The sequence below is a fragment of the Arvicanthis niloticus genome, chromosome 4 (genome assembly GCF_011762505.2).
Source record: "Arvicanthis niloticus isolate mArvNil1 chromosome 4, mArvNil1.pat.X, whole genome shotgun sequence".
Lineage (NCBI taxonomy): Eukaryota > Metazoa > Chordata > Mammalia > Rodentia > Muridae > Arvicanthis > Arvicanthis niloticus.
In genome coordinates, this window is record NC_047661.1 from 44,711,788 (window position 1) to 45,000,145 (window position 288,358).

The 288,358-nt window shown below is 39.1% G+C and overlaps 3 protein-coding genes across 4 annotated transcripts; 1 reads left to right on the forward strand and 2 right to left on the reverse strand.

Annotated features, from left to right (window-relative positions):
- Positions 1-34,145: 34,145 nt before the first annotated feature.
- On the forward strand, positions 34,146-139,648 carry Arhgef26 (Rho guanine nucleotide exchange factor 26). The gene is made up of 15 exons (XM_076932468.1): positions 34,146-34,285; positions 34,398-35,523; positions 36,326-36,365; positions 40,298-40,443; positions 59,595-59,651; positions 61,684-61,844; positions 97,268-97,420; positions 100,820-100,949; positions 103,441-103,515; positions 105,786-105,875; positions 107,677-107,831; positions 125,879-126,088; positions 135,763-135,830; positions 136,996-137,100; positions 137,763-139,648. Exons 2-15 carry the CDS (start codon positions 34,447-34,449, stop codon positions 137,903-137,905), a joined length of 2,610 nt encoding a protein of 869 aa, XP_076788583.1. The 5' UTR covers positions 34,146-34,285; positions 34,398-34,446; the 3' UTR covers positions 137,906-139,648.
- Positions 139,649-141,540: 1,892 nt separating this feature from the next.
- Dhx36 (DEAH-box helicase 36) lies at positions 141,541-183,914 on the reverse strand. The gene is made up of 25 exons (XM_034500097.2): positions 183,615-183,914; positions 179,648-179,772; positions 178,479-178,713; positions 177,059-177,097; positions 175,675-175,845; positions 174,155-174,234; positions 173,139-173,213; positions 172,531-172,697; positions 171,189-171,270; positions 162,973-163,113; positions 162,637-162,739; positions 162,214-162,301; positions 161,119-161,174; positions 159,153-159,217; positions 158,280-158,423; positions 155,214-155,331; positions 154,263-154,361; positions 152,652-152,825; positions 152,427-152,513; positions 150,608-150,691; positions 148,296-148,395; positions 148,113-148,203; positions 145,553-145,673; positions 144,875-145,027; positions 141,541-144,430 (listed from the first exon to the last, which is right to left on the reverse strand). The coding sequence occupies exons 1-25, from the start codon at positions 183,831-183,833 to the stop codon at positions 144,245-144,247; spliced, it is 3,003 nt and encodes a 1,000-aa protein (XP_034355988.1). The 5' UTR covers positions 183,834-183,914; the 3' UTR covers positions 141,541-144,244.
- A 6,939-nt stretch (positions 183,915-190,853) lies between these two features.
- Gpr149 (G protein-coupled receptor 149) lies at positions 190,854-250,309 on the reverse strand. Of its 2 annotated transcripts, none has more exons than XM_034501258.2 (4): positions 248,697-250,309; positions 247,604-247,796; positions 241,108-241,559; positions 190,854-192,583 (listed from the first exon to the last, which is right to left on the reverse strand). In XM_034501258.2, exons 1-4 carry the CDS (start codon positions 249,660-249,662, stop codon positions 192,011-192,013), a joined length of 2,184 nt encoding a protein of 727 aa, XP_034357149.1. In that variant the 5' UTR covers positions 249,663-250,309; the 3' UTR covers positions 190,854-192,010. The 2 variants fall into 2 exon arrangements, with proteins under 2 accessions (XP_034357149.1, XP_034357150.1); XM_034501259.2 differs by lacking the exon at positions 190,854-192,583 and adding an exon at positions 205,027-205,164.
- Between the last annotated feature and the right edge of the window lie 38,049 nt (positions 250,310-288,358).

A 288,358-nucleotide genomic window follows, 5' to 3' on the forward strand; every position in this document is an offset into this window, starting at 1 on the left:
ATGGTGGCCAAGGCTGTCTTATGCCTAAGACTCATAAAAATCAAGTCAAATAAAATCCAGGAGAAAGACAGACAGACCTGCAGACCACCATGTTGTGGGGAAGAAATCTCGCTGGCAGGGGGAAGAGGGAGTCCGATGGCCGGGTCCCACTTTGGTCTGGCATCAGGGTCCCGGGCGGGCTTCCCACGCAGCCAGCGGAGGGTCCCACATTGGTATAGCCGCAGAGGGCTGGCGGTGGGCGGCTCAAGTTTCCAAAGGCTGGGAACCTGGCAGATCAGGCGACATGTGGAGTCCGATTTTCGAAAGCTTTTATTGTTCATGGCATGGTAAATGGATGTAGGTGATATACGCTTCCCCGTCAAAGGCCAGGGGAGCTTAATTTTATAGGGAGGAGAAAAGGGGGAGGGAATAACTTAATTAGCTATGCCCCTGGCCTTTAGATAACTCATTAATATTTAAATCTCTGGAGGTGGAGACCTCTACCTGTGCTGTGATTGAAGGTTGCAGGTTAAATGGAGTTACCTCGTCCAAGGCCCAACACCATGTCACCCACAGACCTGCCCTCCTGTGCACAGCACAGGTGGGCCATAGACACCTGGTTGCTGCCACACCAAACAGTGCAGCACAGATGGAGGATGTCACCCAGGGGCCTGCCAGGTGCAGAGCCAGCCTGCAGCAGGAGCCACCACAATGTGCTAGTATGTGGTGGACAGATGGGAGAGAAAATGGAGTGAAGCAGCTTGGGCATTATGAAGAGAGATGGAACTGGAGACTGAAGGATGGAGAGGAATAGCCTATCTTGAGTGGTCACCTCTGCCACCCGGGTCCATGGTGAAGTTCCAACCCAAGCTGCCACTGAGGGTCATGTGTGAGTCCATAGTTATGCAGCAGTAGAGGTTGATGTCAGTGTCCATGACCCATATTACCACTAGAGAACACGGGAATGTCCTTGGTCAGGACAGCCACCGAGGACCATGTGGATGTCCAGGGGCTGTGCAGAACTTGCTCTTTCCCTCACTGGAAGTGGTGCTCTGGAGAGCTAGACATATCACTCACCCATATCAGCACTTGGAAGAACTGGCCCTGCACCATACCCAGGCAGCATCATGGAGCTGGCCTTGGATGCAGGGTCTGGATGAGCTAGACCTAGGACAGAGCAAGAGAAAGCTGGCTGTACCACACATCTGCTGTGAGGTGGTGTGGGCTCAAGAGTGAAGCCATTCTTCTTGCCCCTCACCACCTGTGGCAGTAAGGAGAGCTGTCTCTGGGGTCACGAGTGGGAGAGCTGGCCCTTCATCTCATTTGGACAGCACAGTAGGGCTGGACCTGGTGGAGGGGGTGCAGGTGAGCTGGTTTAGAGGGTGAGAGCATGGGAGAACCAGCTTTGTCATTCTTCTGCCATGACTTGCCCTGAGCAAGGGGAAGATGCTTTCTGCTCTGCCCTCTTGCCCCATACTGTGGGAAGCGGCTCCGCTCTCACCATTACAAGGTGGCACTTGGCGTAGGCATTGCTTGAGAGAAAAGACAACTCCATATATGGAGTTGTATGCGCTGAATGGTGTGGTTACCTGATCACCCCACCTCGCATCATTAAGAATGGCCAATCTCCAGTGACTTTGTGGCAGTTGCTAATAGGATTAAGGCAATGCTCATAAGGGACTGCAGGAGCTGGTGAGGGAAGAGAAGAGAGAGAAGAAGCTCGCTATACAGGGATAGTTGAATAAACCACTTGAAGAAGAACATGGTTGCTGTTGCCTTATTCCGCTGGTCAGATGTGGGTAGCGACACCATACCACCTGAGGTGAAGCAAGCAAGAGGGTAAGCTGTCCCTGCCCCTCACCTGCTGCAGCACTCAGGAGAATGCAGCCTGCACCTCATCTAGGCAGCACAGTAGAGCTAGCCCTGGTGGTGAAAGTGCCACTAGTCTGGCATGAAGTGATTGATATGGGTGCAGGGGTGATGTTCTCCTCATTCCCATCCCCTCTGAGAGCTGGCCCTGGAAGCATAAGAACAAACATAAAGAGAGATTTGTTTTATACCTACTTGTAAAGTAACATTTATTTTCTACAGCGGTATTCATCCCACTGAAGACAGATTCTGAGATTGATATGGTATTCTGATAAAGCACCAGGGTCAAATAAGCCCTAGAGCTGGGTCACCCTCAGATGATTAATAGAGTCACACTCAGATGCAGCAATAGAGTCACCCTCAGATGTATCAATAAAATCACTCTCAGATGATCAATAAAGTCACCCTCAGATCCATCACCCTCAGATGTATCAATAGAGTCACCCTCAGATGACCAATAGAGTCACCCTCAGATGTATCAATAGAGCCACCCTCAGATGATCAATAAAGTCACTCTCAGATCCACCAATAGAGTAACCATCAGATGTATCAATAGAGTCACCCTCAGATGTATCAATAGAGCTACCCTCAGATGATCAATAGAGTCACTCTCAGATGCATCAATAGAGTCACCCTCAGATGATCAATAGAGTCACCCTCAGATGATCAATAGAGTCACCCTCAGATGTATCAATAGAAGGAAGCTCATCCAATTTTCTGTCTAAAAGGAATTTATACCTTCATTTCACTTTGAAAGCACACAGATAAATGCATTGATTTTTAAAAACATAAAATACCCTGCCCTGTATCTTGATCAAACAATTTATCAGTGGGAGGAAAAAAAAATACATCAGCAAATTAGGGCATTGTTTCATGTCCAGATTCCAATGAAGAAGAAAACCAGTTCCCTCAAGTTTTCTTTTGACTTCCACATGTGTGCTGTAGCACAAGCATATACATGCACACTAAATAAATAAGTAAATAAGCAAATAAATAAATAAATTCTAAAGCTTTAGAATTAGCTCAGGGAAAAAAAAAAAAAAAACAAGGAAAGTATTACTAATGAAAGATCATGCACATAGCACTTGGAAGGTAGAGGCAGGCGGATTTCTGAGTTCAAGGCCTGCCTCTGCTTCGAAAGTGCTGGGATGAAAGGCGTGCACCACCACTGCCCGACTTCCCCAACAATTACTCTAAGCACAGCAACTATTAAAAACCACTTGCTATTTATCAGCCTTTTCATAGTAAGTTAAATTTTCACTTATAGGACAAGTTACTGCTGTGACAGTAAGACCAATATATCACAGGAAAAGCTTTGTATAAAATGTTTCAAAACGTTCCTGTATGGTTCCCAACTCTCCCCTTTCCCTCTCATTTCTGATCTTGACCCAGTTTTATGTATGTCTTTGGGGCACTGCCAATTTCCTCCTGTAAAAACCAGTCTCTGCCAACACCAAAATCACTCACTATGGAGTTTTTGTCTTGAAGGAACAGACAGGAAGCAGGATATTATTCTATTTTCCAATAATAATAATAATAATAATACTCTTTGCTTAAATGCAATAGATGAATAGACCCAGAGATATCTGTAAATGACACAGCACTGGAATGATAGGTGTGTGTGACCATGATCAGCTTTCTATAGGTGCAGGGGACTTGAACTCATATCTTCATGGTTGCAGAACAAACGAGTTAACACTTAGCCATCTTCTAGCCTTTCATTCTCCGTTTAATAGTGTCTTCTCCTTTCTTGTCTGACAGGAAATGCCTCCGCAGATCCATGTGTCCCAAATAAGGCCTCACCATTTTAGAAACTTCCTCTACTCCCTTTGAGCAGAAACAATATCTAGTCTTGATTTATAATACTATCAACTTTCAGAAACAGAAATTGGTCCAAGGAGCAGATATAGGACAAAAGATGGGTCAGGGCTTCCTGTAAGACCAGGATACCAATTTTGGAGATTGCACCTTACTTCTTGTGGTGACTAAATTGTGATTATGAAACCTGACGCTGCTGGCAACCATCTGCAGTGTGACACAGAAAGCTGCTCAATCTAGAAAAGACATAGGTAGAGCACAGAAACAAAGCTGAGCAAATTGATGAGCCAGTGGCATCATTAGCCTCATACCTAGCAGGACTTCTAAGCCACAAATGGACCTCTGGGGAAAAGTTTTTTTTTTTTTTTCACTAAGGATAGTTTTGTGGGTTCTCTGACTCTACTAATGAAGATTCTTTACCTATGCGGTTACAAAATCAGCAGTATTATCAGGAGAGGATGAGTTTTGTCAAGGGAGATGTACAGTAATAAAATATATAGCAATAGGATTTTTGATTCAGTTTGTTTTGGCTTTTTTTTTGGGGGGGGGGTCACTTTGTAGACCAGGCTGGCCTCAAAGTCAGAGAGATCCACCTGCCTTTCCTTAGAAAGTTCTAGGATTAAAGATATGTACCACCCGGTTTGTTTTTAAACACACATGTCCTAGTTATGTTGAGCTGTCAACATGACGCAGCTTACAATCATCTCAGAAGAAAATCTTCATTGAGAAATTGCCCAGATGAGTTTGGCTTTGTGGGCATGTCTCTGGGGCCTATATTGATTGTTAACTGAAGCAGTAGGACACAATCGACTATGGGTGACACTTCCTTGGACAGATTCCAGGATGTCTATCAAAACATGATCAATCTTCCCCATGAGCAGCTTTTCTTGGCATCTCCAACATCTTGGGGTCTCCAAGGCAATCCAGGTTTCACCTCTACAGTTTAATGTAATAGCCTTTTTAGGCCTCCATACAGGGACACTTCTGCCTGACACATGCTTAGCTGGCCTCAGCAGCTTTCCTTAGTCACAGAGAGAGACCCCTTTCTTCTTCTATCCTTGACTCTAAAGCCAGAACCATGTGGCTGAATCTACCAAGTTCTGCTGCTGCTGGGGCTAGAACATGGCTTCCTCTTTTAGTTACATCTTCATCAACTCTGTTGCCAGTGGTCTCCTTCACTACCTCAGCTTGACTGTCCTGAAACTTGCTCTGAACACCAGGCTGCAAACTCAGAGATCCACCTGCCTCTGCCTCCTGAGTTCTGGGATTAAGACCTGACCCATTACACTCAGCCTGAAGCTTTTCTTTAATTCCTTCTCACAAACTCCAAGCACTGCTGGGAGGACTCTTGCCCTGAGGTCACTGCTTTCTTTATTCTATTTAACCTCAGGTTTTTCTCTAATCTGTTTATCTTCTTGAACAAAGAATTAGCTCCATTTCACTTCCTGGTGCACTTTTTCTCCACAGATTGTACTTTCTTTCTCTCTCTCTTTCTTTCTTTCTTCCTTCCTTTCTTTCTTTTTATTTTTTGCTTGCCTAGTTTACTCCTTTTCATTACAGATCTGCATAAGAATGAACACTAACAACCAAGCAACACAGTCAAGACTAGGCTGTCTGGAAATTTCCTCTGCCAAAGCTGAACCATAATTCTCCAATTTTGCCTCAAGCAGACTTTGGGAGACCAGTAGAAAGCAGCTATATTCTTCAACAAAATATCTCAAGAACAGTCTCCAGTCCACATATTAATATTCTCCTCCTGTCTGGGCCAGAGCACTGAGCAAATCTTGGGTGGCAGCTCTGTCCCCAACCTCCAAGAACCCAGAGGAAGCAGGGATCCCAGGCGCTCTAACTTGGACAGTGTCTTAGAAACTAGTTCTCAGATCTGAGGCCTAGATCAGACCTCTGCCAGGTCTGCTGTTGTGTGGACCCCGGATTCCACCTGAGACATACTGGAAGGTCCACTCAATCCAGATCCACAGAGGAACAAATGAACTCAGAGCTTCAGACAACATATCCTGAGATATTCTAGAGGAGACACTGCACCCAGAACAGCAGACACCTAGCTGGACTACTACCTTGGAGGCACCATATCCTGAGGCATCCTAGAGGTACCACTGTAATCAGTGCAGCTGGAAAGGCAGGCTTCAGTCAAAGACAGCAAGTACAGGCAGCACTAGAGTTAACCAGATGGCAAAAGGCAAGAGCAAGAACTTGAGCAACAGAAACCAAAGTTACATGGCATCATCAGAACCCAGCTCCCCCATCAGAGCAAGCCCTGAACACCCCATCACACCAGAAAAGCAGGAATCAGAATTAAAATCACTTCTCATGATGATGATAGAGGGCTTTAAAAAAGACATAAATAACACTCTCAAAGAACGTAAGGAGAGCACTGGTAGACAGATAGAAACCCTTAAAGAGGAAACACAAAAATCCCTTAAGGAATTTCAAGAAAATGCAACCAAACGGGAAAAGGAATTAAACAGAACCATGCAGGATCTAAAAATGGAAGTAGAAACAATAAAGAAATCACAAAGGGACAATACCCTGGAGATAGAAAACCTAAAAAAAAGATCAGGAGTCATAGACACAAGTATCACCAACAGAATACAAGAGATGGAAGAGAGAATCTCATGTGCAGAAGATACCATGGAAAACATTGACACAACTGTCAAAGAAAATGCAAAATACAAAAAGCTACTAACCCAAAATATACAAGAAATCCAAGACACAATGAGAAGGCCAAACCTAAGGATAATAGGTATAGATGAGGGGGAAGACTCCCAACTAAAAGGACCAGTAAATATCCTCAACAAAATTATAGAGGAAAACTTCCCTAACCTAAAGAAAGAGATGTCCATAAATATACAAGAAGCTTACAGAACTCCAAATAGTTCAGACCAGAAAAGAAATACTTCCCGCCATATAATAGTCAAAACATCAAATGTACAAAACAAAGAAAAAATACTAAAAGCAGTAAGGGAAAAAGGCAAAGTAACATATAAAGGCAGACCTATAAGAATTACACCAGACTTCTCACCAGAGACCATAAAAGCCAGAAGATCCTGGACCGATATCATACAGACCCTAAGAGAACACAAATGCCAGCCCAGACTACTATACCCAGCAAAACTGTCAATCATTATTGATGGAGAAACCAAAATATTCCATGACAAATCCAAATTTACACAGTATCTCAACACAAATCCAGCACTTCAAAGAATAATTGGTGGAAAACTCCAACACAAGGAGGGAAACTACAACCTAGAAAAAGCAAGAAAGTAATCTTCCAAAAACCCCAAAAGAAGATAGTTACACAAACATATCTCCACGGATGTTAGCCCAAAAGCTTGGATTAGCGAAGACTCAACCCACAGACCACGTGAAGCTCATGAAGAAGGAAGACCAAGAGGGGATGCCTCAGTTCTACTTAGAACGAGAAATAAAAATGCTCAAGGGAGCAAATAGGGAAACAAAACATGGAACAGAAACTGAAGGAGGGGCCATCAAGAGACCTTTCCACCTGGGTATTCACCCCATGTACAGCCACCTAATCTAAACACTGTTGTGGATGGCTGGAAGTGCATAATGTGAGGAACATAAAATAGCTGTCTGTTTAGAGGTCAGCCAAAGACTAAAACACTCAGAGGACAATGTTCACAATTAACCACTGATATGATCAGGGGTTTCCCAATGGAGAACTTAGTGAGAGGACTGAAGGAGCAGAAAGGGTTATTGACCCCCAGGTGGAAAGCAACAATACCAAACAACCAGAGCCCCCCAGGGTCTAAACCACCAGCCTGGGAACACATAGGGAGGGACCCAAGACTCCAGAGGTATATGTAGGGGAGGATGGCCCTGTCAGACATAGGTGGGAGAGGAGTTTCTTGGTCCCATAAAAAAAATGAATGAAAAATGAATGAATGAACACACAGTGGTGGGGGGGATGTGAGGGGGGTAGGTGTGGTCACTGCCTCATAGAAGCATGAGGAGGGGGATGGGATAGGTTTCTAGGTGGTGGGAGGAAGTAGGCTAAGGGGATAAAATCTGAAACGTAAATACTACAACCAATTTTAAGAAGTGGGGAAAAAAAAAGTCTTCAGAACCAACATCTTTAAAAAAAAATGTCAGCCCCCGGGGGTGGGAATTTTTTTTTTTTCTTGATACTAAAACTTGTTCTGAGAATTGTATATTGCAGAATACACAGCCTTGGTGTATCTACTCATCAAGCATACTGAGCAGACCTGCCCAAACCTCTGATGTCCTGGAATTCCATCTGGATTCAGTGAAGACAAAGCATCAGAGGCTTATCAACTTACTCTCCCCCCACCCCTCTTCTAAAATCTTAACGCCCTTAATCAGCTTGAAGAAGTTAAAGAAGAGTCAGCGCCCCTATTCCCTGAGCTTGGGGACTAATGTGGTTAATAATGGTCTGTCTTTCTAGGGACAAGTAGTGGTTTTGTTGGAACAGGGGGGATTAGCTAGGACTTACTGCATAGCCATAACCTACTGGTAGAAATCTGTATAATTATTATCAACATGAAGTTATAAATTCTTAAATGGTACAAAATTTACTTTGATCTCAAATTTAAGGTTTTCATTGGTACGAGCCTCTTATTAATATAAAAATGAGATGAATATTGATACACTCATGGGCATTGTGCCTGTATAACACATTTAGGAATACAATGCCTAGACCCAGCCCTTTTTTAACTTTTTTAACTGATTTGGGACGCTTAACCTATGAGTTAAGGGACTATAGCAAATTCATATTTTTGAGTTTATTGTTAGGGTGCTTTCCATATTTTACTTAGAAATAGCTGAGAGGAGTTAACAGAAAACAGTCCAGGTTACCTTACATGGATAGTTGGTTTTCAAAACATCAGAAGTCCATAGAACTGATGCTACAAATATTTATATATTAATGTTCATATTGATTAGAGACCTGTCTGCTCCTGACAGCTTCCTGTCGTGGATTCTAAGAAGAAATTGAGCATCCTTGGAGTTACTCCAGTTGTATGGTAACAGCCACTAGGCAAGAATTGCCTCTCTCCATCTACAGACAAATTACTGTCCAGAAAAGGACACACATGCAGAATAGTCGACTGATTATATCTGCCTAGACAGAGTAATCAGTCCTTAATAATCCTGCATCACCAAGGTCTGTCAGATGATTCTGGGCCAGAAGGCTGAAGATTTGATGCTCCAACGTTCGGTAGTATAGGGGCTTTTCAGGTGTTCAGAGGTCTCTATAAATTGGCTAAGTTTTAGAAGCTATGCTTTGTGCTTCCCACAATTATAGTTAACTCAGTCATTCTGGATTTCTGACGGGGTTGAAAACTTATAGCTATTTACCGTAAGAGAAAAGATTTGAGTGGATGGTCATCAGCTGACATTCATCCTAAAGCCAGGTTCAGAACTAAATGTTTTAGTTAGGATAGATGACAGAGGTGCTGGTTAGTCAACAAAATGATGGACTGGGTATTAGGACTATCTTGTACCTCACTGGTACAAATTGGCATAATTATGCTCTAATTGTATTTTGAGAGAAAAGTTTCATTTTAACAGGAAGGGTGATGTGTAGGAGGAGCTAAGGTAGGAGGAGTACTTAGAGGAAGAAAAGGAGTAAGAAGAGGAGGAGAAGAAGGATAGGAGAAGCTAGGTGATGAAAGAGAGAAAGAGGGGGGAGACAGGGAGGCAGATATTCATGTATCTCCACCAGTCAAAGATAGTTGTTATATCTAGGTCGGTCAGTGGGTTACACCTTTGATTGAACAATTCCAAACTTATAACGCTTATGATTAACATTATTAAAAAAAATGTATAAATGCAAAAAGGAAAAGGGGGCATGGGATAGGGGTTTTCTAAGCGGGGGGGGGGGAATGGGGAAAGGGGATGGCATCTGAAGTGTAAATAAAATATCTAATAAAAAAAGAAAAAGAAAAAAATAAATAAATAAATAAAATATTTACTATGAAATATTTTCCTCTGAAACTTCTAGAGCCAGGCCCCCACAGTTCAAATCACACTCAGCATCACTGTCTTCCATGTTCCTACTATTATCGCCATTAAATTTTACTTAAAGCGGTCAGCTGCTTTTCTAACTCAAAGTCCCAAAGTCTACATTCCTCCAAATAAAACATGGTCAGACTTGTCACAGCAATAACCTAGTTTCTGGTAACAATTTCTGCCATATTTGGGTTTCTATTACTGAGATGAGACACCATGACCATGACAACTCTTATAAAGAAAGGCATTTAACTGGGACTGGCTTACAGTTCAGAGGTTAGTTCATTGTCACCATGGTGGGAAGCATGGTGGGAGGCAGGCAGACATGATGCTGGAAAAGGAGCTGGATGTTCTCCACTCAAAGGCGGCAGAAAGAGTTCCTACCCTGAATTCTCTCAATAACAGACAATAACTGGTACACTGAAATAAATACTTCCTTCCCTTAAGTTGCTTGGTCAGAATGTTTTATCACAGCAGCAGAAAAGTAGCTAGAATACAACTGGGCTGAAATAAAAGGTACAAAATAACAGATCTGCTTCTTGTCTGGATTATGCTATTCATCTGATCACAGGAAAGCACTACTTAAATTTAATTTTCTCATTTGAAAATTAGTACTGCAGGTGGCTTAATTATATTCTCTCTTATAATCTGAAAAGCCAGCCCAGTAAAGTCATGCAAATTGTCTGTTCAACACTGTTGATGATTGTGCTATCCCTGAGTTAATGTGTGTTAAAATGAGTAAGGAAGAGACACTGGAAGAGGGAGTGGAAATAGTCTCCCCACACACAAACTACATGGCTAAGACACATCTGAGGAAGAAAAGAAAAAAATATAAAAGGCAGATTACAACATGAATTTAGAAAGTGTCTCTGATAGTCTCAAAAATTAGCCACTTTGGCGATGAAGCTGCTCAGCACTTCATAACATCAATTCTAGTGATAAATAAATACACTTTAGCCTCCCAATACGTCATCTGAATATCCAGACCACTCTGCACCAATTCTCAGTAAAAAGATGAGACTGGTAGGAAAAATGTAGGTGATTTTGTTAGAACCACGCACTGTTGATCCATAAAATATTAAAAATTTTTGAATTATGCACAAATCTTTGTAAATTGTGAATTTTTTTTCATTAAAATTCAGGTTTCCAGATTCTCTTAAAGCCAGAATCTCCCTTTGATCATGCTAAGCACACATTTCTCCACAGTAGCAATAGACACGCTAAATGGCATCTGTTGCATTTTCCAAGCTTCTGCAGATCTACTGAAGCACTTTTCACAGGCCCAATGTACTCCTCGTGAGTATGCACCATTATCCTAGACAATGTCCTGGTTTTGCATCTGCCTACCCACTGGGCTCACATTCTCAAGGTGTCAACAACTGAGATTTCTTAAAGTGATCATCCACTTCACATGTCAGCAAGTTGTGAATTCTGGGTAGGACATAAGCATATTAAAGTTCAGCCTCCCAGACTTATCTGCACTGCCAGCTGAATTTCTTCATAAAGCAACAAAAAAAATGGAAAATTCATTTTTCTTTTTATTAAAGATTACATAGTTTAATGTAATTTTCGAGTGGCAAATTCTAATCCTGAATGCACAAAATTAAAATAAAACTTCAATAGTCAAACAAAAGAAGAAAAGTCTAAAAGAAAAAGGTTATTCTGGAGAATCACAACTAATTTTCCAGGAAGAAAATTTACTCCAAGAAACAAGCAATTCTTGTTCATGGTCTCAATGAGAGTGAAAAGGGCATTGTTTCAATAAAAGAAATATATATTCCTGAGTTAGAAAAAAAGATTAAACACTGGAATAATAACTATCAAATTATTTTTATCTTGACTTTAAGTAAAGTTTGAGTTTTAACTCAGAGTATCAATCATGCTTTCTATGAGTTTTGGAGAAATGCAGTTATATAAGCACCACAATGAACAAGAACATCTCCATCACCCCACACTTTCCCTGCCATCTCTTCTGTAGTCTGTCCTGCTCCACCTCCAGGCCCCTGGAAACCACCATCTTTTTCTATCACTATAGATTTATTTTTATCGTAGATAAATATTTACAGATTACTTGTTTTTTTTTAATATAATGGCTTGAGTTTTTTTCCATATTTTTTATCATTAAGTATCTTGTTCTGTTTCATGGTACAAAAGCACTGTAACTTATTTATCAACCCACCTACTAAACTGAATGGTATTTTTGAGTTTTTGAGTCTCTGTCTCTCACTGTCTGTCTGTCTGTCTGTCTGTCTGTCTCTCTCTCTCTCTCTCTCTCTCTCTCTCTCTCTCAAGTTCAACACTTCTATGAATAAAGCTTTTGTGAACTTTCATTCATAGGTCTTTTTAGTAATGTATTTTTTTGTCTCTTTTGATTAAGTTCTCAGATGTCATTGCGTCATAGGGCTTTTGTTGACCGCCAAACATCATCAAAAAGTTACTGTAGTTTTGGTCACCTATAACCTTGTCAGCACTTGATATTATCAGGTTCTAAAAATTTTTAAATGCCAGTTGATATGTATTAGTTTTAATTAGATTTTATTTATAAGTTTTATTTATTTTATTTAGACAGTTTTAATTAGTTTTAATTAATATTTCTATATAAAATAATGGTGCATATCAATTTGTCTCAGCTGATTTTCCGTCCCTATATCTTTTTTGACAAAAGTGTTCAAGTTATATATCCATTCAAAAAATGTCTTTACATCTGATATGATTTGTATTCTCTAAATACAGCCTTTTTAGCACTTGTGAGTTTTTAAAAAACGTGTGAGAACATCAGATGATAGAAAGAGTTTTGTTCATATTTAAAAGCAAATAACAAATATCAAAACAAAGCAGAAATAAGTAAGGCTCCATTTGCTGTGAAAGAAAATAAAGGAGATGACTCACAGGTTGTTCAAGAAGTCTCCAGACCTCAGAAGACAAGAAGCTTGTATTTATAATTGAATATCCCTGAACTCGGAAAATATGCCAGATATAGAGAGATACACAGAGTCATGAATTAAATTAATTGTTTTTAAAAATTGAAAAGCTGTTGCAAAGATGGAGATAGTCAGGTCTTTGGGTCTTCCTGCCCAGCCAGTCTACACAAATTATCAAGCTCCAGGTTCAGTGAGAGATCTTGTCACAAAACAAAGGTGGAGAATAATTGAATAAATCACCCTAAGAACTCCACATGCACATACATAGAAATGTAACCTTCCAGACACATCTGTATACATTTGTACAATGTATATGTACACACACACACACACATAGACATACAAAAGTTATCTGTAATAATAGATTGTGTTTGAAACAAATATGATTGACTATCACAAAAAAAAAAATCTATCAGCCAGGTACTACTTCTGAAAACATCTCACACAAATATTTTAATTGGTTCTAATTCTTTAAAGTATGGAATGGAAATATCACTAAGCAAAATGTAGCAAACATTCATGTCAGTCAAGGTTCTAGTATATTTGACGTGAATGCATGTGTGCACACACACACCCTTAAACAATTTTTTTTACTATAGGAATAATAACTATTAGGGGCCTGCAGGGAATCTCAGTAGGTAAGAAGCTTGCTGTTCAAGCACAGAACTTAAGGTCAGTTTTCAGCAAAAAATGAAGTTGATTTAACTCAAGTGGGTTAAGTAGGAAATGTTGGATGCACCATGTGTGTTACACTAGACATCTACTGCTGTGTAACAAGTCACTCATGTACCTGATGACTTGAAATAGTATTTGTTGTAAGATCACAAGGTCACAAGAAAGAAGTTGGCAGCTCTCACCATCTCTTGGAGCTGACATCAAGGCACTCTTTGAGAGAGCAGACATCTTAAGGTTTGATTCATTGGGTATGGATCACTCGCAAGCTCCCTCTGACAGTAACTGGCAGGATCTGGTGTTGGCCAGTGCAACAGCTATTTGCCCAGTGGTCTTCCAGGGCAGGAACTATTGCAGCAGTAACTGAGCATCCGCATCCTCCATGGTATCATTGGGACTAATTTCTAAATAACTGATATGAGTTACTAGAAAGGAACATATGTAAAACAATGGCTTTTTACCACCCGGGGCTTGTCATTCCCTGGCTACTTGATTCCCACAAATAACAACTCTGAGACTAATTATTTATTAATAAATGCTTAGACCATAAGCTTTGGCTTGTTCTCTGACTGCCTCTTAATTTATTATCTCTTTCATTCTAACTTGAGTTTGACTATGTGGCTGGTCTCCTCTCCTTGTCTTCTCCTCAGTGTTCCAGGCTCCTCACCCCACCCCACCCCACCCCTGCCTTACTATTTCTCAGAATCTTCTTTCTCCCTGCTGGATGTTCTACCCCCTATTTCCTGCCTCAGCTCACAAGCCATAGGCTTTTTAATTGACAGGCCTCATTTTATAGGCTTTTTTTTTTTTTCTTTCTACGAACATATCAAATCAAAATAATTTTATTATAATTACTAACGATAATAACAACACAAATCTTTTACCCTGCATGAGGAGAACTAATACATGGTCACATATATCATTAATTAATTTTTTACCATAGAAAATGTCAAGCATAAACAAACAGAAAATGAGAATAAGGTTATTAATGGTAATTTATCACCACACAAACAGGGTAATTATCAACAGTTTGCCAACCTTGTTGGCACTAAAGCACTATCATCAGAGAATTCTAGAGAATTTGCAATCTGAGAAGAGCTCTGCTTCCTAGTTAAGTGTGCTTTAGTGAGAATAGGATCTGTAGATCCCTGAGGGCTCAGCTTCTGGAGCACACCAAAGACAGCAACACTCCGGGGACAGCAGCTATCTCTTGCAGTGCTTGTATCTTTTTCAATGCCAGGTCTCTGCATGGTACTATAGACAGCAGAACCTAACAGGAAAATTGTACCCTGGGACCCTTGGTTTTGTAACAGGTTGAGATACGGTCTTGTGAATGTCTTTCCCTGACACACCAGACAGCATATTTCTAGCAAGTTGCATGGGTGTTACAGTACAAGAATTTTATCATCCAGTGAGACACTGGACACTCTCAGCAGAGTCTGCATCTCAGCTTCCAAGGTAGACCAGGGCAGGGAAGAGCTTCTTGCTTTATCACTCTATCTTAACCTAGAAGCTAGTTCATATATTTTCTATTATCTTCCTTACTACTTTGTCTTCCTTATATGTAATGAGCCAATTTCTAATTAGGTTAAGACATTGTTGTGGATGTGATTTTTTTTTTTTTAATTCTAAACCTTCTCAGTCCAAATTATTATGTGGATTATTCTTGATGAATCAAGACTTGCATGAACTAGTCACCAAAGGAATTCCCAAAACAACATAGGCTATCCCAGTTGGTCTTTGTTGTTGTTTGGTTTTTGTTGTTGTTTTTTGTTTGTTTGTTTTGTTTTTCAAGACAGGGTTTCTCTGTATAGCCCAGGCTGTCCTGGAACTCACTCTGTAGACCAAGCTGGCCTGGAATTCAGAAATTCACCTGCCTCTGCCTCCCAAGTGCTGGGATTAAAGTTATGTGTCACCACTGCCCACTAGTTTACTTTCTAAAGCTCAAAGGTAAGACCCTATAGCTGCAGACACTCCACATTTTGAATACAGAATTTGGTAGAATTTAGTTGGAACTGAAATGGAAATCTCCTCCCTGAGAACTAGCTCTAATCCCATCTGAAAGTGTTATGTAAATTCCCAAGGGAGAAAAGTACACAATAGCTGTAAAGCCTAGAAGCCACAGCTGACCAACATGGCAAGAGTGGTACTTACATTTTGTAGGTAACTAATGACCATCTGATTAGACTCAGGACCCACTCAATAGGTGAACTGTAAGTGTTGGACCATGGAAGGGTATCCTGGTTCTTGGGTTGTGGGTTCGGCCATGCACCCAGAACCCAGGCTTCTGTCAGGAGGTCTAATCTCCATTCAACCTGGGCCCTTCAGTCATGTACACAGGTGGAGGGTGTGATGAACAGGCCCCAGGCCCTAGAGAGATTTACATACTAATTAGGTACCTGAAGGCCAGAGGGTGGAGCCAATTAAGCATTCTTCCCCAGCCCCTCCCCCCTCTTCCCCTCCCTATTTAACTCAGGTACCCCCTGGGTTTTAGGGGGCACATCCAGATCCATCCACCACCTGCCATGCCAATAAACCAGTTTTGGAAAACCCAAGGACTTCCTCATGTGTTGGGGGCCGAGCCGTGAGGAGCCGTGGAGAGACCTTTAGTTAGTGAGCAGCAGGACCTAACTTCCAGCTGGAGGAACCCAGAGCATTCCTAGCCAACTACACACAGCATGGCCTGAGGAACCCTGGGTTCCAAAGCTGTTTTTTTACCTACATGTAAACCTAGTCAACTACCCATGGCTGATGAGGTAATGGACTTAGAGGGAAAACCTACTAATGACATTTTCCTAAACCAGCACATTTTTTTGTCTGCATTTTAAAACCTAACTATCTTGTACGCACAGATAAGTGTAGTTCTCACTCCCCATCAAAGAAGCATCTTTCTGCAGCAGATGAAAATAATTACAAAAATTCACAACTAATCACAATGCAGACAAGAACTGACTCCTGGGTACTCAACTCCAAGTGATATATCTACAACACAACTTCTGTACCTAAAGTTCAAGGAACACTGGAGAAGAATGAGTTGAAAGGCTATGAGAGCAAGAGGTCTATGATGTCTGATGCAAAGCAGCATCTTCTAAATTCAACAAAGAAGCTGCAGCCATGAAATCTCAACAACGGGGTTACCTAAAGACCTATATAGCCACACCATCAGTTGACAGGCCAATGTGGCCCCCGGAGAGATCTTACAAGACCCTATTCCCAGATGAAGAGCTACAGATAATATCTGCTGAGAAGTGGAAAGTCAGTCTTTTCCAGGAATGAGCATCCTGATAGATTGTCTAATCCTAAGTGGTCAACCCTAAAAACATAAATATGAGAAATGAACTTAGCAGGTTGTATTTATATGTGTGTATGCATATATGTAAATAATGTGTGTATGAATGATGTATGTATGTATGTATGCAACAATGATAATTAAAGAAAAGGAGGTCTGAAGAGATGCTCATTGCTTAAAAGCATTTCCTGCTCTTGCAGAGGATCAGGGTTCATTCTCAGCACACAATGAGTGACTAAGCTTTGTCCTTAACTCCAGCTCCAGAAGATCTGATGCAATCTTATAACCTCCATGGGCATTGCACACAAGGAGCACCTTTGCTTATATGCAGGCAAAACCCTCATATACATTAAAAATAAATAAATAAATATTTGATAATTAATTAATTTACTTTACTTCCCAAACACAGTTTTTCCTCCTCCCCTCCTACTAGTCTTTGCATCCCATGCTTCCCTCCCCCTGCCCTTCTCTTCAGAAAAGGTGAGGCCTCCCATGGATATCAATTAGCTCTAGCATATCAAATTGCAGTAAAGCTTGGCTTTTCTTCTCCCATTGAAGCCAGATTAGGTAGTCCAGTAGGAGAAAAGGGTCCCAAAGGCAGGCAACAGTTAAAGACAGCCCATGATCTGACTGTTTGGAGTCTCACAAGAAGGCCAAGCAATACAATTGTAACATACATGCCTAGGCCAATCCCACACATGCTCTGTGGTTGGCAGTTCAGATCCTGTGGGCCCCTATAGGGCCAGGTTAATTGATTCTGTGGCATTTCTATGCTGTCCTTGACCCTTCTGACTCATACAGTCCTTCTTCCACTCTTCCACAGGATTCCTCAAGCTCCACCTGATGTTTGGCTGTGGGTACCTGCATCTGTTTTTATCAGTTTCTGGGCAAAGTCTCTCTGATGACTAAGTTATGCTGGGCTTCTGTCTGTAAGTATTTTTTTTTGTTTGTTTGTTTTTTGAGACAGGGTTTCTCTGTGTAGCTCTGGCTGTCCTGGAATTCACTCTGTAGACCAGGCTGGCCTCGAACTCAGAAATCCGCCTGCCTCTGCCTCCCAAGTGCTGGGATTAAAGGCGTGCGCCACCACCGCCCGGCCTGTAAGTATATCTTAAATATATCTTTAACACTTTCAGGGTTGGGGTCCCTCCATTGGCACAGGTCTCAACCTGGACCAATCATTGCTTGGCCATTCCTTCAATTTTTGCTCCATCTTTACCCCTGTACATCTTGTAGGCAGGAAAACTTATAGGTTGAAGGTTTTGTGGATAAATTGTTGTCCCAGTTTCTCCACTGAAAGTCTTGCTTGATTACAGGAGATGGCCAGTTCAGCTCCATATCCCCATTGCTAGGATTCTTATCTAGGGTTATCCTGGCAGTTCCCATTTCCCTAGGGTTCTAACTCACCTAAAGATGATCACTGACTAAGAGCATCTCTGGCTCTAGCAGAGGATCAGGGTTCAGTTACCACTACACACTGGATGATTAAGCTTTGTCCTTAACTCTAGTTCCAGACCTCCCTCTTCCAGTTGTCTCTCCAAGTACTCTCTCCCTCAGTCCACACCTGACCCTTCCTGTTCCCATCACTACCCTCCCCTCCCCTCATCCATCCACAGTGTTTATTCTATTTTCCCTTCTCAGTGAGATTCATGCATTCTTTGGGGGGGGGGGGGGTCACGATTAATTAATTAATTAATTTTTAAATCAATATCTCTCTCTCTCTCTCTCTCTCTCTCTCTCTCTATCTCTCTCTCTCTCTCTCCAGAAAAAAAGATCATGAGTTTGAGAGTTCAAGGTAACGTATGTCAATCACTTTTCCTGCTGCTATGATAAAGTACCCTGGCAAAGGCAGCTTAAGGAAGGAAGAATCTATTTTGGCTCAGACTTCTAGAGTACAGTCCATCATAGCGGTAAAGTCATGGCATCCTGAGCCTGAGGAACCTGATAATATTGCATCCACAGTGAGACAAACAGAGCGAGATTAGAGGAGGGAGAAGGAGGAGTGAAAATGATCTAAATACAGAACCCTAATATGAAATTCTCAAGCAAAAAAATAGTTTATTCACGCAGTGCTCTCCAATCATGCCTGGTCACCACATTTTTACTGTGAGGTTTCCCAGCTTAGAAAAACATAGAATATTAAGCTACTAAAACAACCTCAGAGCATAAGGAATATTTCAAGGCTTTCCTATGTCTCCTGGTACAATTCAGTCACCAATGCCCAAGGAGGTGGCAACTATGGCAGTGATTTGTGCACTGACTATGACAAGAAAGGATGAGAATGAACATCTGTTGAGGGCTTTTATGACAGCAGTCATGTAGGAAACAAGCCACCAGACACTGTAATGATTGGTTATATTAGGCTAGTCTCTAGGCATGTCTAGGAGGCATTACTATTTTATTAGGCTCACTGGGGTAGGAAGACATACTCTCAAATATATGGCTTCATTCTGTGGACTTAGATCCTGTATGGAATAAAAGAGGAGGCTGCTAGTCAAATACAAGCCTCTGTTTGTCACAGTATGGATGCAATATAATTAGTTCCCTCAAGCTCAGGATGCCATGGTTTCACCCATGATGGACTGTACTCTGGAACTCTGAGCCAAAATAGATCCTTCCTTCCCCAGGATGCTTTTGTCAGGGTATTTTATCATAGCAACAGGAAAAGTGATTGACACAGGTCCCTCCTATAACAGCCATAATATGAATGATAAAATAGTTTCTCTAACCATATGTATCTGAGAAAATACTCTGGGTAGTTTGCCCCCAATAATTAGAATATAATAGGCCTTTCAGAACATGGCATTAAAAATACCAAGTTTAATGTATGTGTTGGGTAACAATGAATACATAATTATAGTCAAGATAACTGGAAATATCTTCAAAAATATATGGTGAGCAAAGATTTCTAAACACCCGGGTAATCACTGAGTTTTAAAAAACACACAAAGGATATGAACAGTTAATGCATGAAATGTATGTGAAAAATATACCCCCCAAACACTCATCAGAGCTTTGGACAGAAACTTATTCTAAGAATGTGAGGCTTTCCAATCTTTCTCTTACAACTCCTTTGACATCCCTAACTAGTTAATATCAATCTCTTTATTCACATGAAAACACTAAAAGGGTTCTTTGATGGAGTATCATGTGCCTATGAAATGGTTCACATTATTATTTCCTCAAGATTATGGCTAAGATCAAGTGCCTGAAAGTTAGCTGGATGCCCTGACCTGCAGTTTTATGGGTCCTGGCCCTCAATTTGTAAAGGACTAAGACATTCCAGTTGGAAACAGGTATGGGTGCCTCAAAAATGCTTTGCACCCATCTGTGTGTTCACTTGACTTTGAGATCTCTGCCCTTGTGAACCAAGAAACATCTGGAGTCCCTGTAAAGTATCTTCACTTTACTTCTCCAATTCTGTGCTCACATCCAATCTGGTCATCAACTCTATTTTAAAGAACAGGAACCAAATTTCAGGGAGATCAGTAACATTTAACATTGTGTGACTATGATATCTTTGGCAGCCATTGGCACATGTGGTTTTAATTTTTGTTTCTCTCATGACTAATGAGATTGAACATTACATACATGCTTTAGAGCCTTCAGGATTTACTTCCATATGTATACGTTCCATTGTCTTCCTAAGAGCTCCTTCATGATTGGACTGTGTTCTTTATGTGTCTATATTCTAGTCCTTTACCATTTATATTTATACAAAACATTCTTCCCATTCTGTTGCATGCTTGCTTATTCTTTTTGGTGTCTGTGTTTTAGAAAGTGTATCTATGATGAAAATTTTATTCTGCAGTTGATGCATGACTCTTATATTAAGAGGCAGAGAAATTGATTTATTTCTATGAGAGGAATGCACTATTATGCATTATTATATAGTATACATTTACATAATGCTTGAAGTTGTTTCATAATGATGATATGAGCTGAGACTCACTCTAATGCCTAGAAATCCTCAGTTAATAAAGAGACAGTGAAAGTTTCTTACTGCTATTCCCAAGGGAATGCTTAATAAGTCCTTTTATTTTACATATATTTTTAAAATTACATACATATGTATACATACATATATACATACATACATGTGACTCTTATTTTAAATTTTAAATGTCTGGATAAATAAAACAACAATAGCAACCTGGCACAAAAATCAGAGGAAACACCTAGAAGACACACAGAAAGATTTTATGAATGCTGTTCTTGATTTGTCACTGATTAACACATTTTCCAGAAAGCTTTTTAAATGTCAGATACAGGCCTACTGTAAAATTTATTATCACAATTATTTGTTTAAGAATAAAGGTATACGTATATTAAATTTGAGTCAGATTTCTGGGCTGTATTTGTCTATGCATAGTTATTACATTTAGATTTTCTTTAAATATATGTCACTAACATACACACATAGTAAAATAACTAAGGACAATTACACAGAATATTGTGCCACAAATATGCTCACTCTTCTTCTCACTTACCCCTTTAATCCACCTCTCCCAGCTAGCTACATCCTTCAGAGATTATGTATATATTCAGTGCTTTAAGTATTTTGCATTGCGGGATTAGGTTAGCCAACAATGGCTGCCGACCATGAGGAGAATGGCAAACTGAGAATAAAATGATAGACTTTCTCCAGTTCAGAGCTGGACCGGGGCAGCTGGAAGAGACAGACCTTGACTAAGCCTCTCTGATCCAAAGAGGACACCCATGCAAGCAGGCTGAGGATTGGTGAGACGCTTATGTGGCAAGGCAATGCTCTCCAGCCGATCACAGGCGTCACCTCTCCCACCTCAGCAGAAGTCTCAGAGTGAACATTTTTGCAGAGATCTCAACCTCTCAACCTCCTCCTCCCTCTTCAAAAGTAAAGTAACTACCGATTTCCTGTGACTTCTGAGCAAATCCCTCTTGCCTTATTACAAACCATTTTACCTTGGAGGACACCACAGCCCTTGTGTGCTCAACACATCTCTTTTCCTGTCCTGGCCTCAGTTTGACTTTCCTGAGTACCAGTCCTGGAGTGACTTCTTATCCTCAGCTGTACCTATATTCATGGCTTTGTGTTTTAGGTTCCTTCACAGGCCCAGTGGCCAGCGTTCTGAGATAGGTGTCCTAAGCCCAGGGCCCTAGCAGAATTGAATCAATATATGTGATACAGGTTTTAACAAATGTCCCTATACACTTGACTACAAAAGTCTCTCTGAAATAGGATTGCCAGCTTTAATGAATGGGAATACAGTATCCCCAGTTAAATTTGAATTTCACATTAACAGTGAGAGTAATTTTTAGTGCAGTTCACCTGATACAACCTTTCATCTGTATTTTATCTGCCAACATTACTACAAAAAAAAATCAGCTGTGCAATTAAATTAAACAATCTCCCCAATCTGCATGTCTTTCTTCTAAAAACAAAGTTCCATTCCTTTAATGGCTTTGGTCCCTACAACAGCCCATCAGTTTCAAAACTGGGCATTTTGAGTCCTCTTGAGCATTTCAAAGTGGTTGCTAGGTGGCAGGTCTCTACTTGGGAAAGCATTTTTTCAAACTTGATTGCCACTGCTGGACAAGAGTAGCTTAGTAGTGAGCCTGGCTGTGTATAGCACAGAATGCCTTACTCTGATACGAAGCACTCTTTTCCTTCAGTAAAAAAATCAATGGCAAAATAGAGTTTGAAAAGTATGTCTAAAAAAGCTTTTGTTTTGTATCAAATACCCAAAATACCTAGGTAAACAAAGAACTAAATAATCATGGGGTTCAGTTTATTTCAGCGATTTTTTCCCCCTGCTGGATTTTTAAGATAGGTAACACTGGATTTCTTCCAAACAATTCTGGGCAGGAGAAAACTTGAAAATACCGACCAGTCTTAAGTATCCCCACCTGACTCTTGATATTTTTTTACTTGGAAAATGGAATGCTCGCACAGAATTTGGTTTATCTCGAGTTCTTTTGCAAACAGAAGTCTTCACACAAAGGAACAGTGTGGCCTATTCAGATGCACCTTTGTTCAAATTACTTATCAAAGTTCATGAAACAAGAGTTGTGACTCTACACACTGTTTCATTAATCCAGAGAAAATTTAGAATACAACAAAGCTCAGAAAATGAAGTGAATAGACAGTGGTAAATAATCAGCAGAAGAAAAATGACATTGATGCTAGCATCCATAAGGAAATACCCAAGGAAAGGACCAGGCCTACTTAGAGGAAAATATTTGTGTGTGATTTCATGTTGTTATGACTCTATGTTAAAAATATCCCCATTACACCAAATCCAGTTTGTGTTCAAAAAAGATGTTCAGGTTTTGACATTTTATTTCTTATTTTTAATATACTTATTTTATTACTTTGCCTACCCCAATATCGTGAACATAGAAAGAATAAAGTGGTGAATTATAGGAAAGATGAACCCTCAAGGAATTTCCCATTTTTCCTTTATGTACCATATTATTGTGACTGCTGAGATATCCAGACTCATGGACTAAGTAACTAGTGGATTTTCAGCCTTTCTGCCATGAGACAGCCATTGCTGAGCTACCTGGACACAGCCTACCAACCAGTCTAATAATAATAATAATAATAATAATAATAATAATAATAATAATAATATATAATTTGTATATATATAAATTATACATAATATGTGTATATATAAATGGAATTTAATTCTATGTATATGTATTTCTATGTATATGTGTATATATGAATAAGTACATGTATGTGTATATGTATGTATATGTAGATGTATTATTCTATTAGTTCTGTTCCTTTAGAGAACTCTGACTAATGCAGAGGGTCATGGTTTGTGCAGGTCTATGTGCTTGTTGCATCTGCCATAATGTGTTTATTGCATCTAGAGCATATTGCTCATAGTAGATGCCCCTAAACGACCATGGAAGAAACTATAGGAAATGAGGACTGTTTTATTGTTGTTTTTGTTCTGCTTTTGTATAATCCCAGTTTTTTACTCCATCTGTGTCTTACCACCATAGTTAAAGACAACATTGACTTTGACTGGAGTGGAGTTTTTCCTTTTTTCTTTTTTCGTTTTTTTAGTTGCTACAGAGACACACAACTGGTCCAAATGATGAAAATAAGTGATTGATGAAAACTGAGCCCTAAGTGGAACATCTATATCATGCCCTGTGATGCTCAGGGAACAAGGCAGAAGAAGGGGTAGAAGGAATACACGAGCTGGAAGAAGTGGGTGAAGCATTGTTTAACCATTTTCTTTATGGCATATTTGGCCATGGCTTCAAAACAGCTATAGTTACCTTTACAAGACCTGTAGGGACTGGGTTCCTCAGCATTCTTTCTTGAAGGGTAGAGAAGCTCACTGTAGAAGGGTAGAGAAGACGAGGCTGTGCCACTTTGTGAGAATTTATATACAACTAACCATGGCTGGGGGAGGCAAGGCATTTTCTCCCATGGTATAACCACTGGTAAGTTGCCCATACTTCTGTAAATAGCCCTTCACCCTGGTTCCTGTAAGCAACCTTAATTAAACCCATTTTGAGTCACCCCTATAGAAGACATGACAGTAGGGGGGAACTGGGTAGGAAGAGGTAGGGTACCAGTGGAAATGGGAGGCAACAAGAGAATAAGGAGAAATTGACAAGATTTAAATACATTAAATACATGTGTATGTATGAAAATCCCATAATCAAACCCTTTAAGTATAATTAATAACTGCTGGTAAAGTGTTTAATAAAACAAAGCCCCAGGCAAGTAATTATTAAAAGAGATGAAGGTCCTGTTCTTCTATACTGTGTACTAAGACTGGAACCCAGTGAAGAGAGAAGCCTTTAAAATGCTTATCCATCCTTGAAATTCAAGAACACACAAACCTGACTGGGGCTGCTAGTCCCGTGAACTTAGAGGGTTCTCTGAGCACTTGCTCTGAATACATGAAGATCTTCTCCTCAAAATACAAAGGTACTGGAGATCTTTCGTGTCAAGTGTCAATCATCTCCATGATGGTTGTGGACTATCCAAGTGGATGCTGCATCTTTCAGATACTGGGAACAAAGGAGAAACCCAGCCCTGCTGATCAAATCTGCCTGCAAGTTTTCCTAGGTGTAGCCACTGAAGACCTGCAGCTCAGTCTCCATCTGGGTCCTCCAACAACTGGAGTTGGGGCTGTCCCTAAAGCTGGTGCCTGTCTGTGGATTCTGTTTTCCAACAGGGCTGCCTTGTTTGGCCTCAGTGGGAAATGATGCCCAGAGACTTGATGGGGATGGGGTTAGGGTGGGGGGAAGGGATTTTGTTACAGGAGTACCAGGAGGTGGGCAGCATTTGGGATAGAAAGAAAGAAGAAGAAGAAAAAGAAAGAAAGAGAGAAAAAGAATCCTCTGAGACTACTTCCATGAATTCTAGCCTATTCTATTCCTGATTTAACCCTTCCCCCTTTCTTGGAGTTAAAAATAACAGATTTTATTACAATGATTTGCTGTTCAAAACACAGGAGAAAGTTATTTCTATTTAAAGCTGGAGAGATACAGTTTATTTTTATGGGTTGCCTTGAGGGACAAAGGGACCTGAAAGGGTCAATCAGTTTTCTATGTAGGATGGATTGTTTATGTCAACAATGAAAATGATGATGATGATGGTGATGATGATGATCAAAACCTTTCAAACTAAAAACAGTGGTGACTTTCATACCAACCCTGTCCTATTCCTCAAGGATATCAGCATGCAGTGGTGCTTCGAGGTAGCTCCTGGCCAGGGAATGGTGAAAAAGCATGGGGAAAAAAAAGTCCTCAAACTACTGGAAGGTGAGAGAATCCTTTCTTCATATACTCACTCAGCAGTTAATAGGATTACAGGCTGATTGGCTTAGTGAATTTAAAAGGGAAGGAAGGATAGGGATTCTGTTGTTACAGGGATGGAAGGTAAGTGATCCAGCTCCTTCCTGTTTCCTCCTCCTCCTCCCCGATTTGTTGTTTTGTTTTCATTTGTTTGTTTTTCCACACATTTTCCCTGTTTGTAGCCCTGCCTGTTCTGGTTCTCACTCTGTAGACCAGGATGGACTTGATCTGACTGCCTCTGCCTCCCAGGTGCTGAGATAAAGGTCCATGCCACCACCACCTGGATCCTTTCTGTGGTGATAAAAACATCACCACAAAAAGCAGTTTGGGAGATGAAAGTTGGTTTTGATTACATTTCCAGGTCACAGCCCATCACTGGAGAAAAATCAGGGCTGGAGCTTGAAGCACAAATCATGAGGGAATGTTGCTTGCTGGCTCCAGCTTATTTGTCCCTAGTTCTTCAATATGGCTGAAGACCATACCCCAGGGAATAGTATTGCTCACAATGGACTAGGCCTTTTGATATCAATTAACAATCAAGACAATCTCTCTCAGTTATACCCATGCTCCAACCCAATAAAAGCAACCATTCTACTGAGATTCCTTCTATTTATTTATTGTACCCCAGGAGATTCTAAACTGTGTAGGTAATTAATACTAAGTAGGATAGTAGGGCAAAAAGGAGAGTGTCTAACCATTGTCAACTATAGTGAGGGCCATTATCTCCTTAAAAGGTAGTTTGCCCCTCTGGCACCTGCTAGACTGAGTCCACCTTATATCTATACAGATTAGAGGCTATCGCCTTATTGGTGGTGGTAGGACAAAAAACCAGAACCAAATCCTAAACCAAAATAGACAAAAGAAGGAAATAACAGGAACTATTACCCCAAAATCCTCTCACCTTTCCTCCTGTGACAGAAAAGAAAACAAAACCACAACAAAACAAACAAAATAACCACCCCAAAACAGAAGCCATTCTCAGTTCCATCTTTGAAGGAGACTGAATGAACCATGGACCATTGCATTTCTTCCTTACTTTCATTCCATTTCTAAAATACTGCTAGGGAATAGGCCAGGCTCCCAGTTAGAACCTCCTTTCCATGACACTATTTATTTATTTATTTATTTATTTAGGCTTTTCGAGACAGGGTTTCTCTGTATAGCCTTGGCTGTGGAACTCACTCGGTAGACCAGGCTGACCTCGAACTCAGAAATCCGCCTGCCTCTGCCTCCCAAGTGCTGGGATTAAAGGCGTGCGCCACCACCGCCCGGCTTCCATGACACTCTCTTAGAAGAATATGGTTACCAAAAAATCCAAGGCAAAGAAAGATAAGTTTAAATTACTTTAGTTTCTACTAAACTTTACTTTTCAAAACTGTTTTCAAAATTCTTAGATTGAAAAGCAACCTGTAAACAGGACGTAAGTCTGTGGAGGAAAATTCTGAAAAGGCAGCAATACTGCTAAGGCCAAAGCTCCATGGGTTCCTTATCTCTGTGGTTTCTGTAACCCAAATCAGTCCACAGAGTCCAAATAATCCTTGTGGAACAAGAAAGAGACTTGCTGAAGGGCGTGCGGAAAATAAATTAGGACCAACCCCATCCCTGCTGCAGTCTTTGTGGTTCTGCTTAGGACCTAAGACGCGGGCAGAAAGTTGTAACTGATGTAGGCAAAGAGATCTATTAGCAACCCGGTCAAAGTAGGAAAAATGCTTAGGCACGATACCACCTCATCAATAAAAACAAAAACAAAAACAAAAACAAAACAAAAAAACAGTTGTTTTCTCATTCCAATCGAAATATAAGAAGGAGTGGTAATTTTTCTAGAGTCTTCTAGAGTGGAAACAGGCAAAGTGGTACAGTTGGCAAGAGCATGATGCCATGCCAGATAGATGGGCCTACCCTTTCCCGAGGCACAGAAAGAGGTAAGAAAAGCATTTTAAACCAAACAGTGCCATTTTGCTAAACTCAGCAACCCCACCTTCCTTCCCTTCATAAACCCTTACTCAGGGAGTATGCCAGAGGGCAGAAGTTAGACATGGCTGTTGCTTCCCATTCCCATACAATAATTTCTGTGGGCAGATTTTCTCCAACATCTGGGGAAGCGCTTGTTGTCAAATAAATAATAAATAAATAAATAAATAAATAAAAATTTTAAAAAAGGTCCAAAGAGGCCTACATGAAGATTTACATGAAGGTCCCTTAGCAAGGGTGTGATGAGACTTTTCACAGTAGCTGAGTTCTGACCACTCAGCTAAAGGATTCTGCAAACATCGAATGAGCAGTGACCTAAGCAATGACCCCTGCCTCCTAGCAGTAATTCCCTCACAATACTGAAGACAGCAAGAAGAGCTCCTCTTCTGGTTCAACTTTCACACAGCCTTGTCCTCAATCATGCTGCTCTTTCCAGTTTGGTTGTGTCCCTCCCTGGAGGCAGACAGTGACCTGTCATGTCACATTGACTAGATCAGGCCCATGGATCAAGAGAAGGAAGGGACTATCCTACTAAACTCATGTCTACAGAATAATATAACCAGTGTGGATCAGAGAGAGAGAAAGAGATAGAGAGAGAGAGATAGAGAGAGAGAGAGAGAGAGAGAGAGAGAGATAGAGAGAGAGACAGAGAGAGACAGAGAGAGACAGAGACAGAGACAGACAGAGACAGAGACACAGAAAAGGGGGGAGATGAGAAGGAGAATAAATAAATATTGCAGAGGTTTCTACTACCTTCCCAAGGATCATAACTGAATTCTAAGAATCTCTGAACAGTCAGTCAAGTTGTCCTTTGCCGAGCCCATGTCACTGAGTAGAAGGCTTGGTCTCCTCCCCACAAGCACTGAAATCAGTAAACTGCTGGATCCTTGGGAAACAGTTCTGCACTTTCCTTCCCCTGATAGGCCATGCTGTAGAGCCTCCTCACCAGTTGTGATTGTAAATTCTTTATCTTGGTTAACCTAAATTGATATTATTACCATCCAGATATCATGTCTGATTTTTATTTGTATCAGAAAAGTCCAAATCAGAGACTTAGAAATCAGAAGGGCAAGCTTGCCCTCTCCTTGTGACTGTATCCAAACTGCAGGAAGCCCTTGACAGTGAGTGGACAGAAAGCCTAAGGAACACAGGGTTTTATATACTGGGCAAACAAATGCTTACTTATGCACAGAGGGAGGATAGCACAAGAATATTGTATATATTCAGGTGTACCTAGAAATCAACACACATTAATCAAATCAAAATGCCCAGGCTATGCAATTTCCTACTGCTATGCCCAGTGTTCCTGAGATAGTCCACTTCAAAAAGAACTAGTGAAAGGGTTAAGAATTTTCAAAATCAGCCGGGTGGTGGTGGCGCACGTCTTTAATCCCAGCAATTGGGTGGCCGAGGCAGGTGGATTTCTGAGTTCGAGGCCAGCCTGGTCTCCAGAGTGAGTTCCAGGACAGCCAGGGCTACACAGAGAAACCCTGACTCAAAAAAACCAAAAAAAAAAAAAAAAAAAAAAAAAAAGAATTTTCAAAATCTCCTAACAGGCTGGGCAGAACCAAGAATGCAGGTCAGCTCTGTGTTTCAGGGACTTGCCTGACCACAAGATAGATGGTTGATTATAAATAGGCTCTTAGAAAATAGCCTATACAAAATGTTCCCCATGACTCTTCCTTGTACCCTGTCACAAACTAAATAATGGGCTGGGACTTTCCACGGGTGCTCTCCAATAGCCCTCCTTCACTCCCCCCTGGGTTGTGGTTTCCCCTTGAGTTGTGAGTTTTGACTTTAAATTCTCTCTGTCTCCAAAGCTCCAGGGTCAGACCCCACTGCCCCTTCGTGGGTCATGGGTCTTGACCTCAGTATACCGATTAAAATATACTTCTTGCTGATTACATCAAGTTTGGTGTCTTGTGAGTTAATTAATGGGTGGCTGCGTATTCCAGAGACTTGGGTGAGGTTCTCCCTTCCTGGGGGCCTTACACTAGAATCTCTGAATTCTGAATTCTGAATTCCTTTTTTTTTTTTTTTTTTACAGTTTTTTAAGACAGGGTTTCTCTGTGTAGCCCTGGCTGTCCTGGAACTCACTCTGTAGACCAGGCTGGCCTTGAACTCAGAAATCTGCCTGCCTCTGCCTCGCAAGTGCTGGGATTAAAGGTGTGCACCACCACTGCCCGGCTCCTAAATTCTTAAACTGGAATTTTTAATCCTAAAATTGTCAATGGAACTGAAAAGTTAGTCTATCCCCCCACCCCCCAACACACACTTAGCTTACTCTTCAATCCACAGCACCTGAATCCACAGTATTGTTCACTAGGACAGACTGGCAGACTCTCATTTGGCTGCTTCTGCAATTCTGTAGGTGTGTGCTGCAACTATCTAGGGGCCATCCTTAGGCTCTCCAGTAAAGGACCAAAGAGGGACAGTGTGCTGCTTTATCTTCCCTGAGCCACATGCCCAAATCTTTCCCTTCCAGTCCCTGTGAAGTAGCCACATTTGGCTGCCCTATACATCTTCCAAGATGAATTCTAAGCAGCATCTACCAGATCTGCACACTAGATTAATATAGTCGGCACTTGAAATGTGGGTAGTCTAGTCCTTGTCCCACAACGTATTCACATTGGAACATCCTTTTCAAAAGCCCATTAATTCTTTTCTACCTTGAAATATTTTGCCCCTGTTATGCCCCTTTAACAGAGGTTTCCATAGACCAGAGAACATCTCAGATCTTACTCAATTTGAGCATCTTCTGCTGTCATTTTAATCTTCTTTTTTTTTTTTTTTTTTTTGGCTACTTGAGACAAATTGTAGTCTTCAAGTAGGTCTGGCCCATTGCTTCACTATTAACTGCATTAAATAAGTATTTGTGGAAGGAATATCTAAATTAATAAAAGGTACATGGACATAGTAGCAAAGGCAATAAGTCCAATCAACACACTCCCTTTAAATTAGCTGAATTATTGTGCCAAACACAATCAAAGTAAATACAGAAATATATCCTACAGTAGTATATCACTGACTATTCCAGTAATTCAATATGGCTTTTGAATATACCAGTGAACTACATTGCTCAAAGTACCATTTCATTCCAGGTTTAAAAAGTACTTAGTCCTGCTTTTCAACTTCTCCGAAGCTGGAATGTTTTTTGACACTAACCAAGCAGCAATTGGACAAGTTATTGTGATAACAATGCACACACACACACACACACACACACACACACACAGAGAGAGAGAGAGAGAGAGAGAGAGAGAGAGAGAGAGAGAGAGAGAGAGATATTCATGTAATTGAATAAAAAACTGCAATATGGTTATTAGTAGCTAGAAGGGAAATTCTGGACATAAACTGCATGATCTTTGGCTTCGTGTTTCTTTTGCAGACAGGGTTTCTTGGTGTAGCTTTTGTTGTCCTTGACCTAGCTCTGTGCTCCAGGCTGACCTTGAACTCAGAGAGATCCACATACCTCTACCTCCCCATTGCTGGGATTAAAGGTGTGTGCCACCACACCCATACCAGGCACTCGCCAAGACCTGACCCTATTACTGATGCTCTGATATGCTTACAGATGGGAGCCTGGATAGATGACCTCTGAGAAGACCTGCCAACAGCTGACTGAGACAGACACAGATACACTCAAGCATCAGACTGCAGTTGGGGACCCCTATGGTTGAATTGGGGAAGGAATTGGAGAAGATGAAGGGAAGGGAAACCCATAGGAAGACAAGCTGTCTCAACTAACCTGGACTCTAGGAAGCTCCCAGAGACTGAGCCACCAACCAAGAGCATACGTGGGCTGGGCTAGTCTGAGGTGCCTGGCACATATATAGCATAGGTCTGCCTGGTCTGGCCTCAGTGGGAGAAAATGGGCTTAATCCTCCAGAGACTTGCCCCAGGGAAGTAGGAGGCCTGGTGGCTGGGGCTTACCATCTTGGAGGCAAGGGGGAAGAGGAATGGAATGAGGAATGGGAGGAAAGCCTGGGGGGGGGGGCAATGACTGGAATGTAAATAAACAAGATAAAATTAAAAGAAATCAAAGAGTTCGATATATTTTACAAAACAGAATCAAATGAGCTATTCTGTAGAGCCAAAATATAGTAAAATTCTAGATTTGTGATAAATAAATGAACTAGAAAATGTGAAAAAAAAAAAAGAGAGAAATGTTGTACTATTGGTGCTCTTTTGTAGGGGAAAAGCCACACATATTAATAGCTGTGTGAAAACAAAAGTGTTCTAAAACGATAGTATAAAACCTCAGCCGACTCACACTTTGTATACGTGCACAATCGAAAAAATTTTGCATAAGCTAACCTAAAGAATAGCTTTTCAGTAAATATGAAGAATTCCAAATGATGCTGCAACTCATATATCCTAGTTAGGGTTTCTATTACTGTGACAAAATACTATGCCAAAAAAGCTAGTTGGGGAGAAAAAGGTTTATGTGGCTTATACTTCCATATCACTGTTCATCATCATGGGAAGCCAGGACAGAAACTCAAACAGGGCAGGATCCTGGTGTCAGGAGCTCATGCAGAGACTGTGGAGGGGTGCGGCTTCCCAAGGACTCCTCTGTCTTCTTTCTTATAGAACCTAGGGCCACCAGTTCAAGAATGGCATTGCCCACAATGGGCTGGGCCTTCAATCACTAAGAAAATGCCTCTCTGCTGGACCTTACAGAGGCATTTTCTCAATTAAGGTTCTCTCCATTCAGATAACTCTAGATTGTATTATCAAGGTGACATAAAGACTAGCCAGCACAGAAAACGACTGACTATGCCTTAGATTTAAAAATATATAATAAATTAAGTGGAGGCTAAAATACACAGTCTGTTTGCAAACTTTCCTCAGTGAAAGAACCGAGTTTTCTGTTTTGCTGTTGTTTTGGGAGTAGGCTGTTTCTCAGGAAGGAGGTGAACAGACTGTGACTTCTTCACCCCAAGTCACAACTCAAGAACCAAAATGACCTACAGGGACACTAACTTCTCACGCCATTACTCGACATCTTTTAACTTTGATCACAGATTGTATTCTGACCCACATTAAACCTGCCATTTATCAACCTCCACACTTTCTGAAGTTAAATTTATTATATAAGACTAATTTTATCGATACAAAAAATTCCCTATACTAAGGTTCCATCGATGAACATAGAACCTGCTTCATTCCATATGAAATTGTTGGTAAATTTTCTTTAAAATTATTTTGGTAAACATTTTGATTCCATTTCCTCAAATTCAGAAGAGTTTCTCAGGTCAAAGATCTTCAGTGTGCAGCTTTGGTAAGTATAGAAAAGCATACAGAAGCACCATAGATACCACTTCCTTTCGCCACCCAACGCAGAAAGAAGCACTGCTTAAACTCTGGGTGCTCACATGAACGTTGAAAGCTTGGAGACTCCCATGTGTCTTGCTTGCTAACAGCACCAATTCTACAGAGCTAATCAACTAAAATCACGTCTTCGCAGGTTGGTTCACTATTCTTACATACCTGGAATTTCACCAAGACATAGCCAACTTGGCAACCAACATCTAAAATCACTGGCCCAGGTTCAGTTCTCTTACTCAGCTACTTGCTCCACTGATATTTATCATTTGCTGTGTGCGTGAAGTCACACACATTGTCCCTGCCCTCTTCATGACTACAATGCAAAGGCAGAATGGATTGAGCATTAATACATAGACATATAAGCAAGCATACCGATGTACAAATTTCAATTAGTGTAAAAAAAAAAAGAGAGATCAGGTGGTTGGGGAAATAACCAACGAGAAGTATTCCAACTTCCACCCCAACGGAGCTACAAGTCAGAAGGCCAAGAAATAAACGTGAAGGCTCTAAGGCTGTGGACTTGGCTTGGCTGAATAAGGCTAGTGAGAAAAGACTAGGCTGTAGGGGTAGGCCCACTTCTATCCAGTCTCTTAATTGCTAACAAGGATTTGGAATTTACTACTTGTACAATATTTGATTCTACACACGAAATTTCAGTTTATATTATACACAACTTCACACTAATAAGTAATTTGTATTTTGTTTACTTTTACTGTGTGACTTTGAAACATACAAGGCCCAAAGATTAGGAAATGCAGAGTCACGTTCCACCTGGCCTCTCAGCCAGTTCTCCCTGAGTGCATTCAAGCAAATCTATCTATAGTTTATACATTTTTGCAAGTAGATGAGTGAGACCCCGGAGTGAGGCTTAGTCTGAAGCCCACAAGTGGCCCAGTGAAGTGGTGCAGCAGCACCGCCCTTCCAATCTCCTCCTCCAGTGATCCGGGATCATTAAATACCCCTTTCTCTGCTCTCTTGATCATTCCCAAACTGTGTTCGGATCTGCGACAGCACCTTCCAGCTGGCCCCTAGGGCAATTGTCCGGGCTCCTGCATTCTGGTAGTCCGGTCTGGACACCTAGCTCAGGTGTGCGCGTTCAGTTTGCAAACATTTTGAGCGCACTCCGGGCAGGCGGGGGCGGGAACTCCAGGGCGCCTCCCTGTGAGCTTCCCGGGCGTGCTGGTGCGGGGCCAAGAGGGGCGGGGCGTAGCGCGGGGGGCGGGGCCGGCGCCTCGGGCCTCTGCTACCCTGGGCAGAGCGGTTGTCTCCGCGCTTTGGTGAAGACCCAGGCCACCCACGGGGACAGGGAGCACTCCTTGGTCTGTGTTCTGGACTCCCCGAAGAGTGAGCGCACTGGAGAACGCAAACCGGGGGCCGCGTGGACTGGCTCGGGGCGGGCGGCTAGATGAAGACACGGGGGAGCGTCCCGGCGCGAGCTGTCCCAGCCAGCTGAACTCTTTCCAAGGGTCCTGCGGTGGCGGCGAGCTCTCTAGGTGCCGGCGGGCTTGGAGCGCGGGAAGGACACAGAGGAGACCGGGTTCATCTGATCGGCTGCGGCTCTGATCTCAGCCTTCGGTCTCTCAGCGTGGCGGGCGGCGCTGTGCCCGAGAAAGGGCGGGTAAGTGCGGCGCTGCCGAGTCCCGCGCGACACCCGTGTGAACGCCGGGCTGGAACCCGGCTAGGTTCCCAGACAAGGCTAGTTGTCCGGAGGTAAAGTTCCTTTCTCTTAGGTAACCTGAGCAGCTTTCCTCCTCTCGGGGCCGGCCCAAAGGCCCCGCTATGGACGGCGAAAGCGAGGTGGAGTTTTCCAGCAACGGCGTCACCCCTTTGTGGCGGAGACGGTCCACCCCTCCGCTCCAGTTGCTCGGCCGGAGCAAGCCGCGGCCACAGTCGTACCAGAGCCCCAGCGGGCTGCTGATCACTGACTTCCCGGTGGAGGAGCTGGCTGCTCTGCCCACGTCGCAGACTTCGGTTCGCGTACCCGCCGGCCCGGACGGCAGGACGGTTTCCAGGAGCCCCCAGCTTCTGTGCGCGCATCAGAGACCAGTGACCAATGGTCGCACGGTGTCCCCAGACTACAGAGCTGCTTCTCCTCGACTCCGACGGCCCAAGTCACCCCTGGTTTCTTACAAGGCGTCGGGCGGCTCCCCGAAGTCCGTTGCTAATGGCACGGTGGCCTCACCCTCGGCGCTGTTGTCGCGCGCCTCCCGGACTCCGGACATCCCGACCTCTTGCGCCCCTGATGAGGACCGCACCGGAGTGACTGCCAGTAAGGTATCTTCGCCCACTGCCAATGGCTTTACCCCTAAAACCGACTCATCTGGCCCAGTATCACAAACTGGTCAGTCAGCTGGGGACTTAGAGCCGGTCCCCTCAAGACTCTCTCCTGCTCCTCAGCACAGGTCTTCAGAACAAAAACTGCCGCTCCAAAGGCTTCCCTCCCAAGGAAATGAGCTCCCGAACCCTTCCGTGGTTTTGAGTACCAACAGCCCCGCGGCCCTCAAGATGGGAAAGCAGCAGATTATCCCCAAAAGTCTTGCCTCCGAAATTAAACTGAGTAAATCCAATAGTCAGAACGTGGAGCCCCATAGGAGGCTTCTCAAGGTGCGCAGCATGGTGGAGGGACTGGGAGCACCCCTGGGCCAAGAAGGGGAGGAAAGCGAAGTCGACAACGAAATGGACAGCCCGGGCTCCCTTCGGAGAGGCTTGCGGTCCACGTCTTACCGAAGGGCAGTGGTCAGCGGCTTTGATTTTGACAGTCCCACCAGCTCAAAGAAGAAGAACAGAATGTCCCAGCCTGTCCTCAAGGCGGTAATGGAAGACAAGGAGAAGTTCTCTAGCCTGGGAAGGATAAAGGTAGGACTGGGCAGGCTCACATGCCATTCATTAAATCCAATGTGAAGGTGTTGGGGAAGAATTAAACGCTCGTGGCACATGAATTTAATTGAGCTACCCAAATCGTGGAACAGTGCATTGCCTTCTGTTTATTTTAGTCACCTTGCCCCCATGTTTGTGTTTTATTATTATTAATCAGTGAATGTTTTTGACAAACTAATAGCTTAGAACTTTCATGAGAGTTTGAGGTACTGTGCCCTGATACAGGCCTAGCAGTTGCCCTTACTAATTTTTACCCCACCGTGACCTAGAAGAAAAGGGACAACCAGAGAGGGATGTTTTGGAGTATGTGCCACCTTCTAAGAAACAAGAGAGATCTAAGCAATAGGGCAGTCACTTTTTTTTTTTTCTTGATTAGTCAGACAACTGGAACCAGTCTATAGAAATGTCACACATGCAATATACAAGCAAGCCTGTTTTATTTTAGACATACAGTCTTAAAGTAAAGACATTACATAACATTTTATGTGCCCCTCCCCCCCCCCAGCTGTCAGGGATGGCAAAGTTCAGTCTAACAGTGAGAGTGAATGAGCAGGACTGCCGGTCATTTAAGGATTCTTTCTCTAGTTTAACGGGATGTGGGGACGCTCCACACTTTATTTTATTGTTGCGGTTAATTGCCATGGGGATTCTCTGTCATGTGCTTTTGGAAATCTGAGGGAAATAACAGAAAGGGCCTTTTAACTTAAAATAGCTGTACTTGGCTTATTCATACACAGTTTGCTTTTCTCTCTCTCTCTTTTTTTTTTTTTTTGACTCTCAGAAAAAAATGCTGAAAGGACAAGGAACATTTGATGGGGAAGGTAAGCATTTAATTTTCCAGACTTTTATTGCAGCGTCAATATGGTACATCAATTATAAGTTGAAACCTAACTGAAGTAACTTGGGATGAAAAAAAAAAAAAAAAGAAAAAACCAAGAATGGCCAACTTTGTCTTGGATTATCCAGCACAAAGCTGTGTTCACTGAGCTAACCTTGTTTATCCATAGGGGGCATGTTTATGTTTATAAGCTGGTAACTTTTTCAGTTTACATCTAGAGAGGTTTTTTTTTTTTTTTTTTTTTTTTTTTTTTTTTTTAGCTTGGCTCCATCCCCACCTGCCTCACAAACGCAGGGGTGAAGCAAGCTCTAGCTTCTCAGGCCCTTTGAGACTGACACTTGGATCCTCTGTGGTATTTCTTTAGCCCCCCCCACTCTTTTTTTCTTACTATAACTTTCTCAGTATTTCCACGTTTGAGTTTCATTTCTGACTTCCTGTTTTCCTACTAAGCTTCACCTTTGGGAAAATGCAGGTTTTCTGGAGGGGGAAAAAAAAACACCCTATGATCTTAGGAATTTTTATCCTGTGTATTATTTGTTGTTGAGAATTTCAAAAACAAAAGCAGCTTCAGCCAGGTGTTCACATGCTAATCAGATTAGTGGACTCTGTAAATAGATGGGTCAAGGGGCCAACTGGGGGGAGCACAGGGAACAGTCCCAGCTGCAGCCCGGAAGCTCCTGGGGACTGTGAGTAGACTTACTTTTTCATAGCTTTGAAATGCTGAGAGTTTCCATTCTTTAATGAATAATGAAGGTAAGTATGCCTTTCCGTCAGAAAAGCTTAATAGAAAGTCATGCAGATGTAAAATACACAGTTGGGATGACTGCATAACAACAAATGAGTAATTTATCAAGACATTGTACACATTGTAGAAAGTGATTGTTATTTGGAGAAGAAACATGGTACTTTGACCAGTTCGGACAAATTCATCTCCTTGATTCTACAACTGTGGAAATCAAAAGCCCTGAGAGTTTTAGTAACACATCCCCCCTGGATACCTGTGTCAATACAAGCTTAGGGACATAGAACTGCTGCTTTTTGTCCTTTGCTGTTTCCTGAACTATTGTATGAATGTGAAGTCAACCACCTTCAGACTTACCTTTCCTTCAGAGTAGTGGTTTCAACCTGTGTAAGGCTGCGATGTTACGATTACCCCCAACCATCAAATTATTCCATTGCTACTATGTAACTGTGATTTTGCTACTGCTATGAATCATAATGCAAATATCTGATATACAGGATATCTGATATGCAACCCCTGTGAAATGTCCTTCACTCAAAAAGGGGATGTGACCCACTGCTTGAGAACCATTGTTTCAGAAGATGTTTTTGTTTGGTTGGTTTTTGGTTTGTTTTCTTAGAATTTCAGCTTGATTTTGTATATGCCTTAAAGGCTTGAACATTTTGAGTGTTTTAAAGTCAGTACAGTTGTGTGTTATCTCTTTGTATCAAGAGCTGTTTCTGAGTATCTTGTCTATCTTTATACTCGATGGTGGAGACATCCATTTTTCCATTTATGTAAGTGAAGAATGCAGAATCCTTTACTGTTGATGTCTTACAGGAGTGCACCTTTAAAAGCAATGTTGTCTAGTTGTGAGAACTTGTGCAAGGTTCTGGGTGTTCCTAATCATCAGTTGAGTGACAAGGATGCAAGACCTGTGCATCCTTAAGCCCTGTTCCATGTGCCAAATGAGAGCTCATTCTTTGTGGGAGTGACTGGAAAATAGTGTCAATGATGTTTTACATATGCCGTGTGCTTCCCTCAGAAAATACTTTAAAATTTCCCGGAAACTGAGTTTGACTTACTTACTTTCTTGTGTAATCACAGAATAGTAAAATCTTGCATATATTCTAATGCTACCGTGGACACAGTACACACAGAGCTATGTGTGGTTGCCAAGAGAAAAAGCTGAGGCAGGAAAGAATTTTTAACAAGCCAAGTCCTACACCAAAGTCAGCATCTTCCTCATCTCTGCCAGAATCGCTCCTGATGTTCTTATCTTTAGCTTTAGCTTTTTTTTATCTTATCTTTAGCTTTCTGTCTGTACAATTGGAGCGTTTTGAAAGCTTACCCTACTTTTCTCCACTCCCACATCCAGTCTGTCCACAGTCCATGCTAAGTGGGGAAGCTCAGGTCTCTCTAACCTTACACTGACGACTCCTTTGGCATCCTAATTACTCCCCTGGGTAGTTAGTGTTTGACTAGCCCATTGAAGTAACTCTGTTTGTATTGAAGATGGAATACAATTACTAAAGTGTAAAAGAAACCGAATTCTTTTGAACTCAGGATAAAATCCAATTGTTTAACATGGGTTATTTGGATTTGGACTGTGTGGCTCGTTTCTGTAAGCATTTTTTTGCATTGTTTGACCACTGCACACACCTGCCATACAACCACCAAGGCTTTCACTAGTGCTTCCAAGGTTTATATTTCCTCTTGCTTTGGTGTTTGTCCATCTGCCTTTTCCTTGAGTTCTGCTGCTTCTCTACATTCAGAGCTTGGGTTTTCCTCATTGGTGTCTCTCCTTCCTCTAGGTTGTATCATACTCTGGCAGTTCTGTCAGAGCTCTATACACACACGACTTCTCTTATGTCAGCATGTATTTATGTAAGATCTTGTGCCTTCAGCTCTTCAATAACTCGTAATTCCACTTGGAGTAAAAATCATGGTCCCTTCAGTGATCAAACATGATCTGCTGTGTACTCACTCTCCTGCCTCATCTTCTATGAGTTCAGCCCTGGCCTGGTCCTCCTATTACACTGGCTTTCCTGCTCCTTGTCCATACACACGTGGAAGACTCCTGCCCCAAGGCATTTGGACTTCAGGTTCCCTCTCATGAAATATTCTTTCCTGGTCTGGGGAGATGGCTCAGCAGATAAAGTGCTTGGAACAAGCATGGGGTTCTGAGTTTGTATTACCTAATAAAGCCAGATGGGATAGAGCCCGTGTGTAAGCCAAGTGTTCCTATAGTGAGCTGGTGTATGCAGCTCTGAACAAGTCTCAAAGAGGAAAACAAAGACCGACACCAGAAATTGTCTTCTCAAACATTCTGTTACATACTGGTATAACACACACACACACACACACACACACACACACACACACACACACACAGAGAGACACACACACACAGAGAGAGACACACACACCCCTTTCCCTAGTTGTACAGATGGCTTGCCTTCTTACCTCTTACGTCTTGCCTTAAATGTCACTTCTGTGAAGGCTTTGTAGACCACCCTACTTAAAATGAATTTACTTTCTTCCCAGAATTCCCTACCCCTTCCTGTCATTTGTTTTTCTCCATGACAACATAGCCACATTTGCAACAGTATGAAAGTTCGTTGTTTATTTCAGTTCTCTTTGATTTTATGTCCGCTTCATGAACACTGAGATTTCTCATCTTTTTTGTCCATTGTATTCCCAGTTGCTTGGCAGTTGCTGGCGTCTACTAGACATTTCCTAAATGCCAGTTGGATGAATAAATGCATGAGTATGAAGTTCATTTTCTTACTGACTTACTGGTTCACGAGGGGATATAAAGTATCTTTTCCCTTTTCGTGTTAGAAAATAAGACATTATGATGTACAGTAAATGTTTGCTAAATAGGTAGGTGAATGAACACTGATTGCCTGAAGAAAACCTAACACATGGATTTACTATAGCCGACATTACAATGGGTTGAGACTGACCGTCTTTCATGAGTAGTAGTCAGAGACATTGAAACTTTGCTTTAGTTGGAATGTCATAAATTCTCTGGTGACAAGATATATTTGTCTCTTCATTTCAGGTATTAATTAAGCCAGCACTAAACATTGTATAAACATAGAGGCTGTTTTTAGAGCAAGCAAATAGCTATTGGGAGCAATTAGTGACTTATCTGACTTGCTTTTTTTTTTTTTTTTTTTTTTTTGAAGAAAATGCAGTTCTATATCAAAACTACAAAGAAAAGGCTCTTGAGATCGACTCCGACGAAGAACCAGAGCCCAAGGAACAGAAGCCAGAGGAGAGAATTGTGATTCACCATAAGCCACTGCGATCCACATGGAGCCAGCTCTCTGCGGTGAGTGTTTGCATTCTTCTTTTCTATCTGTGGGAGGAAAAGGCCAATTTGTGGAAACCATGCATGAATGTGGACTTTAGTTTTTTTATACCAATGATCCTATAATTCTAAAAATAAAAAGGCTCTTCGGATTGTAAGATGTTTCTGGAAACTCTGCAAACACTAGTAAGAACACAGAGCTTGACAGCTCTGATCAGGAAAAGCAGGTTTGATAAAGTGACGTGGCATGCGTTGATATTGGTGTACTCTGGACTCAGTAAATTCTCAGTATCTTCCTTTTTATTTTTTATATGGTGTGAGTGTAGTGGTAATACATCTCAAATTCTTTCATAATTGGCTATATATACGTATATATGGATGTATATATGCATGTAAATGTGTTGCATGGGTATATATATATTTGTGTGTTTATGTAAATGGGGGAGTCGATTGCAATTATTTCTTATACATTTTATTTCATCTAGCCATATTGATATTTCCAGGAAGTTAGTTAATGAATATCCCTTCACTGTGTATCTCCTGTATATGTGGTTCTAATGCTTTTGTAATAATGTATAATTTCATCTTTCCGGATCAAACATATTTGGTTTTTAGCTGTAGTCAGTTTTCTTCCAGGCTTACAGTATGCCACATGTCGCTTTGATGTCTAGATAGACTTTAGGCATCGCATGTCTGACTTCCTGATATGTTAGCAAGTTGAAAGGAGTTCTGGTGGCTAGGCATGGGTTGGGAAAAAAAAAGAAAAAAATATCAAAATAAGTTAGTGCAGCTCTGAGAGTCTCGGGTACTACTGGTTCAGAGACAGCTCCCTCCTAAGCCATGCTGAGTGTTGTTCAGTCATGATTCTCATGGGCTTTGGAAAGCCACCAGCATAGGAAACAGTTGCGTATGTTGGTGCTAAGTACCCAAAATCTTGGAAATGCTATGCTAAAGACAGGGGGAGAACTTCTGGTTCTGACTCTATGTCTACTTCTCTAACCTATAAGTAATTTCAAAGTCTAGAATCAAGTCCCTTCTTTCCATCTTCCTCCCATCTCCTAATATATATTTATATGTAATATATATATTTTGAAACATAGTCTGTGTAACTCTGGCTGACCAGGAATTTGCTATGTAAACCAGGCTATCCTCCATCCACCTGCCTCTGCCTCTTCAGTGCTGGGAATAAAGGTGTGTGCCTGCCACCACACACCTTTGTGCTGTATCTCCCAATCTTGTTTTGTAACAAATCTCTTCCTTTTTGGTATTTCCAAGCTGTGATGCCTATGAAATTATACCCCACATTACAATGCTAATAACAACAGGGCAGTCAATGTCAATCAGTGATACTGATGGGTGTGGGTGACAGGAAGAAGTGTGGGCTCTGATCAGCTCCTTGTTGCCAGGTCCTTCAATACAGAAATCCAGACTTTGATGAGTATTTTCTGAATTGAAGTTTTAGGGAAATGTTATGTGAAGCCACCAAAATATCTGTATGTTGTCAGTCTTGGCCTCTCCACTAAGAGTATGCAGCTTCTATGATAGTCTTAGGATTCTTTCCTTCCTTCCTTCCTTCCTTCCTTCCTTCCTTCCTTCCTTCCTTCCTTCTTTCTTTTCGTTTCGTTTCTTTTCTTTTCTTTTCTTTTCTTTTCTTTTCTTTTCTTTGTCTTTTTTTTGAATGGGGCTAGATTCTAAAATGTCTCCAGAAAGTCGCTGTATTAGTAGTTTTATATTCTAATATAACAGTCTGATGAAATGTATGTATCAAAACAGATGTAGAAGCAAATTCAATTCCTTTCATAGAGGACCTGGGAGAAAAGACCTGTTTTTGTTTTTTTTGTTTTTGTTTTTTTTTATTATTTTATTTTCCCTCGGTGACATAAGCTATACTTATTATAAGCCTACACCCTGTGGTTAGTTTTGAACTCTAAGCAAAAATATGAACTTCTGTGTCGCTTACAATTTGATCCAGCTTTACTTCATGAGGCTGCCCCTGCTCTCCTGCATTCTCTTCTGGCCTCCCCACAGAATCACTATTTGGAAGGTCTTTGCATTTTCCATATGGTCTTCCTTTTTCTAAAATACTTGTTAAAATTTAGTCTCACTGTTCAGCTCAGGCTGTCCTTGGTTTATCTGGTCTTAGTCTTTGGAGTGCTGTGATTACAAGTGCCAACATCATGCTTATCCAAGATGGGAATTCTATGTAGAACAAAGATGAAGCTGGCTCTAGAGCTTAGCAGAGGTGATACTTTAATACAAAAAGGCAGCTACTAGAAGCTATCTGTTTATAAATGCACAGATCTCAGTCAGTACCGTAAGTAGAGGAGGCTTCATGAAGAAGTAGCACTATCAGGTTAAGTGGTCCTGGTCACTCCTTTCTGTCTGCTCTCACGTCCTGATGCTTTCTTAGAGAACAGAAGCAGCATTGAAGGTAGTTCTCTGAAGACTTCTGTTATTGAAACTGGTTTTGGTATCATCTTGCCGTGCTTAACTTTTGATGGGTTAAATTAGTGGAGTAACCCTCACCTAGCAACCATGCATGGGTCACGTTTATGCAACATCTTCCTCGTGTGTGGCTTTGATCCCCATAAGAGTAAGACAAGCAGTTTTCTAGCAGTCATTAGGTCTCAGTTTGTCATACGTTTAACTTTTCACTTAAATGGGCTCTGTGTGAGTGCACATGCGCCTTGGCCACGTTTATTTTCTAAAAATCTCTTATGTCTGTTGCAAACACCTGCCTGCCTTCTCATATGATGCAATGTTCTTATCTGTTGACCTGTAAGAAGCACACAGTATGCCAAAGTCTCTTTTGATGTGCAGCAATTTGCAGTAATTTATGGCTGTTATATAAGCTCTTTAAGCCTTCATTCTGTAGTGTAATTTATCTGGGTGTTCTTATTCATATGACTGATGCCGTTGATTTCATTGGCTAATGCCAGGTAGGAAAGTACTCAGCTGGACAGGTGGCAGGCGGTCCTGAGTTACAGGCATGGAACAGATTTAACTGTAGCCTTAAAATTATTAAGGGACAAAAGAGAGGCAGATCTACCTCTGTAAGAGAAGTGTTAGTTGGTTCCTCAGTGGAGTGAGCATTTAGATTGCACAGACTTCAGATGAACTGGTGGTATATGCATTTATCAGTGATGTCTCAGCCCACAAGTTCTCCCTGGAGAAGTGGGATGTTCTGTTGTAGTCCAGAAAGCAGCTACATCCTTTCATCTCCGAGGATGGGACAGGCTCCATCCTTGTTCACTTGACTGTTGTGACGTCCATTCGTCCCTTCAGGGATTTTTGTGCCCTGGGTTTAGTTGCTTGAATGTGGAGGGGACTTTAAGTTTTGAGCTTGTGAAGTTGTTTTAACCTCAGGAGATGATTATCTGGAGTGGTGCCCAGAATCAGGGAACCTGCTGCACACAGGTGAATGGCTCAGTGAGTCACCAAAATCGGCAGTGTGAACCCGAGCCAGCAGTTCTTGGGTCTCTGGGAAAAGCTGTGGGTTTAAAGGAAAATATTGATTGTGTTAGTCAGGGATGGAACACTGGGTACTTGTTACACTCAGTGCCAGGTGCACTGCCGGTGGAGCCCTGGCTGGAAGGTGAGCTTGCTTTCCTCCAAAGTTCTGTCATTACTAAGATCACAGGAGTATCCTGCTCTTCTGCAAGGACTTTGCTTTTCAGCATTAGCCCTCTCCCCGGGCACATGCTAGGGACGCTTAAAAAGTGACTGGGAAACCAGTGTTTATTCAGTTACATTCAGTGACAGCACTAACGGAACATTTGCCAGCCGCACCCTGACCGCATGGCAGAGAGGGGTGTTTGTATAATTTTTGTTACCTTGAATGCCTAGTAGCTTTGAGAAGGGTATGCAGGCTCCAGAGGCAGGAGCTAGATAATGCTGGCATCCTTTCTACACCTAATACAGCCATCCTCTTGTGGACTCTCCTGCTCTTGCTAGCGAGTGGCTCTGTCAGGCATCAGACATTAGTTCAGATGTTTCCTCTGTGTGCTTACGGAGTCCAAACTCCCCAGCCAGGAATTGGTTTTTATATTTTCATCAAAGTGCTCAGACTGTGTTTTTAGTGGCTAACAGTGTGATGTAGGACCTCATACTCTCTGTTTCTGGGCATGTGCAGTCACCTTTGGGAGACTTTTTGGAAATTGTAGAAATGAGAAAGGGAAACCAAGATGTTCATGAGAATAATTCTGTTGGCTTAAAGATAAGATATATCTTTTGAGTTTTAGCAGTATAATCTGATGGGACTTATGCTTTTGGGATTTAGACTGTATATATTTCAGAAGATACTGTTTTTGTTTAAAACCAGAGAACAATAAATGTAAAAATAACCGTGAATATTATTCCTTTTTGCAGAAATGCTTAATACACTTAAAAGCCAAAGAAAACTTCCATTTTTATTTTTAAATTTATTACTTGCCCACACTTGTTGCTTAAAATAGTAACATCTGAAGTCCAATAACTTTTTATTAATAGTTTTGTAAGACAACAATCTGATAAAGTTATTTTTTCTACCTTAGATGGTAACTAATCTGTCTGTTGTATCTTTTGAACTTAACTACCACCACCACCACCACCTCCTCCTCCTCTTCTTCCTCCTCTCCCTCCTCTTCTTCCTCCTCCTCCTCCTCCTTCTCCTTCTCTTCTTCCTTCTCCTCCTTCTCTTCTTCCTCCTCCTCCTCCTCCTCTTCCTTCAAGTCAGGGTTTCTCTGTGTAGTTTTGGCTGTCCTGCAACTTACTCTAGACCAGGCTGGCCTTGAACACACAAAGAGTTGCCTGCCTCTGCCTCTCAAGTGCTGGGATTAAATGTGTGCACTACCACTGCCCAGCTTTGAGCTTTTTTCCATTACACTCATTTGTCTAGTGCCCAAACTCATGGCCCCATACCCATGCATACTATGGTGCACATTGGGGTTCAGAGTACAACTTTTGGGAGTTGGTACTCTCAGGTCCCAGGGATCAAACTTATGTCAACAAGACCCGTAACCTCCTGAATTCTTGCCTGTCCGCTTTTATGTTTAAAATATAGTCATCCTTCAGTTTTGGCATATTTTCCCCCTTGTAATTATATAGTCATCTTGAGTGCCAGGGCATGTGTTCATGTTGGACAATAGGGCTTGTAGGTATAGTCTTAGCATTTCACTGTGATTGTATTAAAGTATTCTCTTAGCATTTTGGAACATTAACTTTAACTTACATAAATAATTTGTAACATGGTCCCCATGCTGAAAAAATCCAAATGTTCAAATAAAACTAAAGCCTTTTTCAATCTTATTTAACCCCAGTTGTTTTCCTTTGCCACAGATATGTTTTTTAAGTTTAATAGCACTTTTAAAATATCTACATACATGCTTAAAAATAGGTGATATATATATATAATATATATATGTATATATATTATATATACACACACACACACACACACACATATATATATATATATATATATATATATATATACTCATATAAATAATTAGTGTATAATCTAACATTTGCCCTTTCTAAGTTATGTTTTTCGAAACGTTTGAGATCTATACATGATTGGCAGTGTTGTAATTGTTACAATATTCTGTAAGATTTATATAAATTATTTTGATCTATTCTTTTTACTGGCATGGACTCATTGTACGTAGAGCTGGATTTCATACAGATGTTTTCTTTGCAGTATTTCATGTACTTGGCTTTATTTCCCCCATAACTTACCTTTTATCTTGCTTATACTACTTTCTTCCTTCTCCCAGCTTTTCTTCTATTATATCATATATGTATATATTATGATATATAAATGGTTTTATGTGTCTGTATGAAATCTAGGATTCAGAAATGAGTAAACACAATATCTGTCTTTCTGAGTCTAACTTACTTTACTTGATACAATAATCTCAAGCTGCATCTGTTTTCTAGTAAATTATATAATTTCATTAGTGTTTATGGCTGAATAAAACTCTGTTGTATATATTGTATATGTGTAACCTTTTTACATTTATATGTGTGTACATTGCTTTTATCCATCTATCTGTTGATGAACACATAGGCTGATTTTATTACTTATCTATTGTGAATAGTACAACAGTAAACGTAAATGTGATGGTTTCTCTGGTTTATTGACTCACGGTTTAGCTGGGTCATATTTTCAAGTTTTTATGGGGCTCCATACTTGTTTCCATAGCAGTGGTCTAATTGACATTCCTCTTAACTGTGCCACCTTTCCTCTGAACTCTGACCAGCAGTTGTCTCCTTGTAATTTTAGTTTTGTAGGTTTTGGTGGGTAAGGGTGTAGAATGTGCTTTTCTATCTATGTTTATTCACCTTTTGCTCTGCATCTTTCGAGAACTGTCTGGTCATTGCATTAGCTCATTTGTTGATTAGTTTGCTAGATTTTATTTTGATAATTAGTTTTTTAAATTCTTTATACTCTCTAGGTAGTAGTCTATTAGATATATGCTGACAGAGATCTTCTCTCATTTTATAATCTGTCATTAATTCAGCTGTTTCTTTTGATGTATAGAAGCTTTTTGATTTTATGGAATTATATCTGTCAATTTTTAACATTATTTTGAAGTTACTGGAGTTCTTTTCAGAAAGTCTGTGCCAATGCCTGTTCTCTGAAGTGTTTTCCTCTAACAATATTTAGGCCTTAGATTAATGTCTTTGATCCATTTTGAGTTGATCCATTTGAGCTGTGCAGGATAAGAGACCGAGGTTCATTCTGCTGCATGTTTCTCCACCATCATGTGCTCAGAATCTTTATCAGAAATCAGGTGTTTGTAGTTATACCGGTTAATTTTCTGGGTCCTCTCATTCTGCCATATTGCACCACATCTCACTGCACTACAATGCACTGCACCGTTCGCTGCTCCTTTTGTCTTTGTATGTCAATGCCATACTGTTTTGTTACTATAGCTTTGTAATAAAACTTGAAATCAGCTCTTGTGGTATTGCCAGCATTATTCTTTTTACTCAAGATTGCTTGCCTATTGGGATCTTTTGTGTGTCCAAGTGAATTTTAGGAAAGTTTTTTTCTATTTTTGTTAAGAATGCCCTTGGAATTTTGATGAGAAGTGCATTGACTCTGTATATTGCTTCTGGTAGTATGGCCATTTTCTTTACATTTACCATATATATTTACTTAGGTTTTGCTTTTTGTTTTTATCCAGTTTCAGTTTTTGTTGGTGTTGTTGCTGTTTTTTAGTAGTCACCAAATTTGAGCACTATTTTACTGTACCTCTTTATATATTGTGTACCATTTGAATGTTGTCCACAATCACCTTTAAAGTGTTTTCTTGTGCCAAAGAGATGGCTCAGTGGGTAAACACACTTGCCTGGCAACATGAATTTGATCCCTGGCACCTAAATACTGAGAGGAGAAAATTGATCTCAATGTGTGCGCCATTATACAACACCATGAGCACTCACACACACATACCAACACACACACATGCATGCATGCATACATAAGTGTAATACACATTTACAGTTTACTTTGGGTCAGGAGATGGTAGTTCCTGGTGGAATACTTGATAAACATGAATGAGGCTCTGGGTTCAATGTCTATGACCAAGAAAAATGTTTTTTTTGTTTGTTTGTCTAGATTGTGGTCACATTGAACTTTATAGTCCATTGTGTGAACAAATGCAAAGAAACAGAGAACTAAATTATTCTGTTTAGAGTGGATTTGTCATGGTCTGAGTGGTAGATATGACAATATTCACATTAGGACTCTTCTGAAGGAAACGTAAGGTATGGAAAGGTAGGGTGGTGAGTGTGTGTACATGTGGGTGTCTCTTCAGGAAGTAGGAACTAGGCCACAGTCGGGTGTTCCGAGAAAGTGGGGAGAGGTGAGCATAGGTTATTTAATTTAGATAGTGTGAGTGCAAAAGGAGATGCCTCTGTCTAAATCCAGTTCCTGGAATCCTGAGAAAGAGGATATTATTTCACTGAGTTAAAAAAACAGTGCAAGACACTGATAGAAGACAGCTTTGCATTTCAGATCTGTATCATGGTCTGCTCTTCAGGTCCTTATGCTGAGCAGTGAGAGAGAGCAAGAGTACCTTGCTTTTATGTCTTTGCCAATACCATAGAGCAGACATCAGATGCCAAGCGTTCTCATAAAGTACTATGAAATTTCCACTCTGGTCAAGCTATGAGGGAGATGTTATCGTGCTAGTAGACCCTATGTATTGTCTGAGAAATGTGCTCAGTGGAGAGGCGGTGTCCTGTCCACAGAAGAGATCCAGAGAGCATGTGGATTGGCTGGGAAAAGTTGACAAGGCAGGATGGAAAATGGAGGTATGTGAGGTGGACAAAATACATGATGCATGAGTGTTTGAGGGGACCTGGGTAAGCTGGGTAGAGGTATGGCTAGCACAGTTGGGCTTCAGGATCTGTTAGTCCCTCCCACTCTTTGATCTAGTAGAGGACTTAACTAAACTTTTATGACTTTGAGTATTTACTAGTTGCTGGTGAGGCCTTACTATGAAATCAAATTAAAGTGTACCAGGTGCTGCTTTCAGGGAGGTGGATGGGACATATGAGAGAGCAATAGCATCGTCTTTGGAAAATGTAGTCTTAAGTACAAAACAAGCCTGATTTCCTTTGAGGAGTTCTGAAACCCAGCAAACAAACAGTGGTACAGTGCAGAGATCCTGCCATGTGAATTTTGTTTATGAAAATGTTTTATTTGCCCTCCGGACCTTAAAGTGTCCTCTGTATCTTCTCTTGCACTCAAGTGATGCACTGTTTCTTAGACCAGATGAAGCTGATAGTTGGTCTCCACGATGTTTGCAAGGTACCATGGGTCACCAGAATTGACTGTTAATCTTTGCATGGGGAGGTAGTCCTCAAAATTGTGTTACTCAGAGTTTTCTGGATTTATCCAGAATATTTAAGTCTGATGATTTCCAAATGATCAGTCTGCACTCTGCCTTCCAATTATTAGGGCATTCATTATCTGCATGCCTATTAGTTGAGAAGATACTGGAGGGAGTACAGAGTCGCAAACAGCTGCAGGAGAGAGTTGCCAGTGAAAGAGAAATGTAGATTGATTCTCCCTTTGAAATGAGAAGTGAATTCTGCCACCTGGTGCAGTGACTTCAAAGTAGAGCAGTTTCTACTCTAGAGGGCGAGAGATCCTACTTTTGGAACTACTGTTCTAAGGAGTATGGTTGTCTTCTCACAGAGCTATAGGGAGGACTGGAGAGACAGAGACACATGCATCCCAGCTCAGCATAAGCAACAATTCAATAGCCGACTGTCACGAGAGCTTAGGACCCCTCCATGGATCATCAAAATCATGATTAATTTACATGGAGTTGAACTACTGACCAGAGCACTGATGTGCCAGGAAGTGTACTTGGTTATTTCACAGTGTATGTAGCCCTTGGGAGAATATCATAAAAATTGAGGCAGCTTCGACTCTGTTAAATATGTGCTTTAGACTCTTGAGATGGCCTGGAACTCAGCCTCTGATAATGGGCGCATGTGCCCAGTCGCTGGAAAAGAGGTCCAGCATTTTCCGCTAGTACTCTGCCAATGAAATGACTGAGGGTCTGTCTGCTTCCATTCTCATAACTTGGCTCCTTTCCCATTTTCAGTATGCCTTTCTTCCCTGCAGAACTCCTACAGACTCAGAGTTTTTGTGGCCCTATAACTTTGACTTGGGGCTGCCTAACATGGCCAACTCTCGTGTTCCTTCCAGTTTCCAGATGTAACTTACCAGGTTGGTTTCTTGAGGAAGAGGGTTATGTAGGCTACGTTACTTTCTCCTACTTCAAGGGCAATTAAACATGGTGTCCTTGCCAGGTGCCTGACTAGCTCAGTTCCAGCCAGCTTCAGCTTCCACTGTGATGTGCTATGATACAGATAGAGTGTGAGCACTGACCTTTTTAGATAGTGCTTTTCTCTTTCTCTCTCTCTTCCTCTCTCCTTATGCTGGATTGCTTTATGCCAGCTCGACAAGGGGTAGAGTTATCTGAAAGGAGGGAACCTGAACTGAGAAAAATGCCTCCATAAGATCCAGCCATAAGACATTTTTTAAATTAGTGATTCATGCTGATAGGGTCCTGCTTACTGAGGGTGGTGCCATCTCCGGGGTTGGTGGTCCTGGGTTTTATAGGAAAACAGGCTGAGCAAGCCATGGGAACAAGCCAGTAAGCAGCACCTCTCCATGGACTCTGCATCAGCTCCTGCCTCCAGGATCCTGCCTTTTTAAAAGTCCCTGCCCTTTTTTAGTTCTTGACCTTACTTTCTTCAATAATGAGCTACAATGTGGAAAACATTTTCCTCCCAGAGTTGCTTTGGTCATGGTATTTCATCGCAGCCACAGAAATTGTAACTAAGACACTCCCCACTCTATTCTCTCCCACCTCTATCCTCCCCAGACACTCCCTCCTTTTTCTTTCCAGAAGCTGTGTCTGTAGACTAACGTTTCTTATAGAGTTCCATAGGAGTATCATTGCAGTGATGGTCTCTATCAGTGTAGTATAATAGCATAATAAAAATTTCATTTTGTGTTTCCCTGTCTCTCTGTCTGTCTGTCTGTCTGTCTGTCTGTCTTTCTCTGTGTGTGTGTGTGTGAGTGTGTGTGTGTTTGTGTGTGTAGGTTTAACTAATAAAATCACTACATTCACTACAAAGTTGTAATGTCTGGGAACAAGGTACATTTGTTTGCTACTGCAGTGTATTACATGGAACAGAGAAAACAATCCTGAAACCAGCTTATACTCTAGGGATTTGGAGAATGGTTTAGAATATGAAAGACCGAAGCGATGTTTTCAGAAGAACAGACAAAAACAAAACAAACAAACAAACAAAAATCAAAAACACACCTGACCTTGACTGACACAGAAATCATACACAGAGGGAAATATTAGAGTTCTGTTCATAAGAGGTCAACAGATCAAACAGGACTGAAGTTTCGATTAAGTCAATATGTGTATAAAGTATGTCAGTACAGTGATCCGCTTTGTTCCTGAGGCCACCACTGTATGCTTAGTGCACGCCTGACAGACAGCATCAGCTTCTGTCACCCATTCTTTTCTGATAGACGTTTTGCTCAAGTTAAATTTATTGCAGACCCAAGAAAGGAGCCTCAGTGCCAGCGTTCTGAATAACTCATTGTTTTGCATTCTGCCATCCGATCCACCTGCTACTTTACAAGAAGAATAAACACAAATGAAGAGCAGCTAAGAGGCTGCCACCACCTTTACACGCAGGTGTCCTTTCTTCTCTAGGAGAGGCATCTCACGCCACCTCCCTCATTCCTTCCTGACTCAGGCCTCTGCTATGTGTCAGGGCATCATTGCCAGGTATGCGGAATCCAGCCTAATCATCCTCCTCCTTATCTCTGGTCCTCGCAGCCCTGTCTGTCACCACTCTTTCTCAACACAGCCTCATAAGCCTTGCTCGGCTTGGACCTAACTCAAGTCTCTCTTGCTGCCTTTTGTCTTACTGCCTTCATTTCTTCTAGTTTCGAATAGCCACTTCTTCCCCTGGCTCCCCTTTTACAAGGCAATACTGTTACTATTGGCATCATTAAACATTTCTATTTGGATGCATTGCTTGTTTTATTTCTCTTCTTGGAATGAAGATACTAACACATTTTGGGTCTTGTTATTGAAAGTAGTCCTTTCGTTTAAATGCTAAGGTGTATTTATTATAGGAAAGTCAAGAATTACTAGTAGACCAAAAAAAGCAAATTAGAATGAATTCAAATCTCTCTTCATCCAATCACTGTTGACAATTTGGTTCATAAGTTCTCTGGTCTTTAAAAAATGGTGTGTATAGTGGGGTTGGAGAGATTGCTCAGTGGTTAGAGCACATACTGCCCTTGTAGAGGACTGATGCTCTCTTCTAGTGTCCACACTGAGGGCCACAACAACTACCTGTGTTCTAGCTCCCGGAGATCTGGAACCCGTTTCTGTCCTCCAGGAGTGCCTGTGCTCACACACATACACACGCCCTTACAAATACACACACCTAAACGCTGAAGAAATCATTAGAAGACTCTTTTAAATATGTATATAGATAATCTCTTTTAAGCATAAATTCAATGTTGTAGAAGTAGCTTTGTCCTTTATCATTTTTCCTTTAACAATGTCTGTGTCCGTGAACTTGAAGTTGTCTAATCTGTGTGTGTGGATTTTTTTTTTTTTTAATCTAAAGCTATCTCAAATGACTTTGGCTATTACCGTACTTTCTTCTTATGGGTTCATAAACTATTTCATTAAGTAAGTGGAAATTTAGTTCTTTAACTAATTTTCCATTATTTGTCCTTAGCTTCTAATTATTCATTTAAAAATTTGATATTAATTTTTAAAAAATAATTTACAAATATTTATTTAAAAAATTTTATGTGTATGAGTCTTTTACCTACATGTACGCATGAGTACCATGTACATGCCTGGTGCCTGTGGAGTCAGAAGAGAACTATGGGTGTCCCAGAACTGGAGTTTCAGAAGGTTCTGAACTACTGTATGGGTGCGGGTAACTGAATTCTGTAAAAGCAGTACTTGCTTCTAATGGTTGAGCTCTCTCTTCGACCCCTAAGATAGTTTTATTGCAGAAGGAATACAAATTATTTATTGCAGAAGCAATACAAATACATTTTCTATTCAGCAAATTTGACATACAGTTTAGACTGGCAGCTGCTGTGTCTTCATTTCCAGTCCCAACTATTCAACTGCTAGTTCCTGTTCTGGTCCTCATTATTTTATTAAATAATCTATTTTTCGAAACTACTCATTTTTGTTAAATATCATTATAGAATTTCCCTTTTATAATGTTACATCCTTTCTAGCTTCCAGGTGTTAGTAAGCCTCATATTCTGTTTTAATTGCTGGTGTATACACAAGAGACACATCTTACATTTATTTGGGGGAGGAAAATGAATAAATTTGGGCTCACACTCAGACACACACAGGCAGTTGTAGGTGAGAGACAACAATAAATAAGGGGAAGGATTTGTTTAGTGGGAGAAATGTTGGGACTAATAAGTAGTTCAGACAGGAGGCAGTGCTGACAGCTTAGCTCCTAATGCAGCTGACTCTGGGAATCCAATGACTTGTGGTTTCTGGGGAACTGAGGGGGAGGATCTGGGCAGGAGTAGCTGCCAATCATGACTCCAACCTCAATAAAGACATTTGAGGGGCCCAGGAAACAAGTCAGTTGGTAAGAAACATGAGGACCTGGGATGGTAGCATGTACTTTAATCCCAACACTGAGATGGGGTCTCTGCATCTTGGTGGCTAGTGAGCCTAGGCTAACCCATAAGCTTCAAGCCATGTGAGTCTTTGTCTCAAAAACAAGGTGGTTACCTCCAGAGAAACAATTGCCCTCTGGCCTCTACACATACTCTCATAAACATGCACCCACGAATAACACACACACACACACACACACACACACACACACACACAGAGAGAGAGAGGGGGGGGCAGACACAGAGACACACAGAGAGAGAGAGAGAGAGAGAGACAGAGAGAGACATGAAGTTTCAGAGGTCAGTGTCCTGCAGTGGCTGTGAGGTCAGCGTGTGGGATGGGCAGGCAGGGAAGCTTAGATCTGAAAGGTAAGCTTTTCTATGTCTTGCTTTTAACTTGTAAACTAGGGATAATAATATTTACCTTGAAGGGTTGTAGGTTTAAGATGCATAAATAGAACTGTGCCTGGTGTATAATAAACATTTGACATATTGGTAATGACTATACCTGCCTGCTTGACAATGCATGCTTGCTACTGAGGGCCAAGAACTTTGGGGAGAGTGACGGAATTGAGTTAACAACAGAAGATCAGAGAGGGGATGAGTCTTTTAAACAAAGGAATCAGGAGGTCACTGGCACATTAGTTAATATATTTTAAACTACAAATATGTAAGGTCCGTGCCTTACTTGCTCTCTCTCTCCCTTCTTTCCTCCATGTTTTTCTTGCTTCTTTCCTTCCTTCCAAATAGCATCTTCTCCATTTATTCACTGTTCACCACAACAGTGGTCCTGCCGCCATCTTGACCTTACGGTCTGCTCTTAAGTATGCAGGTCTCTGATAATTTGAAAGAGAGACGTCCCCTGTGTCTTGTAGCTTGTCTAATTGGATGTCTCAGTCGATGAAGTGGAACTGGAGAGAACCCCTGGAGTATCTAAATTGAAGGCACTATTTCTGGGCCCAATCAGCTGTGTCACTGTCACAGATTGCTGCTGATGCCATGTTCTCTTTGCATGGAAAGAGCTCTGGCTCATTTATACTTGAGGGGTGACGCTGGTAATGGAAGACTGGGAGGATTCAGGAATGACTGTGTCCTGTAGTATAATTTGTGCTTCGCAGCCCCGTTTCACTTAGACTTTTGGAAAGGAAACTTGAGAGTGGAGAATGGCTACTGGAGATGAGTAACCAGCTTATTTTCTACAGCTGAGTAGACTCTGGCAAGTTTAATGGGCTTAGCTCGAACAGGTATCTAGTATAAAGTGCTTTGTGAAATGACAGGGATTTTAGATTATAAATATGTAGTGTGGTTTTTAACTGACTACAGTTTTGAGTCTTCCTGATCAGTCATTTTTCATGGGTCTCCCTATTCTGTTTTCTCTGAGTATCAAAGAAATAGAAGGAGCACAGACACCCATCTTATCCAGAATGAGCAGAGGAGCAAGAACATGGCTTTGTTTGCACCGCAGAAAAAGTTGTTCTCAGGAGCCAAGTACTGATGCTCTTGATCTTGGATCTGCATAGAGAGGGTCACCAACCAGTTCAGTGTTAAGGGGCTTTCTTAGAGAAGTTGGCTGATAATCATGTCATGGGGCACAAAATACTGAATAAGGTCTCTGGATTGCCCGTCAGCTCTCTGTAATGTGAAGATGCTTGGTGTGATTGTACTGACTGCAGAAGTGAAATCAACTCTGAAGCTTGTCTGTTCTTTCCCATGACTTTTGTCTTCAAAGCTTAGACTTTGCATTGTGCCAATGTCCAGGTTGCTATTAGAAAATACCACAAACTAGGTGGATTGTAAAAGCAGAATTTTGTTCCTTAGAGTTCCAAAGGCTGAGAGGTTCTGTTCAAGGCAGAGCTGGTATTCTGTGAATGACTGCTTTCTGACTCAAGAGTTCTTTCTTGCTGCATATGTACATGGTGCTAGGGGAACGGGGTCTCCCTTTGGCTTGTTTTTAAAGACACTAATCTAAGTCCTGAGAGCCCCACCTATATGACCTTATCCTTGCCTAGGAGACTTCGTGAGCTGATACCAGCAGTTTGGAGGATAGGGTTTCAGTATATGAACTTGAGAGAGAGACCCCAGCATTCAGATATCAAGAAGGAAATTGGCACGAATTAACATCTGAATTCTTGCTTTGACTTATTTACCCTTTTAGAGATTTGGTAAACCCTGTTCTCCAAGCATAGTACCAGCAATAACGCTGATAAAGTGGGTACTGTGATTTTCATGCTAAAAATAAGATTAAAAAAATAGAAATAAAAAGAAAATTGAACAGTTTTAGTTTCTTTGATTGCAGATGGAAAATTTGAACTCATATGTGTCAGTAGCTAGTATGTTATTTTTCTTTTCCATACATGGAAACAAGGGATGTGCTTAAAGACGTGGAATAAACATGATTTTTCTTTAGATTCTCTTAGCAAAATCTTGCAAACTTTAGAAAGCATGTAACATTTAAATCTGTGTAGGAGAATTATGGCTAAAAATTAAAAAAAAAAAAAAAACCAAAGCCTTGAATCGTCTCATCATTTCAGCTTAAGTATACTGACAAGATTACTGTTTTGAATTTTTAGTATCTATTTGAAACGAACTTTCTCAAAGCATTTTATATACATTCTTCTTTCTCTCCCCCTCACCCCGTTTACACTCTTCCTCCCTTTCTTCTGTCCTTCTTCATGATGCTCCTGTACTCTTCTCCTTTGGCTCTCTCTGGCTTCCACCACTCAGTCGGAGTGGCATTGTGGGTCACTCTGACCTTGTTCACCTCCCCACACCCCTCACAAGCCATCTGATCCGCTCAGGACCTTGTGTCTCCAGACAGCTGCCCTGCATCCTGGGAGCTGCTTAATGTGGAAGGGCCCTCGGGTAGACAAAATGATTCCTCTGGCATCCTGTCCATGGTGTTAGTGGCCGATACAGAAGGACGGGCAGAGGGAGGACAGGCCCTGTGACCTTGGCTACCAGCCACAAGGGACTGCTTGGTCATAATTCACTAGAGTGAACTTTCAGCTTCCCTGAATCTGTTCCAATTCAGTTTCCCTAATCATAATTCAAGAGCACTTCCTGGAGTGTTTTTTTTCCCCACTACATTTGTCTGGGGACACCACTGGCTTTTATACATTGCATTAACATTACAAAAAAGTGATACTTCTTTGTATTATAAGTTCAATTTCTTCAAAATATTTCCTCTCCCCGCTCCCTAGGGTGACTGTTTTAGCAGTTCTTTGCTCTCCTTGATTGGATGAAGAACTCATCCACCCTCAGAAATACCAGCTGTCATCTCTGTGGGTCTCTGAGCAGAGTATTTAATTTTCCTCCACCGAAAAATTTCAGATGTAAACTCCAGTTGGATAAAGAAGCCAGCAGTGTGGCAAGGCCTGCTGGTGACCTCACCTGCAGGGATTGTGGCGCCGTGCCTGCCTGCACATCCATCCACCAGGGCTTTGTCAGGCAGGAAATCCTGTCAAGTTCCTGCCCAGGCTTACCAAATGGAGCTCTGAAGGGTTTCATTCTCAGACCAGTCTCTCTCCTTATTAAAACATGTATGGAAGCCTTTTTTACCCATGAGTTCTTGATGACAGCTTGACCTCAGGTCAGGATGGTGGCTAAAGATAAGAACGTTCCAGGATAGGCGTCCAAAAAACACATGGAAACTTTGGTACAGATCTGGCATGAGAAGGAGTCTTAGTGATGATAGCCTAGCCCTAGAAACGGGGTGCCTGTTATAGAGAGCAGGGGTCACTATAAATCATTAAAAGCGATGCTTTGCTGTTGGGCAGGCATAGACTGGATCCTGGCCTTGGTCCTTGTAGCTATGTTCTTTTGGATCCCAGGCCTCGGTTGATACCATCTGTGAACACTATTAAGTTTCCAGAATTTTTATGAGAATCCAATGGGAAAATATATGAAATGCTAAACACAGTTCCTAGCATGAAATAAGTGATAAATGATTATTGATTTTACTATTGATTTGGGACTCACTCTGCTCTAATGCTTTCTAAATCATTATGAAAGCAAATGAAAGACAATGGTGTGATTGCAGTTTCTACAACAGTACTATGGAGAGAGAATTACGTTCCACTTGCCTTCACGATAGGTTATGTGTCACTTTCTAGGACCTGGTGAAGATCTTGCAGTGATGGCCAGGGATACTTTTAAGGTTTTATTTTCTAGACCCCCAACTTCTATTCTTCTAAAAGTAGACAGGGCTTCTTTCCCATATGCTCCTTCACATTTGCTTTCTTGCCCGTTTGATACATAAAGAGATTTCTCTTACCCATCTCAAATCTTTCCATGGCATCTTGTCCTGTGTTGAAAATCTAAGACCCCAAGAGGACCCATTGACAAAATGACAAGAGTAACCTTGAAATATTGGTTTCAGTGGCATCTTCTTGGTTAAAGGCATCATGAATCTGACTCTTAGTGGGAGCTGTCTTCATAAAAAGTTACTTTTTATCTTAATGGATTGAATTAGTAATTGTCAGGCATAGTGGCCCATGCCTTTAATCCCAGCACTTGGGAGGCAGAGGCAGGTGGATCACTGTGAGTTTGTGGCTTCCATAGTAAGTTCCAGAACCATCAGAGCTACATAGTGAGAGCCTATCTTGAAAAACAAAACAAAACAAAACAAAACAAAACAAAACAAAACAAAACAAAACAAAACCCCAACCAACCAACCATACAACCTCATAATATGTTAGTAATTGTGCTACCTTAATCTTAGGTTGCCAATGGTATCTGTGGTGATTATCTGTTTCAGGAGGATTTCTTTATACTTGGAGCTCAGTGATTATAGGGGATGTTAGAAAAGTAAGCTTGAAAAAATATCTCTGGTTTCAAAGTACTCCAATGGTGGTTGATAGGAGACCTGAATGCAAATTTTTATATTATATTATGAAATTTTAGTGGGAAATTGTCAAAAGTATGATTTTAAAAAGAGAAGAAAACAACATGAACTGTCCATCTACTAAAGAAATTGGTTTGCTTTTCATGGATGATAGTGGATATCAAATAATTATAATTTTATGTTACCTTGGATGAATTTTAAAAATTTGAAGTTGTAATAGTTATCACACATGTTCTTTTAGGTTTTTAAGCTTACGATGGAAAAGGTTAGGTATCAGTTTAATAAAGAGGCTCGAGAAACAGTTCTTAATGATTTGGGAAAGGAAGACAGCAAAGGGTTTAAAGACGGTCCTGTTTCATTGCTGTAGATTTGTCACTTAAGAGGAGCAGCTCTGTCGTGTTCAGGGTGTGACTGCCTCCATGACAACCTTCTGCTAAGTGAACCTTTGGCTGAAAATCAAGGAAGTGTTAGGTGTGCCAGGAGAAAAGCAGGCCCCTGCTTCTTGGAGTTCATGGGCCACCTTCATTCTTGGGTTTAGAGACTGAATATTGATGGGAGCTTCAGCACTCAGATAGGTGTGTTGTTGACGTGAGCATGTCAGCCTTTCAACGATGACACCTCAGCTTTATATCAAGTACATGGCTGGTGCTTTCCTGTCCCGGAGACACTGCTGCTTCAAAGCACAGGGAGATTGATGTCCTTGCTTGTCAGTTAAATCTGCTGAGACCACAGTTGCTTGGAAGGTGGTAGGAAGAGCTCTCTGAGGAACCCTGACAGCCCTGTGGTTAAGTGATAAAATGACTTATTTGTGTAAACTTGGACAGTTAGCTCCAAGAACCGTCTGTCATGTCTATCATTTTCTGTGATTTCTGATTTTGTCTTTATGAATTGGGTGTAGTAATTTGATATTCTGAAAATAGAACTAAAGACTAAAATAAAATTTTAAACTGATGCCACTATGTTGGGGTTTTTTGTTTGTTTGTTTGTTTGTTTGCATTGAACTATGCTAATTCTACATCTTGCATGGTTTCTTTTAATTCATTTTTAAAGAGCATGCTTTATATAGTAAGCAAGCAATTAAATTCAGTGAGATAAACTCTGCTTTGCCTTTTCTTCTAGGTGAAAAGAAATGGGCTTTCTCAGACAGTGAGCCAGGAGGAAAGAAAGAGACAGGAGGTATGGTCATCGACTTAGGACTACATGCACTTTTTTTTTTTTTTTTTTTTTTTTTTTTTGGTCTTCACCTACTATGTGTGCTTGTTCAATGTTTGGAAAGATACTGTTCTTTTTTTTATGAACATAGCAAGTTTTATCTTTGAATAAAGCTTCACATGTCTTAGCCCCCAGAACAGAAAAAAATTATAAATGTTTTTTTCAGCATTACTTTGAAACAATAAAGGGCATTGAAGAAATATGTTGAAATGCAGGCGTTAGATCCTGGGGCTGAAAAAGCCCAAATCAGAAATCCAGTACTTGTATTAGTCCCTACTCAACACACCCTGATCATGCCGTGCACAATGTTTGGGGAATAAATGATACTTCTCTTTTCTTATTATATATTCAAGAATTTCTCCAAAGTTTGAAGTCTGATGAAAAAAAATTCCACTTCCATATCTTATGCATTTGAACCTTGAGTGTCTGTTTCTATTGAATTCTAAGTGTTGATGGGCTGCTTCAGTCTCCCATTCCTGTCTCTTCCTCAGGCTTACCCCTGCTTGCTCTGCAGTAGTCAGTGCCTCCTTGGTTACACAGTTAACCTGTATCACCATAAACTCTTCCACAGAAGAGCTAGCACTTGCCTTTGTGTGTGATCTCTGCTGTGGAGTTCAATACATCTTTTGTCTGTCTTTGTATTTTGAGTGCAAGTGCTGAAAGTATTTGAAGTCATTCCAAGGCCCAAAATACATCAAGCATCTATTACTATAATTTTTGTTTAGGAATGGAAATTTTTCTTTACTTTTTTCTTATTTATTTATTTATTTTTTTATTTATTTTTATTTCTTAGGGACAGTTTTGTTGACTGTATAGACTTAAACAAGGTACAGGCTAACTCTTAGTGTTCTTACTCTTTAAAATGAAATTTTTAAATAGTTTTTTTAAAAAACAACTTTCTAAAATGTAAAAAAATAAAAATAAAAATAATTAAAAAATAAAAGTTTTAAAAGTAGTTACGTCAGTTATTTTCTTAACTGAGGCTAGACCAGCATTTTAAGGTCAAGCCCTCAAATCTTACAGATACTAAAAAGGGACAGTGAATGCTCTGCTAATTTGATGTAGGAGATATATTCCGGCCTCCAGCAGCTGGGAATCCACCTGCCTGTGTCTGTCCTTCTCCCACCCAGCTGCTTTCCTCTGTGTTCTTGGGACAGGGGCTTGAAGGAAACAAGACCTAGAGGTCAAGGTATCCAGGCTTGTAAGAATGTTTACACATACACTCCACCCCACACACAGAGAAATTCCTCAAGCATTCCCGTTAGTAGAGAGTCTAAGTCTGACTTTGTTGAAGAGGTAGATGAATTCTTTACACAGGGCGTTGGTTGGTGTGTCTGTAGATGTGGCCTGACATTTCATCATCCCTAGTTATCAGAAAACCGTGTCTATCACCAAGGGTCTCTGCCAAGGGTGCCTTGTTCCTCCTCAAGACACTGATGAGTGTAGAGGGAGTGGCTTGTTGAACAGATGGAATTACTTTCAAATGAATGAGTTATATAAAAGAATTCCTGTGGCTGCTAAGAACCTTCTCAGGGTAGGTGCGGGCATGCCACGCAATATTTGACTGCAAATTTGTCACACACAGAGAGAGGACAAGCAGGAGAAGGGAGTGAGGGGACAGTTGCAAGAAGATGATCGTAAATTCTCATGCTCCCTGAAGCAGTGCGCTTTGAAAGCAGGGCTGGAGGAGATGACCCCAAAGGTTAATTAGTGTTGCAGTGAGATTTTATGACATGCTCCATTTCCTTCCATAGATTGTACCCTGTGGCAAAGGCATGACCTCAGGTCCTGGTGGAAAGTCATCCTGGCTCTTTCACTTTTCCCGATGAGCAGGCAGTTACAGTCCTCAGTTTAGGTACACATGCCTTCTCTGAGGATGGTAGTTTGGTGATGCAATTCCTGCGCTGTTCCTATAGACAACAATGGAACCTAGGTTTAATTCTTCTGTTGAAACGATTACCAACATACTTTTTTTTTTTTTTTTTTGCTTTCCCAGGCAATCTTTGAAGTCATATCGTCAGAACATTCCTACTTACTCAGCTTGGAGATCTTGATACGGATGTTTAAAGACTCGAAGGAACTGACTGAAACAATGACCAAGACAGAGAGGCATCATCTTTTCTCCAACATTACTGATGTCTGGGAGGCGAGCAAAAAGTAAGTGCTCCGCCGTGTCCCTGTGGTCAGTCTGTGTCAGCACTTACCAGGCCACACCTGTGTCCTCTGTCAGTGAGTTAGGGAGTCTCTGGACCACCCAACTGGCTGGTGTTAATATACCATGAAGTCAGTTTTAAGATGTGTTTTGAGTGGCCCATTTAGATGTTTAGCATCTGTGCTTGCTTGCTACTTGTCTCAGCAGGGAGCTACCTCAGGTCTGTTTCTCTGCACCTGCTTCTCCATTCTCTTCTTGTTTACAGGAGCAGGCAGGAGCCTGTTCTGGGCTAGGCTGTGATAATTGAATATTTTAGTAAAAATAGACAGAGACAGAGAGAGAGAGAAGGAGAGAGAGAGAGAGAGAGAGAGAGAGAGAGAGAGAGAGAGAGAGAGAGAGAGAAGCTTGATCTATGGATGCAATATTTGGGTAGACTCTAGCAGTGTTTTTAATTGTTTTTAATTGCTTTGCTCTTAAGTCTTCTCACAAGAAGTTAATACCTTTTGTAATACATTTGCATACATTCAAAACTTAACATTTCCCCTCCCCCCAGATTTGCTTTTATTCACTTAAATATTTTCAGGTTTACACAAATGAAATTATACTGATAATTTCCTCACTGTTTAATAAGGAAAAACAGTTCCTTATATAACTACATTTTTCCTTATAATTTTATTCTATTTGATTTTTTTATGTGTGTATAGGTGTGTATGTAATAGGTTCATTTGTTTGAAAATGAAGATGTCACACCTATATGGTAAACCTATATGGTAAGGATTCCCTGTATGTACTGTTTGCTGGCCACCTGAAAAGCATGTAGAGCAAACATTCCTTCCTCCTTATGTATGTATCCTACAAAATAGATTATGATTTAATAAGAAAATAAACTTTTTCTCGTTTTTGATTTAAATGGTAACATTCTGTGGAAAACGATTCTCTCCCATCCCTCTTCACCTAAGTGTTATAAGACATTACATGTCTATACTTAAAAGGCTCTCCCTTTAAAAAAAAAAATACCGTTTTGTTGCAAAATATTTATCAAAGTCACCAGATCATGAGTTCTCCAGCAGTTCTCCGGGTGCAGAACATGGCGGCGCTGATCCCTCTCAGATTTGTCAGTTCAGTAAGGAGTGCAGAATGCTGTCTTTCTAATCCAGTGCGCTTTGTTCATGTAAGGAACTGCTCATGTGTCTGTTAGTGTACACAGTGATGACTCCGCTCTGTTGTTGAAGCCCAAGTTTTTCTGGTTTTAGTCTTAGTAATCTCCGGTCTTCTTGCTATGTAGTATTTCAAGATAGCAGTTTTATAATTCTTGCTCTAGATCTGGAGTCAGCTGCTTTTCTGAAGAACTTTAGTATCATTTGATATTTTGAAAGAATCTAGGAGGTGCTCATTGCTGGGTGTTTTTTGACCTTCAGTAGATAACGAAAAAACCAAAAAGTCCAAATTCACACCTATAGAACAAGATAGACTCCAAAAAAAAAAAAAAAGAAGTCTATAGGTATTCTAAACTTGGCAAAATGCATGCACTAATTATGCAACTTCTATACGTTAATTCAAGCTCTGTAAAGCTTACACAGTTTTACAAAACCAAGAAGCCCACCTTCTATCTCTGTCCCAACTACCCTGTATTGTATTCTTAGATTTTTAAAAATTATTGGGTTTTATTTCATTTATTTTGGGGGTAGGGGTGCGGTGTGGGTCAGAGGATAGTGTACAGGAGTAAGTTTTCTTTCACCATGTGAGTTCTGGGAATCGAACCCACGTTGACAAGGTTGGTGGCAAGTGCCCTTAGCTGTTGAGGCATCTGATTTCCCTCCTCTCAAAAGTTACTGTTCATCTTTGTCTTTAATATTAGTGTGTGTATACATATGTATACACATATATATTGTATTGCTTCTACTACAAACATATTCCTTACACTTTTCTCAACCTTTCTTTTTTTATATAATGACATGATTTAGAGATTGTGCCGTAGTCACTTATAAAGGCAGTCATTCTTCTTTCCGGCTGTTTGGCTGTCCATTGAAAGGCTGAGTCCCAGCTCTTTGATGCAGCTCTCTACTTACAGACACAGACTTTTGTTCACCCTCTCTGTTGTAGAGCTGTGCTTCCTGCATGGGACTTGTGTCTTAGTTATTTTATCTTTGGAAAATATTTGTAGAGGAATTGCAGTATCAAAGGATAAACATTTATGCACTTTTGTAACGTACTGCCAAATTCTTCAGAAAAATATTTGAAGCACCTTGTATTATCATTAAGAATAGACAAGCCCTGGCATCTCTACAGCTTTTCCAGAGGTCTGTCTAATAAGCAAGATGTCTTATCTCAATATAGTTTCAGCATTTCTTTCGAAATTAGTTTTTATTATTTTAATTAAAGCATTCTAGAGCATACTATAGTTCAACTGATACTATGGTGGTTTATTTAGTGTAGTAAATAGACTATTCTCAATAATGAACATAGAACATTGGAGCCTTAGGGTACTAACCACGGCATTATCGTGTACTTTTTTGTGTTGCTTAACAGCCAGGATAAGATCTCAGAATCCATCTCTGGGAAGGGATTTTGTTATTGTGAAAACATCTAAGACTGGGCGCACTTGCACAAACCTAGACAGTTAGCTAGCATGCTACGCACCTAAGTGTTATGTACATGTAGACGACTCTGGCTGTTTCTCTTAGAGCCATAATGAACAAAACGGAATCAAAGAAGCATAAGAGAAAATAAGACATAGGAAATGTGTGAAACAACAAGCTCCTGCCAGGGTAACAAGGAATAAATATGGCTGCATAAACTTTTCTGTTTTTAAGTGAATGGAGTATTAGTTAAGGATAAAAGGATAGCAAGGAAAGTCATGAGCCACTGCCATCGTGTTACCACTGTCAAAGGTTTGTACTATTCTGCCCTTGTACAGTTGGCAGCCCCGAAGGCTTGTTTACACCAGCGTCACCACAAACTTGAGCACAACATTGTTCTATGACCACATGGCCACTATGAAGCTATTAAAGCACTAGAAAGTTTTTAGTGGTCCACTGCAGACCAACAGGTCACATAGTGCTTAACAATGCAGTCTTGTGGGTAACTTGGAACAGGCAACATGTCAACCAATCAAAAAAAAAAAAAAAAAAAAATCCGGGAGTCAAAGTTTCTTGAAAGATTTCTAAATTCAGTAGTGTGGGTTTAATTGAGTTATAGCTCTATATCAGGAATAATTATGCAACCAATTAAAAACCTTAGAAGAATGTTTTAAAATATTAAAATTTTCATAAGATATTCTGAATGAATATAAAGTAGATCCAAAGAGGAGGATTTTAGATTGTATTAGAATTTAATTGTTTGAAAGGTATACTTTTTTTTCAAATATAAAGGACAGGGTATGGTTTTAGCTCAGTTGGTAGGGTGCTGTCCAGCATGCATGAGAGCTTGCGTCCATCCTCAGTAACTCATAAACTGGGTATGGTGACTCTTACCCTGAATCCTCAGCTCCTATGAGGCAGAAACAAGATTTTAAGTTTATTATTGATTACCTGTTGAATTGGAGGCTACCTTGATCTACAAGAGACTTGTCTCAACAAAACAAAACAAAACAAAAAACAACAACAACAAACCCATAAAGAGAACTACCTTTGATAGAATTATTGTTTCAACTTTTGTAGTTTACCTTGTACAGTTTGTCCCACGTTTACCTTAGTCAGACAAAGAAGCACATAAAAGGAGAAACAAGACATGTGACATAAAATGTATACCAAAAATACAATAGAGATACTGAGCAAGTTAATGGCAGGATTGAGTTAATCCTGAAATACGTCAGCTTGTGAAATTCTATTTTAATTTTTACCATTTACATAGTTTAAATAGTTCATGAATTTATTAAAAGGTTTTCCTTTCTGTAATAGCATATAGTAAATAGCTATTCTGAACATTAATATCTGAATTTTATTTAAAAAAAACAAAGCTCTGGCGTCTGCAGAGATGGCTCAACAGGTAAGAACACTTGTTGTTCTTGCAGAGGATCAAGATTCAATTCCCAGCATCCCCCATGGTGGTTTATAACCACCCATCAAGTCAGTTCGTGAAGATCCAGCACCCTCTACTGACTTCTGTGTACACACCCAGGAAAAACACTCATATGCACAAAATAAATAGTTCTAAAACAAAACATAAACAGACAACAAAGAAAGAAAAAACCCCTAACTCTGGAATTTTTAGCTTTCCTTAAAGAAATAAAAGCAGAAGGACCCTATTGTTTACATTTCTACCTTGTTTCCATACAGCACAGTGCTCCGATTTGGATAGCTGCTCCCATTGTGCAATCGGTATTTTAACAGAGCCCCTCCTGTCTGATAACTCCGTGTTATTATTACACTAACTCCAACTACAGACATTTATGTCACGAAACTGAAGTGTCATTTCATAGGTAGCCTTTTAAAAAACTGAAAGTTCTTAGGAGACTTGCAGAGCTTTTGCGATGTAGCCTCTGCTTCATGGACTCTAGGAGTGGCTCCTGAGTGAAGACGTTAATCATGGCGCCCATGCAAGAGTCTCAGTGTAAGAATTTGTAAAACCTCGGTGAATGTGCACTGCTGTGCTGACGAGGCTGAGCTCTGCGGATGCAGCAAAGCCATGCCTGTCTCCAGGATTGTTCTTTGATGTAATAAATCGATAGCTGCAGGTGATAGCATGGTTAGTGTAGCTGGAGGTCAGAACACAGCTGACATTCAGATCGAGAGAGTGGCATCTGGTGCCCTTTGCGGCACCTCAGGCTCCTCTGATTTCTAATTAAACGCCAGGAGGCCCTTCCATGTGAGATAGCATTTGCACGCAGGCAGCAAGGACAATGACCATTCTGATTTTGAGTGTAAACATAGGCTGCTGTCAGTGTCCCTTCTAGACTCTCTTCTAGGTGACAAAGAACTCATTTCAGTTACCCTTACAGAGCTCTGGGTTATACTCTATTTTCCCTGGTGTCTGCCTTGTGGATGCTGGTATTATGAGGGTGGTGGTGGCTGGTAGAACCCAGGATAGAACCCAGGCATCCCAAAGCATAACACATCTCTGGAAATAGGAAATAAGGGTCGTGGGCTGGTGGGCCTTGGGGAGTTAGAAGGAAAGGAAGAGAGTAGGTGTCTGGCAAAGAAAGGTTCATGAGGCTCTACTGTTTGCTGAGGAATTTCACACTTAGCATTTTCATAGGGGGCTAAGTGTTGGTATTGCAGACAGTAGGATAGAATCTGTGGAGAGAGAAAAGAACAGTGGTGAGGGAGGGTGGGGAGAGATTTGTGGCAGTTCCCATCGCAAAATCAACCATGATGGGAACATGATAAAACAGACAAAGAGAAAGTACTCAAAAGAATGTTTGGAATATAGATTCCTGAGGATTTGGTGGAAAAAAGGAAATTTTCACTTGCTTCCCAGGTTTCTGCCTAGCTAACTATGGATGAGTCTCTATAATGTAATTTAGTGAAGAACATAGACTTCAGTATGGATGGGACTCAAATATGGAACATGACAAGAAGTGTCTAATTGAAAGGAGGAAACAGACCAGGAGTGGTAGCCCATACCTTAATCCCAACACTCAGTAGGCAGAGGCAGCAAAATCTTTGTGTGTTCCAGCATGGTCTATATAGTGAATGAATTCTGAGACGCTAAGCTACATAGTGAGACCCTGTCCCAGAGAAACAAAATAAATCAAAACAAACAAAAGCAAAAAGAAAGAAAAAATGAAAAGAAAGAAAGGAAGGGAGGAAGGAAGGAAGGAAGGAAGGAAGGAAGGAAGGAAGGAAGGAAGGAAGGAAGAAAGAAGCCAGAACTCTGAAGGATCTTGAAAACTGGTATAGAATTGAGTTACAGAGGTACTTCCTGTCACTATGGGTTTAAATAACATGTCTGCCTTATAGCAGTGGTTTTTAAAAGGCAATGATGAAACTACTTACCCCCAAGACTAATAGGAAATGTATTTTTGGGTAATCTTGTGACTTGGCGTTGTTAGCAGATGAGGTCTGAGTAAAACTATACACATGTGTGTGCCTGCCTTGAAGCACATACACGGATAAACATCAGCATTTTAACCCAGAAACATCTGAGGAGCCTGTGTTCATAACAAGTGAACAAGGTATAAGAACTCCGCGGTGGGTACCGACCTTCAATCCTTTGGTTCCAGAGAATTGGCATCTAGATAGCGTCTCTCTGAGTACTTCGGGCCTGGCAACTGTCAGTTCTCTAACCTTTTGTGAAAAGACTATATGGAGGGAAAACTAGTCTCCTGCTGACTCTGTACACGTTCCCTCCTAGAAAGCAGTGCTACTTTCCTGTTTATATAAGCAAATAGAGAAAAGTCTGTGGTGTTAAGTGGTGCCAAGGTGGCTCTGAGCCAGACTGTGGACAGTCTCTGACTCCCAACCCCGGGCCTCCTTACTTGAACCTTAACTGAGTGAAATCATGCCTCTGTCTTCAATTTGTGAACAACATGATTCATGGTCTTTCTCTTTTTATAAGGCCCGAAAGCCTAATCATAAACAGTGAAAATAGTATTTGCTGTATTCTTCCATTTTAAAGCAAATACCTTTGTTTCATAAATAGATAACACACATGATATGTGCTTTGTCAGTTTATGTAGTTTGTGTGTCCATTTAGAATAATGTGTATGTAGTTAGTGCTGGGTTAATAGGAAGAGATCTGGCCTTAGAGCAATTTCCAGTAGAATATATCCAATTCTAATTATTTATGAATTTAAAATACTTCCCTGTCAAAGGGTGGTACTGTCAGCAAGGAAAATCCACTCATCTGCTCTTATGTAGCAGCCACCCTGTGTGGTCAGAAGCTATAGGTATGGTCTAAACAAGGGCTGGCTGTGTTAGAAAGTTTTCTGCCATATAGAAATTAGATGATTCTTTGATGTTTTATATGCAATGTATTTTTACCTCCAGTTTTGTGCTTTTATCTCAGTATTATATCGTGCTAGCAATATTGTTGCTATTATTCGCACCCAATGAAATAGCTAGTAGGAGAGCTTAGCAAAGTGCTTCAGATTTCTCTGAAAAGCCACATGAAGTAAAACTATGCCTGTCTCCTGCAGAGTACAGTCAGAGTGGCCTTCAGTGTCCTTTTGTATCCTGAGGAGGTGAGTTTGTTCCTGGCATGTGATGAGCAGCTAATCCAAACTCTTCCAGTTCCTGCTTCATTTAGGGAGTAAACTATGATAATAGCGAATAATACTCACCTCACTTGAGTGTTCATTTTAATCAGGTCATATTAAAATTGAGATATCAAGGGACATTAAATACTGTTGTAAGTAATATGCTTTATGAAATTGCTTAATAGTCCCAAAATGGCATTTTTTTTTTTTCAAATACTGGCAAAGCCTATGTGCAGTGTGAAATATGTTTTCTATTTGATTTTAAAATTCTAAACTTTAGTGCATTAACCAAATAACAGTGAACCTCCTGAAGTCTTTAATGGCATTAATATTAACATTTTACCCTTTTAACTGATTCAGTTAACAGCTAACTTCGAAAAGAAAAGCATATTAAATGTAACTAGGCCAGAGAATACAGAACTCTTTAGGTCCAGAGACCTGTTTAGTTTTTGCCCTGAAGTAATGGCTCTTCTGGTGTTTCTTGTTAGCAAATGTTCTTTCTTTACTCGACATGTAATATAATTTACCCCAGACTCTTTGGAAGTAAACCCACTGCCTTACTTGCCTTTATTAAGCAGAGAAACTGTTTTTTTTTTTTTCCCTTTTCCTATTTCTTTTTTCTAAAATAAGTTGTCTTTTTCAGTTGACACTTCTCAGACAGAAATATAGAAGCCACTCCTTGTGACATTTATTGGCTTTTTCTCCACCTGGAGATAGATGTCCAATGAGTTTATCTCAAAGTCTCTGCAAGTCTCTTATACAAATGTGTGCGAGTGACAACAGAAGAAATAAGCAGTAATCTCCAGCAGAAAAATAAGGGCTACTGATGTCTGCACAGATGCAGTTCTCTTAGTTAATGAAGAAGCACAGTGGATGAGCGGGAGATGCTGCCTGTTAGATATGGGTAACTGGAAACTCATACTCCCTCTGAAATCCTGGGGAAGGTGATGTGGGCCATCAGATTGAAAACTCGTGAGGATGGGCACCAGCAGTAGTATTTTGAAACCTAGAAAACCCAAGCTGGATGCTCAGTAACTATTTTAGGCAACTCAAAACTATAAATTGAAATTGGCAGTAAAGGAAGCCAAGAACTAGCCAGACCTAAAGCCAGAATCGTATTCAGAGGCCCATTTAATAGGCTTTTCTCTGAAAAGGACAGCAGTTGGTGAAATTGAGGTGAAGGTATGAGTTACTTGTGAGGACTTCATGAAAGACCAAAAAGTACTCAGACTCTGGACCCTATCTTCGATTCTACATGTCTGGATGATGCCCCTCTAGACTCCAAAACGAGGGACAAAACAGGTGCACACTGGGATGGGTGATACAGGCCCAGGTGCAGACCTAGAATCTGTGACACTGGATACTTGGAACATTTTACTCTTGCTCTTTTTCTAGGGCACTTCAAGCCAGATACCTGTACCCTTTACGCCCCCTCCCCCTTCTTTTTTTTTGTCAAATAACTATTATCATAGCATAAGTTTGATAGCATTTTACACACTGCATCGGTGGTATTTGTCTTCAAAAACACTGTTGCTATTGCTATTGTCAGCATGTGCAGGAAGTAACACATTGAAAAATTATAGTTCCTTCATGTATCCCTCAAACTTCAAAGATGCATTCATCTAAGGAACATGTTAGGCAAGAACTTATTGATTCTAAATCTTAGGGTTTATTTTTTTTCTCTCTTATGAGAAAAACTCTATCCTGTAGATTGTTTTGATAATTTAAGAAGTGCATGCACAGTCTTTAGCACAACATGATGTAAACAATCATGTAAGAATTTTCCTTCAAGTATTTAGAAATACTTTAAAATGTCTATTTGGAAGGGTGGGAGGGACGTGTATGTATGTGTGGAGCCATGCATGCCGCAGCCAGTGCATGGAGGTCAGAGGACAACTCGTGGGAGTCTGTTCTATCCTTCCACTACGTGGGTTCAAGGGATGGAACTCAGGTCTTCAGTCTTGGACACAAGCATCTTTCTTCATGGAGGTATCTGAAATATGTCTGGATTTTCTGTTCCTAACTTTTGTTTTTAATATTCTAATTGCCTCTGCCAGCATTGGTTTAGAAAAATGCTTAAGAGCAGCCTTAACCTAGGGTCCTCTGAACGAGAGAACCTCAGCTGAGGAGCTGCCTCCATGTCTGTGGGATATTTTCTTGATTAATAACTGGTATGAGAGGGCCGGGCCTGCTGTGGTCCCAGGGCAGGGTTGTGTCAGAACAGACTGAGCAAGCTAAGAAGCAGTGTTCCTCCATGGCCTCTGCTTCAGCTCCTGTCCTCAGATTCCTGCCCTGACTGCCTTCAGTGTTGGCCTGTGATATGGATGCATAAGCCAAAGAACCCTTTCTTCCCCTAAATTGGCTTGGCCAGTGTTTTATCACAGCGACGGTGATGTGAACTAGAAGATTAGGTGGGCCACAGCATATTCTACCATTTTAGCAATCCTCTTTCTTTTGACATTGAATGAAGTCAAAGTCAAGGCACACGAAGGCTACTGTACTCACAGGGAATATATTAGTCAGGACTCAGTAACTGAAACCTGAGTGATTTATTCTCCTTCAGGCTGATATTTCCCATGTAAATGGTAAGGTCTTCACATCAGTGTCTGGCAAAGGCCCTAGGATGCTACAACTGCAGGCCTTTGGGACCACAACAATCCCCCCTGCTGCAACTTTATGCATTACCTGCACAAGCTCCAAGAGCCAGTGAGTTCTGAGTTGTCGCATAGAGGTTTAAGTTTCGACACAGATCCCAGTTGGAGCCCACTACACTGTGGTCACTGTGATCAACTTTAAACTAGAGTAGAAATCTATGGAAAGAGAAACAATGGCTGGGGCTTGGTTGCAGTATTTCATCTGCCTTGCATTTGCAGCTGTGGATTTTAAACCATTTCATGGATTTTTTTTTTTTTTTTTTTTTTTTTTTTTTTTTTTTGACTCTGCCAGTGTGAGTAAAACAAGCAAGACCACCCAGTTTACTCTTGGCAGTGGAAAAGATCTTAATGTAAACTTGACAATCTAGCCAAGTTAAATCTAGCCCTTGGTTTAAGTGCAAGAAGGGGTGGTTGATAAATGAGGTTACAGAGGCAAGCTGTTGTGAGTGTTCTGTTTGCTGCCAACTGTTGTGCATTCATTTTTAGCACCTAAACACGAGTCTCCCGTATTTCCAATACTTGTCATTTCACCTGACTTGATCTTTTTCAGATTCCGTAAAGTACCATCATTTTACATTTCTAAGTAGACATATTAAGCCAAAGTAATTAGGTGAATCTACTTAAAACTCACTGTTGAAACGAGATTAAAATAAATGAGGTTTTTGATTTTTCAGATGTATTTACCTTGGACAGCCTATCAAAGATATTCGTGTAATGCACGCAGGAAGAATTTAGGCTAAACAAGTAAATTTCAACTTGGGGTTCTAGCAAGCACACATACACATACGCACACACAGCGTACATATGCACACATATGCATACACAGTGTACACACACATACGCACACACAGTGTATACACACATGTATACACATATATGCACACACAGTATGTACACATACACATGCATGAAAAATTACTATGATTTATTGTTTTTGGTGTGCATTCTCTAGTAGAGTCAAAATTGTAAATGCTTTCCTTATATCTGAATAGCTGTGGCCTCCTCAAGCATGGGGGCCTTACAAACCAAGGCATCTCATGCTCCGAGATACACTGTTCTCATGTCCATGTTATGTCCTTGTTGCCAATGTAACCAAGGAAGATGGTCTGGTGTCTTTACTGTAAGATGCCTCTGAATATACCCTGCATGTACCCCACCCCTGCCCCCTTGTTGCATTGCCACCGCAATAGATCATGCGTGTGGCTGACGGTTCATAATTCGTTGTGTTAAAAAGTGAGTTGAGAATGAAAGGGAACATGTACATTTGGAAAGTGGGGACATTTTTCAGATTTATAATTTTCTGATACTCAGTATAAGAAATATTATTTCCAAAATAAACTTATTTTTGAAATAAAATGGAATGCCTCTCAAGATTTAAATGAAAGAATTCTTTAACTCTTAAGTGGTAATGTAAATATCGAGCAGCCTGTCGTCAAATTTTATTTCAGTTTTTTTTTCAAGACCTCAACTTTGTGCAAAAAGCTCTGAAAAATACATTTTCCCTTAAAAATTTAAGAATTCATTTTCTGTATTCTAAAAAGAGGGATGAATAATAGCTTAAATGTCAACTCAGTATATTTTTACCATTCTGTACAATTTTTTCAGACTACGGATTAAATCATTGTATGTCTAGAATATTCTGAGGAGCTCATATGCTTAGTGAATAGTGTTAGGTATAGTTCTTAACAGAGACTTTATCTACACAGTGTTTTCTTTGGATTTCAAAAAGGTTTCGGGAAATGACTTGAGCTTTGAAAAAAATATTGTGGAAAAGTTCCATGGAAATGTCAAGATTGGCTCAGATTGACCCTGTCACTTGTGGGGGATTCAGACAAAGGTCTCCTTGTGACTAGCAAACTGCCTTTGTATTGGGAGCTCATTGGAATGTCTTTTCTGCAGAGGAGATCCATCTGGAGAAGCAGAGCAGGGCACAATAGCAGGGTTTGTGCTCGCCTGCAGCCTGCAGAAGGGTCCCGCTTCTCCTCTGCATCGCGTGTGCACTCGGGAGCTTTTACTCATGCAAATACAAGTCTGCACTTGTGTATGTGGAGCCCTTGAACAGCGTGCTGGAAGTCGCCTTCCAGGTTGTGTTCAGTTACCCGTCTCACAAGCTGAAAGTCTGACTCCATTTTATTAAGAAAAAGCCAAAAAAAAAAAAAAAAAAAAAAAAAAAAAAACCCAAAAACAAAAAAACTAAAACACCAAAACCCAACAACACATGCACGCACGCACGCACGCACACCCAAAATCAACCAAACAACCAAACATACCTCCCCACGCCCAGCCCAACTTATTAAGTCAGTGAATTACTTTCTTAGATTTTTCTGACAGTCAGGTCTTTGAGGAGGAATCATTTTTAGCCTCCTGGTCACAGGTTAGCAGTCGTCTTTAGACTCTGGAGCAGGTGATACTTTGGGTCAGGTTTTAAGAAGTACTCATTCAGAGGAAGGGTTGGTTTGCCTCCCTTGTGCTCACACCACCCCTGGGTTTGGACCTTTGTTTACCCCTCTACCCTTTTCCACGTTCCTGGCCAACGTGTGGTTTCCGGGTATACCACTATGTGTATGATGAACATGGAGCTAGCTTGTTGCCCCTAGCCTCCTTGCTACTTTATTCATAGAGTCACAGTTGGAGAGCTATCTTAGTCCTATTTCTGGACCACATGACTTCTATTCTTGAAAAATATTATTATTTTGATTTAAAACTCTCTCTCCCCTTACAAGCTGCTGATCAAAACATATGAAAGAAAGTCACATTTTTTTTCCTTCTGTATTCTTTAGGGATTTTCAGTAGAGAAACACTTGTCTTTGCCTGTTTTATTTCTGCTTTCTAAGCTTGAACTAATTTACAGCTTTGAAGACTGGCTTTTGTTGATCATAGTTCTTTCCCTGATAACGGAGAGGGGAATCTCAGTCTCATCCTTGGGCTGGTCACTTCCGCCCCTCTTTATCAGCTGCTTAGTGAGTTTCTCCTCTGTGAAGGGCTGATGCTTATCAGAATAACCCCAGGATCCTAAGCAGTGGCTTTCCGTCTTTACAGAAGCAACCTTATCACCAGTTCCAACCGGAGAATTTCGTATTACTGTCTGAGCCTTTCTCAGTTGTAAATTTTTCTGGTGGTATGTGGGTCAGAACAGTGAGCCTCACAGAAGATGGGGTTGGCAAACTTTACCCAAGGCTCAGCTGTGTGTCTTCTATTAGGCTCTGAAAGTGGTGAAAGCCTTGCGGATGTCTTGAAAAATAGAGCTCTACGTGTCACAGTAATACTTTTAAAATTTGGGATTAGTTTGAGAAAGTAAATGATCAAAAGCAGTGGTTGTCAACCTTTCTAATGCTGTGACTCTTTTTACAGTTCCTCTTGCTGTGGTGACCCCCAGCCATAAAATTATCTCATCCCTACTTCCTAACTGTAATTTTGCTACTGCTATACATCATAATATAACTATCTAATAGGAGACCAAGGGGTCATAACCCACAGGTTGAGAACCAATGTTCTAATAGGAGGTGAGTCTAAAATTATTTTTTGAGAGTAAACATTAAAGCTATAAAAGAAACAGGTGGAAAGAGGGCTTGTGTAAGCAAATCTGAGGGCTTTTTCAAGGAAAATATAGCATAATATTTTGATAATTTTACTTAATGGGTTTGTTTTAAAGGGCCTGATGTGTAGGCAAAGTCTAAATTCATGAAAGTATGCACCATCCAGAGTTGCTTGTGACCCAGTTCTGGTGTCTGCATTTCTCTTGGTAGCTGTGTGCCCCTCCTTGGGGGCTGGCTCAGCATTTCCGCATCTGGAGGAAGTTACTCTTGATTTACAACTCCAGGAAATGGTGGTTTGGAGGGTCTGCCTTCCACCTCTCAAAATAATAATTTTATACATGAAAAATTCAAATGCTATTGAGGACTATGCTGTGCAAATAAGTCCCCCATAATATAGCATTCAGAGGAACACAGACAGAGTTTAAGTACAGATGCTGGTGACTTTTCTTTTAGTCTGTCAAATAGCCAGACTTTTCAAAGAAAAATAACACTCTTGTATTCTTTCCTCCCTTCCCTGGCTCTCCAAATATGCTGGCACTTTCTTTATTTTCTTCTCCTAGGAACTGTGTGTGTGTGTGTGTGTGTGTGTGTGTGTGTGTGTGTGTGTGTGTGAGAGAGAGAGAGAGAGAGAGAGAGAGAGAGAGAGAGAGAGAGAGAGAGAGAGGGAGGCGGGGGAAGAGGGAGGGGGCAAGGGCGAGGGAGAGAGACAGAGACACAGACAGAGAGACAGACAGAGAGAGACACAGAGAGAGATAGAGACAGAGAAAGTGAGACAGAGAGAAAGGGGAAGGGAGAGAAAACCTAAGATGGTGCATATATGAATGTCAAAGAACGGGCAACTTTGTGAAGTCAGTTCTCCTTCCAGCTTTACATGGGGTCAGAGGGATTGAACTGAGATCATCAGAACTGCAGTTAGTGGCAAGTGCCTTTACTTATTGAACTATCTTATTGGCCCCATTGTAGGAACTTGTAATGACTATACATCGATAATAGTCATTTTTGTGACTATAGGACTCTTTTAAACAACATATATTTTTCTTTGCAAACCTATTTAGGTTATGAAGGTATTTGTTTGTTTGTTTGTTTTGATTTGCTATTAGAATACCTTTGAGCTCAGGCCCTCAAAATATAATAGTAAATATAATAGACCAAAATGCCCACTCTGTCACTTGGTAAGATAAACATTCATAGAAGAGATGCCGGAGAGATAGGAGCTTCTCACAGTGAGTGCTTCACCTGGTGCAGAGAACCAGGAGGTGGCCTTCCTTATCTTATAGTTACTGTTTCTGCGGTTGTTACTCAGGAGATTGACCTCGTGAGGTAATGGCCTTCACCTATCTAGAAGTACTGTAGTCATTAGAAGTTGTTGTTTATATTTAAAAATAACTTCATGAAAATCAGACAATGAACATGTGGAACAGAGTGTACTTAATAAAACAACAGTTTTATGCTGCAAATAAATCATTTAGCAGCAGTATGAAGATATATTATTCAAAGAAATCCCAAACCTGAGTCATGCATGCTTCAGTTCAAAATATACAACCTATATCTAGTTTGAATGCATAGTTTTTCAAGTATTTCCCTGTCTCTGGAGGGTGTATACACTTTGAGGGTTTGGTAATGGGCAGTGGATACAACTTGAGGAAAAGCCGTCTGGCTCATGCAAGCTCACTAAAATATTCCTTTACATCATGTCCACAGGGAATGCTTAGTTTTGTTAAAATTTCTGTAAGTCTAGATTTCACCTTATTTTTAAACTACTCAGTTAACTTATTTGAAACTGGAAATGTAAATAGTGAGCCAGCTGTATGTGCAGCAGATCCCCAGCCTCACAAAAGCAGCGTTGTTAGTTTCGTTCACAGAAGAAACCACCTGGCACACCCGAGTTCCTTTGGTTCTTACTGTATTTTGTGATTAACCTTTCTCATACACATGTTTCTGGTTGTTTGAAGTTGAACAAGACAGCACTCTGCCCATAGTAACAATTTCTCATTGTTGTGGCAAAGGGCAACTTATAAAGACAGGTTTATTGTGGCTGGTCTGAGGGTACAGTCCACCATGGCCGGAAAGGCATGGTAACATCCATGGCTACAGGATTAAGTGGCTGAGACTCCTCACTTCTGGGTGGACCAGGGAGCAGAGAGAGATGAATGCTGGCCCTTGGCCCTTGGTTGGCTTTCTCCATTTTTTTTTTTTTTTTTTTTTTTTTTTTTAAGTTCAGTAGAAGACCCAGCTCATGGAGTAGTGCTGTCCATTCAAGCTGGATCTTCTCTCCTAGTTCATTCTCTCTAAAAACACTTGCACTTAGGGTGCTCCTTACAAAGGAGCTTTGATGCTTACAGTCAAAACCAACATCTGCTGTCCTGTCCTTAACTAGGGTCCTTCCTGTGAGTTGGTTACATTTTTTTTTTTTTGCATCATTATGTTTCAGTTGTGATTTCTGCTACTTAAAATAGTCTCAGAGCAGCAGGCTGGGGTGCTGTCAAGTGTGTAGTTTTCCATAGCATCAAGACTGTGGTACACTTTTGGGAGAAAATGTGTGAGTTAGTTAAATTTACTTGTTGTAAGTTGCAGTTTTAATGATTTTGGCATGAGTTGAATGCCAGAAAATCAGCATATTAATATAATTATAACAGAAGTTACAGTTGTATTAGTGTAAGCTTGTATTAAAAGAATCAGATATAAATTATAAATATATAAATTATTTGATGAAAGTATTGTGACTATAGGCTTCTAGAAGCTTAACCCAGGATTTTACTAGCAGCTTGTTTGGTCAGCATTCACTCACCCAGTGTTTGTAGCAACTTTGCAGAACATAAATACTGGATATTGAGAACCTTCAACAGCTGCAAAACCAGAAGTGTCCCACTGCTTGCTGGTACTACGTGGCTTTATTTCTTTTGATTTTTTTCATTATATCTTAGGGCAAAATAACGTAGTTTAGATGCAATGAAAAGGGAAACAAAACCCTAGTGGTGAAGTAACTCTCGGACTATTAAGAACTCTAATTACTTTTTAGTTGCTTGTTTTAAACATTCTATAGGCTGACAATTAGAATGTTGCCCATGGTGTCTTAACAGCTTAGCGTGGTGGCTAAACACACTCTGGGGCTGCCCAGTTCCAGTCTCTGTTGTACCTCCTGTCCTGTGTGGCTAGCTGTGGACAAGCTGCCAGGCATCCTTGGCATTCATGTATGTTAACTAAGGAGGATGAAAGCAGAACTCAGTTTTTCAGGTTTTGTAATAATTCCTTAGTCACATGGGAAGCAGTCAGCGAAACAAGGCCTTTGTTCATACCAGTTTTCACATAGATTCTGAAGCCAAAACTAACAATTGAGAAATTGCTATTATAGCGTAGCTTATGTATCAGAATATAGTGTGTTCTGCCAGGTGCTATTGATGTCTTTTCATATTTGAAGAAAATGTATCAACAAGGTTTCTGTGGACTCTTTGCCATAGTCCCTTGAAGACTGATTATGTTTCTACCTTGGAGTTTTGCCAGAATGATATAAATAATTGGACTTAGCTTCTAATATAGTTTATTCTGGCTCAGATTATGAATATAGATCGACAAGATTTTTCTGCTGATAACAGTTCATCGAGACCAAATTAAGATTTTGAAGAAGTGGCCAGGCACACTTTCTCTACATTTAACTTGCATTTCTAATTGAACTGTAAATGTCCCCCAATTATTCAGATGACATACAGTGCAATCAATTACTGAAAATTACAAACTTCAAAGCCTTTCTAATGAAAGACAAATAACTTACACATACACATCTGTCAAAATGTGATGGTAATTGCAGTAATTAATTCTTGCTCACAATAAAAAAACACTTCAGATATTAGTGAAGGATTTTCTCTCATTTATGTTAATTCGAGAAGCCCTTAAGGTGTGGGACAGACTGATTGACATATATGGGACTCTTTTCGATAAACAAGGTGTTGTTTTTCTTCATAACTAAGTAGAAAGCAGAAGTTGCGAATAAGCATCTGCTTTTTGCCCCACACAGAATTGCCACTTACAGGTGGCTGCCAGGCAGGAGTAAAAGCCTAATGAGGTTCTAATAGCTAAACTTGCTTCTAAATTGGAGGATTGAGATAGATTTCCATAATTGTTTTGGCTTCAATGGAAGTTCCTCACTAGTATGTCTTATATGCCTAGTCATTTGATGATAATGTTAACCGCCATTTATGTAGGTCAGTGTGGGGCATACTGGGCTAAGTTCTTGTGTTTTTAAGTTTCCAAACCTCATCATCACCCGCAGATGAAGTGATATCTTTTTTTAGCAGACTTTAGAAGCAGAGATTAAATTAGTAGTACCTAAGTATTAAGACCAGAATTCAGACCCGTGTCTGAAGCAAGCTCACCTTCTACAGGCAGACAGAGAGGCGGCCAGCTAGGCCTGTGGCTGAGGAAGGTCATGACGGGTGTCAGATGATGCTGAGTGGTAAGGGATCACCGTAGCCTGACTTGTGAGAGCCTTCACCATCTTTCCATGGTGACCTCAATATTGGCAAGTACACTTCAGAGAAATTGGGAAATCTGGGTGTCTAGGTATATTCTTCATTTTTAATGTTGGGAGATGAACAAGGAACACGTCTCTGCCTACAACTTGAGTCCTGCCAGGGGTTACTAGCCTTGTTGAATGTTATGTTGGTTTCAGTTACTCTGATAAATGGGTAGAACCCGTGCCTGTGTTCAGTCACACTCTGAAAGGTCTTTAGAGAGCCTCAGTGCAACCTCAGCTAGAGGTGGAAGGAAAAAAGGAAAACAGTTTAAAGGAGTAGGGTGAATGCTGCTATTGGGATTTAGAGAAATTAAGCACAAACACTTTCAAGCACACTTACCTTTAATATTATATAATTTGAGACACAAGCAAAATATAGCTGTGTGATTTTCAATGATAAAACATTTTTATCTTCCTTTATTTCCTCTCTTGGATCGTGTAGGATAGACAACTTTGAGGCCTCCTTCTCAGGCAAATTTTATTTATGTATACGGTAGAGCAGCTAACATATCAGGTATACATATATGTATCTCTTTGTCTGTGTGTATTTGTGTATGTATGTATACCCATACTCTTTTTTTTCTGATTAAAATGAGTTGGCCTATTAAGAACATAAAATAATTATGTTCTCCTCCTGAAAATTAATGAATTGGAAAACACAGAGAAAGCACTGGATATAGAGGAGTGTGGGTGTAGTCTCAGCACTCAAGAGGCTGAAGCAGCAGGAGCTTTAATTCCAGGTTGAAGAATAAAGCAAAAAAAAGCTTTGTTTATACACACAAACAAGTAGAGAAATAAATAAAGCCTCGCGGAAACACTGAAAAGAAGGTGATAGCAGAGATGCCATTTTCAGATTGAATCCAAGGTCCTAAATGCAGCGAGGCGGTGTCAGCCTGCGTGCTATATTTTATCAGTGGGCACATCTTTCCTATAATGCTTTTATCCTCTGTTCCCTTAGAGCACCAGTCTGTGCCGTAGAGTAGAAGTCAAGTCTGGGTTTTGAAAGTCTAAGGCAAAGTGACACAGGCAGGCATCCCCTTCTTGTTTTTTGTTTGTTTGTTTGTTTGTTTGTCTTCCCCAAGACAGGGTTTCTCTGTATAGCCCTGGCTGTCCTGAAACTCACTGTGTAGACCAGACTGGCCTCGTGTCTCTGCCTCCCAAGTGTTGGGATTAAAGGCATGCGCCACCACTGCCTGGTCCTTCTTGTTTTAAGGCTTCTGGAGACCCTAGTGGCTTCAGGGTAGATCTCTGCCCCTGCGCTTGCAGCTACGCTTAATCAGTGCTGGGAGGTAGCTCTACAATCAGACTGACCATCTGGACAATGCATAGGAAGATGCGTAGGGTGATGTGTAGAACATGCAGCAGGTGCTGCTAAAAAGAAGCAGGCATTCTGCTCTCCTTTTACCTAAGGCATGATTGTTTATGGGCCGGATTGATGGCTCCATGTTTAGAAGCACTTGACTGGAGTTTGATTCCCAGTACCGTACTGTGGTACTGTGACTGACAACCCTCTGTTGTTCCAGTTCCCACAATAACCTGATGCCTCTTCTGGCCTCTATGGGCACTGCAAATACACGGCACACACACGGCACACATGCATGCAGGCAAAACACCCACACACATAAAATAAGAGCAAATAATTTAAAACCTTAATAGTTTCATTGATTTTCTACAGAAATTAAATCTTCGTCTTTTAATTTTTCTCACATAAATCTTTAAGTTCGCTTAAAAAAAATAGTTCTCCAAGGAATTAATTTACAGAAACCTGGAGAATCGTAAAAGAAAACAACTTTTATGAAATTATGTTTTTCAAAATCTGAAATCCTTAAAATTCTTTTTCATGGCTGGTGCTTAGCCTCGATGAGGAGACTGTGCTCTGTAATTGAACAAGACTTTAATCTTCTACCTCTAGCACCTGAGAAAAATATTCACAATCTACATTTTGCTTTGTGTTCTCTTATTCTGTTTAGTTTGAGAAAGAAAAAAAAAAAAAACAGTGAATGTTTCTTTTTTTGGTTCTAATGGATTCTAAGGAAATCATTTTGAAATGATACTGTTTAATAGCAGGAGATGCAAAAATCCACATGGAAAATAAAACACTGTACAAGATATAGTTTATCAGGTATAATAGTTTTAGTTAAAGTTCATGCTGGCTTTGTTAGCACAGGCTCCAAGATATGTTCAGAATCTTACGCTTGAGAGATGGAAGAGCTGCCTGCACCTGCAGCCTTTACACATGCTACCAGGAACTGAATGTTCCTGTTCCTTCCCTCACCCAGGTATACCTACCTCTATCCCTCTTGAAAGGCTTCAGGACAGCCCTCCTAAGTAAATGCCCGTAGGTAGTTTCTTTGATCTTTCTCCAGTTCTTACTAAAAGCTAAGACCAGCTCTTCAGAGAGTGGAACACTGGGAGTTTTTTGTAGAAAAGGGAACAAATGCAAAATGTGTGTGTTTGCTGTGGGGAGGGGTCGACACCCAGATAAGTTATTTACTTATTTATTTATTTATTTATTTATTTATTTATTTATTTATTTTCATTGATTCATTCATTCGTCTTTTCAGTTTTTGGAGATAAGGTTTTTCTGTATATCAGCCCTGGCTGTCCTGGACTTGCTTTGTAGACCAGGCCAGCCTTGAACTCGTAGAGATACTCCTGCCTCTGCCTCCCATGTTCTGGGATTAAAAGCTTCTACCACCATGCCTGGCCAGACAAGCTTCTTGTTTATTAACATTAAATGTGAGTTGTAGAAACATCAGTGAAATTGGAGAATGTGCTATGAATGATCACCTCACAGTGGACTAAGTATTTTGTGGCTTTGTAAATACATAGCCATGGTGATCTAGTATGGCCCTCCTTAGCATCCTTATGAAGATAAGATTCCATGATGATTTAGGTAGGTCCAGGCATTTAGACTGGCCTCAATAAAGTAGCTGAGAGGACTGAATAGGAAGAAAGCTGGGCAGGGTTTGTATGCACAGGGCTCACTGGGTAGTTTGTGGTTAGAAACTGCTAGTTAAGAATTTGATTTGGAAACCCAGGTTATTCAGAGGGAGAAAGGGATGACAACAGAGATTTGAGGAAACACAGTTTAGTGGGATTTGGAAAATGGGTCAGAGCAGGAGAGGGAGGACAGGCATAGTGCAAAAGCCCATTAGAGAATCTGAGTGCTTTGGGATCAAGGTTTAAGGAGAAAAATAAAGGAAGAAAAAGGATTATATAAGAACATTATTGATGGTGGCTGGGGAGATGACTCAGTGGTTAAGAGGACTGATTGCTCTTCCAGAGGTCCTGAGTTCAATTCCCAGCAACCATATCGTGGCTCACAACCATCTATAATGGGATCCAGTACCCTCTTCTGGTGTATCTCAAGACAGCTACAATGTACTCATATAAAATAAATAAATAAATAAATAAATAAATAAATAAATAGATATATAGATCTTTAAAAAGTCATTATTCAAACAAAGGTGACATGTTTTTATGGCTTATAAAATAAAGCAGAAAATATATATTTAAGAATATACATACTATAGACATATCTCTAATGGAGGAGATAACCTATTTTGCAATTCAGAAACTAACCATAGTTGAAGAAGTTCAAGGTTGCCAGGGCCTTAGTTATGGTCAAATACTAGACAAGCCTTTGGGATAGGAAAGAGAATTCCTGAGCCTTTTAATCTTTCTGACAGTATATTGCAACCATTGAAGCTCTCAGAAAGCCTGGGAGAAGGCATAGAAACAAATTCTTCCTACCTCTTCCTATAAATGAAGCTCGTTCTTCTGACACTGGTGTCCAATGAGGTGGCTGAGCTGAAGGTTGACTGATGGCTGCCTCTGAGGTTGGAGGGCCGTGCCCCATGGAATGAGGTTCGCTTCTGTAAGGACATACAGTCTCCAGTTCTCGGGTGTGACAGGGATTTTGGCTGACTTCCCTAGAAACATGCTTGACATTCCCACATATCTCAGCATTGTGGATGTGTGGAATGGCTTCAAATTGCATCCCATGAGCCTGAAGGCACTTTCACGTCAGCTAGTTTGGGTGTCAGGAGACAAACAACTGGGCTTGGGCCTTCTGACCCTGCCTCAAACAGAACAGCTCTCCACTATTGCTTGTTGTGGGACTTCCCAGGCATCAGTTACAAGGAGATGAAACACACTACGCATGCCACTGGGGCAGCAGAAAAGAACAGAAAGGAACAGAGTAGGAACAGGCGTAGCTGATTTCAGGTCTTTCTCTGTCTGCATTTTCTGGCCCCTTTTACTAAAGCTCTCACTCTATTGAGGGGGTAATTGATGTAATATACAAATGTCCCATTTCATTTATATAACCCTCTAGTTTTCTGTTGTATTCACAGATTATGCAACCATCACAATCACCTTTATCTTTTTCATTGCTCAGACAGAAATGCTGTGCTCACTACCATGTGTCCTCCACTTGCCCCAAACTTCCCCAGCTCTAGGCAGCTTCGGGCTTCTTTTCTATTTGTTTGTCCCTTTTGGGTATTTCATGTTAGTGAAGTCACACAATTGTGATGCTCTGTGTTTTGCTTCGTCTACTAACAGAATCACTTCAAAGTCAGCCATGATGCAGGTGGACCAGAACGTCATTTCTACTGCTGATGAACATGCCGTATTTTATGATTCTGTTTACAAGTACCTGGATGTTGGGCTGTTTCTCTTTCTGCTACTGTAAATTTGTTGCTGTGGATACTTGTGTGTGAATTTATGTATTTCAGGTTTTCATGTCTCTTGGGTCCATTCCTCAGGTGGAATTCCTTGGGTACATTCAAAGTAGCTTCCTCTTTTCAGTTTGTACCATATGGATGCTGGTAACTGGTCTCCTTGACTTCTCCTTTGCACCTCGGTTCAGCCTAGCCCAGCCTAGCATCCTGCACTGCACCTTACTGATAGTAGGATTACCATAGTAAAACATCAGAAATTGTGGTGGTTCTGTTACTTAAGAAAGCAGCTCAACTTGTTAAATGCTACACTTGAGTACAGTCTAGGCCTGGGTGGCATTTGTGGTTTCTCCTCTAGTTATTTACCAGGTTTGCATATCCTTCTATATGAGATGCTTCATTATTCAAGCCAGAGGTCCATCCATTTCTCTGTGCTACAAACTTTTAAAAATGTTTTCAAATCTAAAAGCATACATTTAATGTCTCCTACAAAAATTGTATATTTGTGCTGATGCAACAAATGTGTCATGCAAGGACAAAAGTTTATAATCATGCTGGAGACCACAAGCAAACCTTGGCATTCACTATTGCACTCCTGGGCACAACGTGTGTGGCCTGCTCTTTGCTCATACCACTCCCTCACCTCTCCCATCTCCTTCTGCCTGCATCCCTTTAGTGTCTGTCATAGAACATGGAAGAGAGTGTTTGGCTCCCACACTGTATTGGTACCTGTATAGTAGGGCTCTGAGGAAGCACAAGAGAAAGGACTCACCTCTCACAGAGGCAGGGAATATTTTGGAATTTTCCCAGACTGTGTATTTTGAGTATGTAGAATGGAGCCTAATGCAAAATAGCCCCTGATGAGTATAGAAGGGCATCAGTCCGACTTTCTTTGTTCTGATAAGATGCCCAACACAGATACCTTCAGGGAAGAAGGTTTCTTTTGGCTCAGAGTTTGGGAAGCTTTGGTCCATAGCCCTTGGCTCTATTGATACAGTGGTAAGGCCGAGTCATGTGGGTGCAGGAGAACAGGATACACAGTCATGGTGAAAAGAAGAAAGGAAGGAAGGAAGAAAGGAAGGAAGGAAGGAAGGAAGGAAGGAAGGAAGGAAGGAAGGAAGGAAGAAACCCATGACCTGGATAATCTTTAAAGCTGCAACCCAAGCGACTTAATTCCTCTAACTGCCCTACCTCCTAAATTCCGTGCAAACAGTGCCATTAGCAGTGGACTAAGTGCGCATCACAGAAGCTTGTGGGAGCATTTCCTGTCCTACCACCTCAGGGATAGAGCTGGAACCTCTACTTTTTTTGTGATCAATGAAGTTATGGCAGGGCGTTAGTAACAAAGCCCATGGTAATGGAGGGGCCCAGGAACAAAGCCCAAGGTAATGGAGGGGTCCAGTAGCCAAGCCCATGGCAATCAAGGGGCCCAGTAGTCAAGCCTAGGGCAATCAATGAGCCCAGTAACCAAGCCCATGGAAGTCAAAGGGCACAGTAACTAAGCCTATGCCAATCAAGGCCAGTAACCAAGTCCATAGTAACCAAGAGGTACAATAACCAAGCCCCTCATGGCCAAACGACACTAATGTAGGCACTAGATATTTGGCAGTAGTGAAAGAATAGGGTGGCTGTAAAAAATAAAAGACTATCAATGGATTAAATGGATGTGTTAATCTGCTGTTGCTGCTGTAACAAGTTACCACAAGTTTAGTGATCTAAAGATCACATGGATTTGTTATTTATCCTCTCATAGTTCGGAAGGTTAGATGTGTAAAAAATCAGTTTCACGGTGCTTAAAACCATAGGGCCATAGGGTAGCTTCTTTAGAGGCTCTGGAGAGAACATGTGTCCTTTTATTTTCCATCTTTTAGGGGTCTTCCCTGGCTTATGACTGTTTTTCCTTAGACCCAGCTATGTAGCATCTTCTCTCCTCTATCTCCCTCAGCCCTTCTTCCTTTTGCTGATCTTCCTGCCTGGCTTTTTGAAAGGCTTTTGTGATCCCGTGGAACCAACTGGGCTACCAATGATAATGTTTTTCATCTCAATATTCAAAACTATTGCTGCAGAGCTACTTTCACTTGTGAGAATAACACACTCCACAGATACAGACATTGTGTCAGGGGCCATTATATACCCATCCATTAAAAAAAAAAAAAAAAAAAAAAGAGGTAAGAATGTGTAACATTTTGTCCTTGCCAAGCATTCCTGTACCATGACTCAACTCTTTGAGACACTTCCTATTATAACTCATTCCTCTCAATGGTGTGGGGGTCCAAGCTCAGGAACCATAGCCATTTATATGAAGTGTTTCCTGCTTCTCAATCTGGAGGACAGTTGCGTTTCCATGTCCCTCGTTTCCCCATCTGGTTTTGGAGCCTATAGAACAGGATCTGAAAGTTTGTGCTAGGTCCTACTCTATTTTTACTGTTGAATTTTAATGTAGATACCTGTTACGTCATTTTTTTTTAAAGTTCCTGAAAACATGTGATGCTATGATTAAACGCAGACCTAGTACATGGCAGGATTCTATCACCTCTTTCTGCACCAACTTAATTTCTAGAAATAGAGAAACTAGACTTGGTGTCCTTGACCTGAGTGGGGTAGGAAGGGAAGAGAGCTGGCAGGCATCATCTGTGAGGCATGGGGGTTCCTCTCAGGTAATTTATTATACTTACCTGAGAATCTTTAACCCTCAGAACCACATGAGGTTATACCATGATCGTTCCATTTTACAAAGAAAGAAATAGGGACATTAAGACCTTGAATAAGTTCTTAGGGTTTCCTGGGTAGGAAAAAAAGGAACTGGGATTTAAGCCATGTGGTTTGGTTTTAGGGCCTACACTCACAACTGGGTAATTAGCCTTGCAGTGCTGTAAAACAGCAGGTGAACTGTGGAACTGTGGCACAGCCTTTACTTACAGGCCCCCTGTCATCTCCCACAATAAGAGGTTCTGGGCATCAGCACCCAAGGGGGAAAGGAGAGCATGAAGGCTGACAAGAGAGACCAGAATGCCCAATCTGGGCTTTAAGCTGCTGGCTTGTATGCTCTGTAGCCATTGCTTCTTCCCACTCCTTTCAAGTAGGTTCTGCTGGGCTACTGGGTCTGTTCTTCCTGATTTGTGTCTTCCTTCTCTCGACTGCCAGATCACTTCTTCACCTCTGTGAGCTGATGACGGTGACAGGCCTAAAGATGGCTCAATCCATTTTCTACACTTGGTTGCTTGTCTTGCTTCAATAAGAAATGGAGATTTGTTGTTTTTTTTTTTTTTTTTTTTTTTTTTTTTTTTTTTCTCCTAAATTAGAGCAAGAACTTGCTCTTAACCACAAATTCATTTTTTTTCCTGGTGGTTTGCTAGCCCACCATAGGAGGCAACTAAAAAGAAGAATTTTTAAAGTCCCCGATGAAAGTCAAGGGAGAGAGAGTTGGCTTTGTGAAATGGACAAATAGGAGCTGACTGCCCCATAGACTGGAATAGGTCTGAAATGCAGGGAAGACTGGAAATTCTGTTTCCCTTTTGCAGACAGCATATTATTTTATCTTTGGGTTTATCGCCTAGGTGTCTGAGCACCAGTGTTTAAAGTCTTGGCTCTTTAAGAAGGTAGGTTTGGGGTGTAAAGCATGAAAACTTAAGTGAGCAAAGACTTGGAGCTGGTTTTACATGTTATTCTTTTACCCATTGTCTAAATTACTGTTTAAAACACCGGCTACTCACCCTGCAAAGAATCTGAATGTAATGCTCGAGGAAAGTGTGTTCTTTGCTATGCTATCATCCCGGAATGACCGACCCACAATAGCAGTGAGGCCGTTGGTATGAGGAGCCCTTTTTGTTTTATTTAACTTTGTTCCAGTCTGTTAGCAGTGTTTCCAGGCAGCAAACAAGAATCCTCATTTGTCTAGTTTGCTTTTAACTTATACCCCAATTGTACTCGTGAAAAGCTTCAGGCAACTTAAGAGTCTGTGACATGTATACAATACGCCTGTTAAAGTGGGGAATGGAGAACACAGCAGGGACGTAGACAGCCAACATGCCAAGCCATCTCTGCCCGGGGAGTTGCCAGGAGTGAGGATTAAACACAACGATGTCCTTCTAGGGGGCCAAAGCAAAAAGGGCACAGAACCCTTTATGAAACCATCACCCGCTAAGAGGAAACAGCCCTTCTGAAGTCATAAAGCTTTTCTAGGTTTGGGGTTCTTGAGGAATTTCGCTAGGCAAGGTGTTAGAACTCTTTGGGAAGAGCCTCACCCTTCCTGGCAGATGCTGTGTTGGGAGATAACCATGAGGATTTGGAGGCTGGCCTGGCCACAGACAGAGCCTTTCAGCACCAGCTTGCTCCTCATACCCCAGCCTCAGGACCAGCACATTTTACTGTAGCACTTCTGCTGTACCTGAAGGGTGGTTGCTTTGTCTTGTTGGTAGTTGCTCTTCTTGGAAAGTGGTGGTGGGACAAAGAGGAATAAAATGCCCACTCTAAGTCACATAGCATGTTCTCTGGCCATGTGTTCTTCTTAGGTCCTAGACCTTGCCTGAGCCAGGCATGTTGGTGTAAGTCTTCATTTCGTATACATCTGTAGGGAGCAAGGCTTTCCATTAGATGGATAGGAATGAGCCAAAGCAGAAACTGAGAACTTCCCTAACAACCCAGGGCCACCCAGGCTTTCTCCTCTACTAAGGACATTTTCATAAGGGTGTTTCCATGTACTTTGTGTCCTTCTCACAGTTTATCCTGGCTTCCAGAAGAAATGATAATATGAATGCATGGACCAAGTAGCACAGAACACTAGGTGCAAGTATGTACAAAAGTTACCATGGAAACCAGCCTTTTTGTGTGCATTTTCTCATGAAGAGGTTTCTGATGATATAAGTACTTTGAATTCTTACTTTAAGTAAAACTTAATGCCATTAAGTGTCAAGGACTTTTAAAATATCATTATATAGGTATGGTCCTGGGTATATTCCTTCTGAAAGATAAGTCATGCCTGAGCATATGGACTAAGTAGGTATAAGCTTTAACTTCTGTGAGTTCCCTGGGACACCTGGGTCTTAGAGTCTTTCTTCATCCTTCCTTTCCCAACTGTGAGTCACACCCTTCTGTGGGATTTGCAGGGGGTATTTCAAACTGAGTTGAGACTGAATTTAAACCTAAGCTTTGAGATGTGCAGTATAACGGGTAAGAAGCCCCTTCTTTGATCTGCATTTTTTGGGAAATGCTCTTGCTGTACCTCCTTTGGCTCGTTTTCCTGCTACAGTGGAACATTATACAGATACCTAATATAGATCCCTGTGGTGTATTCATATACGTTCAGGAACATGCTAAAGGTTTTACCAAAATTATAAGAACTTCTAGGAAGCCAGACAGATGGTGTGGTAGTTAAAATCACTTGCCGTTTTTTTCATTGGACCCTAGCTAGATTCCCAGTACCCACATCAGGTATCTCACAGCTACTGTGGCTCCAGTTCTAGGGAACCCGACACATTCTTTTTCCCTCCACAGGCACCTGCCTGCATACACATAAATAAAAATAACCTTCAAAAAGAATTTCTAGCAAAAAAAAAAGTCACACTGGAGATTTTAAAGAGGCAAGCAGTAGCTATTAAAGTGGGAAAGCTGAGCTGGAAATGACACTGCCCTTAAACATGATGACCTGAGTTGAAATGTCCTGCACTTATGTAAAAAGTTGGGAATGGAAGTGTGCACTTGTAATCTCAGAGCTGAGAAGTGGAGACTGAAGGTCCTTAGAACTTTCTGGCTAGCCAGTCTACCCAGTGAGTGAGCTCCAGATTCAACGAGAGATGCTGTCTCAAAAATACAGTGGAGAGTGATAAAGATGCCCAGTGTAGACCTCCTTGGGTGCATTCACACACACACACCGTATACATACAACACATGCCTGTCTGTACGCACAAAATAAGTGAAATGAACGGAATGCAAGCTAGTGGAACAGGAACGTTGTTTCAGGACTATTTCTTGTTCTAAAGCACTTTATGTTTTACTTTATTGTTTTCTTATTAGTCCAGATTCAAAATAAAAAAGCAGAAATAGAATGCAAGAAGATAGAAACACACACACACACACACACACACACACACACACACACCCCACACAAGCATAGGGCATGGGAAGAGGGAGCGTGTGTATATGTGAGAGTGCATGCATGCACATGTGTTTGCCTGTCTGTCTGTCTGTCTAGTGAGGGAAAAGGTCTTTGTACCTTTTTCACATCAGAATGTAAGATCTGGTTGAGGTGTGGCAGTCTTGTGTTTCTGTAGAACCAGCTCATATTTTCTCAGCTGATGTCTGGTGATGGATAGGATGAGCTTCATCTTGTCTCAGATTTGGGTTGACTGACAATGGCTGTCTAAAGTACAGCCTGGAGAAATGGGTTCTCCAGTTCTCCAGACCCAGAGAGAGTGCCTCAGTTCCTTAATGATGAGTGTTGTGGGTTGGTGTTGGTAGTTCTTGGCAGGTGTTTGCTGTCCTCGGTGTGTTAAATCACATTGATACTTATCATTAGAACCAAAATGTTTACACAGACACACACACACACACACACACACACACACACACACACACCCCACACACACATCACGTATCTACAGCAGAATATAAATGCATTTTGATGGAGTACAGAGTGTTTTGGAGGTGCTGTTAGAGTACCGAGCAGCACATAGGTATTGAAATATTTCTATTTAGAGAAGACATTTTATTATATAACAGCATCTTGGATATATGGAATCTGTTTCTTCCGTGTTTCCAGCCTGACTGCCTGTGATCCTGTTTGGTGAGGCATTGTGTCCAGATGAAAGGGACAGGCGGCTTGGACTGACAGCTCAGTGCTGTGAAGAAGTCCAGGAGTGGCCTGGGTTTGCTTTAGGCAGATGGATGTTAATGAAGGAAAAGTCCTTTAAAGGATGCCATTCCAAGGACACAAGACAGCGCTGATGATTGCCAGAGCTCCAAGTGCTGTTCTTCCATGGCTGGAGTGCCGAATGCTGGGCTGGTCCGCCTTGCTGGCACCCTTCCTAGACTGGGTGAGGAGGGCTGGTCGGGCAGGTTTTTCAGAAAGTACAGCTGTCACTGAAGAAACTCAGGCTGCCCTGGGTTTCACCGTGTCTTTGACAGGACCACAGCAGCTTGTGCTGGGACTCTGTGTCTTCAAGAATGGAGAGACAGACCTACATCTAGTTTGCATCTGTAGTTGTGGCCAAAACTACATCTGCCCACAGCCAATAAATCTGTGGCAACTTCATCTACTAGTGAGAAAAACAAGAAAGACAACTTTCTATTTTTGCTTAGCACATTCTTGGTAAAAAGAAAATTTCAACTTTATAAAAATGTTCAATTTGAAGCAATAAATTATATTTATCCTCTATTTACTTATCAAATATTGAGTGCATCTAAAATTCAAGTGCCTATAGGCAGGTCCTGTGTATACAACAGTGAACGAAGCAGAACAGCATCTCCTCCCTGACTTAAGTAATACAGAAGCAAACACAAATTATAAGATATTTAGTTGTGGTTACAGTAGGAGGAGTGAAGAATAGTGAAGACTGTCTAGTAAAATCATAAAGCAAGGAGCTTATTAACCCAACCCAGTGGAGTTGGGGAAGGCTTCCTGTAGCATATAGAATGTAATCTGAGCCATGGGTTGACTGGGCAAGGAGGAGGACTTCAGGGGACAAAGTGGGGGAGGGGCAGGGATGGTCTGTAGGTAATTCTTCCTGACACTGTGGGTCAGTGCTCCTGCTTTCTAGTCCAGGACTAGTTGCCATTGTTGGCTGCACTCCTCTCATGACCTTTCTGGAGGCTGAGCCTAGAATGGTGCTATCTTCACATATGACTATACCATGGCTTAGGTCTCCCGGAAAGGCCTTTGTAGTTTTTGATTGCATAACACTTGTAGTCAACAGCTGTCCTTGGACACTAACAATTTTTTTTAGGCCCAGCTGTTGTTGCTTCCTGGATGTGTGTGCTGAGGGCTGGCTAGGACTGTCAGGTAGACAAGATGAGCTTTTACAGGAGGGCAGAGGCAGCAGATTTACTGGTTTGACCAGACTCTGTGGATGCAGAAGTCCTTTTTTATTTTCTCTGGGTTCAAACTAAAGTTTGGGTGCTTAGACTTTTTTTACTTGCACTCTACAGTCTTGGTTTTCTTATTTCTAAAATGGGTGTAGTAACTGTCTCAGGAAACAAACATGATGACTGAATGAGACTAGACTGCTTGGGAGGCATGAAACACTGGTCTTGCTCAGGACTCACAATGGGTTTGTTCCGTGATACCCACCAAAGCCTTGCTGCCCTGTGCTAGACACTAGAGGATATTCTGAAAAACAAGCCTTAGGTCTGTATTATTTTAATCTTTGTAAATGACTGACCTTATGGTAGTCTTTCCAAGGGCTATCATCTGCTGTGTCAGCTTGATTATCAGATTTCTTTTCTTTTTTAGACCTTTGTATATGAGCACTGTGTCTATACCACTCTCCAACCCCTGCTCCCCACCCCAAACTCCTCATGTTGCCCCTGCTCTGCACCACTTATGGTCTATTTTTTAATTATGCATATTTGCATAAGTATACACATCTATATTTAGAATTGCTCACAACTACATGTGTCCAGGATTGACCATTTGGGATTGGGCATTATCCAATGTGGATGTATATCTCTGGAGGAAACTCAGCAGCCATTGGCCATCTTTAGCTCATATAGGGATGGGACCATGGGCTTTTCCTGTTAACACTGGTGTGCTATCTGGTGTTATTAGGATTCTGGTCTTGTTCAGGAAGCCACATTGTTGACATTTTATGGGTGAATTTTTCCTGTCGTACATAGGGGATACTTCTTAACAGCAGGCACCCTGGGCCTTAGATCTTATGGTCTTTCTGGCTCCTCTTCCTCAATTGTCCCTGAGCCTTGGGTGTAGTAGTTGCATTGTTGGATGTATTAGCTGGGCTTAGGTGTGCAAAGATTATCACTTACTCTCTACATTTTGACCAGTTCTAGGTTTCTGTAATAGTCTCTATCTATAGTAAAAAGAAGCTTCTTTGATGAAGGGTGAAAGCTACACTAGTCTGTCTGTAGGTATAATAAGTACTTAGAATACAAAGTAAGAAATAATTTTGGATTAGGAAACTGGTAGTTAGGTTTTCCTCTCAGCAATGTGACCTCTCCAGCCACAGGTAGCTGCCTAGATTTACACTAGCAGGCATGAATTACCTCCTATTGAACAAGCCTGAAGTCCAAAATATAAGTGCCACTGTTATTACACCATGGGGGCCTACCCACTGCTCCTTCCCTTGGCAGCTTGCAGAGGACTTTCAACTAGCTAGTCCCTATTAATGTCAGTTCTATTCTACTTATTCTACATGGGCAAAGGGAGCTAACTTAAGTGCAGGCATCCAGGAAACAAATATTTTACCCTTGAATTTGTATATGCCTCAGAAATAAAGTTCAACATCTAAGATTGCAGCCATTTTTAGATTCTTGAAGTTCATTCCCAGACTGAAGAAGATGGAGCCCCCTCTGCTTCTGGGAAATATCGAAGGATGGTTTATGCATCACGAGGATACTCTGCATCAGCCTGTCTCAAACAACTGCTTCAGTTGAGTTCTTTGGAACTCCTACCCACTGAAAGGCTGAGCTTGGGTCTCTGATGATCTGACTGGCTAAGGAGCTCCCCTGAAAAGGCAGCAGTCTTGGGAAGCACTGGAGGAATCTGGTAGAATGGGGTGCTCTGGTGATAGTGTGCTAACAGCCACATGGCGAGTGAGCAAGGGTTTCTGTTTAGGGAGGTGTTCAAAAGAGACCTATCTGGCACTTGGATCCCTTTCATACTGTACACAGTCAGAGCAGTCAGTGATGAGGGTGGGGGTGGCAGTCGTACACCTTGGTTGTTGTGACCAGTCTGGCTGTTGATGCTTGTACAGAGGGAAGAACTCTGTATTGTTAGAAAGGAAAGAGACTTCACAGGGCCCAAGTCCAAATTTCCATTTCAGTGTTATCTGCGAGATTGCTTCTTAAACTTGGTCCAGTTTCGTTCAGAACCTCAGAGCTTCCCTTTGGCTGCACATTTGATATGAATCACCAGCCTTCTTGACTGCCGAGATGTCACCTTCTTCAGAAAAATATTGCTCTTCTTGCAGCTCAGCTTGGTTAGCAAAGTACACAAATTTTCCAAATAACCAACAGATTCTTTTACTGTTGAAAGCATTAAATTACACCCTTTTTATGCCAATGCCAGAATAAAGGGTCTACAGCTCAGTTTATGTTGTATTAAAGTAAGTTTCATGGACAGATATCTCACTAGTACCTTGTTTTCCATCCTGTATTTTGGCAAACTTTCTGATGTAACAAATGAAAATTTCCTTTTCATTAAGAAAACGAAAGTTGTTGTTTCACTTATGTAATCGCATTATTTCGGCTGTTAACAGTTGCTAAAGGCAAGAAGCTATAAAGGATAGTAGCCCACTAGATATTTATATTTTGGATTTACGTGTTGATTACTTATAGTAGCTACTCTTAATTGGCTTTCTTTGAATATTTTATTAAAACTGCCACCAAAACAGTTGGATTCAAATCAGTTATAAGTACTTGAAATTATGTGAAAACCAGCTGAAAATGAACGAGTCCTAACCCTGCTGTGCCTAGCATTCCAGGGCCTCTGAATTCTCACAGATGTGTGTTTTCAGCTGTCCATTGGACATCACCCAGGCTGAGTGGATGGCTTCCACACTGCTCCTCCTAAAGCCCCTGTCTCCAGTCAGGGCTCAATGACCCACCTGCTCCGCATGTGGAACTCATTCCCTAGCGTCTTCCTTGAGTTTCTCAAATGCTATTCATTTTACCTCCGAATTGTTGCCCAATCTGTGTTCCCTCTTTTCGTGGTCTCGCATCCACATTCCTGCCTGCTGGCCATCTGTCTTGTCACTTCTCTCTGTCCCACTTCCCTCCATGGTCGATGACTTACTGGCTTCCATCGTGTAGTAATTCTCGAGGTCACACAGCCAAGCCTTTGCGGTCTAGCGCTCATCTGCTCTGCAGGCTTCTATCTGCCTGCTTATTCTGTGGTTCACATTTCAGCCTCATAAACTCCCCATTTCCTGAACGAGAGACTGCAGCGCATGGCTCTCTCTCCTCTCCTCCCATTGTACCATCTTATAGTGATGGACGACTGACCCAGCTCAGAGCCTCCTCACCCATACATACTGTTGAGTTAGTCACCTCACCTGTGGAGTTTTTACTGGATCTCCAGTTATCATCACCTCTGTCCTACTACAGAGTTGGGCTTCCTTCAAACCTACTCCCTTTCTTGTTGGCTGGTTTGCTAAAGCAGCCCACAGAGAGCAGGAAGACATTTTTAGTATTATCACTAGCTCATTAAGAAGGAAGACATTTCAGGGAGAGCCAAGTGAAGAGCTACTTAGTACAGGGATGGGGTGGGTGACACAGAGCCTCCATGCCCTCTCCAGGCTTGCCACCCAGCACAGCATTTCAGCCTGTCCAACCCTTTCTGAAGCTCATTGTTTAAGGGTCTTTATAAAGGTGTCATTGTATAGACACACTAGACGATAGGCCTTTGCTAAATCGACTTGAAACCTGCTGTCATTTCTCCTTGAAGGTGAGGAGAGAGGCTGAAAATTCCAGCTTTGTATAAAGGTGGCTTGGCTTTTTCAGCTATCAGCCTGCGTCCTGCACCTACTTAGGCTTCCCCAGCCTCCAAGTGCCTACTCATCATAGGAGAGACAGTGTTGGTATGGAGATCCTAAGGATTTAAAAATCTATGTTCTAAAAAACCTGGGAACGAAAACCAAGACTGTATTAATATTATTATTATTTATTCTGCCTCATATCTGCTTTATTTTAATTTTCCCATGATCCCCATTGGTCACTACCAGAGGGGAAGGATCTTTTTTTTTTTTTTTAACTCAGCTTTCCTTTATGTTCCCTGGCATGTAACTCAGAATCTTTTGTACTGGTTCCTGGTAGTACATGATCATGTCTTCGTAGACACACTCTTATTGAATCACAGTTTCCCCGTTCATACTCACAAGAATTAAACATAGAGATTCAAACACATAGTTAGTTATATGGGAGGATTCAGTCACGGTAGCTGAAAGAGCCATAAAAATGATTGTATAACCAATGGTTGTGCTTGTGTGTAAAGTGTGTGAAATAACTAAATCAGGCAATGTTAAATTACTGCTCATCTGTCTCATTAACAAGGTCTGGTTACTCTGAATTGCAGCCTAGTGAAACTGTGAGCATACTAAATACTGAGCATATTTAAATACGTTTGGAGGAATCATTTTATTTTGGAAGGGCATGTGAGATTGAGTTGCTTTCAGACTCCCTTTGTCAGCCGTCACGTGGGTGCTTTGCATGCTTACATTTCCTCCTCTGTCTGTTGTGGAGACAGGGCCTCACTATGTTTCAGAGGCTGGCCTAGAACCTGCTGTGCAGCCCAGGTTACATGCACACTCTTGATTTTCCTGCCTCTACCTGCCCTGTCCTGGGATTACAAACATGCATGGTCTGATCTCTCCTGTACATAGCCAGATAGTCTGTAAGCATGACCTTCCCTCCTCTATCAGGGAGAGTTCTTAAGAAATAGAAAAATCTGTTTTTTTTTTTTTTTTTTTTTTTTTAAGTTCCCAGGCAGAGAAACATCTAGGGTTATCAATGGTTTAAGATCAACACTTTAAGCAGTAATGGTATAATACATTTAAATTTGGACAACATTTTCAATGTTTTTTTCTTTGTGGGGGATTGTTTTGTATTTGTTTCTTTTTAAATCTCTTTAATTTTTTTACACACCGTGTAGTGTTATTTTTAAACCTTACACAGGGATAGTTGTTGTCTATTAAAATTTATAGCAGAGATAGAAATGCTTTTCCTTTTTTTTTTTTTCCTAGATTCTTCACAGAGTTGGAAGCAAGACATCAGAATAACATCTTCATAGAGGATATCAGTGACATTGTAGAAAAGCACACGGCATCCACGTTTGACCCCTATGTGAAATACTGCACCAATGAAGTCTACCAACAGCGAACACTGCAAAAGTTGCTGTAAGCAGTGTTGAATGCTCCAGTTTCAATCTTCTAACTTCTTTTGATTAGAGCTTATTGATAAAGATCAATCAATCATAGACATGTCTCTTAGTTGACGGCTTCCTCCTTGGCAGATGTGTAAAACAGTCACTTTTGGAGTGAGGGTGTTGAGGCTGGAGAGTTTTCCCTCTAAAGCATTTAGAAAATTAAAGTTGAAGTTGTTGTCCTCACCCCACCCCCAACACACCTTTCTTAATTGTCTTGAGACTTGACTTATCATCACTCAACCTCCCAACCCCTCACTTTTCTAATCAAGTAACTGGCCATGAAATGGTTTGCCAGAGGCAAAAGGGGGTTCTTAAGTGGAGCTAGACAGTCGGATCCAGGGTGTCCCTTAGTATTCTAATGTTTGTAAGCTGTTTACAGGGACTGCAGGGTCCCCCTCCCCCTCCCTGGGTAGGTAGGTCTGAGTTGTTATAGGAGGCAGGAGGTTAGAGGAACAGAAGGAAAAGGCAAGCTTGAAGATTAATTGTGCCACAAGAAAGAGTCAAGCATTTTCTTCCTCTCCACACTTCTTTCCCTTGTAGATCATTGAGAGTTTGGGTGTGAGGTACCGGCTGATGATCTTCATCTTTGAAAGAATCGACAAGTTGCTGAGCAGTTTCTATACTGTTTTATTTGTAGAGCCCCGAGTTGTCCTAAGTAACTATTTTATACTGTACTTGTCTACCATAAACTCAGGGTGGGGCTTCCTGACTATTGTTATTCTCACTCCTTCCTTAGAGTGGTGACATTTACGGAGCCTTTTCTGGTCACTTCAGGCTGAGTGTGAAGTCTTTGAAGAGGCTGAGGGGATGGTGACAGTGCACCAGGAGAACAGGGACCTAGGAACAGAGCCACCAAAATTTACATATGGAACTAGCTAGTTGGGAGAGAAAGATTGGTAACCTTCCCAGCTTGGTTTCCCATGGCAAGCATCATGGGTGAAAAAATACTCTTCAGATACAAACTTGGAAGAAGCTGCTGTTACAGAACTGTCCTGCAAAAGGATCATGCCCCTGGAGGCTCAACACTTTGGGGCTCGTTCCCACTCTCACTCTTGAGAGCACTTGCTCTTTCTTAATCGGCTGTTTGTATTTCTGTTTATAAGCATATATCCCTGGTGGAATCCTTTGCCCTGGGACATAAATGCTTGGAATCAGGGGCCCTCTGAACCCCAGACCCTTGGCTCAGCGCTTCTAAACACGTTTTGCCCAATCTGGGCCCACCATTTTCCATTCAACTGCTTGCCTACCTCCATTTCCCAAGGCATTACTTTCTGTCTTCCTCCTTTCCATCTCCATCCTTTATTTGGGCTTTTCACTTGCCTACTCCTGGTATCTTTTTCTCAAACTCTAACAATTGTCCCTGAGCTTCCTTCTGAATGTATTTTTAAATTCTTTTCCTAGTGAGACTAAGACCCCAAAGGCAGCCTCAGTTTACCTGTTCCCAACATAGTAAGGAACGCTGATGCTGGTGTCTCCTGTGCTTCATGGGTAGGATGGAACACCCAGCAGCTATCTTCCAATTGTGATTTTCATGTGAAGAAGGGCTCACCTGTACTTTGGAGATTTCAAGACTGATAAACCTGTTGTGGTGGTTCTCAGTAATTTCAGGATGTTTAGCCCAATACCTGGCTTCTGCCCACTTGATGCCACAAATGTCCCCAGATTTTGCAGAAGGCCAAAGAAAGACAAAATTCACATTTTCACTTTCTCTTATCCCATGCCCTGCCAGGGCTCTCTAACTAAATGTACATGATTTGAAAGCCAAGCCTTGGATTAGAGAGATCATTCCTTTTTATTTTGTTTCGTAGGATTACCATATATATATATATATATATATATATATATATATATATATATGAATAGTTACTGCTATGTATTATGTGGCTCTCAAAAATAGACTTTGTCTAGATTACCTTAATCAAATCATCATGGGAGCTTTTACATGGAAATTAGCATTTGTGTCTCTTTAGGGGCATTCAAGTGTGGAGCAGTGATATCTACTTCAGTAGCAGGTTAGAAACCCCCAGGAATCCTCAAAATCTAGCTAGCAAAGAGTCTCAAGTTCATTACAGACTTCCCAACCACAGCCCTTTTGGCATGGGAGGCGCCTGGGACCTGTATGATTTAAATACGAAACCTACATAAAGTTTGTTTTTAATTTCCTACAAGTCTTTTTAAAACTGTCCAGGAGCTGGGCAGCACCCAGGAGGCAAAAGCAGGGGAATCTCTTTGAGTTTGAGGGCAGTCTGGTTTACAGATCAAGTTCCAGGACAGCCAGGGCTACATGGAAAACCCTATCTCTTGGGGTGGGGTGGGGGTGAAGGGGTACCAAACAAGAAAAGAAAAAAAAAATGCCAAGAAAAGGATATCTAAAACTTCTCAGTGTGAGACAATAAAAATAAGACATTTCTGTGAAACTTGATATTCTGATGTTTCACACTTTGTTTTTAGTAGTCCACTCCATTTGCTGTGGAGACAGGAGCAAATGAGGAGAGAGATGGGTGGGGCTGAGGGTCAGAAAACTTCAATTTGACTTTGTTTTTAAGTGTGTAGCAAGTTAAGAGTCTTTGTAAACACCATTCTCTTGGCATCTCTACCTCACCCCCCTTTAAGGTTCTATAAACAGCTCCACTGAGATTCTCTATAGAGTATCTGGCAACAGTACATGGATATATACCAATATCACAGCCATTTGCACCTCAGTAGGCGATGAAGAGAAATAAATACTCTGGTGTATGTGACCGAAAAGTTTCCTGGCTAGGCAAAGCTGTAATCTTAGAACTCAAGAAGCTTACAGGCTGGAAGACAGCCTGGAAGGCAACCCCCTCCAAGAAATCACACCCCCCCCCCACCCACCCATTGAGGCAAAAGAACCAAAAAAACAAACAAACAAAATTCTTTTCTTATTAGGATGAGGAGCTTTGGAAAGGTGAAAATAACCTTAATAATATTACCTAAGAGTTAGTTCTGCCTTGAGTCTGCCCAGGGCGGTAGCATGAAGCATGATTATTGTGTTGGAATGTGTTCGTATATGATCAAGTTTGAGATCTGATTTGCTTATGCCAAGTCATAATTATCATGTTCTCCATTACAAGACTATGTTCTCTTGTTTCCATCCCACTTTTATCATTGCCTAGTTTATATGTTTTATTAATATTCTATAGGGTGCTGCAGCTCATGTTTAGCGGCAAATAGAAAAGCGAGAGAAGCCACCTGTGTTTTCCAGTGTATTATGGTGTATGTTGTTTGTGTGCTTATGTATCATTGGTAATGTGTCAACTGACCTCAGTATTTGGTAACATGTTTTCATTTGCTTTTAGGCTTGCAAAGAAAATATTTTGAAGTTTCTTTCTGCTTTGTCTCCCTGCAGAGCAACCAATCCCTCCTTTAAGGAAGTGTTGTCGAAGATTGAGTCGCATGAAGACTGCAGGAACTTACCTATGATCTCCTTTCTCATTCTCCCTATGCAAAGAGTGACACGCCTTCCCCTGCTGATGGACGTAAGGCATGATTTGGTGGCTTTGTCCTCTGAATAGGAGCTACCATAAATGTGATTAACTAAATTACTGTTATTTTGCTTGCATTGATGAACACTTCTTTTATAAAAACCCCCAATTGAGAAGATGTTATCCACTTGCAAAGCCTGTCTGTTTGAGATCATTGAGTTTACCTTTAATTTAGACTTGTGTGGCCACTCTGGTGAAACTTGCTTATTACATTATCCACTTTTTTTGGAATGGGAATAATACTGGCTTCTTTGTGGTCAAGAGGCCTGGGTTCCATTTTTGTCTGAGTCACTAACTATGAGACCTCGGACACTCACTTTGTTTTAGATCCCTTCCATCTTGAATGTTCTAAGATACTTTGGGCTCAGTTTCGCATGAAAATGTGATTCTCATAGTCTCCACCATGCATTGTGTAAAGCAAGTTAAAAATCCCAGCATCCTTTGGTATTAGGTAATATCCATAATGGAAGCAAGGGTTTGACTTTGAATAATGACAAGACATGCTGAGGGAAGGGAGCAGATACCATCTGTCCTATGATAGTGCTTGCTTAGCCAGTGGGCAGAATGTGTCTTCTGTTCTAATTAGGACAGATTGTCACAGATGTACTTTAAAATTGGGTCATTATGTTGGCATGATATCAGTTTTTATATGTGTGCTTCTATACACCAAAAAGTAGGAGAAAAACTTATCAGAGTTACATAGTTGGGTAAAGTTGAGAAATGCATGGCTAGCAATGCCAGTGCATGTATGTAGCATCACTGAGCATATTTCTGCAATACAACCTCAGCATGTCTAGGAGAAACAACCTTGTAAATCTTGTGTGTGGTCCATCATTGGCCCAGTGAGTAACTGGAAGTTTTGAAAAATCAGAAATTTTTTTAGGTCGGTGTTTAGCCTATCTAAAGATAGAATGCATTAACAATTAATTAGCTAAACCCAAATTTGGATACAATTGGTTAAACAGAATGGTAATCCTATTTCTAACACCCCAGATGACACAATGTTGGATATTTACAGTGTGGTTACATAGTGGGCTCTTTACGCTTTTGTGTCATACTCCTATTGGAGGTTCTAGGTGAAGCTGTAGCCTGTCTTCTCAGATAATTAATGTATACACACAATTTTATCTAGAATTCTATTCTATAGTTATGGAAATAATATATGAATGAATGATATATGGCTCATAATATGGCTAAATACTTTTTCTAAAAACCTTGCTTAATTTATGTGTCTATATGAACTGGTTATAGCATAAATGCATTCCTTATACTAGGTCAAAATGTTGAGGGATCAATCATTAATATAACCTCACATGTGTGGCCCTCCACACTTCTCTCATGTTGCAGTCCCACTGCCAGACTTCCAGATTTATAGACTGCACTCACTTGCAGTTAAGGCACAGTCGCCTATCAGTTACCGACCACATTCTGCCCCTGCCTGATGACTCTTGTCAATCATCATCTATTTTCCATATGTGAGAACTCAGGAAAAATCAAATGACTTTAAAGCACCCGCTCTCAAATTTTATATCACTCGGAAATATACTTCAATTGGTTAAGAGGATGGACGTTTTAAAAACTAGCTTGGTTCTCTGAGCTTTCAAAGTTATGTTTAAGCTGAGTGTTCCTTATTAAGAATGTCTGTAGTGAGATGTGTTTATACATTTTGAAAAAGTTTGGAATATTTTCATATATATTGGGGTGTCATGAGAATAGGACCAAAACCTAAATATGAAATTCATTTGTGTTTCAAGCATAGCTTATATACATATTCTAAAGATAGTTATATCTAATAATTTTGTGTTCACGAGAGTTTTATGGTACACAGTTTTTCCACTTGTGGTATGGTCTGACAGTCAAAAGGTTTAGTATTTTAAAAGATTTAAAATCTTATATTTTTATATTTTAGACACTCATATTTTAATTTACCTTGAATGGATTATCAGAGTAACTTCTCTTTTGTCGGGAGCTGACAGTAAGCTCGGCATTTACAGAAGATGTGTAGGTTACTTACCATCTAACTCTTGGGACAGGGCTGGAGAGGTGGCTCTGAAGAGCACCTGTTCAGCAGGGGCAAGGCCAGGTTGGATCCCTGAACAGGAAACAGAACAAGACAAGCATCAGCCTCTTGCAATAGCCTGTTTCATACCTGGCATTGCCACAGTTTGCAGAGGAGGAAAGTGATTTTTATCTACAACCAACCACTTGCCCATGGTTAAATACCTAGCATAAAGGCAAGTCTGAGACTTGTCAGCCTACCTACTGACCTCTGAAATCGTTCTTGTTTATTTAGCTGCATTTGCTTAGGCTTTATGTATGTGAAGAATATTTTCTAGTATTGTTAGTTTTACATTTTAATATGCTCTTCCCTAATGTTGTGTCCAGAAACAGTCCTTTGTATGAGTAAGAGGAAATGGCTAAATACTAGTTTATTTTGCTACCTACGTTAAATCAATTGGCTTTGCTTCTTTTTACTTCGTCGTAGACTATCTGTCAAAAAACACCCAAGGACTCTCCCAAGTATGAAGTCTGCAAAAGGGCCTTGAAGGAAGTGAGCAAGGTAACTGTTTACTACGATAACAGTAAACCATGTAGAAATCTAGGAAGAGTCTTGCAGGTCTGTGCTTGCTATATAAGACTGAAATTCACACAGCCGTATTCAAGTAAATTCGTATGTTGACTGTTTCAGATAGGATTTGTTTTATGTATCCGTTCATATCTTCTTTTGTCTTCTGTGTTAATAGCTATTTGTTGGTTCTCTCCTTCCAACAAATATTTATTGAGTATCAACTACTATACCAAGAATAACGCTGCCTTCTGAATGTTTGGTGATAAGCAGATATGGTTATTGCATTTATGGAATGTGCAGAATAAAGAGAAAGACACACACTAAATAGAATTATACTACAGCGTGATGACTGAAGTGTGGGGAGAGTGCAGAGTGATGTTTTAACTGAGATCTGCAGCAAGAATAGCTGTCAACTGGGGCATGGAAAGAGTGTTTGGGGTGTATGGAAACCCAAATAAAAGTATTGGAGGATTTGAAGACTTCATTGGGACAGGGAGGGAGATGGGAGGGAGGGAAGGAGGGAGGAGCCTGTTACATATGATACAGAGTTGGAGGCTATGGTCTATGATGATAATGAGATGATGGAGCTGTAAATTCAAATAAGAAGATGAGAAGAAACTGCGTGTGTGTGTGTGTGTGTGTGTGTGTGTGTGTGTGTGTGTGTGTGTGTGTAGATATGTGTAGTAGGTTTGGAAATGGTGAAGATACGAGTAAAGGAAATATAATCCCTAATTGGACAACTGAATCATTTTTTTTTTTTTTTAGTTTCATAGTGTGGAAAGATGAATTCCATTCTGGATATATAATAATGCAGATCCTATAAAACATGAATTTTGCTTGAGAATTTAGAGGAGAGACATATATTGGAGACCTGGATTTGGGAATCATCAATATAGATGATATTTGAGCTTGGAGTATAAAGGGATTTATCTGGCATGAGGATGCAGAATAGGGAGCATAGAAGCCTCTGGTAAAATCCCAGGGAACACTAATGCTTAGTCTTATTTGGAGGAAGGTAACCAGTATAGGAGATGTAAAAACAAATAAGGTGTGTGAGAGAAAGGGTAAATAGGTCAGCCTAGAGAATGGTAAAGCAGTTAGCTCATGGATGTTCCTCCTGAGAGAGAAAGGAAGGCATATGATTTAGCCATTTGTAGGGTTCATCCTCAAGTAGATGATACAGAAACCACATTGAAAGATTTTGAGCAGTGAGCAGTGTGTGTAAACCATATAGCCAGCTCCTCGGTGGCTGGCTCCATCAGGAACCAGGCCTGCAGTATAAACAGAAAGAGTTGTGGCTAAAAGTGAAGTAATATTTATTTAAAGATAGAAGACTGTATGTTTAGTTACTATCAGGTACATGGGGCTGAGAGAGCAGAAGTAAGTATAGCCATTTCTGTGGTTAGCATATGAGCAAGGCACAGATGAGTGGAGACTCAACATGCCAGAAACTTCCTGACTATTTTCTGTTGCTTGCTTCCTGCATGAATAGGAACAGATTTTCCTTCCACTTTACTATAAAGTACTAATTTTTTGTATCAGCTTTAAACAGACTCATTATTTTACTCTTCTTTACAAGCCAGGTTGCAAAGTCTAGGACTAGTCCAGTGACCCAAATGTTTACCAAGCAGTCATCAAAGAAGGCCCAAGAGCCATTTATTTACAGATAATCCAGTATTTTTAATTGAGCACAGCTTCCCTTAGCTGGATATTGTTGAAGAATTATCAGACTTCCCCCTTCCCGAATCTTTCTGTGGTTCCATGACTTACAGGTAACACTGCTTAGATTTTGCCTATGAAGTTGGTAGTCTGCCTCCTGCTGCTCTGGTCTGGAAGAGAGGACAGGCTGTAGCCTGTCCTGAGGTAGATCGGGTTCTCATAGGTAAAGATGAAGTTAGACAGAAGACAGGAACAGAGTAGATAGAGACCTAATGTGTGTGATGAAGGCTCACGGGGAGGGTGTGGAGCCACAGAGGAAACACATCTCTGAAAATCTTCTGAGTCCTTTACCCCATCCCCAACTGCATTCTTCTCTCCTGGTCACAGCTGGGTACAGTGTCCCTCTTGGGTGGAACTATGGGTCCCTGGAACTTCTGGAGAGTAGATCATTTTCTTGGAGAGACCTGAAATTGAAAGTGTGGTTTCTTGTGGGAGAGGGGGCCAAATAAAATAAAATAAAATAAAATAAAATAAAATAAAATAAAATAAAAAAGTGAGGCTGCTCTTCAGAGTTCTTACCTCCCCTTCTGCTGTGTTCCCAGTTGGTTCGACTGTGCAATGAAGGAGCACGGAAGATGGAGCGGACGGAGATGATGTACACAATTAATTCTCAGTTGGAATTTAAAATTAAGGTAGCCTTCTGTCAGTGTTTGTTGTGTTACTGCTGCTTGAATCTTATCTAAACAGAGGAAGCTGAGGCTAATGAAGTAAATTGGAGCTAGCTTTTCAAAAAAACGACTATAAACTGAGAAGAAAAGCTGACAGAGGACTTCCCAAATGCCTAAGGGAATCTGCAGGCTTCTCTCCAGGCCAAGAACGTATGACCTCCAAGTACTTGAAGGTGACAATCGATAAGCACTCTCTAGATCAGGATAAGTGTGAATCCAGGCTGAGGGTCCCAAGTGTCATGGCTGAAAAGTGGTGTAAATTCTTCTATTATAGTATCCAGAGTCTAATAATCTAAATGCAGATTTATATTCGTAAAATAAATTATTGACTAATTTAGACCATTTAGAAATGTCATTTAACACAACTTGTGTCCTTATGTGTCTTGGTGGATAGTAAAAAAAAAAAAAAAAAAAGTATACAGTTCATTTTAAAGAAGAAAAAAATAGAAGTTCAAAGAGGTTGAGCGAGTCATCCAAGAATCATGCACACAGTCAGGTGTGCTTGGTAGAGATAAAATCCACGGGGTGAGAGAGGCCTCAGAACACACAACAAACATAGATGCCTTGGTTCAGATCTGGGGCTGCTGCATAAAGGCAAGACAGCCCTGTGCTTCCAGGGACCCATCCTGACACATGTTTTTGTAGGGATTCCTAAGTGCACTGGTCAGAGTTATAAGCAATCCTTTCTCTGTTGACCTTACAGGGAGGGCCCTGCTGTTCCTGTTAGGTAATTGTGTGATTCTTAAGGGGCTGTACCCTCCACGGCCTTCCTTAAAAACCAGTTTGCAAAGCTTGGGTTTAGGCATAATCTTCCTTGCTGAATCTGTGTGTTGCTGATGAACAACCTTCTTATACAAAGCCCTTTATAAAGTTGGAAAACTATGAAATCCTTTCTTTACTTCTTCATTTCCTCTGTAATAGCCTCAATTTCCTTTAGCTATTTTTAATCATTCTTCATGTAACAGAATGACATCTGCTGTGCCGAATTTCTGTGCCTGTATTCTATGTATCTAGAAACTTTTGCTTATTTTATGGATATATTTTTAAATCATTGTTTTTTGGCAATATGTATTTCTAGTAACTATTTTCTTTTAACAAGGAAAAAAACTCTAAAGGGTACAAATTAGTCTGTGGTTTTGAGTTTTCCAGTTGGCTTATACAAAGCTAAATAAAGAAAAAGCAGTATGTAAGTCTTTGGATGCAGCCTTTTCTTCGAGATTATGAGAAATCCCGAGAAGGACTCCATTTTCATAGTCAGACAGTGGCATGAGGCTTTTAAGGATGTATTTACACAGTGCAAGCTGTATAAACCTAAAAACAGGTATTTTTGAGAATGTGGCTCAGTAGATTTCTGTAGATTTCATTTTTTGTTTTAATTTTTTTATTCATTTTGGTTCTGTTTCTTGAAAAATTGTTTTGTAGTTCATAAAGTGAATATAGACTTTCAGATTTGTCTCTTGGCAACTACGATTTCATTACCAAGTTTTTCAATTTTAAGTTACTCCAGGTTTCTTTTCTAGTTCAGACTTAAAAGTAAAGTCAGAATTTTGTGACCCAATAATATTTTCTTGTGGTTTCAGTTTTGTATGGGTAAGCTAGTAAGGTTTTAATGTTCAAAAATATATGTTAGTTTCTCTTGGAGAATATGCCATCTCCAATTGCATTTTGCCACTATTTGCCTGGCAAATAATGATGTATCTCGTAAGATACAATGTCTTATTGATCTTCACTTGGTTGTGGGTACTGAGTTTCTCTCTCTTTACAGCCTTTCCCCCTGGTCTCTTCTTCCCGGTGGTTGGTGAAAAGAGGGGAGTTGACAGCCTATGTGGAGGACACAGTGCTGTTCTCCAAGAGGATGTCCAAACAGCAAGTCTACTTCTTCCTGTTCAATGATGTGCTTATCATTACAAAGAAGAAGAGGTGAGCACCAACCATGTGTTGCCTGTTAGGGCAACCATCCTTCTAAAGTGTGGGTAGTAGATGTATAATTCCTATGTATTGAATCAAAGTTACATTTGGCCTTCACTGTCTCTAAATGCAAGAATTGTTAAGTCTTGACTGTGAACCTCTTGATCCTGGGTAGTCTTGAATGAACTGTTGCAGTCTAAGCTAGTCTCATAGCATCGGATGTGTCCATACCACTTTGTTCTCCCACCATGCCTGGGGAGGCTGCACTCTATTCTAATAGCATTTTTCAAACTTCTTCTGTCGTAGAGCTTTTGTATAGATCAAATTAAATGGTTAAGGACATGCTATGGGCAACTCAAGCATGTCTTTTGATTTAATTTAAGAAATGTTCGAAATGGTTATGCAGCTATTGTGCCCATGAATGGCTAGGTGCCAAGCGTGCTCCCTCTTTAGGGGAATGAAATACCTTGGTTGGAAAGTGTTTTTCTCCTTTCGCCTTTGTGCTCTTCCTTCATATTCTTCTTGAGATGACCAGGAGGAAAACCTTGCAAGCCTTATCTTTACAGTTTTTGTTATCTCTAACAGTTCTCAGGACAGACACAAACACGCATGTGTTAGCCCGTGACTTACTACCTACCCAGGGATGGCATTGCCCCCTGTATTTAAAATTGGCATGGTATTGTCAATTTTAATTTTGTCATTCAACTCAAAAGATGAGTTAAAACACTGGGTCCACTGAGACACGTTGACTGATAACTTGATGAAAGCTATCATCTTTAGAGATAGTTCTAAAACCAGGAGAGTGCAGCTTTTTTTTTTTTTTTTAAATATTATTGATTTTATATGAGTACACTACATTTGTCTTCAGACATACCAGAAGAGGGCATCAGTTCTCATTACAGATGGTTGTGAACCACCATGTGGTTGCTGGGAATTGAACTCAGGACCTCTGGAAGAGCAGCCAGTGCTCTTAACCACTGAGCCATCTTTCCAGCCTCGAGAGTGTAGTTTTTATTGGTGAACTTGCACAGAACTAGTCAATAAATACAGAATTAAAGCATATGTTATTTTACTTAGCAGCTTATTTCGCTTTTTACAGGTGGCTTTGCCATCACATTTCATGTTGATCCCTCTATGCCAAATTTATGTGCTCACATGTTTTTGGAATTGTAACCGTCATGACCGAAAGAGCAAGACATATATTCCTTTTGTCAAAACTGAGGTTTTCTTGCCCTGTCCCCAGGGTCATCATCTGTCTAAAGTCCTCTCAACTGAGGAAGTATCATTAGAGAGTCTGCTTGATCACGATGGCGGTCTGTGGGAAAGAGGCTTGGTCAACAGGCTGGGTTTGAAATGTACAGTATGTGCTGCTGTATTTACACAGTAGCTGCAAGGAGGCAACTGCAGATGCTTTGCATGCCAGAGGCAGCAGCACAGGAGATAGAAGCGCTTGGAGTCAGGCAATAATTCAGCCGTGGCTACAAGGGAGAGATAAGGGATCATTATCTGTGCCAGCTCTTCTAGGACTGACCCAGCCACCCACTGACTGACTGAAATCACAAGGTTTAGGCAAGGGGTTTAGCTGCTTTGGTCTCTAGTAGCTTTCAGCATGTGGCCCTTCAGCACGTAGCTGGTACTTGCCTAGCAGGGCTTGGTGGTTAGCCTGTGGGGCTAGCTTCAAAGGCAGCGTTGGTTATTTTGTTTTGTTTTATTGTTGTTGTTTTATTTTTTTTTTTTAAATTAGAAGAAAATGTAAATATACTTTTTAAATCAGTTCTGGGTTGCTTGTTAGCCACTTTCTTAATAGTTTCTCCTACCAAATTTCCAAGAGACACATCTGATTTGACTACTTTTGATGAGAAGGTGAATTCTTTGGTTTTGGAAGCTATAATACGTGGGTCTCACTAGATCCTGGACCTCAGCAATGTTGACATGGGGCCTGTGCTTCTTTGTTGTAGGGTGGTTCTGGGATGGAGTGTTAAGTAGTATCTGTGTTGTCTCTCCATTGTGTGCTAATAGCACTTCCTCCCACTGTGATAACAAAACCATCTCTAGGTGTTGCCTAATGCCTCCCCAGGTAAGAGCCACTTCTCAACACGACAGCAGGCAGACCTTAAACCAGCTTTGATTTCTGACTTGACACAGCAGTAATAGTAATATTGTATTCTAAGCATGGTAAATGTGGTGCTTTGAATAGGTTTTGCCCCCACAGACTCATGTATTTGAATGCTTGGCTCAGGGAGAGTGGCACTATTAGGAGGTGTGATCTTGCTAGAGGAAGTATGTGGAGGCAGACTTTGAGATTTCTAAGCTCAAGCTCTACCCAGTGCAGAATCAGAGCCTCTTCCTGGATGCCTTTGGATAAGGATGTAGAACTCTTGGCTGCTTCAGCACCAAGAATGTCTATAGGATGCTGTGCTTCCCAGTGTGATGATAATAGACTGAACCTGTGAAATTGTAAGCCATTTGCAAGTAAATGTTTGCCTTTATAAGAGTTGCCTTGGGTCATGGAGTCTCTTCACAGCAATAAAACCCTAACAAGTGACCAGATAGTAGTAGATCAATATGTACTAACATATAATAACTGTTATGTTTCCATAAGATATTCAATGTGTTCCTGACTATACATACCCACATGTACAGCCTCATGGAGTTAGGTACAATTGGTCCTATTTTTGAAATTCGTAAACTGAATCTAAGACCTTAATTGGTTAATACTCTCAAAGTTTCTGAGGCAGTTTACTGTCTTATATTTATTTATAATATTTATTTAATGCCTTGTATAGGCCCAATCTTTTCCCTTAATTCTCTCAGACTCTGAGAGCAGATGCTCTGTCCCTAGCTGGTATACCACAGCCCTACAAAGTAAGTGGCTTAGAAGTCCAGGAGTCCTGCCCACACACCTTTCACTTCCTGGTGACTCCAAGCATGCTTTCCAGTCAGCCTGTGTTTTCATATGACCTGCTTCTCTGCTGTGCCTCTGTCAGTCTGAGTCCTTACCTTGACTCACTTAGTTACTGGATGCAGAGTCTGCTTCAGTCCAGTATGACTTGACTACCTCTGCAAAGGCCTTTTTTCCCCTAAATATGGTAAATTTTTAATTGCCAGGAGTCAAAACTCTACCACAATTCTTTGCAGCATACAGTCCAACCCCCACACTCCTTAGCATCATCTTATGTAAGCACAGTTGAATGGATAGTGATGTCCTAAGATAGTTCTGGGCCACATGCTTTTTTTACCCAAAGCCACTCCATTTTTTTTTTAAAATAGTTTTCAGAATGTTGTTGTGATCATGTGACTTGAGCTTCTCCGGTAGTTTCACAGATTATTGTCATATCTAAATTTTGTATATCAGATCTCTCCTCCTCCTTTCACCCCTCCTCCTCCATGTTTGCCTCTTTACTGCATTCTAGAATGCAGGCCCTGAGCAGGTTTCTCTCCCAGCTCAGGCTTCCCCTTACTTCAGACCTTCTCTAGGCAACATTCTAATCTTTGAGTTTACATTAATCACCACAACCACTGGTGGTTTTATTCAATTCTCTAAGACAGTCTATTTTCCATCTCCCTGTGATTTGATAACACTGGGCACTTTACTTGCTATAATATTTAATGTCAACTACTAGCCTGTGTCTCATGTTGACTTTTCTCTCTTTAGTACGTAGGCAGGCACATAGCTGTAAGAATGCTCATAACAATATGGAGGAATTTTAACCAGCAATGTAGCTATTCTGGCTGAAATACAGACACGCCTTTAATCCCAGGAGACAGAGGCAAGGAGTCCAAGGTCAGCATGGTTCAGAGCAAGTTCTTGGTACAGAAAAAGCTTATGTCTAGGTGTGGTGGTACATGCCTTTAATCCCAGCACTCAGGTGTGAGTCGAGAGGCAGTACAGGGAAGGTGAGTTCACGGCAGTAGAGAAATCAGTTCATCAGTTCATTTCATTTCAGTCAGTTGAGTTTAGTGAGTGCCAGTGCAGTAGAGTTTAGTTCTTTCATTAGGTCAAGAGGTCAGGAGTTCACGAAGTTCAGTACAGGTCAGCAGAGCCAGAAAATAAGAAGGAAACAGAAGATTAGAATAGATTGTTCGAGTTAGTTTGAGGCCAAGCAGAGCAAAAAGTCAGAAGGTGAGAGAATCAGTTTCAATCAGGCAGTGAGGAAGAGTTTGAGCCAGAACAGCTGAGTTGAACCAGCCAACCAGAGTTCAGAAAGAGCTAGAAAGGGTGAGGTTATTCAGCAACAAGGCTCAGAGATGGCAATTACTTTGGTGAAATAAAAGTTACTTTTACATAGCAAGTATTTTGAGGATGCACCAATCAGACTGATGATGTCTTAGTCAGTGTTCTGTGGCGGTGAAGAGACATCATGACTGTAAGTGTTCCTGCGCAGATGCAAATGTATCCTGGAACAGAAGTGCCCAGGAACCAACCACACAGCTCTGTGAGGAACCCTCTTCAGCCAAGGCATTGCAGCTTCCAGGGGAGGGAATCCCCAGCTATGCTGAGGAGCTAAGTGGACTCAGCCCTGCTTCCTTGCTTCTTGGCTTCTTCTGATAAGAGTCATACCAGGCAGCAAGTCTCATAAAAGAGGGTCTAGGGTGTGGCGGGATGAATCCATGGGTGGCAACCTCTGCTCTTGGGAGAGAGCATCGAGTTAAACAAAGGGCAGGCCTTATATAGGATTTCTTAGGGGACAGAGCTTTTCAGGGCTGAGATTTACAGAGTGAGGATTGGTGGGATTTAAAGTCCTGAGCTTGTGGAGCTCAGGGTTTGGTGGATTTTCCCATTCAGGTACTGGTGGGTTTTTGTGCTCAGGGACAGGAGGGATTTTGTGGGAAGCTTGGGAATTGATGGTTTTTTTTAACCCCCTTTCCCTTGCATCAGCTCAAGGGTTAGGACAGGAAGACCTTCCCAGTTGCAAGCAGATTTTGGCTGAAGCATAGGTGTGGAGCCACTAGGGGAGGCTGAGGAGGAAATGCCATGACTGGACAGGTAATGTATATCTCATGATGGCTGCAGGCTGAGGTGGGAAAGGAGGTGGCAGTATTTAGACAGGTGTCTTTGATAGCTCCTGTGGTGTGGTATATTACCATGGCTGAGGCAGGAAGGAGGTGCTGCTGCTTTGAAAGCTCATGTGGTATTCCACTCAGGGACTACAGTGACCACAGAAACTCTTATAAAAGAAAGCTCTTAAATTGGGAATTGAGGCTTGCTTACAGTTTCAGGGTGTCATGACAAGGAGCATGGTAGCAGGCAGGCAGACATGGTGCAGGAGAAGGAGCAGTATTACACAGGTGGGGAAGGAGGAGAGAGAGAGAGAGAGAGAGAGAGAGAGAGAGAGAGAGAGAGACAGAGACAGAGACAGAGACACAGAGACACACAGAGAGAGACACAGAGAGAGACAGACACAGAGACAGACACAGAGATAGACTGGGCCTGGCTTGGATGTCTGAAAGCCCAAAGCCCACCCACAGTGACACACTTCCCCCAGCAAGGCCACACCTAATGCTTTCAAATAATGCCATTCCAGATGAGCCTATGGGGGCCGTGTTCATATACCATAGATGGCTGACCAGAAGCCCCATTGCTTGGATACACCATTCATTTTGTCTCATGTCTGGAGCATCTTGGAATCTGGTTTGATCTGGCCTCGCCCTCCACAGAACACAAGTTGTCTTCTGTCTTCCTCATAGCATAGTTAGTGGCCCTAGGGAGCTTGTTGATAGTGCAGTGGCCCAGATTATTTCTCCTGGGGTTCCATCTGAAGATATTTGGATTGAATCACAGCCATGGTGTCTTAGGGAGTAGAGATGTGGCCGATGTGTAGATCTTTCTTTTTGTGTGTCTCTGTGAGCCTTTCCTTGTGTATTCTTGTCATTCAGTTTTGCTTTGGCTCAGACTTTCAGGAAGGATATTTATGTTTATGTCTTTCTTGTTTGGGGTACTATCTTTATAAATAATAAACTTTCATTCTCTTTTCTTTTCTATTTTTTTCTATCCCTCTCTACCTTCCATTCATCACACATTTCAGGGTACCCTCACATTCATCCTGTAGTCAAGTGCTCCTGTAACCCTGGTGCTCCTGTAGCCATGGTGCTGTGGTATATTGCTATGGTGCTCCTGGTTCTTGTGCTCCCACCTTCAGAGTGTTAGGTTATTGATGTGAACCACTGCTATTTTATATGGCTCTGGGGCTAGAACTCAGGAGTTTGTGCATGGTAGGCAGGCATACTACCAACTCAGCTACAGCTTTACTTCCTAACCAACCACTATGATTACTTAATCTTGATAAGAACAAATCTGAACCTTGTTAGTGATGCAGCTTCTGACATTTTCTGGAACGTAACTTCAATTTACAAACCTTGAGACTATTTACTACTCTACAGAGGCAATTTTTACTTGTTTTTTTTTATGTTTATTATAGTATTTGACTAATGTTTGAGGTTACCAGTCAATGTGTCCTCATAAAATGGTTTAAGCAGAAAAAATACGGAACTATCACCCAACCTCATGCTTGTATTCACAAAACAAAACCAAAGAAACAAATTGGGTTTGGAAAATCCTGAGTGTTTTTTTTCTTCCCGGTGCCTGCTCCTTAAACCTGGGACTTAGACAACATAACTCAGCTCTGTGACAAGCCCCTAGTGTTCAGAAGATGGACTCTCTATAGTGGAACCTCCAGGTCACCCTCAGCTTCTTACACTAGAACGCGGTTCTTAACCAGGTTTGAATGTCCAGTGACTTCAGGCAATGTAGGCTCCTTGGAAGTGTTCTGGGCTGGTTCCATCCTGTCATAAGTTTTTCCACAGTAATGTTCTTTCTAATTATAGAAAACTGAAGCTACCTGACATAAGGTGTCTTTCTCTGCAGAAGAAATGTCTTGGGAAATCAACCTTAAAGAATTCTGACTCAAGTCAGTTTTGCTCCAGGGTGCACTAAGCATGTTGAGCACTGTAGAATTTGCTTCTAAACTGAAGACAGTGAGATGAGAGACAAACCAGAAATGGCTTTCATTTTTGTTTCATTGTTCCTTACTGTCCCCCCCCCCATTCTTTATTATGTTGATAACACAGAGTATTTTTTTTCTGTGCTTCTGAGAAGAAATGACATTGCTACTCCCTGTTCAAAGCATCGTTGCCAAGTAGCGCAGTATCAATGCCTGAGAATGAGGTAGATTCTGTTCCTGGCCTTGTGTGAGTCCTTTTCAGCCTCTCACTATCTCAGTGACCCTATCTGTAAAGCGGGAGTAGTGATGTCATCTTTACCATGGAGTGTGTGCAAATGCAATAAGATAGTGCACACAGAGGCTTAGCATCTGCAGTTGTCCCTACAAAGTAACTGATACTACCAATGTTAATTTCAGTGATGAGTATATGTTTCTGAAAAGTCTTATCACAAAATCAAAGTATTACCCCTGTACTATTTCACTGTCTAAAAAGTAGTCTAAAGTTTTCCGGCCATGTTTCACATCTGAAGGCTATGGCATACTGCAGGACCAGGTCTGATTTTATGGCCTTTGAAATTGGAATGATTTGGGAATAAATGACTGCCTCTCCCTGTCATGGACCACAGCCATCAAGGGAGGGATAGCTAGTGACATAAGCTCATCCTTCAAAAAGAGATGTGCATGGTGACTGCTTTTGGGGGGTGGAGGGATTTTTCTAGCACCATTCTTTGCTGTGGACCCAGGAGGACTCACCTTGTAGTAAGCCTCTGTTTCCATGAACTCGGCCCTTGGTAGACGGAAAATAAGGGATGAGGCTTTGGTGCTGTGTTTATATAGATGTTTTCATAGTTACTCTTTAGGTGGTATGGCATAGCAATTGTCTTCATAGTGTGCCAGTTATTATAGGAATGCAGAGCATATTTAAAAATACATGAGAAGGTTATAGGCAAATATACGCTTTTGTATGACAGACATAACTTATCCTCAGATTTTGGCATTTTTGCAGGTTCCTGGAGTCAGCCCTCTCGGGATAGTAAAGTACAACCTGCCTGCAGTGTTCCTTTTCATTGTTGTTAAATCAATGGTGCTTAACCTAAGCTTGAGTGTGGAGGTGACTCCTGTAATCTGGAGTGTCTTAGTTAGGGTTTTCATTGCTATGAAGAGACACCATGACTAAGGCAACTCTTACAAAGGCAAGCATTTAATTGGGGCTGGCTTACAGGTTCAGTCATTATTATCATGGCGGGAAGCGTGGCAACATCCAGGCAGGCACTCTCACCAACAAAGCCATACTATTCCAACAAAGGCACACCTCCTAATAGGGCCACTCCCTGAGTCCAGCATATTCAAACCACATAGAGTAATCTTGTTACCCATGCAAGAGGCTGTTCTCTGGTCATGCTGTGTCCTGGTTACTGCAGGTAGAAAGCTCTATCGAGGTGCTAATAGCCTCTTAGAACTGCTTGTCTTTTCTTGCTCAGTATTATAGGTGTTGTAGGTATTGGGCTGTGGATCCTGGCTGTCCTGCAGTCTCAGACTGTCTTGCAGTCTCTGACTGCCCTGAACTTTCTGACTCTCTTTTTTGGGTCTCAGTTAATCACAACAGATGCTTCTCCTACCAGTGAATGCGATCCTCACTTCTATTCTTTGTGTTTCTCTGGACAATGGATAGGAAATGTGTGGCATATTTATTATTCTTGAGAGCTATTTCGAGAACTGAAGAAGTAAGGTTATTTGAAATTAGTTTCAGTGTAAATATTGCCCTTTCTGTGTTAGTCAGAGCTCTTAGCAAATCATGAATTCTTAATATTGGTAATTGCTTTGAATCCTACTTAGTCCACTTGTCCATTTGAAGGGCACATGTAATTATCAGGCCTTTATAGAATTCTCAGGCAATTTAAGTGGATAGTACTTGATTAGGAAAACAAACAAAAGAAATAGCTAACATTTGGTATAATCCAGAAGTGATTTATAAGGGCTGTACACAAGAAGGTAATATATATATATCATCTCATTTAATTCCCATGACAAGTTGGTGCCTTGATTCTGTTACTATCAGTGTACAGATGAAAGCCAGGAAGCATGGAGAGGATTGCAACCCTGCTCAGGTCCACAAAGCAGGTGTGTGATGAGCTAACTCTAAACAGGTCTTTGGGCTCAGATCTGTAACCTTACCTACTATGCTGAAATCCGTAACTTCTGAAAATTCCATGAAACTTATTAGTTAGGATTGTGTTAAGCTAAGTTTTACACATGAAATCAATCTCAATCAGGTAAAGCAGGTTTCTCTCTCTCTCTCTCTCTCTCTCTCTCTCTCTCTCTCTCTCTCTCTCTCCCTCCCTCCCTCCTTTTCTCTCTCTCTCTCTCTTTCCAATTCCTTAACTTGAAATAAATTCCAGCATTGTTCAGCGTCTTCTGTCTCAGCAATGCTTGACTGGAGTATTTTAATGCCAGTGAACATGAAAGCAAGTGTAGGGATTTTGAAACCATGCTGTTGAATGAGCAAGGGAAACAAGTTGAAATCTGCAGAAGAAGGTGTCTTGTGCACGCCCTGAAGGAAAACACAATGAACTTTTATTTCTTGCAATCCTCTATGCTCCCGGCCTCAGCACTCCTGGGAGAGTCACAGACCCATGACATCCCTGTGAGAAAAACAAGTATCTGTACAGGAATGGCTCTGAAGAAGGATGCCTGGGAAATGTCATGGAAGGCATGAAAAGGGGATAGCGTTTCAGAATGCCACAGGTGCACAACACAGTTGACTTCTGTGCCGACATCCAGAAGAATAATGGCAAAGCCCCCAGCATTGGATTTCATGGGATGCTGGCCCATAGTGACCTTGGGGAAGTATTTCATTTCCCTGGCCTGTGAGTGCTGGTCTGAGGATTCACAGGCAACTGCTGGCTTGGAAGGCATTTGTCTTTGTGCTGGTCTGTTTTTTGTCTGTTTGTTTTTTAGGAGAGAGGCTGTGTGAATGTTATAAACAAAACCTAGAGAAAAGGCATACTGAACAGGTTAAAAAACCCACACCACTACCTGGAGGATGCATGCTGGGAGTCTTTGGGCTGTTTTAGAAAAAAAATCTCTATAATACACTTTTCTCTCAATTTAACTTATTACAAAAGGAAGACTTGAAAAGTGTTGCTTAGGTTTTCCTCAGTTGTACTTGGTCTGTGTCAGAGAGTTCTTAGGACAGTGTGAAATGTATACACCTGTTCTCCTGGTGCAGAAGACAGTAGGGAAGCTGTCCTTTTCAGTATAACCTTTGGCCTTCCCTGCCAACATTTCTTTCCTTCATCCCATGGATCCATTTTGGCCAGGCATCCTTTCTCCCTTTCTGGCCAACAAGAGTGGGTATCTAGGATGATCACTAATAAGGGTTGAGGTGCGACTCTTCCACAGGGAGTGCACATTTAAAAACCTCTGTGTCACCACAAGGCAGTTCTGACTTGTCTTGTTACCCACCATCCACCTGGATAGGACTTTACAGATGAGGATATACCCCATCGAAGGATTGATTCAACCTGCCTTAAGGAAAGAGATTGGAATGCAAATTTTTAGGCAATGTTAGATGTTTCTCCAAATCTCCTCAAATTATTTATTGGTTATCAATGCCTCATATTTGGAAAGCCACCCATATTATACATTAAGTCCCTAAGTATATTTAATTTCATTTATGAACTTATCAGTCTACTTCAGTAGATCCTCTGTCAACTTATGTCCAGGTCTGGTTCCTGAACTTCTGTACATTTATAAGTGTCTTAGTATGTCCAAGGACCAATTCATTTTCACCTTGTTCTTTCTGCATGTTCATTTTCCCAAATGATTTAAAATAACTAGCCCCTCCACTCAAGTCTCCCCACAAAACTACGTTTGACTTTGTATCGACTAGATTAAAATTATGAGTGACATTAAAAAGAACAGATACTTACCAAGGTTGTCTTTGTATAGAAAGTTCTGACAAGCTTCATCACATTTTTTTTTGTTTTGTTTTTTTCAGACAGGGTTTCTCTGTATAGCCCTGGCTGTCCTGGAATTCACTCTGTAGACCAGGCTGGCCTCGAACTCAGAAATCCACCTGCCTCTGCCTCCCAAGTGCTAGGATTAAAGGCGTGCGCCACCACCGCCTGGCTACAAATATATTTTTTTAATTATTATTTTTTATTTTGTTTTTTCAATAATTTATTATTATTTATTCACTTTACATGTTGGTAGCCTTCCTCCCTCCTCTCCTTTCAGCCCCACCCTTACAAATCCCTTCCCACATTGCCCTCCCCTTCTCCTCAGAGAAGGGAAAGCCCTCCTTGGGTATACCCCACCCTGGGACATCTGGACCCAGCAGGACTAGGCACATCTTCTCCCACTGAGGCCCAACCAGGCAGTCCAGGTAGGACAAAAGTGACCCAATGGCAGGAAACAGAGACCAAGACAGCCCCCGTTCCACGTGTTAGAGGACCCACATGAATACCAAGCTACACGTTTTCTACAAATGTGTAGGGGCCATAGGTCCAGCCCCTGCATGCTTCCTGGTTGGTAGCCCAGTCTCTGTGAGCCACTATGCATCACAAATATCTTTTTTTTTATTTTGTTTTATATTTTATTTACATTTAAGATGCCATCCCCTTTCCCCATTTCCCCTCCCTAGAAAACCCCTGTCCCATGACCCCCCCCTTTCCTTTTTGCTTTTATACAATTTTTTTAAAAATGTTAATCAAAGGATTTATAAGTTTGGTAATGCTCAATCAGAAGTGTAACCCAATACCCAACCTAGATATAAAAACTATCTTTGACTGGTGGAGACATATGAACATCTGCCTCCATGCCTCCACTCTCTCTCATCACCTAGCTTCTCCTCTCCTTCATCTTCTCTCCTTACTCCATCTCTTCCTCTCAGTACTCCTTCCCACTTAGCTCCTTCTACATATCACTCTTCCTGTTAAAGTAAAACTTTTCTCTCAAAATACAATTAGAGCATACTTATTCCTAATTGTACCAGCATCACAAATATCTTAAGAGATTTTATGATGTTATAAATGAGATAGGGCCATCAATTCTATATTTGTATTAAATTTTTTATTTATTTGTATGTGTGCGTGCATGTGTGTGTCTGTGTGTGTGTGTCTGTGTGTGTAGGAGTGCCGTAGCATGTATGTGAAGGTCAGGAGAGAATTCGTAGGATTCAATTCTCCGATACGACTAAGGGCTTGGGTACTAACCTCGGGTCCTCTGAGCAACTGTTAATATCCCTGAGTCCATCTCACCAATCCTCATTGATCATGCTACTTAACTGGATGTCATTAATATACAGGTGAACCATTATTTGGACTTCTTTTTTTCAGTCATTACAGTGAATTCATCGTCTCTTTGTGGTTGTACTTCAGTTAGTGTTGCATTCTACACACAGTTGGCTAGTCAGTAGGACAGTTAAGACATCCTATTCCCTTCTACTTGATTCCGCCACACACTTAGGCATCCACAGACACCTGAAGTACTGACAGTCTTCACATCTACGCACGTAGGATTTAAAACACATTTTCTTTTGAAATTTACTTTAAAATAGGTCAAGTGTACAGAAAATCATCACACGCTAACGGACTTGTTGCCCAAACTTGCCGTGATAGTTAATGTTAGACACTTTCCTTTTAAACCAAAAAGAAAACCCAAGTTGAGCAAAATTGCAGATTTAATATCCTTTTGCCCTTATTCTGTCCTTCCACTTCCCCAAACTGACTGTGCCAAAATGAGTGCGTAATTCTCAGATTTCTGTGCTCAATCCTGCAAATTTCCATGGATCTTTCATTTGATATTTAAACATGAATTTCTTCTATGTGGCCTTTAAATGTCTTTCTGATCTAAAAGTAATAAATAATATTTATAAATAAGTGTTCCCTGTGAGAAGTGTCCCAACCTGTGTAGACATTATGAGACAGGAAGTAAAGGGCTCCATATTATCTGCCTAATAAAGGGTCGGGGGGGTGGGGGGAAAGATATCACATTGCTCCAATACTGACTCAGCATGTGCGAGGCCCTGGGATCCAGTTCCAGCATCATAAATAAATAAATAAATAAATAAATAAATAAATAAAAATAAAAAGGAACTCTTCTCAGACAGGCTTACTTCACGTCACATCTCCTCAGCGGCATGCAGCATAAATTCAGACATTGTGTGAACTTCTTCACATGGAAAATAACTGTGAGACATGTTTAGCATGGTTTCCTGTTCTCAACAGATAGCTACTTATTTTAAGATAATTGCAACCCCATAGGAAGAACAACAATATCAACCAACCAGATCCCCCAGAGATCCTAGGGACTAAACTGCCAACCAAAGAGTACACATGGAGTCACCCACGGCTCCAGCCACTTATGTAGCAGAGGACGGCCTTGTTGGGCATCAGTGGCAGAAGAGGCTCTTAGTCCTGTGAAGGCTTGATGCCCCAGTGTAGGGGAATGCTAGGGTGGGGAGGCAGGAGTGGGTGGGTGGGGGAGCACCCTCATAGAAGCAGGGGGAGGCGGAGTGGGATAGGGGGTTTCCAGAGGGGAAACCGGGAAAGGGCATAACATTTGAAATGTAAATAAATAAAATATTCAATAAAAAAGATAAGTATTTAAAGGAGGAGAGTCTGGAAAGAAGTTACTAGGACTTCAAATGGGTTTTAATGGGGAGACTCATCACTGTTTAAGGCGGCAAGCAACAGACCTTTGTGGACTTGATTGGGTCCCTGCACCTGATCGGAAGCGCCTTGCACAGAACGAGGAGCCCAGACAGCTGCAAGTATGGAGAGTCTGTGGCACAATGGAAGGAAGTCTCCATGTAAACTTGTCCAAGCAAAGAAAGGTGGTTTTTCCATTTGCTTTTTTTCCTGAGCAATTCAGCTTCCTAATTACATGATCCAAATTGTTTCAGAGATTGTGTCAAGCATATGTTTGTTAAATGATGGAGACAAACATGGGAAGTCTGAATAGAGTCAGCTTCCCTGCGGAAAAGAGTTGTTTCTTTCCCACTTCATTTAGTCTTCTGGGACCTGAGTGAGCAGGAGGGGGAAAGCCTGGTATAGAGGTGCCTGTGGCGGGCTCCCTTACTCCTTCTCCAGCACACAGTATGGCCAGTTGTCCATCTGAACTGGGGGGATTAGGGGGTTTCAGGTGCTAACTGACAGAAGAATGAGTTTTATGCAGTAGTCAGAAAATTCAGAGTTAGCGGAATAATGGCCACCGTTTTGAACCCTTGGGGGGACTAAATATTTACATGTGAGTATACTGGCTGGTTTTGTGTGTCAACTTGACACAAGCTGGAGTTATCACAGAAAGGAGCCTCCCTTGAGGAAATGCCTCCATGAGATCCAGCTGTGAGGCATTTTCTCAATTAGTGATCAAGGGTGAGAGGGCCCATTGTGGGTGGTGCCATCTCTAAGCTGGTAGTCCTGGGTTCTATAAGAAAGGAAGCTGAGCAAGCCAGGGGAAGCAAGACAGTAAGTAACATCTCTCCATGGCTTCTGCATCAGCTCCTGCTTCCTGACCTCCTTGAGTTCCAGTCCTGACTTCATTTGGTGATGAACAGCAGTGTGGAAGTGTAAGCTGAATAAATCCTTTCCTCCCCAACTTGCTTCTTGGTCAGTATGTTTGTGCAGGAATAGAAACCCTGACTAAGATAGTGAGTGTGTGAGAGAATATACCAGAAAAAAAAAAAATCTCCTAAGAGCGAGCCAGCCACTTGTCAGTTTTTGTTTCAGCGAGTCTTAAGGTAGCTGACCAGGATAAATAACCAATTTAACTTTACAACCATTAAATAATAAAGGTATTAATATGGAACCCACTTTTAAAAAGTAATAAAGTATTAGGCTCTATATAAGTGTATAATGTAAAAATTCACTTCCTAGATAACAGCGCTTTTTTTTTTTTTTTTTTTTATGAATGAGAGCATATCACTTAAAAAATAGACAGGAAACATCTGTCTTGGAAATTGCTTTCGACCTAGATATCAAAACTAAGCTAAGGTCTCCATTTAGACAGTTTGGACAAATACCAGAGGTGAAGTTTTAAGCTGTGAATAGGAGGATCACTGTTTTTCCATTCTAAGTGGACATAGAAAGGACTGAACTGACATAGAAAGGTCTAAACTGGGCCAAACAGCTTGTAGTCAATGGCATTGTACTTGGTGCTTACAGGAACAGTTAATGCACAATTTAAAAATGTATCTGCTTCTGGCTTTCGTGATTCCTAAAACACATTCAAAGCATTGACGAGATAAAATTTCCTAGCTGTGTTTTGTTTTTGTTTAATTTAGGTAAATTCTGGAAGATACACATTCTAAAAATGAAGCAGAGGAAAGAGTAACCATCATAGTTTATGTTTGTCTCCTGAGAACTCAGTCCTTAAGGTCTATCAGGGACAAACAAACAAACAAACAAGCAAAGCTGCCTGAAGCTGAAACTGCAGCAGTTTTGCTGGTCGTCCATGAGGGCACTGCCATGCACACATCCTCCAGACTTTTGTTTCTTGGAAGGAAGTAACCTTGATCTCCAGTGAATGATTTTTGATAGGAACGAAGCGCCATGCCACTGAGTGATGATGGTTTGTAGCTTTGGATTGAGACCAAAGAGCAAGATAGGAACAAAAGGAACCTCTTTTTTCTATGTAGTTTTTGCTACTAGTATTAATATATTGCTTTTGCTTTCATAGTTTTTTTGTCTTGATCTCCCCCCTCCTTTTATTGTGTGTGTGTGTGTGTGTGTGTGTGTGTGTGTGTGTTAGTTGTGTTAGTGGTAGGGTGTGTGCACAGGCACATCCTGAATCCTGGGCTGTTAAATTTATGTCTAAGATGTCCTGACATTGTAAACATTTTCTGCCCCGGTAACAATTGACGTCTTTGTTTCTAGTAAACAATATCTTTTAAAGATACAACTGTGTTTGATTGTAAGGTGCACTGTCCTGCTTTCTTCTTTTGAGTATAATGTGTGCTTTGATGGGTCTCGTTTAGTTTAGATGTGAAAACAACTTATATGTCTGGGTGTGGCAGCCCTCGGGGCAGACTTGGAGATCTTCTTGCCATGGGAACTTAGAGTGAATACAGACATGATCCTAACAGATTTGGTCAGAAAATATATTTAGTTTTTAGAGACGGAACCTGTATGTGCTGGACAATTTATCAAACTAAACTTCAAGGAAACAAACAAACAAACAAACAAAAGCTCCAAAGGTTTCCTAAGGACAGTTACAAGACAGAATGTTAACTGCTGAATAAAGAAAGCACCAGAACTTTTGAACAAAATGTTTTGTTCTAAAAACCCCTACTATATTTGGACACAGGGAGTTTTCTTCCAGCTCTTCTAATTTTAAACACTTTTATTTGCTATTAAATGAGATGCTGTCATTGTTCCTGGAGTATACTAGAATTTATTGTAGGGGCATCGGTTTATATCAGTTCAGTTGAGGTTTATCTGTGACGACAGAAGGGAGCAGAAAGAGATCGATATAGCTAGATTCGGAATTTGCCAGGCAAGCAGAACGAAGGGAGATAAGCATGTACATAAGACTTGATTTTAGCTACGAGGAATCCAAGATGGGTAACTTGATATCCACAGGTGAGGGGACATGTGGAATCCATCAACAGGGAAAAGGTCACAGAGTCAATGAGTAGGAGCTGGTGGGTTAATTAAGTTTGGGGGATGAGGATTTGACTTGGTGCCAGGTAGAGCACGGAGTGTCTAGACTGCTGTTGGAATGAAGGAGAGGCTGCATTTGATGGTAATGATAAGAGTAGGAAGAAGGCCGAGGTAGCATACCTGCGGCCACTGGAGAAGTCACAGCACTGAGACCACAGTAAGAGAAGGAGCTGTTCGTGGAATATAAAGAACGTAATAATTAACCCAATGAAGAGCTTCATAGGCTTTGTTTGACGCTGTTCTGTAACAATTATAATCAGCGAGACTTGCGCACATCCTGATAATTGGTGCAATAAGTTTGGGCATTCTAAGGGAGGATTGGGAGACTCTGAAGTCTGTAGAATCTTGTGACTGGGACAGAGACCAATAGTGTGAGCTCCAGAGTCTAGGCCTTCTTGGGAGCAGAAGAAGTGGGATGACTTTGTAGAAGTGAGAAGAGCCATCAGGGGTTATGGCATCTCTAGAGAGAACCAAGGTTCTGTTAGAGGAAATGTACTTGATTACAAGGTAGAGGAAAAGTTCCAATAAGAGGCTTAAGACTTTCCTGAATTTCATAAGGAAGGGCACTCCCAGAAGGGCACAATGGGAGTGAGTGAGCTAATTCCCTCAAGAGCCAGTTGTCTTGAGGGAATTAGCCATCCTCACACTGTGGAGTGAAGAATGCTGAGACTGGGATAAGCAAAGATGGGGACACAGCAGGATACAGCCTGGCCGCTTCTGAAATACAAGGCTGCATAGGGGAGGATGGACTGGCCACTTTGCTAGAGCAAGCAGGCCTACTTGCGGGATCTGCTGAAGTTTGGTTTCTGTAATTAGGTCTCTGGATTCTACTTGTGTCCTTTGCAATGGTCATTTGTTGGTATGGGGTGAAACCTGGCCCAGAGCATGGGCAAGCTTTTATAACATCCTCTTCATTTTGTGGTGGAGGTGTGTGCAAAGCAGGGAGGTCCACCAATTATCAGGATGCTTGCCAGTCTCACTGATTATACCAGTTACAGAACAATAGCAAATTAAACGTATGAAGCTCTTCATTGAGTTAGTTATTCAGCATTTCATCGTTCAACTATCTAACCTTTGTTTGTTCTTAAAATGGCAGTGTGAGTCTCATGGTGTTGCCTGCTAGATACTTCGAAATTTCTCCTAGTCTTGTACTCAAGAAGTGCCCATCTTTCATGTGTTGATTTTTAAGTCCTTGTAAGATATGACCTATGATTTCAAAATATATTACTCTTTTATCTGAGACATACTTTAGTGTGCTAGACACATAATGTTGGTGCTTCTCTTAATTGGTAGTCAGTAGATAACATTCAGATTCCAATTTGTGTTATCAAACAGGCCATTCTCCTCTCCCTCTGGATGTCCTGGCCACTTCTCCAGAAATGTGACTTGAAATCTGACAGTGGCCGCAGTTGTGGCCGCTGAGTAATTAACCTATTCTCCCCCTATCTTTTAGCGAAGAAAGCTACAACGTCAATGACTACTCCTTAAGGGACCAGCTGTTGGTGGAATCTTGTGACAATGAAGAGCTTAATTCTTCTCCAGGGAAGAACACTTCCACGATGCTTTACTCAAGACAGAGCTCTGCCACTCACCTCTTTACCCTGACAGTCCTCAGCAACCATGCCAATGAGAAGGTGGACATGCTGCTTGGGGCTGAGACCCAGTAAGTACACAGAGGGAGACCAGGTTCAGGGTACCTGACCTCCCCTTTGCTTCTCCAGCCTGCTCTTGCTGTCTACAAACAGTGGCTCCTATTTGGTTTTGTTCTTGTGTACCTACTGTGTGCTAAGGGTAGCATTCAGGTGCTTTTAGCAGGTATGATCTCCTCAGTACCTCTAGTGAAGTGTCTTGCTATTTGGACCCTTTAAAATCTTGATGGATGGATGCATTTTAATCGAACAGTTATATTGACAAATGCATTTTATTTAAATGCTGACATTTTCGTACACAAAAACATTAGGATGAAGCCTTTTCTTATTCATTCCTTCAAGTTCATTTGGAATGTGTTATAGCTTTACAGCAGTCTGTTCTTGGCTTCTTGTGGCCCTTGAGAAGCTGCTTCTACTGCCAAAAGCTAGGACATGGCCACTTCACATTTCACCCAGACACGTTGCAGTTGCTACGGTTTGCAGCCTTGAAAAATGGCTCATCCACTTAGGCAAGATGATTAAATAGTAGTTAGAGTCCAAGCAAACTTTGCTTTGTTCAGTATTGAATTTGAAGTTAATTTCTGAATCACGTGCCTTCAGCCAGACAGACCGAATGGACTCTCAGAAACATACTCGGCTTAGGAAAGCATATCACGATACTTCTTCTGAGACCATTTCTGAAGGCAGGACAGGGATTCTGTTTGTGCCTATGGATTCACCAGCACTAAGTGTGCTCACACTGGACAAGGGGATTAGGGCCTGGTTTGCAACTCCTCTTTGATGATTTGGTTCATTTTGACATTGCTGACCAAATTCTTTGGAAACAAGTTTCTTGGGTATCGTTAAGGGCAACACAGCAGGAGCCATGTTGGGTTAGGAAACAGAGCAATGGAGGAAAAGGAGTTCCCTGTGTCTGTGTCCTCTCGGGTTCCTGCCTATTTCCTACCCTCATCTGCCAGCATTCTCAGGTGGAGTGATTAAAGTGGACCAGCAGACAGTAGTGAATAACAGCCCCAGCCATAGTGAAGTCTTTATGTAAATGCATATTCTTCCAGAAGAGGTCTTTTTAATGGGCCCACAGCTCTTCCCCTGGAGCAGTAGAAATGGCCTCTAGAGCCCAGCATTGCCCCCTGTGTCTGCTGCTGTGTGTCTAGAGACCAGCATGGGACTCAGCCAGGGCCAGGCTTGGGGACAGCATCTCTTCAACTCTAGAAGTCCTTGGGCATCAGAGCCAGAACTAGATTTTGTGTGTGTGTGTGTGTGTGGTGGTGGGGGGGACCTTTGTAAAAAATGGAATTAATATGTTGAATTTTGTGCAACTTTAAGAAAAGCTTAAACTCTTTGAGGATTAGTACTTGTCTAGACATTCCAGAAAATTCAAAGAAGTTGGAAACTCCCTCTTTGTAGTTAGAAAAGGAGAGAGTACTGTTTTGGGTTGTGATTTCCTCTTCTGTCCACAGTTTGTTCTTCGTTCTGGTCTAACTGATGTATTGACAGAGCTCTTTCTAATTGCCTCAAACATCATTTATGAAATCTGCATTACTTACTTGTTTTAAAGATATTCCAAGTCAGTGTCCTGCTCTTTTATATAAAGACTAGACACTCTCCTAGGACTGTAGAATCTGTCCTATACTCTTGCCCTTGATTTGCCTTAAACTGAGTGGTTGTACATTTTCTAAACCAGACATGTTCTCAGAATCTTTAGTTATGTCATCCATAAACCCATGAGTATGACTCATTTGTAGTTCTTTCATTAATAGCAAGAGAACATTCCAGAAGAGATGGGGTGGGGGGTGGGGCAGAAGTCTCTGGGAACAGAAGGAGGGACTGTCATTCTTCTCTTTCCTCCTCTGCCCTCAGTTACAGCTGAGAAGTTAATAAATAGACTGGGCTGGAGGGGTTGTTCAGTGGTTAGAGCACTGTGGTGGAGGACCTGGGTTCACTTTCCAGCACCTACATGGTGATTTACAACTATCTGTAACTTCAGTTCCAGGGAGTCCAGAGTGCCCTCTTCTGGTCTCTGTGGACACCAGGCATTTTTGCAGTGCATTTATACACATAAGCAAAACATTTATACACGTAATTTAAAAAATAATTCTTAAATAAATAGACAGATGCTGGCAAGATACAAAGCAGCATTGGGAGAGAAAAAAATGACACCAAAATGCACTTTCCTTTAACAGGTACACTCACTGTCACACACAATTGGTTATTTAAATGTCTAAAATTATCGTATGCTATGAATATATGATTGATTATACATGTGTAGTTTGGTTCTGAGTTCCTGCTGTTCTCTTTTAGTTTTATTTTAAACTTAAGCCTGAAAACATAAAAAGCTGAACAAACTAATAACACATTATGATCTCTTTAAATCAACTTTAAGATATGTTTACCTCACAACCATTTATCATTTCTTTACGGTATGGGCTATCTGGGTTTGAACAATCAGTTCTAGTCAGTGTAAGGCACATTCTTTGCATCTAAGATTCGTGAAACATATAGTTGGATTTTTGGTTTTTAATATGTGCTTTTGTGTACAGGTCTGTGCATGTATGTACACATGTGGGTATACATGCCTGTGCAAGCACACAGAAGCCAGAAGAGAGCATCAGTGTCCTTTCCCATCATTTCCTTTCTGTCTCTCTGGCTCAGGTCCTTCTTCTTGACCTGGGGCTTATGGCTTAGGCTCCTGCCTCTGCACCCTATTGGAGCTGGAGTAATCGTATTTGCCAGAATGTCTAACTTGTTATAAGCACCGTGATCCAGCTATGGTCCCACGTTTGCAGAGCAGCTCTGGCCATCAAGTCATCTAACACATCTCTATCCCCACATTTATGTTTTTTTTTTCCTTTTCCTTTCTCTTTCCCTTTCCCTTTCCTTTCTTTCTTGTTTGTTTGTTTGTTTGTTTGTTTGTTTTGAGACAGGTTTTCCCTGTGCACCCCTGGCTATCCTGGAACTCATTCTGTAGGCCTTGAACTCAGAGATCTGCCTTCTTCTGCCTCTTGTTGGGATCAAAAGCATGAGCCACCACGGCCTGGCAGCTTCCTCCCTTTTTATGTATTATTTGATTAATATGTTCCATTAACAATTAAGTTAGGAAAATGAAGTTTGCTCTACATTCCTGGATTTGGATGTACAACAGTATGTTTCATCTTTCCTTAATTTTCCTTCTCACTATCTCCTTCCTGAGTTTATCTTTTGAACCACATGGACAGAATTCTGCACATTCTTTCTCACCCTGCACTGTTGATTGCCAATCCCTTGGGTCCGTTCATGTCTTTTCCCCCTCTTTGTATATAGCAGATTCCCAAAACATATTTTTAGACTGATACAGAAAGAGAATCATTAGTTTTTCTATATCCAAGGTAAAGGTAGAGTAGTAGCCATATTTAGGGAAATGTTGCTCTTTGTTAGTGTCTGTCACCCTTTTAAAATATGTACTTTTTAATGAGTAAAATTCATTTGACAATCACATATGTGTTCATACTACATTCTGAGTATTCTCACTCTCTCAGGCCCCTTCCTCTCTCTTGATCTTTTATCACCCCCTCCTCCCTACAGATGGCTTTCTCACATTTACATGCTTTTGTTTGGGTTTTCTAACCCATTGTATTTAACTAGGACCTCATGAGTGACCAAGGGCATGGAACATCCAGTGGATCCTAGCAGGCTGACCAGTGGCTCTCACCCAGAACCCATCAGTGGCCAATAGTTCGGCATAGTTGGACAGTCCCCCATTAGCCCCCTGTCTAATCTGGTCATCCATGCCTGTTGACAGAATTAGCCATGTGCCAACCCAGTGAAGGCAACTAAGCTGCCATGGGTACATGATTGCAATGACCAGGTCATGCCTAGAAGATGCATTCTGTAGCTCTTCTACTTCCCCATCATCTGTCTCGTCTTTCCATCACTCTCTCCTTCAGTAGTCTCTGGGCCTTAAAGGGGAAGTATAAATATCCCATTTAGGGCTATCCACTCAACTGTCCCCAACTATAGCAGCCAACCATCTCTGAATTCACATATATGTACTGTGAAGAGAAGCTTGCACAATGCACAAACAACAGCAGTAGTTTGCCCATTATGGCCTCTTATAGCCTATGTTTTCCCCAGTTATGGGTTTTTGATTAGGCTCACAGTATAAGTCATGAATTTTCTTTTGTGGAACAAGTCCTGAATCCAATCAAAGAACATTGGTTGCCCCTATAATGGTTTTGTCATTATTACAGCAGTGAGTATACTTGCCTGGTGGTTGGTATTAGTTTATAAGATTCACAGTTATTGCCCATTCTCTCCCAGCAGCTACAGAGCACTGTTTAGCATTATAAAAGCTACCTAGCAGGGAATAAGCTTTTGACTTTGTTCTGCCCTTATTTCCCTGTATTTTGCCATCATGATGTCATGATACATTGTTGGTTTGTATCTGATGCTAGGGTGTCAGAAATGCTGCTTAGATAAGGTAGAATGCAGTCTGAGATAGGGGTCCCAGTCTGTTCTTCTAGGCAAGAGATCTGGGACGGATGCTATGGTTCTTAAACTCCTGTGTACTCAGATGCTGCTGTGAACCTTGAGAAGTTGGGAACGGGTCCACTACCCATGCTGAGCCCAGGTTAGGGCAGAATTTGACTAAGTTCCAAATGAGTGACAAAAGTATGGAAGGACCAGAAGAGAGGCCTTCTCCAGAATCTAGGCATGGATCTTTAACCGCAGAGGATCCCTCACAATGCCCCTGCCCTCCCACCACAATTCTTGATGAAGGAGATGGTCCTTGCTTGTCCAAACTGTTTTATTCATGGCAGATGAGGATGCATACGTCTTACTCAGGGTCAACCAGAGATTGAATACCTTTTGTAGGAGGGGATTGACTAAATACTCTGAGCCTATCTAAATACATCATTAGCATTACCATGGGGAACTCTAGGTTTTTATGCTACATGATTGGTTGTCAGGGTCCTCTTAGTGGCGTGGCATGGTCACATCCAGTACAGGTAGTCTGGCCAGGAACTCATTCTCAATTAGGAGATTTACTGGTTTCTCCTGGTTTTCAACTTTTCTTCCTAAGAACCCTGCTGACTGTTTTGTAGGCTGGACATCCAGTCGTGCACATGATGTTATATGTTTGCCTGTCACTGACTTTAAGTCACTGTACTGCTATCCAGACAATGGTCTGAAAAAGACGAAGTCTTACTCTTCTTGAGAAGACAAAGGATGAATGTTTTACTGTTATCTCTTTTCCTTCTGGGCTTTTCCAGAAGAATATGGGACATGGAGAGTGGAGAGTCCCCTTTGTCTGCCTTCATTAAATTGAGGCACAGACAGCTGCAGTTCCCACAGGCAACAGGCTGTAGCAGGTGATGTCCTTGGCTTTCTGCATTCGCAGTAGAATTTGGATGCCCTTTTGGGTCCAGTATGCGGGGATGAGATGTTTACTATGTGATCAGCAAGGGGACAAGCTGTCTCCAGCCATATATGTAACTGTAGGATAGATAGAGCCATCACAAAGGAGGCTCAGAAGTCCTTTCTTGCCTTTCTTTTGCAGAGAAGCTGGGAGCCTAATGAATGTGATTGTGCTGTCAGCCACCCAGACCGGGTGCTGGGCTCTGACAAAGAGCCATTGTTGGCAGGGAGCTTTGCCCTCTTCCTGCTTCAGTTAATGATTTAATTACAACAGGAAGTACAAGGATGGGCTGGAATTGTAAATGGGATCTCAGAGTCTATCATAGTTTTCCTTCCTTTAGGAATAGCACAACATAAAGTAGTCAGTCTATATGGGAAAATGTAGTTCAGGTTGCAATTTTTCTTTTTTCTTTTTCCTTTTTGAATCTAGATTCTAGGTCTGAATGTTTCACATTCGAGGGGTGCTGTTTCCTTTCTTCCACGTCAAATTATAACCACCTTTCATTAAGGCACCTTTCATAAACAATCAAGATATTTTAAGGAGAAATGGGCAGAACATTGTTTTAAAGATTTGTATTTATTTTTATTGTATGTGCATTGGTGTTTTGCCTATGTGTATGTTTGTGTGAAGTGCCAGATCCCTTGGTACTGGAGTTACAGTTGTGAGGTGCTACGTGGCTGCTGGGGATTGAACCTGCATCCTCTGGAAGAGTAGCCAGTGCTCTTAACCACTGAACCATCTCTTTGTCCCCCAGAGACAGAACACTTTAAACAGCCCACAGTAATGCCACATGCCCTTCTTGGCTAGGGGACCAAAATAAGGAAGCGTTCATTTGACACTCTGAACAGATGATACTAAAGTGAGCACTGATATTTCACATGCACCATGTTAACTTCACCAGTTATTATTAACAGTCTTACATTTTTAACAGAACCAGCCCCGAATTTCCGGGGGGGAAGAGGGGGGCCGTGGAAACTGGTAGTCTCTTTTCCATTTTGTCTTTTCTCCTCTGTGGTCAAATATGGCTTAAGGAGCATCTTTCCCAGAACAATGCGCACTACTTGGGGCTTGAACATGTTTTATTCTGCTTGTCTGACCCATCATATTAAAGAACAGGGAAGAACCCCGGCCTAGTGTAGTGCTCATGCACTCAGTGAAGGTTGATTGAAGGATTAGTTGTATCTTGGAATTTGATACCCGACAGATATCAGGGCAAAGGGAAAAGCCTGACCTGCATGTGTGGTAGGTTTCGAATTTCTCGTTTTATATGGTAACTGTGGAGAGTAGATGAGAGTGAGCCATGGACTTGGATAATGACTTTCCTGTCTTTAGGTTTCTGTCTTTAGCAAGTGCTCAGCTCCTGCATTAGAAACACACTCCTTCCAGTTCCCTGGTGGAGCCAGCTCCTTGGCAAGGCAAGTAGAAGCCCCAGGGGAACTGGTGTGGTTTGACAGCTTCTAAGAGGGGGTGGTACTGACTCCATTGAAATGTTTTCAAGAAACAGCTCCATTCAGCAAGGGCAACAACAAGTGTCTTGTTCTGTCCTCTAGAGTCCCAGCAAGGGGCCACACTGTCTACAGGATGCCATTAGTACCCAGACAGCATGGCACAGGAGTGAATGATTTCATCTGGACTGTTCAACTTCAGTGGCAGGGGGCAGCTGCTGGAGCTTGAGATTGGCCTTGTCTGCAGAGTCCTGTGTAAAAGAATCCATTCCAAAGTATGCCGGGAAGGCAGCAGTTTGGACAGGATAAGGCTTGGGGTAAAGGCCTGCCCTGCTTTTGGTATGGCACAGAGAGACACTGACCTTTGGAGACTGCTCTTGGTGAACCACTCACCTTCTGCTAGATCTTAGTTTTCAGTTGGCATTGTACTTTGGAAATTCCAGTTCAGCGTATGGCATAATAAGGATCTTTCCCCCTCAAACAGCAGAATTTTAAGTGTTTACTTGGGAAATGGTTTAAAGGAAGCTATATGTTACTTATTTCTTAGAAAACCAAGGTAGGGCACTTTGCTCTGTATTAGAGAGAAAAGTTTTAGAAGCAAGATGGCATCATCAGTTTCTAGTAATTATATATGTTACTACCCGAAGCCTCATTTCATCAGTCTTTGCACATGGATGTAGGCATGCACATGCCAGAGTGTATGGGTCAGAGGACTCTCCCAGGTGACTGAGCTTCATTGCCACAATATACTAGGCTTGGTGGCCCAAAAGATTCCTGAGATTCTCCATGTCTCCCATGGTCCAGTAGGAGAGTTGGGATTGCAGATACCTGAGCTACAGCATCCAGCTTTTCCATGGGTTCTGGGGATCCACGCTCATGCCTGGCAGAGCTATAGGCACTGAACAATCTCAGCCCCCTCTTTGCTTTTTTTTTTTTTTTAATGTTTGAGCATACATGTTTCATCCTAATTGTGTTACCTATTTATTTTAGTTTTAAACATATATCGATATATTTTGGTTTTTCTTTTTTTTTCTTTTTTTTTTTTCTTTCTTTCTTTCTTTTTTTTTTTTTTTTTTGAGTCAATCTCATACTGTGTGGCAGTCTCCTGCCTGTCAGATTCTGGTAATATCAGCAAACAACTTATAAATGACCAAGGTTCAGCATGTGATTAGTAATATGATTCTCTTGTAAGCAGATGTTTACTGAGCCCCAGTTATACTAAGCAGTGCTTTGGAGATAATCTAATTATCCAGGCAACCCCACTGCCTGCTTTTTTAGGAGGCTACTATGGACCAACAATATGGTCAGGCTGGGCACAGGGTGCCCTGGGGACAGCCTATCTATCAGTTAAGGGAAAGGGAAGGCAATAGGTGTCCATATGGGGGAAGTTACTTGGAAGAGGCAAAGCTTGTATTGTCAGTATTGAGAGTTTATAAACCAAAGAAAGCCCCAAACAAAAATGTTCTGTAGAACTTCACTTTCTAATAATATATAAAACAGATGAAATTAATATATGGGGTGCAAATCAGGCACTTGCTTTGGTCAGAAGACATGGGTTCCTGGTCTGGCAGCATATAGACATGGGTTTGCATAAGCAAGCGCCTGCAGACTTGAGCATTTTTAAAGCACTTGGGCTTGTTTGTTTTATTTTTTTTTCTTTATGTTGTGACACTATTTTTTTTCAGATTTATTTTCAATTACATGTATATATCTCTGTGTGATGGTGTGATGGTTACACGAGCCCAGAGGCATCAGATCCCCTGGAGATGGAGTAATAGGCAATTGTAAGCCACCTATGTGGGTGCTAGGGATGGAACTTGAGTTCTCCATAGTAGCAAGAACATCTCTCAGCCATCTCAGCAGCCACAAAAGGCAGAGTTTCTAACAGGCAGTAGTGAATAGGCAAAGCCTGCAGAAAAGAAAGGGAATTGGAAAGATCACAGAGGGAAGCATGGGCTGGTGTGCCCTGTGGCAGGTCATTATGTGGGCTGCTCTGCTTGGTATGACAGAGGAGTATATGTCCAGGAGTGAAAATAGATTGTAAGGTATTGGGAGAAAAAAAAAAAAAAATTCAAGTCTTTGAGGATAAAGTCCAGAAGGTGTATTGGCACAGTAAATTGGCTGAAATTGCTTACCTCCAAAATGCTAGTCTCATCCCACAGATGGCATTTTGGAACATTTTCTAGAGAACTAAAATAGTATATACCTTTAGACTGACTTAATTGCAATTCTAATGCTTGCTTCTCTAAATACACAAGAACAGTTATGTGGTGGAACAGTACTGTGCTTACTCAGGACGTGTGGTAGTCACAGTTACATTTTTGTTTCACGCAGTTGTAACTTAGCAAATGAAAATATTTTTGGCTATTTTTTTCCTAACTATGCTCGTGAAAATATATTAAAGCATCTGAGAATAGTCTAAATATGTCAGAATTTCTACTTCAATAAAGCTCACACATAGAAAAGAGATTTCTTGTCTTCTTTACCAAAATGGTTGAATGTATGGGAGGGAAAGGGTCCCGCTTTATAGGCTTGCCTTACAAGTGAGATTGGTCCTTTGAACTGTTAAGCATCAGGTGAGTGTGCTAATTCCATTGCTAATCAGTTCTTCATTAAATGTCCCACTGTTATATGAGAAGTTCCCTCTTTCCAGTAACAAGCTACACTTATATTTATTTGACAATGATTGTTCTTTAAAAAAAAATCACTGCTGCTGGTTTCCAAGGCCAGTTCCCTGCCCTCTGGGATCCCTTCTGTTTTGGGCATGGGTTTGCAGTGTCTGTCTAGTAATAAACTACTTTCAGTGTCTAGGGAACTAATCTGAATTGCATCTGCTCTCTGTGTTTAGGAGTGAGCGAGCCCGCTGGATCACAGCCCTGGGACACAGCAGTGGGAAGCAGCCACCAGACAGAACCAGTAAGTTTCCAGGAACACGGAGGGGCTCTGCCCTCTGGTGGCCAGCATGGTTAGACTGGCTACACTGTCGACATAACTAGCTACTTGAAAAGGCTCCTTCCAGGGTAGCTGTTAGTTCCTCCCATGTTAGTTACTAAACATGAAAAATCACTGCTTAGCCTTTCTGGCTTTGTTTCTCCATGTGTGAGTCAGAGGCATTGGGTTCACTGTGGGTTATCGGGAGAACTAAGGTCAATGACAGAGGGTGAAAGCCCTGCTTGAACCATAAAGTTCTTATAGCTAGCGGTTACTGATGGGCTTGAATATAAACAGGAGTGTTGGGATGTGTCTGGTTTTTATCGCTTTGTTTGAGAAAAGAACTTGTCATTTCCCTCTGCCTGGCCTGGGTTTCGCACTAGTCCAGACTGGCTTTGAACGCAAGTTTTTGCCGCTGCTTTCCAAAGGGTGGGGTTACAGGGTGTAGGCTGCCATATCTGGTTACAAGTTTTTGGTCTAAAGAAAATTACATTTTTCATGATCCATTTTAGTGTAAGCTATGGTAATGTGAAGACAATGTACTTTATTCTTCTGGTGTCATAGTATGGACAGTCTTTAACTATTTCGCTGTATTTCCGGATGACTTATTGGAGGATTGAAGAGTGAAGCTTGCGAAGGTGGTTTTCTGGAGCTCCTTAATCGTCAGAGCCTTGAGAGTCAAAGCAAAAGTGGTTGGCGTGACATCAAATTTTATATTAAAAACAAATAATGATGCCATGTCAGTCAGTTCTGCTGAGGTTGTGTTGTTGCAAATCAGCATTTGGGGAGGGGAGTGGACTCTGAATTAGTCTGGCCGTCTTTTGGCTGGAGCCCTCGCTTTTTTCTAAGCTGTGCCACAGCCTTTATGCCTGGTTGCTCTTGGCCTGCACTTCCGCTCTCACCTCCTTTTCCTCGAGTGTAATTCCATGACTGACTCCAGGTCAGGCTATTTCTGAGCATCTCCATGCATTATAAGAGTCCTCCTGAACCCAACATTTAAAACCAGGCGTGAGGCTTAACTTCCCTTAGGAGCCTGGCTCAGACCACCGGTGCCGGCCCTGACATCGAAGTGAGTGAATGCATACTGCTGCTTTGTACGAGTTTTGTTTCTCAGCCCCTGGCCGTTCAGTATGTCCCTTTTCCTCCGCAGCACTGACCCAGGTGGAAATCATTAGGTCTTTCACTGCCAAACAGCCAGATGAGCTTTCCCTGCAGGTGGCAGACGTGGTCCTCATTTATCAGCGTGTTGGCGATGGTGAGTAAGGATTGTTCTCATAGGCACTGGTGGGCTGTAGCTCGCAGAGCCTCAAGTCCAAGGAGTTTCATTTTGTCGGGAACACCCGTATTCCATATCCTGACACAGCGATGCTTCAGCTCCTCTAGTCCAAGGCAGCCTCGTTTTCACCCTTGTTCTTAACCCCAGTTCCTGACAATTCATGTCCCAAGTCAGAGCCCTACAGAATAGAGGTGATGCATTTGAAAACCCTCATCCTGCCCCCTATGCTCCTTCTCTCCCGTGTTTACTTTTGAAGCACGTATGCAGCCACCATCCAGTTTCCTTTCCTTCCCAGCCCTGCAGTCACCTCTTACCTCCAGAAGCCTTTGTGCCCTGCCCCATGACTTAAAAAGACTTTCCTGCAGCTCCTGCCCAAAGGATTCCCTTTCTGAGCTCAGCAAGCTCTCTTAATCTCCTCTCTCAGAGCTTTGGCTCATGCTCAGTCTCTGGTGCGTCTTTTACTCTCTGGCAACTTTGTCCTATTTCATGTGAGGTATTTTGACCTTAACAGGCATCTATCGCACTGAAGTTTCTTCTTGACTGTTATCCATGGTATCCCGAAGACAGCCTTTAGAGTAAGCTGGCACGGGAACACCACCTCCAGACATTCCTTGTGTAATGCAGCCTGTTTTTCCTTGCAGGCTGGTATGAAGGGGAACGACTTCGAGATGGAGAGCGGGGCTGGTTTCCAATGGAATGTGCAAAGGAGATAACATGTCAAGCTACTATTGACAAGAATGTGGAGAGGATGGGGCGCTTGCTAGGACTGGAAACCAACGTGTAACCTCTCAGATGGCCAACAGAGCGGGGGGCTAACTTTACCATTATTACAGTCTACTTAATTACAAAGATGGAAACATTTGCCTATGAGCTTGCCAGGCCATTCTGCACTTTGGAACAACAGCTACCAGATGCAATTAGTCCACAAAACTCAGCTTTTCCATAAGGATGCTCCTGAAAACCTGTGTCCAGGGAGGACAAGTCTCAGCTCCCACCACTTCCACTGTGTTTTCTAAGATGCTGTACCTCAGCCTCTCTGCCCCCACTTCCCTCAGAACGCTGCTCTTCCCCATGTGTTTCTCCTTTGTGTGGTCCCACAGCACCAGCAAGTCTGTCTTTGAGAGTGTTCATTTTGTAAATACATTTTCTGTCTCAGCCTAATGCTGTTAATTCCATAAGGAACTAATAATAGTTTGGTAGGTGAGCTGTCATGTTTTGTAAACCTCTTTCTACGAAAGGGAAATTGACACTTGAACTCTGCCTCCATTTTCCTTATTAGAAGGAAGGTGAGGCTCTACACCCAGTGAGGATTTTTAAAAATCCACCTCATTCAATATTGTTCTTAGATAACTGTAGCATCACCACCCTAAACTACTCAAATGACATGGGATTTACAGCTCCCGTGTGTGAGAACATCCTGAAGACAGGACAATATGGGTCAGCTGCTAAGGATCTGACATAAGACTGCTCTGCCTTCAGTAACATGTGGTTCCTGACAATTCTACTTGTTTTCAATTGAAAATGGCTGGGAACATACATTAACAACCTTCAGAAAGAGAAAATTAAGCTTAATGTCAAGATGCCAACAAGGTACTTGCTTGAAATATTTTGATGTTAGCAGGAAGTCATTGCTTTAAATATTTGGTAGATGGGTTTGGAGTCTCTCTTAGCTGTGAGTTCCAAAAAGATACTGTTTTCCCACCAGGACAAGGAAAGACAATGTAGTATACTGCAGTTTATTAAAAGGTAATAAAGATTTGAAAGACTGACATGGGAAACTTTTTCATTGGTAGCTATAACCCTCCACTTTGCTTACCATGTAAAATCTACATAGACATTATCAGCTGGCTCAGATCTTTGTCCCATGTCCCTGCTCCCATCTAAACAGCACCCAAACCGTTCCAGAAGCCCAGTGTGTAGGTGTGCCTGGCTCATACCCGGCAACCCATCCACCTCAGCAGTAAACCGGAGTAGGGCTCCCAGGCACTTCTCACCTTTGGGTTGCCTGCCTTTTTTGCCTGTGTATGTCTTCTGAGCAAAAGACATTCCGGGCCCCGCGTCTGTGGAGGTATGAGTGAGTACATGAATGAAGCTATAGCAGTAGCCCACAGCAAGAGAGGTCCCAGGATTATAAAACGAGAAATCTGTCTCCTCTTTCAATGTCACAAACTTTTTACAAGTGCTAACAAGTTGTAGTTTAATGTTGTTTTACTTGAGGCAGGCGTTGCTTGAAAGAGTTGTCATTTTGTATTATTTTTTTGCTAATACCCATTTGGAGCTATAAAGTAATACTATGAATCCTGTGAATTAATTTATATGTGTTCAACATTGTGGAAATACATGTGTCCTTTAAGGCAAGCAGCTGAACACTGTTATTAAAGTGTTCTTGTACAGCAGGTCACAGCGTTTCATTTCAACTGTGATTGTTTTTAACATTTTTTATGCCTTCTTTGAAATGTACAGTGTGACTTCACACCTACAAAACCAGAAATGTTACTTTTGTTCCAATAAATTGAAACTGCTCGTACACTTTCAACAAAGCTTGTGAATTTATAAAGACTTTATACATATTTGTCTTTCTGTGCTGGTGTGATTTGATTTACTTGTGGTATGAAGTTTACGGCTTAGGGGATCTGTGGTTAAATAAAAGCTATACTGAAAAGTTACCTATAGCTGGCGTTATAGAAGACTCATCTTGTCCCTGGTATGTGTTGCCATCAGCTACCCTGGGAAACAAGTGCTTTTGAGATGTGGGTCCTACTGTTTCTGTGCTTATGCAATTTTATCACCTAGTAAATCACATTAGAAGAAAAAGCCCAAACCCTTTTAGATCAGTTTCCCATTGCTGGATAAGACTGCCACAGAATGAGTGACTGGAACAATACTCACTCAGTGTCTATGTACAATCCTACATTTGAAAAGTCAGAAGTCCCAGGTACATGGCTGCAATTGTCAGGGCAGCAATAGAATGCTTACTGTTGGTACTTGGAATGTGACTCCCTGTTCACACTGTCTGAGGGAGAAAACACCCTTTAAAGGATCCATGATTAAATTAGGCTCATGGAATAACTTCCTCAGTGATTAACTCAGGATTAGCTTATTTTTTAAGGTAGGCTAATGAATGTTTCAGAAATAATTTTAGTCCTTGGTTAGATCTGTACATTTCCTTGGCTGGGCAACATAAAATAACACATGATATAAATGACAGGGAGGTGCAAAGTAGCAGAGCTTAGAATTCTGCTTCCATTAGCCACCATAAAACCTTAAAATGCTAGATATTTCCAACTTTCTTACAGCTAAAGACCATCATGTGGCAGCAAAAACCCATCAGCTCCTTCTGTCCATCATTCAGCAGTCTAACACATCTTTGTTGTATTTCCACTCAGGCCTGCCTAGGATGAAGAGCAATGGGTATACCGTTTCTAGTAAGTAGCAGAATGCGTTATCCTGTGCTCCATTTGTCCAGAGCACTGGGAAACCACAAGCTGAGCCCCTTTGATTTGCTGTGTAAGAATCCAGGTCACAGGTAGTATGTGCCATAGTAACTTTTGTGGACTGCTCTGGAGCCTCCTCTGGAATGGGCCTGAAAGACAAGAGTTTTTGCTTAGTAGACTCTTAATATTAGCAGAGGGAAACCAAAACCTCACTGGTGCAACAAAGACCACCTGAACTCAGTTATTTCTATAAGCATGTGGTCATAGGTCCACCAAAGACTCAGAGACATGACACTGACACAAATAGCTAGCCAAGAGACACCGAATCCTAAAGTAATCAGGTCATGGGAATATTCATGAATGTCACATGTAGAGATTGTTCTCTAGGTCAAGAAACAGGCACTAACAGTATACCCATCTAAAACGAATAATCTTCCCAGACAGGAATAGTTTTCAACCAATCATTTGACATGGGATGAAGAATCAAGTACTCTATGTATAAGACGACTAAGCAAAGCAGCAACTAACTAGTCACCTGGAAAGATGCTCATTGCTAATTATAGAAGCAAAAATTAAGAAAAAAAATGAAATAGAACAATTTCACTATACAAAATTGGTATAGCCACTTCAGGAAAGTTTGGTATTTTAAGACAATTTACTAGGAGGCTGAAAAGATGACTTAGTTATCTGAGAAAGAATTAAAAGCCCTTACAGAAGACTTGAGGTTCAGTTCCAGCATCTACATGGCAACTTAACAACCATCTGTAATTTCAGCTCCAGAGGATCCAATGCTGTCTTTTGGCTTCCACAGATACCTGCATACATGTGATACATATTAATTTACATAGACATGTATACACAAATTCATAGCTACATAGAAACATGAATAAAAATAAAAATCTTTTTAGAAAGACACACTTTACCATCTGATGAAATTATCTTGATCCTGAGTATTTACACAAGAAGTAAAAACATGACAACTGCATACATATTTAGAGCAGCTTTATTCATTAACAGCAAAAATGCTGAAAATACATGAAATGTCCACCAAGTGGTAAATGGGTACAATGTCATAACCATAAAAGAGAATACTAAACAATAAAAATTACTAATATGTACAGTATGCATGAGTTATCATGATGCTTATATTAAGTCAAAGAGGCTGGACACATGGACTGTGTGAATCCATTCCCAGAAAACCCATAAAAGGCAAAACTCCTGATGAGAGCCTGCTCCCTGGGCACCAGAGGGGAGCAGCAGGGAAGGGCATTTTACCTGTGAAAGCAACAAGAGAACATCTTAGGTTGATGGGAATGTTCTACATCAAGACTGTGGAGTTAGCTACACAATGTCATACAGTAGACAAAATACAGTGAAATTATACTCTTAAATTGGTTAATTATACACATTACCTTAAAGCTTTCAAAAGTTATGGAAGAATATAAAAAACTAACTGACAACATGATTTACTTTCCTTGATACATTTTTGAATATTCCCCAGTGAAGATGTTTTTTCTTTTTAAAAAAAAAAAAAAAAAAGAATAAAAATGCTGTTTAACATATAGGATTATTACAAATATATAGATATAAAACACAATTATAGTTACTTAAGAATAAATATAAGCTCAGTGTTGAGAATGTAAGGAAATATGCCATCATTTACTTAGTCTGGGTGCACAGATACTGAAGTAATAATTTTAAAGTAGACTTTGTTTTACAAATGCAGCAAATTACACTTTGCAATTAACTGACTTAAAATTACTACAGCTTTTTTTCCAGGTCAGTTAATTAGGAAGGTACCATATGCATGTACTTAATGCTCTTAAAACATTATGCAGCAGCCTATTTCATTTTTACTCCTAAGTTTTTGTTACAGTGTTTTTTTCTAGTTTGTTCTTTGTGCTGTGCAAATGATATAAGACAACTTTTTCTTCTAGATGACCTATTTTTTAAGAGCAAAACAGAACAAGTCATTTGGGGACTTAGAGTGCATTTTTCAGTTAACAGTCCTAATCTGTAAACAAGAAGCTGAATCTTCAGAGCACCCGTAATCCACCCTCTATCCTGCTTAGCTATGTCAGAGATAGCAGTAGATGCTGGCAAGACACCACCTATTTTTGTGTACTGCTCATCTGTAAAAACAATTCTAAACATTTTTGCACTTGCTGTGGAGACTAAATACTTGCGTGTAAACACACATTGACTTTAGGGGCAAAACTAATATGCTGTTAATACTGTGACAATACCACTATGACTATAAGAGTTTAGGAAGAAACATAATTTTGGTGAGATAATCCAAAAGAATAAACTAAGGACACAGTCCATTCAAATCTTTGTAGACACTGCCAGGTGACATATACTCAGACAGGGCCGCAGCACCTGAACTAGCATGAGCAGCAAATCCATGGCAGGATTATGGATATGTCCTGGTCATCTCACAACTTACTGGGGAAATAGACCAAACTTGATAATCTCAGAACAATCTCTGGCTCTTGGATAGGACAAAACAACATCTTTAAGCTAGAGGTAGGGACTACAGCAGCAAAACAAGAAGGGAGTCCAAAAGTAGAAAAACCAATAGCTCTAACAAGCCTTCAAACAGTCTTGTTTTGTCACACTAGAGCATAGAGGCATAAAACTGGGGTGTGACAGGGCTATGGGTGTGGCTCAGTAATACAGCACTCATCTAGTATATGTGAGGTCCTTGGCTCAACCATCTCCAAGGTCCTCAGTACAAAAAATGAAACAGTAAAACTGATTACTAAAGGTTAAAAAATATTTCATGGACAAATAGTAGCAAGCACTGTGTTAGGACACATGCAACAGACACTAGGCTGTGGACAAGCACTGTGTGAGGACACATGCAACAGACCCTAGGCCGTGGACAAGCACTGTGTGAGGACACATGCAACAGACCCTAGGCCGTGGACAAGCACTGTGTGAGGACACATGCATCAGACCCTAGGCTGTGGCCCTTTACATGTATTACCGTAGTTAATCCTCACAGTCTTTACCTGTCTTTCAGATAAGAAAAGGGGGCTGAGACAGGACCTCCACCATCACACCCAGACACGTGCTCAGTTGCTACATTATGCTACACAGAGCAGGATGGTAGGTAATATAAGAACCTTTTTAAAAAAGTTAAAAAACAAAAGCAAACGAATAAAAGCAATCAAGTGAGCCAAGTGATAGGCAGAACTCTAGAAACCAAGCCAAGAAGTTAGCTGAGATTTATACATTGTACATTTTATTAAATATTGGGCTTTATTACAACAAATTTATTTATAAATTCATTTTTAAAAAATGTGGTTGTATTCAAATTTTACTTCACACTGCTTTTTGGCCCAACTTTCTGTCTCTAGACAGTCATTGTGGACAGAAAATTATTTTTGCATAATAGCATAAAGGAATTTCTCAATGTTACAACTTTGGGAATTCTCCCAAAGTGTGGACATCACTACAACAGAGGGTAAGGTCAGAAAGCACACTGCTTTCCCACTGTCTTTATAGTAGCTAGACGGCACTGTTCAGTCATGCACATTAACTCTTTACTACCCAATCAAAGCTTCTAACTTAACACACAAAAGCAAGTCATAACCCAAGGCTTGGCATTTTGCCAAAATCTAAAAAAAAAAAAAAAATGGGAATTATGGACATCAGGATAGGTTTTAGGCCACCACAGAAAGCTGTCAGCTGTAATATTCGTCCTGTGACCGTGGTGGCAAGTTCCTTGGAGTAGCCTTTTCTTGTGTTTTGATCAAGTCTAGAATAGCTGACAGTACTGCACAGTCTCTGGACTTAGTGTCGTTCCAGTCTACAGGATGAGGGCATTCAATCTTCTCTTGTAGAAGGATGTCCAGTTCCTTTCGTAGTCCCTGAGGTTGAAGGAAGCAGACATGCTCATCAGGAAAGACGGATTTTTAGATAATACAGCAGAGACAAATGTGACTCTGGTGGTGAGAAGGATTTTCAGAAGCTATTTACAAAGGAGGGTAGATTCAAACTCTAATCCTTAAAGTCATTGGAAGAATATTACTGCATCAAAAATAATTTGGAAAACTAAGATCAATCAACACTACTAGCTCTCTTGCAATAGAGAAACAGTCTTTCTAAAAACACCATTTATCTTGGAGGCCATGATGTGTGCCATGGACTGTCTGGAGGTCAGAGAAACACTTTCAGAAGTCAGTTCTATACTTCCACCATGTGTGATCTAAGGCCAATGCAAGTCTTCTGGGGGTGGCAGCAAGCTGCTTTACATCTTGTGGCCCTCAAATTCACTTACATGCAACCTAATAGACAACCATTAACACCAGTACCTTAACAAGATGGGCAATTCTTTCTGGAGACTGAAACACAATCCATTCATCTACAGCAATAATGTCCTGGTCGTTATCTTTCTGGATGGAAATATCTCCTCCAAAGAACAAGAGGCAGTATGGTGAAACTTCTGTGCAGTCATACAAGTATATCTGTAAGGACCGGGAATGTGCATGAGGAAGTAGGAAAGAATGACTATTACATAATTCAACATCCCAACATCCATCAGCTGCTTTCTAAAATAGGTATTAACTTGCTTATGTGATTTTGAAAATTAATTTTGAAGAAATAAGACTTTAAGTGAACCTATCCTAATTCTTAGAAATTTTATATATATGTTTGTTCTAAATTGAACATTCTCTGAATGTCAAATCTAACCAACGAAGATAAAATTACTTTTATTTGTATATCCAAATAATAAAAAATCTCACTATTCTGACCACTACTTAACTTATACTGTCATGCCAACAAAGCTTTACACAGTACAAATTCCTGACTGCTTTCTGAAAGCAGCCTCACAGAGAAAATTATATAAATAAACAGATGATGTACTATACTATCTACTTATAGAAAAACGCTCTAATTTATGTCAGAAAAAAGTATACTTTTTAAGGTATAAAATTATAAAGCTATAAGACTGACATTCAGATAAACAATTATGTTAAATGTTCACTTACACTGCTTGTTCTCATCTTCAGGTGATAGATAAGCCAGTTGTACTGGAAGTCTGTCTGCTCCACATTGACAGACTTAGGATGAATAGAAACCAGACCATCAGACTTTGTGTGAACTTTCACCCTTTGAAAAAGTTACAATACAGTTCATAAGTGTCTCAAGGGATTGTTCCCTCATTACGTCAAAAGAATTACTCTTTAATGGTCTTCGTATATAGTACATAATAAAGAATAAAGCACATGAAAGGACTAGGAAGGAGCTTACACTGAGAATGACCACTACTCACGATTTATACAGTAAATGAAATAATCAACTAAAAACTTCCATTGGTTAACTGTGTTCCCAAAAGAACCCAAAATTAAAAATTAAAATTCTCTTGAAAAGACTTTTGCTAAAACTGATTTTACACTGTTTTTTTTAGATTTACTTTAGGTGTATTAATGTTTTGCCTGTTTCTATATGTGCAGCACATGTGTGCTTGCTGCCACAGAAGAAGGCAGTAGACCCCCAAGCCTAGAGTTACAGACAGTTGTGAGTGGCCATGTGGGTACTGGGAATAGAATGCAGGGTCTATGAAAGAACAGCCAGTACTCCTACCTGCTGAGCTGTCTCTTCAGTTCATTTAAAATGTTTTTAAATGCCCACTCAAATTTCTCGACTTTAAAATATATATATTCAGAATGAGTATATTTTGGCAGTTTAATTTACTCTGACTTCTTAGGGGCTTTCTTTTTCATGCAGTGTTTGTTTTGTGTGGGAAGCAGTGCATGTATGAAGGAGAGGGAGAGGAGGGCCATTCTCCCCCTTCACCATGGTGGTTTCAGGGAGGAAGGATGCGGAACTCTATCTAGGCTGTCAGATGTGGCAACAAGTGCCTGCCTACTAAGCCATGTCACAGGCCCCAGGAAACATTTTTGTTGACAATCATTTTTTAAGTCAATTTGTTCATCAATATTATTCAGATAGACATTTCATGGTTTTTAAACAATGGTAATTATAAAATATTGGATTTGTTATTTCATAATCCCTTCTTCAGAGTTTTTAAGGTCCCATGGATTCATAATATATCAATTCCTGTCATAGTTATGATTTATTATTTGGAATAAAAATGTAAATTACTTTTTCTTCAGTCAATCACTGTCATTCTGAAAGTCGGGAGTTAGGAAATTTCTGTATGGAGCCAAGTATATTAAGATCTGGTGGCCTTGCCTTCCAGTCTGTCTGTGAGGCCACACTCTGTTAACCAAGCAGGACAGCAGATAACAGACAACCAAATGGGCACAGCTGTGGCCCAGTGAAATGCATTAAAAACTTCTATAAAATTCGTCACTGCTCCTAGCACCAACCATGGGACAAGCATACTAATCCAAAGAAAACTGTCTTTTTTTCATGAAGTTCTCCCATGAGAGGAAATAATAAAATGTTTGTATTTTAATATTATTCTATTAAAGTATCAACAAAGTTAGAAACAGGAATCTAGGTTACTACTGACATAAAGCTGTGATAACTCATGGATAATCCTCCCCTGTGTGAGGAGAAGCAGGAGAAGCTGGAGGCAAGCAGAAGCCATGATGTAAAACCATGCTTCAAAACAAACAAAACAAAACAAAACAAAAAAATAAACAAAAAACCCCCAAACCCCTAACTTAGATTATTTACAATATAGATAATTCAGTCACATTAAAATTCGTCCTTTTACCCTTAACCCTGTAATTTAACCTATCCTTAAGTCTTGGGGAGCTGTGTGTACAACAGAGAATGCTTAATAGTATTCCTGGTCTAAGAAACATGAAAAGATCTCTTCTAACTATAGTAATGATACATACATCCAGCTACTAGTTAAATGTTTCTTTGGGGGAAATCACCCCAGTTTGAGAATCACATTTCCAGAACATTCTCTTAATGCTGGTCATTCTGGGCAGACTGTATTTTCTAATTGTTTAATCACAAGCTACCTAGCATTTTCATTTACATTAGCACTAATATTATACATGTTACCACACAGTTTTAAACCATAATGTCTCCATTGCTAGTAAATACCTATGTTGTTTGCTACATACCCGTTAAAAGGCATTTGGGGTCAACTCCTTAGGATGAACTCAAGTTAAAATATAAAATTACCAATAAACCAAACTGAGTCAATGACTACTGAACCTCTCCCAAAGGGTGACAATTCAAAGACCCTCGGACTTCCTGTCTGTCAGTACCCACACTAGAGTAAACCGAGGCAGAAATATTCTTCATTGTTATCTCCAACACAGCTAAGGCTATGTGGACATACATTCCACTTGTCCAAAGAATAGTATTACAATTTTATTCAAATTGCTATCAAACACACATGCACTCACGCTCGCACGCATGCGCGCGCACACACACAATTTCATTAACTTGTTTTGTAAATGGGTGATAAGTGACTAAATCTGTGTTGTGAGAGACAGATCCCTATGTTCAGTGACTGCTATGCATCTAAATTACCAAACTTGCAAAGAATCCATTTCTACTAGAGGGTTCCAACGATGAAGAAAGAGCTGTGAGTAGTTCTTAACAATCTTCAATGCTTACATTTTCCTTTTTTTACCCAAATTTAGTCGGATTTTAGCAACTTTTGGATATAAACCAGCACAGATGACAGCTTTAATTATCTTCTCATTATCTATAGGGAAAGGAAAAGGTGAGGAGGAAAAGTGAAATACTGAATCATTAGACCATGAATGGTAAGTGATTTACTGTTTTGTTTTTCTTTACCTGAATTTATGTTAGCTTTTGGATCTTTGGGACTTCTACTGCTTACAAATCCAGCTCCAAGAAGATGCTCAGCAAACTGTCCCTTCATGTTATGCAGCATCTAGAGAGCAATGGTAACAGCTAGAAGCCTTTCATGTATAGGGCTATAAATCACACTCACCTCAATTTAGGTTTTAGCTTCTTCTGCTTTACAAAAACACCAGTTCAATAATGTAACTGAACTATAAAACTAGATTTTAACTGTTCGTGTATGTATATTTTGTGGGAGTCCTGGTGCCTGTGGAAGCCTGAAGGCTTCAGACCACCTATAATAAAGCTGGACTTATTACACAAGACTCACATGCTGGGAACCAACTTGGATCATCTGCAGCAAGAGCTTTTAACTACTTTTATCTCTCCAGCTCAGCAATTAAATGAGATCATTAAGGAGGGAACTGGTACATCACAAAGACAAGCTTCTGCAAATAAATTTTACTGGAAGACAACTATTTCTACTTTCTATATTCTTTGTGGTTGCTTCTGTACTCTAATAACAGATGAATATTCTTAAGATACACAGCCTACAAGCCTAAATTATTATTTGGTGGGAAAAATGCATGATATAAGGAACACAATAAAAACAGTAATGTTTAAAGAATTACCCCATTTTGTAAGACACATTGGAATTTCCTTTTACTTTGCTTTTAAAAACAAGTAGAACACCCCCTCACACCTCCAACCCCCAACAATGACCAAGCTTAACTAATGTTAACATCCTAGAACAGAAGCATTTTCCTTAAGAGAAAGCTTTAAGCAGAAATGCTGGGTGCTCGGTATGGTGGAAAACAAGTCCCTTCAGTGATCTTCAAAGTCATAATGCGATAGACACCGTGCACATACACCAACACAAGAATCAGGAAGAGGGACAACTTCAGAATGAGATCCTATTTATTTTGTTTCTTGCTTTTGTTTACTGGGTTTTTGAAGCAGGATCTCACATAGCCCAAGCTAGCCTCACACTATATAGCTGAGGCTGGCCTTGAATTCTTGGGATGACAGGCATGTTGTACCACTCCTACCTTGAGATCAGCTTTTAAAATCATAAAAGCTATGTTTAGCTAGGCACTGTAGTACAAGTCTATATTTCAAGCAACTTGAGGCTCACACAGAGCTGAGGGCTCCAGGCCAGCCTAGGTTGCAAGCAAGACTGAACCAAAAGTTTTTATAAAGCATAATTAACTTTAGTTCAAATTAGTTCTACAGAAATAAAAACAGCATAGATTAATCTGTTTTTACAATTACAGAAACATCTTCTAAAGAATACTGTCAAGTTCAACAAAGAGATTATAATAGGTAAAACTGGTTAAATGCAAGTGTTCCTTTTACATAAAGTTTAAGTTTCCCCATGTATTTCTTCTAAATGAATGGAGAGCCATTTACTCCTGGTCATTCTAGCATTATAATTTTAGGGCAACCATCTCTACATGCAGTCCTCACTGTGCAGTTTCCATCACTACTCTGTGTTTCTTCTGTATTTTAAACAATTCCAGTGTGCACTGTCAATCACGTGACATGCAAGCTCCGCTGCTGAAATCGTCATTGATTCCTTGTCAGTAGCTGTTTTCAGGAACCCAGAGGTCAGCATTTCTTTAGTTCTTTCTTGAATGTTCATTCTTTCTCTTTACAATTGACTTAATGCCTCAACTGGATATGTTATTCACATAGACAACCTGGATTTAGGCATCTTTCCATAATGTGTATGGTTTGCTATTCCATTTCAGGGAATGGTTTTTTTATCTGTGCCTGGGTTAGTCTCCACTACACATGATACAGCGATGGAGATCAGTCTTGTCCTTCAACTTTTTATTTATCACTTTAAAGTTATGTTTTCAGCTGCATCCATACCCTAACTACTTACATAGCTTTTTTATGTCAAGCATCTGCTTTCCAGGAGGCTGTCTGGTTGATTTCTTAGTTTAGCAGCTCACCGCTCTGTCCCTTTTGAAAGTTCACCCTTACTAGCTTATTTTCTTTCCCTCGTTTTACTGAATGGGTAATCTGTTCAGTAACCCAACGCTTTGGAGCAGCTGTGAAATAGGCTATGTCCATTGTAGTTTTGGGCTGCAGTATCTTTCTGAGTTGTCACATCACTTTTCAACTCTCTGATGACAGGGCGATTTTATTAAAATGTTAATTTCTTGACATACACACACACACACACACACACACACTCTTTCTCTCTCTCCTTTTTCTCTCTCTCTGAATGTCGTTAACGTTTTCTACAGATAAAATTGGACAAAATAGATGTGTATATACTAGTCTATGGGTATTACCTGTAGGGTGTTGGAAGACAGAAAGTATTCCCAGCAGTAGTCCTTTTCATATCTGAAGCCACGTCGTTTGGCTTCTTCCCAGCCCTATTGGACAAAAGGAATGAAGAGACTCACATGGTTTGTTACACCACAAACTACCGAGTAGCTTCCATCTTCATTTACTAACAGTTTCTTTTTTCTTTGCTGATGTCCCATTTTCTCTGTAAAAATGTCAAAGAACTTTGAAACTCATGACAAAAACATGAAGCTCCTTATGATCCCAGTACCCAGCAATGCTACTGACATACTGTGTATTTTACACAAAATCTTTCCACCATAGTATCAAGCATTCATTAAAAAACAATTTTAGTAAATAAATTTCAGTGTATTAGATTTTCAACTTTAAAACCATGGTTTCTTAACTACAGCATAGGAGGAGGAGAGGTTGTCCGCAAGGCAGCTCAGCAAAATCCAAACTGAACAACCAGAATTAGATCCCTTAATCTCCATACTGTGAAAGGAGAGACAGAATTTTAACAAGCTGTCCTCACTGTCAACACACTCCCCCAACAAAAGTAAATAAAAGTTAAAACTTAAAAAAAAAAAAAATTATATATATCCCATAGGAAGACCAGCAGTCTCATCTAACCTAGACTCTTGAGATCTCATACACTGAGCCACCAATCAGGCAGCATACACCAGCTGATATGAGGCCCCCAACACATACACAACAGAGGACTGCTTGGTTTGGACTCAGTCAGAGAGGACGAGTCCAGAAAGACTTGAGGCCCTAGGGAGTGGGGAGGTCTGGTGAGGTGGGTGTGGGTGGGGAGAACATATGGGATGAGGAACAGCCAGAGAGTGGATGAAGAGGGGTAAAACAACTGAAGTGTAAAAAAAAATAATTATAATTAACAAAAAAGGAAACAGGGAAAGAGAGATTAAATGAGTTCTAGAATAATACAGTTCTAAAAGATTAAGACAGCAAATCTAGACTAATATACTCTGCAAAATAATCATCACAGGTGAAGGAACAAAAACTTTTCATAATATAAATAGCCTAAGGAAAAAAAAATTATACTGACTAGACTGAACCTAAAGAAAACACAGGAACCAATCTTTTGGGTTGAGAAGAGGAGTAAGGAGAAAAATAAGCATCACTGAGAGAAACTACGCAAGTTCTACCAAGAGCACAAGCAGCAAAAACACAATGATTGTAGTCAACACACACCTGTTAACTTTAAATCTTAAGCTACATTACTAGAATTAGAGACTAACATCAATCCAATGATAGCGGGTGATTTCAATATGCTACTTTTTCCAACAGATCGGTCATTTGCCAAAAAAAAAAAAAAAACAAAAAAAAACACAAACAAAAACCAAAAAAACCCCCCAAAAAACAAACAAACAAAAAAACCAAACCTGAGTAATACATGGTAAGCCCTAAAAATCATATATACACAGGCAACATATGAGCTAAGGTTTTTTTTATATACATACACATACGTGTATATAACTCTTAGTCTATCAAAAGGCTATATCATTGAAGAGTAGGTATTATTCGACAGACTATCATAAAGGTAAGACAAAGACACAAAGGAACATCATATAAGAAAAACAAGATAACGCGGTCAACTGTGTCTGTCTTTTTTAAATATAAGCCTTTTCTGAAAAGATAAAGATGAGCTCTTGTATAAGACAGTTCATTTTCATAAAATGGTCACCAAATTTGAACCATGCTCAGCAATTTACCGATGAGCTATAAAATGGTCATTTAAAAGTATTTTACAACATGCTCTTGAGTAACCTTCTATAAAGCAGGACAGTATGTTTCTCTTACCTCAAACGCATTCACAACTGTCAGGTGATCACTTCTAGTTTCCTTTGCCAGTTCCTTTCTTCTTGCATCTGCAATCTTTTCTTTTCCCTAAAAAAGTAACAGTTGTAGCTTACAATTTTCTGACATAATAATGATAGATATTTTACTGAAAATCTACTGAAACATAGATGTGAACAGTAAACATGCTTGGCATTAAGAGTGCCCAGCCCTGTTTCTCTCTCTTACCAATGGAATGACAAAGGGATCTTTAAAGCTGAGACTAGCAGCAATGGTGAGGACTGGATCTAAGCAACAGAACAAAGCTCCAAAGAGAATCATTTTTCCAATATGTGGCTCAACAGGCAGTCGGGCTAAATGGACGCCAAGAGGTGTCAATTCTTCTTGCTTATCCAAAGCACTCTGAAAGGCAAGAGTCTGCTCTTACAGTAGGCCCAGCAAACCACTCCATGAAAACTAATGTAGTCAACTGTAACAGGCCACTATTCATTCTCTTAAACCCCAAATCCCTCAAGCATGAAGTACCTTCAACAAAAAATAATTAAGTAAAAAATAAATAAATAAAAATAAAAAAGTAAATTTTAATGTCAGCAAAGGCTAACATATACAAACACAATGAATCTACAAAATGGAACTGTTATGTCAGAAGTTAAATCCCCTGTGGTAAAGCAGTTCTGAAAGATACAAGTGGGTGAAATTGCAGTCCCTAACAGTCTAGTTTAGAGGGTATGATGCAGAAAGAGCTAAGGGGCACACATAGGAATGACGTCTGTTTCAATTCCCTGTGCAATCTGGTTCAAATGACAACAGCTAGAAAAGTAGCCTGAAGATACCCGAGAAATAAATAAGTGTTCATTCAAGCAGTGTATTATATTAAAAGCCAATCACAATGCTACAAAATCCAAATTTAAAAAGTCATCTACAGGGATGGTTTCTAAACCAGTGACATATAGACACATGTCTTCAGCAGCCACCAAGCCTGCACTAACCAAGGTGACTTTACAGGTAAGTAAAAATACTCTTTCTTTACATGGTCCGGCAGAGTAGAGAGGTGCTGTAAGGAGTATGTGTGAAGGTAACTACAGTAATGAATTTCCAGCTGATCTGTTTAAATCACCACTACAGCAGTAGATAGCACTTCTAATCTTTTGTGCTTCTCTTACTACTCTGGGCATTAATTAAGGCCAGTCCTGCACCTCTCAGCAGGAATGACTGTCACCATGTAGTCACTTAAAGAGTTTCTCATATAAATCAGGACTAACAAACCAGAAAGTTTTGTTCTATGTAAACAAGATATAATAGTGAATGACAGTTCAACAATTATTTACAGCATCACAGAGAGAAGAGATTTGTTCATATTCTCTCATTTGATGTCTACATTTCAACTAAATTACTTGAATCTAACAATAGAGCATTATGGTAATCAGAAAGAGAAGACTAGACAGAACACATATAAGACCACTAATGAAAATGTTCAAGATTTCATGTAATTTTAAACCAGAATTGCGCCAGGCAGTGGTGGCCCATGCCTTTAATCCCAGCACTTGGGAGGCAGAGGCAGGATGATTTCTGAGTTCGAGGTCAGCCTGGTCTACAGAGTGAGTTCCAGGACAGCCAGGACTTCACAGAGAAACCCTGTCTCAAAAAACAAACAAACAAACAAAAAACACCCCCAGAATTGCAACAAATAAAGCTCAGGGAAGACTTGTATCTCAAAAACATGAGAAAAGTGTCATATCAAATATGACAGTGCTGTACTCTAGAGTAATAAAAACTTTTAAGTAGTATTTTAGCATGCTAAATCAAGTTATACTTAAAAAAAAAAAAAATCAAAGTTACCAGTTCCATTAGGTGTTTTATGGAGAGCACTACTGCCTCATTTGATGGTGGGTCCATTAACCTACTCAGAAAATAAGCAATTCCACCCAGCCTCAAAATCTGTGGAGACAAATAGAGTTATACGGATCAAAAAGTCATAAAACATGTATTCGAAAGCTTACATTACACTTTCTAAGAGCAAATCTAATGAGAAAAATTATCAAGTTAAAAAATTCCCAACAGGTTGATTACTGATTACTTTAGAAATAGGGTTAGTAGAGTATGAGCACAGGTGCGCGCGCGCGCGCGCGCGCGCGCACACACACACACACACACAGAGAGGAGAGAGGGAGAGAGAGGGGGGAGGGGGAGGGGAGGGGGAAGGAGAGAGAGAGAGAGAGAGAGAGAGAGAGGGGGGGGGGGGGGGAATATAATATCTGAAGATATAAGAACAGCTAGCCAGAGCTGGTAGCACAGGACTATAATACCAGTTACTCAGGAGTCTGAGGCAGGAGGATCAACAGTTCAGGGGCAGCTGGAGCCAATTACTGAGACCATCTCAAAGTCCAAAAAAACGAGAGGAGAATGCAGTTCATTGGTGGAGAGCTTACCAAATAGAAAGCTGTGGTTCAAGCCTCTGAACCACAAAAATTAGAAAGGGTAGCTGACATTACAGACTGTTACCTGTCCAACACTGTTGAGGAATTTTGAGCAGCTCAATCAAGCTATCTGCTCAATCAAGCTAAGTTTCCAGGTAGAAAGTGGGAACGAAACACAGGTACCCTGATTCTAACATTAACAACTACTTGGTATACATAAGAAGGAAGTTCAAGTACTTTCCTCACACAAGTGAAATGAAGTTCATAAAAATAATCCCTTTTTGCAGGTTCATATTATACTTTTTCTATTAAAAATGGTGAAAACTATAATACCACCATCCATGTAGTTTGCTAATTCTCCCAACTAATATACCTTTATTTGCAGACAAAGTTCTTCCAACGGAGTTCTCAAAATTTCTGGTAGTTGGTAGTCATCTAGAAGGCTTTCCCTAAGACCATTATACAGATGATAACAGTGACCAGGCTGAACTCTGAAAAAGAAAGAAAGAAAGAAAGAAAAAAAGGAAAAAAAAAAAAAACAGTATCAAGAACATGACTTTTAGAACACCAAAGGAAGAGCAGAAAGGAAAGTACCCAGTATCCAATCCTCACAAACCACACATAATTATTACTGCAGGTCTGTGAAACTCAATTCTCTTGTATCTATCTGGAGAGACCCTAAACCCTATGTCCAAATTTTACTTTGTTTCTGTAGTTTCGGTTTCCTTTAAAACATTTTTTCTTTTAATTAATTAATACATTGGTAATTTTAAGTATAGTATAATATACTTGAATACATGTATATTAATTATAACAGTCCACTTGCATATCCTTATTTTGTTATATAAACCTTCAAGCACCTCTTTTAACCCTTATAAAGTATGTAATATATTACTCTGAACTATAACTGTCGTCTGTGTGGCAGAACACTACAACTCACTCGTATGTCTTTTGGTAGCTCTTATGCTGCAGTTCCAGAAAGCAATGAAAGATATTCCTATCCACAATTTGGTTCATATTTCTGAAGTTCCTCTGACCTCGCTCAAAATTGCTGTTTATTCTGGTCAGGCTTAGACTTGTTGTAAGAAATACTATGTTTATGTTTGCAACTTTGTGCCACAACTGATATGTCAAAAGTCATATAATCCTGAACAAAATAATATTTCAAGACTCTGGCTGTTGTAGCAGTAAAAGATCTCAAACTTTCATGTATATATACATTTTGCCATAAGTCTGCAAAGACTCAATATATAATACCTAACATTTCTCTGGTGGTACAGACTCACCATTATCTAGTACCTCAAAGAGACTAGTGCAATTTCCCAAAGGGAAGACATAGCATAGTGGTGCTTTTTGTTTTGTTTTGTTTTTTGTCTGCTTTGTTGTGTTTTCTGATTTCCAAAATAAGCATCAATCTAATCAGGTTTTGTTAAGTTTGTCAACATTACATTATAAGAAACTATCTGGAAATCAGACTAAACAGAGACAAACTGTAAACATTATAGCAAACAAGCCTGAATTATCTAGATCAAGCACACATTTCAAATAAAGAGATACAAATGTAACAACCAAAAAACATTTTCCTTAGCTCTTCTTTCCTTATATAAGTCCATATGTAAGACTGGTGACTTTTTTAAACCTATAATGTTGTGCAGGAAGCACTGGTGAACCCCAGAAACCATCAAGGAGTTGATTTTGATGTAATCACACTAGGGTCTCTTTATTACAAGTTTGAGCTTGGGCCACATCACAGTCTCTGACACAGGAGAACAGGAGGGGACCCCAAGCCCAGCTTCAGCAAGTACTTATAGAGGCAAGAAGGGGGTATCTAGCCAGACACACATCTGATTGGGGGTGGGGGGGGTTATTATGGCCTTAAATATAATTAGCTGATGCTGGGAGCCAAAGCATATATTTAATTTCTGCTTTCCTCTTGATTGGTGGTTGTCAGGAAGTGTGAGGTGTAGATTTGTTGGGAAATAACCTGGAAACTAGTGTTAGATGAAGGTTTTGTTGGATAGGATGGTATAAAGGAAAAATTCTTCAACAACACTAGACACTGTTCTGTCACTAACATAAAATACTGCAACTGTTCATCAAGAAGAAGCAGTAAGCAAAACTATGTGTAAGGGTCAAGACAAATACTGTTTTTAATCATTAAAACAGATGTTTTTATTTCTTAGTTTACTACCATATCAATGGAGAAAATGTTTCCCTTGTATGTTTACAGGTAAGTAGTGAGGAGAATCAATACGGCTTATAAGGACAGTGAGTAGAAACTCAGACTCTGGAGTTGGCTGTTTGAATTCATATCTGTCTCTGCTATGCACAAAGTTCTAGAAAGTTATGTGACCAAACTATGTCATTTCTTTATAACTTAATTTCCTTATTCTAAAAACAGGCAATTGCCTATGTCAGCTGAGAAGTGAGAATTAAGTATATAAAGCATTTAGAGGAGCTGACACTTGAACAGTGTTAGTTATCATTAAGTATTATTAGCAACCAACATGGAAGCAAAACTCTAAATGATGTTTATTAATTAAATAGACTAGGTCATTGTAGAAAAGATTCATAAAATTAAAAAACTCAGCAGATAATTTCCAAGTACAAATAAAACTACTATCGTCTTTAAAAAGGTGTTGCTATAGTACTCAGGCATGGAAAAGGCAAACTCACACTACACTGAGCTCCATTTAACCTCTTCATAATGGCTACCACCCAGAAAACCAAGCCATGTTAGTGGGGATGTGGGGAAAGGAGCACTTAGGGCACTGCTGGTGAAATGACACTGGCATACTTACCAAGTAAAGCAATACGGAGGGTTCTTAAACAACAACAACAACAACAACAACAACAACAAAAAAAACCCCTACAGACAACTACCACACGACAACTGCTGCTCCGTAAGTGGACATGTGAGGTACTGTAAGAGGTACCTCCGTAAGAGGTACTGGCATAGTACTGAGTGCTGCTTTAATCAAAATAGCTAAGATACACAATCAGACTAACCAGCCCTCAACAGATGAGTAGATAAGTACCAAATGTTTGCTCCTATGCAGAATCTACCTGAAAACCTGATGAGTTACACAGATGATGAATAGATGGGTAGGTAGACACTCATAGGGAAGGGTAGGAGATGATGAGTGGCAAGAAAGGAATCTACATGGGGAAGGCATAGGGAACAAGAGGATACAGTGCATGTTACATGAAAGAGAGAGGACTACCTGAGTAAAGGAATGAAATTAGACAGAAGTATAATTGTATCAATGTATAAAAATGTTATAAACACATTTTATATGACAATTAAAAATCAAATACTAATAGCTGTAGAAGTGATGAGTTCAATATATTATGCAAGACACCTCTTATAATAATACTTCAAAATTTGCCCACATATTTTTTTGCATGTGCTCAAGGCCTTGCACAACATCCGACTTACCTTCCAGCTCTCCCTTTCCTCTGTTTGGCATTAGCTTTACTAACCCACTCAGCAGACATGGTACTTATGTTGTTCTGTGTGTCAAAGTGTGTTTCTTTAATTTTCCCTCCATCTATTACATAAACCACATCATCTATGGTGATGCTGTTTGAAAAAGATATACAAAATATTAAAAAAGTACATCAAGAGATAAAATTATACCAAGCCTATAGATGGATTTTAAAAAATCTATTTAAAAGACATTTTTCTTGGATCAAGTAGATTTTATTAGTTCAAGCCTTTTCCTACTCTTCTCACACTTCTCAATTTTACAGCATTAAGCACCTGACAACAGGCAGTGTTCCTATGTGTAGTGGTAGTAAAATGATTAGGTCACATGCCACATTCTTCTCAGACCACAGGCATCTCATCACATCCACCACTTCATGACCACCTCTGAAGCCCTAAAGGAACTATGCTTTAACAGCAGCTTCTGGAAAATAAGTTGTTTCAGCAACTTAACTATAAATATAAATACCTCCAGGAGAGCATTAGAAATGTTTAAGGCTGCATATAATTATACAATAATACTATCCCTAACTGGAGAATGGACAAAAGGCCTAAAGCTATGCCAGTTTCCATGATTCTTTAGAGAAGTTATGAAAAACAACTTGTTAAACAATGACTTTGAAAAAGAGAACTAAACACAGTAGAACAGCGTTAGAAAACTGAAGTTTATATTTGCCATCCTTGACTAACAAATGCTAAAAACTGATTTTTTAAAAAGAGATTTCAAAGTTATTTTACAGAAAATAAAGGTTAAACTATGTTAATAATGTATGGATCTCTACACTTATGTAATCACCAATAGCTGATATTTAAAATGGTTTTTACCTAGTTTCTGCAATGTTGGTAGCAATTACTATTTTCCGAACACCGGGAGGAGTTTTTTTAAATACCTGTAAGAATAAATACATCAAAAGTATACTAATTTCTGACATACTTTTACAATGTTATTTCTTGAGATATTGCGATCATTTTTAGCATTTATACTTTTTAATAGTATGTGTCTTGTGTATCAATTTATCATTAACATATACATTTTCAACTCGATGAAATCCTCCTTTGGTAAACCCAGATGTCAGAAGTATATCACAAACAAGAGGCAAACAAAAGTCACTCCAACTTTTAGCACATCTTTAACAAAAGCTGGTGAGCATAAATTAAAGGAAAATAGTTTTAATCTGCGGACAACATTTACAAAGCCAAACAAAGAATTACGAATCAATGGGGAATTGATGGCAAGTGCCACAGCACGGTAGACTAGCTTGCGATAGACTGTGGAGTAAAACAGCCTCTTCAAATACCAAATCCTACAAATACTACTACTCCTAACAATGCCATCAAAGTTGAAGGAAGAAAAGTAGTCAAGCACAACAGGCTCTAACACATACATACACCGAAAAGAATGTATCCATTCTTGATTTATAAAACAGGGCAATCAGTACGTAGCAGGCACATACTCTCTCATAAATGTATGCATACTCTACTAGGTTAGGGTGTCAAGCATGGAAGAACCTCCCTCCACACCAGAGACACTTTTATCTAATCAACAGGGTGACTCCCCATCAAAGTATCACCAAACAGACTGAAGGAGCCAGAGTTATTTTCTTATAAAAAAGAAAACTGAAAGAAAAGGGTCTGAAGACAGTGTTTATTAAGAATTATCATTCTCATTAAGAAAATCCTGAATCTGACACAGTCATAACAGTTGTTAATACATTACTGATAAAATAGGAAATCTCCTGTTAATATACTAATGTGATAAATCAAAATCTCAAACACCAACATATGCTATGTCACAGCTAATTTCTAGTGTGGGTTTTTTAGTGGTATTCATATATGCTTTCTTTGATTCAGGAAACCTAAACAAGTTACTGATGAAACCATTTCTCTATACTTTTCTAACATTAACAAAACTAATCTGGTGGTAAATTATCATGGTTAAGTTTTTACAAAACCATTCTCCAAACAAATGGCTCTTTATAAAGTATTTTTAACATGGATCACTATTGTAAAGTGTTTATTTAAAGGTAAATAATATATAATAAAATAAGCCTATGAGGAGAAACTAGATACAATTTAAGTGAAATTTTACCATGTGGGTTGTCAATCCTCTCAGAGCTATAGACTATCTAATAAAAACTTCAACACCAGGCTATTAGGAACCCAACTTTTATATCTACAACACAACTCTTGCATCTAAGGCTCAGAGATCATAGCAGAAGATGGGGCAGAAAGATTCTAAGAGTCAAAGGAATGGAAAGCTTGATGTGAGTTTTCATCTCCTAGAAATGTCAGAGAAGCAACCCCTATGAGGTCTCATCAACATGGCTGCTGCCTAGAGAAGGCCTGACCAGGGACATCATCATTAGACCTGCTAACAGTGAAAAGCTAAAGCCCTCAAGGCAGACAACCCTAGACAGAGAACTACAGGCACTTAAGGAATGCTGAGATGAGGAGAAATAGTCTTTCTTTGGGCAAAGAATATCAGTTGGTTAACCAATACCAAGTGACAAGCCCTAATAATTACATACATATAAGCATCATTTTACAAACTTATCAGGAAATATTTATATATTTAAGAATGTATGCATGTGTGCATACACATACACATCCCACTAACAACATCATCAAAGAAATAGAGGACATGAATTTGAGAGAGCAGGGGGTGGTGCATAGGTAGAATTGGAGGGAGAAAAAGGAAAGGGCAAAACATTATAATTATATTTTAATTAATAAAAAAAAATAGTAAGGTTTGTCTCAATCTGAAAGACAGAAAACAAATTTAAGAACATACCTGTGTCTGGTTTACAGTAGGCATCAGTGAATGTAAAGGTATAATAAGAAACTTATCTGAAATTTAAAAAGTAAAGTAAATTAAAACACCATAAAACATATATGGCACATGCATGAAATAATAAATTCAGCTGCAGCTGCTGAATCATAGGTTTTTTTTTTTTTTTTTTTTTTTTGGATTTTTTCGAGACAGGGTGTTTCTGTGTAGCCCTGGCTGTCCTGGAACTCATTCTGTAGACCAGGGTGGCCTCGATCTCAGAAATCCGCCTGCCTCTGCCTCCGAAGTGCTGGGATTAAAGGCGTGCACCACCACTGCCCGGCTGAATCATAGTTCTTAATTCATACTTCTACATACAGTAAAACCAAGTTTTACTACAATTATTTTCTGAGTGCTCTAATGACCCATTGACATTTTGCTTTGTTAATCTATTTTATAATCGATAAGCATTTGCTTATCAATTCTTTTCAAGATTAAAGCAATTTTTTTCTATTATCTATGTGTCTTTCTGTGTGTATATGCTCTGTGTATGGGAGCCTGTGAAGGTCAGAAGGCTGAGCTGGATGTCCTGAACTGGAGTTATAAGCAGTTGTCAGCTGCCTGATGTGAGGTGAGTGGTGTGACTTGAACCCAGATTCTCAGGAAGAGCAGGAAGCGCTCTTAACCACTGAGCCTCATCTCCAGTCCCTGTACAAATTCTTAAAATTCTCAATGGTGGAGGTTATCTATCAAAATCACATTCATAAAAGGCCATTTAACTTCATCCTTACTAGTAATAAAACCTCCTATGCGAGGGGGGCAAAGATTGAAAGCCTCTGAATACCAATATTTAAAATAATACTTTCATAAAACTAAGAAGTTCCACAATGTACATCCCATCTTTACTTATAGCTCAGAACATTTAGAAAACATTCAATTTCTTAAAGGAAAAAAGCGAACTGGACTTAGATGAACAAAGATGAAAAAAAAAAATCCTATACCCATATAGCCACATTAAGTAACAACTTCTTCAAATTAGAAAGGGGGAGAGGAGACCACAAACTACATAAATTCTATCGTCAGTCTTGGTATTATATAGTATAATACATTATGCAATACCTGATTTAAACATCACTTGTGACATCAAGAGATCATGCAAAGTACTGATATTGTCCCAGCCTGGTAGAAAGACCAATATTGCACCATCCTGTATAAACAGGAAATTACAGTTAAGAGAATCACATCAATAATCACACTAACAATTCCATGTACACTTAAATCCTCATAAAAATTAGAGTAGCTTTGAATTTTAGTTATTATTTAAATGAATACCCAACCCTTAAAAAAACATAGACCTATAATCTAGAGATATTTGTTTAATCTTTACTTTAAATAGGCTAAATACCTAAATGTTATTTTGAGATTTTCTTCTAGTCCACTTTTTAAAAAGCATTTAGGAAAATAAGTTTTTTTCATGGCTTTGTTGGATGCATAATAAAATTTAAGAACACATTACTTGAAGAAAAACTAAACAAAACTAACCTCTTCTTCCAAAACAATGTATCGAATAAGGGCAGCAATCAAATTCAGATCAACTTTATCATCATCCATCATTTGCAAAACATCTACGGTACTTGCAGAGTATCTACACCAAAATTACATAGAAATGCATGAAATGCTTGTGAAGTTTTCCATGGGTTACTCAGATATAAACTTTAAAGTCTGCATATGAACAGTCTATAGAGAAAATCAAACTTCCTGGGATAATACAGCTCAGCAGCATTTAGGTAGAATGAGATTCTCTCCCTTCAAATACACTCATCATCACAAGAGCCCTCCTCGGTTCAGCCACTGTGTGCATGCCTCACTCAGACTTACCTTGTTCGCAGTTCCTTTATATAAGCTGGCCAGCGTTCCTTATAGATAGCCTCTTTTTCTTCTTTTTCTTGCCTATTGACATGACCCTGCATGAAACCCCTCTTGAACTGGGATCTATGTTCTTTTTGTTCTGGAACATATCTAAAATAAAAAAAAGCATTATACATTTTCCCACATTTGAAACATTATGGCTTTTAAGAATGCCTGAGTTTTTATGACTAAACCAGATTCTAAAGAATATTTTCACTGTATTTCTGGAGAATGTTGCCCAAAATATTAACTTAAAAGTGTTAATACCTAAAACTTCTCATTTAGGATAAAAAGTATTCCCAGCTGAAGAGCATAAGATTATATGCCATCTTAATAATCTCAATGAAAAATGATTTGAGTTGCCTTTTATCTTCAATTTTAAGTTTGCTCCAAAATAAAAGTTTTTAATTAATAGAAGGTCAAATAAGACTTAATGACTGTTTAATAGACTTTGAAAGATTTTTTCAAACCAAGTTATATATATATATAAGAATCCCCTATGGACATAAAATAATTTCTGAATTCCAAGGATTTAAATTAATAACTCCAGGAGTATCAGCTCTATGCTACAAACTGCACAGTTCTGCTGTCACAGTTACAGGTTAGAGGAGATCCAGAATTAGCATTTAGGTTGTATGTGTTCTGTCAAGTGCTATAGTGACTCCATAGTGCTATAGCAAACTTCAGAAATAAAGGAAGTATAGGTGTCCAAGAATTATTCACTTGCGCTATGAGCTCTTGAAAGGCAGAGGGTGGGAAAAGGCAAATGAAAATTGAAGCTATACTTTAACCCCCACAGGGTTCAAAGGAGAGCATTCAGATGGAATAGGGAGGATGAGTGGAATCAGATGGAAATAATGCCCCTCTATGCTCTGGCACTGACTAGTTGTGGTCTTGCAGGAGGCATTAAACTTCCAGGCTTTAATCAGACTTGTGCAGTTCATACTCTTAACCCATTATTAGTATGAGAATCTTTAATTAAAAAAAAAGTGATTAGTGTCTGGTATATATTAAACACAAAAATGTGGAAATCACCTTTCCTATTTGGTACCATTGGCCAGGGTCTCCCTAAGTCTTTAATATAAATAAAAGCACCAATCTGAGGTTCAGTTTGAGACCTTGAGACTGACTGAGATCCAATTAGAAGAAAACTGGTTTCTTCCCAGTAACTTCAACACTCAGGGGTAACCTTTACCTACTCCTCAGTCAGTCTCAACCCTCCATGTTCTGTTCTCCTAGTCTTCCAGCCAGTGTTTCTTTCCTCCTACTTCCTTCTCAAGGAAGAAGACAGCTTTGACTGACAAAAAAAATCTCTACCCAAAAGATTACCCTCCTGCACCCTCCCTACTAGTGAAGCTTGAGGACTGCTACACAGAAACTTTGTTTCGCATCAAACACCTTTCCACAGTTTGTTGATCTTTCCTGCCTTCCAGCAAGTTTAAGAAGGCAATCATTATGAAATGTACACTGCCGATAGATACCCCATCATTTAATGTCACCAAGCTATTGTGTATAATCTCTTTCAAAGGACCAGCTAAGTATAGCATGATAAAAAGAAGAGAGCACAGCTCAAAGTTGAGTTACGTGCATAAAAAATTTATGGCCAGACTATAAAATATAAAACCAAGACCACTGCGTACGACCTCTCTTTTAGAAGTTCTTTCCTCTCTGAAATATACTATTTTCTCCCTGTTGCCAACTTTCACGGTTTTATTCATTTCAAATCTCCTCATTTCTTACTCACTTACTTCACCAAACTTTATGCAACAGCTTTACTCCTTATCAAGACACAAATTTAAAGGCCATATATACCACGTCTTTCCTTTTTTTTAATGCTCACAAGGTAGCACCATGTGAAGTAAAATAAACTATGGAGTCTTTCTGATATCAATTTTAATTTTAAATAATAAGAAATCTTCAAAAATTCTACAAATGTTTCTACACATATAATTTACTTGCTCACTCATTATAGTCTAGGCACTGTGATTGATGCACAAGTAACCAAAATGAGTAAGACAAAATCCTTAACTTTAAAATCTTAAAAAATCTTGTGCAAGAGGCAAATACATACTACTATCATGATAGTGTCAACAAGTGTTAGAATACAAACAGTGGGAGATGGGAGGAAATTTACGTTTTTTTTACTTAGGAATTTAAAAAATTTACTTAGGAAATTACAAAGAAGGTGTCACATGGAGTCTGAAAAAAAAAAAAAAAAAGCACGTACACAAATAGAACAACATGAAGAAAGAGCCTTAACTGGCTGCTAAGCACATTTAATAAACTACAGGCTACGTCACAAGGAAATGAGCAGTTAGATGCTAAAGGGCTAGGGCTTGGAGATGACTAAGCATTCGGGAGCCTGTGCTTTCAGAACCTTTTGCCACTAACGAACTGATAAAATTTTGTTCAGCTTGCTAGAGGATGCTGATGGTTCTCAGGCAGTGCTGAGAGGCAATTAACACTACACTAGCCAAGCCCTCTGGTACACAACCTACTCAAGCTGTTCTTCAGCAAAGTTTCATATGCAGAGATGTCCCTCGGGGGAGGGAAGTTCCTGTGAGATTTGTGAAGAGAAAGTAGAGAATATCCTATTATTCAGACCAAGAGTCCTTCCAATAGAGCTGACAGTCAGAACCACTGGTACAGAAGAATGAGAAGACATATAGGATATACCTCACAGTGCACAGAAGCTGTATCAGGGAGTAGCTATACAATGTGGCATAAGTTGGTCATTCAGCACAGAAAGTCATTGGCCAATCCACTTGGTAAATTTTTAAATATACAATCTAGAAAATTAAGTACAAGACTATCATTAAGCATGAATTATTGGGTAAAAAACTTATTTGTGCTGGTGGAAAATGGCAGAAATCAAATATAAGAATGATTTTGGTTTGAAAACTCTTCACTCTATGGAAATGCTCCTAGTTAAAGTTTAGAACTCCATGATAAATGGATTGAGGGTATGATCAATAATGAGTTATAAAAATAAATGTGTCACCCTCGCCTGGTCCTTGTAACTGGGACAGACACCTAGCTGGTCTGCTTCTGTGAAGACACCATATCCTGAGACATCCCAGAGAAGACACTGCACTCAGAGCAGCTGGAGCTCAGGATCACAGGATCACAGGATCACAGGATCACAGGATCACAGAGACATCTGGACCCTGAGGAGTTCTGACACAAGCAAGATAACTGGAAAGACAGTCTCCAGTCAGAACCAGTGAGTGAGGGTAGCACTAGAGTTAACCAAATGGCAAAAGGCAAGCGCAAGAATGTAAACAACAGAAACCAAAGTTACTTGGCATCACCAGAACCCAGTTCTCCCACCATAGCAAGCCCTGAACACCACATCACACCGGAAAAGCAGGATACAGAATTAAAATCACTTCTCATGATGATAATAGAGGACTTTAAGAAGGACATAAATAACTCCCTTAAAGAAGTATAGGAGAATACAGGCAAACGGATAGAAGCCTTTAAAGAGGAAACACTAACATCCCTTAAAGAATTGCAAGAAAACACAACCAAACAGGTGAAAGAATTAAACCAAACCATCCAGGATCTAAAAATGGAAGTAGAGACAATAAAGAAATCTCAAAGGGAGACTACTCTGGAGATAGAAAACCTAGGAAAGAGATCAGGAGTCATAGACGCAAGCATCACCAACAGAATACAAGGGATAGAAGAGAGAATCTCATGTGCAGAAGATACCATGGAAAACATTGACACTACTGTCAAAGAAAATGCAAAATACAAAAAACTTGAAACCCAAAACATCCAGGAAATCCAGGAAACAATGAGAAGACCAAACGTAAGGATAATAGGTATAGATGAGAGTGTAGATTCCCAACATAAAGGGCCAGTAAATATCTTTAACAAAATTATAGAGGAAAAATTCCCTAACCTAAAGAAAGAGATGTCCATGAATATACAAGAAGCCTACAGAACTCCAAATAGACTTGACCAGAAACGAAATACCTCCTGTCACATAATAATGAAAACATCAAATGTACAAAACAAATGTAAAAGCAGTAAGGGAAAAAGGCAAAGTAACATATAAAGGCAGACCTATCAGAATTATACCAGACTTCTCACCATAAAAGCCAGATGATCCTGGACTGATATACAGACCCTAAGAGAACACAAATGCCAGCCCAGACTACTATACCCAGCAAAACTCTCAATCACTATTGATGGAAAAACCAAGATATTCCATGACAAAACCAAATTTACACAATATCTTCCCATAAATCCAGCACTTCAAAGGATAATTGATAAACCCTTAGCCAGACTAACCAAAAGGCACAGAGACAGTATCCAAATTAATAAAATTGGAACTGAAAAGGGAGACATAACAACAGAAACTGAGGAAATTAAAAAACCATCAGAGCCTACTACAAAGGCCTATACTCAACAAAATTGGAAAATCTGGATGAAATGGACAATTTTCTAGACAGATACCAGGTATCAAACTTAAATCAGGAGCAGATAAATCATCTAAATAGCACCATAACCCCTAAAGAAATAGAAACAGTCATTAAAAGTCTTTCCACCAAAAAAAATTCCAGGACCAGATGGTTTTAGTGCAGAATTCTATCAGACTTTCAAGGAAGACCCAATACCAATTCTCTTCAAACTAATCTACAGAATAGAAACAGAAAGAACAGTACCCAATTGGTTCTATGAAGCTACAATTACACTCATATCTAAACCTCACAAAGACCCAACAAAGAGAATTTCAGACCAATCCCTCTTATGAATATTGATGCGAAAATACTGAATAAAATTCTCGAAAACCTAATCCAAGAACACATCAAAACAATCATCCATCATGATCAAGTAGGCTTTATCCCAGGAATGCAGGGATGGTTCAATATTCAGAAATTCATCAGTGTAATCCACTATATAAACAAACTCAAAGAAAAAAACAACATGATCATCTCACTAGATGCTGAGAAAGCATTTGACAAAATTCAAGATCCCTTCATGTTAAAAGTCTTGGAAAGATCAGGAATCCATGCCTCTATTCAAAGGATAACAGGGTGAGAAAGAAATTATGGAAATGACACCTTTCACAATAGTCACAAATAATATAAAGTATCTTGGAGTGAATCCAACCAAGCAAGTAAAAGATCTGTATGACAAGAACTTCAAGTCTCTGAAGAAAGAAATCGAAAAAGATCTCAGAAGATGGAAAGATCTCCCATGCTCCTGGATTGGCAGGATTAACTTAGTAAAAATGGCCATTTTGCCAAAAGCAATCTACAGATTCAATGCAATCCCCATCAAAATTCCAAATCAATTCTTCATAGAGATAGAAAGAACAATTTGCAAATTCATTTGGAATAACAAAAACTCAGGATAGCTAGAACTATTCTCAACAAAAGAACTTCTGGGGGAATCACCATACCTGACCGCAAACTGTACTACAGAGCAGTAGTGATAAAAACTGCATAGTATTGGTACAGAGACAGGCAGGAAGATCAATGGAATAGAATTGAAGATCCAGAAATGAACCCACACACCTATGATCACTTGATCTTTGACAAGGGCGCTAAAACCATCCACTGGAAAAAGGACAGCATTTTCAACAAATGGTGCTGGTTCAACTGGAGGTCAGCATGTAGAAGAATGCAAATTAATCCATTCTTATCCCCTTGTACAAAGCTCAAGTTCAAGTGGATAAAGGACCTTCACATAAAACCAGATACACTGAAACTAATAGAAGAGAAGGTGGGGAAGACCGTTGAATACCTAGGCACAGGGGAAAAGTTCCTGAACAGAACATCAATGGCTTATGCTCTAAGATCAAGAATTGACAAATGAGACCCCATAAAATTACAAAGTAATTATAAGGCAAAGGACACTGTCAATAGGACAAAACGGCAACCAACAGATTGGGAAAAGATCTTTATCAATCCTACATCCGATAGAGGGCTAATATCCAATATATACAAATAACTCAGGAAATTAGACTCCAGACAACCAAATAACCCTATTTAAAAATGGGTTACAGAGCTAAACAAAGAATTCTCAACTGAGGAAACTCGAATGGCCAAGAAGCACCTTAAGAAATACTCAATATCCTTAGTCATCAGGGAAATGCAAATCAAAACAACCCTGAGATACCACCTCACACCGGTCAGAATGGCTAAGATCAAAAACTCAGGTGATAGTAGATGCTGGCAAGGATGTGGAGAAAGAGGAACACTCCTCCATTGTTGGTGGGGTTGCATGCTGGTACAACCACTCTGGAAGCCAGTTTGGCGGTTCCTCAGAAAACTGGAAATAGCACTACCTGAGGACCCAGCTATACCACTCCTGGGCATATACCCAGAAAATGCTCCAACATATAACACGGACATCTGCTCCACTATGTTCATAGCAGCCTTATTTATAATATCCTAAAGCTGGAAAGAACACAGATGTCCTTCAACAGAGGAATGGGTACCAAAAATGTGGTACATTTACACAATGGAATATGTTGCAGCCTGAGCTGCCTCACGTTTGGGGGCCAGAAATGTTGAGAACTACTCTAGCCCATGCTTGGGGGCCAAAAGGTCTCGGACTGCTCTGTCAGTGTTTGAACCCGCACTGCCAAAAGCGTTGGGGACTAACTTGTTAGCCCTCACTGCCCCAAGCAGCTCTGGTCTGCAGGTCAGGGTTCAGCAAGAGAGAGAGTGAGGACGGGAGTGAGGAATGCAGACCAGACAGAGTGTGATTCAATCCCGTTTATTCTTCAGTTTCTCTTCTTCTCTCCAAGTCCCAAGTCTTGAGTTCCTAGTCCCTAGTTCCTAGTCCCTAGTGCCTCCAAGTCCCAAGTTTCTTCTTCCAAGTGCCAAGTGCCTAATGTCTAATAACTTTAACTCCAAGTTGTTCTCTCTAACCTAATTCCTAGTTCCAAGTTGTACTCTCTGAAGTGTCTGATTCTCTGTTACTCCAAATTGTTCTGAACTCTCCTGTCTGCCTCTCGCCTTTTATATGTCTCACTTCTAAGCCACACCTTTAAGTCAGGCCTTTAAGTCATGCCCTTAGGAATCTGATCTCTAAGTCAGGCCCTTAAGTCACACACCTTTAAGTCTCACACACCCAAGGGAAAATCCTGGGTATCTAAAGCAAGATGTTATCAGAGTGTGCTCAGCTGTGTAGGCTAATGTAATCAAGTCTCTTTTTAGGGTATATGGCTCAAGATGGCTACAAGGATGATAGCCGCCTTCTGTCAGCTCCCCACAGAATATTACTCAGCTATTAAAAATAATGAATTCGAGAAATTCTTAGGTAAATGGATAGAACTAGAAAATATCATCCTGAGTGACGTAACCCAATCACAAATGAACAAACATGGTATTTACTCACTGATAAGTGGATATTAGCACAAAAGCTTGAAATAGCCAAGATTCAACTAACAGACCACATGAAGCTCATGAAGAAGGAAGACCACGTGTGGATGCCTCGGTCCTACTTAGAAGGAATAACAAAATACTCAAGGGAGCAAATATGGAGACAACGTGTGGGACAGAAACTGAAGGAGGGGCTGTCTGGAGACCATTCCACCTGGGTATCCATCCCATGTGCAGTCACCAAAGGTAGACACTGATGTGGATGTCAGGAAGTACATGCTGACAAGAGCCTGATACAGCTGTCTCCTTAGAGGTCTTCCAGAGTCTGACATATTCAGAGGCAGATGCACACAGCTAACCATTAATCTGATCAAGGGGTTCCCAATGGAGGAGTTAGAAAGAAGACTGAAGGAGCTGAAAGGGTTTGTGGCCCCATGAGGAGAGCAACAATATCAACCAACCAAAACTCCCCAGGGTCTAAACCACCAGCCTGGGAGCACATAGGGAGGGACCCATGACTCCAGCTGTATATGTAGGGGAGGATGACCTTGTTGGGCATAGGTGGGAAAGGAGATCCTTGGTCCCATAAAGGCTGAACACTGAGTGGGGGGGAATTTGAGGGTGGGGAGGTGGGAGTGGGGGATAGGTGGGAGCACATCCTCATAGAAGCAGGAGATGGGGGGGATAGGGTAGGGGGTTCCTGGGTGGTGGGGGGAATGGGATAAGGGAATAAAATCTGAAATGTAAATATAATATCCAATAATAAAAATTAAAAAGATTAAAAAAATAAATTTGTCATGAGAAGACAATACATTAGAACTTTTTTTGCTGCTGATTGTTTACCTTAGTTTTTCAATGATATCTTCCAAAAGATATTCCACAACTGGAAAAGTAAACCCGGGTATATGTATCATTGGACAGTTACCTAAAATGGCAGATAAAATATACCCATGACTTTATAGTCAACGTTCAAGATTAAAAATCAACACACACTGAGAGTAACCCAGCATAACATTCTTAACTTAAGAAACAGTTCCACACTACTTTTCTGACTTAAAAAAAGAAAAAAGTTTAGTTTTAATAGTTAACATTATACTTCTACAAACTCTATTACCCAAGATTATAAAATGATGAGTCTCTCTCTTACCAACAAACTGGATAAAGAGCATTATTCTTTGTGTCAGTTGAATGAAGGTTGGCAGAAAGTTAAACTGGAACTAATCAAATACTAAAGTGTGTCCACCTTAAGCTCATTAACATATATCTCAGTACTGTCACTGAAATTCGGTTTGTCTCTTCCAACATGCAAATCAAGCATGCAATAAACAAATGCTAAGTGGTTCCATAGGTCAAAGGACCTGCTCCACTGTCTGTTCTGTATCTCACCTATTTAAAACTGGGTTATTCATGTCAACCTTACTAACAATCAGAAAGGCATGATACCTGCCCCAATGAATCATAATGCTAAGAATAAACTGATATGTATTTTACAGGCATTTTTACAAACTGAAAATACAATTAAATATGCTGATACCACAATATAATTGCTGTCTTTCCTCCAAATATTTCTATTATGATAGGAAGGAAAGACACTGAGGAAAAATTCTACAGAATTTACTTTTTCAAGTACTCTAGTTTCAGAATCTCTGTTAACAATGTAATATTCATCCCTGTTATTTATAAAACCTTGGGTAAGTTATTTACAGTTCAGAGGCTACATTCTCATTTGCAAAACTGAAGCTATGTCAGTACCTACTAGTAAGCTGTTTAAAGAAATGGTGAAGAGAAACAGCGAACTACTACCTGACACACTAAAAGCATTCCCTATGTGGACACTGATACTATCATCAGCAAACTGTCAGCTTAGCATGTAACAGTACATCAATGCTACAGAAGATTCACGTGTACATAAAAAAGGGTAGAAAAATTTCAGTCCTGGGTTTGATTCAATGATGCCAACTCCTTGTCTGATAGCACCAAGAACCGGGCTATCGGGAGAGAACTAATGCTACCACCACTTAAAAGCTGGCTCAGTCATCTAGGAAACTAGAATACAGTGTTAAGATACAATAAATTAGTAAACATTCAATTTTATTATACCTAGTATCGTGTAGAGTTTTTTGTTTTAAAGTTAAACTTTTTGGCTTTTGATACCTCTTCTAGCATATTATCAAACTTTACTCACCAAAATATTCTGAAAATTTCTCAGCATTCAAGGTTGCACTCATCAATATTACTTTGAGATCCGATCGAAAATGGAGAAGATCTTTAATAACAGTCATTAAAACATCTGACTGTAGATTCCTCTCATGAATTTCATCAAGTACAATATGGCTAACACTAGACAAACGTCTGGAAGACAAGTATGAAATTTACAATTTAGTATAAAATTGAAAACAACCATTTTTAACAGCACAGTCCTGTTTAATAATTACATCATTGGCTGGGCAGTGTTGGCACATGTTTTTAGTCCCAGCACTCAGGAGGCAGAACAGGCAGATCTCTTGAGTTCATTGTTAGCTTGGTGGTCTACACAGGGAAATCTGTCCCCGAAAAAACAAAACAGGAAATAAAAACAACCAACCAAAGAAAAAAAATTACATGTTTGGATATCTATAAAGTGCTTGTTTATATAACTTTGGGGGATGGGGAGGAAGAGTCTTGTGTAGACAGGGCTGGACCAGCTTCCTGACCCTCCTGCCTTCATCTGTCAAGTGCTGGGGTTACAAACATAAGCTACCCTACTAAGTTCTTTGCTAATATTGTTTTATGTCTTCACTGAAACATACTCACGAGTCTGACTGGAGCCACTGAAGAATGATTCCTGTTGTGCAGTATAAGATAGAGCCTTGTTTCCTTGGCAACCGACTGTAAATAACAGACACAAGTTATTGATTCTTGGTTTTCTTTTCTAAGAAAGTATTGAGTTCCACAGAAGTTTGAGAAAAATCTTTACGTGTAATTTTTAGTCTAAAAGCATTTACCACAATAAGAGAAAATACTAGCATTAAGTTCACTTTGATACTAAAATTATTTCTTTTTACATGTATAACCTTTAATATTCACTAACTGAATGAATTTACAGGCCTAAATTTCTGGTTTGGTAATAAAATTGTAATTCTGCTCGTTTAAACAGATCAAGCAACTTGAACTCCAGGAAAGAATCAAAGAAGTTTAGTAAAGATCAATAATGGAGTTAACGATGCGAATACTAATAAAGTCTATCAAGGAGTAGATTAAGTAGTATCAAAATATACAAGACAGCAGCTCATTTGACAGAACTAATGATCCATTAAATGGATCCACTAATGATACTAAAATATTATTTCTAATCATTTCTTAAAGCACATTTTAAAAAATGGTACCTTTAGGTTCAAAGATGAGTTTATGGTAACATGCCTACTAATGTTAAAACTACTTTAAACATTAATTCTAGGGGAACTCACTTTCTAGCCAACCACCTGCAGGGAACCATTTCTTTTACTTTTCAATAAACCCTGCTGACTTGTCTTTGAAAAGCTTATGCAAGGGCATGCTGAAATGTCTGACTGCCTTCAAGCCTATGAACCTAGTTCAATCCCCAGGAACCATGTAGTAAAAAGAAGTGACTCCTGCAAATTGCCTTCTTATTCATCACACCCTCCTCCCCCCACATCTCTAGTATATAAACACATGTGCATTTAATACATGTCAACTATATGTCAATGCTAACAATAAGAATCAACATAAAAAAGGACAAAAATCTCCTGATTCAAAGTTTCCCTAACATCTATACATATACAATAAGTGACCGGAAGTGAACAGCGTACCTTTGGAGACGAATCTGGTATCCAGTACTATTACCATTGCCACAAGACTCTGCCCTTTCTGCGGCCACTCTCTCAGCAACCTTTAAGTAAAGTACAGTTGTAATTAAAAACAAATCCCTTTAGACAAATGTACTTAACTGTCATGAAAATCTGGGGTTGTTAAAAAGTAGTTGACTTTCAGACGAGTTTAGAAACAAGATATACTTATTAAAGTCTGAGATACCTAAAGCCATGTGGTGTTCGCTTTGAGCATGATACACTACCAGCTTCTTCTGCTTATTTCTCATTTATCTTTATAAAGACCTTCAAGTCCAAGCTCTTTCTCATGGCATCACTATTTTCAAAAATCTTTTTATGAGATTCTCTCATTAACTATTTTCTTTTTGACTTGTCTACAGTAGTTGGGAGACCACAGTCCAAACAAAAACTGTAATTCAGTCCAGCAGTGGTGGCGCACGCCTTTAATCCCAGCACTTGGGAGGCAGAGGCAGGTGGATTTCTGAGTTTGAGGCCAGCCTGGTCTACAGAGTGAGTCCAGGACAGCCAGGGCTACACAGAGAAACCCTGTCTCGAAAAAACAAACAAACAAACAAACAAACAAACAAAAACCAAAAAAAAACAAACAACAAAAAAACCCTGTAATTTGAAAATAAGTACATATTGATAATATCTAACTAACTCTTCTATTTATTGTTCTTTTTTATTTGTAGTAGAGACTGGCATTTAACTCCTAGTCTTTCTTTGGTCAGTTGTTTTCAAAAGTAATGATTATCAAATACGAAATGAAAAATGAAATTTAATAATAATCACTGCTGACTCGTATCACTTCCTGCAATTTAATATTTATTGTCTATGCTAAATCACTCAGGTTAAGCTTCCTTGGAGAAGCTTCATTCAAAACTCATTTGGGGCTGGAGAGATGGCTCAGCGGTTAAGAGCACTGGCTGGTCTTCCAGAGGTCCTGAGTTCAATTCCCAGCAACCACATCGTAGCCCATAATCATCTGTAATGAGATCTGATGCTCTCTCCTAGCATGCAGGCATACATGCAGAAAAGAATGCTTTAAAGAAACAAAAAACAAAAACAAAAAACCCCATTGTCTATAGAAATACAGCTTCAAATGGAAAATATGGGTTCCCATTTTCACTACTATTCACGTACCCATGTACTCGAGACACTGAAGGCACAGACCATGAAAAGAACAAGGAGTAAGCCTAGTGGCAGAAGTTAAAGCATCTCATGGAGAAGACTGTTTACGACGAGTCAATTCTATAAACATTTGTTGGCTTTCATTTTTTAGATTTGTACTGGAATTACTTTAACTTGAGTTTGCAAGTATTCACTATTGGTGAGAGAAATCTCTACTCTTTATGTATTTATTATCAAATATTTGCCAATTAAGTATTTGCTCTCATATGGACAAATCCTAAGCCAGAATCACTGCAAACCTTAAAAATCAGTTAAGCTCAATCAAAGTTACTCAGAGAAGAAAGAATTTTCCCAAGTGAGAGCTTACGTACTGAAATGGCACTAATTCTTCTTGGCTGAGTGCACACTATTCTGCAGGCAGACCCTTTTCCTCTTTCGATGTAGTTATCCAAGATGAACTGCGTAACCTGAGTGGTTTTGCCACAACCAGTTTCACCACTTATTACTGTCACTTGATGGTTATTGATTAAATTTACCAGCTCCTAGTTCAAAAGAAAATACGAGTGAAGAAATATAGCACATAGTGACTCAAGTCTGAAAAAGTATTCTATTCAGAAAAAGTAAATCCAGTATCTAGGTAAAACTTACAGGAAATAACTTTTTTAATATTTTAGATACACACTAATATTCTTCATACTAACAATTTACTACTTAAACATAACCATCACCTTACTTTAAGAATGTCATATATTTTAATATAAAACTTATATTTAAATTATAACTATCTATTCTAGCAACGTATATCATGAGAACAAGTTTCCAGTTTAAACAAACACAGTTGGTAAACATTTGTTCCTCAAAAACCCATGGCTTCTGCATTTGCAGGATTAAAGCTTTGGAAGAAGCAATTATACCTACACTGAACATGTCAAACTTCCCTTAACAATACAGTGCATAATTATAGAGCATTTACACATATTATTAGAGACATTAAACCATCAAAAGATGATTTAAACTATATAGAACATATGTAGCTTATAGGAAAATACCATTTTATGTAAAGTACTTGAACATCTGAGGGGATATAGGTTTATTCTGCAACCCTATACTCCAGAGGGTCCAGAACAAATCCCCACAGATACTAAGGGACTATGCTCAGAAGTGGACTATAACTCATTCATTCAACGATTTCTGGATGCCAGCGCAATGGCAGGCATTCCAAGTTAAAAGGTACAGAATAAACAAAAGACTCTGATCTCAAGAACTTATGTTGAACTAGAAGGGGAGCACATACAGAGATGTCAAGTGGTAATAAGTGCTATGAAAAGCAAAAAAAGAAGAAAAAAACTAATCAGACTGGGAGAACCAGAGAAAGAGCTATGTTCCTGTTTGCAGGGCTGTGTTCAACTGGTCCATTATAATAACATTATTCTTGCCAGTACCTCAATGTTAACTCAAGAGCTTGGTTTGCATTAAGAGCAACATGATCTTCCAGAGATACATATGGAAGTTCTACTTTTTAAACTCCAAAGATTTTTAATAATCTTTCGACAAAAAAATTTGAAAACTGCTAAATAATCTTTTTTTTTTTTGGTTCCTTTTTACCTTTCAAGAGCACCAAAGCATTCAGTTAACTTCTCTATGGACAAAGGTTCACCAACTTTTATTTCTTGTCAATGAAGATTTTTTTTTTTAAATGTAGTTAACTTTTGTGCAAATCAAATTAAACAGAAAATAGAAAGCATTTTTTTTTACCTTCTGCATTCCATATGAAGGCAGCTTTTTTCTGAAACGCTGAAATTAAAATAAAAATCATTCTCAGAATAAACATCAAATTACAATAAGACTATATCATATCTAAATATAGTAGAGCAAGAGTATTTTTCTATTTTATGGTACATGTGTGAAATACCACGACTTAACCATCATTACAGGACTAGAAGTACATTCTTTAAGGTTAGCTTACTTGCTGAGCTCCAGAAGAGTGGGAGACCAGTTCTCAAAAAGGCCAAGGAGGGGCCAGACATGGTGACACATGTCTTTAATCTTAACACTAGAGAGGCAGAAACAGGCAGACTTCTAGGAGTTCAAGGCCAGGCAGAGCTACAGAGACTATGTCTCAAAAACAAACAGAACATCCAAGGTGGGAGATTTCTAAGGACTGATCTACCTCTGGCCTCCATACGCACACACTCACGCCAACAAAATAACTGAATTGTAAATATACCTAAGTTTTAATAGAAATTAAACATTTATCAGTGACAGAGAAAAAAAAGTTGTTTTTTTTTTTTTTTAATGCTAGATCAGCCACCACCTGAATTTTGTGCCTTACACAAAGCAAAGCTTGTTCATAACATAAAAGTTCTCCCAGCCTAGAGATTCTGAACTGACCTCATTAAGTCTCATCAAAGAGCCATGTAATTTGGACCATGGACAATTTCAGCTAATCTATAACAGAAAATTCAACCTTGATCAAACTGAGCAATGGGTTAAACCTTTCTCAAAGATTCGACAGTGTGCCTGCTCAAAAAATAGTACTACATATTTACAAGATGCGAACTCCAGAAAACTTGATATTCCCCTAAATATGTATTTCTGCACATTTGAAGATTCTATTGCATCTAATAACTAAAACACATAGAATCCTAATTTTACATTTTAACTGGAGGGAGACTTTAAATAGCTTATCTGTCAAAACAGAGAACTCTGGAATAATTCATAAAACTTCAGTCCTTTATGAAGCAGTATACTGAAATATTGGTAAACATAAAATGAATCATCTAGCATTTTAAATTTTTAATTTTATCAACTGTTAAGAGAAAGAAAGCCTGAGCTAAAAGAAACTTCATAATTCCAACAATGTACCTGTCTGGACTCATTCCCACTAAACTGGCCTAGAAAACTGTTCCCAATGACATTAGCATTCCCAAACATTTTTCACCACATAAGCATCTGTCAATAAGATATTATTGTCAATAAGATATACTATATAAGCTGTATGGACTTTCCAGTCTACATTTCTCTACTACCAAAGAAAGTCTTCCCACAGAGGTGTCTTGCTGAGGAATCTCACTCTTCTAGACTGAGCAGTTAACCTTTAACCTTAAACCACAAACCCACTTCTTTCAAGGAAAGGACAAGAATGACCAATTTTCCACAAATTTCTTCACATTACCTGCATCTCTATATACCGAGGGTCAGTTTTTTTCTTTTGTAAATCTTCCAATAATTGTTGATCTAGGCCTACGTTTGGCTCATTTTCTTGCAATAAATACTCAGAATCTCGGTCAATGTATGATTTTTCTGTGGTCCTAAATGTCTTTTTTTCTTGGTTCAGCAATTTCTTTTCCTGGCTGTCAAGTTTCTTCTCTGAGTTCATTTTTTTCTCTGAAGAAACTTCAGTTCCATACCTATAATCACAGAATAAAGAGAAAAAAAAAATCAGATAAAGAGCTGCTCAGGACCTGGAACAAAACACCGTTTTCTTTAAATACTTCAATATCTCCAACTCTGAAGGCACTACAATGCAGTTATAAAATATACTTAGATTTATTCATTTATTTAGATTTATATAATGCATTGAAACTTTTCTATCCTTTTAAATGATATTACCAGGTTATTTATTCCCTGAGGACTTTAAGAAATTAAAATCTACACAATAGTCACTCATTTTTTGCAGTCATTTTTCTACTGTTCTGCTTTTCCCGATTTTCAAGGATTTGGTTCATTTTACTTCTTTTTCTGACCGCTTTTCTTTAGTGAGCTGTAAATGGTAAGCTACATTACATAGCCCCCCAAACACTTCTGATTTTTTATGAATAATACGGTTTTTGCAACCTTCTGAAACAGCAGCAATTTACCTTTATGGAGACTTACCCCCAAAGACTTTTGGAAGGACGACAGATTAAAAAGTACAAGTACCAATATTTTACACAGAGTACCCATTCCTTACATTTAGGGAACATGCTATAGAAAAGTTTTCTTTCTTAGAGCAGGGTGGGATGGTACATATCCTTAACCAGAGCACTTGGGAGAAAGAGATAAGCAATGTCTGAGTTTAAGACCACCCTGGTCTACAACAGAATTAGTTCTAGGACAGCCAAGACTCCACAGAGAAATCCTTTCTCAAAAAAAAAAAAATAAATAAAAATAAAAAAAATTATTTTGTTCTTCAAATGTACTTGCTCAACACTAAAAAGGATTCCAGAAGACTAAATTCAACTTAGTGAAGAGCCTGAAGATAGTATTTTTGGTTTTTTATTGTTATTTTGGTTTTTCTTTTAGGCAATGTTGTAATTTTTTTTTAATCTTTGCTACTCTTTATGAGAATATTTTTTATTTTACCCATGATCCTCAGGGGCAAACCAGGATATCTGTGCTTCTGAATCTTTATCATTCTTAGTTTGGACTGAATTTAGCAGCTGCACAATTTGCTCTTCTCGGCGTTCATCCATGTGCACTACAGCTCTCTATTTTGTAAAAAAGAAAAAGTGTATCTGTTAATACAAACAATACTTTATATTTAAGATGAAAAACTACAAAGTATTATATGCTCAACGTATGTACAAGTAAGTTGCACTTACCCATGCTTGCCCTGTAGGCTAATCTCCCTTCCTAGGTGAAATTCATGGCAACATTTGTGTGTCCTGCTAGACCTGTAGCCTGCCATATGTCTACAAAATCTGCCCTACAGATGACGGGTAAGTAGAGCTTTCTTGTCTCTTCTTATCACTTTGGTTTCCTTAGCTCCCACCTTCAAATGTTTACAAATGTCCAATAATCAAAACTCACGTACTCTACACAGATCTTGAAAAGTGCCTAAATACCATTATGTCCTGAACAGCATGCAGTCTGTTCACTATTCAATACTGAATGTTTACTATTCAAACAATAGTAAAGCCAATGAATACAGGCAACAAAGTTTCTTTAAAAATCAACAAAAATAAAATGCGTGACAGAAAATCTGAAAATTAGAAATATTTTTGATGGTGAATGACTACTTGAGACTTTTTGTTTAATAAATTTAATGACTTTTTGTTTAATAAATTTTGAAGGCTGATTTCATAGGGAGCTGTTAGGTACTCATGGAGGTGGCTACTGCAGTAGCTACTTCAGGTGATAAAAATAAAAAATATCAGAACTAGCATAGATAAAATCTTTAGAGGCTACAGAAACCCTAAACATGCAACAATGAAATGGAATTAAATGTGAATGCAAATAAGAATACATGATAAATGTAATTCTTTGGAAACTTTCACTTTATATAGGAAGTTTAACAAAAGATTCTTCCAAAATTATGGTCCTACAAACCTCAGCTTCCTTATAATCCATAGTTAATAATGTGCACATGCATTCACAGCAATGGGGAATCAAGAGTGGTCAAAATATGAGTCTACTAAATTAAAGAACTTAAGGAGAAAAAAAGTCAACATATTAATTGAAAGATAAAATAATTTAAAAAGAGAATAAAGAAACCTTAGGAATTAAGGATTATTTACGTGGGATTTTAGGTAGATGGTATATGGACTGTGCTTTTATGTCCATGTGCTAATTAAGGTCAAAAGAGGATCTTTTTAAGTCAATTAAAACAATGATGAAATTTCTTAATTATACTACTCATTAACAGAAATCTGAATCTGGATCTCTACTGATTTTGTAGAGAAGCCGTTCCCATCAAATAATGGTAGAACTTCTCACAAGATCTGGCACTCAAGGCTCCAAACAGAAAATCAGCAGTCATTAATGTCCAACCTCTTCACCAAGAATACGAAGTAAAAGCATCCCTTCAATTTCCCCAGCGCTAATGCTATGTTCTGGGTTTCAGTTTACCAGCAGACTTACAGGCAAGTGCTCCATTTCCTCATCCTTTGATATCTGGACATTTTACTGCAATGTTTACCTCACCCATCTCCAGAATTCATTAAAGTCTTGATGACATCAGCACTGCCTGCCACTATCAATTTACATAACCTTCTCCCCACCTCTCCCACCTTCTCTTCCTCTAATTATCTGTGCTGCGCACTTTACAGCTGGAATGATCTACAGAGCGAGTAGCACTGGCATCATTTGGAAGTCTGTTAGCAATGTAGCCTCTCTGGCCCAGTCCCAGTCATAGACTTTAAAGGGGTGCCAGGTAAATCCTATGCATATTCAAATTTGAGAAACAAGATCCATTTACTTCAGAACTTGGCCATTCTTTTCATTATGTACCCTCATCTCAATAGTATCCATGGGCCCTTGTAATGCCAAATGCTAACTCTAGTGAAGTGTCTCTAGTTCTCAAGGACTTCTTAGAGTCAAAAGACCCTTTCACAGGGGTCAAGTAAGACCATTGGAAAACACAGATAACTTCATAACAAGAGCAAAAAACAGTTACAAAACAGCAACAAAATAAATTTAAGGTGGGAGGGGGTGTCACCAAAACATGAGGAACTGTATTTAAAGGTCACAGCATTAGAAAGGTTGAGAAGTGCTGCTCTAGCTTATCAGAACCATCCAGACATCCTCACTTGTATGCCTAATAATGTCAAACTCTCTATATCTTTTAAGATCTTTTCATCTGAATAGACAGCCCATAATCTCTGTTTAGTAACATAGGACTCTGTCTACAGCCCTTAGCACAAATTATCTGTATAAATGAGGTACTATAATAGTAACTCAAAAACTAATTTTGCCATACATATTATATGGAAAAAACTATGAGGATCCACTGGAGTACTTTCATTTTGTAAGCGTGAGGCTTGTTTTAATATAAAATCTATGGAAAAAATTCTATCAAACTAAAAGTGCTGAAAAGAATTACACCAACTGAAAAACATGTTTAAAGATAATTCAAAGACTCATTTTAGAGAGAAAAATGGTATAAAACTTAATAAAGAGCAGAAATATTAAATATTTATCAGATTATGATTAATTATATCAGTCTCAGAACTCGAACTCAGAAAACTCAACCCAAGGAGGGAAGCCTGTTATGTTACAGCCAGATACATGATTCCCAGAAAGCACTTAAGGAGAGGCAGAAGCTGCATGGCTTCAATGAACACGTTGGGAAGTAAAGAATAAAATGATCTAAAGATCATTTATGAGACCACCTTTTAAGAGACCAGGGGTGAGTGTCTATAATTCCAAAAACAGTTTAGAGGTCTGACCCATAACTGCTGCAGAGATAAGCAAGAAAGCAGATCAGAGCAAACAGATTTACCAAAAAGAAGGAGATCACTTCCACATGGCAACACCGACATTTGCTAAAACGGAAGTTTGGGGATGGGGCTGGGACTAAGAGGTCAACTAAGAGAGTCCTAGCCCCGAGGTGCGCACATATAAAATCTCATCACTTGGGGCGGAAAGAAGACTAGGAGTACAAAGTTAGCCGGAACTATGTAGCATCAATATCCAGTGCACAAGTTAAATGTGCACTGCGTCTACCTGGAAAGATAACTTCCACTTATTTAACTTACTTGTTTAGGCATTTCTTTCCCCCTATTCGAATGCAAAGGTCTTTAGCATTCAAAAACCACGTATGCAACAGGGTCAAAAAAGACTTTAAAGATTCTGTGCAATGATGCATTTATTTAGAACAGGCCACACAAAAACCATTAGGCTTTGCTGGGTTGGTGGTGCTCTGGGGTGGCAGAGTTAGGTGGAACGCTGTGTGTTCAAGGCCAACCTGGCTTACAGAGCCAAGTTCCAAGACAGCCAATGCTACACAGAGAAACTCTGTTTCAGGGAAAACAAAAGAAAACAAAACGGACAACAAAAACAAGATGCTTCCTATACTACAGATCTTCAAACCAAACTGACAATTAGCCAACTACGTCCCTACAGCGTCTTCCTTTCAAGGATGTTAAGTCTTGGAGAGGGGCTGCTAGTAATAGAAAATTCAGAACAGAAAAAAAAAAAAAGAGATGTGCATGTGATTCACTTTAATGCTAATACTATTAGCTAAACTACTTTTTCCCCTCAAAGATCTACATTCAAGACAGCGTTTTACTGCTTTTGTTGGCTGCTCCAGGAAAAGAGCTTAAAAGTGACAGACAGTAAGTATTCTCAATGATGACATGGTCCCCTAATAAAGTCTGCTTCGGCTGGAATCTGAATTTAGCATTCAACCCCATTTCAGTTCTCATGGCCTTAAACAGAGCATGCATCAGCTGCAGCAGTGATGGCTTGGGTAGGAGGCGCAACCAATCAGGCGACCGGTCACCCGTTACACGGAGCTCGGCAGAGGTTGCATCTAGTTCAAGCAAACGCCAGGAAAGAGTCAGGGTCGGCGAGAGCACAAAGCAAACTCGTCCTGACTTGACCTCCATACCTCCTGCCTCTCAGCCTCCTTGTTCTTTTGCGTCTGCTTCTTGGCGTACCACAAGCCGATCTCGCGACCCTTAAGGTGTGCGGGATGCCGGCCCCGGCCGCCGCGGCCCCCTCCGCCGCCGCCGGAGCTCTGGCTCCCTCCGCCGCCAGCGCCGGAGCCCTGGCCGGAGCCCCGTGGGCCCCCGTCGCGGCTCCAGCTCTGATGATAATCGTAGCTCATTGTCCGAGACGACTAGCAGCACTACCAAAACTCAACCGCTGAAAATGGCGTCCAGGCCCGGAAGCGGGCGCACTTTCCCCTCTGCTTTGCTTCCGGCGCCCAGCGCGAGAGGGCGGGCCGTTGAGTGTCACAAGCAGACATTTCCGGTGACGTCACGGACGGCGCCCAGAAAGTGTGACCCGCGGTGAAGTGCTTTGTACACGTTCTGGCCGGAAGCTTAGGTCCCCGGTGGGCGTCCTTGGGACGGCGGGGAATTTAAAGTAGCCAGAGAAAATGTGGAAATTTGAGTGAATTTTGATTATTTTGTTAAAACCTAGAATTTGTTTGCAAAGCCACGGAGAGTAAATACATACCCAACAAAACCATCGACGGTTGTGTACTCTCCTCAAAGACCAAAGAAGTTCATATTTCTTAGAGACCAACTGGCACCTCTTTCAGTCAAATAAGTATACACACCCAAATGCCTCTTTTGAAGAGTGAGTCTTTAATCCTGGAGCCAGAGAGATGGCTCAGCCTTTAAGAGCACTGACTGCTTTTCCTAGAGGTCTTGAGTTCAATCCCCAGTAACCACACATTGGCTCACAACCATCCATTAATCAAATCCCATGCCCTCTTTTGGTGTATCTGAAGTGCACTTGTATACATAAATAAATAAATCTTAAAAAAATAAAAAATCTAGACTGTTACTGGAACCTGGGTGTCAGCTCAGTTGTTAAGAGTGCTTGCCTGGCCTGGTTTCAATCCCAAACAGTATAAATGGTGATGTGGTGCAGGCCTATAATATCAGCAAACAGCAGATGGAAGCAGAGGAATCAAAATGCCGTCTTTAGGTGCATAATGAGTTTGAGGTCAGCATAGGTTACCTGTGTCTATCTAATCTGGCAGTTCCTCAGAAAATAGGAAAAAGTTCTACCTGAAGACATAGCTATACCACTCTTGGGCAAATATGGAAAAGATGCCCTACCACACTACCTGGACATGTGCTCGACTATGTTCATACAAGCCTTGTTTGTAATTGCCAGAAGCTGGAAACAACTCAGATGTCTTTCAACAGAAGAATGGATACAGAAAATGTGGTTCATTTATTCAACTATTAAAAATGAAGACTTATGGGCCGGTCGGTGGTGGCACACGCCTTTAATCCCAGCACTTGGGAGGCAGAGGCAGGCAGATTTCTGAGTTCGAGGCCAGCCTGGTCTACAAAGTGAGTTCCTGGGACAGCCAGGACTACACAGAGAAACCCTGTCTCGAAAAACAAAAACAAAACAAACAAACAAAAAAAGACATATGAATTTTGCATACAAATGGATGGAACTCGAAAATATCCTAAGCATTGAAGTAACCCAGACCCAAAAGGACATGCATGGTATGTACTCAATAATAAGTGAATATTAGGCAAAAAAAAAAGTACAGAAAACCTAGGATACCATACACAGAACTTACAAAGATTAACAAGCAGAAAGGCTCAAATGAGGATACTTTAATCCCACTTAGAAGGGGGAAGAAAATAATCATGGGAGGCAGAGGGTGGGAGGGACCTGGATGGGAGAGGGGAGGGGGAAGGGGAAAGGGAACAAGATTAGGTATTGGGGGATTGAGCAGTAGAGAAGCCCAGGGGGTCAGGAGAATGAATGGAAATAAACAGGGGAATAGGGTCGGGAGACCCTCTAGAAAGTACCAAAGACCCAGGAGGTGAGAGACTCTCAGGACTTAATGGGGTGACCTTAGCCAAAATGCCCAAAACTGGGGAGAGGGAACTCAAAGAGCCTACCTCCAGTATATAGACAGGGCCTCAAGTAGAGGGACTGGGTTACTAACCCACAGTCAAAATTTCTGACCCAGACTTGTTCCTGTCTAAAAGAACTGCAGGGACAAAAATGGATAAGGAACTGAAGGAAAGGAGGTCCAATTGACTGGCCCAACTTGGGATACATCTCATGAAGGAGCACCAAGGCCTGACACTATTATTGACCCTATGATGTGCTTACAGACAGGTTACCCTCTGAGAGGCCCTACCAGCAGCTAACTGAGACAGACACAGATACTTACACCCAACCAATGAATTGAAGTTGGGGACAACTATGATTTAATTAGAGGTAGGATTGAAGAAGCTGAAGAGAAGGTGACCCCATAGAAAGAACAGCAGTTTCAACTAACCCAGACCCCAGGGAGTTCCCAGAGACTGAACCACCAACCAGGAGCATATGCTGGCCAGTCAGCAAAGGTCAGCCTTGGCTGGCCTCAGTGGGAGATGAGCTTAATCCTCCAGAGACTTGAGGCCCCAGGAAAAGGGGAAGTCTGGGACAGGGACCACCCTCTCTGAGGCAAGGGGGAGGAGAAATGGAATAAAGAACTGTGGGAGGGGAGGCACCAGCTGGAATGTAAATAAATAAAATAATAATAATAGTAATCTTTAATTACAACCTTATCTAATAGCATAAAATAAGCATATGCTCCTTGTTTCAGTAACTGGTGTGGCTCTTATTCCCTGTTAGTTTACTGGCAGAAATTTCACTTGCTGCCGGGCGTGGTGGCGCACGCCTTTAATCCCAGCACTTGGGAGGCAGAAACAGGTGGATTTCTGAGTTCGAGGCCAGCCTGGTCTACAGAGTGAGTTCCAGGACAGCCAGGACTACAAAGAGAAACCCTGTCTTGAAAAACCAAAAAAAAAAAAAAAAAAAAAAAAAAAATTTGCTTGCCTTCAGCTGTATGATTACATGGCTCCACCAAAGTAACCCCTGGCTACCTAGCAACATCTCTTGCCTCTTTATCTCCCCTGTATTATAGAGGAGCATATGCATCCTTTCTGAACTGTTGAAGAGTTAGAGAATGTTTTGCAGTATTGTAACAATTTGTACTGGGGAGTTTTATATCAACCTGATACAAGCTAGAGTCATTTGGGGAGTGGGAACCTCAATTGAGAACATGTCCTCTTCAGATTGGCCGGTGGTCAAACATGTGAGTCACTCCCTGATGCCGTGTACCCCATGTCTTCCAGTCTCCTAGCACAAACAGGTTAGAGGCATAATAGTTGTCAGTTACATGTCTTTGTTGAGCCATTATAAAGGACACTGATCACAGACTTTTTTCCCTTCTTCTATATGAAAGCCCAGACCTGGAAAGATATTTTTTTTTTTCACTTACAAGTAATACATCTGACTTCTCTCTTGCTGGTGTTGGACAAGCCAGACATTAATAAAATGGTTTGTAGTGAGTGTTGAGTCTTTTCATATCTCAGCTTGATCACCAGAGGAACTAAAAGCTGGCATCTGTCATCTGAACAGCTGTACAGTCATGGCTACAGTTTGTTTTACATTGAAATGTAGATTAAAATCAGCCAAGGACATTTGATGGTTATTGGGATGTGGGGACTCATCCTTCTTTGTGGATGTAGTCACTGATGTTGCCATGCACCAATGAATGTCCCGACACCCATGTGCATATAAGTAGCAACAATTGGACTCAGTGGATTTTTATTTTTAATGAAGAAAACATGAAGATGGGAGGAGGTGATGTATTGAGGAGGATCCAGGGGAATGGGATGTTGAAGCTGGAGATGGTTATGAATAAAATGTGCTGTACACATGTACAAATTTTCAAAGAATTAATTATAAATTCTAAAAACAGAATGAAAATTAAAACAGGAAAATACATAAATAGAATCAGTCATGGGGAAGAAGTAGGTAAAGCGAAGTCTAGAAAAAATTCCAAGTGTGGAATTTTTACTGTATTTTTCTCTCTTGGAGTCACTGACAGCATCCCTTTCCTGTGTGTGACAATGTGCACATGGGGAAAGCTCATTTAAATGCTTGTTGGGGCTCCATCATAGGAATAGCAGAATTCAGCCCAATGGGCTATTCAGATGACAGACACCAGTTTTTCCAGTTTCTCATGTGGTAACTATGATATAAGAAGACCTAAAGTTCTCACTACAAATCATTTTGTTGCCATTTGGCTTGTCCAGGGACCAGGGAGGCTTGTCCAGCAGAGAGTGAGACAGTGAGACACAAGTAATAGAGGATGCCTATGCATTGTGTGAGTCTGTCTGATGAATGTGGAAACCTACAGTGATTTAGAGACTCTTCTGAGTGTAAAATTGGTGTCAGGGGCAGGGGAGGAGGCAATGTTGTATGAGCTCTATTCACTAACTTTACATTTGACTTAAATCCATGCCATATGTATATTTGCTTATCTGTTTTGTTTTTATTTGCAACTTTAATCTCAATTACTTAGAACAGTTTGTAATATAGAATAGTCATCCATTTTAAAGAATACAATAAGTTGAAAGATGTAAGTGGGAGATTCAGAGAAAATCTGTTTTAAAATCTAATGTCAGAATGTCTTATCAGAGAATCTTCAAAGTAATGTACAGCCAAGATCCCTTTGTGTTCTGAGAAATACAGCATACCTTTCTGCTTTTAAAATGAATCATCTCTGTCAAGATCAGCTGCAGAAGTATCAGTGATTATATAGCATGTGTTTAAATTTTCAATCTTTACAGGCACTGAATGTCTGCAGCTGGTAGAAGTCACCACGAGATGGCGACACTAACATTAAAGCATCCTCAGATGTCTCAGTTTATAGACAAAAGAGACAAGCTATGCCGAATTTACAGTTCAGTAATAGAATTTTATAACTTTATCTTACAAACATAAGTAGAGACATTTAGATGTAGTACAAAATAGCAAGATACTCCCTGTGTCAAAAGAGGGTTTGTGATTAGAATCACTCTGAAGAGTAAATAAACTCGAATAGACATGTGTTACTAAACTTTCCCCTCCTTACAAAAATTTGTATGTGACATACATGCTTGTTGGGGGCCGACTTTTAGCAGAAAGCGGCTATCAGCTTTGCAGTCATCTTGAGCCATATACCCTGACATGAGACTTGGATTACAATAGTCTACAACAGCTGAGCACACTCCGATAATCTTGGTTTAGATACCTTGAGATTAAAGGTGTGTGAGATTAAAGGTGTGTGATTTAAGAGTATGACTTAGAAGTATAGAGATCAGAGTTAGAGACAAGACCTAAGGGCGTGATTAAAGGTGTAACTTAGAGGCGTGGCTTAGAAGTGAGACATATAAAAGGCAAAGATCAGAGTCAGACTGAGATCAGAGAATCAGACACATCAGACATTAGGTAGAAGACACTTGGCTCCAGACAGAATCAGACACAGCAGACAGAGGAGACAGAGAAGGAGACACTTAGAGGAAGAGAGACTGAAGAATAAACGGGATTGAATCACACCCTGTCTGGTCTCCATTCTTCGAATTTGTCCTCACTCTCTCTCTCTTGCTGAACCCCGCCTAGTGGACCGGCAGCTTGGGCAGGAATACAATGGCCGCCCAAATGTGGGTTGGCCCTGGCCTCAACATTTTGCCTGGGCTGCAACATTTTTGGCCGCCCCAACATGGGGCTAGTGTGGACCCCAACGCATGCTTATGTGTGCTGTGCCCCAGTTAGTTTTCGCTCATCGATTTAGTGCAGATGGCTCAAAGTGCTGAGTGCTTCCATTTATTTTTGAATGTAATTTAATTTTGTGTGTATGGGTATTTGGCCCACATGTTTTGTTCTGCAGCATGTACATGCAGTACTGGAAGAAGTCAAAAGACTGTATCAAATCCCCTGGGACTGGATGTGAGGTACTGAGAGAATCCAACCCAGGCCCTCTGCAAAAGCAGCCAGTGTTCTTAACCACTGAACCATCTCCACAGCCCATGTGTTGCAGATTTTTAACATACTTCCTATTAGTCTCTTAAATTGTTTGAGATGATTACTGCCAGTGCTCTTTAATTTTTAAATTATATCAATTTTAAAGTATATCTATTGTATCACCTAAGAACCAAGGGTAGTTAAATGGGAATATACTTTATTTTTTATGTTTGGTTCTCCCAGCCTAGTCTTATCACGTGAAAAAGAAAATGGAGATAGTCAGAAATCTGGACATTACTGTTTTCTAACTCCCAAGCCTTGATTTCCATCTTCTCATTAAAGGCTCTATCCTGCTATAAAAGAATTTGTTTAGATTCAATTCTTTATCTTGTTCTTTTAAAGATTCCCTTATAGTCATAAATTACATTTAAAACAGAAAATTAGACATCTAGATTTGCCAAAAATTATCTATTACAAACACTGTTAGAATATTCAATTTGATCTTTCTTTCTTGCTTGCTTGCTTGTTTCCTTTCTTTTCCTCTTCCTTTTCTTCCTTCTTACTATTTTATTTTGGAAGCAAGGTCTCATTACACTGCCCTGGCTGGCTTGGAAATTGCTCAGTAGACCAGACTGGCCTATCACTTTGACTTGTGTCACCATGCCTAGCTCAATTTTTCTTTTTCATGAAGACTTCTTTCTTTGGACAGAGCATCACATGTATATGAGGTTGGTTTCTAACTGTGTGCAGAGAAAAGCCTTGAACTTCTGATGCATACTAGGAAAGACTACCAAGCAAGCTACATTCTAAGTTTTCTTTTCTGAAGACATGTAATGTTTCTGCTTAGCAAGACAGATTTGCCCAATTGTCATGTGTTCAAGAGATCTCAATTTTGGTGATCTTTTTTTAAATCAAATGTTTGTAATGGGAATTTCTATAACTTTAAATGTATAGGCCATGCCTTTATTATAAGCTTGTCTTTATAAATATCAATAGTGGTTTTGCCTTTTCTTAAATTTAGATAATGAGTAGTTATGACAGGTGGAAAATGTTCATTGAAATCATTTTATTAGATTTTTTTATTTTTGTTCTTGCGATTTTTAAAATTTGGTTTTAGGCAAGGTCTTACCTTTTATTCCTGATGTCCTGAAACTCACTAAGGAGCCCAGGCTTGCTCGAACTTACATTGCTTCTGTGCTTCCTCCCAAGGGCTGGGCATTTAGGCATGAGCCATAACAACTACCATTTATTTATTTATCTATATGCTTGTTCATTTATTTATTTTTAGGTACTCATTTCAAAGTATCTTTTCTTGATGACAAATACTCACTGGAGAACAAAACAGTCTAAAAGCTCTCATGCGAAGTAATTTTAAGAGTTTTGATATATACTCAGTATAATGCAATGGAAACCAAAGTATTTTAAATATGATTCATTTAATCTGTAAACGTCATATGTACCTGAACTGCAGGTATACACAATCTAAGAACACAAAAACAATGACTTTTGTAAATAAATACATAGGCAACATATTTAATGTGTTTATGGAAATATTAGAATAAAGTGATTTCAAAGGATCAGAATTTTTGAAATATACATTAGTAGTATGCTGATAGAGTATTTAGAGAAATCAAATTCCTTGCCATCATTTAGTGATATACATATCGAGTTGTTCCATTGTTTGATATAATATATTTTTTAAGAAAAAACTTAAAGTATTTAATCTAGAATAATATTTGAAGTAAAATTTTCTATGCATCAAGAACAGCAAAGCGAGTCTTCCCAGTCCTCAGTACAGGGACTTTAGTTGGACTTGGGGGTTTTCCTCTGCTTTAGCCAGAAACTTGTTGCCCTAGTGTAGTGTGCCTCTCAGAACTTAATGTGACAGGATTTCTCCAAATATTCATTCAAAGAAAGACAAGCAGAACCACTTACTAAACTACTTGTATTTTATAACAACAAATGAAATAATCAGAAACTAGGAATATACATATTTCCAAAGTTTTACTTAGAAGCTAATTTGCCTTTTTACAAAAGAATATACTTCCTTGACCACCAAAAGGCCAAAACAGAAACTAGATTACGCTCCTTTGGCTAGATACAAATCTTGTATTCAAATACGACTCAACGTTTTGGTGTATTTTTTTTTTTTTCTATTGCCAGAACATCGCTTTTCTCTTTTGTAGTAAAAAGCAGCATGTGTACAAAAACTCATGCATGAGGAGAGTGTATTCATTAGACAAACAGGCAAAATATTATCAAACTAGGTCAAGATTTGGTTTAGAAATATTTTAGAAATCAGACACAAAATTGTTCAATTACCACAGTGTATGATCTTTCAGTAGCATGTGAAATGCACTTTACGTATGCACTATAGCAGGTCATCCAATAAATAATAGCTAGGAAACCAGGAAAGCTTATGTGAGCATATGATTAGAAGGAAGTGGGAAATTAGTCTCGGGACTATGGTAAGTTTTGCAGTCTAAGGCTGCAGAGCCCTTCTGGCCTCTGTTAGACTCAGCACTAATTACCCTTGCTTTCTGCCTCCCTTTTTCTGTAGGCTTTGTTTAACAACTGGATCTCTTCCTGGTAGCCATCCCTCTCTTGATGCTGTCGCCTGCTGTTCTGTCTGTGCGCCTCCACCGTGTCTGGGATAGAGATGTTGATATCACCATCAGGATCACTTGTGGGTAAGAAGAGGGAGTACGAAGCAGTTTCTCCTAAGTCACATGAGACGAATCTGTTTTCCTTCCGTGAGTAGCGCAGAGAAGGAGATCGGACTTTTGTGGAGGACTGGCTGATGTTGCTGATGATTGACACAGTGTCTAAAGCCTCATCGTTGTCACAAATTTCAAGAACTTCCAAGTGTATTTTTACGCTGGTGTCCGCAAACGTGGAGGGAGATTCCTCTGAGTTCGGTTCATGGCCAACACTTTTAGATCGATAGACTTCTATTTTCTTAGAGGCCGGGGTTATCTTTTGCCCTTCTGCACTGACCTCATAAGTAGAAAGAGAGAGGGTTTTTCCGGTAGGTGCTTGGAGAGACACAGTCCCCTGGAACGCGCATATGGGAATAGCCAGCCCACCACCGGAACGCTGTGGAAAAAAAAAACAAAACAAAATAATTATAGTGTTGAAATTAAATCTAGAGCGAAACACAAAGAAATTTATTTCATGCACTAGAATGGCAAATTTTGTACTTCTAATCCATTTCCCTGGAAACTACTTACAAATGAGATTTAAATTCTGCTTCTGTAGCTGAGTTTCTCCTAGGTCAATATCCCTAAAGGAGGGCAATAACTTAAGAGAAGGCAAAAGATATTTTCACAGTGCAGAGCAAAATGCGTGTACTGATAAGAAGCAATAAGACAGGGGTTCCTTTCCAATGGTAGGATCTTGATGTAAATTAAATGCATATTTACAATATGCAATTGCTTTTATATTTCTGCTATGTATTGGGTTACATTGAAAAACATTCATAGATCATAGGAAATGTAGATTGTGTTAGCAGCATACAGTGTGTTTTTTCTCATTACCTACCAGAGAAAATAGTAATTGTAAAGCTATGACACAAATTTAGTACAAAGGATAATTCAACTTTTACTTCCTAAGAGGAACCAAATGGTTTTGCTTTTCCACTGAGAAGTCAGTCATTAAGGTACACCCAATTATAGAGAACTCTGTGGCTCTGCAAATATCTTCCCCGAAGTTCTGACCACTTTCTATGAAGCATCAGTAACAGGTGGGAAAAAAAAAAAAAGAAAAAAGAAAAAAGAAATAAAAACGAAAAGAAACCTGATTCTCATAAAAGTCTATAATCTGTATTATGCTTTTATACTTCCAACTGACCTTCTTTCTGCTTACACATTCATGTTAGAAGGACATGGTAAGATGCAAATACTCAAAGTTTACCAAGCAGATCACTTCAGCATTATCTGGGAGCTTGTAGGAAATGGCAAATTCTGACAGCTCTACCTCCAAGTTATTCAAGGGGAAGCTCACTCACTCAAGAAGGTCCATGATGAATCTACTGCATAGTAAAGTTTGAAATACATTGCTCTAATTAAAACATGTCGTGGTACATAGAAATAATCCAAGGGGCAACTTAACAAATACTTTTACACATACACCTATAACTGAAAAAAATGGAGAGTTGCTGGATTGCCTGGTTTGCCTACATGAGTTTTACCAGGTCAAGATGACCAAATTTCTTAGTTTCCCTGAGTCCATTTCAGCTTTGGCATTGAAAGTCTCCCTCCCAGGAGAGTTCTTGCTTCCAGGAAAATTGTTCTGTGGGATGAGGCCTGGAATTTTGTATCTGTTCCCAGCAAGAATGAATAGGAAAAGCCCATGACTGGATTTTCACTCTTGGAAAACAATGTGGATTCTCTTCTACTTAGAAAAAAATATATATACACAAAATATTTTAAATACCTTAATGTTTTTCAGAACATTTTTAAAATATTTATTTTTTAAATTTAATGTGTTTTGTTTGCATGCATGTACATACATCATATGAATGCTTTATATCTGAAGAGGCTAGAAGAGGGTGTCTAATCCTCCAGAAGTAAAATTCACCCAGTCATAAACTGCCCCTTTGTGGATGTGGTACAAACTGTACCCTACTCCTCTGCAAGAACAAGGGCTTTTAATTGCTTTCTCTCCAGACCATAGTTAGAGAATTTTTTTTGGTGTGGGAATGAACCTTAAATTTCTTGCAAGATGGTTTTTCTTATGTTGTTTTTTGAAATTAATCATTTTAATTTTTAAAAAGAATTTTATACACATGTACAATGCATTCTAGTTACTCTGCCCTTTCTCTTTGTTCTCTCCCACTTTTGCCAGTCTCCCTTATTCTTCACAAATCTTTTTTCTATATTCATGACATTTGGTTTGTGTCCCACAGAGTTGACTGCTAGATGGATGACCTAAAGTTTGGAACTATTCATCCAGTGTGGACACAAGTAGATACAAAGCCTCTCCCAGGCCTGTTAATTCTCAGTAGTTCAGTAAGTGGTGGACTCGGATCAGGAGGCGCTCAGGACCCACCAGGCACCCAAACCTTGCCCCTGCAGAATACTACTTCTCTTCCTCCCACTGGTTGTTCTTATACTCCATTTTTCCCCTTAAATTTAAGGACTATGAAAAATAAAGCCTGTGATACGTGAGAAATGTGTAAGTTATTCCTTATGGAGAAATCTTGCATTCTGTTTCTTTATAAGGGGACGTGGGGCTCACTTCCAGGATCTGCACTCCAGTGGGCCAAGGACTTTGAAATCCTGTGCTGTCAAGTTTGGTTTTGCTATCTGTGTAGGCAAAGAACTTCATCAGCTCTCTAAGTATGGTATTGGCAATTGCTCTACCACAATATTATTTTAATACTGACAAAGGGAAAGCGGCCTTTATCTTCCTATTTAGTAAAGATTTGCTAAGTGTCCACACTGTAACAGAATAAAGCTCACATTGAGAGCACAGGAACACGCTCTTCATTCAAGGATCTCTCAAATACTTAGGCTTAGAAAGGTGTTTAGAAATGAATGTTTTACTCTAAATATTGTAATTGACTTGATGACCCAGGTCTCTGGGGTTCAAGGAGTAACTACTTCTGATAGGGATAGGTTATGTAGGCATGGCAGTTCAGATTAATCTTAAAAGTTAAGAAAAGAGTTATATCATCAAAAGGCCTTCTTATTCCTAATGTAAAATGTCACGAGATTAAGGAAGACTAGCTTTTCATGTACACATTGTTTTCCAGATGATGACGAAGAAAGCGGGTTGTATTGTATCAAAGCTAGGCTGTACCCACTCTGCAGCGACATCAATATTAGTGCTATCATGCTTGGTATCAAGCAGAGTAATTTGAGGTGGTGGGGTTGGAAAATTATGAGTTAAAAGGTCATCCTGAAAACCTTCCTATCTTGAAAAAAAGATTTTTTTTTTAAAATCAAAGACAGAGATTTCTGATTTTTTAACTACAGAATTTACTAAAGCATTATTCAGTGTTGGGGTTAGGGAGAGGGCTCAGTCATAAAGTTGTGTTTTTGTTGTTGTTTTTTGTTTTTTGTTCAGGCATGATGAACTGACTTCTGATCCCCAGCACTCAAGGGCAAAGCCATTGTGGTCTCCTCTATTTGTAAACTTAGCACTGGGAGGGAGCAGAGACAGGAAGACTCTTGGGCTCACTGGAATCTAACCAAAATGGTGAGCTTAAGTGAAAAAGACCCTGTCTCAAGTAACAAAGTTGGAGAGTAATTGAGGAAGATGTCCCAAAGCCTGTCTCTGTCCTCCAACACACATGTATGGGTGAGCATACCCTCCCATGCACATCCTCTCAGACACATGCCCATACACAAAGGTGCACACATGGAAGGAATGCTGTGTGTTGTCTCATAATGTAAGATGACCTTTCCGTATTCTACGAAATTGCTCACTTGAAACCTGAATTATCTTACATTATGATTTGTTATAAGAAAAAATGGCCTACTTTATTACTTCAATAAATCACTCCCAGGGGTTATTCTTTGACATTTTACATTGTACAAACAAACTGCTATGTAGTATACAAGCTTAAAAATAAACAAAGAAATAAAAAAAGTCGTGAAAAAACCGAGTTATCAAACAGATTGAAAGGATACAGACATGCCTAAAATGTCTCTAAAGAGACATTTAATTGTGTCTTCATATGTAGCAAAAGTAGTACTGATAGCAGTTCCTCATTAAGTAGATGAGGAACGGGACCAGTGCTTAGCCATGCAAGCCTGGTGACCTGTGTTTGGTGCCTGGAACCCACACAGTGGAAGGAGAAAACATAGTCCTCATGTAAGTCATCCTCTGACCTCCACACACAAGCCATGCCATTAGCACATGCCACCTACCTCCAAAATCAGTATAGGAAAAGTAAACAATTAAGGGAACCGAAGAGACAGGGCAGATTCATTGTTGCTTTCAAAGAGGACTCGGGTTTGACTCCTAGTACTCACACGGAGGCCCAAAAGTACCTGTAATTGTAGTTCCAAGGGGCTCTAACACCATTTTCTGGCCTCTATAGGCAAGAGGCATATGTATGGTATGTATTCATGCATGTAAGAAAACACTTATACAACGAAAAATAAGTCTTCAGAAATGTTTAAAGTGAATGAGATTGGGATGTCTTCTTCATCTGATCTGACAGATCCACACACTGAGTTAGAGCATGATAGCTCATTCCAATTAGCATTTGAGAAGTAGATATTGCCAAAGACCAGATAAGTATAAAGATGGTTTTTCTGAAATAGCATTAAAGTACTGCGTTTAAAAAATTAAACTAAAATTTTTGAACCTTCCTATAAATGGATAGTCTACATTTGAGAGCTACAGAGGCAAATGCAGAGATAAGAACAGAAACACCAGGCTGCAGTCTGTGCAAAGAATATGGATGGGATTTCTGAGAAGAAGTTGCACTGGTGGCCAGGACATCCATGGGAAGATGCACAGCATCAGTCGTGCAGGAACTCATGGAAATCAAAACTCAGACTTCAGGGTGCTACTGTGAAAATACAGAAAAGCATTACTGGAGAAAATCATAGAAACTTGGAACCTATTGTTTGTGAGAAAGTAAAATGATGCAGATGCCGTGGAAAACAGAACAATGCCTCCAAAAATTAAAAAAAAAAAAACTAGAATTATCATATAGTAAGTATCGTCATATACCCAAGCAGTGATCATTTAACTATGACTAAGGTGGTATATTTTACATGGATTTTATAGATACGGTTTAAAAATCAGGCTTACCTTGGCAATATAATCTTCCTGCCTGCGCCTCCCACAGGCTAGTTTTACAGATATAAATAAGCCCCTACTTTATTTGTAAAACTATATTTTATTTATCTAAGGAAGACCATAAAAATATGGCATCACTCACAGAATTTTTGTCCCCTTTGACAGGACTTGTCTATTACTTAAGTTAGAGAACACCATTGCAGGCTGTAGAACATGTAATCGTGAATAAAAACAGCTATGATACTGAAAGATACAAGAGAAGAGCCGACAGACTCAGTAAAATCACTGGGATTTTCTACTGCTGTTGATAGAAAAGAGAACGTGGACTAACTGAATCATTACTTTGAGTGAAGGGTAGGCTGGCTAATGCACAACAGTGGTGTGAAGATGCTCTCATGCCTTATGGGACCACAAACCTCAGAGCTGTCCAACCTTCTAAACAACGCCAGTCCATGGGAAGATGCAACACTGTGCTCAGGACTGTCATGGAGAAGTTAGCCTAGCTTCAAGCAAAGAAAAGAGAGACCCAAGAACCTTTCCAAAGCAAGACTATACCTTCAGAGACGGTGGCAATCCCTAGCATTGGTGATACCTGGCACAGCTCTAAAGGTTCTACTGGGCCACAATCCAGAGAAAAGGAATAAGGAGCCCAGACACTGAGCAAGAAGAAACAAGGATACACAACTGGTGACTGTATGTGTTTTCTACCTAGAAATTCTAGAGAAAAGGAAAATCTGAGAGAGAACTAATGACAGACTCTAGTGAGGTGGTTGGATTCTAAGTAAAACTAAGCCTGGTGGCTGTTGCCAATTAAAACATGTTCTTAAAATGTTCCATTCAGAGTCTGGAGAAGTGGTTCAGTGTTTAAAGAGCATTTGCTGTTCTTGTAGAGGACCCATGATTGTTTTTCAACACCCCCATAGTGACTCACAACTCTATATAATTCCAGTTCCAGGGAATCAGATCTAATATTCTCTCTGGCCTCCACAGGCATCAGGCTTGTTCATGAAGCGCAAGCATACATCAGAGAAAACTCACAGACACATACATCTTTACAATCTTCAAAATAAAGAAGGTATGAATCCAAACAACAGCACTATTGTGAAACCTGCCGAGACAACACCCCAATAATAAAAATCAGCAAACACAAACAGAAGAGAGACATTATTTTATTTTGAGGATGTGTATTGCAAGTCTGATGAGAATTACTTAATATGTTTATAAAATGAAAATCCAAATGAAATTCTCCTTTGTGTTGTGAAAAATGTATAAGCTTGTAAATTAGCAAGAAAACGTACAAACATACTACTGTGGTAACATTCTAGCTGTTAAAGGTCAGTCAAGAAACAAGGTACAGTGTATGATGAAGATGCTATTTCAAAATAAGTGGAATAGCTGGACATGGTAGCCAAGGTTAATAATCTCAAATCTTAGAAGGTGGAGGAAGGAAGATCATGAATCTGAGACCAGTCTTCATCACAAACCAAGACCCTGGCTCAAAACAACTACAGAATAGAAAGAAGAATAACAGAATATTATTTTGTTTGTATATAAAAATTTTTTAAAGCAAATAAAAAAGCAAAATAGTATTACTGTCCAGATATATTTTTGTATTTTGACCATGCTGAGTAAGAGGCATTAGTTATAGTTGTATGGGAAGATCACCTCAACATTTTCTTTGATAAAACGAAAATGTATGGAACTTAATTAGACATCAACTTTACTGCATGATCAGAATAATCTATTTAAATAACTAGGAACTATTCATTTCATAGTCTGTGCTTTCTTACCATGTTAAAGTGAGCGAATTAGCATATGCCTGGGAATAATGATAACCCATTACTGCAGTACACTCAGGAGTGTGGGCGGCTGGGAGATTTTTTTTTTTTTTTTTAAATTTGGAAATGAAAAGCATTTCTGAACCACACAAATACTTCAGGAGAAGAGAGCTTGACATGTAAACACATTAGCACAAATAATCTTCTGTTATAATTGATTCAAACTTGCTGACCTTGGATACACTGAATACCTTTTCTCTTTTCACAATAAGCTGCTAGGTGAATTCAGGGTGAAATTATAATATAAAAAGAGTCTTTCTACATTATTATCTGAACAAGGTGAAGCTTTCTCTTGCTTGTCTGAATTATTCAACTTAAGTAAGGCATATTACAGCAGGAAAGATCACCACTTTAGCCAAGGCCACAGTTGGTCGTGGGTTCTCTGAATCACAAGTTGGAATGTATCATTGACTCATGAATAATCCAAATAATTGTCAAATTTAATATTTTTAAAAATCTAATTTTCATGATTTTTAAGAGACTTTTGGCCTTTAAAGGTATATACATTGAGAAGTGTAAGTCAAGTAGACTTAGAAAAGTTCAAGGAAGCTGGAATAGACATGCCAGGAAAGAAACAAAAATCTGATACAAAAAGAACTCATGAGAAAGTAGATTTAAAAAAAAAATTGCTCTGGGAAAATTTAGTAATTATAAAGGTTACATATTTTCATATTCCCAGCTCCTCAAATCATTTGTCCCACCATGTCCTCGTTGTATGATTAGCGAATTAAAATGTGATGACACACAAGAACTGATTAAAGAAAGAAAAAGTTGGAAAAGAAAATAAATGACTTTATTAAAAGACTTTTCCATGAAAAGATGTGTGACAAAATCTACCCTTCCAGACTTCAGGCCTGTGCCTTATGTCTTTTCTTCTTATTTTATTTTATTTTGTGTGTGTGTGTGTGTGTGTGTGTGTGTGTGTGTATGTGTGTGTGTGTGTAGCATAGGGAGGAGGTACTTTTGCTTTTGAGGACAACCTAGAGGCCAGAGGTGGACTTTTTGACCTTTTTCAATTACGTGCTTGTGTATGTATGTATGTATGTATGTATGTATGTATGTATGTATGTATGTATCTATCTATCTATCTATCTATCTATCTATCTATCTATCTATCTATCTATCTATCTACTTTTGAGACAGGACTGGAACCTTATTGTTTAGGCTGCCTACTGGAATCATAGCCCAGAGCATTGGGGATTACAAATGCTACTTTTTGAGTGGCTTCTGGCTCTCCATAATCAGGTTTCAGGCTTGTATAGCAAGCATCTTTGCCACCAAGCCATCTCCTCAGCCCATGCCTTTTTTAATGGTGAAAGTCTAACCATGCAGACTGATGCTCACCATAACAAATACTTACTGATTCTATTGACCATGATCCACATGCCACAATTGCTGGTGAGTGCTTGACACTTTCATACTCAATATTCATATTGATCTTCTAAAATGAAGGCCCTACTTATCCAAAACATACAGATGATGTAATTGAGTTGTAGGAGGTAGCAGAAGTAAGTGCATGTCAGAATCATATCCAAGTCCAAGATCACCCATCTCACGCCCTTTGTTCTAAACTGTTCTGCTCCTGCAAGGCACAGTAGAACACGTCTCTCTGACTGTTTCCTTGCAAGTCTGAGGTAAACATAGCTAACATTTCACTCTTCTAGTTTGGGAGTAATCTCGTGTTCTGGGGAAACATGGAAGGAAAAAAGGATTTCTTCACATTAGGAAGTAAAACAGTATTTAGAAAAGCAGCTTTAATACAAAGATTTTTAAGTGGACCTTACAAGGATCACTTTAATAGGAATAAAATGGGAGAAACATATTCTAGGAGGATAACTGAGCAGCCTGTGAAAGATAGGTTGAAAAGGGTGAGTGAGGTACTGGGAAAGCAAACAGGAGGGCTTTTAAAATCATATGTGATTTTAGTGCCATGAACTTGGATGTTCATATAGGAAGAGGCACATGAGTGACTGAGGGATACATAGAAACTGCTAAGGTAAAACTCTCTGGTGCTGTGGATGCCGGGACTGAAGTTCTGCTGCCTAGTCATATACACCTGGCTTTGAACCCAATGGAGTCACAATCTCTGTAATCGTCCCTTCTCTGAGTATTAGGCTTGTCTTTTGAAAACAGGATCCATACAGGAATTCCTGCACAGGAAGTAAAGGATAGAATGTTTCACGTGTAGCAAGGCTCTTGAGTATATAGCTGTTCAGGAGCATGGAGAGAGTAGAGCCTAAGATGTTTTGGAAGTTTCTGTTTTCTGTGTCTCATCAAGACTTGAGAAAGGTGTGGGTAGTTTAGTGGTCTTTCTCCATTTTATCTTTATATCAGACTATTCTTACACAGTCTTCTATGTGGAGAAAGGATTTATGCAAGCCAGTGCGCTGGAGAATGACAAAGTGGTGTCAAAGTGACTAGATTATGCAATGCATTTAACTTCAACCAGAATGAGATGAGTAGATTGTAAGACACATAAACTCACACAGAAATACACACACACAAATATAAATAATGAATCATCAAGAGAAAAGAAAATGTCAAACACAGCAAACTGCAGAGCAGTGCAATACGTGATGTAAGACTGGTAACACTGAAGGAAAATGCAAATTCTTCATTTAGCCGGAGACTGCAACACTGTATCAGTAACAGAGAACAGAGTCAGAAATCAGCAAGAATACGAAAACACCCCACAGGTCAATGTGATATAATCAATCTGTAGACTATTTTTAAGAAAATTCCATCCAATAAAACCAGAGTATGTATTTTCTTCAAATGTTAGTGAAATGTGTACTAAGATAATCAATGTCTAGTTCACAGAACAATGTCGTGATACATGTTTTATGAAAATCTTTCTTGAACACTCCCCCAAACACTGCTTTTGGCAGACCTCTCAGCAAAATTACTAATACCTCTTGAGCTCTTTAAAGACTGTGTACCTAACCTGCTCTCCTGTTGTGTACTCAGCCTGTTTAAATTTAACCTACCTTTAAGAGAACAATATATAGCCAGCAGTGCTTGCCTTGGATTTCTTATACAAACAGCCTTCACAACCTAAGAAAAATGCTTAGCTTTTATCTTAAACTATGTACCCTTTCTTGACCCTAACCTAAAATAAAGTATGTGAATATGTGTGTGCTATGGTAATCATTAGCTGAAAACAGCCTACAGGTTGAAAGCAACTTCAAAGGAAATATCCACCATACATTTTGCAATTAATGTAGATACAGCTCAATTGCATGGGTTTGCAGTGTTGTCTGCTATGTGAGTCTGATGGGATTAGTTAAGTTTCTTCCTTTGTAAACTCTGCTAAGAATTTTTCTAAAGAATCCCTCATCCTCCTCCATACTGTGTTTTCTGTGTCGTTCAATAAATACAGAACAAAGTCCTTTTCATGGACAGACACAGGGATAGACACAGATTCAGACACAGACATCCAGAGACAGGCACAATAAGGACAGAACAGACTCCAACAGAGAGCTCACAGATGGGTCAGTAACTTTAGACTATTGACCGATGGAAGGCACAAGTAGATTAGAAAATTAAAACTTGGGCTCACTCACCATCCAATTAATCCAAGAGGAAGTGACTTTGTTTTCATTTCCTAATGCAACATGAATGCATTTTAGTATTCTCTGAGGTTATCTTTTAACTTGTTAAGTGACTCAAAAGAAATGGAAATGCATTGAAAAGAAATAAAATTACACAGAATTTTGCTCTCTCTGTGGAATCAGGGTTACCAGAATATAACAAGAACATTCCCAAACTCTCAGAAACTAAGCAAACACTAAGAAATGGTGTATGACTTAAAGAAGAAATGTTGATGGAAATAAAACCACACTGGGCTGAATTAAAATAAATGCAGCATATTCAAATCCATGCTAAAGCAGCAGTGAGAGAGGAACTTAAAGCACTAAGTCCATGTAGTAGAGTGCAGCAGGAGTCTCAAGTCTCAGCTTTCACCAAGATTTAGTTTTAGAAAAGCTAAAGCAAAATAAGCAAAGCAGCAATAAAGAAGAAAATAAGATAACAGAAATCATGTCAATGAAAGCAACAGAGAAAATCAATGCACACAAATTGGTTTTTTAACAGATCAATAACATTGACAAACCCCTAGGAGCACTGACAAAAGAAAAAGAGAAGATGCAGATGACCTGCATAAGAAAGGAACAGGTGATAACACAGATGCTGGAAGGATGGGGTGGGGGATATGCTACACAAATCACACACTTGAATTCAGCAACTTAAATAAAACATACTGACCCCTGGGAAGCACAAAACCTACCACGGGGCAGGGCACCTAAAAATTAAACAGGGATTGAAGTCTACTGAAGCCACCAGGGCATTTGAAACTGTAACTTAAAAATGTCAAGGAGAAATGCCCTACAGCATAGATAGTTTCACCAGAGAAGTCCACCAACTTTAAGGGGAACTAATGAAGATCAATTTTCTTGCAAAAACTAGAAGAGGAAGGAATGGTTTATTTCAAAGATTTGATTTTAGTCTAATACCAAAACTAAATTGATAGTAGCAGAAAACTATACAAATTAACATCACTCATAAAAACAGATGCATATATCTTGAACAAATATTAATAATTAAAATCCAGTTATCAATAAAAATAATTACACATTATGGCCAAGAAAAGTTTACTACAGAAATGTTAGGCTGGTTTAGAATTCAAAAATCAATTAATATGATCTACCACAGTTAAGAAAGAAAAATTCCATGATTGTGCTGGCTAGTTTTATGTCAACTTGACACGAGCTCAAGTCATCAGAAAGAAAGTAACCTCACCTGAGAAAATGCTTTCATAAGATAAGGTTGTGGGAAAGTTTGTAAGACATTTTCTTTATTAGTGATTGATGGGGGATAGCCCAACTTACTGTAGGTCGTCACACCTCTTGCCATGGTCCTGAATTATAAAAGAAAGTAGGCTGACTAACCCACAGGGGACAAGCTAGTAAGCAGTACCCCTCCATGGCCTTTGCATCAGGTTTTGCCTCTAGGTTCCAGCTTCGCTTGAGTTCTTGCCCTAACTTCCTTCAATGATACACTTCAATGGGCTAGAAGACTCAGCACAGTAAGATCTCAATTTTTTTGTATTGATATGTCTTTAATATCATTTCTATCAAAATCCCAGTAAGATAGTTTTATGGATATAGATAAGAATATTTTAAAATTTATACACATAGGCAAATAATCTAAAATAATATTATTTTGAGAAAAAAATATGGGCATAGTGAGGAGAATAATCTGCTGAATTTTAATACAGCTATAATAATCAATCCCATAATGTTCAAGAGGGATAAACATATGTATCGATGAAGTTGTATAGAAAAGCCAAAAGCAGACATAAATATGCTTTTGTTGGAGGTGTAGCCTAGTAGTTAGGCATGCTTGCTGTTATTCTAGAGGAGCTGACTTCAGTCCTCTGTACCAACATCAAGTAGCTCACAACTACCTGTAACTCAAGCTCCAGGTCATCTGATGCCCTCTTCTGTCCTTCAAAAGCACCTGCACACACATGAGGCACACTGATAGAGACACAAAAACAGACAGAAATCTACAAACATATATGTATTCTACCAATTTCACACAAAGGTGAAACAGCGATTTGAAAGAAGAAAGACAGGCTTTTCAGCAAATGGTAATAGTGTGTGTGTATTTAAAAATGGCCTAGGATTGTTTCACATTTTATTAAAAAATTGATTAAAATGGATTAGAAATTAAGAAGAAATTAAAAATTAAAATAAAAACATGACTATAAACTTTTTACTTACAATGAACATTTACAATTTAGAAGCAAAGTGTTACTAGACTTGACACCAAAAGCGTAAATAGAAATTTGATAAATTGGACTTCATCAAAATAAGAATGATATTTTTTGTGCAAATACAAAATGGGGTTCAGTAGGCATGTAGTGGGACTTACCAAACACTCTCAGATGATGCTGAGTTTGTCAGGTCATGGGTCATATATTTGACAGCAGCAGATATGTGAGTCTGTTTGGCTCTGCACTGTCTCAAGCTCCATGTCTTCATGGATAAATACATTCTGTGATTTTATAGAATTAGTAATCTAGAGAAATAAAGGAGAAAATCTGATTCCTACTAGAGGAATAGCAGAAAGCCCCAAAGCGAATTTTATAACTAGCTAGAACAAAAACAAAAACAAAATCTGAATTCAAATATGTTTAATTTAATATGATATAAAGCTTAATTCAAATTCTGCTTTGGTTGAAAATAAGCCCTTCTGATAAAAAAAAGTTCTACCTAAATATAAAATCTCATTTTGTGTTAATCTTATAGCCAGACAGAATTTTTATAAACATATTATTTTTTTTAAATTGCTTTCTTTCTTATAGAAATTGTGCTCTTCATATTTTCAAATCTTACTTTGAAGTCCATCTAGGCCAATGGGCATAACCATCACAACCACAAGAATTACTATGGGAATTCTAAATTATGTGTTATTAGTTTGGGGATTATTAAGAGGTGTTTTTTCATTTTTCTAGTCTAATAGAAATAAAATAACTTGTCTTCTATTGAGTGACATATATGTTTCACATTCAAATTTATTTTCATGTTTCCATCAGTTTTTTCTAAGAAAAACAAGAGAATAAACTAACTTGAAATGAAATATAATTGGGCTTGGTGGTGTAAATTTTTAACTCCAGAAATTTGGGAAACTAACATAACAGGGTCTCAATTATAAGACCTGCTTGGACCACTTTAAATTCAATGCTGGGCAACTTGGTGAAACTTTCTCAAAAGAAAAAAAAATATTTAAAAAGGGCCATGGGTATCATTCAATAGTAGGGTTTTGTTTTCATAGTATTTATAAATCTTTGGATTCAACTCCTATAAAGTAAAAAATAGGAATTGTGAATCCTAAGAAACAAATGAATTTTGCACAAGGTTGAGAATATGGCTCAGGGCTAAAGTACTTGCTTCATATGTATGTCCTTGAGTTTTATTCCTAGATCCACAAGGGGGAAGAAAGGTAAATAATTTCTCTTCTCTTAATAAAAATTTTCTCATCCAGTAGGATGTTGTGGTTGTAGATACCTTACCAAACAATGGTAAGAAAATATTCATCATTGTCTTAGAGTTTTCTTGCTACAAAGAAACACCATGACCATGGCAACTCATAGAAAAACAAAAACAAACAAACAAAAACCCCCATTAATTTCTGGTAGCTTATAGTTTCAAATGTTTAGTCAATTATCAACATGATAACAGTCTTCAGCATGCAGAGAGACATGGTGCTGGAACCGGAGCTGAGAGTTCTACCTCTTGATCTTCAGGCAGCAAAGAGAAGACTGTCACACCAAGTAGAACTTGAGCATAGGAGACTTCAATGCCAGCCTCTACAGTGAAGTACTTCCTTCAACAAGGCCCCACCTACTTCAAAAAGGCCACACCTCCAAATAGTGCCACTCTTTATGGGCCAAGCATTCAAACACATGAGTTCATATGTCATACCTAATCAACCAACAGACTTGCTAATCAGAATTATATCAGGAATGCATATATATGTTTTTCATTTGAAAGATTTTTCTTAAAGGGTAAATGCAACATTTTGAAAAAGATGGCTACTCTACAAAAACAAAACAAAACAAATCAAAAAACAATGTAAGAATTCATATTTATGATCTGTGTGGGAGTATAAAAGACAAATGTACTCAGAGTATCAGAGGAAGCCAAACAACCCACAGGTATAGAGGGTAGATGAATGGTGTCCTGGAACAGAGGAGGTAACAGAAATTGGGAATAAATGGGCACACTGGATATTTCTGGTGTAATGGAAATATCCTAACCCTGACTTTTGATGGTAGTCACTCAATTTGAAAAACTTAGAAATCACTAAATTTTACACTTGAAATTATTAAATTCTATGGCATAGAAAATACCTAAAACTTTGCATTTATTTCAGAAACATATTTGTATCTGTATGAGTATTTGCCATGTATGTGGTTGGATGCTCAAAAAGACCTGGCAACATTGAATCCTGGTGAGCTTGAGTTACTGGTAAGGTACTTGACTTAGGTACTGGGAACTGAACTTGGATGCTAAGTGTCCTTATCCACTGAATAATCTCTCCAGTCTCAAGAAAACCTTCTTCAATAAGCTTTTCTTAAAGTATATGTTCACTGACTTTGATGACAACAGGTAACATAGCACATCTTCTAATACTAAGCAATCTCATGACCCTGGGCAAGTCATACCCTTATTACCTTATTACAGGCTTTAATCTCTCTCTCTCTCTCTCTCTCTCTCTCTCTCTCTCTCTCTCTCTCTTTCTCTCTCTCTCTCTCTCTCATTTACATAAATGTTTTATTGGATATTTTATTTATTTACAGTACACATGTCATCCCCTTTCCCCATTTCCCCTCCTTAGAACCCCCTATTCTATACCTCCTCTTCCTTTATGCTTTTATACCATTTTAATGACATGCATGTAATAAGGTCAGTTCTAGGTTGAGGGTCTAGCAATACAATAGATGCAAATAATCAAGGAACAAGCAATACAATAAACACAAATAGTCAAAGAAAAAGCAAGGCATTAAACTCAGTTACGTGAACACTTCCATAATCACTATTTCTAAAGGCTTATCAGGATAACTAAAGTATCTGAGCCTACTTCCCTATCCTAGCCCAAGGTCATTTTCACCTCTGAAGCCTACTTCCTTGTTCTAGTCTAAAATTTAGATTCCTGTCTGAAATTACCTTTTTGTTATGGCCTAATGTTTAGACTCCTACCTGAAATTACTTTGTTCTAGTCTAGTGTCAGATTACTGCTTGAAGCCTACTTCCTTGTCCTTGGCCAATGTCATATTCCTGTCAAGCAGCTCCTTTCCTTGTCCTTGTCCCATGTCAGCTTTTTGCCAAGCAGCCCCAAAGGCTCTCCACCTCTCCCCCTTTTTTATTTTGTTAACAAGAGTGAGCCAGTCTTAGGTCATTCTGACAAGAATGCTTTCCTTACCTGTCATGGAATATGCATTATCAAAGGCAATACACTTCTGTCTTAGGTTAGTAAGGCTCTGTGCAGAATCTTACCCATCCTTGGCTTCCCAGCCTGTTAATTTAATAACTTTGTCTGTGGGTGCATTTTCAGGTTTTATGACTCCTGATTTCTTTTCTAGGTTTTCTATCTCCAGGGTAGTCTCCTTTTGTGATTTCTTTATTGTTTCTACTTCCATTCTTATGTCCTGGATGGTTTTGTTCAATTCCTTTACCTGTTTGGTTGTTTTCTTATAATTTTTTAAGGGATTTTTCTGTTTCTTCTTTAAGGGCTTCTACCTGTTTACCTGTGTTCTCAAATTCTTTGAAAGTGTTATTTATGTTGTTCTTAAAGTCCTCTATCATCAACATTAGAAGTCATTTTAAATCTGAATCTTGCTTTCCTAGTGATATGGGGAATTCAGGACTTTCTAGTGTGGGAAAACTAGGTTCTAATGATGCCAAAAACCCTGGGTTGCTGATGCTTATGTTCTTGCACTTACCTTTTGCCATCTGGATCTCCTTAAAACTACCTGCCCTGTCTCTGACTTGAGCCTGTCCTACCTATTATCTTGGTTGTATCAAAACTGTGTGGGGTGGTTGTTACTACTGAGATTAGAGCTGGGGCCTGGGATCTGCTCAGTGCTCAGGCCCAGACCGGAAGGAACCAGTGCACCCTGCCAGAAGTAAATTCCTGGGTCCTAGTGGGTCCCAGTTACTCCCTGTTTGGGGCAGGCGTTGCTGTCTCCTTACCTAAGATACTGCCTCATTAGAACTCCTGGGAGGCCCACTTCCTCTGGGTTTTGTGAGATTGGGGGCAGAACTGAAGCCCTCATTCTGCTCTGTGTATGGGCCCAGATCCAGGCTTTAATCTCATTATCTCTAAAGAAAAGGTTAAATTATGTGAACCCTGAAATATCTTGTTTATTTTGTCCAAGTTGATGTCAAAGAAAGCACTATGTTTCATGCTCGATATCTCAATAGGAATGTTGTTTTGAAATTAATTAAAAGTATAAAATTGTCTTCAAAGACTTGATGAAAGATATTATGGAGCCAAGACCTAGAAAGTCTCTGTTAGTTACCAGTAAACAACTGTTGATCATACAATGTTTATGCATTTTCAAAATGTAAGAAGGCTGAATCACAATATATATTGTGATAGAACCACCCAGAAAATATAAGAGAAAATGAAGCAGATTATAAAGCAATGTGTATATGTTTTGTAGCCTTTTTAAAAATTTTAGTTGGAAATCTCTAAAGAGAGTCAAGAGTGCTCACACAGCACCTCCAGTACACTGATAGAACAATGGGTCTGCAGTCAAGAGCACTTCTTTTCAGGTTTGATTCTCTTCAGATCTCAGTGGGCATTAGGCACACATCAGTGGTGCACATACCTATATACATGAAAAACATTTATATGTGTAAATAAAATAAGTAATATTTAAAAGAATAAACACTTACTGAGCACTGAATAGCAGTAAAAAGACCATATGAAATTCTACATACATATGGGACTCTATAAGTATGTGTATATGTTTATTACATATTTGTCTTTATATAATAGTACAAATAACTAATTTGTAATTTCCTTTTTCTGATAATAAAATAATATATTACTAAATATTTTAATTTAAAATTTTTAATTTTAAAAGTGAAATATGTGTATTCATCTGCAACGATGCAATTTAGAGTTATATAGTAAAAAGCTGAGTTTTCAAATTCTTGAAATGCTGTTCTTTGAGATTCAAGGGCAGATTGATCATCATATTGTTAGAAGTATATTTAAAAATCACAATTTTGAAGAGTCTATGAATAGTTGAGAATTCTGATTTATCATCTTTGAATCCTAAGGAGTAACATTAAATAATAATTTAAGGTATAGGAATATACAGCAAGCATTCCTTATGTTAAAGCATATTAAAGATGACTTCATCCCTATGATTAAAAGAAGAGGTTCAAATCTTGAATCTATATAAATATCTACAATTCATCCTTAAAATCTATGTGTTATCCAAATAATAGAGACCTCTTTGTATTTTGCAAAATTAACTTTGAAAAACAGAGAAAACTTCTTTGCAACTTTTTATCTATGAAACCATTTCACAAGTCTAATATTGATGCCCTGTAAAAGGCATTATATACTCTGATGGTTTGCACTCTGCCTAAATGAAACGGAAATCACCTATCCATAATTTGCTTCCTCATTTGCTTCCAGAATAGAGTTGGCCAAGAGAAGAATTTGCATGTAATGTGGAAAGCAGATACAACATAGAGTCCATAATTTCATAACATTCTTTCTCACACGTAGTCAGAGACAGACAGAGAAGGATATGCCTGATAGAGGCTATAACATTATTCTTCTCCACGAATAGTTTCTTCTTGTTGGTCAGCTGTTGCCTCAGATGTACTTATAACTTGAGCTATGAATTCACAGAGGCTGTTCTTATTCAGAGATAATAGCTTTTATTTTTTTATAATTTTTTTAAAAAATTTATTTATGTGTATGAACCTACATGTATGTTTGTATATCGGGTGTTCTCAAAGGTCAGAATAGGGCTTTGTATGTCCTAGAACTAAAGTTAAAGATGATTATAAGCCACATATGCATGTTGGGAATTAAATCTGGGCCCTCTGCAGGAGCAATTGTTGCTCTTAACGTCTGAGCCATCTCTCCAGCCCCTCACAACAACTTTTTATAGACATCTCCACAAATCCTCCTTCATGGTATGCTTTTGTTGGCTAGGCACAAATAGATACTTGGGATGAGAAAACATAACTCTATCTCTAACCCTCCAAGTTATCTAAAAGACTCACTTCCCAGATTTCTACAGAATTGTGATTGTGATTTTTTTTTTTTTAAGCAGGGGAGTGGAGCTCCATTGTGCCAAAATAGACTCCTATTTCTCTGGAAGACTACACCCAAATAAACTCATTCTTCTATAACTTGCTTCAATTGTGGTGTTTTATCACAGCAAGTGAAAAGTAGCCAATACACAGACATACTCAAAGGCTAATATAATATAGATACTTTTTCTTTCTTTCTTTCTTTTTTTTTTTTTTTTGGTTTTTCGAGACAGGGTTTCTCTGTATAGTCCTGGCTGTCCTGGAACTCACTCTGTAGACCAGGCTGGCCTCGAACTCAGAAATCCACCTGCCTCTGCCTCCCAAGTGCTGGGATTAAAGGTGTGCGTCACCACTGCCCAGCTTAATATAGATACTCTTTTACAGGGACACCCACTGGCTTGTATTTTAGAGGATTCTAAGCCTTGTTAAAATTAGCATTAAACATTACAAAGGATCACTATATTCTGAGTATATATTTATTTCTGAGAAGAGAATAGTATACACACTCATTATAATGTCAAGAATAAATTTTTTTCTTGCTTATTTATCAAATCTAGGAATTCTGGGTAAAATGGCAGATTAGAAGCCTCACCACTGAAACTCAATGAAAGAAAATAGTCAAGATAATACATTTTTATTCTCCAAGAAACAAGGTCTGTGCATAAGTTTACCAAGCCAGGAGTAATTTCTACAGGAAAGCATATGGGAGAGCTAAGAATGGTCAGCTGTAAGCTCTCTCAAATTGGCACCACTTTACTGAATTAAGCTTTCCAAGGACACCAGTAATACCTGTAAGGAAAGGACAGGAATAGAATAGGCAACAACAGAATGCCAAGTTCTTGGTGAACTACAAGGAAAGAACTTATAACCTTCCCTCTTCACTTGCCAGAACAGCACAAAATATTGAGGCCACAGAGATCAATGGCCATCCCCACCATAGCAATAAGTGGAGCCTAGTAGAACCAGAGAGATCTAAGACAAGACTTTCCCTTTCAAGCTGGTGCAGTTGTGCCAGCAATTCATTCATAAGTATGTCTCACAGTGGTTTGTTTGAATATTGCTCTTACGTCTTAGGGTTGCTGTGTATTTTTCTGTACTCAATTTAGCACATGGAGCTCTCTTGTTTACTCTTTAACTGCAGAAATTCTAATCTTACTCCTATGCTCCTTCTCTCATTTTTATTTTCTCTTCTTTTTACCTTTTGATTTTAATCATCATCGTTTTTATAATCTCTAAAATTTCTGTTTCCCCTTAGCTATTTTATTGCTTTTAATCTAATATTTTATTACTTTTTATCTAATATTTATTCATATCCTCACACATCTGCTTTCCAATTCAAATCTTATTAACTAAAACTCCAATATTTATACTATTTATGGTCAGAAGGGCCACTGTTGTTAACTCAATAACACAACATTTTGTACAGTGGCAATATAAATTATCTATAGTACATCTCATAACTAGGAGTATTCAAAGAAATCAAAGATGGTAATGTCCCTTAGCAAGAACACAAGCAGCTTAATAAAATAAGGTGATACAGCATATGAAAGAGGAATGCATCAAAGAGCCAGAAACACTAAAGAAAATTCAGTTTCAAATGATGCAAATATAAAAGACAGTAAGCTAAATAAATAAAAGGAACTCACCAATAAACTCAATCAAAGAGAGAGAATATCTGAGCTTGAAAACAAGATAAAGAAAAAAGAAAAAGAAAGAAAACAAGGTAAAGGAGTCCAAACAATCACACAAAGATGAAGATGAAATAATAAAATACTAAGGGAATTCTAAGGTATTTGTGACACACTGAAAAAGCCAAATCTCTTTACACAGTAAACTAACAGATAAAAGGAAAATCTCATTCTAATGGCAATGAAAACAAGTTTTTAAAGAATCATTACAAAATTTCCCAGAATTACAAAAAGAAATGACAATCCAGATGCAGAAGCATTTATTTAATAGACAGAAACAGAAATGATATCCCATCATCAAATTCCAATCAAAATGTATTCAAGATGGCAAGAAATAAATACCAAGTCACATAGAAAGCAGGCCCATCAGAAGAACAGCAGATTGTTTGACTGAAACTTTAGAAACCAGAAGAGTTTGAAATGATGTATTTGATGTTCTGGAGGATAACAACTTTCAACCCAACCTTCTATACTCAGAAAGCTTTCTGTTATAACTGAAGAAAACATGAAAGTTTTCCAGGATAAATACAGGAGAAGGAACTCATGAATGCTAAGTTAGTTCCACAGAAGGTACTTGACAGCATCCTTTGGACAGAAGAGAAGATCGTCCATTTTTGAGGCCAAAGAAAGAATAAACCATGCCAGATCAATGGTATGAGAGGAGAAGGAGGAGGATGAGGAGGAGGAGGAGGAGGAGGAGAGGAGAAGAAGGAGGAGGTGAGGAAAAGTGGAGGAGGAGGAGGGGGAGGAAAAGGAGGAGATGAGGAGGAAGAGGAGAGAAAGAGGAGGAGGAGAGGAGAAGGAGGAAGAAACAATACTACAAAATCAACAAAATGGCAGGAATCAACACACACCTGTCAGTATCTCTGTATATTAACTATGTCAGTTCCCCAGTAAGAAGACATAGATGACTAGATAGGATTAAAAGTGAGGAGCCATCTATATGTTGCCTTCAAGAAATGCATCTCATCAAGATACAAAGATGTATGCAAATGATAGATATTACCTTAGAGTAAAAGAAAGGAACAGGGTAGAACTAGGTGGGCAGAGGAACCAAACAGTTGTCATTGTTCTAATACCTGACAAAATGACCTTTAAGCCAAGATATGTTAGAAAAGATAAGAACCACTCCATGCTGATTGAGTGAGTAATTCAGCAAGCACTGAAATTTGAAACAGGAATAGTGAGCACAGGTGCTCACAGATTAATCCTAACATAGTAATAGTCGGTGACTTCAGTACATTACTTTCTCTGATTGTCAGGTCTTCCCAAGAAAAAAATGAATAAATAGAAATATGCAAATTAAATAATATAGAACAAATGAGCTTAACAGACATCTAAGAAATAGTCCATCCAAAAGCTACAAACACATAGTATCTTCAACAGACTAGGTAGGGACTTTCTCTAAATTAAATCATGTATTACAATATAGAGCTATACAATAGAAGAATTAACAATACAAGACAATTGAAATAATCCTATTCATCCTATATGTTCACAGTAAAAACCGTACAATAAACAGCAAAAGAGATGCTAGAACATACACAAAATCATGGAAGATTATCCAACACACTACTGTAGGATAAATGAATCTTTGAAAGAATTTACACAAAAAACAAAATCTTAGAATGAAATGAAAATGCATGCACGCATATCAGACTCTTTGGACAGATATTGTAAATTCAAAGGTCAAGTTTCAGGTAAAATCATTCCTAGAAAACTGGAAGCAAGGGAAGATTGGAAGGTGGCAGCCCATAGTTCAATATCGTTATGCATCCATCAGTAGAGAGTTGACGTGTCCTCCAAGCACACTTGGCTCCTCTGACAATCACCTCATTTGTTCTAAGAGTCTGCTACTGCAGTGACATTAGGAGCTGTCTTCCCTGCCTAGAATTTCAAGCTGTGCCGCTGTAGAACTTAAACAATGATAAATACCTGGTTTTAGCTAAGTAACAACTTTTGATAATGGTTTGTTTCTTAAAATTCAAATATCATACATTTCTTAGGAAATATCTAGTATAAATTATTGATTCAAATGTTCACCTTAGAGCCACTTTTAAACACTGCTTTTCCCCCTTATTTTCTTAGTAAGAAACACTGTTACTTTAATATGCAATTTTATTTGAAATATGTTGAGACATGACTTTAAATATTTAATAATCATTTGAGAGTATCTTTTCAATAATTGTATACTAAAACATTAAATTTTGCAAATATTGTAGTTTTCAAATGTGTTCATCCATTTTTCCCCAAAGAGCCTGTACCCTCCCATTAAAGTGATTTAGTACCATCATCACAGCTAACCAAAGGGCATGTCTGTCAGCATTAAGTCTGTACATTCCGAACCAAGGTGCTTTAGGCTACTTTGTGAACTAGAAACTAGGACATTACTTTTCCTGGAAGACTAGATGTACCAGAATATTAGATGTTAAGATGTTGAATAGATCATAATGCTTTATCATAATTAAATTATATTTTATCATAATTCATATTCCTAGTAGTAACCAGGCTTAAATTTTATGCTGGATGAATTATTGTTTTAAACAGACATATATTTATAATCCTGGTTGTTACAGCATGTAAAATTAATTAAGGTTCAAACTCATCTAGAGTAAGATGCCCACATATCTCCTAAAACATGTATAGGTGCAGCTTTGGGATGTTTCTTGAAGAGGTGGCAGTTGAATCAGTAGACTAAGCAAGGAAAAGTGACCCTCAGCAATGCCAATGGTCTGAGAGGTTGAACAGGAGAAAGAGATTAAGAACGTGCATGTTCTGTTTTTTTCAGAACACCTGCTTCCCTGGCCCTCAGATGCCACACTCCCAGATTCTCTGGTCTTTGAGCTTGAACTGGGACTTAGCTTATTAGCCAATGATTACGATCTGGACTCATATGAGCAGGGCTTCTCTGCTTTTCATGCTTTTCACATTACTAAACCACTCTACAGTCTGACTATGTTCTCCAACACAGGTGACATCTCCTGGAACTTCTTGGCTTTTCACAGATGTTGAAGCAATTCCTACAATGAATCTGTTTGTCTGTTTTTATACCTTTCTTAAAGTTACTGTGTTTTTACTCTGAATTTTCAAATTGGGTAGTTTAATTATACAAATTTGTTCTGCAATTTATAATGGTCTTTTTATTAAAGATAAAAGTTTCAATATAGACTGAACCATAGCATATGTATATGTACCTGCATAAATACTTTATTTTTTGTAGCAACGAATGAAAAGAAATAACAAAATAAAATATTACTCCATCCCTCTAAAAACCTAAGAGTTAGAAAAACTAAGAAACCTAAAAAAGAAATGTAAGTTTAGTTAGAAACCTAGGAGTTAGGCAATGGTGAGTGAACACAAATAGTTTCTATTTCAGTACAATTTTATATCTATTAGCTTTTGTTTATTAATGCATTTGAAAGTATGTATGAAACATGAGGTTTCTACTTAAGTTTGCAAATATCACTGTTATGCTGTTCTTTCTGGAACAAGACTTTAATTCTGTTAGTATTTTTTTCATAGAGATGATTATATGCTCTCACTTACATGATGAGTAATCAAAGAATGAATTGTTAAGATAACTTGTTGATGGCCAGTTTTCCTCTACCATATAATTGATACCTTTTAGCACCAGATTTTGACTCTTGTCAGTCACGTAGCATAAACAGGGAAGTAAACAAAATGAGTAAGAAAATATCAAACCATAGCTTGCGACAGACATGTGCCTACAAGACTTATTTCTACATTTATGCTATTACATTAAATTATACCTTGGGATTGTAAAAAATAAATCAATGATTTTATCTAGGCATAATTTATCTTTAGTGTCACAGAAATAACAAAGAGATAACTATAACCTATCATTGGCTGCATGATTGTATTCTTCCCATCTCTAATTCCAATGCCTAGTCATACCATGCTAGAATGGCATTGAGGATCACACATGAATACAGTGGTCTCACAGACTATAAATAGACCACACACTTGGCCTGTCTTTATTATTAAAGCCTGGTATGTGAGGAAGTCAGGCAAATTACAGATAAATCTTATATAGCTGATGATCTAAGATCACTTAGATCCTTGTACCTTAACGGAAGTGTAGAGAAAGACATTCATGAAAGTTAAAACTGAAGTAAACATTTGTCCTAATCTGGCTTTGGATAATGTCCCCTCATCCTATGTTTCTGCAGTTGTGATCTTCATTCAGCAAAATGTCCTTTCAATACCTCGTTAGACCAACTACTTCCTTACCCAATTGAGTTTTAGAAAAGCACATTGTATATTTACAATTCTGAATTAGTAATTAATACAAATTAATTACTATAAGGTCAAAATCATAATCCATGTATTTAAAGTGAAAGCAGAAACTGGGGGTAGGGAGGAAATAAGGCAGGCAGAGAAAGGGACAAGGACAGCTAGGAGGTAGAAGAAGAGTCAAGTCAAGCAAATTCTGTTTTAATACCTGGATGACACTGTGTGCAATGTATGCATACTTTTAAATGAATAAAATGTATTGTCTAAGTAAACTGTATTCAAATGGCCAATATCTGATTCTGAAAACAAAAGCACATAATGGTTAGATTATTTATGTAAAGGATTTTCAAAGTTTGGCTTTTTCGGGGGGGGGGGGATAGGGATGCTGGATGGTTGGTTTTTTTATGCATGTTTTCTTTGGAAAAGAAGCCCCTTATGTTAAACACTTGTTATTGGGCAGCTGTCTAAATTTCTAGCAAACGTAAACTCAGAATCTTTTGAGCTAAGTCAATATCAGCGATGAGATTTAAAAACAGGAAAAGCCAATATACAGGCTCTGGGGGCAAAGAGCAAAAGAAAATACCTATAACTTCTTTCCTTTCCTTTCCTTTCCTTTCCTTTCCTTTCCTTTCCTTTCCTTTCCTTTCCTTTTCCTTTCCTTTCCTTTCCTTTCCTTTCCTTTTCCTTCCCGTCCCCTCCTCTCCCCTCCCCTCCTTCCCTTCCTTTTTTCTTCCCTCCCCTCCTCCCCCTCTCCCCTCCCCTCTCTTCCCTTCCCTTTGTTCCCTTCTCCTCCACTCCCTTCCCCGCTTCTTCTCCTTTCCATCCCCTCTTTGCATCTCCTACTTCCCCTCTTTTCTTCCCCTTCCCTTTCCCCCTCCCTCTCTCACTTTCCCCAGCCCACTCTCTAACACACAACATCTAGTGAGCACTGGGCTCCAGCTCAATTGTAGTTCTCAGGAGCTTGTTCCTTCTGCCACAATATAACTGGAGATGATCAGTAGAGTGGAAATACTCTTGTTGCTTTCTCATATCCATTTTCAGATGACTGACGATTTTAACTGTTGCTGGTCAGCAATTGCTCTACCTGAGAGATTTGTCTAAAAACAGCAGTCTCAATAAAATAAGGTTTTATTGTTTGTTCTACTATATTTACAAATTCATTCACTTCTATTGTTCTTCAAATACATGCAGTTTAAATTTTCTTATAGTGAATGGTTATTTTGAAGTGTCCTAGGTGATAACAGAAATATATAATTAATTCCTTTGGTCATTAAAAACTAGGACGCAAAATTAAGAGCATAGAGTAGAAAAGATATCAATTCTACCAGGCTTAATTGGACAAATGATGTTAATGAATTTCATCAATGAAAGAAGTGTGAAAGTTTGTTACTATGACATAATACTAAAAATTGAATTTGGTACAATATACTATGATTCATTAAGATGCACCACTTTGTACAAAAAAAAAATAATCACTTAAGTGAGAGAAAATATTGTCAACCCAAATGGATCAAATGTATGATAAAATCATCTACTTTTTCCCCCAACTACTTTTATGTAAATGGAACCATAAGCCCAAATCAACTCTTTGTTTTAAAAATTGTCTTGATCGTGGTGTTTTAGCACTATAGCATAAAAGTGACTAATACGCTGCTGAAAGCCAGAAAAATTTCTCTCAACAAAGAAAATGAATCACAATATACTTTTGTAGGAGTCTTCAAGATATCTTACAACTTTAGCACTAATATGACAGATACAAAATAATTAAAATGGGCCTTGTAAGTCGAGGATAACAGGCTTTGCCTCTTTTGCAATGTGAGTTTTACTAGTGAGGCTGTGGAAAGAGCATGAGGAGACAGTACTGGGACTCTGAGCTCTATATGGCATGATTGTGTAGGACAGGATCACCAACAGTGGGGTTTTAGCCATTTAGGCAAGGCTGAGCTGCTTCAGAGAGATTCTTAATTAATACCAGGCAGCCAGATGTACCAGATGGCAAGTATTGGAGAGATACAGATTCTCAGTATCTGTATGGAATTGGTTCCAGGAACCACCATGGTTGCCAAATTTCATAGATGCTCAAATCTTTTCTATAATAGTCACCATAGTCACTTTTCTATAAAAGTGCCTTCAGAGATAGTATTTGTATATAGATTAAGTCCATGATTTTATATGAATCAAATGATCTTTAGATACATACCTTCTGCAATGTAAATGTTATGCAAATAGTTTTTGTACTATAATTTTAGAGAATACTGACAAGGATTCTTCAATACAGATATAATAATCTTATGAATATTTTCAGTCTTCAGTTGGTTGGATCCATAGTGTGGACCCTGTGGAATAGGACAGCCAGCAGTACAGAAAGATGAGCACCAAGTTCGGAGATCAGAATCTAAAGAACTACAGATCACTTTGCCAAAAATCACTTTAGCTGAAAGCTAATTCATTAAAAAGTCATTTTGCCTGTGCTGAATAACAGTGTTCTGCCTGTAAGATACACTGGAGCAATAACAGAACAAATGATATGAGAGTAGCTAGCTACTTTTGATTGGGTTTCAGGCTTGCTCTGTGAGATAGAACCCATACCTGACACTGAGAAAGAGCCCAAGAATCTAAGAATAAATAGTGTAATGTAATATTATTATTATTGCTAGGGACCTAGTGAAAACATATTATTATTGTGCTAAAGAAAAAACAGCAATGACTCCTGATACTGTTAAGCCCATAGATTAGTGCCTCACTTGACTCACATCAGAGCAGCTTTCTCTTGGAGTGTATAGAAATTAACCAGAGACTCATGACTATACAATGTGCAGAGGGTGGAAGACCTTGGAGCATTCAGCCTTAAACGGTATGTCTTCATAAAAGCCCTATCCTCAAGGCTTGGGAATCTATGTGGAAGAGAATGTAGAACGATTGTAAGAGACAGAGATGATGGATGACTCCAAGAAAACAATGTGTTACAAATGCACAAAAATGGACTGATGTACATCTACATTAAGAGAGACTGTAATGCACATATGAAGTCAGTGAGACAGGGCCTTCCCAGGGTCAAGATGGGGGGGGATCCCAGCACTGATAAGTGAAAGTAGACATTGGATCCAACCCTTTATCAAGACATTATCTGTACTTGGTACCCACTAGCAAATAACAAATCACATTTATCCAATGGAGTCTCTTTGGATATAACTACTACACTCTAGGTCAAGCACCATGTCCATGAGTAGTTGGCCAACAAAAAATCAACTCAATGTTGTTTGATTTTGATTTCTTTGTATCATTTTGTTTTGTTTGGACATTTTTGTTGTATTGAACCTTTGTTTTAATTTTTGCTTTTGTGGGTTAATTTGTATTTCTTTTTTGTTTGTTTGGTTTTTGTTTCTTGTTTTTATTTTCTTTTGAAAGAGAAATAGAAAAAATAATGTAAATTCATGTAGGTAGAGAAGTAGAGAGTATCTGGGAGGAACTGGGGGAAGGATAAAAGGGAAAAAATAGTCAGTTTGGCAAATGATCCAGGTTAAAAAAAACAGTTATTAAAATCTGAGTCCTGATGAGTGGTCTTGAATGCATTATGGTCTTGAATGGTCCTTAATGATGGTATTTTATGCTGTCTGTATTATTTTATGTTTATTAAATGCCAAAGGGAAACCAGTTTACTTTCTTTTGAGTATGTTCTTAAGCTGTAGGTTCATAAGAATATTCATGCTTCATGCTAATTCAATATATTCTAGAAGGCTATACTCATTACACTTAAGTAAAATATATCCTTGCATATAGTCTTTAAAACTAATTTTAAAATTGGTCCTTCAGGGAATTGATTTTGCTTAAAGTGGTCTATCTTTTATGTGGACAGAATGGAGGATTGAAATGACAAATTTTGTAGATAATGGCTGTAATTTGGAATGAGGTAAGGCAATTCAAGGTATAATGCCTATGCTCCATATCAGGGGTCGACCTGTAGATAAGGGATTCTATAATAATTCTGGGTAATGAGAAACTGAGTCTGTGGTTGCTTCTTTATATCCTGCTAGACAGCAAATGACTCTAAAAGCAGCTAGACTATATCTGAAGAAGATGAAATGAGACCATGCTTAGAAAAACTGGGGAAGGCAGAAACTGCAAAGAAAGATGGGGTTGCACAGAGAAGGCCATATTAAACCATCACAGACAATATAGTAGGTAGACTTTGTTTACAGCTCCTGAGGTCAGCCACCTGCTTGTATATAGATTCTTTCTGCAGAGAAGAAGCAGTGTTTCCTACTCTTATTTGGCCCAAATCTCCCACAGTGAATACAGACCACAATGTGGGTAGTAAAACATCTTTAAATATGTTTTGACCTTATTTAGTTATGTGAGCAGTTAAAAACTTTTTTGAAGTTATGTGTTAACTACTGATTTTCGCTTTGTATTGGAGATCTTACCAATATTCAAGATCTCATATTCCAAGGGTAGCACTACAGCCATGCCTTGATCTCCGATGAGACACTGTATATAATCTAAATGTTTCTACTTCCTAGTTGTGTGCCAAAATACTAACTACCTCAATGATGTGTTAGAAGATACCCTTGTTCACGAAGGGCATTAATATCCTTGTTCAATAGGTCCAAAGAAACTGGGTTGACTCTTCTACCATATACTGACAGAACAAGAAGCTAGTTGACTATGAACCAAAAGCAAGCCTTTCTCAAATTCTGAATCTGAAGGTATCTAAATTAGATTTCTTAGATTCTATAACTAAAAAGTAAATTTGCTTTATCTGTGGTATTTTGTTGCAGCACCATAGCCAGGCTGAGACAGGAAGCAAGAAGGCTACATAAGTGAGGCTAGATGAAGCCTCCACTGTTAAGAATACCAAAATATCCTTCAGGAGCATATTAAGTGTTGAAGTTCTGGATTGAGGAGAGCACAGTGACTGAGAAAAGGCTGGAGGCATGTCTACAGAAGCCTTGGGTGGCATTAAACTTCAAAGGGAAGGTTGTAAATAACTGTTACTGGTTAAGAAATGATATATAGTCATTTTGACAACATATTGGATTCTTTAACTTCATAAAGCACTTAAGGGACACTTCAAATATGAAAATAACTATTTAAAACTAAAATCTATTTGCCTCTTTAATAATTACCTCAATGTAAACAATAAATGCCAAGTGCAGGGATTCGATAGCTGCACTAAAGCTTAAAACAGGCTTATTTAGCTAGAGTGGAAAATCTTTATTCTTGGAAAGAGTTTTGCAGCAGGATGTGAAGAGTGTGTGATGTATGAAGCAAAGATCAAATTATATTAGGCTGAGAAAGACCTGAAATTATCTACTCCAATCTTCCTCTTCGCAAATGCTTCTGTTTTTGAATGAGAAATCCAAGGAAAAGAACTTGCTATATTACCACATAATTAATCAGACTTAGAGCCTTCTTCTGCAAGGCAACAGAAAAGCCATATGAGGTTCCAGGCTTTCCATGCCTTAGTGCAAAGTCAACTGTGCCAGGAGACAGCTAAGTTAGTGTGCTTGGTTGTATTTATATATTCAAGACAGCCAATCACTTTGCCTGTTGAACAAATGTAGAATTATTCATACTTATTCTGAGTGGCAGAGGACTATATGTGAATCACTGGCTTCTCTTTTCAAAGTTCTCTTCTGATGGCTTCTGTGGCCATATTCTAAAATGGTGTGCAAATAGACTGTAGCCTCTAAAGGGTGTTCTTTTGTGACTGTGGCTGAACATATCTCTGTGCTTGAGAAACAGATATTATTGATGGTGCAAATATATTTATCCAAGAGTCTCATGCTTAATGCGTATTTTTGCTTTGTGAGTTGTATCTGAATCAGTTAATTCTGATATCATTAGCTAGAGTTATTACTTGCTAAAGAGAAACACAGTATACCTGGTATATGCTTCAAACAAAGTTGGTGAAGTTGGTGGTTATTCTATCTGGTTATAATTCCCATCCCATGGAGCCTTTCTAAGATAAAAACTCTAAAAGGGGTTTTCATACTTCTCATCCCTGTGGACAGTAAACAGCTTAAAACTCAAAAGAGGAACTTTAGTAGAGGCATAATAGCCTGTGTACAATGTCTTTGCATGATTTCATTACACTAATCATCACTAATTACTTTCCAGTCTCGGCAACGCTACTTACAGGGAACAAATAGGGCCTAAACAGTGGAAATGAATCTTATAGTCCTTTAAGCAACATGCATCTCACCTCAGGAGACACTCCTTCCCCTTCAGGTTCCATTAGGACCTTGGAGAGCTTGTTCAGCATATAAATATATTGTATCTATGAGAGATGTGGCATGATGACAAGTATTACAGACCTTCAGAAGAATTTGAGTCAGTGAGCCTAAATTATTCCTCATGCGAACTGTCACTATCTCTGGGTATCTTATTAAACTTCAAAAAAAAATCAGGTCTTTTCCTACCTAAGAGCAATGGTGGGAAGGAATGAGACACATCTAAAGAACCAAGGTTTCTTAGAATATGCCTTCTGTATTGCTAATAAGCTTCAGGCATGTTTCAGAGTATTGACGAATCTACCCCGAGAAGAAAAAAAACAAACAAACCTGGAAATTCTTTTTTTCTCTACTTGTGATACAAATGCATGAGCTATTAGTATATTTATTATACTTTCAGAACAGATGTGATTAAACTAAATCCCCTTGGGATATATACAGAGATGGCGAAAGCATAAAAGGGAGCTGAGAAGTGATTATCACAGGAAGTTGGAGAAGTGTTTGCTGTGAAGAAGAGCAGGCATGTAAGGGTCACTTCACCAGAAAGCATCCCCCCGCCCCTGACACACAGCACAGCCCTTAAACATAGAAACACTACCAGGACTGTAGTGAGAAACTGATGTCAATATGGTAATGATGAGGTGCTTCAATATCTACATCTCAATAATAAAGTGTTTGGACAAAAACACCAATAAAAACAGATGCTTTGAACAATGCTGTAGCTCAAATGGGCCTGATAGAACTACTCACAACATTCCCTCAACAACAGAATATAAATTCCTCACAAGCATACACAGGATGTTCTTCAGTATAAATCATATTTTAAATAGCAGAATAAGTCCTAACAAATTCAAGTAGACTGAAGTCAAACCAAATATTTTTAAAACATAGTGGAATAAAACTAGAAATGAATAACAGAAGAAAGGCTGGAAAATTCACATGATGTGGCAATTAAGCACACGTTTAAGCAACTAATGGGTCAGGAGAGAAATTCAAAATGAAACCAGAAAATACTTTGAAACAAATGAAAATGCAAAGCAGCATACTCAAAGCAATATCGAAACAGATGCTTATGCTCTGAATTAATGCAGCTGTATGCTTCAAGTAACTGGAAAAAGACCAAAAGTAGAAATAAGAAAAAAACTAGTAAAGATTAAGTAGAGACAGATGAAATAATTTAAAACTAGAAAAACATAAAAAAAAAACCCTGATTTCAGTTTTTGTTGTTGTTGTTCTGTAGAGTGAGCGTGGCATGCAAGAGCTCTACCATGTTATTCTTCTAGCTATCTGGGAGTTTAATGTTTGAATGTTTTTAACCCTTAGGCAGACTAAGAGTTTTAAAAGGGAGATTAAAAACTTACAGTAAGAAATTACAACAAGCAACTTCAATATATTAAATGATACAGAAAAAAATGAATAAAATCTCAGAAACAAGCAACCTCCTATGACTGAATCATGAAAAATACACAGTCTGAACAAAGCTTTAGCCAATGGAAAGATTGAGTTAGCCAACAAAGTACTCCATCAGAGGAAGCCTGGGGCCAAGCGGCTTCCCACTAGTGAGTTACAGCAAGCCCTCAGGAGAAGTACAGCAGTCTTCTCAATCTCTTCTAAAAAACTGAAGAGGATGAAATACTTTGAAACTAATTTTTATAAAGCCAGCATCACCATGCCAATAAAGCCAGACCAAAAGACCAAACAAAAGAAAACTATAGGCCAATATTCTAATAAAACTAGATAAAAATAATACATGCTGAATGTGATGGTTCATTTTCATTTTTAACTTGACATAACAGAATAACTTGGGAAGAAAGTCTTCATAAGGAATTGTCCAGATTAGGTCATCCTATGGGTGGGTGTATGTTTCTTGATCACCTAATTGATATGAGAAGACTCAGCCTGTTTTGGGGATGTGGACTGTGTAGCAGAGGAGACAACCAGGTGCATACATCCATTTCTCTTTGCCCATAACTGTGATGTGAATAGTTGCTTTAAGTACTTGCTTGATCTTAACCTAGAATTGAGAGCTAACCCCACCCCATTCCTGCCGTAAGTTGCTTTTTGTTAGAGTATTTTATTATAGACACAAAATGAAAATCAGATATTGGGCATGGTGGCTCATGCCTGTGATCCCAGCACTTGGGGAACTATGGTGAAAGGACTGTTATGAGTTTGAGATCAGTGGGACTATAGTGTAAGACCAAAAACAAGCAAAAAACCTGAAGAAAATTACAGTTCATTAAACAGATAACACATGATCACCAGGTATGTGTTAGTTCTGGTAAGCAAGCACAGCTCAGCATGAAAATTAAGTGGAATAATACATTACACTGAAACCAAATGAAGGGTAAACATCATGAAGTCGTTTTGATAGATAGAGAAAAAGTGGCAAGGGTTTAACATCCTTTTATAATAAGAATTCTTAACAAACTAGGAAAGGCAAATTACCTGAAGAGTAATTGCTTACATTGCATTCAGAAGTTTTTCAAAGAGTTTCCTGTATGAACATCAGTGAAAGAAGGATGCCTATACCCATTACTTTTGATGAGACAGAACTAGAAATTTCTGGCCAGGATGATTAGACAAAAAAATAAAATTCATTCAGCTATGGAAGGAGAAAATAAGGTTGCTTCTGATCTTAGATGTAAAGAAGTCCTTTGTGTTGCAGGATGCAAAATCAATATACAAAGCCAGCTATGTTTCTGAACATTAACAATGAACTATCTGAAAAGAAATAAAAAAAAAAAAAGCTTATTTACCAGAGCATCAAAATACATGTGAATAAATTTAAGGAAGTTGAACTGAATACTATGCTGAATTCTACAAAACACTGATGCAAATAATAAAAGAATATTCAAACATATGAAAATATATCCAATTTTCATGGGTTGGAAGAAATAAGGTTGGTAAGGTATTGCTATAAAGCAATGTGCTGTCTCAATGAGATCTTTTTTCCAAAGCTTAATGATAGCATTTTTGAGAAATAAAAAAAAACCCAGTTTTTAGATTCATATATAGTAACACAGGATACTGAGTGGCAACCCAGTGTTGAGAGGTAAGACCAATGCTGAAAACATTGTAGTTCCTGATATATATAATTAAAAATATAATTTTAAAATATAATTAAAAAGTATTGGGGCTGGGGAGATGGCTAAGTGGTTAAGAGCATTGACTGCTCTTCCAGAGGTCCTGAGTTCAATTCCCAGCAACCACATGATGGCTCACAACCATCTATAATGGGATCTGATGCCCTCTTCTGGTGTGCATGAAGACAGCTATAGTGTACTCATACATAAAATAAATAAATAAATCTTTTAAAAGGATTATAATGTGGTTTCCTAGGTACTAGAATTAAGAAAAACATGTAGACAAAGGGGAAGAATATGTAAACAAGGAGTAAACTCACCCACAATCAACTAAAGGACTGTAGCAGGAGGGTTTCCTGATGCTGCTACAGTATTTGCTATAAGCATGGTGACTGGGGAGGAGCTAATGAGAGGGGAGCAGGAGAGAAGATGCCTGGAGACAAGATGTTGCATGTCTTTAGCAGTCTCAGGTTAGTTAATTGGGTTAACAATTAATGTGTGGGCATCTTGTTAACTGAGCGTTACCAAATATATGTACCAACTGGATAGCCATTAAGTATTAAGAGTCTTCATTCTACCGGGTACCGTGGGATGGCAGGTATTATCTGGGCTCAGCCAAGCATTGTGGATAGCGTGGTGGTTTGGCTGATCTAGCCACCATGACGGCGTCTCATGAGTGCCAGGGTTGGTGCTTCTGGCCGGGTGGAGCCGTGGTCTCGTGGGTATAGTGTAGCGCATGTGGCCTATGACCGCTTCCAGCTGTAGTGTGCTTAGCTCTGGCTGTGGAACTTGGTGGCCTGAGCTAAGCAGAGCCACGGCTACATAGATAGTCGGCGCACCCAGCTGCAATTTTTTAATTTTTTTATTACCCTCAACAAAAGATCACACAGACAAACAAAACCAATCACTCCTGCTGGATATGTGTATCTAAGCTTTCTAAAATCATCAGAGAAATATGTCCCAATCATTTATTTTTTGGCATTACCATCATCTCTGACATTTTAGACCAGAGATGAACAAGGGTAACTCAGAGAACGCTGAGGTCAGTGTGTATAAGAGTAAATGCCCTGTTGACACTTCATACAGAGAAAAGTCTCCCAGGTCTGGGTCTTCAGATGTATGTGTACATCTTAGAATTTGAATTCTACATGGTTTCTTTCACCAACTTTTGGCTATTGCAAATGAGCCTGAAATATGGACTTAGGCCATTTAAATGAATTTAAAAATCAGAGGAGCTATTCATTGAATAGCAAACAGAACTTGTTGTGATGAAAATGTTCTATGTCTTCACCATCTAGAGAGGAAGTCACCAGATTCACATGGCTACCAAGTATGTTAAATGTGGACATCAATACAAGAAGACTGATTTGAGTGTTATTTAATTTTGTTAAACAATGTTAAATTTGGGAAGCTTTATGTGGTTAGTGATTATATTGTTAGATATAGAATATAGAAACCCTGGTTCCAGAAAACTGAAATATCCAACTTAAATACTTATGAATTACTCTGGAATACAGTTCCTCATGTTGTGGTGACCTCCAACCATAATATTATTTTCCTTGCTACCTCAAAACTATAATTTTGCTACTGTTATAAATTACATTGTAAATATCTGTGTTTTCTAATGGTCTTCCCCATCAAAGTGTCATTTGAACCCCCAAGGGGTTTGGAATCCACAGACTGAGAACTATTGCTCTACCTGAAATATTCCATTCCACTGTCACTACTAAAATGAAAATACAGAATAACTACTGATTTGAAGATGCATTTGCTATAGTTTGGATAAAGAGAATCCCTTAAAAGTTTTGGTCCTTGGCTGTAGTTATTTGTGAATCAACCATTAAATGGAAATTATATCATGAGGGCTCTGACATAATCAATGCTTTATTATTATTATTATTATTATTATTATTATTATTATTAAACAGGTTCACAATACAATGGTATTCTACTGGGAATTGGTGGAAATTAGAAGATAGAGTTGGTTAGAGAAAGTAGGTCCTTGACTTTCTTCAGCCACTCTGTTCTGGACTTTGTGAAGTTAGTAACTTAGTTTCATTATCCCTGCTACCACAATGGCTGTCTCAATACCTCATACCCACAGCAATGGCACCAGCTGACCATGGACTGAAACTTCCAAAAGTAAGATTCAAAATAAACCCACCTTTTCTCCTTTAAGTCAGTTTCTTTTAGGAATTTTGTCACAGTACTGCAGCTAAGTTGCAATGATAAGTCAATCTACTTTGTTTAATGTTTATTCCAAAATAAATGGACACTGATAAGACGTATACTGGACACATTAAAATACCATAGATATTCTTTTTCATAGGATCATGATAACCTTTTTTTTTCCATTTTGATTTTTACCACAAAGTTGCATGCTCTATAGAAGGAAAGAACTGCTTCAAATATTATCTTTTTTTCAACGGCTAAAATGCCCAAGAACAATATTCTTTTAAATTCTTTCTTTTTATTTTATATAAAAATCTTGGGTTTTGTCATGACCTATACTAATTGTTAGTAGGTGACATTGCTTCTCTGGGTGTTTAGATAGTTTCTGTCCTAGCACACAGTGCTACTCAATGGAATATAGATCTCTAGGTTAAGCTTACAATATAGAGAAGGCAACTTTTGAACAGAGGCCTGGTTCAGAATTCAGAAAATTCTGTTTGCCTGGAGGCAAGTTAGCACTTTCAAATGATTCTGCTTGAAGGCATGCTCAGTTACAAGCAGATCATCTGGCATATTTCCACCTTGTTTATAGTTTTATTTATCAGACAGTGGCAGAAACAAGAGGAATGGTTTATTAACTGGCCAATGTAGAGGTGAAGGAATCTGACCACATTGAAAAGTTTGGATGTCTATGGAGGAAAATGAGTACTTGTTAGTAGGCTATACAATATCTAGATTATAATGTTGGCCACAGGAACAAAGATCCCTCTAAACATTCAAAAAATGAACTTGGAGAAAGAAAGAATAGAAAGAAGGAACATCTTTCTTGGCATTGAAGATAACATTCTAGTATAATCATTGTGATTCAGTCACAAAGTGAGGGAACATGTGTCTTAAAATTTTAGACAGGTCAGTTCAGGCTTCCAGGGGTCCTAAGTTAATCACCACCGAAAACAGTAAGATAATTCTTAGGGAAACTAAGTGGGGGAAAGCACAGCTTGGGAAGCTACCCAAGCAATAAGAAAGGATCTTTGGAACATTATGTTTGTTCCAGAAGGTCACAGAAGGGAACAGGTCCACTGTTGACACCAGGCTCACTGAGTCAAGGGATGGCATGGGAAAAGATGGTATTTTCACCTATGATTTGTTTTCATTCTTTGGTGAAAAATTTAAATATCAAGAAAATATTCATGAGAATAAGTGTGTCCAAATTAGCACAAGAAGTTATAAAGGAGAGCCTCCTGGTGTGAGAGATCCCAGCATTACTTAGAGGATCACATTCAAAAGTAAAAAGCTGCTGATAAACTGAAATACTGACAGCCTTAAGGGAAGCAGGGGATTGTGTACTCAAAGGTAGAGATGTTTTGCATGGGAAGAAGTAAACATTACAAAGGAGACAAGTGCTATTCACAATCCCTGCCACGGTTCCAAGCTCCACAATTAAACAGGATTTGAAAGAGAAAAATATAGGGCTTTAGGACTAGGACTTAATGTGAGCTCATGGCAGCTGTGTCTTAGAACACACTTCTTCTCTTCCTCATCCTTTTAACTGAGATGCTGCTATTTGCAGGCAAGTGAACTTCCCACAGGGTGGGCAGCTGGAAGACAAAAGGCTTAGAACTTCATATACACAATTTTACTGTGAAAAGTGCTCATTGAATACACAAGCAAATTAATGACGTCAAATAAGTTCACTATTAAATTTATATTCATATGTTAATAGTGGAATCATTATCAAAATAGAAGGAAAGCTATATTAATTACAAGGAAACCTGAGGGAATTACAATAATACAATAACAACATCGTAGTTTGATACTTACCTTTACTTGGGGAGGGAGAAGAAAGAGAGAGAGGGAAGAGACAGAGACAGAGAGAGACAGAGAGAGGCAGAGACAGAGAGACAGAGAAACGAAGAGAGACAGAAGGAGCTCATGCCACACAGATTTGAGGTTCACAGAAAAATTTGTTAACATCAGTTCTCTGTTTTCACCATGTAGGTTCCAGAGATAGAACTCTAGCTTTCCAGCTTAGCAGCGAGTGTCTTTACTCATTGAACCATCTTGCTGGCCCATTAATGTATTTATAAATAAAGTAAAAGGAATGATAAGTCTTGTTTGGAAGTGTGTATCAGACTTCTCTCATTGGTCCTGTCTTTCTTTCACACCACCTTTTAGTTGTTCATATGGCAAGATAATTAAATATGCATATACAATTTTCATGATGACATAAAGGTGTTTAGATTCTTCATCAACTTAAACATTGGTTATTACTTTGTGATGGAAACTTTCAAACACTTTAATTTTTTATATTAGTTTTAATATATTGTTTGATAAGTTGTCAAAACAGTGGGTACAGGCAATCACTGTCAAGCCTGACTAGATTTTGATCTGCATGGTTTAAACAATTCTGGAGAACCATTCTCCTCATCTGTTATTTGATCTTCTTTTTCTTCTCTCTGCCTCGCTTCTTATCCTGTAGTTTTAACCATTTTTGTTTGATTGGTTTGTTTTAATTTTCTTATGATTTGTAGAAATTCTATTTTCTCTTTTTTTGATATTCTATTCCTTACTTCTATAAAACTCAATATTTTTCCTGCTTCAATTTTTAGTAAGTAGGTTTAGATAAAATATAAAGAGATGTTATTAGATCCCTGGGTGACACAAGTTTTGGATGGATGGTATAGAAATCTGTTTTTGAAACCAGTATCTGAAAGCATTCTCCACAGCAATAGGAAAGGCAGAAGTAGTGGAAGTTAGCTAACAGAATCAAGCTGACATTTAACAGAAGATATACTACTGGTCTTAACAAGAGACCAAATGGATAGTTTTGTCTTGTTAAGGACAGGAGCACAAAGGCTTGAGAATTGTAGCCAACAATAGATGCATCAAGAATTAGTGCGAGATATCTGCCAAAGAAATGAGTTTAGTTTGCAAATGCATTCAGATAGGTTTTAAAATGGAGTTACTTCAAGGATAAAAGACAATCAGAAATGTCTTATGTCTGGATTTTAGACCGTTTCAGGCTGTGGACAACTGTAAACAAGCATACCTATCAAAGAGTGCTGAGGAGAGGAGCACTGTTTAGCACAGAAAGGAAAGGATGCCCTGGGTGGCTGGGTACCTATTCAAGTGCGAGGGGAGAGGCAGAATGATACCATTGGGCCACATACAAAAGATAAAATGATGAGAGTGCCAAGGCTGTAGATGCCCCTTAAAATTGGCCAGGCAAGTGTTATCTATTTATTTACATTTTGAAATTCAGGCCTTTAGACCTGACTTGGTAATTAAGATCTCTGGCAGTTCTTCTGGAATATCCAACTTCAGTTCCCGGCACCGTAGTTGGTCAGTTCACAACTGCCTGCAGCTTCAGTTCCAAGGCATCCAACACTCTCTGGCCTTCATAGGTACTAGCCCTTGTACACACACACACACACACACACACACACACATACACAGGGGGGCAGAAACAAACAGAAGAATGAACACATAAACATAAGTAAAATAAAATAAACATTAAAAAATATGAATCTTAGCACACAAGCAGGTGAGCAGTAGGTAGAAATATGCAGTCCATGAGAGTATAGTCATCCTTTCAGATGAGAGGGGATATGTTGTCAGCATCTCTGGGGATCGCAAGTGTGCTCTCTAGTCATAGACCATTCTTACAAGCAAACATTTCACAGAGTCTTTCATAATCATGTCTGTCTCTCCATCATGCTCTTATCACTTTTCCATGTATCCTCAAACCATTTAATTTGTTGTGTCTGCTTTCAAGCTTCACCAAATATTACATTGAGGGTTCATTGTGTGTGGTCTGTTTTAATATATTTGTAAAACTCGTATTATTTGTGTAGCTTTACTTTATTTTTTATTGATTTTTAATCAGGACTTGAAGCTTATTTTGAAGAGCCCGAAGCTTCCATTAGATATATTCTTTAGGAAAAGGAAGACAGATATATCTTCAATCAGTTTTCCAAAACCATATGCCATTTGAATATATTTTGGGGCTCCTGAGCATCCCTGAAAAGACCGGAACAAACAGAAGGTCTAAAGCTCAAGCTGTCCTAGACTCATGGAAAATATATTTCTATATGCAATTCTTGCACTCAGAACTTCAGTATGCACATTCTTATGTGTGTTTCAAGTGTTAGCACTATCAAAACAAAGCTACTAGAAACACAACACTTGTTCTAGGATAACACTGTCTAACAGAAACACATCAAATAGAAATACCTTGCATTTGAGTTGTTCATCATTGTAACCATCAGCCATATTTGGATATTGAGAATTGAGCTGTAGCTACTGTAACTGAGGAAATGGAGATAAAAGTTTGAAAATAAATCATTTTGTATTTTAAAAATCACATGCAGTTAGTCACTGCAGGAGACAGTACAATTCTAAGCTATATAAGGAAGAGCAGTTGTTGAAGTATGAGACCTGAGTTTATCTTATTTTTGGACATATTACTAACCTCCTTTTCAGAGGGGTTCAGGAAGTTTTCTCAGCAGGAGTTCATTTATTTTAATATTCAGTTTTGTTACTTTAAGCTGTTTGTGTGTGTGTGTATTTGTGTGTGTGTATGTGAGGGGAGTATGTGCATATGTGAGTGCAGGTGCTCTTGGAGACCAGAAGAGAGTGTCAGATTCCCTAAAGCTGGAATTATAGTCAGTTGTAAGCTGTGTGATGTGGATGCTGAGAGGTGAACTCTGGTCCTCTGAGAGAGTAGCAAGTGCTCTTAACTGCTGGGCCATCTATCCGCCACCATGAGTAGTTTATATGAACCTTTACTTTTCCACATTCTCATCACACTGTTTAATTTTGGTCACTTTGTTTCTCTGCAGCAGCTTTTTATTATTTTTTAAACTATGACTATCTCGACTTTTACACATGTGACCATTTTCTTTACCTCCTACATTAAGTGCCATTTAAAATCTTTTGGTCAACCTTCGATGGTTTGCTTGCTATATTTTTTCTGAATCACTTGTGTTCTTTAGAAATATGTTATAGATACAAGTTGTTTAAAAGCACACAAAGAGTTATAGAGTACAGACACTGCAAAAACTCTGGTCATTTAAACCAGTCTTTCTATGATTAGGTGGGGGGAATTTTTTAAAGTTTCACTTAAAAGGGAAACAAAGACAATTAATACCCTTAAATAAACTTAACAAAACCATGTACAGCTTATAGAAACAAAACTTTAAAATCTTTCATGTAAAATGCCAAGTAGAAGAGAACAGAAGAATATTCTCTGCTTTCAGTAGGACAACTTGGAATGAAAAGATGTCTGTTCTCTTTGGAATATTTACGTTTGAGCACAGTCTTGGTGAAGCTTTTTAATGAAGCTAGACAAGTTTAAATTAAATTTAATATGAAGAAAAATAAACATTCATGGATAGAGAGAAAAATACTGAAAAAAGAAAATAAAATCTTTTAAGGGACCAGCCTTAGCAGATGTCAGAGCTCAGCGGTAACTTTAATTAAAACAGTAAAATGCCAGAGTAGATGAACAGGGAGACAAACCACAGATCCAGAGATAGATCAATCTACCTATCTAGTAGTGAAAATACTGCTCATGATGATATTTTAATTCACTATGGATAATGTTAGATTCATAAATAAATTATGCTTTTAAATGAGAACCAATAATTTGGAAAAAAGAGAAAATTATATACCTATCTTTCACCAAGTAAAAATATCAACTCAAATGGAATGGGGATTCATGTGACAAAGGCCATGGGATACCTGTACTAAAAGAAAATGTGGATAACTGTCATTTAAACTGCTTTTCTACCCCCAACCCAACATCCAGGAGCAATCAGTGAAAAGATTAACATTATAAACAGATAAAGAATGGAATGACGGCTCAGCAGGTAGGAGAGCTTTTCCTGTAAGTATAAGGACCTTAGCTTGAATTCATAGCACTCGCACTAAAACTCAGACATGGCTGTGCGTGCTGCAACCCCACTGTAGGGTACAGACATAGATGGCATAGATTTGGAATTAATTCTTGGATATATTATGTCTTACTTAGCATTTCTATTGCTTTGATAAAACACCATAATCAAATGCAACCTGAGGACAAAATGGCTTGTTTTATTTAAATTTCCAGTTCATAGTTCATCAGTGAGGGAAGTCAGGACAGGAACTCAAATGAGGCAGGAACATGAAGTCAAATGCTGATGCAAAACCATGGAGCAGGGTTTCTTACTGGCCACTCCTCATGGTTTCTTTACCTTGCTTGCTTTCTTATAGTACCAAGAATTACCTGTTTAGGAAAGGCACCATGACCTGAGAGAGAGGCCCTCCCAAACCAATCAGTAATCAAGACAATACACCACAGATTTGGACACAGCCAATCTTATAAAGATATTATCTTGAGTGTGTTTTCCTTTTATCAACTAACACTAGCTGGTGTCAAGTTGGCCCAAGACTAGCCAGGACAATAATATTTTATTGTAATAAAATGTAATTTATATAATTACATTTGGAAGCAATCACAAGAACATATATTTATGTAAGAAATGACATGATGATAGAAAAATATACATCATCCTACAGAGAGAAATATGGGATGGTTGAAATTACATGGTGGGTTACAAGAGAGGTGGACCAAAATGGTAGAAAGAATGGGAAAATGGGGCCAGGAAAGAAGGAATAAGTTTTCTTGCTTGATAGACCTTTGACTTTTTGAAAAAGTAGTAATATTTTGCACACACATACATTGACAATCAAAAATAAAAACAAAATATGATAAAGCAAACAGAGGTATTAGAGAAGAAAAATAACAAACCTAAGTAAAATGATAAAGTTGCATCTTGCCATTAAGTATAACCTAATAATAAAAAGAACTGCAAATTATGCTGCTGCTAATTATTGTTGTTGCTGTTGACTTTACACAGGGTTGTGTGGGTTACTGATTATGAAATCCTTTAGATGGCAGTATTAGGCAAGAATTAAGTATATTTGTGAATAAAAGGTAGTTTTCTCAGTATCAAAAAAGATGTCATAAACAAGGAAAGGGAAAGACTTGAAGAGTTACATGGGAGATAATTGCAAATGCCAGTTGAACCGACCACTTAGCTTTAAATTGTTCTTATAGTGAGATTATTAGGGATTCAGGTGTGTACATAGCATATATAAAGGAATTTCCAATTTGTATTCAATAACTGTGTTTTGAAGCAAAACAACAACAACAACAAAAAACATTAGTAACAATTAACATTTATCTTCCAACTTTGTGTTTCTAAATACTTCATTTTAACAAAAAACACTTAAGTTCCTTGGAAAAGGGTTAGTTCAAGAGTATGGTCAAGAAACAGTAAAAATGAGGTTTATTTTATGCTGCCTGAAAGTAAGGAAAGGTTAAACTGATTATCATGGTTTGTTGAGTGGATGTAGATACCACTATCAAATGGTTCCTAATGGCCAAGTCTACATAACTAAAAAATAAGATAGTGATGGTGTGCTTTACGTCCTATAGATCGAAACACATACATATAAATGTAATGTAAATCAATAAATGCGTAAGGAAATGCCTGATGGGAGACATATATGCAGTAGTTTTGCTCAAAATATGTGAACTTGATTCGATCAATTAGAAAACAGCAATTAAAAATTAAAATTTATCATAAAATGAAAAGGAAATTGAGCTGGACAATATTTTTATGTGTCAAATCATGAAAGACTCAGGGGACAAGAGGAGATGTTGACAACCAATGCAGTATGTAACCATAGATCAAGACACTGGCTCAGAAAAGTCACCCAAAGCACCATGGGCAAAATTCATATAAGATTGGCTGCCAACATTTGGTAAGGGCATTGCTATTTTTAAAACGTGTTAACAATAGTGGAAGCTGTTTGAAGAATATAGTGAAGCTTTTGTTCTATTTTTATAGATGTTTTTAAAGTTCAAAAATAGTTCACAATAAAGTTTTAAAAATATGTAGGGAGTTCCTGGTCATTTGAGGTCAAATAAGAGGCAGCCACTTAACAGAGAAAGAGGTGGGAGTTAAACCTTGACTGGTTGTTGTCTATACAAATGTCTACTGAAGCCATTGGCTCCTTATTTCTCTAATATTGACAGAATTCTTGCTTAAGTGATGAACAAATTGGATTCTATATAAGATTTGATAAAGATAATCTCCCAGAACTTGTAGAAAACCAGCAATTGGTGTACTGTACCCAATAGAACATGGAAAGAAATTTTAAAAGTGTTTTATGAAATTTCTGAGTTCAGAATAAAACTGTGTTAGCACAAATTTGCATTTATTTATGACTTTCCTGTTCCAAATAATCACTCTACAGCATGCCAGATGAAGGCACAAAAGGTGATCACTTTAAATGAGGTAAAAATTATCCTGGTAAATTGAACAATGTAGATTCCATAGTAACATATGTGGTGTGTGTCAAAAGCAGAATTGTGTTCTGTGAAAAATTCCAATATCTATAGGACAAAATACAAATGTACTCAAGTCTGGATGGTTAGAATAAGTCTATTTTCTTATTATTTATTTTCTAAGTCTTCTACAACAATTACATATTACTTTTATGACAATAAATCTGAAAGACCATGTCTTTATTAGTGTAATAAAATTTCATGTCTTTGATCTCTAAGTGATGAAATAACCAGTTCAAATAAATAAAAGTGGTTAAAAATAAAATATATAAACTTCCAGGTAGTCATCTGTACTAGAATGACTTGGTACAAGCTATAAATAAAATATCTAAATTTCCAGGTAGTCATCTGTATTAGAACGACTTGGTACAGGCTACAAATAAAATATCTAAACTTCCAGGTAGTCATCTGTACTAGAACAACTTGGTACAGGCTACAAATAGAAGTGGTAAGTGGGTTTCTTTTTACTATGGTCATTTTAGCTAGAAATGTCAATAATTACTTTTTGATAAATTTCAGCCTCTAGAGTTATTAAACTGACAATGTCCCAACAAATGTTAAAACATGAACAGTTTTACATTTTTAGGATTAGAAAAAAATGTGTGCATCAGGAGATTTCCCTGTAGCCTTACTTAATAGATTATATAGTAAATGGAAGCTTAAATATAAGCTTAGGTCTATTCTTTAGTAATTAGAGCCCAAGGAGTGCTACTTAAGTTTTCTTGTTTTTCACATATTATTTTTGTTTATTTATTTTACTTTTTATTTTTTATAGGTAGTTGCTAAGTAGTATTGACAAGTCTAGAAACAATTCCTCTCTCTCCTCCTTTTCTCCTCCTCCTCTCCTCCTCCTCTTTTATTTGTTGTGTATTTGAGTATTTGATGTTTGGTTTTGTATGGCAGAACTGCATGCAAACTTAATTTGCACAAGAACCACCTGAAAGTCCCCTAACACTTCAATATCTTGGGCTCCATTTTAACTTACTCAATCCCAATTTCTCTCTTAGGAGTATCTCATTTGTCCATGAACACTCTGGTCTTAAGAAAAACCTTAAAATCATCTTCTGTATGATCTATGAAAATTATTTAATGAAACAATATTATGGAAATATTCTAGGAACATATGTCAATTTTGAAATTTGTGAGAAAATGACAAAATGTATTTTTTTTAAAAGCACAAAAACCAAAAATTAAAAAATATAAATACATAAATAAAAGTAATCATTTTAAAATATTAATAGGCAAGGTTCTCATATAGCAACTGCAGTGTCTTGTAAAGCTCAGTACATTACTGTGTAAACTATTAAGCTATCATTGTTTTCAGAGCAAAGAAGCTACTTGGAAGAAAGGTTAAAAATAGAAAGTCACCATCTACATCCATGTGATATTATTAAAAAGATGTAAAATTTAAAACCTGTGTTCTGGTCTAGAGAAAGTTCTGATAAGCCTTCCAGATCCACCTGTGTTTTGTTGATATTTATAATTTTAAAATTTAAAATGCTCTATAAGGTTTTAAAAAATAAAGATTTTATAATTCTACTTAATGCTGATCTTGAAAGTCATAATAATTTCATACCAACACATGGCTCTACAGCATGAGTATTTCTTATTATTCTGAAGTTTATAACAATATTTCACTTGCTATCAATTGGTTTCTTGCGAGTTTTACCTGTTTTTAAACCTTGAACAACTTGCTTACTTTATCTCCATCATCTTTTTCATTGTTATCATTTTGAATGAATTTCCTAAAGTACTTGCTTATCATAAATGTTAAAATGTTCATATTCAATCGACAAGTCTCTACAATTGAAGGTTACCTAGATTGACCAAAGCTTTCTATTTTCATATGACATTTTACTTTTTTATTTAAAATGAGCTGTGAGCAGGAACATATGCTTATATGCAAATAAATCTACTTTTTATTTTAACAGTGTATAGTTAGACACATATATACTTCCTATAATAAAAACTTTTTTTTTGTTGTTTGTTTGTTTGTTTGTTTTTTTCCGAGACAGGGTTTCTCTGTGTAGCCCTGGCTGTCCTGGAACTCACTCTGTAGACCAGGCTGGCCTTGAACTCAGAAATCTGCCTGCCTCTGCCTCCCAAGTGCTGGGATTAAAGGTGTGCGCCACTACTGCCCAGCTAATAAAAACGTTTAAATGAGGCTATAAATTACAATATTTGAGATAGTTCTGACAACACATAATTTAGAACAGATAAATCATTTACTGTTCACTGAAAAAATATAAAGTCTCAAAAAACTACATGCCATATTGTCTCAAGAAAGCTTAAACTTACAAAAATATATACCATATTGTATGGGAAAAACACATTTATGATAAAATAAGACAACAGAAAGAGTGAGTTAAATCCATGACAGATTGTGCTAGCATGCTTCTCTGATGTGATACCCACCATGACTGAAAACTGGGAGAGAAATGGTTTACTTGGCTCACACTTCCAAGTGACACCCATCACAACACAGGGTCAAACTCAAGCAGACATTAACATAAAAACAATGGAGAGATGCTGCTTACATCCTTGTGCTTTGGCTCACGTTTAACTAGCTTTCTTATATAAGCTAGGACCATCTAGCTATGGATGGTGCTGCCCACAGTGGGCTGGACCTTAAAACATTGATTATCAATCAGGAAAATGATACTATAGCCACAGTTACAGGTCAGGGTAATCCAGGACAATCTTTGGTTCAGGTTCTTTCTTTCTAGGTGACTCTGGACTGTGTCAATTTGACAATTAAAATTAAGTAGCACAAAGACATAATCTTTAAGGGTCATGCTTGGTGATAGAGTATCAGAAGAGCACATGAGGTAGGGGCATGTTCTGGACACACACATGCACACACACATACACACACTGTCACACACATACTCGCACACATGTGTGCTAGCTCACACACACACAAACACACACACACGTGTACACACACATACACACACTCTCACATACTCGCACATGTGTGCATGAGCTTACATACAAACACACACATATGCATACACACATACACACACTGTCACATACATACTCGCACACATGTGTGCTAGCTCACACACACACAAACACACACACACGTGTACACACACATACACACACTCTCACATACTCGCACATGTGTGCATGAGCTTACATACAAACACACACATATGCATACACACATACACACACTGTCACATACATACTCGCACACATGTGTGCTAGCTCACACACGCACACACACACACACACACACACACACACACAAACTTCATTAAGAGAATTACTGATTTTTAAGCTCAAGAAAATCAAAAGGGTTCATATACTTCAAACACAAACTAATGATGAAAAGTTTGGCAAGTCCCCTGTTAGCTGCTGAGTCTTAAGGTTCTAATTATAAGGAGCACTTTGTTCTTTGATCTCTATTTTTGTTTGCTTTAATAAATTTATGACAAATATTTAACTTTTTCTGAGATTACTAATTTTTAAAAGAATGTTCGTATTTTCTTTAATGTCTTATATACTCATTTTGATATTTTGCTAATTTTTAAACAATGGTATGAAAATGATAGTATCAAAATATATTACTCATACTTAAAAATACACATTTGTACTGGTGGTTTCTGGTGATATAGTTAATCAATAAATCCATTAATTCTAGCAGAACATTTCTGGAGTTCACATTAATCACAGAGATTGAGACAAGTTATAGGGTTTCTATCACACCAGACAGAAGTCTCCTTCTCCTTAGTAACTTTATAGCCCTCAAACAAGGGTTGTTTGATCAAATATGAGGGTTAAAAGGACATGTTTATATCAACACAACACTGAAAATTAACAGATTTCAGATTATTCCTAGGAGTTTGGAATCAGGGGTGAGTGGAGAAATATTCACATGCAATTTCTTTTAGTTTTTATATCATCATAAAACCATATCTTTAAAAGAAAGAAATTGGACATTTGGCACAGCTTGGAATGGCTCACTAAAATGCATCCTGAAATAAATTGCGTGTACACATGTTAACTTACTTAATCAATTGAAGCAGGAGCTTGAGCTCTGGAGTATGGTCTGAATTTAATCAGATTACTTGAAGTTCAAGTAAAATGCCTAATACTTTTCAAAGATTCGATCTATGTCTACTGACTCCAGAACATACACATTTCGACTGAAAAGGTAAGACTAAAATAAATACATGATTTCAAAGATCTTTAATAAATGCGAGATACTGTGGAAACCAACTGAGACAAAATCACTCTTGGACTTTATTAAAAGAAACAATAAATTCACCATATTTTCACATTGTTCATGTTTAGTTTTACTTTTAATTTTTCAAGAAGAAGAGCCTTTAATCCTACCTGGCGAGGCGTTCGTTCAGACTTACTCCTGCACCACTCCCAGTCTGAAAGATCTGGTTTCTGATTCTCCTCATGGGATAATCGTCTCTCTGGACCTTCAAAAAAGGTGGTTTCTCCATAGTTAATATCGCTTTCTGTTTTAACAGAAAAAGCACTCCTTTGCTCCGCCATGGCCTCTTGGGGCTCTAGGATGTCAGTATTTGTGCACTTGTTGACACCCGGCAGTGTGGCGCTGTCCAGCGGTGGCGTGCTGCTGATTTGTACTGTGATGGTATTGAAGACACCGCGGTTGTCTCCCCGAGGCTCCTTTGTATCTTCACACTCATATTTCTTTGGGTTGTGATAGGATATGGAATTTTCATCATCATCATCACAGAAATTCGCATTTGCTATTTTATAAAGTCCATAACTTTGTTGGAACGATAGATTGAATTCAAAGCCTTTCCTCTTTGCTGAATGAAAATAAAATTCTACAGTTAGAATGGTAGCTATGAACAGCATCGGATGTCAATTGTGAGCATGAACAGGCACCCCATTTACCTGATTACTTTGAATTAAAGACACCTTCATTACTTCTTGTAATTTATGCAAAGGCACATGACTTACACAATTTAGTTATCTTATTAGTTTGAGCCTAATTTCTCCTACCCGATAAAAGTTTGAAAAGAAGACAATCTAAAAGATTCAGCCTTTTGTTGTTGTTGTTGTTTTTTGTTTTGTTTTGTTTTTCGAGACAGGGTTTAAGAGATTCAGTCTTAAGGCAATTCCATATAAATAAAACTTATTAGGAATTTATCAAATGTATTCAGTTTTCTTTTCTTCTTTTTTAGCTCATGGGTTTTTATAAATTACATTGGAAAGGACTATATTTTCTATTGCCCTAGAAATTGATTAAATAGCCTTCATATTATGAGCTGTTATACATATATAATCACTTTATGATTTTTCTATAATACTTCTGACATTTATGTCTATAAAAGCACACATTAAAAGTTAGAACATGTTCTGCCATGTAGCTTTTTAACTTCAAAAAGACACCTTTCCAGAGTGTCACTGTATAGATGAGGCTGTGTTGAATTTTCCAGGTAGTACAATCTGTCCTGGATTGCTCCAGCTTTCTGTCTCACTTATGGGGCTATGGGTGTGAGTCCCCCTGTCTGATAATATATACATTGCTCTTGCAAGAAACTTGTAATGCATTTTTTTTAAAAAAAAAAAGCGAATGCCCGTGTAATTCTGTGAATGGGTACATTTTTAGAGTATTCATAAATCTGAATAATTACAAGATAAATTTAGTAAGAATGAACAAAATTATTATTTAAATAGTCAGAAGAGCAGATTTTGCAAATATAACACTATAATTGGTGGGTACAGCTCAAAGTCTTAGAAAGGGGTGTGGCAGAAAAAAGACACAATTTTTGAGTGTGAGCATCAGCCAAACACAAATAGACTTATATCTAAGTGGTAATAAAAATGCATTTGATATTTTGCGTTTTTCATAGTTTAAAATATGGTTTGTTTCAAGAAGCCTTTCTACTTTGATAGCTCAGTGTTTTACAGTTAGGCATTTAGCTATCTCTGGTAGAAAAATTATGAAAGGCTATAAACTTTTTATGGGAATAATACATAAAATTTGAGTCACTTTGTAACACACTCTAGTGGCATTCACATACTCATTCTATTATGGAAATGTTCCCAGTGCCAAAGATTTATGGCTGAGTCCGCTCTCTGAAAAATAGAATTTGTCAGTATCATTCATTTTTGTGTGAGCCAGAACACAAGTCAGAAAAAAAAATTGTATCAAAAGAAAATTGAAAAGTAGAAGCAGGTGATTATGTTCTCTATACTGTGGTGTTTATAGTGCTACTTACTATAGTCCAGTAAAGTTAAGTTATAACGGTTCACCTATTGTAGGACTGAGAGCTGAAGAACTACAAGAATGGCACAATAATTCATGGGTTTTCTTTCTTCAAAAGAGATATAAAGTGGCAGATTTGTAAGCTAGAACCATGCAGAAAATAAGGATAGTCTAAAACATCAATTTTATTATCAATACTTGGCTATATGGTGTCAGCTTCATATTGAAACTCTGAGATACAGAGAGTAAAAAATGTGCAACATCTTTAAAGGGGTCAACTGAATGTGCTACTGGAGAATGTGCCTGTAGGTCAGGAGCATACAAGGCAATCTGAGGTGAAAAGAAAACCAGGGGCCAGTGAGATGAGTCAGTAGGGAAAGGTGTTTGCCATTCAAGTCTGATAACCTGAGTTAAAGCCTTGTTTCCATAGTAGAAGAAAACCAGCTCCCCAAAGTTATTGTCTTACTGCCACACTCTTACGTCGACAATCACATATATATTTCATATCACACATAACAACAACAACAACAACAACAACAACAACAATACATAATTAAGAAAAATTAAAGTTGCCATAGTTGTTATGAGATGGCAAATTAACCATGTTGTTTCATGGTAGATTTACATAATAGAGGTATTATTTGTTTGCTTCTGCAGAGAAAGCTAATAAGATCAATAGGGCAAGCCACCTTTGATTACTCATCTTACAAAATGATTTGAATTTAAAATATCCGATTCAAGAATTCAAATGATTGTTCCCTATATCAAATTGCTTTATTGTTGATCAGACTTGTGATACAAATATGGTAATAAAAGCAGAAAGGCATAAATATGACATTTCTAGGTCAGAGTCTGTACATCAGTTAAAACCAATGAAAATGTTTTGGAGTTAATTAATGTTTGTTTTAATGACTTTCCTTCACAATAAAGGTAAAACCTGTCTGAGGTAACTGATGAAGATGGTTGATTAAAATCATGTAGAATAGTTAACAGTCAAAGGGCTGGAGACAAGATTTTGTGGGTAAAGTGTTTGTTGCTTAAATATTAAGTATAAATGTAAAATGAAGGTGCAATAGAGAAGACGTCAGAAGTCAACTTCTGCATGATCATATACAAACCATTACACCCTCATCTTCGCATGTACACAGAAGTAACACACACACATACACACATGCGCCAGTAAATAATCAAATTTATGTTGAACTGAATGTTAGCATTAGAGTCAAAATTGATCACATTTAAGCTACATAAACAAAAAAAAACTTTGTCTTTTAAAAGTTATGAATGAAAGATAGAAAAAATTGAATGTCTATTAGGAGCCAGCTAGGTAATATTAATAACTGATATTCCTGTGCAACATGGGTAATGGGAGTGCTCTTGATTCTCTCTCAGGATCCTCAGTTCTGGCTACTTGCTGGGGTGTACCACTGTCAGCTATATATTTTTGAAGATCAGGCCAGATACACACTTTTGATATAAAATATCCCGACCTTAAGATTTTGACACTTAACTAAAACTGCCTTTTTTTTTTTAACTATTAAAGTGGATTGAAAGTCATGCTTTAGTGAGAGGGAGAGAGAGGGGGAGGAAGAGAGAGAGAGAGAGAGAGAGAGAGAGAGAGAGAGAGAGAGAGAGAGTTCTATAAGGATATGTTCCCTGGTAGGTCAGCCATGTTCCAGTGGATGGCCCTATACTCAGTAGTATATAGGTAACATAATTTAGATTTAATGGGCTATTTAAAAAAGGAAGGGCATGAAGTTGAGGGAGGTTATGGATGTGGGGGTGGAGCTTGGAGAAGTTAGATAGATGAGTGGGGAAACATGCTAAAATACATCGTACAACATTCCTAAAGAAGTGAAAGTATCATATTTAAAAAATCATGTCTTTGAACCAAACCTGGCTCAGTGGTCATTCTGTCCCTTACTAACCATGCAGCACAGTGCAAGAAACATAATGACCACTGCCTTCATAGGAGAGTGTGAGTGGGTCGGGCAACATAGAGAAACCATGATGGAGATGGAGTGGGTGGGTCAGGATGTTCCTGACTCAGTGATGCCAGCTGAATGGGATATGACTCAAGCAGACCTTCTTCAGACTTTATTACTTTGAAAGTTTTAGAATTTCTGACCATATATATATATATATATATATATATATATATATATATATATATATATATATGAATATATAATATATTATATATTCATAAATTTATATATTATATATTCATAAATTTAAAAAATAGTTGAGCTGCTTTTAAAGGTTTCCAAGTAGAAGACCACCAGTGAGATGACTTAGTGGATAAGGGCACTATGGTTCTTGAAACCCATGTAAAGATAGGCGAAAAGAACAAACTTGTCTTCTGACCTCTTTTGTTCCCTGGATGAAGCATATATCAGTCATCTCTTGCTAACAATCATTTCATAATAATTACATTACTTTATAAAAGAAGTAATTTTCACATATGTCACCAGGAACTCTGATTCTGGGAAGAAATAATTTGAAAAGATGACTTTTGATAGAGAACACCTGATTTTTTTTTTTTTTAGCTGTTTGCTTAATTAAACAAGCTAACATGATGTTAATCAAAACGTATGAGTCTGAAAGCCAGATATCCCACACTCTATGTGAAACTGCTGGGCTAAAATTTACATAAAAGCTTTTATTTTGAGATAATATAGAAACTCCTATCCAAAACAGCAGAGAATTTTCGCTTCTGCAAATCGATTTCTGGTTGCTTGTCTTTTTGTCATCATTTAATGAAATGGAGATACACGCTTACAACTTCGATATTGAAAGATGACCTTTAGTATGCATGGATTAATACAACAAGTATTTACTTTCCTTGCTTCACCTTGCCTCGATAATAAACAATGTAAATAGAAGATTTTTTTACTTTGTTGAGGGAAAAACAGTGAAATATAAAACTCCTAATGAATTCATATATCTGGCCAATATCTGGCCTGCTTGAAGATAAGCCAGCTTGAGTGGCACAGAACTCCTAGCAATGGAGACCCAATGGTGCTACTTCCTGCCACAGGCACACATTCTTACTTTATTCCCTTCGGTATCGTCTTGATTGTAAAAGGGAGTGGAACTGTTTGACTTATGTGTTTAAATTGGTATTTTCCTAGCAATATTTTTTTAATGCCACATTTTTAAAAGCTTTCAGGGATTGAGGGGCTGGTTCTATCACTTGCCACAGAACAACAGGAGTGAAGCTCAGGAACCATATGAAGCACAAATGCTGGGTGTCTGTGATGCTTTGTCTGGGTGTAGAGGCAGGGGATCAATCTGACTAGCACTAGCTGTGTTGTGGGGTTGACTGAAGAGAGCTTTCCTTTAAAAAATGAAAAAAGAAGAAAGAGAGAGAGATAGAGAGAGATAGAGAGAGAGAAAGAAAAAGAAAGAAAAAATTGAGTGAATAATCAAGAACTGTTCCAGATATCAACTCTGGGCTTTCATAAGCACATACATGTGCACATGTACCCACAAACATATGTGAACATGCATGCATACATACACACATGTACACTACATACATGAAAAGAAGAAAAAGAGAAAAATTTCATAATCGAAGCTAACTTCGTTTTTATAATTTTAAAATAAACGTTATCAAAAGCAGTGGTGAATTTGCCATTTATCACAAATAAAATGATATTTTAAACAACAGAAACATTTTTGTCAGTTAGAAAATATCTAGATATTCTATAATTTAAATATAATCAATATATGAAATGACCAAGAATTAATATTTATAAAAATTGCTTTGTTAGCGAATTATTTGTTAAAAATACTTTAATATTCTTTCATTTTTACAACCCTAAAATCATTTGAAATGAACTGTTTTTATTTCACTTATTTATTTTAAAGAAAATATACTTGGTTATTCTGTTCAAAGGGACAGTGAGCAGAAGAGTTCATTGATTGCACACTAACGAACCATCTGATTTTATTCAGTCGAAATATATTCATCCTCCAATAAATGTTTAGAATGTTCCTCTGCTGTTGGAAACACGTTACATCCTGAAAATCAGCCAATGAACAAAATTTCCCACGCTAAAATGGGGTGGGGGTTCCTGGTTCCCTCTTCTAGCCACATAAGCAACTTTTTAAAGGAACAACACAATGCAATAAGTATAATAATCATACCACAAAAATTTCTAGAATCTTAGGATTAAATAATGAAAATACTTTTCTCACTGTTCTACTGGATAAGAATGTGTTATTGGTCAGGAGTTTTAGGCTGGTTTTGGAGTTTATTTATTTATTTATTTTTTCAAAGGCAGTCTGCTCAGCAACACTGTTCTTCATATGTAGACCTGGGAGGAGAGACTGATTTTTCACTCTGGGCTAAAAGCGAGGATGGAGGTAACATATAAGGGTGTATGTTTACAGTAAAGTGATGAGTTGAACGAACCCTTTTCTTACCTAAGAACATCACCAATGAATGAACATTTCTCAGGGATGTTGTAAACCTACTCCATCACTAAGCTAAAATTTTATTTCTTCTCGTTATTTACCATTAGCATGTGTCCTAGGATATTTCCCTTCTACCTCCAATAACTTTCTCAACAGACCACTTTTCTGTATTTTAATGTAGGTGTGGTGCTCCCGCAGCCACTGTGGAGGACTTACAGTTTTTCCCATTGTAGGCAATGGAGTAGGTGTCTGGCTGGCAGTTGATGATGCAACCACAAGGCAAGTGGGCCCAACGTTTGGACAAGACAAACACTGGTGTTACAATGCTGGCCAGCAGGGTTAGTAGAAAGCTGAGCATATCGACCGGAAGGCTCTGAAACCCCACCACGTGTTTTACCACCATGTGGATCTGAAAGGCAAAGAACTTCAGTCTTAAACCAGAATCCTCTTTGACACTTTCAAAGTCTTTTTACAGCCCTGACTCCATTCAAGTTCTCTATCGAAGGCCCCATTTTTGGTCTATTGGAGCTCTGTTTCTGGACCACACTCCAGGGATTTGGTGGCAGGATTCTGGGAACGGATGGGGTACACCTGGATGCACTAGAGCAGACAGAGTTTAGTTTCCTTTTTGAATGCTCTGTCTGCACCTGCTGCGATTTGAAATTCCTAATCAAGAGGCAGGCAATCAATAAAGAGATGCTAGACAGGGAAAGGAAGAAAAGGAGAAATGGTGGGACCTGTACTAGAAACTCCAGACTTGTCTCTTCTTGTTTCTAGGTCTCCATCCTCCATCTCATCACAACACTAGCCACACTCACCCCGCTACCCACCCCTCACTCTAGGACACCAGGAACAAAAGCTAATTTTTGTCCTCTCTTCTTTGCCACTACATTGGATCACACTCCTCTGTCTCTTGGTGCTAGAGATGGGCGGCGTCCGTACCAGGCAGGAGGAAACTAGGAATAAAACTGGGTCAGAGAAGGTTGAAAAAAAAAAAAACACACCCTTTTACTTCTTCCTTCCCTTTCTGAATATGCCCAGATTTTGCCTAAGAGAGAGAACATCGTTGACCAGTATCTAGGAAAATCAAGTCTCTTGTGCCTAAAGTCTCTCCACCCTTCTCAGATTCAAAATTACTTAACAACCACGGCTTGGTAGTTAACTAGTCCCCAGGTGAACTGCTCCCCCCGCCCCGTCTTTAGAGACAACCAATACCTCTGGAAGCCGACTTATCCGCACATCTTTGGGTGATTCCCCAAACCCGCGTCTGGGCTCAGCTTACACACCCTCAAATGATAAATACACTCACCATCATGGGCAGCCAAAGGATGACTTTCGTCAGCGCTAGGATCAAAGAAAAGCGCTTCTGTGCCAGGCTCACTGGGAAGCTGTTGGTGCCATGGGGAGTACCGGGATTCTCTCGCTTGCCGGCTCCAGCAGGCTGACTGGAGCTAAACACGGTGTTGGAGCTAGGGGAGCATCCCCCAGTGCATCGCAGAGCAGAGATCTCAAAATCCTCTGGCGATTGACAGAGCACTCTTCCCCCAGCAGCAGGGGTCCCAGGAGTAGAGGCGCCACGAGAAATCTCCTGGTAGTTGGCATGGAGTCTCGGCGGCTCCTCTGAGCACAGAAGCTGATGAGTGAGAGGGACAGAAAGAACCGCCAGGAGTCCGAAAGCCGAAGAGTACACCGCGAAGAGAAGCAACACATAGGAGCTGGAGCAGTCTGTCAGGCAGCCCCAAGGAGTGCGCACAAAGACACCCCAGCCGCACAGCGGGAGCGAAGCCAGCAGCAGGCTGACTGCCCACACGGTTAAAGCCACACCAAGTACCTGTCCTGATAGCCAGGAGCTTGACTGACTCACCACCGTCCTGCGCATCGTGTAAAAGTTGTAAAAGACTATAAGAGTCGCCTTCAAGTTGCTGGAGAGGCCCTGACACATATACAGTAAGGCAGAGGTGGTGCACAGAGACTGGAAATAGCCCGGTGCCCCTTTTGGCCACTGCAAAACCATGAAGATGGCCACTGACAAGACGCTCAAGAGATCATCCACAGACCAAGATGTCACAAGCATGGACAAAACAGTTCTGTATTGCATGGTCAGCAGAGAAACCAGTGAGAAAATGCTGCCCACCAGAGCTGCGAAAGTCATTATACAGATCAGGCAAAAGAGAGAAAGAGTCAGAGTTGCTGGCGAATTCATAAAGTCTGTAGAATTATCACTTACTTTCTGCAGGTTAGAATCATTTGTTAAGTTGCTGGGAAAGAAAGACATTTTTCTTAATATTTTAATTTTCCTCTTCAACGAGTCTGATGATTTTTCTCAGAGCGTGAGAGTTGCAAAGCAGATGTCATTTCTCCTGACAAGTTTTCCTAGATGTTCCATGTGTTGCTCCAGACATGTCTCCGGTAGAAAGATCTGCCTCAACCCATGTTTTAAAGCTGTGCTCCATTTCAGGCATCGATAAGAAACTTTTCAATATTTTAAGTAAATAAATCAAACAAAAACTTCTTTCCACCCACCAAATTTCAGACAAGAAAGCAGGAACTCCTCAGGCAGATTGCAAACTGCTCATGTGTGGATGCTGTGGGGGTTTTCCTAAGGAGGCTCTCCAGCTTGATGCAATCACTTGGGAGAACAATAAATAAAAAGATGCATCTGTGGATCTGTGGCAGAGGTTGTCAGGTAGGTCTCATCTCAGCGAGAGGGAGAGAGAGAGAGAGAGGGAGAGAGAAGGAGAGAGAGAGGGAGAGGGAGAGGGAGAGGGAGAGGGAGAGGGAGAGGGAGAGAGAGAGAGAGAGAGAGAGAGAGAGAGAGAGAGAGAGAGAGAGAGAGAGAGAGAGAGAGAGAGAGAAAGTTGTAGGGAGCCTGAGCCCAGGCTCCCATCAAACCTTTGTGTTCTTTAATCAGCTTGTGATCCTGGGAGCTGCAGGAAGGAGGAGTCAGCTGCAAGCAGGCAAGAAGCTGGGGAAAAGGGAGAGTTCAGTGTTTGAACAAAATGATTTGTAGCTTCTACTCTCGGCTTGGCTTATTAGAAGCAAGAAACAGTATCTTTTGATTTTGTCATATAAAACTAGTTCAAATACTTGCTCTGGCTTGATGTGAACTGTGGAAATCACTACCAAGAGGTCTAATCTACCTCCATAGCTGAAATCCTTACCCAGATCTAGGTTTCTGTTGCATCAGAAGCTTTCCCTGAAGAGACGCAACACATGTGTGTCGACTCACCCCAGAAAGGGAACCCACGGCAGGCCAAAGTAATGGTTACACCAAAGTGCTGTGGGAACAAATGAGTTTTTATTGGGGTTACTTACAGGAACAGGGATGGCTCCAAAGCAGCTGCATCATGAAAAGCCCATCCCCAAACAGGTGGCCAGCTATAAGAGCTGCATCTCTGAAACTCTCTGCACACATTACAAGCAGCAGGACAGGTCCAAAAATGGCCACTAGGCAGCCCACCTGGCTAGACTCTCCTCTTCAACAGCTGTTTCCTTCTTCTAGTACCATAAGGAGGGGTCCACATGAATCTTGCAAGTTCCAGTTTTCCCAGATGTGTAGAAGTCTGTTTACCTCGAGAATCCCATGAGCCTCTCCCCTGAAGAAAATGTTTTCATTCAGAGGAAACCAATATACAGCTATACAGCGCTCCATCTGTTCCATCTATGACTAAGCATGGGACATTATGCCACAGTAGTAGTCACTTAGGAGTTTTACTAGTGATTATGTGCTGGGGCACACCATGCATTGAAGAGGAAGTTCCCTACCGTGGTAGATTTCCACTGACAGCAACAGTGATCTATTGCCATGAGCACAAGTGTTTAGATGACAGTTTGATGGCGCATCACAATCCCTTTAACAACACAGAAGCAGTTGCCTTCTGACTGGGGCCTATGACCTCCTCAGACAGTGCCAGATGTAAACTTCCGATTTGTTTATTGTTCCCAGGATAGTTGCACCATTGTGGCACAAGCAGACACATCCTGTCTGGTTTTTTTGTTTGTTTGTTTTGTTTTTGTTTTTTTGTACTGTAGCACATAAAAATCCATAGCCAAGCAATAGTGTTGGTGACAATGTTCTCCCAACAGCCTACCTAGCACCTTCTGGCACTGTAACCTGGGAAGGAGGGAGCCTTTAATTCAGTTCTAGCTTTATTTCTGGTTTCTTCAGTAATAGTGCCTTACTATCTAGTTCTGCCATGCAGCTGACAGCAATATCAATAGGCTTTGTGGTTTGTGGGCCCTGGGGGACCTTCTTCAGCAATCTGTAACAAGTTAACCTACCTCTGGTACTGGTTTATTTAACAAGTTTACAAGCCTCTGGGAGTGTCCATTTCTACCACGTTGGGGTACCCCCTATACTTATGTGCCTCCGTTATTATTTTATGAAATATATATGTGAGATATTAAATTAGTTCTTTGAGAAATTTTTACTTGTGTTCAATACATTTTATGATATTTTATGATATTCATCTACCGCTTCTCAACCTTCTGCCCCTCTGCAACCTCCTTCTTGTGTCTTTACTTTATCATTAGCTCACGGAGACCAGTTTGTTCAGCCATATACTCTATGCATATAGGGCCATCCACTAGGGCGTAGTTCACCTACTAGGAGCCACACCCTACAACAAAGCTGATGCTCCCTTACCCAGAAATCACCAGCAGTAAATAGTGCATCAGCTAGAGCTAGGGTCCTATGAGCCCCTTCTTCTCAATGGAATCTTGACTGGCTTGTTACTCTTGGGCTCTTGCACATGCAACCATAGCTAACATGAGTTCGGTGTAGTGGTCCCATTAGGTCCAGTTTCAGTGATGGTCTTAGACCACAGTTTGGAAAGGGTATGATACATTTGTCTCATCTGTGGCCGAGCACTCCAAACACACTTATTCTCTAAACTTTAACCCATTGTTTCTGCTTTAACTGACATCTGCTGCACTACGAAGTACCTCTGATGAGGCATAAGAACTGGACCATGATTAATGAGCTACAGATTTGCAGGTTACCTTGATTTTTTTATCAATTGATATTTTAGCAGTTCATTGTTTCTTTCAATTAATCTGGCCAGGCAGGAGTGTAATTGTATGTTCGTTAGAAGCACCATTGCATCTGTTGTCTTTATCCCGATTCTGCATATCAGTGTTTGTGACATTACAACCCCCATCATAGTCAATTTTCCATGAATAGAATAAAACCCTCATTGGCATTGACTATAGTTTGGAGGCATGGAAATGCATATGTAGCTGTAGCAGTGTTCGCAGAGAAAAGGGCATATTTGCGCCCCTAAGTGACAGGACTAGCCCCATTACAGTCTATATGTCAGTCTCATAAGAAACAGGTTGACTTATGTATGTGTTCCCTCTACATCTCTGGTCCCCACTGTGGTAATGAGGCATACAGCTGTTTAGTTTGTCCTACAGGGGCTTTAGCCCAAAAGCCCTTGAGCCTTTCTGCCTTTTTGCTATTCAGCACTTATCTTTATCCAGAGAGCTAGTAACTTTGGCAAGGTAGGGTATGCCAGGAGCTCTTTTATATTTTCAGGCACAGGCTGCTATATAATTTAAAAAATAACTTTGTCAAGTATCATATGCACCTTGACCATAATACTCCAGACATTTCATATCTGTGTCCTTGTACCTTGGGTGACCTGACCTCTCATCCCCATTCTTTAGGTGCACATGAATGTCTTTTATATACTTTATAACTTTCCAAAAGACCCACAGGTTAGGGTTTTGTCCTCTATGTAATAATGAAGTCTTTCCACAGAGGGTGGGCAGGATAATAAAGGTCCTGGGCCACCATCCCTTAACAAACAGTAGGATCATGAAGGTAAGGTTTTGAGAGTACTTAGAAGGTTCACTGTTCAACATTTCAAGTAATGTACATTGGTCTTATGGCCCATTTGCAAATAAATAAATAAATAAATAAATAAATTACAAAATTAACTAGCAAAGTCCAATACGGTAGGAAAAGATTGCTTCAATTTTATCAGTTACCTGGCTTTCTCATCTTGGGGTGTCTTCATGAGACTTCTGTCTATGGTGCTGTGGGCTTGGTGAGGGCTGGTTTAAGCTGTTTGGTTTAGCACAGAATCAAGAGAAACCAGCTTTGTCTGTCTGCCTGCTGTGCTGAGCCCGCCTGCCTGGCTACATTTTAACCAAAGTCTGGCAGACTCTTGGCCTGAACAACAATTATAGTTATTCTCATCATCCCTCTCTCCCTCAGGCCTGGCTTCTGGAAGAGTCCCAGGCTAAAGGACCAATCTCTACCCTCAGTGTACTCACACGCACATATTTTATGGATTTATATATTGTTGTGTATGATTATATATTTTGCCTGCATGTATGGTGTATGTACACCATGTGCATGCCTAGTGGACACAAATGTTGGAAGAAGAGGAGCATATCAGATCCTCAGAACCTGTTGTGAACCATTGTGTAGATACTAGGAGTTAAAACTGGGTTCTTTGGAAGAAAAACAGTGTTCTTAACTGTGGAGTCACCTCTCCAGCCCTGGATATTCATTCTCTCTCTCTCTCTCTCTCTCTCTCTCTCTCTCTCTCTCTCTCTCTCTCTCTCTCTCTCTCTCAGGAGATAAGAGTATATAGTTTTTTTTTCTGAATGGATGATTGTTCATACCTAGAACAAGCTTGCTTCTTTTTAACTGTACTATTTTATTCCCAAATCCATCCACTGGAGCCCCCTGTCCCTTATGGTTTTTTGACTTGCCATGAACTAAGGTACATTTGGCCCTGACATAAACCCAGGTAATTTGTACACTACTAGGGGGCCAATAACCCTGTAATCCGACATGAGGCCTCTGATCATCCTAACTTGTAGGCAACCTTGGCCACTGTGACAGAGAACAACTGGAGTAGTTTCTATCCCAGGAACTCCTTCCTACATAGCACAAGGTACAGTGGAGACCACCTATACACCACAGTATACCACTTCTTAAAAAAAATCCTCTAGTGACCTACTGGTCAGGCTTTAAATCCTACCAAAATGTCACAAGCACATCACTTGGCTTTCTGTCAGTTTCTTCCCTAGGAACTCCAGCAAAACATAAAAGTTGCCACATTTGTTTTCAAGTAACTTCAGCAGGACCCATAATCTCTGTGCTCACATAGCATGCAATTTCATAACACACATAGGAAGAAAGCCCTGTCAGCATTTCCTCCAAGGACTTCCTACCCAGAAATACCTCTACATAGAGGATTCAGACTGTGTTTCATATTTCATCACCATTGTAGGCGCCATTAAACATAATGAGAAGGAATACTATCCCACACCATATGAAGGAAGGTAGCTATATATGGATTTCCCCTTGGATGATACCACCTTACATGAATCAGCATCAACTTGGTATCTTATAACATTAGCTAGGACCATGAAATTACTCCACTTCCACCTGGCTTTCATCTGGTTAGGTCCATAGAGTGTTGTAGGAGAGACTTTTTCTGCAGAAACAATACATGCATCTGTTCATTCCAGAAAGGGAACCCATAATAGTCCAAAGTAACAACAGAACCCAATGCAAAGTTGGTGAATGAAAGAGCTTTTATTGAGGTTGGTGAGGGAGGGGTTACTTACAGGAGCAGGGATGATGCACAATGATAATGGTCAGTGAAAAGCCCCCCTGACACAGGTGAGGGCTCACAAAAAGCAGAATCCTGGGACATCTCTTCACGACTTGCGGGCAGCTTGACAGGTCAGAGAATCTCCTTTTTGCAGTTCCCCATGTTAGTCTCCCTCTCCAGCAGGTGCTTACCGTTCCTGTAGCCTTGTGGTAGGGACGGTGGAGCAATCCACACAGGTCTAGCAAGTGTCAATGTTCCCAGACAGGTAGACATTTCTTTACCTCCAGAGTCTCAGGAACTTTCCTCATTCTCCTTTTAAGGCACTGTCTCAATTCAGAAGAAACTACTATATGACAATTTTCCATTAAAGGAAGAGGATCAACAATGCCATTTCTAAGAATAAGGTATGTAAGATTTCTTTTTATAAGCATAATTTAAAGAAGAAAAATTCTGCCTAACTCACTCACTCTCTTATGGAGCAAAAATAGTGTTGATCTCCTGAAAAGTAGGGTGTAGAATAGTGGTTACCAGAGGCTTGGACAGAAGGGAAAGAGGAGGTGTGGATTGGTTAGATAAAGCCTATTGAAATATGGGCAGATGGAAATGTTCTAGTACCTTCTAGTGCAGGATGTAACTTTAGACTATTAATTATACAGTAAAGAGGGGCCTGAAGTTCCTAACATGTGGAAATGATGTATTCAAAGAGACAGAAATGACAATTTCTGATTTTATTGTATATACATATTGGACTATCATACCATACTTACTAAACATGCATGAATATTATTACAGCTAATAATTAAAAGACCAATTTAAAAATGTCATTATAGTCCTCATTACAATAAATAAAATTATACTGGGTCATTGGATAAAGGTAGAGACTACTAGCTTTAGTTTCTGATTTTTGTCAAGTAATCATATGATCAGACTGCCGACAGAATAAATTGTATTTCCAGTCATTCATAAGTTCAGATGATACTATATAGATTCTAGAAGGAAATTTGATTCATGAAAGAAGAAAAAAAAAGTTAAATCAGAGTCTTTGGGATGTTGAGGATAGTAGCTGTATTTCTGAACTGAGTATTACACAAGATGGGAGGACATCTCAGTGAAGGAGACAAGAACATCCTAGTCCTGATTTGTTTCCCAGGACGTTTTAGGGTATAATTCATGTTCATTACTTTCCCTGCTATGTACTGGAGGGTCTGAATAGAAGCAGAGGAAGGGAAAGGGAAAAGCGGTGAGGGAAATGTCCTGTCACTTGCAAAATAACTAAAACAACACTCTGAACTGGAGTCTGTTCAAGTAGTAAATAATTGTATTAGTCTTTGCCAGGCAAACCCTTCAATAAACACAATAGGAAGCTCAATTATGTTGATATGCTGATTATTTAATTCCACCTTTCATTAGCAAATGGAAAGGAAAGCCACTAAGAGCCACTTGGAACATCTAGCTAGTGCCTTCTAGCTCCCCTTATTGACAGGAATGCACCTATTATTTTAAATGCTTTGAAAACTATACTACGCCTGCTTAGAAAACATTTCAAAATATTGAGGACTGCCAAATTGCCTCTTGTGACAGACCTTCTTTTGTCTAGTCGTGTGTGATGTGACATTTAAATTTTGAATTTCAATCGGTTTAGACAATGAGCATCTGTTGTTAAGATGTGATAAATATAAATTAATAACAGCTGCTACAATATACTTTTGGCCTGTAGCAGTCTCTCTATCATTATTATTAGTTTTGAGTTTTCTGTTAAACACAAATTTGGAAAATGGACACCTGCTTACAATGCTGCCTGCTTCTATATAGTACAGGCAAAAATGCTCAACACATTTCCTTTGGTTGTAGAGCTACAGCCAGGAGTGAGCTAGAAGGAACCCTGACTCGGGCTCCAGGCTCTAGTACTGCAGGCAGCTAACTTAAGAAATATTTAAAATTTCTCTGGGCGTCTGTCTCTACATTGTAACGAGGTAGAAACTCTGCCAGTTATGAATTGGATGCATTTTTATAGTGTCAAGTTTAACTTTATTTTAGTTTTCTTTTCTTTCTACGTCACAAAAGTTAACAGTGTCAATAAGAGGTGTAAACATGGAACACCTACTGCTTGAGTTCTCTGTATTTCCCATCTGCAGTGGTAATTTATTTAAGCAGCAGAGACTGTGAAGATAATGGAAGGCCTATGTGTCCTGGAGAGTGGGGTGGATCTGTCTGTGATAAGCTTAGCATAAGTGGGTATAGTCATGTGAGCTATTGAGTTTGGAGATTGATCATTACCAAATGATACCCAAACTCAACCCAATATGCTGATATATACTCTTGTCCCCATTTCATAAGTGAGAAAACAATCACAACTACATTAACCAATTTGTCCCAGGTCATGTGCTTAGTAAAAAGTGGAAACAGACCTTAAAATTATAATTTGGATTTTATGTTCCTTAAGTTATTTTTTTTCATTTCCACTTAAGGAACCTCTATTATCTTCATAAAGTTGATTTTAAGGTTGTTTTCTCGTGCTTTAGCTGCATCAGAATATTCAAGTCTTTGTGTCATAGGATGGCTGGGCTCTGGATGTGACACACTGCTCTGGCTGCTGCTGACTGTGCTCTACCTCTAACATTAGGCATTCTGGTTTGAGATGATTACAGGTCTAGGTGCTGATTTCTGAGTTTGTCTTTATTGGATGGGTGTTTTCTTCCTTGGTTTCTGTTTCCTTTTTGGTCTTCTGGTCTTTGTGACCTGGATTGCTGGCAGCCTCTGATTTAGTAGGGAGTCTCTTTCCAAGTTAGGGGCTGGACTTCAGGCAGCTAGCTTGGCCTTTGACACAGGAATCTCTGTCTGAGTTGCAGAAATTTGGATAGCATGGTGAGGAAGGGAGTGGTGACTGAGGGCACTGATTGAGTGAAGGAGGTCCACTGGTGGCCACCTATCTGTGGTTCTGGTGGCCAGTGTAGGTGTGGTCTCTGATCCAGCAGGAGTCTCTGTCTAAGTTAGCCCATTTGTTTTTCTGACTGGCATGCCCTATATCTGGGGGGAGGTTATGTTATGTTGTAATCACAACTTACATAGATTTTCTAACAATTCCTTCTGAGTACTTTATTACTGGGCATACGCCTGATGGAAATACAGAGTCATAAAGCCTTATTTCTTCTCTTTTCTTGTAAAGCATGTTTGAAATGTCTAATTTCTCAAAATATGGATTTACATTATTTTGTCAACTTTAAGTATTTAAACAACAGAAGAATGCTTATAGATTTTAAGGTATTCTATCTATATTATAAATAATGTTTATGCATTATAAGAGCCTATATCTATTATAAACTCAAAACTTTTATATTTTATCATAATAAAGTATATTTTATATTTCATTAAATAATGTAAAGATTTTTAATGAAACTGAAAAAATTCAATTATGTCAATATATGTGTGTTTTGTATATATGTGTGTTAACATGAATTTAACTGCCCATGGAGGTCAGAAAATGATAGAGGACTTTTTGGAAATGAAGTCACAGGCACTTGTGAGCTGCTCAATATAGGTGCTCAAAGTCAAGCTTGAGTGCTTTGGAAGAATGGTACAGACTGTCCTGGAACCCAGTTTGTAGACCAGGCTGGCCTCAAACTCAGAAATCCGCCTGCCTCTGCCTCCCAAGTGCTGGGATTAAAGGCGTGCACCACCACCACCCAGCTGATTCTTAACCTTTGAACACTCTCTCAAGCCCTATGTCATAAAGATTTGCAATTATTTATAAAACTATAATATTTATCTATTTCTAGGAATATAGTGTTTTGTGGCCCTAAGATGTTCACTACCCATTTTTACAGTTAGAATGAAAATCCTGGGAAATTATTCAGCTTACACATATAAATATATAACGCAAAAACTGATTTTTATAACTATATAAAACATATATTTGCAATATATAACATATATACAATATTAATGTATTATAATGACATTTATAATATATAAAATACATTATATTATTACTAGAACATATTATATATAATATAGTATGCATTAATTTGTATTAATGCACAATATACTAAATGTTATGTATAAATTATAATAAATTTTTTTGAATATTTACATAAAATCAGATGCATGCATACTCTGTCTCAGCTGATAGCTTTACAAAAAGTGACTATTGGTTTATATCATAAGAGGGCTAAAATATTGTGGTTTATTTTCTTGACTTTCTAATAATTTCAAATGTCTCATTAGAGTCCTATGACTTTTTAACAGTGCCAGACAATAGTAACACAATTTAATGTGGCTGCAGATCAGAGAACTAATTTGATAAGCCTAAACTTTGGGGACTTTATAAATACACTATTAAATTAAAACTAGCTCTCAGTACTCACAAAGATAGTTTTAAAGGTCTTTCATATGGAAAATTCTACATTTTCCTGCTTGTTATACGTATAAAACAAAGAACAATGGTGGGATATTATGTACATTTATGTACTTACATGTGTGCATTTATAAATGAACACATACATACATATACATACATACGCATACATACATACACATATATATGCAATGGGCATATATATGTATATACACACATATACACACATGTACACATAGACATACACATACACATACACATACATATAAATGGAGAAGTGGTAGACAGAAAAGATTTAGCTAGATCCTGACTGTAGTAGTTGTGTGATTTCCACCTGTTTGCATAGCAATTATATAATTACCTGGAGTAGTGTTGTGTTTTCTTTTTGGCTTTCCAAAAACAATTATTTTATATTTTAATTTTACATATGGATGTATATCTGTGTGTGGGTATAAGCAAATAAGGATAGGTATTTCCAGGGATCAATGACATCAGATACCCTGGTACTGGAGTTGTAAGTGGTTGTAAGTGGCAAACATGGGTTCTAGGAACCAAATGCAGCATGAAAGGGCAGCATGATCCATTAACTGCTGAGTCATTGCTCCAGCCTTAGTGTTCTCTAAATAAAATCATATTTATTTGTGTTGCATGGAGGAGAGGCATGTGCATCATGGTGCATATGTGAAGGTTAGAGGACAGCTTATGGGAGTCAGTTCTTTCCTTTTGACATGTGTGTCCCAGATGACTTAAGTCATCAGGCCTTAGTAGAGTTTTCTTGACCACTGAGCAATTTCTCAGGCCTTAAAGTAGTAGTAGTAGTTATTATGAAATGCTTATGGGTGTTTTTTCTATATGCATTTCTGTGCACATATATGTGGTGCCCAAGAAATAAGAAAGGGGTGTCAGATCCCCTATAACTGCAGTTACAGATGGTTGTGAGCTGCCATGTGGTGCTGGAAATTGAATCCAAGTTCTGTAGAAAAGCAACCAGTGCTCTTAACTATTGAGCCATTTCTCCAGTCCTTGGAGAAGTGTTTTTATAGAGACCTGTGTGAGGCCATAGAATAGATTAAAAGTAGCTGAATCTAGTCCATGGTATAAAGATTTAAATAATATCTAGTTAATCTAAGCATAATTGTGTATCACGAACATTAATTCATTATTCAACTTCTGTTTACATATTGAAAGTTCAGAGAAGTGCATCCTGTAAGTAGAACATGATAGTACCTGGCATTGTAAATCTTACTGTCAAAAATCTTAAAACTATCAGACTCAAATTCCTGACTTTATCATAATCTTTAACCCCCATGCATTTATCATGATTACTCATGATTCTTACACTGACTGGGTTGAGCATCAACTAGGAGGTATCTCAAGGCAGGTCTAGGTGAAGAAGATTGACCCACAGGGCAGGCAACATCTTCAGATACAAAGCACTGAAGGACCAGTGGTGTTATACTTCCCCATGTTCACACCTTGATGATGAGGGCATATACCCTGTTGATGCCATCCTTCACTGACATTGAAACCAACTTCTTCTGCTTTACAGTGTGGACTGAAGACCAATGACTCTCCAGCAAACCTTCAGGCCTTCACCATGAACTTGAGACTACTTGGATATTCAGCTTTGTTTATTGAGTAGTTACTGGGCTGCCTGACTGTCTATGTGTGGTCAGTAGTATTGGACTATCTTGTTTGTATCATGGAAACTGATTTAATACCCACCTTCCCCTGTAATAAATATGCATTCTATTGATTCCATTCTTTTAGAGAACCCAATGCAATAAATGTTTAATGATAGAGACAACTATGTTCTGTTGCAGGGAGATCCTTGCACTTCATTTTTTACACAGTCCGTTTAAGCTACAAACCTTCCCAGACTTTATCTCAGTATGTCCAAACCTGAAGAACAGAATAATATTGCAAGCTAAATGCTTTTACTCCAAATGATACAGAGAAGCTCTGACGGTAATTCTTTGGTTTTTATTTTTTACTTTGGGAGCTGTGAATGCTCCTAGTCAGCTCTCTGAACAGGGCTTGGATCCAAGATGGTGCAGTTCTCTCTTCGCTTTGTTTTCTTTTGTTAGGCAATATTCCTGCCAGTTGTTCTTGCTCACACTGGGGAATTCTGGATATTGCTTCTCTTTATATAAAAGGGTCTTCAAGTCTCTACATTTGTAAACAATCAGTTTTAAGGACAAAAACTTCATCAAGCATGATGTCAGAGGGCAGTGTTCTTTTATCCTTCACAGAATGAGAACCTCACTCTCTACCCTGGTGGAGCTTCTATTTGTGCTCAGATGGCTTTGCATCTGGCTGGTGCTCTCTCTTCCAGGAGCAGCATTCTGAGGGATGTGGTAATTAGAATTATATTTTTATCTTAGGTCTTTTAGTTGGAAGAACAATTTTTAAAACTGAAGCCACATATTTTCTCACTAGACTAAAAGTAACGATTACTTTGAAAGATTTCTTGATTTTATTTTGGAGATCGGTGAACTGTTTTTTTTTTTTTTTTTTTTTTTTCCCTAAAGAGACTTTTTTTTTTTTTTTTTTGAATAAGAAAGTTTATTACAGAATCATGTTTAAGTGATCTTGGCCCAGGGACATGGAGACAATTTTATAAAGCTTTATAATTTTAGAAATTAAGAAATGTCATAAAACAAGGCAAGTTTAAAATATGCTGATGGTTGGCTATACCAGAAAGGTGGTTGAAACAAAACAGAGGAAGGTTTTCTTTTTTTTTCTATTTTTTTATTTTATATTTTATTTACATTTCAGATGACATCCCCTTTCCCCATTTCCCTTCTCTAGAAAACCCCTATCCCATGTCCCCTTTTCCTTTTTGCTTTTATACATTTTTTTTAAGTGTTAGTCAAAGGCTTTATACGTTTGGTAATGCTCGATCAGAAGTGTAACCCAATACCCAACCTAGATATATAAACTGTCTTTGACTGGTGGAGACACATGGACATCTGCCTCCATGCTCCCCTCTCTTTCTCTCTCTTTCTCTCTCTCATCACCTTGCTTCTCCTCTCCTTCATCTTCTCCTCTCCTTACTCCATCTCTTCCTCTCAGTACTCCTTCCCCCTTAGCTCCTCCTACATATCACCCTTCCTGTTAAAATAAAACTTTTCTCTCAAAATACAATTAGAGCATAATTATTCCTATTTGTACCAATGAGGTATAAGATAATCCTAATACCCAGTCCATCATTTTGTTGACTAACCAGAACCTCTGTCGTCTCTCCTAACCAAAGCACTTAGTTTTGAACCTGGCTTTTTCTTGGCTTTACAATGAATGTCAGCTGAAAACCAACCACTCAGATGTTTTCTCTCAAAGTAAATAGCCAGAATTGGCTATGAGACTATAGGTCTTCAACCCTGTCAGAAATCTAGAATGACTGAGTTAACTGAAAAAATGGGAAGCACTAAGCATAGCTTCTAAAACTTAGCCAATTTATAGAGACCGCTGAACACCTGGAAAGCCCCTATACTACAGAACGTTGGAGCATCAAATCTTCAGCGTTCTGGCCCAGAATCATCTGACAGACCTTAGTGATGCAGAATTATTAAGGGCTGATTACTTTGTCTAGGCAGATATAATCAGTCGACTATTCTGCAAGTGTGTCCTTTTCTGGACAGTAATTTGTCTGTAGATAGAAAGAGGCAATTCTTGCCTAGTGGCTGTCACCGCACAACTGGAGTAACTCCAAGGATGCTCAATTTCTTCTTAGAATCCACGACAGGAAGCTGTCAGGAGCAGACAGGTCTCTAATCAAAATGAACATTAATATAGAAATATTTGTAATGTCATTTCTGTGGACTTCTGATGTTTTGAAAACCAACTGTCCATGTAAGATAAACTGGACTGCTGTCTGTTAACTCCAGAGGAAGGTTTTCTATAGGCCTCTGATGACATTCTTAGCTTTGGAGTTGGTGGAAGCTAGCTGTCTGCTAATTTAATAGATTCCAATGGTTTTTAATCTATTAGTCAAAGCTTCTTAGATCTAACACAAAGTTGAGCAAGGAATGGCCATTTGTGGGGCTAACACTAGCCTGAGATAACGTAATTGGCCTCTTGACCTGCAACATTCCAACCTCTGCACATCGTTGCCATTCTAATTAGTTGGCCTTAGTTTTAATCCTGGATAATTGCAGTGTAACAATCTTTGTAACAGAAGTGTAGGGAGGAAGACAGCTCCCTCCTAAGAGTTCTTGTCCACAGCTCCCCCTGTTGACCAAACATCGCATATTTGTTTGTGAGGGCCACATAGTATAAGGTTCTTCTAGCTGGGAAGCTTATTCCTAAGATCTGTTATAGAGGAGGCCGAGTAGTGTGCAGAATAGCAGACCTTAGGAGAGAGGAATAGCTGGTAACGCTATTAAAAGAGAAACTCCTCCAGGAGGGTATCAGAATTACTAGCATCAGAATCCAGATCTGACTTTTCTTTTTCTTATTCTCTCTGTATCTCCTGTAACATTTACATCATATGTGACATATAATAGGATTACTAGATCTAAAAATAAAATAATCAAGAGCATAGTTTGTCCTAATGAAGTGAAGGAAACAGATGAAGAAAACATGTGTTTTAAATAGCCAGAGTTTACATATCTTGAAAAAAAACAGATTATATATTTCTGCTATCATTAATGCTCATAGAAAAGGATAATTCTCTATTTATTTAGGAATTGAGAATGGAATGGGGCATTGGAAGGAGTCACTTTGCTATTTGCATTTTTATTAGTAAGATACAAATATTTTTTAATATTTTTAATCCTGGATAATTTACTAATAAACATTTTTAGATACTAAGTAAATCAAGAAACATCAGTGCTAAAGGTATAAAACATCATGAATATTGTTATTAGTGATGGGTGTCTTTTGAATAGTCTGTATAAGAAGAGTTAATGCAAATCTTTGTATATCCTAGCTAGAATGAAGGAGTTGAAGTTCAGTTTCAATGTTTTGTCTTATCCACATTGTATTGAATAATGAGAACACACACACACACACACACACACACACACACACACACACATTTATATAAAGAAACTGAAAACACTTCAGTGTTTAAAAGATGAGAAGTGATTTTGAATAGAGTATGGGTTTATAGTAAGCAAACTATCATAACAAAAATAATGACTAAATAAAAGAATATCTTCATTTGCACCTTCACTAAAATCCAAATTAGCATTATTTTATCACTTAAAAATATACCAGGTGAAATATCACATTTCATAAACAAGTTTTAAATATTTATTATAAATATATTTAAGAATCGTAAAGGATGAGAGGAATGTTTTTAGTTTTTCAGGGTACTCCTCAATTGTCAATGGAGATGAAGTACACTTTTAAGACAACACAGCCACACTCATCCATTTGTGTCTTTTAGTGGCTGCTTTCATTTAAAAGACAGAAAAGAGCAATAAGTAGTTATGAAAGAGACTGTGTGAACTAGAAATTCAGATGTCTTTACTATGTAGCCCTTCCAAGAAAAAGAAATGTTTTTATGAGGTCATAAAGAAGACAATCATTCAATGTCAGTCTATTTCTGAGAAATGAAATGTTTGAGTCATTTGCAAATTTGGGTATATTACTTAACTCCTTATCTATTATCAACATAAATGAAATACTTTATTATATTATACTTACATGTGATTCATAAATAATTGTTAATAATATCCCTGGCAATAGTAATTATGATGGCAGGCATCCTTCTGAAATATTTACATATATTCAATAGTTGAATTTTACAAGCTTTTCATATGAGTATCAAGTTTAGCTCTATTTTTCCCGACAGAGGTTTGCAAACATGCTGTCAGCCTTTGTACCCAGAGGAATTGCTAGGGAAGAGTTTCTCAAGACTTCACACAATTCATCCATCCTCTATCAATCAGAACGATGCCAGTGGCCTCCTGGAGTATTCTTATTTAGTGTCATGGAGCTTTAGAGAGTCTATAGAAATTACTTCAGTAACTCTTCTTTCACTAGGTGGAAATACAGTTTGTTCTAATCTTTGCAGCTGAGCAGTTAGACAAACAGCAAAAACACTTGTTGAAGGCGAGACTACAATTCAGCAACAATGTTTAAACCTATAGCACTTGCCCTCCATTTTTCCCATTCCTTATCCACAAGCCAATATCCCAACTGTCTCTAGACTACTGACAAATATCACAGGGTTTGGGATGTGTTTGCAGTGAAGTAATTATTTATGAAGGACTTTTAAAATCCTGAGCAAGAGCTTGGCTGGATATCCAACACCAAGACATTTGGGATTATAATTTGAGGCCATTGGTTCTGCTCAGTCAGTTCAGAGTCAGACAATCATCACTCCCTTTGATTCTGCATAAAGCTTGTAAAACTTTGGAGCTACTTTTTGGCATGCTAACTCAAATGTCAACCTATTAACCCCTGGAGAAACATCTGAGACTAACTTTGTATTATTATAAACAACCACATTTTTGCTTTTAAAAGCTGCCTGAGCTTATGCTACTTTTCATAGAAAACTCATCATTACATCACTTGATCACAAACCAGAGATGACAAAGGTGATGAAGGGGAGATTACTAAGAGAGAATTATTACTATCTTGATGCTGGAAACTAAACATGAGGCCTTATATACTCTACTGCAGGCCACAGCTCCAAACAGGATCTCTATTGAAATCACAGTGTTGATTATTTTCTTTTATTTTTCTCACCGCAACAGAACAGTCTGTAGTGGTTGATAGATTCAACACTTTCTTAAAGAATTACTTGGGAAAATCAAGGCATATCTATTTATTCTTAAAATTATTGTCTTACATTTTAGAGATTTGTAATCCAATTTTTAATTGCACCCTGTCCCTATGTTCTCATAAGTGGATTTTTATCAGTTACAATTAATAAAAAATATGCTAAAAAGATAAGAACAGCTACCCTAGTGTCAGACAAAATATACTTTAAATCAAAAAAGACTTTACAAGAAAATGTAACAAGAATAAGAATTTATACAAATGAAAGATCATGTAAACACATAAAGCAAAACTGACAGAATTACAGTAACTGCAGTTATAGGCTTTAACACACCACTGACAACAATGGGTAAAAATTCAGAGGGAGGATAAATAAGGAAACAGGGTATAGAATTTCATATGACAGATAAAACACCTAGCTCAATAACAATGCCATATACATCTTCTCAAGGGCACACCTTACATACGTCATGATAGATGATGTGTTCAGTTGAAGTCTCAGGAGATTAACATTATCCTGAGAGCAAAGAAAAAGATGAAAACAAACTACAGAATTGTATGCCCTACAAACATTGATTTTTAACAAAGAAAAACTCAAGAAATTACTTGCAAAATGAATTAATCAGCACAATGAAAGTGTTATACTACATGATTAAGTAGAATTTCTTCCTGGAATACCAGAGTAATTTTCTTTGAAAAATCATTCCAAATAATATAATACATTGACAGAATAAAGGGGAGAAACACCTAGTTATTACAGTTTATTAAAAAAATTTACATGGCAAAATATAGTACCCTTTTATCATTAAATAATTAATATAAACCCAGAAAACTAGGCCTAGGAGGCCACACACACACACACACACACACACACACACCACAGTAAACATCATAGTAGATGCTGAAAGTTTCAGACTTTCCACGTATCACTTTTGTTTAATTCAATACTGGAAGCTGTGCTCAGAGCAATTAGTCGGAAAAAAAAAAAAAAAAAAAAAAAAAAAAAAACCAACCAAACAAAAAACAAACAAACAAAAAAACCAAAAAAACCCCCAAATTCATCAAAATGGAAAAGAATTGAAACTATCACTGTTCTCAGACAATATATTACATGCAACAAATTCTATAGAGTCTACAAAATTTTGTTAAACTAATTCAGCAAAGTAACAGAATACAAATCATAAAACCATTTGATTTCTGTACAAATCACCAACAATATAAGAATAAAATACATGAAAAATTCCATTTACAATAAAATCCAAAACTAAAATCATTGGATGTTTACCTTAACCAAAGAGATACTTTTTGTTTAACTGATCTAAGTAGAGCTTCTAATGCATTAAAAAGGAATCAGAGGCCTGATTCTGATGAGAAGGTTCTTTACCCTTTCGTCATAAAGTACAAAAGGTCATGAAAGGCTTGAACAGCAAGCAATACACAACATCACTGAAATAAATTGAAGAAGTCATATAAACCAAAATATTTATGGATTGGAAGACCTAATATTGAAAATATGACAAAACTCCATGATGCATCTAAAGATTCAAGACAAAGTCAGGAACAGAGTGCTATTTCCAAATCACAAAATCCACGTGGGTTTTCTAGGGACACTGAATAGCTGAAGTAAACTTGCTAGGCTGGAGTGCTCATACTGCCTATTTTCAACACTTACTACAAAGTCACAGTGATTAAATCAATGTAATAGTGGCCTAATATAGATATACAGACCATAAGAAATACAATGACCTAGGAAAAAAAACATCGAATAGATGTCAAAATTTTTTTATATATACCCAAAATCATTAAATAGAAAGAGGGCAGTAAGTGTCTGGTGAAGTGGCTAGACGTACGTTGTGTGTGCCCCATGTGTAACAAGCCCATTGCTGGCCCCACAGAGACCTCGCAGAGCATTGGAATCCTGCTGGATGAATTGGTATAAATGCTCCTTGCTCATGAACACTGGAGAAGACTGCTTACTTTGGGCACCTGGGTTCGTCTACACAGTGAACAAGACTCACACTCACCTAAAGGCAAGGATGACAGAGCTGAGCTTCTACCAGCACTGCTGGACCAGTACCAGACTTGTCCAGCCTCTGCCTCCCAGGGCTTCTCTCCGTTATCCATTTCCAATGCCCTCATCCACGTAGACTACTCCATCCTGGTACTGGACTGACTATCCACCCATCTCCACCCACCTCATCTTTGCCCTGGGAAAGGAGTCAACTCGGTGACTGTGAACATGGGCATTTCCCTTCGGAGAACAAATGACTCTGATCTTGAAAGTGTGAGGTGGCTCTGCCCCACCCACAGCCTTCACTCCTGCCAGAGCCTTCCAGGGGATGGTTTCCAGGGGAAAGGAAAGAAAGTTCAAGAAACCAAGATGAAAGGCTCTATATGAAGTTAAGGAAGGCAGGGACAAAAAAAAAAAAAAGGAAAAGAAAAGTCAATGTTTACATGGGATATCGGAAACAAAGGCCAGCCTCATCCTGGCCGATTGCAGGGTGATGGGACCAACCCTGCCCTGTTAGGATCTGAGGTGCTATACATTCTCTCTGGCCCTGCTTAATCCCAGAGCCCTCTAGTCATCATTGGTTTTGAAGAGACCCCTCTCTATAGGAAGGGGTCTAATCCTCAAACCCATTTTCAGGGGCTTTTTTTTTTAAAGCAAAACAGGCCTCGGGATGGGGATGGTCGGGAGGGTCCAGTAGTGCGGATGTCTGCTTCCCCCTCTGTAAATAGTGTTTTTATACTTCATCTTCACCATCTTAGGCTTTACACCTCCATCCCCGCGTGATGGAGGGGATGGAGCGTCCTCTTCCCTGAGGGGGTGGCTGAGAGTGGGAAAGGTTATGTATTTAAAGAAAATTAAATTTAATAACATGTTTCTCTAATCAATAAAACAAAACAAAACAAAAAAAAAAAGAAGAAAGAGGGCAGTGTTTGCAATAAATGGTTTTGGGAAAACTGGGCATCCATTATGATGGTTAGTTTTGACGATCAAGTTGATTAGATGAATAAATGTGTTGGTATAGTGACGCATATCTCTGAACATGTCTGTGAGGCCAGTTCTAGAGAAGTTCGACTAAGAACACCAGATTCATCCTGCATGTGTGTAGCACCATCTCGTAGGCCAGAGTCCATGAGTAAAAAGAAGAAAAAGAGGAAGCCAAAGATACTGCCTCTATTTCCATGGTGTTTTTTTTGAGACAATAGTAAGTGAGATTATTTCCCGAATTCCTTTCTAGCAGACATGCCTGTTTGAGTCTTTCAGTTTCTTACCATTTTATGAAATATTCTGAGAAGCAGTGAATCCATCCATTTAAAAAAATTAAAGTATTTGTATTTCTTGTTCCCATTTCATGAATTTGCCCTGATAATCATTTCTTTCCATATATTGCATTGGGGATTGGGTTGTTCTTGTTTTTATTCAAGCCCCTAGGATGTATTATTATTTATTTGAGAATGTTGAGATTAGAGGCTTGTGCTGCCAGGCCAATGCCAAAGTGAATTTGTGTGTGTGTGTGTGTGTGTGTGTGTGTGCGTGTGTGTGAATTCAACTGATATGTGGTATAAATACAGGAAAGTTTCCAGATAGTAAGTGGGCAAAACAGGAAATTTTCAAATATGTATGCAGTTTCTCTGTAGAAAAAGAAACCAAATCAGTCCATCTGTATCTGTAGAAAAACCACAGTACCAGGATGTCAAAAACCATACTGTGTCCTTTCTAGTCACTGCTTTTCCCCACCTCAAACTCTACACTGATTTCAAATATGTGTAAGATTTGGCTTCATTGGAAAGGTAAGATGTGTATCTGGCTTCATTCATTCAACACAATGTTTATAAGGTTTATTTATAGGTTTGAATACAGTGTTTTGTTCTTTTTTCTTAATGACAATATTCACATTTATTAACATTTTGGTATTTATTGAGTAATATGTTATGTTAGTGTTTATGTTATTTATTGAGTATTATGTTATATTTGTGTTTATGGTCTTTATTGAGTGATATGTTATATTAGTGTTTATGTTATTGAGGCTATTATAAAGAAATATTTGTAAATTTTTCCTTCTTGTAAAATAACAAGTTTATGGTGGGCAGACATGGAAGTCTTAATTCAGAAATGAGAAAACAATATCAGGCATTTTTTTGCTTGTTTTTCAAGCCTCAATTACCATAATACACATGCAAAGGGTCAGGAGAGACCTGAGCTTTGGGAATAAAAATAGTGAGAAATGCACAAATGAAGTAATGAACAGTATGTACATATGCCTTTTACTCTGGAGGGAGACACTATCTCTTCCAAGGCTGCATCCCAGCCTGCCCTTTGCTTTGGAAGAAAATAGCTTCTTTATTTTCCAAAGCTACTTATTCTGTAAATAACCCTGAAAATAAATTCAAAACATAGGGGTTCAGATCTCTTCTAGCAAAATATGCAGAAACTTGAAAGATTCAAGAAGAATTACCTCCTGCATAAACAAGAATGTTCACTGCTGATATTTTTGTTTAATATATCCCTGGGAGCTCTAGCAAGTACTTGTGGGGACAGCAGAAGCAAGATTTAGAAGGCTTGGAGGTAAGGGAAGAAATCTGTTACAATGTGTACTTGAGGTCATAAATTAAAGAGGCAAAGAATTCTAACAAAAAAACAAGTCATATAAATCAAAATTTAAAAACCAATTGCAAAACTAATCAACAACCATGAAGCATAAATTATAAGGTAATATATTACTAAAATTTTTATAGCAAAATGAAGAATATCTGATCAAAAGACATAATCCTCCACCAAGGTTTATGGAGAAGTAACAAAGAGAATAGATTTTGGCTTTCTTTAGAACCAAAGAAATGCACACTATTGTTTAATTGAAGGAATAGCTTCAAGGAATACTCAGAGTACAACCATCAAAATGGAAAAATTGAAAAATTGTATGAACAGACAATTTATCTAAGAAGCTACTCGAAACATCAAGAAATACATGAAGAGTGTAAATAAAATGAAAATTTAATCAATGACAAGCTTGTGAAAGTACAATTATACCCAGATTTAACATACATATGGAGACATATTAACATTTCTGCATTGCTGTTGGCTATCTGGAAAAAGTAGCTATTCTAAGAATGAGTATTATTGGAAATGAAGGAAATTAATTTTTTAATTCAATACCTATGATCTGGTAAGTAAATGAAGTTTTCATACAGATTCACAAATATACACACAAGATGATTTTCATGATAGGTTCCTTGTAGCAGTAAAATCATTAATGACTGTTCATCAGGTGATAAAGATAGCTTTAGAAACTTTTGTATATATGTATATAAAATATTTTAAAAATTAGAAATGCTTACCACTGAGTTGAAGAGATGGCTCTGCATATAAAGCACTGATTGCTCATTCAGAAAACTTGGGTTCAATTTCCAGCACCCACACTGTGGATTAGAACCACTGTAACTTCTGTTCTAAGGGATCTGATGCCTAGTTCTGGTCTCTGTAGACACCAGGCACGCCACAGTGCACAGGCATTTATGTAGGCAAGGCACCCATACACATAAAAAATAAATAAAATGTTAGAAGTGCACGTTATTGAATATGTTGGAAAAACATCGACATAGAACAGTAACTCACACATTGTAGGAGACAGACTGAGGAGTACACAATAATTTCAATAGAATAAATGTTTATTAGGTAAATGAAATAGGAAATGAAGTGTAGAAATGAAGGAGAAAAGGAGTCAGATAGCAAATTATTCATTCTGTCTTGGGTTTCAAATACATTTGTATGTGTTGGAAAAGCCATCTTCTGAGAATTTTTCTTTATGTTTAACTATTTCTTCACTTCTAAATCCTTCTTTTCATATTTATGCTTTGAGATTTTTATTTCTTGATTGGGTAGGTGTGATGATGAGATGATGATGATGACGACGAAATGATGATTTGCTTTATTCCTTTATTCAAGGCGCTGGCTTTGTTATTTAATGATGTTTTTCAACTCATATTAAAATTTTATCTTTTTCCTGCTTAGATGATTTGTTTGATTAATGAATCCTGTTTGTTCTTGTCTAGTAGTGTGAATGTTTGAGGTTGTTTATTCATGTGAGCTGAATTCTGTCATTTTTGATTTGAAGTGAGAACAGGAATGCTAGTCTGCTTGTACTGAAACAAGAAAATATTTCATGTCGTGAATGTGCTGTTGTCAGTGGAAAAACAGTTCTGGAATAAAATAGCACTTATCCTTTTGAACTAGACCCAATCTTGCACTTCTGTTTCTAATTGCTTCACTGAATGACTGAACATCAAATCCAGTGATGTCCATGCATCGTCTCTAGAACACTTCTCTTTACCTAACTTTTCTGGTCTACAGATTACACCTTGGTTATCATTTACTTAATGGCTAATATCCACTCATAAGTGAATATATAACATATTTGTTTTGCTGGGTTTGGGTTACCTCACTCAGGATGACTTTTTTCTAGTTACATCTATTTGCCTGAAAATTTTGTGATGTCATATTTTTAAAAAACTGATGAATACTCCGTTGTGTAAATGTAGCACGTTTTCTTTGGTGATTGTGTAGTATCTTTCCACATTTTCTTTTATTAGTTTTTGTTTGAAGTCTATTTTGTTAGATACTAAAATGGTTACCCCAGCTTGCTTCTTACGTCCATTTGCTTGGGATAATATTTTCTAACCCTTTACCCTAAGGTAATGTCTCTCCTTGATGTTGAAGTGTTTCTAGTATGAAGAAGAAGGATGGATCCCATTTTCACATCCATTCTATTAGTCTGTGTCTTTTTATTTGGAAATTGAGACCACTGATGTTGATAAATATCAATGACCAATGATTGTTGATTCTTGTTGTTGTGTGTGCATTGTATTTGTATGCGTTTGTACTTCCCTTCTTTTGGTTATGCTGGTGTAAAATTATTATTTTCTATGTTATCATAGAAGTAGTTTACCTCCTTGGGTTCATGTTTAACACCTTTGGTGGCCTGGATTTGTGGATAAGTATTATATAACTTTGCTTTTATCATAGAATATCTCATTTTCACCATCTATGGTGATTAAAAGTCTTGCCTGATATAGTAGTCTGGGCTAGTATCTGTGGTCTCTTAGGGTCTCAGCACATTTGTCCAAATCTTCTGCCTTTTAGAATTTCTATTTACAAGGCAGGTGTTACTCTACTAGGTCTGCCTTTAGATATTACTTGGAATCTTTTCCCTTACAGGTTTTAATATTCATTTGTTGTTCTCTACCTTTAGTGTTCTGAGTATGTGGCAAGGGAACTTTCACTTCTAGCTTAATTTATTTGATGTCTTGTATGCTTCTTTTACCTTTATACATATCTCTGTTTTTAGGTTAAAGAATTTTTTTTTATAGTTTTGTTGAAAATGTTTTGGGGGGGTGCTTTGAGTTGGGATTCTTCTTCCTCTATTCCTATTTTTCTTGGATTTGGGCTTGTAATAATGCCCTAGATTTCCTCAATGTGTTGTGTTAGGAATGCCTTATATTTAACATTTTCTTCAATGTAGTTATGTCTTCTATTTTATCTTAAATGTCTCAGATTCTCTCTACTATCTCTTGTATTCTTTCTGGTAAAGCTTGCTTCTATAGTTCTGTTCAAATTCCAAAGTTTTTCCTTTCACGAATTTCCTCAGTTTGGGTTTTCTTTATTGCTTTTATTTACACTTTTGGGTCTTCAATAGTTGTATTCATTTCCTTCAACTTTTTTTCTTGGCTTTCTTTAAGGGATTTATTTATTTTCTCCTTAAAGACCCTGATCATCTCCATATAGTCAGTTTTGAGCTCTATTTCTTGTGTCTCAGCTATATTGGAATATTCAGAGCAAGCGGTGGTAGGATAGCTCTCTCTCTCTGTCTCTCTCTCTCTCTCTCTCTCTCTCTCTCTCTCTCTACACACACACACACACACACACACACACACACACACACACACTTCATCTATTGAGTCCATTTAATGTTGCTTATAAGTAGATATGGATCATTTAGAATTAAATAAACTATCAGGGGCCTTACCCTGGAGAAAACCAATGCTCCCTCTCAGCAGCCATTGATTGTTTGTAGTTCTTCATCCACAGTGGGACCTTGTAAAATTTTTTGCATCCACATTAGCATGTCAGTTGGAGGTGTCATTGTTCAGGGGGATATAACTGAGGATGGGGAGAGGGGAGGTAATATAAAGGGAGATAGAAGATGGAGAAAAATCACACTAAGGATGTTTTAAAAATCTATAGGAAATCGTTTTTATAAGCTTACTGAAAGTACACACAAGCATATATAAATGCTTATATGGGTATATAGTTCAAATGGAGGGTAATCAAGCTTTCCCCAACAGATATAGGCTATCTATCAAAACCCCAGTGACAAATTTGAGAAATCTCCATTGGAGTTTTTAGTCAGGGCCAGGCATGTGTTCTTCACTCAAAGGGTATTTTTTAAAAACAACATTTTATAGTTGTGAGCCTACCCTTTAATGGCGGAGCCAACACCAACCCAGTTAAAAAAAGCCTTCAACTTACTATTTGTCCTAACTACATTGTGTGTTCAGGTAAAGATGGAACAGAAATTGAGGAGGTGGCCAACCAATAACTGGTCCAACTTGAAACCATGACATGAGATGGAACCCACCCCTGACACTGATTATGATATTCTGCTATACTTGTAGACAGGAACCCAGCATAACTGTCATTTGAGAGGGTTCACCCAGAAACTGATGGGAAGAGATGCAGAGACCCACAGCCAAACACTAGGGGGAGCTTGGGAAATCCTGCAGAAGTGGGGGAGGAAGGATTATAAGAGACAGAAGGGTCAAAGACACTAAAAGAAAACCTGCAGAATCAAACACCTGACCCCAAAGGGGCCCACAGAGACAGAATCACCAACCTGGGAGTATGCATAGGACAGACCTAGGCATTTGCACATATGTAACAATTATGGGGTTTTTGAGAGTAGGAGCTGTCTCTGACTCTGTTTCCTGCCTTCAGAATGCTTCCCTTCTACTGGGCCTCTTCTAGCCTCAATAGGAGAAGATGAGCCTAGTCTTACTGCAATTTGATATCCATGGGAGGCTTGACCTTTTCTGAAGAGAAAGGGAGAAACGAATGGAGGGAGAAGGATGGGGGAGAAGGACTGGGAGGACAAGAAGGGAAGAAGCTTTGGTAAGGATGTAAAGTAAATAAATAAATTAGTTAATTAATAAAAAAAAACCAATAATGTTACATGAATGTATGAGAATTGAAAGTAAAAAAAAAAATGTAGCAGAAATAGACTGAATGAGTTAGATGATTTTGTTCTGTAGTTTGCCCTGGCCAAGGTTTTTTTTTTGTTTTGGTTTGGTTTTTTTTGTTTGTTTTGTTTTTTTATTGGACATTTTATTTACATTTTATATGTTATCCCCTTACCCCATTTTCCCCCTGCTCAGGAACGCCCTATCCCATCCACCCTCCTCCTGCTTCCATGAGGATGTGCCCCCAACCACCCTCCCCACTCCTACCTCCCCACCCTGGAATTTCCCCACACATGGCGACCAGCCTTCATGGGACCAAGGATCTTCTCTCCCATCTATGCCTGACAAGGCCATCCTCCCCTACATATACAGCTGGAGCCATGGGTCCCTCCCTATGTGCTCCCAGGCTGGTGGTTTAGACCCTGGAGCTCTGGTTGGTTGGTATTGTTGCTCTCCTCATGGGGCAACAAATCCTTTCAGCTCCTTCAGCTCCTTCTCTCTAACTCCTCCATTGAGAACCCCTTGATCAGTTCACTGGTTAGCTGTGATCATCTGCCTCTGAATATTTCAGACTCTGGCAGACCTCTAAAAGGACAGCTATATCAGGCTCTTGTCAGCATGCACTTCCTGACATCCACATCAGCATCTACCTTTGGTGATTGCACATGGGATGGATACCCAGGTGGAATGGTCTCCAGACAGGCCCTCCTTCAGTTTCTGTCCCAAACTTTGTCTCCATATTTGCTCCCTTAAATATTTTGTTACTCCTTCTAAGAAGGACCAGTCTTCCTTCTTCATGAGCTTCATGTGGTCTGTAAGTTGAATCTTGGGTATTGTAAGCTTCTGGGCTAATACCCAATTATCAGTGAATGAATATCATGTGTGTTCTTTTGTGATTGGGCTACCTCACTCAGGATGATATTTTCTAGTTCCATCCATTTACTTTAGAATTTCTCAAATTCATTGTTTTTAATAGCTCAGTAATACTCCATTGTGTAAATGTACCACGTTTTTTGTATCCATTCCTCTGTTGAAGAACATCTGGGTTCTTTCCAGCTTCTGGCTATTATAAATAAGGCTGCTATGAACATAGTGGAGCATATGTCCTTGTTACATGTGAGAGCATCTTCTGGGTATATGGCCAGGAGTGGTATAGCTGGATCCTCAGGTAATGCTATGTCCAGTTTTCTGAGGAACTGCCAGACGTATTTCCAGAGTGGTTCTACCAGCTTGCAATCACACCAACAATGGAGTAGTGTTCCTCTTTCTCCACATCCTCGCCAGCATCTATCCCCTGAGTTTTTGATCTTAGCCATTCTTAATGGTGTGAGGTAGTATCTCAGGGTTGTTTTGATTTGCATTTCCCTGATGACTAAGGATGTTGAGCATTTCTTAAGGTGCTTCTTGGCCATTCGAGTTTCCTCTGTTGAGAATTCTTTGTTTAGCACTGTACCCCATTTTTAATAGGGTTATTTAGTTGTCTGGAGTCTAATTTCTTGAATTCTTTGTATATCTTGGATATTAGACCTCTATCGGATGTAGGATTGGTGAAGATGTTTTCACAATCTGTTGGTTGCTGTTTTTTCCTATTGACAATGTTCTTTGCCTTACAGAAGCTTTGCAATTTTATGAGGTCCCATTTGTCAATTCTTGATCTTAGAGCATAAGCCATTGGTGTTCTGTTCAGAAACTTTTCCCCTGTGCCTAGGTATTCGAGTGTCTTCCCCACCGTCTCTTCTGTAAGTTTCAGTGTATCTGGTTTTATGTGAAGATCTTTTATCCACTTGGATTTGAGCTTTGTACAAGGAGATAAGAATGGATTGATTTGCATCCTTCTACATGCTGACCTCCAGTTGAACCAGCACCATTTGCTGAAAATGCTGTCCTTTTTTCCACTGGATGGTTTTAGCTCCTTTGTCAAAAATCAAGTGATCATAGGTGTGTGGGTTCATTTCTGGATCTTCAATTCTATTCCATTAATCTTCCTGCCTGTCTCTGTACCAATACCATGCATTTTTTATTACTATTGCCCTGTAGTACAGTTTGAGGTCAGGGATGGTGATTCCCGAGAAGTTCTTTTATAGTTGAGAATAGTTCTTGCTTCCCTGGGTTTTTTGTTATTCCAAATGAATTTGTAAATTTCTCTTTCTGTTTCTATGAAGAATTGATTTGGAATTTTGATGGGGATTGCATTGAATCTATAGATTGCTTTTGGCAAGATGGCCATTTTTACTAAATTAATCCTGCCGATCCAGGAGCATGGGAGATATTTCCATCTTCTGAGATCTTCTTTGATTTCTTTCTTCAGAGACTTGAATTTCTTATCATACAGATCTTTCACTTGCTTGGTTATATTCATACCAAGGTATTTTATATTATTTGTGACTATTGTGAACGGTGTCATTTCAGTTTCTTTCTCAGCCCGTTTATCTTTCAAGCAGAGGAAGGCTATTGATTTGTTTGAGTTGATTTTATAACCAGCTGCTTTGCTAAAGTTGTTTATCAAGTTTAGAAGTTCTCTGGTGGAAGTTCTGGGGTCACTTAAGTATACTATTATATCATCTGCAAATAGTGGTATTTTGGTTTCTTCCTTTCATATTTGTATTACCTTGACATTTTTTCATTGTCTAATTACTCTAGCTAGTGAAAGAGTTAAAAATTTTTAAACCTTACACAGATAGAGTCAAGAGTGCAGATCAGCTTGTTCTTATTTATTTTGTCTTGTAGATAGCTAGTTTCCTAGGACCCAGAGTTCAGAGCTGGGAGTTCAGGACAGCCTGACCAAGTGCAATGGGTACCAGGAACTAAAAACTGACCATAAGATAGATTAAATAGGTTTTGAGCTGGGAGTTCAAGTTAGCATGCCTGTGCACTCTGGATACAAGGAACTTGGCTGACCACAAGATAGATGGCTGATTTCGTATAGGGTCTTAGAGAATAGCCTGTTCCTTGTACCCTGTCACAAACCGAATAATAATGGGCTGGGACTTTCCACAAGTGCTCTCCAATAGCCCTCCCTTACTCCCCCTGGGTTGTGGTCCCCCCCCCCCCGAGTTGTAGTTTTGGTCTTTAAATTCTCTCTGTCTCCAAAGCTCCAGGGTCATGGGTCTTGACCTCAGTATACTGATTAAAATTATGCCTCTTGCTGATTACATCAAGTTCAGTGTCTTGCAATTAATGGGTGGCCGCGAATTCCCAAGGCTTGGGTGAGGTCCTCCATTGGGGGCCTCACACTATGACTTCTAGTGCTATATTGAATAGGTAGGGAGAGAGTGGGCAGCCTTGTCTAGTCCCTGATTTTAGTGGGATTGCTTCAATTTTCTTTCCATTTAGTTTGATGTTGGCTACTGGCTTGCTGTATATTGCGTTTACTATGTTTAGGTATGAAACTTGAATTCCTGATCTTTCCAAACTTTTACCATGAATTTTGTCAAATGCTTTCTCAGCATCTAGTGAGATGATCATGTGGTTTTTTTTCTTTAAGTTTGTTTATATAGTGGATTATTTGATGGATTTCCAAATATTGAACCATCCCTGCATTCCTGGGATAAAGGCTACTTAATCATGATGGATATTGTTTTGATGTGTTCTTGGACTTGGTTTGCAAGAATTTTATTGAGTAATTTTGCATCAATATTCATAAGGAAAATTGGTCTGAAGTTCTCTTTCTTTTTTGGGTCTTTATGAGGTATGAGTGTGCTTGTTGCTTCATAGAACAAATTGGATAGTGTTCCTTCTGTTTCTATTTTGTGGAATAGTTTGAAGAGAATTGGTATTAGGTTTTCTTTGAAGGTCCGATAGAATTCTTCACTAAAACCATCTGGTCCTGGCCTTTTATTTGTGGGGAGACTTTTAATGACTGCTGCTATTTCTTTAGGAGTTATGGGACTGTTTAAATGGTTTATCTGCTCCTGATTTAACTTTGGTACCTGGTATCTGTCTAGAAAATTGTCCATTTCATCCAGAATTTCCAGTTTTGTTGAGTATAGGCTCTTGTAGTAGGATCTGATGATTTTTTGAATTTCCTCAGTTTCTGTTGTTATGTCTCCCTTTTCACTTCTGATTTTATTAATTTTGATACTGTCTCTGTGCCTTGTGGTTAGTCTGGCTAAGGGTTTATCTATCTTGTTGATTTTCTCAAAGAACCATCTCCTGGTTTTGTTGGTATTTTGTATACTTCTTTTTGTTTCTACTTGGTTGATTTCAGTTCTGAATTTGATTATTTCCTTCTGTCTACTCCTTTTGGGTGTATTTGCTTCTTTTTGTTCTAGAGCTTTCAGGTGTGTTGTCAAGTTGCTAGTGTATGCGCTCTCCAGTTTCTTTTTGTAGACACTTAGAGCTATGAGTTTTCCCCATAGCACAGCTTTCATTGTGTCCCATAAGTTTTGGTATAAGGAGCCTTCATTTTTATTAAATTCTAAAAAGTCTTTAATTTCTTTCTTTATTTTTTTCCTTGAGCACGTCATCATTGAGTAGAATGTTGTTCAGTTTCCATGTGTATGTGGGCTTTCCATTGTTTTTGTTATTATTGAAGACCAGCCTTAGTCCATGGTGATCTGATCAGATGCAAAAGATTATTTCAGTATTTTTGTATCTGTTGAGGCCTGCTTTGTGACCAATGATATTGCCTATGTTGGAGAAGGTACCATGAGGTGCTAAGAAAAAGGTATATTCTTTTGTTTTAGGATGAAATATTCTATAGATATCTGGTAAAACCATTTGGTTTATAACTTCCATTAATTCCACTGTGTCTCTGTTTAGTTTCTGTTTCCATGATCTGTTCATTGCTGAGAGTAGGGTGTTGAAATCCTCCATTATTATTGTGTGAGGTACAATGTGTGTTTTGAGTTTTAGTAAAGTTTTTTTTTTATTTTATTTTTTTATTTTTATTTTTTTTAATTTTTTTTTAAATGTGGGTGCCCTTTCATTTGGGGCATAGATGTTCAGAACTGATAGTTCATCTAGGTAGATTTTTCCTTTGATGAGTATGGAGTGTATCTTTTTTGATAACTTTTCATTGAAAGTCAATTTTATTCAAAATTAGAATCACTACTTCAGCTTGTTTCTTGGGACCATTTGCTTGGAAAATTGTTTTTCAGCCCTTTACTCTGAGGTAGTGTCTGTCTTTGCCACTCAGTTGTGTTTCCTGTATGCAACAAAATTCTGGGTCCTATTTACGTATCCAGTCTGTTAGTCTATATCTTTTTATTGGGGAATTGAGTCTACTTATGTTAAGAGATATTAAGGAAAAGTGATTGTTTCTTCCTGTTATTTTAGTTGTTAGAGGTATAATTGTGTTTGTTTAGCTATCTTCTTTTGGATTTGTTGGAAGATTACTTTATTGCTTTTTCTATGTTGTAGTTTCTTTCCTTGTGTTGGAGTTTTCCATCTATTATCTTTTGTAGGGCTGGTTTTGTGGGAAGATATTCTGTAAATTTGGTTTTGTCATGGAATATCATGGATTTTCCATCTATAGTGATTGAGAGTTTTGCTAGGTATAGTAGTCTGGGCTGGCATTTTTGTTCTCTTAGGGTCTGTATGTTATCATTCCTTGATCATCTGTCTTTTATAGTCTCTTGTGAGAAGTCTGATATAATTCTTATAGGTCTGCCTGTATATGTTACTTGACTTTTTCCCTTACTGCTTTTAGTATTTTTCTTTGTTTTGTGCATTTGATATTTTGATTAGTATGTGATGAGAGGAATTTATTTTCTGGTCTAGTATTTTTGGAGTTTTGCAGGCTTCGTGCATGTTCGTGGACATCTTTCTTTAGGTTAGAAAAATTTTCCTCTATAATTTTGTTGAAGATGTTTACTGGCCCTTTAATTTGGGAATCTTCACTCTCATCTAGATCTATTCTAATTAGGTTTGGTCTCTTCTCATTGTGTCCTGGATTTCCTGGATGTTTGGGGTTAGGAGCTTTTTGCATTTTGCATTTTCTTTGACAGTTGTGTCAATGTTTTCCATGGTATCTTCTGCACATGAGATTCTCTCTTCTATCTCTTGTATTCTGTTGGTGATGCTTGCATCTATGACTCTTGATTTCTTTCCTAGGTTTTCTAGCTCCAGGGTAGTCTCCCTTTGAGATTTCTTTATTGTTTCTACTTCTATTTTTAGATCCTGGATGGTTTTGTTTAAATCTTTCACCTGTTTGGTTGTGTTTTCTTGAAATTCTTTAAGAGATTTTTATTTTTCCTCTTTGAAGGCTTCTCCCTGTTTACCCATGTTCTCCTGTATTTCTTTAAGGGAATTGTTTATGTCCTTCTTAAAGTCCTCTATCATCCTCATGAGAAGTAATTTTAAATCTGAATCCTGCTTTTCCAGTGTGATGGGGTGTTCAGGGCTTGCTATGGTAGGAGAACTGGGTTTTGATGATGCCATGTAACTTTGGTTTCTGTTGCTTATATTCTTGTGCTTGCCTTTCACCATCTGGTTAACTCTAGTGCTACCTGCACTCACTGTCTGACTGGAGACTGTCTTTCCAGTTATCTTGCTTGTGTCAGAACTCCTCAGAGTCCAGATGTCTCTGTGATCCTGTGATCCTGAGCTCCTGGGTGAAAGAGCTCCTGGGACTCAGGCTTCCTCTGGGACCCTGAAATCCTGATTCTCTGAGTGTAGTGGTTCCTCAGTTGCTCTGAGTGCAGTGGTTCCTCAGCTGCTCCAAGTGCAGTAGTTCTACCACTGCTCTAAGATGGTTCAGGGTATGGTGTTTTTACAGCAGCAGACCCCCTAGGTGTCTCTGGCCAATTATTTATAATGTCAAACTGCAGATCCTCCTTCTAAGTGGTGGTGCTTTCAGCTGTGTACTACTACATGTAGTTTGTTGTAGAGACTGAGATGAAGTCAGTTGAATTCACAAGTTAACTGGGAATTTCATTAATATGCTCAACATGAGCCATTTGTATGCTGAGAAAACAATTTAGCAAATTAATTCATAACATTAACCTTTGATGTTGTTTGGAAATATTTACCCTAATGAATTATACATTTGAAATGACCAATACCAACTATTTGTGACAGAAAATTGGCTTTCAGTTTCTAGAAATAAATTTCATTGGTTTAGAGTGTTTACCTAAAGTTCTTGTTAACAGAAACATGTTGTTTTATAGGACTTTGAAGGTCTTGAAAACTTCAAAAATATTTTTTAAGGAGTTAGAAGAATGAACAATCAGTTTGGCCTCAATTCTGTGGTTCCAAGGTTAGGCCTATTATGTGGTTCTGAGGCTAAGCCTTTTTCAGTCCCAGGAGTAGGTTACTAAGAGCAGTTGTTGAAAGAGATTTGGAGGCCTCCCTGTGTTTTGGCTGTGTGGTTCAAGGTCTTGTGAATCTATCAGAAACTTTATCTGAAGTTATGAGACCCGATAAATTTTGTGTCAACCAAACTTTCATTTAAGAAATATCAGAAATAGCACATTGTTGTGGTAAATCTCTTGCCCATAGGGAGTCCATAGAATAACGACACAAGTCAATAAGTATCAAATGAATGCTGCATGCCTAGATTGGGCAGATTTACCATTAAACTACACTATTCCCCGGCTATGAGAGCTCTTAACAACTTGCGGTTTCCTAGGTCAAGGCCTTCTTCGTCTTCTCTCTCTCCACCAACTGCCCTCTAGCTTCGGCCAACTGCCAACTCCGAGCCGCCCTCCTTCTTCTCTTTCCTCTTTCTCTCCTCGTCTTCTCCTCTTTTCCTGCCTCTGGCTCCTCCCACTCCTCTTCTACTGCCCAATCACTGGCTGTAGTCTTTATTTAACAAATTTGATTGGACAGAAGGTTTACAAGATTCACTCCTCCTTCGCAGCCCCTCCCAGGAGTGGAGTTACCATGACAACAAGAGGCTAGGGCTATCCACCACATTTCCCCCTTTTTGTCCAATAATAAAATTTTTTTTTCTTTTCACATATTAATTGAACACTAGCTATTTTACCATGTTGTGTTTGTTAAAGTACAAGATAAACCTAACACCCAGTCCATCATTTTTGTTAACTAAATAGAACCTTTGCCATCTCTCTCAATTAATAACTTAGTTCTGAACCTGGCTTATGTCCTGTCTTCAAAATGAATAGCATCTGAAAACCATCCTCTCAAAGTAAATAGCCTGGGTTGGCTGTGAGATTATAAATCTTCAACCCCATCAGAAATCCAGAATGACTCAGTTAAATAAAGATATGGGAAGCACAAAGTGTGGCTTCTAAAACTCAGCCAATTTAAATAGACCACTGAACATCTAGACAGTTCCTTATTTCAAAATGTTGGAGCATCTGGTCTTCAGCCTTCTGGCCCAGGAATCATCTGACAGACCTAGTAATGCAGAATTACTAAGGGCTGATTACTCTGTCTTGGCAGATATAATCAGTCGACTATTCTGCAAGTGTGTTTCTTTTTTGCACACTATTTTGTCTATAGATTAAAAGAGGCAATTCTTGCCTAGTGGCTGTCATACCACAACTGGTGTAACTCCAAAGATGCTCAATTTCTTCTTAGAATCCAAGACTGGGAAGCTGTCAGGATCAGATAGGTCTCCAATAAAATAAATGTTTATATCAGAATGTTTGTAATGTCAATTCTATGGATTTCTGACGTTTTTGAAAATCAACTATGTAAGGCAATCTGAACAGTTGTCTGTTAATTCCTTTCCACTAATTTTTTTTTTAAAAGGACTGGGTCTAAGCCTTGTATTTCTAAATAAAATATATAGGTACAATGCCTACATGAGAGTAATATATTAATCCCACTTTTGTATTAATAAGAAACTTATGCCAGTGAAAATCCTAAATTTGTATAAAATAAATTCCATATCAATGTAAGAGATTATAATTTCAACCTTGTAACTATCATAAAGATTTCTTACCAATGTAAGATATACCTCCTTTTTTTTTTTTTTTTAAACTGGGTCTAAGCTTTGTATTTCTATATGAGTTATACAGGCACAATGCCTATATAAGAGTAAAATATTAATCCCACTTAATTTCTGAGATTTAGCTCTCTAATTCCCTTCCTGTCTGAAGCTACATTTGTAAAGTATTCCTTAAATTACAACACATGTATAATTTACAAAGTAACCAGAACCATCCACCCCAACATAAGGAACTGGGGCGATGATCTCCTTTTGTCTGCTTCCAGCTGAATTGGGGCGAAGAATTCCCATCTGGGGGCCCAAAGGGAAACAGGAAAATTGGCTTAGTCAAAGGAGAGCTAGCTGGCATCATTTGCCTTGAAGTCACTGTGTACTGAGAAAGTTCATAGCAAAGCTGACACCATAACTGTTACAGTCAGAAAGGTTGGACAGGCAAGCTAGATGTTCTGGAAAAGTTCTGGAAGCAAGTCCTTAAAAGAAGCGGCTTCGATGCAGTTGCAGTAGAATCAAGCACGAAGCTGGAATAGGAGGTCCTAGAGACTCAGAATCCTCGAGTATAATTCATGCTAGGGCTGAGTTTCTCTTCTTTCATCCTGTAACATATAAAACTTAAAAGCAACAGGTAGTTTTCTAAAAACATTCACGTGGAACATGTAGGGCACACAGCTTTGTCAATGAAGATCAATAAAGAAAGGCCACTGTCCTCTTCAGGTTAGTTTGATTACTTAATCAAACTATATATAACTTAAATACATGCCCTCATAAAGGATGGCATGTATTAAGTCATGAGAAATTATTACCCAATTAAATGTTCTTGGCTTTGTATTGACATTTTAGTCCCAGCCAGTTAAGTTTATGTAAGAGACATAACACCATATATACATCACCCATTTGGTTGGTTGAGTTAGTCTCCCTTTTCTTCTGTGTCGACTAGTGCTTCAGGGGGTCTCCCTTTGTCATTTCTGATCTTTATCATTTTGGAAGGAACCCACAGCTTTTCTTTTCCTGTGGAAACATAAACATAACCTCTCTCCCAGCGTAATACATTTCCCACTTTCCATTCTGACGTCATAATATCCTTAATATAAACAGGTTGATTTAGTTCAGAAGTTTTTTCCACAGTCCAATGTCTCTCAGCAGCTGTGGAGTTTTGTTCATTAGCATTTAAAAAATTTAGAGTTAATAAAGCACTATGTAATCTTTGGGGGTTCTTATTGATCCCTTTTGCCTATTAAGCATCTCCTTTAGAGTTCGATTGGATCTCTCCACAACTGCTTGTCCCGTAGGATTATGTGATATGCCTGTAACATGTTTTATATTATAATATGTAAAAAACTTCTCCATTTTATTAGAGGTATATGCTGGACCATTGTCTGTTTTAATTTGTATGGGTATTCCCATAATGGCCATGACTTCTAACAAATGTGTAATTACAGAATCAGCCTTTTCTGATGCTAATGCAGTTGCCCATTGAAATCCTGAATATGTGTCTATAGTATGGTGCACATATTTCAGTTTGCCAAACTCTGTAAAATGAAAGACATCCATTTGCCAAATGTCATTTCTTTGAGTACCCTTAGGGTTAGTTCCTGTAGGCAAAGGAGTTTGGTTATATAATGAGCAAGTAGGGCACTGCCTCACAATTTCCTTGGCTTGTTGCCAAGTAATAGAGAACCCTTTCTTTAAACCTTTGCTATTAACATGATGTTTTTTATGAAATTCTGAAGCCTCTAGCACGCTTCCTATCAATAGCTGGTCGATATCATTATTACCTTGTGCTAGAGGGCCTGGCAGACCTGTATGGGATCTTATGTGTGTTATATATATGGGGTTACTTCTATTTCTAATAATTTGTTGTAGTTTAAAAAATAATGAGGTCAATTCAGAATTATCTTGAATAAGTTCAGCAGTCTCTATGTGTAAAACAACCCTTTCGGCATATTGAGAGTCAGTTACTATATTAAGGGATTCTTGACAATCTGACAATACCATGATTATTGCGTATAATTCAGATTTTTGAACTGACTTATAGGGACTCTCAGCCACCTTACTTATGTCTTCTGATTTATATCCTGCCTTTCCTGACTTACTAGCATCAGTGTAAAATGTAGGGGCTCCAGATATCGGAGTTCCTTTTAAAATACGAGGGATAATCCAATTAGTTCTTTTTATGAACTGAAGCCGCTTGCTTTTAGGATATTTGTTGGTAATCTCTCCCAAAAAGTTACTACATGCTCTTTGCCAATGTTCATCTTGTGCCCATAACGAGGTAATTTCTGCATTAGTAAAAGGTACTACAATTTCAGCCGGGTCCATTCCAACTAATTGTCTAAGTCTCATTTTTCCTTTCAGTATTAATTCAGAAACTTTCTCAATGTAGGTTTTTAATTTTTTACTCTGTTTATGGGCTAAAAATATCCACTCTAGAATATAATCTTCTCTCTGCATAAGAATTCCAGTAGGAGAGTGAGTAGAAGGTAAAATAACTAAGATGCAGGCCATTTTTGGATCAATACGATCTAGATGTGTATCCTGCAGTTTTCTTTCTACCAAGGCTAACTCCTTCTCAGCTTCAGGAGTCAATTTCCTAGGACTATTTAAATCTTTATCACCTTGTAAGGTTTGAAATAAATTACTTAGTTCTTGAGTGGTCAAGCCAATTGCTGGTCGAAGCCAGTTTATATCTCCAAGTAGCTTCTGAAAATCATTTAGGGTTCTTAATTGGTTTCTTCTAATTTGTACCTTTTGTGGCTTAACCATTTGTAGACTTATCTTATACCCTAGATAATTAATAGAATCTCCTCTTTGTATTTTTTCGGGGGCTATTTGCAATCCCCAGCAAGGCAAAATTTTCTTTACTTCATCAAACATTTTTTCCAAGATATTAATATCTGAATCAGCCAACAAAATATCATCCATATAATGATAAATAATTGATTGGGAAACCTTTTGCGAATTATCTCCAATGGCTGTTGTACAAAGTATTGACACAAGGTAGGACTATTTACCATTCCTTGTGGTAAGACTTTCCAATGATATCTCTTTACTGGGCAACCTTTATTAAAGGTAGGTACTGAGAAAGCAAACCTTTCCCTATCACATTCATGTAGAGGAATTGTGAAGAAACAATCTTTCAGATCAATCACTATAATGGGCCAATCCTTAGGCAACAAGGAAGGCAATGGGATACCAGGCTGCAAAGAACCCATAGGCTGAATAATCTTATTAATTGCTCTGAGATCTGTCAACATCCTCCATTTGCCAGATTTCTTTCTAATGACAAATACTGGAGAATTCCAAGGACTGGTAGACTCTTCAATATGCTGAGCCTCCAGTTGTTCCTGGACCAGCTGTTCTAATACCTGTAATTTTTCTTTTGTCATAGACCACTGCTCAATCCAAATGGGTTGATTAGACAACCACTTTAGTGATAATGTTGTTGGTGTCTTGGTAGCAATGGCTCTTTGGGGTAGAACTAAATTGTCGGCCTCTACCATATGTTGTTTATGAACAGCTTGGACAGTGTGAGACTGCCTTAAATAACGTTTCTTAACAAATTTTAAATTTTTATTAGGAGCCTGATGAATTTCATGATTAAACATTGACACTGAGGGGATATTAATCTGGGTTTTCCACTGTTGTAATAGATCTCTTCCCCATAAGTTAATGGCTATATCAGCCACGTATGGCTTCAATTTTCCTAGCTGACCTTCTGGTCCTATACATTTAAGCCATCTGGTGCTTTGTTTTATTTTGGATAAAGTTCCAAGTCCTTGAAACTGGATGTCTACTTCATGAAGTGGCCAACTTTCAGGCCAAGAATTTGGAGAAATAACAGTGACATCTGCTCCAGTGTCAACCATCCCCTCAATCTCAATATTATTCACTAGTATTCTTAGTTTTGGTCTTTGATCTTCTATAGAAGTTTGCCAAAATATTTGCTTTTGACTCCCTGTGAGGCCTTCTGAATTATCTATAAAACCTTCCTCAGCCTTATCTGGTCTTACAAAATTTGTTTTTGAAGCAGTGACATTTAATTTTCCTGGGAAAGAGAACTCTTTTTGTCTGGCATTGGGGCCTGCAAGAGGCCCCCCTGGAAGTTTTTTGGCAGGGTATTGCCCCATTTGTCTGTTGTTGCTCTACATTCCCTGGTCAGATGTCGGCCTTTGCCACATCTTTGACATATTCCAGAAGGCCTAGGCCCCCATTTCCTATTA

Bases quoted from the DNA above. Each gene is read 5' to 3' on its own strand.
- Gpr149 (XM_034501258.2), bottom strand. From the start codon at position 249,662: ATGTCTTTCTTTCCCAGCAACTTAACAAATGATTCTAACCTGCAGAAA. The intron at 247,797-248,696 runs GTGAGTGTATTT...TTTGCCTTTCAG, and splicing joins TCCTTTGGCTGCCCATGATG to ATCCACATGGTGGTAAAACA. The intron at 192,584-241,107 runs GTAGGATTAAAG...TTTTTTCCACAG, and splicing joins CTGAACGAACGCCTCGCCAG to CGTTCCGGTGGTGGGCTGGC.
- Dhx36 (XM_034500097.2), bottom strand. From the start codon at position 183,833: ATGAGCTACGATTATCATCAGAGCTGGAGCCGCGACGGGGGCCCACGG. The intron at 171,271-172,530 runs GTGAGTAAAGTT...CTGCCATTTTAG, and splicing joins GAAATTTTCAGAATATTTTG to GTAACTGTCCAATGATACAT. The intron at 145,028-145,552 runs GTAAGTGAACAT...CGGTCCTTACAG, and splicing joins TGAAGATGAGAACAAGCAGT to ATATACTTGTATGACTGCAC.
- Arhgef26 (XM_076932468.1), top strand. From the start codon at position 34,447: ATGGACGGCGAAAGCGAGGTGGAGTTTTCCAGCAACGGCGTCACCCCT. The intron at 36,366-40,297 runs GTAAGCATTTAA...TTTTTTTTGAAG, and splicing joins AGGAACATTTGATGGGGAAG to AAAATGCAGTTCTATATCAA. The intron at 107,832-125,878 runs GTGAGCACCAAC...CCTATCTTTTAG, and splicing joins ATCATTACAAAGAAGAAGAG to CGAAGAAAGCTACAACGTCA.